General features: G+C 39.0%; 1 protein-coding gene across 1 annotated transcript; it reads left to right on the forward strand.

The window, feature by feature from the left end:
* The first annotated feature begins 6,490 nt into the window (after positions 1-6,490).
* PREX1 (phosphatidylinositol-3,4,5-trisphosphate dependent Rac exchange factor 1) lies at positions 6,491-153,008 on the forward strand. Its single transcript, XM_042883619.1, has 40 exons — positions 6,491-6,655; positions 71,606-71,677; positions 75,697-75,819; positions 80,672-80,776; positions 84,168-84,269; positions 93,443-93,604; positions 98,553-98,686; positions 102,175-102,290; positions 103,451-103,600; positions 106,627-106,774; positions 110,770-110,870; positions 113,139-113,242; positions 113,959-114,008; positions 115,835-115,910; positions 118,651-118,723; positions 120,020-120,162; positions 125,258-125,350; positions 129,545-129,693; positions 130,580-130,665; positions 130,988-131,124; positions 131,538-131,709; positions 133,717-133,904; positions 134,691-134,852; positions 135,416-135,626; positions 136,664-136,925; positions 137,914-138,120; positions 140,087-140,175; positions 140,537-140,619; positions 141,203-141,293; positions 143,088-143,216; positions 143,700-143,741; positions 145,548-145,765; positions 146,723-146,822; positions 147,347-147,490; positions 148,037-148,151; positions 148,585-148,651; positions 149,352-149,539; positions 150,047-150,149; positions 150,705-150,772; positions 151,540-153,008. Exons 1-40 carry the CDS (start codon positions 6,491-6,493, stop codon positions 151,580-151,582), a joined length of 4,971 nt encoding a protein of 1,656 aa, XP_042739553.1. The 3' UTR covers positions 151,583-153,008.
* The last annotated feature ends 135,350 nt before the right edge of the window (positions 153,009-288,358 follow it).

Genomic DNA, 288,358 nt, shown 5'->3' on the forward strand with positions numbered 1-288,358 from the left:
TATCACGTAACATTGCATAAGTCAGGAATCACAAAAATGCTTTTTGCATAGTACTTAAAAACTAAACTGCTTAAAAATATCCCAAGTTGCACAAGATCTTTTGATTAATTAAACCGAAAACCTCAGTTCAAGAGCCCAATAAGAACCCTCAATCAAATAATCAAAAATTTTGTCAGGAAAGAACATCATGAAAATCTAATTATGTACTTTTTAGTGATTAGTTTTAAGTAGGTAGGTATGACTGAGCAATAGAAAAAAGGAAAATATAGTAAAGGAGGTGAACGAGACAGTGAAATACTGACAAAACCAACCCCTTTGCAGAGTATCTTCAGAAATTTGATGTCCTGACTTGATTATAGAATGTTTGAAATAAAGTTTGCTTCTTCCTCAGCTAAGCATTTATTATGGTGTAAACAAGTCATTTTCATTGTGATGACTCTCTGTTAAATGTAACAGTAATGGCACATTTTACAAAATCTTCTGTTTAGCTTCTATGATATAGCTTAAATATCTCCTTCCTTCTGCTCAAATACTGAATCTTTCTCATCACGCAGTTCTGCTAACCTTTGTTTTTAGTTATGAAACAAGTAGGCACATGAGGACTCCAAGGAGCAAAGCAGGTTTTGGGTGCTGCTATCTCACTGCACACTAAGACAATCTGAACAACAGCATGGTTAAAATGTTAATAGCTGACTGGAAACTTGTGTGACATTGTGGGGCCCCTTTGAGTGTGTTCTGTAAGCCAAAGACAGGAACTGTGAACTCCTGAATTCTGTTTTTGCACATGTTGACACAGCGTTCTTGGGCAAGCCACTTCAGCTGTCTATATCTCAGATACCCCATTTTCAAATGGACATAATAATACTTATCTTCTTCTGCCACACACTATGCCTCTAATTAAGTGCTTTCAAAGTTTGAGTGAATGTGTGTACAATATTATCCTTTAATCAAAGAGAATTCCACCCAGCCCTACCTAGCAATTCGGTTCCTTTGTTCCCCATGCTCAACCTAAGCCCCTCTATATTTGTCTTATGGCTTTCTGCAGTTAAGTTACCTGAGCATTTTTCTTCTAACATTATTTTTATGCTGATGGTAAAAAAAAAAAAGGAAATGCAAATGTTCCACTAGCAGTATGGATTCCTGCAGAGTGGGAACCTGGGAAATTATTTCTTCAAAGCTCATCACAAACAACCTCTATATATTTTGTCATAAGATAAATCATTTGTAGAAATCTAAGGGATTAATTATCAGCTAGAATAAATCAGCAGTGGCTTTAGAGAAATCACTAAGCTACAATGAATTATATAGGAGTAGGTGAAAGGTGATTCATGTCCGCTATACACAGACCAGAATCTGATTTCAATTACTCTGGTGGAAATCTCCATTCACCACGTTATTTTGAGTGAAGTTTCCAGAATTACTCTGCATATCTACAGATACAGTGACAGGTTTTAAATTAGCTGCTGCCATTCAATAAACTGTGCCTGGAGTCAGAGCATATTCCCTGCTCAGCAGCAGCCGTAAAAGCAGCAACATTTTAGATCCTATATGGAAACAATAGACAGAACATCATGGTACCACTGAACAAATCCCTGTCACACATCCATCTCTAATGCATTGCAGAAATCCATCACTACCATTTCTAAGATGATATGGTTGAACTACTATAAGTACAGAGGAGAGCAGGAAGGGTGATCAGCCATAGGAATTGGCTTCAGTATGAGGACAGACTTGGATATTTTGGATATTTTAACTTGATGTAGAGAACACTGAAAGGTCTGTAAAATCTTAAATAGAGAGTAAAAGGAGCACGAATAGTGAATAAGCTCTACTTCTTACAGTCCTAAAGTTAAGATGCACCCAAGTAAACTGTCAGGTCTGAAATGAAAGAGATTTTATTAATTCATTCATTTATTTTCATCCAGCTCATTGTGAAATGATTGCAAAAAGAATCCAAGGCACTAGGTGTGTAAGAGAGGCTTTAGGGGAATTTGTTGGGTAGTGGGGGCCACTGGGACTATGAAAGCAATGGTCAAGATACAGCTTCTAGGCTCAAGAAATCCAGGTAGGTGATGTACAGGGAGATGAGCACCAAAATTATTTTGGAGAACCACATTTCCATGACTAATTTCCCATGTATACCAACACTTCCACACTGCTCAGAGAAACTGAGCTGGAGTTGATTCAGCACCACAAGCACACATGCAGAAAAATAAATAAACTACAATCTTCATATAAATAATATACACAATGCGTACACAGATGAAGGGTTCATACAGGACGTGTAATTCACTGAATATCTCTCCGAGACATCAGGCCGCTTTGAAACTAAGCATGAGCGGCCATTTTTTGATGAGCCAAAAACGGGGATTTGATTCAAAATATTCTAAAGTTAGCAGAAATAACTTGACTTGTTAACTTCAGCAAATTTCAGAACGTATGCTTTAGCAAACAGATTCTCCTTTCAGAATGGAAGAAGAAGAAAGGAGAAAAATACCCTCACAAAACCAGTGAGGAAGAGGTAGGTAGGTCCACTATGAGATCGTCCTTGCTATGGCTAAAAGGCGTAATCTCAGTTTAATTAATAAACCCTGCAATCACACTGAACTTAAGTCTTATGCTACAGTGGCCTTCCCAGGGCCTTCAGCAGGGCCTTCACAGTGCCAGTAATGCTTTCTCATCCAAGAAGGAAAACAGCCAGTATGGAGTCAAACACAGCTGATGATTGTGGTTTTTTGGTATTGTGATTACACAGAGACCTTAACACCTTGGTGATACTGTGCTAGACAGTGCATAAATATAACTGCTCCAAACAATTTACAAGCACATGTAAATTAATTACATCTTCATGAAAGATGGTGAGTTTCATGGTAATTGATATGTCACTCTCCTGATAATTGGCTCCCTGACTGTTTTACAAAGTAGCAGCATTTTTGTTTGGTTTTGAAGTGCTCACTGAAGAAAAACGTTGGCAGCAGACTTTCTCTTCAAGACTGAACAGCAGTCATAAACTATTTCCTTTTTAAATATACAAAAAAAAAAAAAAAAAAAAAAAAAAAAAAAAAAAAAAAAGGAAAAAAGAAAGTAAGCTGTAAGGAACAAATTCAGCTGAAGCCTTATGCAATACAATAATACAATATCTCTAAAAATAAACAGCTTTCTGTTTAATTGCAGATCTTTGTCTTAAAAATGAAAAGCTATGCCAGCAGCTAAGAAAACAGCCAGTGTGAAGTAGAGACTTGCTATACGTCTGAGATAATTTGGAAGGAAATAAATTCATCAGTAGGTAACAACAACAAAAAAAGGTTGAAACTAAAAAAAAAAAAAAACCTAACAAACAAAAATACACTTTACCGTATCAAAATGATTTTTCTGTAGCTAAAAAAAACTATTTCAAAAAAGAGTAAAAAACTCTAATTTTAGTGAAAACTTTTTTCTTAACATTTTATTCATTCCAGTCACAAGTGGTATCCCATTAAAAAAGCCTAACATAGTAATGCTTCAACACAGAAATGCTGACAGTAAAGCTATAAAATGTGGATGTAGATCACACACAATATAAACAAAAAGGCACATTACACAGTAGTGCAAGCATTGCTCAGATAGCATCCCACTGATTCCATGGTTGTGTTCTGCCTCAGAATTTGCTGAAGAAATGAAGTGATAATGAGACTTTTGAAGCAAGCAAAGGAGTCACAGTTCAATCATTAACTTTCAAGTTATCAGCTTTCTCCTTCAGCCACAGGGTGGGGGCGCAGCTTTGGTGATGCTGATTTTTCCCTAACAGAATATTGCTATTTAACCTGCTAGGATCTTTCAGCTGATAGTCTTGCCACTTGTCCTAGGCAGAAAAGTCATTGGTTTCAAAAAATACAGCAATGGGAGACACACTAAACTAAAAAAAAAATGACAAAGCTATAGAGAATAGAATAAAAGGTTAAATATAATAAACTTGAAGTAAAAATAGTGGGTTTAGTTTACTCTGACCTGTTCTGAAGTCTTTGCTTCACTGTCCTTGTCTCAGGCCTGTGCTGAGATGCTCTTCCACGTCCTATGGTGATCATACAGCTCGTATCTGTGCAAAACCCAGAATTATCTCCCACTGTTCTCCAGGTTTTTCCCTCCAACTTCCTACAGTTAAGTATACATGAGCTTTCCAATACTTTTTGTCCTGTTTTGAGCAATCGTGTTTCTGACTGACTTAGAGTGAAGGCAACATTTCTCACTGATAAGGTTGAAGAAATAAAGTGGTATTACAACATATCACGAGTCATGTTTATGGAAGTGCAAACTGCCCACCTTGACCTGAAACTACATCAAAAGGAGACCTGGGAAGCTGATAAATCATTATTACTTGATACAGACAGTGTCCACATCTAGGACTGAAAATATCTGATATTCCCTATGAAGCAGACATGAAGCCTGCTGCCACTATAACCTAAGCTGTAGAGCTGGGTTTTCATTTCATGCAATATGATACTCATGAAGATTAAATCAGTATTCAGGATGACAATTGTGTATGTTGAACTCCATCATTTTCTCTTAAATAGAAAACTTAATGCTTTGAAGACAGAGATTAGTCATGACAGAAAAACATCACTGTCAAGTTAAAATGTCCTTAAAATACCCAAAGAGGTATTTTGTTTTAGCCTGAGGAAAATTATGATTTATTACATTATTTATGTTCATGTTTAAGGTAATAGAAAATCGTCTCTGTCTTTACACCACTTAAAGGTTCACATCATTATCTTTCTAAAAATTTTCTGTTGAAACATTTTTTCTACTTAATTCAAAAGCCTGGCAGCTTTTCAGCGCATAGTGCAGTGAAGACATCTGAGAGAATCTCCATTGATTTGAACCAAGGTAGGTTTCTGAGAGTCAGCAGGAAGAACACTGTCTTAGAGGACTCTCTCTACCATGGTATGCAATTTATCCAGTCCACTTCTGCTTTTGCGCCTTTGTGCCTTGTGGTAACTTTGTATAAGCAGTTGCAACAAACTTAAACAAAATACTTACGATTTCCAGCAACACTTACATTTCCCATATGTATTCTGCATTGGCATGGAATTTCTTATTTCTGCATGTCTGTGTACATTTAGGTTTTCATATTCCTGTATGCATCTGTTCTGGAGTGGTGAGTTTGTGTATCAGCCCCTCAGTCCACCAGAGGGGAGGGAAATATATGGATTTGAGTGCATTTCTCTGTATGTGCAAGTGTTTGTGGCGTGAATTCTGTGATTTTACAGCTTCAGATGAATCTGCGTGTATGTCTCTGTGCATTTGTGAACATTTCTGTGTGCACCACCTGAGTTTGTGTGTGAGTGTACCTGTTCTGGTGTGCCTGCTCACATCAGGTCACGTCCCATGAGGAGTCTGCGTGTATTTGGCGTGGGAGTGCACTGTGTGTGTGGTGTGGGCAAGAGTGGTGTGTGCTCTGGGTGTGCTGTTACCGTGGTGTGGTATGCCTGTGCTCAGGGTCTGTGTGTGAATAGCGTGGGGGTTGACGTAAATGTGTGATGTAGCTGTTGTTTGAGATGAGAAGGGTCTGAAACACAAGTGATTATGAGGAGTGGCTGAGGGAGCCGGGATGGTTCAGTATGGAGAAGAGGAGGTTCAGGGGAGACCTCATCACTGTCTCAGTGTCTGGAAAGGAGATTGGAGTGGGGTGGGGGTCGATCTCTGCTCTCAGGTAAGTGATAGGAAGAGAGGTGGCAGCCTCAAGTTGCACCAGGGAAGGTTTAGGTTCAAATTAGGAAAAATTTCTTCACAGAAGGAGTAGTGATACAGTGGCACAGACTCTGCAGAAGTGATGGAGTCACTGTCCCTAGAGGTGTTCAAGGACCACAGAGATGTGGCACTGGGGAACGTTGTTAGTGAGCATGGTGGGGTGTGTTGGCTTGGACTCGGTGATGTTAGTGGTTAGTTGTTAGTAGATGTTAGTGGCCACCCTTCATGATTCTGTGATCCTAAGTGTAGAAGAATAGCGGTGTGTGGTGCGAGGGCTGTGTGTGAAAGGTTTGTGCGTGAGTGGGCTGTGTGCGAGCGGTGCGTGGGCTGAGGGGCGGTGCAGCGCAGGACGGCTGTGAGGTCGCGTTCCCGCCGCGCGGTGCCCGCGGATCCATCCCGCCCGCCGACCGACCCCCACTCGCGCTTTCCCCTCAGCCGCCCCCCGCCGCCGGCCCGGCCGGGCCTCCAGAGGGGAGGGCTCCGCTGCCTTCGCCCGCCCCGTCCCGCCCTCCTCGCCCGCCTCTCGCTCCCCCTCACTCCCCCCTCCGCCGGGACTTCCCTTCCTCTCCTCATTCAGCGCCGTGCCGCTACCTCGGCATGTCCCGCAGCCGGGCTCCCTTCGGCGAGTGGCCCCAGTAGCGCCTCCGGCCGCGGGCGGTGCAGGGCCGAGGGGCCGGCGGGGGGCGCCGTTACTCGGGCACGGAGCGGTCATGGGGGGCTCCTGAGGCGGCCGAGGAGAGCAGCGGGAAAACGGAACGCCAGCATGGAGGCTCCGCCGCCTCCACCGCCGCCGGGCGCCCCCAGCGCCTCGGAGCCCGCGGGCTGCCCCAAGGACGCGGACCGCCAGCTGCGCCTCCGCCTCTGCGTCCTCAACGAGATCCTCAGCACCGAGCGGGACTACGTGGGGACCCTCCACTTCCTGCAGTCGGTGAGCGGCGGTGCGGGCGGGGGGAGCCCCTCGGGGGGGGCGGCCTCTCCGCGGGCGGCTCCGGAGAGCAACTTGTGGAAGTGCCCGCGGCCGGGCCGATCCGCGCGGGGGGAATCTCTTGTGCTGAGAGGCGGAGGGCGGGGGATGCCCGCGCCGTGACGGGGAGCGATCCGGGGATGCGTCTTCTTCGCGGAGCGCCGCGTCCCTTTTGTTGTTGTTGCGAAGTTGTTCTACTCTTTGTTAAAAGCTCTGCCTTCGTAGCTTGTTATTTGTAAATAAATGTTAGATATGTGTCGCTTTAATGGTAAACGTAAACACGGGATCGGGCAGGGTGTGTCTGTGCATGTGGAGGCAATTACACCACCCTCCGAAAGGGCTGGTTCAGAAGTAAAGCTCCATCTGGATGTTTTCTTTTTCCTATAGAGATGTGAAATTCATCACCATCGCAGTCCTGCAGATAAACCCTGAGAGCCTGAAGTAAAAGTTGCCAGATAAGAGATATGCCTTAAAAAAGATTTGATTGCACAGAGATCGCTAATGAAAGCGAGGGAGGTCTGTGCAGAGATTTCCAAAAGATTGGTCAGGGCAGAAATTCATTGTGGTGTTTTGCTAGATAAGTGCTAAAACCTGATTCCATCTAACGGGCTTCAACCCCGGGCTCTTTCTGAGTCGTCTTTCTGGCCATGTTTGTGTTTGTTTGCTATTTAAACCCTATTTGTCTTCAATGTTCTTCAGAATCACCCAAGTGGCAAACTGTCTAGCATAAAAGACAAATGGAAAGGAAGTGGTTGCTTTAAGAACAGTCTCTACTTAAATCCTCCTTTTCTCTCAAGTAGTTGAACACAAAGTCTGTAATTTCAGAAAGCTTCCAATTAAAGTGTCAGTTGGCTTCATGTAAAATGAGGATTGTGTCTCGCTGTAAGGAGACTAAAAAAAGCTGTGAGTTGCAAAATGCCCCTTGCTATAGACAAAATAAAATAATAATAATAATAACAAAAACTCAGAAAACTCCTCTGTCCTAAGTACTGAATTTGAGATTTTGTCAACTACAGGCTGGAATGCAGACACGAGCCACATGTGTTTTTAGCTTCACTTCCAGCAGCTATAAGCAGTCACAGTATTCATAAATGGGATTTACATTGATTAGGGAAAAAAAAATTGAAAGGAAACAAATCCCTAAATAAAAAAGTATGTATTGGTATTTATCAATGTGGCAGTTTTCATGAGAGCAATAGTGGGTAATACACCTTAAGTGGTGGCAGGAGATCTGCATTCTCAGGATGGTGTGCATGCAGCAGAAGCCCTTCCCACCCCATGGGTTGGCTGCAGTATTATCACCAGGGGTTGATTCTGATAGCGTCGCTTTACTCCCCCATGGAGTTTCTGTTTCACTATTTATGTTTGAATAAAGCACTGAGGGATTGGTTCTTTCCTATCTCTAGGCCTTGGTTTAGAGGAGGATTCATAGACAGGGTTAACTTTAAGTGTGTGTTGAAAGTTCCTGTGCTCTCCTAAATAACAAGAAGTTTCTTAAATCATTGACCTAGTTCTTGTAGGCTGAAACTCTATACAGCTGCATTCAGACAACTGAAAGGTATCGACACCATGGAAAAGAGAATGAAAACCCGCTGCAATTTGTAGAGATAAAAGGAGCAGTAGTGGGAAGAAATTTTCAAAGATAAAATTTGGAGTGAGAAATAATTCATGCATAGATGTGGTGAAAGGCCTTAACTTAGCACTTTCTACAGGGTACCACCAAGTGCTTTGCCCTGCCTCCCACAGCAGACAGAGGACATGACATGTGATGCATGGTGTCATCTATATGGTCACCGAAGTTAGGGGCAGTTATAGGGCTAAAGTTTTGCCATATGACGCTAGCAAAAGAAATACTGTAGCTCTGGGATTCTGAATTCTCAAATCTACTTGTGCCTCACAAATTAAATTCACTTTACTCCCATTAGTTGTTTTGTTTCTTTTTGCCTGAGGAACTGCAGCTCCTGCCCCATGGATCCATTTCTTACCATTTCACATTCAGTGTGAGTAGCACTTATCCAGTGCAAAACAAATGTAAACTATTTCACTTTCTGGGCTATGATATCTAGTTAATGCTTCAATATGGTTATGTGACATTAGTCTTTTTTTTTTTTTTTTTCTTTTTTTTTTCTTTTTAATAGTATGAATTGAATTGAAATTGATTATTTTTCCAAATGTTGTGGGAGCAATTTTTTGGCAGCAGTGGAGAAAAGACTGCAGTTCCTCCGTGTGGACAGCTGCAGTTCCGAATCTTATGGAAAGCAGTTCCTGTTGAACACGAGATAAAACTTGAGGAGTACAGGTTCCTCTGCTTGAGAAGACTTGATCACTTTGATAAATAGCAGAAGGCTGAATCTCACATCTTTCAATCGCCAAGAATGTGTTTTCTTTAAGTAGGATGGGACAGTTGTGCTTTAGAAAATGGTTAGGTGAGGGAGTTTGTGCTCCTTGTTAAATATTTGCTATTGAAGCTTCAATTCTCATTAAGTATTCTCAATAAACAATGTTTTAAAAAGCAAACAACTACATTCTATGGGTTTATTCACAGTGCTGAGCTTGCTAGCTAACAGAAGCTTCCATGTGTTCCCTAGTAATGCAAAAGAATCTCCTAAGTATCTGATGCTATGCATTTGCAAATAAATCAAAACAACTAAGAGTATTTTTGTCCTTTTTACAAGACCATGTTAAAAGAAAGGTTTCCTTTTTCTTTCTGCATGCTTACAAGTCTTTCTTCCCTATGCTACAAAGGAGGGAGGTTCCCTGGGAACACAGGGACTTAGACTTTTATTTGCTTTTCATAAAAGATTGTGGTCTTTATTTTTGCTTCCATGGATTTATCATGTGGATATTGTGAAAGTTACAGAACATGAGGTGCCCTTTTCTCGCCATAAAAACAGTGTTAGACACCATGAAAAACATTTTGCTGTTGGTTTTTGTACTTAGAAGTAAAAAGATTAGTAAAATTAGGCCAGATGTTTACCTATTTAAATAAAAATAATAATTTCTAGAATCTACTACCCCATACTTCTGGTAATTATCACAAGAGGAATTGTATCTGGAACATTAGCTTACATGTCTCTCATAGCTACAGCTAAATGAGGTTATTCAATGCATTAGGTTTAATGTACCCCGCTCCTTTTCAATCTGCACATTGCTTGTGAAATTTTTTCACTGACTTGTGGACACAAGAAGGCAGTCCTGGTCGGTTTTGTTCCTGTTCAGTTTCTGTTACTCCTATGAGAAGTCATTTTACAATATCATGTTTCGGAACTGTGGAGAAAATGAAATGCAGTAGATCTTTGCTGTGTTTTGTTCCAGATGTTGCAAGTTGAGGTGATCAGTTCCAAGGGATATAGCTATTTTTAAACAGAATCTTGGCTTTGTATTAGAAGGTAGTATGGTACAGGTATGGTACCCATGTGCATCATGTGATCTTCATAGTTGCATTTTTTTGTAGTCTTAAGCCTCAAGGTGAAGCACTGTCATACTGAGAAAGGACAAACTGTTTTCTACCAGCCCACAGCTTGTGATCTGAAGTTGTTATAAATATGCACGTGCTTCATGTCCTGTCTTATCTGCCATTTTGTTAGGCAGGTATGCTGCAGAAGAAATGCTGTGCAAGTCATGGAATTAATAGATAATACTGTAGATATGCTGGTATGTTGCTAACTTAATTTAAAACATCCTTATAAAGGCCCATCACACAGAGAGGTTTTTTAAAGCAGCAAGAAGAACTACAGGGAATGGATGAAAACATCCTGCTGCCAACGTCATTAGAGGACTGCTGATCAAATGAGAAACAAAGTAGAAAATTGTCTGAAGCTAAAGGAACTTGACTAAAAGTTCCTGATGGAGTAAGATAAACTTCAAAGAGATAAAGGCAAATAGTTCTGTTGTAAGTCTCTGAGATCATAAACCATAAGGATTTCAGATCTCCAGACTTCAAGATTCAATTAATCCTTTGCCTCCTTGCAGCCTCTTTGAACTCACTGCAATTCATGCAGATATGTTTACATCCTGTATATCATCTTGTAAACATTTCTTTTTTTCTGTGGCAAAACTAAAACAGGTGATGATTTTGTTTGAGTGACCAGTCTGAGAGATGTTAAAGTGTTGGTTGGTGACATCATTTTGCTGGCATGCTGAGGTGTAATGTTGGCACACTGCGGACTTAAGCTTACCTGTTGTCTGGGAATCTGTTCTTCCCCTTGTTGTACAGAGAAAGGTGCTGCAAAATTCCTTGAGGAAAAAAAAAAAAAAAGGTTTTGGTTGGTTTGCAATGTTGTACAGCCATTCCACAGAACTGTGGTCAAATCTCTGATACTGACATTGCAATGATTAGAGACTGTTTTTCCAGTGGGGAGGTGCTTCACACGCTTGTTGTCCATTGTTTAAAGACAGATTGGCTAGTGGGTGCACAGCAGTTACATGTCAGTATTTAAAGGTTTGGCATAGCAGTTTGTTGGTGTCATCATATTAATTGCATGTGAAAGCATATTAACTGTAATGATCTAACACACTAGCTTGCAGTGTATTTTGTTGCATACACTTTGTCTTTTCTTTCTGCAGTCCTTTAATTTCATTGTATTCTTGGTTCTAACCTGCACATGCAGCTCCCACTGCTTCATCAGGTAACTGCAAGTATATGAAACCAAAATATGCTCTGCCTCGTATACAAATATGGCTCTTTCATCTCTGAAGACAAACCACCAACTCCTAAATTCTAATATCTGAACGACTGAGTGTACTTTGTGATTGAGCAATCGCTGTGTTTGATGGAGGCATGAAAACAGCCTGAAAGTTGAGCTGTCCTTATCGGAGATGAAGCTGGATAACTAATTGTACCAGGATTATTTTTAGTTTTGAATATTTCTGCCATTTATTTTTATATGAAGATTGGAAGTCTTCTTCCATCTTATCTATTGTGTAAATGTTTTGTTAGGACACGTGCCATCAGATAAATTAACCCACATCCTACAGACTCAAAATATTTGTTATGCTCCCTTTTTTTGCTTGCTCTGTAGTTGTAATTGATCTACTATCTCTGGATTTTGCACTCCACCCATCTTGAAATATGATAAGCATCACTTTTTTTTTTTCTCTTCATATTTCACAATCTTGTTTGCATCCGAGATTAGGCTGCTGATGCTCGGAGCAGCAAAGACCATTCGTCTCATCTGTGAGGTGTGGCTTCCTGTTCTGCCCCTGCTCTCTGCATGTTTTACCCTCAAGAGACACAGATATGCTCTTGTTCTAGGAGGTGAACGGTGTGATTGGGTGATGTTGTTCCTCTGCTATGAGACAGCGAAAAGAGCAGCTGGGGAGAAGGAGTTGTTTGAAAGAGATCTTAATGAACTTTGCTGTTTGGTTGTTTTAATTACTCAGATATGCTCACCTATGGCCAACTGTTATGGTTGCCTATGATCGAGATTTTCTGCTGTTAGGTCTTCACAACAGGAGATGTTTTTCTTTAAGGCCCAGTTCCTGACTCTTGCAAATTGAGGAAGATGACAGCTTTAATTTTAAAGTGCAAGTTTGTATCCCTTGTGGTTGTAGAGTGTGAAGAACAACAGCAAACCATAGATGTGCATTAGTTATTAGGTATTCACGTTATGACTCAAATTGGGCTGGTAACTTTTAGTAGAAGTTTTATTTTTCAGGTTGTGTTATGCAAAATCAGCTACTAAAGGCTGAAATGTGAGCAGATGAAAAAGTTCTTTTGCTCTGGGTACAAAGAGAACGTGAAGAAAACAGTCTATAGAAAGTGAAATAGAAGTGAAAAGCAGAAAAACGAAACAAAGCAAAGAAAGCTCTGAAAATATTTATTCATCTTAGGCTCAGAGAGAAGAAAGTCTCAGCTGGTGAAGCTTCAGAGATATGAGTGGTGGTATCAGGTTTTTTTTGTAGCAGAGGATGTTGCTCATAATATTCTGCTCTAAATTAAGAGTTTTATTGTGGAGGGAAGGAGTATATAACTGCATATAAGCACTGCACCTTTTCCTTTGCTCTAATGAAGAGATTTTTTTTTCCTGTGCATTTTGCAATTTTCCCTTACATCCTATGGCAGTCATCTTTCGTGCCATTAGTATTCCTATTTCTACATATATTGGAGATAGGGATCTTTATAGCTTTTACTTTTCTGAAATGCCAGCAAATGAGAAGCTCTTTCCCTTCCCCAGCCTTTTTCACTGAAGCTTTACAAACCAAAGGTGTTAGGTGTGCAGCAGATTTGTGTATATGAAAGATGTTATTTTCACACTTTCGTCGAATATCGACAATGAGAAAACACCTATAAATCCCCTGTGTAGTTCCACCACTTTGCTGGCACGCAGGTGAGAACTGAACCTTTCTCTTTGTTTCCTCACTGGGGCTTGGTGTTCATCTGACCCTTGTTATCCTTTATCTCTCTACTCTGGTCTTGTTACATCCTTCAGAATGCAGTGTTTGACCTGACTACGTCTTTCTTTCCTCTCAACTGCAGAGATGCCATCAATCAGCCTTTCTGCCATTTGTCCCTCCCTCTCACATTGGGGTGCCAGTTGTTGTCTGAACATGTGCCGTGATCTCTGGGGGAAGGGAGAGAGTGGCTGCCCTGTGCTTTCAGAACTCGCTTGTAAAAGCAGTCTGGGAGCTGAATAAGTGTATGGGAAGGACAGAGATGCTGGGCTTCAGTAGAAAAGAGCACATGGATCAAAAAGTAAATCAAGAATCACAGACAGCCAAAAGAATTTGAGTAAATTGGTCTACATGTAGCTGAACACATGGCCGACTTTCAGAGGTTTTGGCTGATTTTAGCAGGAGGCAGACAGATACCCATTAATGCCGCTCATTCATCCCTAAGCATGGGGGATGGTTTATCCCGATTCTTAGGTATCCTTACTGTTAGAAACATTTTCCTAATGCCTACTGTAATATCTCATCTTTGTGGGGGTTTTTTCAGTGAGCACAGAGGCAGTCTCTTTCTCTTTTTATTAATCTCTCAAGTATTTCATGGCTTTTATCACATTTGTTTCAGTCTAGATTTAACTGTCAGACTTTTAAATTCTTTTCCCACAAACTATTTAAATTTACCTCAGATACTTTCTATTCTGTTTGGATTCTTTGCTAATCTATCTATTTATTTCTCAAACTCTAGTTCTCAAAACACAGGCACAAGACACAAGTCTCTAGCTGTGCTGAGTTCCTGTATTTTCTACAGTAGTATTATTATAGCAAGAAGCATTAAGAAAGGTTTGCCTCAATTTGTACTTGTATCTGAGAACAACACCTTGATCATACCAGTGACAGCAGCCAGGTGTCTGCAGAGAGGGTATATGGGAACAGCTTGATATTTAGACTTCAGGGATGTGTTTTGGAAAGGCAACACTGAACCTTCCTTAGGGGGAAGAGTGATGTCCTGAAGCCAGCTTCCCTCTGCTCAGATCCTGGCCTTCCCAGAGGCTTCCTACTCTGGAAAAGCATCTGAGGCTTGAAAAAAGAGCAGCTCCTGAGTGCTCTGTCTGCCTGCAGGCATCCAGATGAGTCCATGAAAGATGAAGCTGTCAAAAAATTACTTGTTTCTGTTGCCTGCCTATTGTTTCTTTTAGGCATTTGCAAGAAAATATAAAGGAGTATATGAGCATTTCCTTGTTTCCAGATGCAAAATCACTTTTCTCCCTTCTCTGTTTTCTTTCTCTTTCTTTTTTTTTTTTTTCTTTCCACCTCAAATTGGATTCTCAACCTGAAATGAGAGTTTTGTTGGTAAAGGTCTTGCAGTGCTCTAGTGGATTTTGAGACTTAAATTGCTGTGTATGTTTTGATTTAGGTGATGCTTGAAATCCCTGTGCAGTGGCAGTCTACACTGGTGGCTGACAGAGAGAGTACTGCTGACCCACATCTGCAAAGCAGATCCATCATTACCTGCAAAGACTACCATTATTCTTATTATATTATTATTTGCATTAAGACAGGATTTAGTGACAAAGCCTTCTAGAAACGTAATTTGACCTCTTGGACCTTGTTGGATGAAGCCTCTCCAGTGGCAAAGGCTTTCAAATCTCTTACACTTAATCTTCTTGCTTGAAGCTCTTGAAATTAGGAAATGGAAAGAAATCTTGTGAACTTCTCTACTTTGTGAAGATTTTTCATATGCAAGTAGCAATTGTCATGCTTACAGAAATCTGTCCTGTGCATAGAATCTTTGAAACTGTTCTCATTGACTGTCCCTCCTTGTTTTGTGACACCACGGCAAGATCCCTTTGGAGGAGTCTTTCAGCCAGATCCTTTTGTTTTGTGCTTTAGATGACCTGGTGAAAGAACACATAGTTCATTCACAGTAAATGCTCTTGTTTATTCCTATCCCCTTGGTATTGGGATGGGATTCTTAATTCAAATTTACAGAGCAGTATTTCGTTAAATGCCCTGAATTGACAGATGATTTCTTGATTAATGCAATCAGTAAAGTGGTACTGTTTCAGAGTGCATGAAGGCTGTTTGAATTGAGGACATAAGCAGTGGGGGTTGTACTTGTGGCACAGGATGGCTGCTATTTCTTCCTCTGGGGTGACTTTGATTCATTCCCTCCTTCCCCGTCCTTCCCTTTTCATTTCTGTCTCAATACTTTAAATTGTGTTTTCAACTTGTGTTGAAGCAACTGGTCCTACTTTTTCAAAGGAATAGAAACACCATTATCTCATCTATTTGGAAGTTCCCATTTCACAGTGGGAACGACTGCAGCATTCTCAGCCTTTAACAGCTAAAGGCAGAACAAAACAAAAAACAAAACAAAACTTGAAATGTGCAACAATGTTACTTCTTAATCAGCTACAGTTTTCACTGTGGTATAATGCGATTCATGCAGAGCTATCTCATACAGAATCTGAATGCCACCTTTTACTTTCGTGCTAATCTGACTGAGGTTTGGAATGGGGATTGCACCCAGAGTCTGTGTAAGACCTGAGGAAGATCTTGGGCTTAAATGTTGCTGCAGATAAAGACTATTGCTTGATTGTTTAGCCAGCCAAGCCTGATTCTGCACAGACAGTTGAGTCAAGCCGCAGTGGACATTCAGATCTCTGGTAAACCTGTGCTGGCACAGACCCTCAGGGTGGATATCTGAACTAAAATGCCTGGCTCCCTTCTTTGCCATTCTATTGAAGCCATTCATCTGAAGAGGCCTCAGCTCCCTTTGAACTGTGTATCTCAAGGCTAGAGTAAGGGAAAAACGGTTCTGTGGGGAGAAAACAGTTCCTTCCCTCTTCCTAATGAGCCCTCCTCCTTAGAAGAATAACTGATTGCTTACACAGCTGATAGCCATATGTCAAGCCACAAGATAGTAATTGCCCAAAACTGAATGAGAGCTCTGATAGGACCCCACAAACCTAGTGGCAGAAAGGCAGATATTGGCCGTTCCTGGCAACCTGTGGCGATGTGCCACAAACTGGATAGCAGTGCCACTCCTGATGGTTCTGGCATCATAGGCACGTTAATGTCATATGTTGCTGCATTGCAGAGAGGGTGATAGATTTTTATGCCCTGATTATTTAAAGACCAGGGGGTTACTTGGATAATGGGACAGCAGATCTGAGTTCAAAGAAATTTTACGTTCATGTATTGTTATTGCCATTGCAATCACTATTTCATAAAAGAATATTGGCCATACAAACAACATCTGGCTGCAACCCAGCTGACATCTCGTGATTCATTTGAGTAAGTTTTGTGAATACTTCATTCCAACTTTCACTTTCTACTTCTGGTTTTGCTTGTGGTCAGTTCTTGTGTCAGCAGGTTAATTTGTAGATTTCCAAACAGTTCAGCTTCTGTAAAGCAAAGCTGCTTTTTTTTTTTTTTTAAATTAGCTCTGTCTTTTAGTCATTAAAAACATTCAGATATGCTAGCTATCATTCAGTTGGCTCACTAATACTTTCAGTTAAAAATAATAATTTTATAAAAAGAGCAAGCAATCTAATAGGCATGTTATTGATTATATGTTCCCAGTAGATTCATTAGTTATATAGTTGCCAGTGCTTAAGAGTTACAGCCAACCTTTTCAGGGCTCCCTTGAGTATACATTGGGATGTGCTTGTCTGTCTGTTTTGCGTGTGAAACTTGATGTGATTGGGCTGGGACTTGCCCAAATCAGGTTGCTGATTTAGTTGTGATGTTGCTGCCAGTGATACCAAGCATGTGTCCTTTCTGATGTGTGGGCAAACACCGATTGCTGGCAGGTCACACTGCTCACGCCTCCCCTGAGAGGGCCACTTGTGAAGAGAGAGGCCAGCGCAGCCCTTTACAGCTGCTGCCCTGGCTGCTGAGATTGCCACCAAGGAGTGGTGCGTGTCTTTGTGGTGCGAACAAGTTATTAAGAAGCAGCTTTGAACTTGTGAGACCCATTTTACACCGGAACTGCTGGATGGCTGTCAGATGTTAACCACTTCTGCAGTTGATAAAGTGGGCTTAGATTTAATTCAGAAGTAATTTTTTAAAAAATGTAATGACATCATCCTCATCTCCTTAAATGTTTGCTTATCTACAGAAGATCACTTAAGTGATAACACTTCTTCTGTCTTGGAAGTTTTCTCTGCTCCTGTGCCTGTCATCCTGGTGTGAGTAACTTGGAACAACCCATCATAGGATTCATGAGGGAAATATGTGTCAAGACAGAGAAATCATTAAAGGTTTCATTCAGGGATTATTTTGGAGGCTGAGGAAACCGACAGTGAGAAGAGTTCCCTGATATTCAAAGCGTGGTGTGTAACTGGCGAGGGCCTTGCTTTGGGGACAGATGCCTGATAAGAATTTGCATTTTAGTGAGTTCTTATCTCAGATAGGTGGGCGGACTTCAGCTACACAGCAAAGTCTCTGGTCTCAAGGGACTTTCTGTCTAATCTGACAACTGCTTTGAATTCATCACCTTGCAGGGAGCCATTTGCTGTTAACCTCATCTCTGGGTGGCTAAGGAAGCCCCTTTCATTTTGTTTGAAGGGGCAGTAACAGAAGGCTGTAAAACTTCTGACCTGGTGAAATCTTTTGGACCCTGAAACCTGATTCTTAGGCAGAATCCGGGTTGTTGTGGGAACAATGGAGAAGCCTGACATGGATGTATATCAGTGGGCTGTGGACTATTTCATATGTAGGTCACAGTGGGGAAAGATACCGAGGCATAACTTTATCTTGATCTCGTTAGAACTGATCGGTGGTTAATGCCTCACATTGTTAAGCAGGAGACTTTGGCTACAGATGTAGTAAGCAAAGCAGTGCCAGGCTTCATCCTGCAGCCCTGAGGCCAGCTGCGTGTGTCTGGAACGGTCCTGTCTGACTGAGCTCTGCTCTTTTCGAAGCAGGATGGCTGCATTCAGAGTGCCCACTGAGAGCGGTCCCTGCCCATCTCAGTGTTGGCGCTGAGCCTGGGAATTGTTTGGGAGAGCATGAGTGGCAGGCCCACAGGGTGCCAGGAGCGTTTCTAACATTCTTCTAACAGTATTCCGAGGCTCAGCCAGAATTCCAGCACTGTTAGCTTTAGGATAGATGTAGCCTGAGCTCCCACCCTAGTCTGTGGCACGGTACTGGGGTAGAACAGTGGTCCTGTGGCAAGTGCTCTGTTGTTACGTGGAAGTTCCAGTTGCCAGGCCAGAGGTGTTGGAAATCCCTTCTGCCAGCTTTCCTTAGCTAGTTTCTGTCACTACTGACTGTTGCTGTCATAGCCTGGTGTCTTTTGTTTTTTTGATCTGTGGAGGAGAGAAAAGAAGGAATGTGGCCTGAATGGGTGAGGGCTGCTTCAGGGCAGTGCAAAGGGGAACCAGACAACAATTACCTAATTCTGAGCGTCATTACTGACAGTTGTGAGTTGAGACTGAAAGCACATTGGTCCTTCACAGGAAGTGCTGCTTGCTCATTTCTGTTTTATTGTGGAAAATCAGAGGCTTCAAATGATAGTCACTGGACATTTACATATTAGTTTTATTGTCTCTTGTCCATCTGGATGCTGGTGGTTCTGTCTCTGTCCTGTCTCTGTCCTCTGGTGGCACTGTGCTCGGAAATCAGTGCAGATAGGAAGCAGTTGTTTGTGAGGAGAATGATGACAAGACACAGAAAAAAGGAAGAACAGCAGGGCAAGATTTCTGAAGAGAGCTGTAGAAGCGTGATAGCTACAAGCAGCCAGCTCGTAGAGGCACCACCCCTCAGTAGGAAAAGAAGTAATGAATATTGGGAAGAAACTTGCTCCCAGGATTTTGTTCCTTTGTCATCTCTTGAAGCATTGTGTGCACCAATATCCCTGCTGCAAATCGGTGTCTCCTTTGCATTGTCATAAATGTTCTGTTCACATGTGTGAGGAAATGTTCTGAAAACTTGCTGGTGAGCAAATAATGATTTGGGAGCTGTTTGAGCCAAAGGTGATTTCTTTGAGAGAAATAGTTGAAAGGTGAGATTTGCCAGTTATGTTACTCAGACAAGACAAAAGCACCATTAAATGGTGCAAGGTACACAAAATCCGGAGTATTTGGGGTTGCGGTACTTTTTTGTTTGCTGGACTTTTACTGAGCCAGACTTCCATCTTTGCTGTGTCTGAATTTCTAGTGTTTTGTATCCAGACTTCTGGCCTTCACACTGCACCCAGATTCTTGGTTTACTATTACCTTGTTTTGCAGTGGATTGCAAAGCCTTTGCCCAAGGACAGATAAACTTACTATATATTTTTTTCTCTTCTGTGCACTCCTCCTTCTCTGTTCAGCACTCAGAAGCAGTATTTGCCAGAGTAAGTACATTTCTGAATTAGGAAGCAGGAGGAAAAGCATTTAGAAACAAAACTGAACCAATACAACTAATATGTAGTGAATCCTTTTGAACAAAACTGAAACAAGTATTGGTTCTGAGTGAATGGAAGAAGTCAAAAAGGACAGCAGTACTTCTAGTATTCAAGCAGTTCAGTGCAGGCGTATTAGATGACTTCATAGTCCTTCAGTATTTGCCAACCATGAAGTTTCAATAAATAAATCTGCTTTGGGCAGTTTCCATTACTATAAATTAAAAATTGTGTACAGTTTTTCTTATTACTTTAGTTTCTGGTCTTGGTTGGGTTTGTGTGTTTTGTATGGTTGTCAAAAAAGGCAAGACTTTCTTATTTACTCATCAAAACATTCCCTGAACAAATGCATGTTTTTGTCTCTTATTTGACTATTAAGCCTCTCTCACCTTAAATATTTGATATACTCTTCTGTATCTCAATTGTAACCTGGTGAACAGGTCAAGCCAGTGAAATTTTGCCCAGCAGATGGATTTACTGAAGTGGGATGGGAATTTTCTCTAGTTACTGAGTAGCAGAGAAAAAGGAAAAAGAAAGAACAGTCTAGGACAATATTGTGTTATATTATGTCTAGTAGAGCATCTTTTGAGGATTCAGCTGTCTCTGCGTGCTTCATCCTGCAGGATATTGAAGCCAGGAGGAGCTGAGGAAGCCCAGCCTGTCCCAGCAGGTGCTTGCACCTTGCAGTATCAGCCTTTGGTGTACAGAATGTAAACATCACCAACAGCAAGGCACATCTGGGAACTTCAACCTGACCTATTTCCTTCTTTATTTAAAAACAGCTTAATATGCATCTTGACATAAAATAAAGCTAAAAAGAACAGCCAAGCCTTTGATTGGTTTTGTCCATTTTACTGTGTATGCAGCATATACGTATGCATACAACATAGGAGATCCTCCTGCACAGTAGAGGTAAATGTATCTTTCTTGAGCAGTTGCACAAGAAAAGCCACAATATTTGGAAAGTAAAGTATGAATCAAAATTTTGCAGCACAAAACCAGAGGAACTGAAATTTGCAATCAGCAAGCAAGAATTAAAAGTGCAGAGGCAGCAGTTGCTGTGTCCAGGTGGTGTGTGTTTGGAGGCAAGGCTGCGTGACATAAGTTCTCTTTTAATGTGGTTCTGGGTGAGCTGCTGGGGTAGCATGGTATCAAAAAACAGCTTAACCCAGTGGAAAGAAAAGTTTCAGGCTGTTTTTTTCTCCAGCATTAAAGAAGAAAATTTTGCTTTGAAGTGCATTAAGAATACAAATCCTAGTCTGTGTTTATGCAACTCTTTTTCAGCTGTATTCCCTCAAAATAGAAAATTTGGATATAGCAGATGGAGAAACTGAGGCACAGAAAGACAAAATGTATGGTCCAAAGGTTGTAGAGGAAGTAACTAAGAGCCAGCAGCTGAATGTCCTGTCTTCATTCATTACCTCCATTAGGAAGACACAGCAATAGATATCACGAAACCTATATGTGACCTTCGTGGAAAAAGTGCAGCAAGAGTTTTAATTCTTTAATTCTATTTTCTGGCAACCAGCTGACATGTCTCTGGCAGTTAATGCTCAATGAATTGGTGGTGTTAGCTTGGTTCCAGGGGGACCATTAGGTATAAACAGAAGCAGTACTGAAAGTCTCTGTTCAAAGACCAAAAATCAATGTGTATAGATGGGTGCATCAGTAATTTTCCAGTTCTGGGAATACTAGTGCTAAATGCAAGAGACTGTGCTAGGAGAGTTTTCCTGCTGCAGCCCTCTGGTGCAAACATAAAGTTGTTGAACATAAGCCTCAGCTCTTCAGGAATCGCCCGTCAGCAGCTTCCCATTGCTCTCACTGAGTAATAAGAATGTAAATAAAGAAGCTACTTTTATGTCTTAGAATTACTCAGTGCCAGTTGTCTGAACAGTTGTGCTTATTGTAGAATCTCAACAAGTGCAAGTGCAAACACTCAGACATCTGGTTGTTTCACGCTTGCCTGGTCTGCTTGTGTGTATGTTAGCTGCTCATCTCAATGCTATGCAAAACTACTTTATTAAGCAGTTGGTGCAAGACTGAGCTCTGTAATCAAGCCTATATTGAGCACAAAGGGTGTAAAAGACAGAAGTGAAGTGAAAATGTCAGTGGTTTGAATGTACTCCTCTTATTGTCCTTATGTTCACTGTGAAAGAGCAGCCTGTTCCGGGAAAGTACAACTGAGGCCAAGCTGAATCTGAGGGGAGATTTGGAAAAAGTTGAGTTATAACTGTTGCTATATAGAACACTTCACTCGTGTGGCCTCCTTGTTCTTCTTGATTTTGGTGGGAGGCTGGAACTTTGGAGATACCACAGAAAAGAAGCTTCTTCTCATGCAGTTTTTAGCTTCAGGGTTTAGGCTTTAAAATAAGAATTGAGTTATTTAGTTGTTGAATCCTGAAACTCACTGCACAAACCCAGATTTGGATGCAGGAGGCTGTACTTGGGTATATTTTGGGTCTCTGCACAGTTCTGATCTTGCAAGGCTTCAGCTGCCTCCCTTTAGTTGATTTTGAAAATTTATCTTCAGTCAATGCTCTTGTTGGGTGTTGTCCTAATTCTCCTCATTTTAACAAAGACTTCTGTTCACCTCTGTTCAGCTCTGACTCAGTCAGAGACCGCTGCTCCCTGCTTCAAACTAACGCAATGCCAAAGGGGAAACGCAATGCCAAAAATGTTATGCATCTCTGTGTATCAAGATGCTTTCAAGCCTTTTGAATAATATATCAGTGAGTTTTTGAGACTTTTGATTATGAGAAGGAATAGAGGTGCCTCTTTCCAAGGAGAGGTGAAAACATCATATTTTCAACCTCTTTATCACTATTGTTGGAGCACACAAATGATGGCCCTGAGGAGATGGATAAACAAAGGGCCTCTGGGGCACAGCAGAACACAAAATTAATGTGGATGCTTTAGGTTTATAACTTTGGAATTTCCTGGTCGTTGCAACCAATTGGAAATGCCAGGATAGCAATATACCATTATCCTAGAATCCCTATTTCACGTTATTTTACAGGACAGTACACTGGAGCAGAACAAACTGGTAGACCATCCATTCTCTTCCACTGCTTAGGGCTTTGACTTACATTTGTGGGCATGTTTATATGGGAGTCACTGTGACAGTTATCACCATGTCCTATTCCATGAATTCCAAAGGTATGAATGAATGTCTGAGATTTCCATCTCCAGTTTTTATAATCTACAGGTCAATGTGTAAATGCAGGCTTGAGTGCTGAGTTGTAGGAGACAGTGCTTTAGCAACAGATGCACGTTCTGTGCAACTTTGTCTGAGACAGGTGTAACCTTCAGGAGAGGAAGGAACAGAATAGAGGACAAAAATGATGTCAGCCATCTCATTTAAATTGGCTTGTAAATGTGAGTCATAGCCGTTATCATAAGAATGTATTATTTAGCATTTTATGGATATCACTAGAGTCATATTCCCAGTTGCTGAGAATTAAAAACTATTTTCCACATATACTCTAGATATAGTACACATTAGCAAAGTGGTGGAGAGGATACGTAGGGTCTTTGAAACAGTACTTTCCAGCTTTTCTGCTGGAGACCTGAGCTGGTGCTGTATACCCCTGGCTGGCTCAGTGCCATGTAGATATTGCTTTTGTTTGGACTCTGAGAGCAGTAGCTGTGAGGGCAGAAAAGCTCAGGCGTGGTGTTGCTTTATGGCTGCTTGTGTGTAGACCAAGCTTCTTCTTCCAGTGCCTCTTCCAGTATTGCACTGATGACCTGAGTCATCTACAATGAACCTCTGGCCATAAGAATAGAACTTGCTTTCTGGAAGAAGTATTAAATATGGATGATGTCTGAGTGACAGTTCCAAAGGAGGAAGAGAAACATGTGCTGTCTTAATCTGCTTCTGTTTTCTAGGCTTGTAGGTTTTTGTTTGCTGTGTAAGCAAGTTTCAGCTAAGCTGGTGTAATTGGTCTGAGACTGAGACTTTTGGGTGAAATAGGAAGACTTTTTCAGGCAGATTTCAGCTGTGGCACTAGGGAAAATCTCACAATCTTTTCCTTGCAAAGCTTCTTATTTAGATATTTCTTATATGTCCATTCTAATGTGCATAAGTGTAATTTGGCTAAAAGAATTAATTCTATCTTCATTTATTATTATATAAATATATTTTCTAAACTTTTAAGCCAGCTTAAAGTTTAAAAATAATAAAGGTTTTCCCAGTGGTGACCAAACCAGGTAGATATGTAATCTACAGGAAGATTTGGAAACATGGTGCTTAGATCTCAAACTTCCTTGTCTTTCTGAGGCAGTTCTGATGCTGCCTTTAGAAACTTCTGGGTAGAATGTGCAATGCCATTCACTGGGAATTTCCCTTAGTTTAGACAACCAGCATCTTTTCCATCATCGATTTTAGTATGAGTCTTTGTAGTGTCATGGTTCTGGACATGCCTCTCCAAAGGAATAATCTGCCTTGGAGTACCTCTAAGAAAAAGTTCGATGCTGCATGATTGCCTTAACAGCGTCCTTCTGAAAGCTGGGGAATTTTCTTTTTTCTTTGCCTGATGATGCAGTCCTTTTGTCACTTTATCCTTTGTACTTCTTGGTGGGGTTATTCTGTTTGTAGCAGCAAGGGAGAAGGAAGGGATGATATTTATCAATTCCAGATGAATTTCAAACATTTAGTTCTGACATGCAATGAAATCCTGTGGCATTTTCTCTCCCAAAATTTTTCTTCAGTCAGCGCTGAAGGATGACCTACATGAGATGCTCAGTGTTGGGCATACCAGTATTTCATGCCCAATGAAGAAGTTCTTACTGGTTTTAGGCAGAATGTAATTCAGGAGAGAGATGGAGAATAATCATGAAATGCCATTTCTCTGCATGCTCTGTCTCTGGTAGAGATATAGGGGATATTTTTTATGAGACAGAGCGATATAAAAGTTTTTCAGCTCAGAGACCATCAAGTAGTCCAGAACTTGAGCAAAGCAGTGATGTAAAGGTCTCCTGTTTGAGAAAACTCTGAAAAGTTTTTAATTTTTAGCAAATTTTTAGAGCTACAAGGCAGGAATTTCCTGCCTTAGTATTTTTTTGTTATTTTTAGTGTTACTTGCATAAACCCTGCTTATTCCTGTGTTCATTTGTCTTCACTATTCATTCACTAGTGTCTCTGATACTGATTTTAACCCTTAAGATGAGGAATAGAAGAGTGTAAACTGCTGAGAAGTATCTGGTTTCTTTCTTTTTCTGTAAAGCTCTCAGTATTTATGTTTAAAAGGCTATAAAGAAGATGGCAACGGAGCAGATTAGAAAAGAAAGATTTTCAAAATATATTTCAGATTCAGCTATAGTCTGTATATATGTGCAAACTGACTCTTGCAGGCAGTGTTACCAAAGCAAGAGTGGTGATATTTAAAAAACATTTCTGAAGTGCTTTCCTTTGCAGTGAGTGGTGAGAGCACAGAAGAAGGGGGATGGGGGTCAGGTAGGCTTGTACCAGCTCAATGAGGGGTGTCACATACAAATAGGGGCCCGCAAAGTGCAGCAGGAAGGTGCTTACCCATTAAACTGCCCCAAATGAGTAAAAGATGAGGCTTAGTAGGAGTACCTAAGTGTCTTTTTGCCAGTAAACTGTTGCTAGTTTGGAGCAGTTTCAATTTTAACACGACAAAATAAATGGTTTTTTTCTGTTTCTAGAGCTTATGGTAGAATAGTGCCTCCTACACCATATATATTCTTTCTCCAATTATTAATGTGATGTACCTTCTAGCTGTGATGACATTCTGGGATTCATGTTTTTTGGTAATGAATTCCTGGCTATTACTGATGCAAATGGAATCTTGATGAGTTTACATAGCAGTCATATCTCCAAGTGCATAATGCACTGATGTGTGGTACCAACTGTTAAAGCATGCATGAGCTGGAAATCTTTATGGACTCTGCATCGCATTATGGAGGACATTCATGCGTAAAGAGAGTGATGCTAAATATTAGATGATGCTGCTCATCTTCAGTAGCTCATTGCTCCCAACAGAGCCAAGAGTAGGCACAGAAAGGCACAGGCACACCAGAAAAGCAGGAATAAGAAGGAATTATTGAGGAGAGAAGAAAGGCTATGTAATCCAATCAGTAGACTCCAGGAATTGAGATTTGCTGGTTTTTATGCAAGCAAAAGAAGTGCTGTTTACATGTGGGGAAAAAAAACTGAAATGTCATTTATCTTACTTATTTCTTTATAACCTTTCCCGTATGCAAACTGAAGTTGTATACAATAACATGGCCCATATGAATTTCCCTGTTTGGATTTGCCACCTAGAATGTACTGCTTGGACACCGTGCTCTGGCAGATGCAGTCTTGGCTCTGCTGCTTAGAAAATGAGCACGATGATCACAGCATTTGCAGAATAAACAGCTGAATACCGTCATCTGTTTTTTGTTTATCTGCTTTTGTGGCAGTCATAATCATCATATACAAGGACAGGGAAGGCTGTGGGAGACAATGCAGACATGGGAAACAGAGTAGTCAGCTATAATAGCTGAATCCTGGAAAGTTCTTTCATTTAACTTAATGCTTAACTTTATCCTACTGTTAAACATCAGGCACAAGTACGGAATTCTCATACTTGTGCAGCTAAAACACAAAGAATTCCTAAATTCTTAATTCAATTATTGAAGTTCTGATTAAGGGAGTATAATCCTTTGTGCGTCTATTTGTTGATAGCAGTGGCTTAAATTGCAGTGGCTGAAAAAAAGATTAAAGAAATGAGGAGATAGTTTCTAAAAGTCAGGCGAGTGAAGCAGCAAAATAGATAGAAAAGGAATGTTGTGAAGTGTCCAAAACTAATTACTGAGAATAAACCAGGCAGACTGCTGATGGAAGTGTAATAGATTCTGTGCTCCTGCTTGGGGTAGGGTTAGGGTGGCATTTTGATCTTTTCTAGTCCTGTTTTTCTCCCTTCTTTAAGCAGTGGAGAGGAATAGGTCAAATGCATTCATTTATTACTTTTAGGCAGCTTCACTTTCTATTTTATCTTGCCTTACTCTGTGTATTCATAACCCTTACCGTTTATTTTCATGGGAAGTTGTGAAGGCTCTTCAATCCACCTGCAGGAACAATTAGGGGCTTTAGCCCCACGTGCCCCTTTGGTGCCTTGAGCTAAGCTGCCTGATGAGTATGGGAGTAGCTCTCACAAACTTGCTAAGCAGTGGTAACCAACTGGCAGGGGTTCTGTTCTCTCTTGCCTGTTTTAGTCTTGTTCCTCACTTGTTCCAAACCTACCATTTCAGGTTGTTACCAGAACAGTTCTTTGTAAGCAGACTATGCAAGCACTTTGCAAGTATTCTCATTTAAAACCTGGAAAGAGACCTGAAAAAATGTGGAAAGAGGTTTTGAGTCAGATGCTGACAGAAGAATCTCCATCTCTGGTTGCTTGACTCCTGATACACTCATGGAAATGGAACTTTGTATGTTTCTGTAAATAAGTAAAATCATTGGGTTCCATTAAGGAATTTTCTCTTTAAATTGGGACAGCGTGCAAATTTCTGGCCAGTCACTTAGATGAGAAGAGTAACAACGTGTTGTGTTTGTCTGGAATCTCAGAGTTATAAATAACTGGTCCATTTTCAATTGAACCTTCAAAACCTTGTTTTAAATCCATCTGGAGGATCTAGATGTTGTGGGGTCAGCTTTCCCTACGTACCTGGCTCTGCTCTCTGCTCAGAGGAGCAACATAACAGGATGGAGGTTTGCTGTGTGAACAAGAGAATTTTGCCCACTGTTCCTAAGTTACAATTTGGCTTCAGAACATGGCTGGCCTCACCTTCTTTCAGTGTTCTTGGCATCCATCTGCCTCATTTCCAGTCATCTTTGTCCCGGCTAGTTCCATTTTGCTGTGAAGTGGCTTCCTTGCACCACTTCCTTAGTGGTACAGCTGTGTTTTTTGTTCCTGTAGACAGCATTTTCCCCTTAGCACTCTTGCCTCTCAGCCTGATATTCCCACACTTTATAAATATGCTTGCAGTGGTGCCGTAAGTTGTCCTTCCTTATTTATGGATAGAGTAGCAAATTTGATCCAGATGGTACTGTTTTCTAAAGCCTGCTTCTGAAATCTGTTTGCAGGATAAGATCTGCTTGAGCATATGCCCAATCAGCTGTTTTTAGGAGATCTTTCAGGACTCCCAGTGATTTTTGCCTTATCCAAGTTGTGATTCCTTACATACCTTGAATCAGTGGGATTACATCCTTTTTTGTCTGCTGCAGCAGCCCAGGCAGACTCTAAAAGCTGCTTAGATTTAATTGTTATTTTGACATAATCATTTCCAAGAGACTTTGTGCTCTTTGAGCTTAATGAGAACAAAATATTATTTTATGATACGTAGTAAAATGACTATTAATTATGCCATTAGTAATAATTACTAGCTTTGTACCAAAAGATGTTTGACAGTAATTCTGACTAGAATAAGGAATATAATTTCTCAGAATACATAGCCAAGGATGCCAGCCACATTTAGTGGCAATGTGCTGACTGTGTGTTCGTGTTGCCCAAGACCACTTTTGCATGCTGTCCTTCTTGTGGACTTTATCTCCTATTATTCATGTTGCCTCTTCTCCCTCTTTCTCTCTTTATGTGATTACATTCCTTTGTTGTGAAAACTGAAAGAATATCACCTGTGGGGTGGCCAGAGCAAGTTTTCTCAGGCAAGCAATCCATCTCAGAAGGCCTTGAGGAATTTTGTTTTACAAGGTTGAATCTGTGGAGAGCAAAATAAGAAAGCACAGTTGTACAGCAGAGGTCTGTGATGAAGTCAGTTGAAGATTGTGCTTCAGTCAGATTCAGTTCAGCCTGTGGAGAGAATGTACAAGAACCTGTCAGAAGCAAGTTTGCTTCTTTGTGAGCATAACGCCATTGTCCAGAGATTTCAAATCACACTGAGTGTGTTGCAAAAAAGACTTGCAAAACTGAGATCTTTCGCTGCTGCCTTCCACAAATTGAGGGTCAGGGATCTCAGCAAAACCTGCTTTGGGGTGTCAGTGCCACCCTGCAAAAAGCATGTGGGACAGCCTCTTTTAGGTGGCCTCCAGCTGCTGTTGACAACTAGTGAGGTTACAGGCTTTCGTGTGTAGAACTGTTGAGGCAATTCAACTTCTCCGTTTCAGTGGGGATATAAAATCTCAGCAGTGAGTTAAGTGCTCTGGAAAAGCAAGATCAGAGCCTTCTCTTGCCATAGAAGAGCAGATCTACGCACTGGCATAACAACAGTTTGATAGTTGTTTCGATAGCCCTCCAAATCCTTGGAGGAGTTTCACTTTGCTTTTTGTCATGGCTCCTCCATGGAAGTATTGGTCCATCACTGCCGTGCTGGAACTAGCTACTCTGAGGTCACTCTAACTGGACAAACAGGCATAGGGTAAGCTGTGAAGAGTCATAAAAACATTGGGAACACTCTCAGGCACAAGATATGAACTTATAGCACAGAATGTACAGATTAAGCTGCCTTCCAGTGTTACTCTATTGTATTACAGCTCTGCAGAGATCAACTCTACCGCTCCAAGTCATTTTCGTGTTAGTGGAGTGCTGAGGTAGATGATTAAAAACATAGTTATGTCCTTTTCTTCTATCTTGTGCAGTGTACTGCTAAGCAAACTCTAGAAATGTTTGCTTTAAATCACCTAAGTACCCAAAATTGGGATGAGTTTTCTAATTCCATGTCAATATTGGCTCAAGCAACCACATGAAAAATATGGACAACTGTTTTCTCACAGCAGAACACTCAGTATTGTACTGACCCTTGCTGCGAAGGCCTCCTATCTTCTGCACTGCTTTACAACTAATCAAAATAAAGCATAAAAATAAAAGCTTTTTTGATTATGTTCTCAAATGAGATTATTAACCAGACTTAGTTATAGCTCTTATCATTTTTATTGCTGTTACCAGGGAAGTCATATGTAGTTTCTGCATGTGGTACCTTCCCCTTCTGAGCTGCTGGGAGAAGGACTGAACTGCTGGGGTCTGGGGGATGAGAAAGGGAGATAAAAGGGAATCAGTCAGAGTTTGCCAATGGCACAAATGGTGAATAAGTTGTCTTAATTCCATAGTTTTGCAGATGTTCCTTTCAGGACCTTCAGAAACCAAGAATGAATTCCTTCCTCACCCAAAGCCTTTTTTTATTTTTCAAATATTTTTTTCTGTGTTGAAAGAATATTGTGAGTAGTACCTTTTCTGATTACTGTTTGAGCTTCTCTAGATCCAGCATTATTGGTGGGAAAAATGTCTCATTCCAGATTTAACAGGGAGCTTATATTGGGTGACCATTCCAAACTCTGGCAGATGATGGTTGGGAATCCTTTCTAATCCTTGAGCCTACAGTGACGTATCCTCTGATGCTTAGCAGAAACAAGAGTCTAGAGTTTCAGATGCTGGAAGCTAGTCTGGGCATCCTGATCTTACAGAGGTCAAATAAGTTTTGTTACTTGTGGGTTCTAAGTTATGCAAGCAGGTTCTCTTCCTGCCCTTACAGTAGAGCAGTAGATGGATTAAACCAGGCAACTTGCAGCAGGTGTGAGTACTTGCTTCTGTCAAACAGGACATTAACTGTTATACAGAGTGGTTATGGAGAGTACTTAGTTATTAACTGTAATATACTTTCATATTGTTGGAAGTCCTGCAGGAGGATGAGTTGTAACATCAGTGTTATGATTTTTATGAGCCAGAGGTGCAGTGAACAGAGATCATCCTGTGCAGAACGACAGTGAGAAAGAGCGGTGCAATGGTAAAATCCATGTATACCATAAAGTTGCCTTTTTTGTGTGCTCCCAGGTGAATTCTTAGCTAAGGGCATCAATATTTGCATAAAATCATGTCCTTGTAGCTGGTGGGAGAGCTTGAAAATGGGACATGGAAGAAAGGTGAAATTATGGTGAACATATGGCATAATTAACTAATCAGATCTGTAGATTTGTGTCAGGTTTTGCTAGACATTAGTTGTTGTTTGACTGTGGCATTTGCTTTTGGCACCAGATTTTCTCTTTTTGATGCAGCAAGTAAAATGTGTTGAGTCCATCATGTGCTCGGGGTCCTGTCACACAGACACCTGTTGCAGTGTTTAGTTCCTCTTTTTTTTTTTTTTTAACAGCACAGACTGATGTTAAATCAGCCCAATGCCCTGAGTGTTGCATCACTGTATCCACAGTTCAGATCTCAATGAGGCAACAGGTGTGCATTGTTCATCTCTTTTTTTTTTTTTTACTCTCTTCAATGACTTGGCATATGTTAGACATATACGTGTAGGGAATGTGTTTGTCGCTCTTCTTTTTGCTTCTCCATAGATCTCTATTTAAAAGGTCGCAGCTTATATATTTTCCTGTGAAACTCACTGCACAAAACTTACTGCACTACACGTACAGCACAAAGGCTATCTCACCTTTGCAGAGGTTGTGATCACTGATGCACTGTTCGGGTGCACTAACGTGAAGCACTCTGCCCACGTGTTCAGCGTGAAGAGCAGCAGTGGGTTTGATGTGCTCTGCCTCAGCCTTTGCTGCAGACAGGGAATTCCTGGAGGAGCCTGGGAGCTCTTTTGGGAACAGGTGTGGGTGCTCAGGAGTTCTGCCTTCCCTTCTCTGCACATAATTTGAGTAGCATGAATTTGATTTATAGGGTAAGACAGAAAGAAATGTAGGTTGGGAAAGTGAATGGGGAAAAGCAAAACTGGAGAGGAGAGAGGGGGAGGGGAGAAGTGGCCAAGTGAAAGGGAAATGGGGAGAGACAGACAAGACAGAGAAAGAACTGTTTCCCCTTTTATGAGGAAAAGAAGCCTTCAAATCAAGATGACTTAGTTCAGCTGTGCAGGCCTCTTAATACCCATGAACTTGCAATTAAATGCGGAAGTGGCAAACAAGAGACCAGCTAAAAGAAGATATTGTTAAATACTCAGCATTGGATACAGGGGGAAACTCAGAGAAAGGACAGAGCCCAAGCCATGAATAAGCACTCAGTTTCCTGGTCTTTTGCTGCTGGTGGGAGGGGTGCTGGAGGTGCTGGAGGCCTCAGCCATTCAGAAACACTGCAGTGGCAGAGGGCTTTTGTCCTTCTCCCCTGGACACTGCCACAAAGAGAGGTTTTATTCAATTTCATCGTGCTGAGTCGACAGGCCCCTTTCTGCTGAACTGAGGGTGTCTTCCCCAGGCCAGACTCTCAGAGAGCTTCGCACTGAGGCTCTGTGAACCTCAGTTGATGTTTGGCTTGGAAGTGCATTGTTTGCTGCTTGAATTTTTGTTGATGTTTTGACTAGATAACCTCAATTGGTTCTTATTCTGCTCTGAAAAATAAAATGTGCTCAGTTTTTCCTGGGTTGTTTTAAAGTAATGAGACACCCAAAAGGAATTGGTCCTTCACTTTGTGGACTGAACAGGAAGTTCTCAAGTCTTTGTTTTCTTTGGAGTTACAGGGTAAAAGCTCACCTGCTCACCTGATGACGGCTTGCACATAACTGTGTGTTTTTCAAGTAGCATCTGCTAGGTTGGCGAGAGGTAATCTCTACTTATTCCTGCAAATCTATTTTACCCTTGCTTCTGTCCTGAAAATGAACTTTTGCAGCTAAAAAAATCAGTAAAACTTGTGAAGCTTTTGGATTCTTTACACTGGAAGATGCTGTGGTTGTTTTAAAAGGGCCTGGGAGCCAGCCTGAGAGGGGAACTTTGGGGATACCTCAGAATGCTCTGTGACTATGGAGCAGATAGGCCAAGTACAAGATTTAACACACTTTTAATGCAGATGTATGCTAAAGGATGTGGTCTGATCCATTAGTCTGAGTACAGACAACAGAGACCTATTTGTAGCTTTGCTGCTATATAGATGTGCAATTTCCATCATTTCATTTATCTGCAACTGTAGTTTGCAGAGCAACTGTAATTGCACCATCGGGAGCTTAATCTTGATGTGCTTTTATCCAGAACTTGTCCACACACACAAGTCAAAGTTAAGAAATGATACCAGTGGGGAGAATATGTGTTGCCTCACTGAGGAAGACAGGAATCTTCTGTTCCTCCTTACTGCCTGCAAGTCACTAGGAAATTGGATGTATGTTGTGTATAGTGCTAAGCTTTTTATGTCTCTAAGTTGAGCTCTCTGAGATGGACTGAAATCCACCACTCGTGTTTATAAGATTTTTGATTGCATTCAATAGTCATTAGTGAATGGGAGAACCTGTTTATTTATTCATTGTTATTATTACTGGAAAACTGATGTGGTGAATAGTGACCACCACCTTCAGGAGTAAGAGGCAATGGTCTAGGAAAATGATTCTGGGTTACCTGCTAAGCACCAGCACAAGGCTGGGATCTTGCAAGTAGAAGGAAGTGATTTGCGATTTCTAAGACTTCAGCCCCAACTTAGTGCTTGCCATGGAGGATTGTGTAAGAGCAGATGAGGTTCCATTGAAGAAGATTGTTACTGAGGCTTGAAAAAAAAAAAAAAATCCAGTGTGTTGTGCTGAAAAGGTCTGCTTCACATCTTTTGGGGAACTGTTGGATTCTCAGAGCTTGGATTTTCTGTCCTACAATAGAGAAACAGACAGGCTGCCACGTTTGCCCCACTGAAAGTGTACGTTCTGGGTTCATGAATCTGTGGTAAGCATCTGAGATGCTCATGTATTAAAGATGTTTCTGTAAACTAGGTTTTTGGGTTTTTTATTACTCTAAGGACTGAAGCTCTATTCAGATTATAGCACATGATTTAAACTGAAGCGTGTCTATTATTAATAGCTACTAAGATGTGCCCCACCTTGCAGAGAATGAAAGTAGGTCAATCAGACTCATTCAGAGCATTACAACTCCACACCAGTTTGCTTGAGCACATGAAGAGGTGCTGAGGGAAGCCCTTGAATGGGGTGATTATTTTGATAGCCTTTATGACTGGTACTCTGACAACATTCTGCCACTTTCTTTTTACTCAGTTCTTCTCCAGAGGCCATGTATGTTTTCTTTGTTTGCTTGAAATTATTTAGGAGGTTATTTTACATCTTTCACTCTTAGAGGGTTGGATTCAAGAGGCTGACCTACGTTGATGCTGCTATGGAAAGGACAACGAGCAATTTGTCCTGCTATCATTTTGCAGGGAAGAGATCCAGAAAGCTGCTGCAAAGCTAGTAGTTCTTTTTGTTATTGCAGTGCTGTGTGGATTAGGCATTGTTATAAAGGAGACATTTGGCTGCCTATACCCGCTTGACAAATACAAATTATACAAATTGTCTCTATGATGTAAATGTTAAATACCTCTGTTGTGTTTACAACTCCTCCATTTAGTATACTTGCTTTGGGTAACATACTGCACTGCCCGCAGTCAAGTATGGATTCCTATAGATTCCAGACATCTGGTAGAACCAGAACTGGATTTGATTCTGTGCCCAGCACACTTTGCCTCCCACGTAAGGCCTTCTCTTGATGCCAGAGGTTCACCCAGTGGTTTTAGAGAGCATGGCTAAGAAAATGTGTTGAATAAACCATGAAGTAATTGGAAGTCTGGGGATGGCATGCAGTCTTGAGCATAAGTACCCCAAACTGTTAAGTGTTACTAATGAGAGATCACTACTGTCTGCTGTCTCTCCCTAATTTTGTTGACTTGCCACCACCATCAGGATTTCTCATGTGTTTTGCAAGACCTGGTTGTACTCATAGCATTGGCAGCTGTTCTCAGTGAGCAGAAATGAATCCTAATTTATGTTTTTTAAATACTACTTCTTAAATAATCTTGGCCATAAGTGAAAGTCTGAATACTTAATTTCTAAAGTTTGTTTATTTTTAAAGCAGAAAGCAATCTGCACTAATGTTAGGGTATATCCCAGAATCATATTTTGTATAAGTAAGTAGAAGAGTGAACTTCTGCTACAGTCTTTGCAGAGCATTACTTTTTGCATCACCTCATTTTTTGGGCTTCTTAAATATGTACACTGAAGTTTTGTCAAAGGTGGAAATGATGTACAGATAAAAATGAATAGGCTAGGTTGAAACAGTTCTGCTGACCCAAGTCTGCTTGGAGGCTTTGAAATGCAAGACCTGGGGACTTTGGACCATCCCACCTCTCTAACATTTCCAATTGCGCTTTCACAATGAAGCTGCAGTGTCTGAGTATGTGAGAGGGAGTAATCTGAATACTCACAGCAGAAGGGCAAGTCTGGTTGGAACAGCAGCAGAGGGGAAGAGTGGAAGTGGGGGAGGAGCCAAGGAGGATGATCTGTGAGCCTGCTAGAATTCCCTTTCTTTAGGGACATATGGTCTGTTGGGTAAGGATGCAGTTTGTGCCAGTCGAGTGTGCAGTGCAGTAGTCAGGAATGCAAGCTGCTCTTTAAAACAGCTTTGTGCATCCTACCATGTATTCTCTCTCTTATCCTGAGGTGTTCAGCCCTGCACAAACAGATTAGCTCCAGTGCCATCCTAGGAGAGCTTCAGCAGTTGAGGGCAGGATTCAGCCACAGGTTCAGGTTTTGCACTGGGCAAGCAATGGAAGGCAGACTTTTTTTTTTCCTTTTATTTTCTTTCTTTTTTTGACTGGAGAAACCCAACAAATTGATAATATTTCAGGTCTGCAAAAGAACTGTGTTGGTCATCGGAGAACAGGATGTGTCTTAAGGACACACTATCAATATACACTTACTGCTTGTAATGAACGCTGTGAAACTTGGAGGGAATAAGATAAAGCAGCCCTGCAAACTGGGACTGTTTGTGTCTCCCAAACTTTTGTTTGTGGTTAGGGAAAGCATCGTTGGGAATTTGACTCAGAGTAGTTCATCTCTCCCATCTTTTAGCTCTCAGTACTCCTGGCTAATATGATGACTTGGCTCTTCTGCAAAGATTACTGTCTAAGGAAAGAAGTGTCTGTTTATAATTTTTCTTTCCTCTCTGTTTTCAAGCATATGGAAAAAATGTGGGATAAACTATGTTGAATAAATTTGCTTTCCATTGTCATCTCCATGATTTAATCACAGACTACGGGGGCTGCATTGTGCTTTGCAGGCATGAACATTTTGTCTCATGAGGCCTCTCAGGCTGCTGCATGAGTTGTCTTTGCTGCCTGAAACAAATCCCTGGAAAGGATTATCGCCCTGTGGCAGGCAGCCACTGGAGTGTTTCTTAAAATGCCCAATTCCAGTTGCTAGTTGTACTTCTGTTACTGTGACTTTGCTCTGTGCATGGGAAGGAATGGCTATTATTTGCTGAAGAGGAGCTTTCAAGCAGTTGCCATGATGAACAGCACAGCTCTTATTAAAGACAGACTGTAGCTGGCTCACATATGACAATCCTAGAGGCAGTGAGCAAGGGCACCAAGATCTTCCTAATCCTTGTGCAGGATGCAGGCACAGCCCATTCTCCTAAGCACTTGGGACTGACAGTACTAGCTCAAAGTACATGATGAAAATAGCATGAATGAAGCTGCGGGCTCACTGTGGAAAGGAGCTTTTCTTCCTGCAGGACTATGGCTAAAGACAAGTTCATTTTGTCTTACTTTTGTCCTACTCTCACATCTTTCAGTGCTGCTTCTGTGATGGCAGGGCTCATCTTCCTCACTCGTTGTGCAAGGTGTTATGTAGTGGGACATCTGACACCTTCAGCTCAGCAACAGTCACCTTTTAGTCAGGTCTCTGTTTAGCTCATTCTCTTTATTTTAATTTCTTACTGTGTGCAGTTTTTTGGTCCATTGACTTTTTATCTTCTCTGGCCGACTTGAATAGAAAACTCACTTTGGATTCAGGAACTGAATAAGTGTGAGAGCCATGGTTTGCTCCGCCATTGCCCAGCGGCCTCAGAAACAGACTGTTCACAAATTTTCTTAGCCTATGTGCCATGCTTTCAGCGTGCCAATTAAAACATGAGTTTAGAAGCAATTTCAGCCTTCTGGAGATTTACTCTTTGCCATACTGAAAAAACACAGTATCTCCAAATAACATGAGAGCATTCTCCTGCAGAGCATTAACTTTTCACCTTGGAAGAATGTTTTTGCATGCCAGGCTAAGTTCAGCTGTAGTACACCTCTTTTTGAAGACCTGAGTATCTATTTTTTCTTTTTTTCTATGTTTTTTTTTTTCTTTCTTACTTTCTGGCTTTCTGCCTAGTGCCTGTTAACTGAGTATCACATCATGCAAGTGCTCACTGAAATAGTGATTTGGATGCTTTGGGACAGGCTCCTATAAGTAATCAGCATTCTCACTGAAATGGAAAAACACTGATTGTAAGTTGTTCTTCATAGGCTGTTGTCACCAAGGGTACTGATGCTTCTCTTAGTTCCTCTGACAAGGGCAACTGAGCCAAAGAGGGAATTTTTCTGTAAAGCTTTTAGATACACTTCTTGTTTAGCAAGATGCTTTCTCTGCATCCCAATGCCTACAAGGTTCACATCTGTTGGAGCAAAAAATCTGTTTCCTTGACAAATCCTGAGATGACTTTTCTAGTTTTCTTTTTCTAGTGATTAAATATGGTGCTCACCATATAATCTTTGATTCTTCGCTAGGGTGGAAATGAACTGTAGAAATGGGCAGTGAAATCATGAGAGGGTAAGATGAGCAATTGGAAAAAGGACAAGGCTTGAGGTTTGGGTGGGAGGTAAAAGCAGGCAGAGGGAATGATCAGTCTTGCTCCTAACAAGACCAATTACATATTAGCAGCTGGAATTGACATGTGTCAAAGATCTCTCTTGTTGCAGTCCTGCACCAATAGCCATGGCCATATGGTAGCATCATGAAGGGGGTGCACATCAGGCAGATTTCAGCTGTCTCTACCTTCAGTGGAATTGTCATGCTCCTTTGCTTTGATACAAACAGATATCCTTCCCACAACTAACGAGATTTCAAAATAAGAACACAGAAATGAGTTTCTTGGTTTGGGTAGCATTTTTTACTTTTTTTCCCTCGGCCCCTTAAGCTGGTAAGACTCCAGAGTAAAGTGTATCATAGTAACAACTCTTATATATTAGCAGAACTCTTCTGAGTAGGGTAGTGCAGGATTCAAACGGGGCAGATAACAACATGCCTCTGTTAAAAGTAACAAAGCTTTCAAATAAATAGATATGTGCAACTCATAAGGCATGCAGAGAGAGAGAGAGAATGTTGCACGTTAGCATGACTGAGTGCCCTTTATGCAGGATGGGCAGTGATGGAGCAGTCTTTTGTGGAGTACTCAGTAAGGCACACATGTGCATGCTAGCAGAGTGTATCTGAGGTGGGATAAGGTATGTTATGTAAGCTATGTATCACTGAGCAACATCACACCATGCTGCACGTTGTCTTTTATGTCTGTGCTGTTTTGATGTTGGCTGCTGTGAATCCTTCATTTTCACTTAGAATTCTTGCATCAATTTCTGTATGTATAAAATACACAAAATGTTTTAAAATCTTCCAAATGAAGCACCTTAGTCCGGTTCTCCTTAGAAAGGTGTTCCTCTTCAGTGATTATCAGAATGATCCTCACTGGCAGTCCTGCTGGCAGCAGTGTGAGGCGTCCAGGCTGTCTGAAGAATTTCCTCTGTCTGAAGAATTCAGGTCTGCTGCATGTTGGCTGCTTAGTCCTGATATCTAAGCGCAAGTGGGATCTTGCATTTCCCAACATCAAGTGGGATGTTGCATTTCCCACTTCTTAATTTTTTACAGAGTGAATTCAGTTTATGCTTAAATCCTCTCAAAAAATAAATTTAAAAGCCTAAAAAAAATATTAGAGAAAACTGGCAACAGATATCATAAGTATGAAGGAACAGTGAGAAAGTATGGGGATATAAGGAATCGAGAAAACAATTGTTTCACTTTGTAATCTCTGATATGGGTTCTGGAGTGACTGGGATTTTAGCTGGGAAAACTGAGTTGACTGTGTTTCGGTGATCTTATTTCAGTCCTGAGTGAACTGCCTGGTGCTCTTTGTTTGTGTGGCACATGCATTTTTAAGCAATCTGGATCTTACTTCACTAAATCTGCGTCGTTCTGATACCCCCAGACTGCTTTTGAAAGCTGAAGCTCAGCAATAGGCTCACTTAGCTGCTGTCGGGTACAGCTCCCCTGGCACCCGCTGTCGCTCATCTGTTGTTGCATATTATTCAGAGGCAGCCGAGTGGAGACAGTTTTATACAAGTTCACAGGAAGAAAATGAGGGCAAATCTCCAGGAGATGGTTCTAGCGGATAGTAAGTTCTCCCAGATGAGACCACTGCAGAGAGGAGCTGCTCAAAATAATTGCATTTCCTTCACTTAAGTTACTTGTTACAGACACAGAATCAAAACGAGCTCAGGAATAAAACAGAGGAGTTTTTAAATCCTCATATATTCTGAGCATCTTAAAGACCTTTTGTAGTTGTTTAATGCAGCAGTTACAAGGTTTAAAGCTGTGTCTGCAGAGATAATGGTTTTTTTAAGAAAGCCAACAACAACAACTTAGCAAGACCCTGGAGTTTGGAACTGAATCTCTGCTGCTCACTGGATTTATCTCTGTGCTAGTTCTAGAAAGAGAAAACTAAAGAATTAACCCTTATTACAGCACGGGGAAAAAAAAAAAAAAGAAAAAAAAAAAAAAAAGCTTTTTAATGTATAGTCCTTGCTAATAGATATATTTTGGGGGTGAGGTGCCACAGCTTTGCCTTACATCTTTTTGGTGAAAAAGATGGTCATTTGGGCTTTGCAATCTTTCTGAAGAAACTTTTTCAACTATTGAACTAAATAACTAAATATAATTTCACTATTAGCATTTAGTATGAAAGGAAAATGGTGACTGAGTCCAGTCAGTCAACTACAGACCTCATCACTGAGAAGGATGTTAGCATGTTTTGAATGAAAACAGAGTGACTCTGACCTCTAGGTGACGTTTCACCTCCCAGGTGTGCTGTTTTTTCTTGCACAGTCACTTGAGAGACATAATGTTCTTATACCTGCAGCCTTGTTCTGCATCCAACACAGTGTAGGTGCTACATATTCACTGTAATGACTGACAACATTGACAGACACCAAGAGAGAGATTGTATCACTGTAAAACATAGGAGCTACGTAATAAAATGACAACTTCATTGCTTGTGATTGCATTGATTCCAATGGATCAAATGAAATCAAACAGATAAGATACCACCCACAGAAATTTTGGAGCCTTCTATATCTTCTTCCCTCATCCATTTTCCTGAGTACATGTATCTTGCTATAATCATCTGCACAAAAATCATGTGTTTCCAGGGCCAGGTTCAAAAAAAGGTGTTTTGAATTCTAAATCACATTGTGTCCTGCAAGCTACTCTTATAGATAGCTTTGATTTCATCTGTGTTGATATTCAGTACTTGGTTAGACTGCTGTCTGTTGCTGTCAGAATTGAATAAGACACATTCTTTGTAGCCCAGTAGCCAAGAGGAAGAGACAAAGACAGACCCTTCTCATCTTTGATCTTTAGCAGAGAGCTACTGAAAAGAGGAGGTTGTCTTGCAGTTACTGCAACAAAAGAAGAAACTGGACTTCATGGGCTCTTCTCCAGCCTTGCAAGAGAATCTCTCTGTAGCTTCGTTCATTGCACAGAAGGGATTATTTTACATCTCCTGGGATTTCATCATTTCTAGTTAAAATCTTATTTCCCCACCCTAGCCCCCTTTTTTCTTTTCTGTATTTCTATTTTACTGAACCAAACTGGGCTGTCAGGAACACTTCATAATTCCTTTAGAAGGATCTTCATATGGCAGTGTTGAAGAAAAATGCAGCATACCACCAAGCAGCCACACCTACTGAGTGACTCTCAGTACTCCCCCTCTGCAGGGCAGATGCATACTTAGAAGGATTGGAATGACAGAGAAACTACACAGAGGTTTTAGAAGGAGGGAGTAAGTCAGGATTGAAGCAATCAAGGAAGTGAACCAGTGGTGAAATGAACAAGGGATGCTCTGCCTCTTTCATATCTGCCATTAGGAGTAGTGCAAATGAGAGAAAGGAAACAGACCTGAAGGAAAAACGTGTTTGCTCCAATGGGTTTTGCTCATGGCCCACCTGTTTTTTGCTTTTTTTTTTTGCCTGAGCTAGCCTTCCTTAACGTGCAGTGGAGAAAGGTCGCCACCCAGGGCTGCCGTACAGCAGCAGCACAGCCAGTATTTCCCAGGTGAGTCCCTCAGCGTCCTCCAGTTCTGCCTACAAAAGGAAATCGTATGCTTCAAAATGAGAAAGAAAATAACCTTCCTGGTTATCAGTTTGGAAACCACTGGCTTAAAGCACCTAATGCTGCAAGGCTTTTCTGGGCAATCCTCTCAGGAGCTGCTTGGTCAGCTGTTGGACAGTTGGAAGTTTTTTTTTTTTAACCACAGAAATCTTGGAATTGGCTTCCCTGCATCTTTCCTTCATGTTTTCTGTGACTAATTACTGTGGCAGAACTAATTCCTCTTACCCTGAAGGGTTAAATATGATTTCTTAGGAACTGCTTTATAACACCTTGGCTTGGGAAAGTCTTTCTTTGTTAGTTCTTGCAGCTAGTAATTCAATTCAGATGAAAACAGGCCTGAAGTCCTGGGCCTTGTGCCTATCAGGTAAGTGCTAGGATCTCCCCTGTGGAGCTCTGTGTTTGACATCATTCACAGCTTGGCCAGACTGCATTCAGGGAGCAGTGCCATCTCTGCAGTGGTGTCAGAGCAGTGTCTGGCAGTCTCCTCTCCCGGTGTCACCTCTCATGATAAATCCCAGTGTCCTTGTAGATATGCATTGCTTCATTGGTGTTGCAGATTTGGTGCTGAGGGCTCTGCATCAGTTCAGCTGGGGGTGGAGAATGAGAGCTGGGGGTAGTGCATGGGAGCTGCTTGTCAGATAGCTCCGTAACTTCACTTCGTCTCCTTTCTGTTATCCTGTAACAGAGTTCTCAGTGCCTAACTGAAATAGAGGACTGGGTGGAACTGGCTTCAGAGTGCAAGCATTTCAGTCCTACATGCATACATTTGATGCCTCATCATAGGCTGAGGTATAAATAGAAGAGTTGTGATGCTGGAGTATCCTAGGGAGCTAACCCTAAATTAGAGGTGTGGTTCCAAAACCGTTCTCACGAGTGGAAAGAATAAGGAAAGAAGTGACCTCCAGAACATAAAACTTTACTGTTTAACCCCAACAGCACTGGAGAATGCATGACACTTGTGGAAATCAAATGCAGAGTGAATTAATGTGGCAATTTGAAGGAGAGAGGGGAAAAAGGAAGATTCAGGTGACACTGATCAGTGGGCTACAGGTTACAGGGATCAAAAGTCTGTTTTCAAGTGAGCAATAGTGAGAGCAAAAGGAGCAGCCCCATGTTACTTGCAGCAGACATCTGGCTGCACTGCTTGGGCATCTTCGAAAGTAATTTTATTTCTGCAGATAAAGCTGAACTGTAAGAGCTCAAATCAGTTCTTCGAGTGTGTTATGGAATAATCTGGAGTGGTTATACTGTCTAGGTAGAAATTATCCTCTGGGAGTGCAAGAGCTAGCTCAGAGTATTTTATGCAGAGGTTTGATCTGATCTGGGGCAGAAGAGAAGCTGCCATGGCTACTAGGTGTGCCTATGCTCACTGAGGTACATGTGGTGGGCAGAACAGACCTTGCTTTTATGCTTGCAACTCTGCTGGGATGCTTGAAGACCCCATGAGGAGACTGGAGTGATATAAAGAACCAGGCCTAATGATTTTCAAAATATAAGATGAAAGCTGAAATGCTCCCTGTCCTGTTTGGTTCAGAGAAATGTTTGTGGCTGCAGTGAGGAGAGCTGAGGCATGAGGCAGTGGGTGCCTGGGTGTTACTGGAAGAGCTTTGGGCTCGCTGTTCCCTGCTAACGCACTTAGGGCTGTGATGCATTAAAGGCTGAACATCTGCCTTGGGTTTAACAGGCATCACTAGAGTGTCATCTTCTCCTGAGGTGTTAAATTCCACAAAACACTGTAATTCTAGCCAAGCCTAAAAATTAACCTCTGCAGAATCGTGAAGCTTGAACTTGTGGTTGTTTGCATCACACTGGGAAGCAAACACATAGTGCTGCGATGCCACTAGGGATTTGTGCAGAACTTAGCAAGTCAGGTAGCTAATAATTCTCCTATACTTCCAATCAGTAATGTTCCAGGTGTGTCTGAAAATTATATCCCCAATCAGATGTTTTTGTTGGTATCTTGCTTGTTTCACGTCCTTGTGGTTCTGTTGAGGCTGATGGACACTTTCTGAGGCAGAGGCCTTCTGTTGCAGCAGTGCAAATGCAGGCAGTGGCAGCCCACTTGAACCATCACTGTCTACAGCAGTGCTGGTTTTGAAAGTATTTGTTTGTGATCCACCCTACTATTTTCACAAAGACTACTAAGCATTTGCCAAGTGAAGGAGAAAAAATACGTATTGCTAGAATGAGCAAAACTTAACTTAATGACCAATGTTCAAAATATTTGTTATATGTGATTATTTTTATGAATGTTAGTCTTTTCTTTACCACTCCTAAGACCCTGGTATATTTATTCATCTCTTCCCATTGTAATTATGATTAACAGCTCTACAGCAGCAGGATGTGTATTAGCTTGTGTCTTTTATTTCTGTACATGTGTACCTTGGCTCAGGTGAGAATTAAAACTACCTTGCATCTGAGACAGTAAATACCCAAATTACAGAAGAGTTTCTATTTCTAGAGGAATGGAGAGATCAAAGTAAAACGTTAGACAAATGATGCTATAAAACATCACAGAACATTTGTGGTTCTTTCTTAAGTGGTCAACTGAATGTTATGATACAAAACAAATTCTCTTGGCAACCGCAACAGTGCAGTGTCATCAAGAAAAGTGTGCACTTCTCAGGTGCAAGTGCCAGCAGTTTTGTAGGAAAATCATCAGTTTCAGATGGAAAATTGTCATTGTGGGACCCACCGAACTGTAATCCTTACTGAGGCAATGCAGTTAACTTAAGTTTCTTTAGGCAACCTTAATCATTTTTCACTCCTGTTGTTGTTTAATTTTTTTTCCCCCCTAATTAAACAGAAGAAAAAGTCTAATGTTTAATGGGTAGTTGGGTTGAACGGTTCTGTGTGTGCTGGTATGTAGTTATGTGTAAAATAGGATGAATTGATTCATTTTGTGGATCTTTGGGCTTCTCTGAATTTGTCTGGAAATGATTGCCCTTGAGCTGAGATGGGCTTTAGTGAATGCTAAAGAGAACATTAACAACGTGAGCTTTTGTAAGGCACAATGTGAACAGAGAAAATGATAAATTGACATGAGTATCTTGCCTTCATCAAAGGATGATTTGGTGTCATATTTATGAACGGATTATGAGGTCAATATAAAACAAAACATCTGCAAATGACAACAAAAAAATATTCAACATACGCTTATCTATATCAGTGACTTAAGGAACCTACCATAGCTCAACAAAAATACGTGGGTCCTTGTAAGCCAGAGAAGCCTTCTTGACAGAAAAGACCAGCAAAGTAAGAAACGAAGTGGTATTGGGTAAAGTAGTAAGATATCTGCCCTGGGCGGGGGGTCCTGCATCTCACCACAGCCCTCATCATTCTGTCCTGTCTGTACAACATTCCCTTCATTTTTGGATAAGCCACAACTTATCCTCTGCATGAGCAAGAAGGAAAACACACCAATGAAGAAAAGAGCCCCAAACCATGACAGCATGTAGTTTGGAGATATCTAGATGAGAGTCTGCCTACACTATGATCACCAAAGAAACAGAGCCTGCTGTTCATGAGGCAGAGTGGAGCGAGTGTGAACCCAGCTCGCTAGAAGCACAATCACATGAGGTATTCCTTATAGAAAGCGAAAAAGAAAAGGGCAAAAAAAACAGCCCCAAGATTAGGTAAGTAGCTGCATGATTTTCAGAGTAATTTGGTTTTCAGCAGGTAGCAGCAATGTCACTGAACAAGTGCATGCTCAGGATGTTAAAAATTAGATACATGAAAGTGGCTGGAGCAAATGAAAGTTAGTTTTGTTATAGAAACTGCTGTCATAAAGTCTTGTTTCTGTGTTGTTGTTTTTTTTCTGCTAGTACTACTCTAAAAGAATAAAGAATAAAATGTACAGGTTATTGTAAATACTGACTCTTGCTTTCAATATTTTCCTTACCATGGAAACAGATCTTGCATCTCGGAAAATAGTTCCGTCAGTTTTACTTTCAGCCAGTTGTACTGGCTTCATAATATATAAAAAAATATATTTTCTTGTGAAACGTTTGCCTTAATGCCTGACAGTGTTTGTTAATTATGAAAGCATTCTGTAGCATTTCCTGAGATGAGAAAGAGAGCAAATGTGCTTTCATGCAGATCCTCTACAAAGCATGTCCTGCACTGCTTGTTTTACAGAATTGAAGTTTCATTATACACTAACCTCATTAATTTCATTACGCAATCCTCATCTCTTCCCCAGAGACTTTTCCATTGTCAAGGACAGCTGCATTTGCTTATTACAAGGATCTCAGTCATTAGTAGCGCCAATACAAAGCAAAGCTCTTGATAGAGCCCTAGATTACAGTTATAAATCAATAGAAATTTCTTTTTAAGTGCACTAACAAGGTACAGCGTTGGATGCATTGCTCTTAGGGATGCTACTTCTGTATGTTTTTGTTTTTCTTAAAAGGTGGTAAAATGAGTAGGATTTCTTACCTGGGCAATATAGATTGTATCTCTTTTCAAGTTCGATGGATGAAATAGAGAATCCCTCATTTGGGGAAATTTGTGCACCTCAGCAGTTCTCATAAGTAATCTGGCACGCTGCTATGAAGCAGAGTAAGTCTCTGATGTACAGAGCTGGATGAAATTCATATTATGCAATTCAGACCCTGAAACTCAGATAGATCTTATAGGTGAAGGTATAATATTTCAGAAAGTTCCAGTAGGCTGACTCTGAAAGGAGTGGGGTTCTAACATGAAGATGAATCAATGTTTCTTCTGCTCACTGTGGAGATGAGTTGCAGTCAGGAGCCACAGCTCTTAAGGTCAGTTTGGCTTTGCAACATGCTTCTATATCTGCTTAGGCCACTGTTTAATTTTGAATCACAGTATTTGTTTTGCAGAATTGGAGTTCTTGCCACAGGTAGCTGATGCACAGTACTAACACGTGGTAATGCTCATGTGGTAACTAGGACAGCAGAATGTGAGAAGCAGGCAGTGCAATGCAAGCTCTTGGTCTCTGTCCAGGACAGTGAATTGTTGTGTTAAGGGGAAACGTAAAGTGTCTGGCTGTTACACCATCCTTCTGGGTCACAGGAACTTTGCTTCCTGCCTGCTGTGGAAGAGAGGTGATAAAATTTCTCTGATTCTCTCCCAGTACCGTACACTAACAGTGCAAGGGCAGTGCGTATGTACAAGCAAAGCTAAAATCTCTGAGGGAAGGGGACCCTGCACATCAGAACTGAATTCAACTTTCTAGGCATGTTTCCAAGATTCGAGTGTTACTGAATGCTTTGGGAAGAACTCGGAGCTGACATTTCTCTACGAGATGTTAATGAAAGGAAGGGGGTGAGAGGTGGCTGGTTTCCTTAGGAACACAAAGACCTTAATCATTCCCGTTCTGTATTCTTGTATTGGTTGCATGTAACATTTCATACTGTCTTCAGGGTTCCCTTTCACTCCCTGTACTGCAATAACTCAGATGCTTGGGAGCATTTGACTAACATTCTGTCATTGGTAGTATATTATGATTAAAAGCCCTGGATTATTTTGGATGTCCCAGTTTTATTATCAGAACAACTTATAACTACAATTCTTGAAAACAGAATTGATTTTTCTAGGGACATCTGTGCTGATCACATGCTTATTTATTTATAACAAAACTTAAATAGCATGTACACTACTTTTAGGTACTGAGCACTATTAATGCTGCTTGCATTTAGTAGTCAGAGGTACTGTGGCATTTTTTTGTGGGTACTGAAGATGTAAGTATGTTGATTGTAAGACTTTAGACATAAAGATGAACACAAGCCATCAGTGGCATACAGAAACACTGCAAGGAGTATCGCTTGCAGGGAGACTTAACTCCATCTCTTGGAGTCACGGCGATGTAAAATTGATGCTTCTGGGTCAGTGACAGCTTATGTTGCTATGTGACACTTTGGTAACAGAGCTGAGTTGTCTTTGTGAGAGTGCCTTGCAGCTCTGTGTTTCCTCTCAGCGGAGACAAACAGAAGGGAGCACTGGAGAAGGCAGCTCTCACTGCACTTTTGATGTGGCAACAACTGCGTGGGCTCTCAGGAATCCCGGTGTTGCAGTCAGATTGTGCCGTCCTTCCTCTGGGTCAGGGAAGGACACTGCTCAGTCACCAGGCATACTGACGAGATCTCCGGTTAGACATGCTCTCAGATAAATAGCCAAAGCCCAACTAGGCATTCTTGTTGCTTTATTCTATTAGTTAAACCCCTCAAATCCTGGGAATGCTAGAGATCAGGAGTGCAAGCTTTAAGAACTGCATGAGTCCTTGAGGTTAGAGAGGGCAATGTTCTTTTTCACCATCTGCATACATTGTCCTTAGTGAATAACAAAAGAGCTGTGGAACAATGAAGAGACAGCTGAGTTTGTTGTGAAAGGGTTTGCAGGTAGCTTCAATTGTAATGGTTGCTATGAGAGAGCAAGGGCTGGGATCCATCTCTGTGTTGCTATGTGACATTTGTGTCACGCTTGATACCTGAGCATTAGAATTGCATATCCTATTTTGAATGCCTTTCCAGGTTTTACCCCATAAATGGAACCTTTGAGAATCAGACCTCCTGAGGAGACAGCATCGTTGCAATCAGCACTTGGGAGCTGGTTAATTCCAGCTCTGAACCACGGCCTGAGCTGTATCATGAACTGAAGGAACTCATAGCAATGTCATAGAAACGTCAGCCTGACAAAGGCTCCTTCTCCTTGGTGTTCTCGTTGTAACTTAAAGCAGAAACTGAAAGGGTGGATAGAGCTGGACTGTGAGTCTCTTTAATTTCATACAGCCCTGTATAAAAAAGCATTCAGTTCTTCCCTGATGCGTTTCCTCTCAGCGTCCCAGACTGACTGCTGACTGCTGCTCTCTCTTTACGCACAGTCCTTGTTTACTCTAACAGATGTGCTCCTGTAACCTGAGAAGCGATTTTAACACAAATCACTTCTCTTCTGCAAACCCTTTTGTGGCAGTGGCTGTTTGCAGTTCAGCTTCGATCAGCTGGGAACAGTTTAAAACTGCCATGACACAAGAGGCTTCTATAAAAATCAAAGCATCTGCAAAGAGGCCTGCACCTGCTTAACTAAATGACTTTAAATCAACAAGGTCAAAATACTGTCCTTCTCTTCCACATCTAAAAAATCTAATACTTCTTCACTGTACCTTGCAATCTAGATATGAGTGATCACTTCCACTGGGTTATCGTAACCTCCCCGTTTATGGGCTCAGTGCAACTGTGTTCTTTCCTGCCAACTCTTCACCATTTGCCAGAGTCAGGTCAGTGCATCAGTAAAGTTAAACACTTGCAAATCATTACTCATAACTTCCTTAGCAACCCGAGCACTGAAAATGCAATTTTGGCTTGGTGAAAGACTTCTTAATTTAACTAAACCATTGTAAACCCCAAGTACCTTAAATTCACAGCACGAGTGGCTTCTAGAAAAAACCTCTGAATTTTTCTCAGTTGCAAAACATGTCTGGAAATGGCTTAAACTCTCATTTGGCTTCATTGTGATGTTGCTGCATTTCTGTAGTTACATTTACAACATGAAGCTTAGAGATGTGAACTTCAGGAGTAAAGAACATTACACAATCTGAACAGAACGTTATACAATCAGAACTAATGCTGACCACAGGCTCCATCTTGAGGGCCAAGTCTGGTGGCAGTTTTTGGTTATCAGGCCCTAATTGCAGTCTGGTACTGCTTTTCTTTCCTGTGGAAGTGCCCTGTACCTGCTTGTTGAAAGTGTGGCTGTTCAGCCTCCACTGGGGCCTGCTTTCCTTCTGGCATTACCAGGGTAGATCTGGGTAGGTTTGTATTGTTTAGAAATCCTATTGTAAAGTTGCTGCTGGTGGCAAACGTGCAGGTTATGCTGCAAAACTTTGTTTTCTCTTTGAGTCTTTTGTTTTTTAAAAAGGCACATCTATTCAGAAATTTTATTGAAAATTTTATATTTCCATCATTCATTTCCTTCTGAGCAGAACTTTCTTAGAATGACTGCAGTTACTTCCACTGCATTCTGGAAATGATATGAAGGAAAATGCTGAAGTGTCTGTTCATTGCCTTCCATTTCTGTTGGAAGGGAAATGTCTCTGTTGAATACTATCCTTCAGCTTTTCTGCTTTTGTTAAATAATAACATCTACTATGATTAGCTTCAAGGGAAATGTTAGCAACAGGAAGTTGTGAGGCCAGTGATGAGGCTTTTCTGTGATGAATTCATACAAACATTTGCAGCTGACTCCATAATAAATATTAAATCGAGTTTTGCCCAATTTATTAAGGACCAGAAGACCTTTGTTTTAGAATAATCGTTTTCTTGGATGGATGCACGATCCCACGTGTAGCAGAATACTTGGATTGCAGCATGTAGCTCTGCAGCTAGATTTCCCTGCTGGAAAGCAGGACCTTAGTTTTTCCCATCACTGACTTAGTGTGGATTTGCAACATATTGAAAACCACAACTGTAGTGAACAGCCATGAAAGAGCAATAGCAGAAGTTGCAGAGTAAATGAGCTGATGACTCTGTGCTGTGTCAATAAATAAAATGTTATGCAATTATTCAGAGTAGAGCTTCTGAGTTCTTAAAATAGAAAATATTTTCACGTGTTTTCTGCACAGGGACAAATATGGAAATAATATGCTAGAAAGATACTGCTTTTAGTCCTCTATCACGTTGTGGAATTGTCAGGCTAAAGGGATCTCTATGATAACTATTCATTTTAGCAAACTGGTTTAACTTTCTATGCCACAGAGCAATGTGTGTTTATTATTATTATCAATATTATTATTTCTGCCATAAAGCCCCTTTGTTGCAGAAGTCCAGGATCTGTAAGAGAATGATTGCTGTTTATATAAATTGCCTTGAGTATTGCTGGTGGAAGACTCAAAATATGTAACTATTTATTTTTCTTTCTTTTTTATTTTAATGGAACTGAAGTAATTCCCCAAGAGTCAATATAATGTGCAGAGTCATTCCAGTAGCTGATATTACCTCAGAGTAAAGATACCTGCTTTTATCTCTTGCGTTCTCTGCCAAGATCATAGATAAGGTATTTCTTTCTTCCTTACGGTGCAGCGATGCAAATGCAGTTCAGTGCTGTGACATCCTGCCACTGGTACGCCTCCTGGAGAAAAGAGTATTTGGTTTGTGCTTCTAGCAGCCAGAACATTGATGGTATCAATAATGATGGTATCAATAAGAGCACAGGGGTTGCGTGGAATCGGGGATTTTAAGAGCATCTGCTTTACACAGAGAAGCTGTAAATCTCAGAGAGGCTTGTTGTTCATGGTGTACGCTGTGGGTAGAGATTTAGGTTTCTTGCAGAAAATACTGCTGCTTTTCTATCTATGTAGCCAGTTCAGAAGCAATCTAAACGATGATTTACAAGAGCCAATTGTAAGTGCATGTCTTATGAAAACTGTCAAAAACATAACTTGGTGGGATACAGGAAGCAGGAAGAATAACTTGTCACAGAATTGTCTCTGGGACATATTTGAAATAGGGAAAGAGATTCTTCAGTAACTGAAGTTTGCCTGGTGACTCTGGGCATTTAATTGTATCCTCATGCATCTCTCTGGTGTTACCTGGCATAAACATGGCCATGGTAAAAGGTCACTGTAATGAGCCTCTTACAAAAGGTGTCATCTGCCCATTTATTCAGTGCCTCACACAGTGGGTGGCTGTATATTGTGCAATGGGAATCATTTTTTTTCTAATCTTTTAGCATGAAATTTCTTTATAGAAAAACGGTTAGAAAGTATTGTTCCTCTCTTATTCCTTTACTGCTGAAGGTGGAGAGTGTCAGTAAATGGTGTGTTCACTCAAAAGGAGGTGGTGTGGTGGAGAGGCACTTTTCTGGGAGCTGCACTCTTACTTGAATGCTGGGTGAGAGTCAGCAATGAAAGTTCCTCCTAAGGAAAGCAATATCTCCCTTTATGGCTTAAGTAGGTAGCTTCTACTGCCTGGCAGTTCAGCCATATCATTTTATATTATTTTCTCTCTAAAAGCTTTGCGTCGCATCCTGAGGCTATTAAAATAGAAAGGAAAAAAAAAAAAAAGAGAAGCAGCAAGTTTGGCTTCAAATGATTCTTGATGAGCTGGATATTAAGAAGGAAGAATTTGAGGATGACCCTTTTGCAGATTTAGTCTGTGATTGTATTTTTAGATGTTTCTGTGGTGTACTGTAAGATGTATGCTGATGAATTTAACCTTTTCCTGGTTATGGAATGGTTTAGAACAGCCTGACTTCCACATTGTGATCAAACAGCTTTCAGAAAGGCATTGGCTTTGATAAGCTATGCCATCAAAGATCCGTGGTGACTGTAACAAGTGGAAGATCCGTTATTAGGAGACGTATTTTGGTGTTCATCTTTGAGGCTATGTTAGCTCTGAGTTGTCTTTGATTTGGTTCTCCTGTTACCCGGGGAGCACGTTTACTGATTCCTGCCCAGCAGCTAAATGCTGATCTTTCATCCATTGCTAAGATGTTTTCTGTTCTTCTTGGGCCTTTGTTTTCATGTTCTCTTACTGGGTTTCTCCTGTGCCAGAAAAAATGAAAAGTAGAGGATCTTTTATTTATACCTTCTCCAAAATCTGTATCTTAAAACAGTTCTTTAAGAACATGAGTAATTGAAAACAAACTGCTACCTGGGGACTGTAAGAGCTCTGTGGTTAGAATGGCTGGAGACTAATTCTAGCTCTGCTGCTTGTCTGCAGTTTGATTTGTTAATTATCTGTGGCCTGCATTTCACAGCGAGTTTCCGTTTTCAGTTGTTGACCTCACACAGCCAGTACCCAATTTCACAGGTGGTCACTGTTATGCTTGTGTTCAAGTCAGTAAGAATCAGGATAAGGACTTGTTCTTGTGTTCTTTCCTGTACTTGTTCTTAGAGCAGCTGCTTGACTGCTTGACACTGCTTGACAAGGTAGGTGCAGTTTGTCTGAGTCCATATAGCATTTACGTTGTCACAGTGAGGATGCACAGGATAAATTATGATACTTCCATTTTACGAATGAGGAAACTCAAATGGAGAAGTGACTTAATGCAGGTTATGTCAGAGAATAGGTGGCAACAGTTACAGCTGGGATTTAAATTGAAGCACTGCTAGTTTGTAGTTCTGTGTTCAACAATACTATAAACAGACTGTGATGGGAGAACAACAAAAATTAACCCTTGATGCTGAAAGACAATGATGTTCTAATCGATGCCAGGATATTTTTCACTGAACAATCCTGTGTATTCTGGCAGGGAGTAATTCCCTTCTTTTGGGCCACTCATATTGATTTAGAAGCTCAAGTCTCTAGAAACAATACACAAGGAACACAAAGGGTAAGAATAAGCAGGACTCTCAGGAGAAGCAAATGAAGGAAAAAAATCTATTGGTGCTTCCTGTGCAATTCTTTACCCAAACAAAAGTCTTGGTTAACTGAAGAGATGTTAGAGGAAGTCACAATGTATACATGTCTACGTACTTGTTAAAACAGAAAACACAGGGCGTGATATAAACTGTGGATAACTTGGTTTCTACAAAATCTAAATACTTTTTAAGCAGTTGTAAGTTGTATTGGTGGTCTGACATTGAAGCCATGTTCCTGATGTCTTAGTGATGAGGAGCTCCCATTGCACGTGGCTTCCTGAGAAAGAAGCAAAAGGTGAGCCTTCACCATGAAATGGGATCCAAAAGCAAAGAACGCAGACACCAAAGGACGGAGAAGAGAGCATATGGATCCTGCCAGGCTTTAAAGCTAGGAGTGTACCTTGGAGTGATGTGAGTTAAAAGGGACAGGAAATGAAGTGTCCCTGCTGTCTCAGAACAGCCCTAGGACTGACCACATGGAGCCAGTGCTGCTCATCCCCATCCAGCCTGGGAAGAGGCTGGCACACCAGGAGAGCAACTTCCTTCTGATAGAGAAGGGATGCATGTGCTCCTCTTGTCACCAAACTGCAGTAACCATCCTATCACATACTGTAACCCAAAAGCTTCATAGCTGTGTTAATCAAAGAGCAAGAAAAAGAAACAATGGAGCATAGAAATCATGGCATAGGGTGTGCTAACATTCCTGAGCAATGCTCATATTGCCATCACAACTTATTTATCATGTCAAACAGCATTTAATTCTGGTTTAGGCTGGAATTAGTGATTTCTGGGGAAGTGTTTAGGCATGGACTACATTTTAATTGAGAGCGCTCTGAAATCATTCCATTGAGATGTTGTTGGGTTGTTGGCCAGTGCTGTTTTTTTTGCCAGGGCAGTATTGGAAACTTTGCAGGGAAAAGCTGCCCTTCGAGTCACCTCCCTCATTTCTTTACAGCTCTGCATTTCTCCTTCACCAGTATTCTCTATTGTTCTCTCAGCTGTGCCTGGAAAAGGCTGAAGGAAAAGAAGTTTGAATTCTGGGAAGGAAATTGTCACCCATGCTGTGCCTCCTTTTAACAAGACGTTTCTGATAATTGTGACTTCCAAGTGAAACACATATATCACAAAAACCCACTGTTCTCATCAGAATAGCTTAGTGTCTAAACCGTGTCTTTGTCTGTGCCTGGCTGTACTGTTATTTCTTACTTTGTTATCCAGTTTTCATCAAATTTCCTCCTAAAATTACCTGAAAATACTTAATTTCTGCTTATTTTAGTATAATCTATTTTCTATTAATTTTACAGAAGGGTATGAAATATTCTATTTTGTGTAGAGGTGGCTGGAACTACACCATTCCTTCTTTGCAAATTAAGGGTGATTTATGACGCTTTTGCAGGAAAGATAACAAAACCAAGATGCGCTGAAAATAGATTTCTCTGTAGTAACCCATAGGTATTTTGTAGCTTCGGAGTTCGGATCCCAAAAGCGAATTCTTTGAGTGAAATTGAAATGTTTATTGAATAAAATGCTTACAAAATAAAAAAATGTCAGCATCGCCCACGATGAAGAAACATATTTTGTAGAAATTGCTGTCCTTAATTTAGAGAGTGAAGCTTAATAGTATTGTTGAGTCATAAAATTTTCAGTGTTATTTAATTGAAAGCAATGGATTTTGAAGGGCATAATGAGAAGACTTAGTAAGTACGGGGCTGTAATTAAATGTCTAGCTTCTGAGCAGTCATTGCCATTATCTTCCTAGCTAATGCATAAAGTGCCAGGAGCACTACAGTATATAGGAGGACCTTGGACCTGGGATCGTGGGTTACATCTCAGAAGATTTCTGGCATCCCTGTGTGCATGGATCATACTTTTAAGAGTTCTGCCCTAAAAACAAAGTTTGCTTTGTGACAGTTCCTCTGTAATTAGAAGCATTGCTGGTAGCTCCAGGCAAGCGATAAGATAAAGCTGAGGTATCAGCCTGCTTCTGCATCCAGCAAATTGACAAGGCATCAGGAATGATGTGATGAAAGCTATGTAAATCAGCACTATGATAATGAGCCAGAAATCCCATCAGTAGGAAAGGAGCTGCCACCTTTAAGGCTGAGGTCAACACTTCGTAATCCTTTAGAATTATTCCAATTTAATCAACGGATGCATTTAAAACAGAGATTGATTCTTCATTACTGGAGCCAAGGAGAGAAGAGCTACAGATTAATTTAGAGTCAATGCAGACAGCAAGCACCGTGTAGTTCATGTTCGCTGAAGTGTCCAAGGTTGTGCAACTTAATTGACTCTAAGTATCTTTCCATCTGACAAGTGCTATGTATTTTGGTGATACCTCCACATGAACAAATGGCCTTTCAGACTTGTGTTTTTACGTTGCTGCCATTCAGACACACCACAGTTAGAAGGAAACATTCATCAGAACAAGGAGAGAAAGGAAACCACAGGGGAGAAGAGAGGAGGGAAGGGCAGGAAAACAATTCCTAAGAACATCTTGAGATCTCTCTAATCTGTACATTACAACTGAGCCTTGTTTTTCTGTTACTGGAGAGAAATTCCCATGTAGGAAGTTGTACACTGCTCTTGGTATTTGTAGTGCTGGAGGTCTGCAGCACAATGGCTGCGGTGCAGTGCTGGCATGCTGGCTTTCTTTGAAGAAGAGGGCCTGCTTTTGTTCAGCATGGTGGGTGATGTCTACTTGTCTTTCTTAGAGGAAGTTCTCTCATTTTGTTAGTGTTAAGCAGAAGTAATCTATGTTCTTGTCAACCAGTTTGCTTATTTGTAGCTCACATAGAGTTGAGGGATGGATACTTGCTGATGATTCCCCCAGTTCACCTGCACAACCCTCAGTGCCATTTGGCACTGAGTGGTCATGCATTGTTTTACAGCAGTCTCTTCTGAGTAAAGAGGCTCTGTTCAGTTTCTTTATTTAGCAAGCAGTTACAAAATGCTTTGCTTTTACTGTTTACTTCACCAGTTACTAGAATTCATAGAAGAAGAAGTATAGAGACTTTGTGGATAATTGCATCCTGCCGTACATTGCTTTTTCAGAGCAAGATGTCAAACTAGCAAGGCTTAAGATTCTTATCTATAGAGATTTAGGCATCCCTGTGTAAGTCTGAGTACAGGCAGCAGCCCTTTCCCACTGCGGTGTCCTGCATGGCTGTGAGGATTGCACTGCTGGTGAGGAAAAAAAGGTAAAGGGAATAACAGACACTTTGCAGGTATATAAAAGGGTTTGTAATGCTGACCTCTTACAGGTGCCACCCAAATCTAGAGGCATCTGTATCATGATCACATTCTCTCTCACAGCTGAGATCTTACATGGCCACCTACCTATGATGGGGTGCATTGCCAGCTGTGGGGCCTTTTCATAAGACACAAGGACCATATGTCCTCCTGAAGGAGGCTCTGGTTTCTTGGAACAATAACTAAAATCAATACAAAGATTTTCTGTGACATCACATGCTTGTTATTTCCTGCTGTTGATTCTCAGTGTTTTGCATGGGTGGCTGGCAGCAAGAGCAAACCTTTGCTCTTCAGCATGCCTGTTGTTGTGCTGTCAGGGCTGATCTGCATTTTGATCACCAGAGTTTAATTTTGTTTTTTCAAGGTTCAGTTAAGTGCCCTGAAGGTTTTCTGTTTTGTCATTTTGCTTTCAATTTTCCTGTCTTGGAGGCAAGCTGGGAATATTTTCTTTCTGGCTGAGCTCCCCTTCCCAAACATCCAGCAGAAGCTAAGCCTTAAGCCACACCGAAGCCACAGTTTTGTTCTGGTTCAAAACCATTGCTAAGCAAATCTGAAGGTACACCTGTGCAATCCTTTTGCAGAGGTTTGCAAAAGTTCTGGGTTCCCTAACAAAACCACGCTAAGGTGCCCTAGTGTGGCAACTGGGGCTTCCAACAGTTTGTCTTGTGTGCACTGGGTTAGAACAGGACGGATGTGTTGGGTCTGGCTGTGTGCCCTTCAGCTCCATGAAAGTCAGGCCCCACTTCTTGCTTACATGTACTTGCCACTCAATTAACACTTCTCATGCACATGCCAGCAGGGTGTTAGCCACAGGATGTCACAGTGAACCCCTGATCTCTGTTTTTCACTTCACAGTGGAAATGTGTGCACAACAGTACATCAGTGTGGCAGGCTCTGCAATCCCTTTGGGTTTGGTGTAGGCTGAATGGTCAGCTCTTCTCTGCTGGGCTATGCCAGGCTTCAAAGACAGGATGCAAATCTGAACTCCCATTTAGATGAAGCACAGCAACCCTGTCTGCATTGTTTCTCTTCCCAGCTGAATTTAACAAAGTTAGTATGTTCTGGTGCAAGACTGGTGCTATCCAAGAGTATGCTTAAGAATGAGCAAAGGAAACTATGGGTGCAGCAGCTTCAACTGCTTTAATTTTGTATAATGTGCCTACTCACATCAGCACGAGTGCTCAGGTGAGTGTGTGATGATGCATTTCAGGAAGCGGAGGTGACTGCAACAGCATTACTTAATTTTTGCATGGTTGTCATTTGGCTGTTTGAGCAACCTCAGCTGTCTGCAATCAGGCTGCAGATGCCCAGTTGCATGAGCAGCAATGCAGAGGAGTTGGGTGTAATTGGCTGTGGCATTGAGCCTTTATTTCCATCTTGTATTACTGCTTTAATAGCTGAGCTGGAGAAAACTACAGAGAGCTTTCACTGATGAAAATAGATGGAAGGAGGAAGATGGGCTCTTTCCAGGTCAGGGAAGAATGATTCCCTGAGTATGGAGAGCAGGCAAACCCACCTGGGCAGCAGCAGAGTGGAAGGGCTGCTTTAACTTCCCTCTTTGCTTTATTAGCCATCTGTAGTGCATTAAACACAGTTTCTTAACTCCAAGTTTTTAATAAAGGATGCTCTGTTGAGATTACAGTTGATGGACCATCCAGAATTCTATTCTTGGGATTTTCACTGCTCAAAGTGGATAAAAGAAAGTCTCTAGAAAAATGATTGCTTTTTGTTCAGCTCTGTAAGCTTTTGGGGTAATTTTTAGGAACGCTTATTCTAAAAAATCTGTTTTTTGTTTTATCTCTATTATATTTTCTATGGGGATGGCCAATACTTCAAAAACCAAGTGTGTAAATGCAATTTTGTAAGCACATTTTGCCTTGAAGCACTTTTTTATGCAGTTGTTGTGCACAGATATGTAAATTGGACGTGTTCCCCTCCCCCCCCCCCCCTTGTGAACAGTCAGCTATTTAGGGAAAGTAACTGTGTGAAAATATACCCACAAACGGAGCCTATTTGCAATCCAGGACCTCACATTCATTTTGTGTAAGTAAAATTGATCACTGTTTTAATACAAAATGGAGTTAAAACAGACATTTATTTAATTGGCAGAACTTGAAAGCCTAGCTTTATTTACACAGGGAATTCCGAGCATCTGAATAGATGCACCACAAGTCACTGGCAATCTGAGACTGTTTCTTTTATTAAATTCTGGGGTGTTTTTCCACTCTAAATATTTTATTACAAATAAAAGCCCTGCTATGTGTGAGCACACAGTAACTGGCAATCAGCTGGCTTCACAGATGCGGTTGGGCCTACTTGCAAAGGCTAAATTCAGTCCAGTGTGTAAACATGGTGGATGAAGTGTTAAGTAAGCTATTTGCTTTGGCCCAACGCATGATGCGGAGAGGAGCTGGGCTTTGGCAGACTGTTTAGAGGTTTGTTCTTTGGGCTGGTAGAGATGGGCCATTGGGGAAGCAGTGCCAGCAGTGTCTGAGGTGCCTGCCGATGGGCTTGGATGCAACACTCCTGCCCTGACAGACAGGCTAAGTGGCAGGGGAATGGCTCCAAAGGGAGCTCCTTGTGTGAGTTTCTTGGCTAGACAGTAGGTGCTACTATTCAGCCTTCAATGAAAAGGTATCTGAGGGGAAAATATTCGGGAGCAGAAAATGGCAGCTGTAATGAATGGGCTGCTAAATGCCCTGGCCATGCACTGGCATGCAGGTGGTATGTCAGTGTATTAGCAGGGACAGAGCTTCTGCCTGGAGGGGTCAGTGGGGCAAAGCCACGCACAATTCCAGCCCCTCTAACTCTGCAGGTACAAACTGTCTGCACTGAAAATAATTGCTCTAAAAACATTCCTGAGGCCTCTGCCTGTTGAAGCCCTAAGCTGTGACTAATTGTAGTGCATGGATAAAACCTGTGGCATTAGTGAGAGAAGTGGAGGTGGCAGAAACAAAGCTGGATTGGTCTTGGAAAGGTGTGCTGGGGAGATCTTCCATTTAATAAGCGTTGACTGCTCTACGAATCCAATCAACGTAACTTGGTTGATTTCATGTGAAGGGAGCTCAAATTTTAGCTGTTTTTCATTCAAAAACATCAGGGTACTTTGAGCAAACTGTTTTGATCACAAAAATTGGTAAAACTAAAACACTATCAACTCACTGTAAGTTTTCTTATCTATTTGCACCTCTGTGAAGAAAGAACAAATGCATACTACAGCTCTGCTTTTAGCTTTGCTCTTGATGCACATAAATTAGCAACACAACTGCCAGCCCTGCTCAGCACAGCACACAGCACTGATGTGTGAGATCTGACAGTGAAGTGCAGAGCTTTGTAAAGCAGCTATTCCCATGTGTCCAGGCAGTACCAGTACATCTCCATGGACATGCAGACCCTGGGCAGAGGCCACAGCAGCAAAGGGAGAGCAGTTTGCTGGCTGGAACCATTCAGCCCAGGGTGTGTGCTAGCAAACCTCTCTTTCTCTCAACTTCCCCTTTGTGTTTAAAATATAATGGTCTAATTCTTTGCTATGATTCAGAGGAAGCTGGGGTTTGAGTCTGTGTGATACAGTTGTGTTCTGCAAAAACGTGTGCAGAGAAGAAATGCTGCAATGAGAGGGAGCTTTCCTTTTGTCTGTCAAAACAAAATCAATGTTCATTAAGGGAACTCAGCTCTTTGGCTGGCACAGGGCAGTAGGACAGGAGATATTTTTAGACAGTGCTCTTGTCTGGCTCTTTGAGCTGGCAAGATGATGCAGTTTGCCTGAGAAGGAATGGGGCAGCTTACTGCTAAGTGCTGGATGTGATGCAGAGAGTGGGGCTGGCTATGCACCACTAGCTGCTGCTTTGTTTTTGTTGTTTTTTTTTTTTTGAACAACCCAAATATTTCCAGTTGGTAAAACTGGGCAGGAAACATACTATGAACTGGTTTCCTTTGGGGGCTTCTGAGGTGTTCTGTGGACAGAGGGCAGCTCCAGACCACTGTGTGGTGTTGTCAGGGTGAGCTTGAGCTTCTCTGTGGAGTTCAGGGATGCAGTTCTAATTGTGGAAGTGGGGGAAGGGGAGAGGAATAAACCAAACAACAACACCAGAAACCAAGCCCTGTAAATAACATTGTCTGTCTCCAGGGAGGTTTCTTGTTTGGTTAAAATTTTGGCATCAAGTTTCATGAGGATTTTGCTCTGAATACTCATCCGTTTCAGTCTTTGACTGCTTTATTCCAGTGTAGGAAAGATGGCTGGGAAATACCATGGCAGCTGTGCTCAGATGGTGCACACTTTAAAAACAGTGCAGACATCATTGGATTGGGCTCAGTTAGGAAAACTAGCTCAGATCAGCTACCGCACTTTAAGCAAGCAGCTCTTCATCAGCTAAACTGTTTGTTCCTGCTCAGTGCCAGCAATGAAAAATGTGCTTGTGAGGTTAATTTTTCTAATTCCTCTTTTAGCCAAACTATGAGAGGGGCTCTTTTCTTTTTTCTCTTTTTTTGGTGTGTAAATAATTGCAAATATGTCAAGGCACATTTTGCAAGGTGCAGCTGTGTGTGCAATCGGCTTTAACTGGAGGTGGTGTGTGAGCAGTGACCAAGGGCAAAGCATGTGCACAGTGGCAGCCCTGAAGCCATGTTCTTTTCTTTGCTATAGCTGGAAGTTCAGATGCACTGTGTTGCTTGATTAAATCAAGTATTTAAATATTTACTGTCATGTTGCCTTGATATGGAAATAGCCTCACCTGAGGTGAAGGTACGGTGCAGCTGCAGTGGTAAAACCCCCTTTTTGTTGGAAAGATGAGTGAAGAAGCCTGAGCTCTTGGAGAGAAAAGGTAGTTCTCCAAGTGCAAGGTAGATCTTGCAAGCTTATTTCCTATGCTTCCATGTAGAGGTGTGAGTGATCTGATCAGAGACCAGGGAACCAAAGCTTCCTTCCCACACGGCTTCTGGGGGCTGCCTTGAATAAGTTGCACTGTTCCCTGCTCCTTTTTGCTCCTCCACAAAGTGAGGATGAGAATTCTTTTCTTATGAAGTAGCTTACTGAAGTCAGTATTTGTGAAAGCTCCCACTGTGCATACTCATCCATGGACTTTACTGGCTTCGAGTATCTGTCAGTGGCTTGATTATCACATACACTGATTATCACATGTAGGCTCTTTACTGATAAAACACCTCTTACTGATCCTGTGTCAGAATGAGATCAACTATTAAAAGGTTATAAAGATAAAAACGTAACTGCAGCACGACAAGATGAACAGGGAAAAGTGGCAGGAGGCATAACATAATGATTTAGTGCAATTCGGCGCTGCAGTCATCAGTGAAACAAGACAGCACTCAAGCTGACCTTAAACAACATTGTTCGAATATCAGAAACAGTCTGCCTTCAGCATGGAGAGCTCAATTTGGGCTAACTTGTCCTACTGAGAAGCTTCACGGACTGCTTTCAGTACCAAAGCTATTATTAGGATCTATATTTCAGTGCAAATATATTCCAAAGCTAGTGACAGGCCTTGCTGTGCTAGTAAGAGCAACTCTGTGCTGGGATGGGGACCAAGGGAGCATGCTACAGGGACCAGCAGCTCACAAAATAAATACTAAAAAGCAAATAAACTAGAAATACTTCACTGAACATCAGAAATTTTCTGTCTGCTGTTTGACTTGGCCTGAGTTATTCCCTGAATGATATTGTTAACCCTTTCACTCTTGTTGACAGCATTAGTCTTCAGTGAATTATGGAATTGTAATACAGACAAAAATGTACTATGCAGTCAAAATGTAGAAGTGTACATCTCTGTAAATAGCTGCTCTTTTCCCAGAAGACATATAGCATGGCATAATCAGTAGTTTGTATAAAGACAAATTAGAGACTTCACTTTTGCTCATTTCAGAGGGGTGATGTGTGCCAATCTTGTGGCCTTTGCTTGGGAAAGTCAAAAATCAATATCAATGTTCTTCAGAACTGTTCTCCTTTCCATTTACCTGTAGGTTAATTATTTAAGCTTGCACTCCAACAGACAGCTTTATGAGGTGAGGAGTTCACAGCAAGGAAGACTTGTCATGCTGCTCACTTCTTGAGAGCTCCCCAAGCACGTGAAGCTTTATCTTACCTGTCCTGGTGAGAGGGGGAGTAAGCTGATGAAATATCAGCCAGCCTTGTCTTTAGCAGCAAAGGCTTGGGGCAGTAGGATTTCCCTCGGCTTACTGCCCCACGCAGTCACACACCCTTCCTCTGCTGGGGTTCTGCTCCTTTTCACCAAATCACGTGAAGTTCTTGGGAACCTTGAACCTTGAAAGGCTATGGAGAAACAGCCCCTCTTAGGCTCCAGGGGGGAGAATCTGTGAACGTCATGGTCTTTCTGGAGTCTGTTCTCTCTGCAGAAAGCTGCTTTCCTCATTGTCACACCACAGGCACTTATGCAAATTTCTCCCAGCAGGAAATCTCAGGCGCTGAAGGCCAGGAATGCTAATGTTGTGTGCTGCACCGGAGCCCCAATTGCTGGTCATGAAGGAGCAAAAGCTCCCAAAGTGTTTACAGCCCTGGCTCGGGAGCCAGCACAGACACTGCTTCACAGTCAGACACCCAGACAGGCTTCTAAATGAGAAATACAATCTTTGAAACCTTAACACCTGCATGGAGATTGTCACCTGCAGCCATTACTGCCAGTACACCTGATTCTAAGAAATGAAGATTCTTTCGCTAGGATTTCTGGCATTGTAATGTTTTCTAGAAAATGAGTATTGGAACTGACCAAAGCTGTTGTCAATTCCTAAACTGTTCTTCTGGAGAAGGCACCTTACAGGATTCAGTGCTTCCCATTTTACTTCAGTATAAGGTTTGGCTAATAGGAGACCTGTGAACACATAAACATTCCTGGCAAATATTCCTGAGCACCTCAGTAAAGTGAAACATGTGGTTTGGAGACTTCGATTCTTTAATAGCTCTGAAGATTATCAGTTAACAAGGTACAGCTCTGTTTGGTCACCTTGTACTCCTATTTGTTTTTGTTGGTTTTTTTTTGTTTGTTTTTAAATTAAGACTCAAGTTAGAGAAATGATGCTGTAATTCTTCAATGTACCACTGAGAACAGCGAAGTATTTGCATCTGGAGTTTGATTTGACACACGGCCCAGTAATAACCCAGCATTAAGTGTAAGTCACAGTGCACAAAGACTGTCATGTTGGTTCAGCTTGTGTACACATGAACTCAGATCAGAATGACATCTCCTTAAGAAGATACCCAGAGAAGAAATCTTAATACTTCCAAAGTTCCAAAGGCTGATGCTAAACTGACTTAGGAGAATGTAATAGTATCTATCAGCCAGATGTAGGCAACATGTTCCTAGTGAAGTAGCCTGTATTGCAACCAAAAAAATCCATGGATTTTAACAATACCAGATCTCATCTTAAAACTTCCAACTTTGTCTATTAAGTGCTTAATGTATTAAGACACCGTGACTGAAAAGAGAGAGAGCAGAAAAGGGACAGAATGATCTGACATTGAAGTCCTTTATCTTAGATCTGAAGCTTGAAATATTAACTGGAGAAGCTCCACTCTTTGCTATAATGTGCAGTGTTTGAACTTTGTTGGTGACATGGATGTTTGTGGTCACTCTGGTGATTTTATACACCTCTTGGAATTGGAGTGGCTGTGTAGAGGCTAAAACTTGATTAAATGTCCCCTGATACTGATCAGGCCTTTGTATTTGGAGACATCGGTAGTTGAGAACTGGCTACAGACTGCAGGCTTTTTTCAGTCCTGAACACAGTGAATCCCAGTTATTTGGGTCAACTTCTGAAGTTTGTATACAGTATTTATGTGGTCCCAAAGCAAACTTCCGTTAAGGTGAAGGCTAAGCAAATGCAGACTTGTCAGGATTTGTTCCTCAAAGTAGAAGAGAAATGAAATAAAACACACTATTCAAATATACTGAAAGCTTTTTGAAGGATTCCACAGTGCAGTCAGATGCTGAAAATCATTTCACAATTGTATAACAGTGAGAAAGATGTGAAGAGGCCAAGAAAAGGGTGAATATTTCAAAGGCTTAAGAGAGTTAGGCACATATCTTTCATAAGCTCTATTGAAAATCCAAACAAATAATTTCTGATGACATTAAAAATGGATTGCAGTCAGACAGGGATACCCACAGAAGCTCTTACTTAGGGGAGTGTGCAGTGAAGAACATTTGTTGTTGATTTTTTTCTACAATGAGTCTTTTAAAAGGTTTAGTAGTTGTGTTGGAGAGGAGGGAGAGCACGAAGATGTGTAGGAAGGAGACAGGGCATAAGCAATACAAAAAATGAGCAGAAATGTGTCCTGAAGGATTTCAGATGTGGGAAATGTGGGTTGTGCTGGACCCTGAACGTTCAGGCCTGCCTGAGGATGCAAATATTAGTGACCAGCGGGGAGGAGGGGTTGTGGAGGTCAGCGAGACGGTAGAGGAGAGACAATGGACTCCTTTGCAGCACCAGCCTGCCTTTCACTTCACAAAAAAGGTTTTTGTAATTCAAATGAAAGCAAGCCCTCCTTAAGAAAGGGATCTCTCTCTGGAGTGAGAAACACTGCAACATATTTCACTCTTACTTCCCTTTTGGTTTCACCTTCCTTCATCAGTTAATGCATGAATGAATTCAGGCTGACTTTTTTGTGTTGCTGCAGCATTCAGGTATAAACATCAGTACGCCAGCAATACAGATGCGGTTAAAGGGTTTTTTTGGAGCTAAGTTTTTTTTTTTTTTTTTTTTCTGGGAAGTGCTGCTAGTGCTCTCGTGATGAGTCCCAGAATACTACCGTGCTGAGAATGCCTGAGCACATTAATTTTGCATGTATTAACTCTCAGTGCAACCCCAGTGTTCTGATGTTCCATGCTGAGACACACTCACTGCCCTGGAACTTTGTATTTGCAGATACTGTGTGACTGTTATGGGCAAGGAGGGTGGTCTGATCTCAACTTGTCACCCAGGCCGTCTTGATGGGAAGAGAAGGCATTTCTGGAGGGTCATTCAGCCTTTCTTCTCAGACACCACTGCTGGAGTGCAGCAACTCATCCTCTGGAGCTGCCTGCCCCTTGTTTTCTGTTGCAGAGACAGAGCCTGAGGCACTAACTTAGGGTTGGCTACAGCTTCCAGGTGGATGCAGTTGGATGAGGTGAACTCTAGACACAGCAGTGTGATGACAGAAACTGTCTTGTAATGGCCTCTTGCGCAGAGGGTCACAGAATGTCTGACTCCATTGAGTGAAACTGAGTGCTATGCAATGCCAGTATTTTGCAGTGGTTGTTCCTTAACTTGGACATTATGGACAGTAAAACTCTCGATGGCAAGACAGATATAAGATAAATTAGCCAAGTTGTAACTGTATGGGCCTTAATGCAAGACTAGTTAAGGGCAAATCAGTTGGGAACTATCTCAGGCATAGTTTACATTAGCAGGGGCCCCTACTCTTACGTAGTATATAAAGAAATAATCTGGTTTGTTTATTCAAGTGTCTTAGTCATACATACACTTCCATGATTTTAAGCAGCTGAGTTTCTGAATGCTTCCCCATACTTCATTTGGTGTTTGTCAGGATTCACTATATGTCAGACCACGGAAGTGAGGAAGAAGAACTTTCAAATTGCCAGCGTCAGTACTTTATCCACAATTATTAAGTTGTGAGCATTGTCATGTGTATAGCTGTATTTACTGCTTACATGTCTGTACCATTTACAGATATCTGTTGCAAGCATGTTTTAGGTAAAAGCACCTCTCTCGATGTTACATCTCGGCTTTGCAGTGTAACCTGCAGTTGTTGTGATGGTTTTCACAGGCTCCTCTGAGAAGGGGAGCCTAATTTGCACGTGATCGTGCAGCCTTTCTCAGGAAGAGATGATTCATGCTGCAGCATCCATGGATTTGTGTGTGAAATTGTTGTTGTAAATGACAGCACGTGAATAAAAAGTCATAGAAGAACATGTGGGTGTGGGGCATGGAGTTGTGAAATATGAAGAAGGAAGACATTGCCCTCAGGAATATAGGAGTAAGAGTTACACATAGACCTTCATATTTGCTTTCCAGAGATAATTTAAGGAATATCCCAGGGTGTAGGTGATCAGTGTAAGTAGTTCATCTCATTTGACATCTAACGTAGCTTATGCAAGGGTGGCAACTTTTGGAAAGAAGTGTGAGTAGAGTAGAGTCCATTTGACCTTTTGTTTAGCAATAAGGAATGGTGCAACCTCACAGCAAACTGTTTGCAGAGAATGCATTTGATATTCTGTAATGTGCATGACTTCTTTTATTTCATTTTTTTTCTTGAAATCTTTTTGGTTAGTTAATAGTTTAGTTCCTCTTCAAGGGACAGATCAAAATATAAACATGTACCAATAAGCTTTGAGGCTTTAAAGCCAATTCGATACACAGGAAATCTGAAATTAGGGCAATAGAGGATATTTCTGATGCTATTTCGTCTTATTAAACACCTCTGCCTATGAGGCAAGTCCTTGTTCAGCTGTTTTCTGACTACTAAATTTGGCTGCAGATCTGAGCTCTTTGCAGGGCTGCTCTCTCACAGCTGTGGCTCTTTATTGTTTCATAAGGTTCTAAAGAAAAATGTCCTCCATAAGTGAAATACCCTTTACAAGAATTTCCTTACAATGCACTCATCTGGTGTTTAAGTTATTTATTCCTTAAGTTATTTATTCCAGAAACTAATAACCTAAATTGTATTTTTATAGAAGTCTTAATACAGCAGCCAGTAATTGAGCAATGAGTGAATCCCAGATTGCCAATTTACAGTGTAAGAAGTATAGCAATTTTCTCTTTAAAAGTAATGGATTCGTTTCAGTCTTGCTCCACTTTACTTGAATAATAGCAGTGATGCCAAAGAAGTTCCAGCTGACTTAAGCTGTTCTAACTGAAACTTTACTACAGAAAAACCTGAATCAGACCTAGCGTTCTACATAGGTGTGCAGGCTTTTGTCCAGGAAGGGAAGAGATTCAAAACCTGACTGAGTTTATACCAAAATGACCAGTCATTAAAACCCATCTGTCAGTAGATTTGGGTTAATAGCATGCACTGCTGCATGGTGCCCTGAGGAAAGCAGACTTGAAGTGGGTCTACCTGCAATTGGAACGACTCGATGATTTGATAACTCAAAGCTGTACATCTGCCTTCAGTAGTTACAACATTCCTACATTATTTTAGACTTAATTTGTTATGGAAATGCATGCTTACTTGCTCTGGGTTGTAAGAAAGATCTGATGGGATTTATGCTGTATAAATAGCCCTGCACTGTCATTGTTAGATTACTTTGGGGCTATTTACTGCATTGTCTTTCAGACTTCAGTGCAGGGGAGAGCTGCAGTTCACGTGTGGGATGCAGGATGTTTCCTGTCATTTGTGCTGCACTTTAGCTTATAAATTGCATATCTGGTGGAAAGCTAAAGAACATGATCAGGATGACAGGGTTCAAAGCTAACAATTGAGTAGCATGAGCAAGGATGCACCTGCTCTTAGAATACAAACTTCAGCAAATACTCACTTTGCATCGCTGGGCTATTTCAGTAGAGCTGTGTTCCTGCAAGACTGTCATGTGGCTTTGCTAACGACAAAAGAATTTTTTGGTATATAGGTGGTGCTGCAGTGGTGTCAAAAAACACTTATTTATTCAGGTAATTTTTTAAAAAAGAATTACACTTTCAAGTTCCTCTTTGAGTCTTTCTAGCAGATTTTACTTTGTATTTTCAGAGATGGATTAAGGTATATGTGCTACACTGTGGTTGCATGATGAAGATGCTAACAGTGATCAAATGGGGACATTCATTGCTTACCTCACCTCAGTTTTTCTACTGTGATCTTGTTTTCTTGGAATCAAAATATCAGCATTTGCAAGGAGTTTTAAGCAGCTGTGGCACAAATGCAAGGCAATTTGGTTGTTTTAACGCTGAATATACAAGGGACATATGGAGCCCTGTGTTATTCCCTTCTGACTGTTACAGAATTGTCCATCGCTTGTCTCCCAAGGGCAATGTGAAATTGCAGTCACCTGTTCAGCAAACAGATTTCACAGGACTGTGCTTTCAGCTCTTGCTCCTTATAGATACGGTATCCAGTTGCTTCAGCATTGCTTATTTCTGTTCTCCCTTTCATTTCCCTTTGGGCTATGCACAGTTTGCCTGCCTTGCTATTTAATGAGAAATCTCTTGGTATTTCTGAACATTTGAGGAAGTGTCTATTAAACACGAATCTTAGGAAGGGGTTGGGCAAACTCTCATTGCCTCATGCCCAGGATTAGCCATGTGTTATGTTAGTACTAGGAGTCCACCTTCAACAAAAGCTGTTTGAAAAGCATCTAAGAGAAATCCCAGCTGATTAAGTGTGCTTTGTGTGAGAGCAATTCACAATTAGCAGTCTCTTCCCTTAAATTGTGCTTCTTGTTTTCATGGTTCAGAGATGCAGCAAAGACATTCCAAGCAGTGAGATTTCACTACAACTATGGATTTTAAGAGTAATGAACTGCAGAACAACACATTTTGGGGACATTAAAGGTACTCGTTTGGTAAAATGAAATTTTGTACCTAAATTGCTTTTTGGATTTGTAGTGTGTTTGTCTTGGTCTTTGTTGGAAGGAGATGGCTGTTTCTCCAGCCATTATGAACTTACTCAACATGATACAGTGCAGAAAGGAAGTCTTTGTCTGTGCTCATTCCAATTTGTTATAGGTTTGCTTGAGTCCTGCAAGGCATTTGTATACTGTAAGACAAAACTGGAAGCTGTGTTTCTGCATGACATGAAGAGCCCTCAGCCATGGCCTGCTGGGTCTGGAAGCAGCAGATCTCTAGGGCAACAAGTCACAGCGCACAAATAAATGTTATGTTGATGCAGCAGCAGAATTTGAAACAAAAAGAAATCCCCTGTAGCCTGTTTTCCTGATGATTAGCATGCACACATAGAAGGTGAGACCTTCACAGGGTTTTGTCAGGATAACGAAAATCTAGCAGTCTGTTTTCCCATTTTTACCCTACATTATGCAGTGACCTGTTTTGCTTTGGACCCATTGGCTCTACCAGTCCTCCTCCCTTTACTGATGTGGAAGCAGCAGTTTGCCTTGCAGCTTGGGTTGCTCAGAGACCTGGGGCTGGCCCAGTGGGAGCACAGCAAAGCACTAAAAGTGGCAAGAGAGCAAAATCAGCAACTGTGACTATAAGAAAGATGTCAAATTTTTATCTGCCATCCTTTTATCAGTGAAACGCTCACCTTGTATCAATCATGACCAGCATACAAAGGGAGCAGTCTGCTTTTGTTACTTATTAATTTCTCTCCAGCTCCTCAGTAAGGTTGTAACCATCTGATATGTGAGTTTTGTTTTGGCATAGAGTGTATCATTAGTTGCTGTCCTTTGCAGGATCCATGCTACTTTGTACATGTAGGAAACTAACAGCATGACAGAGTTCTATGAATTGCACAGGAAAGATGCTTCTGGTCATCCTGCTCTATCCTAGGAACTATTGGAGGGCTGTGACAACCATTCTTAAGAAAGCTGGCCACTATGCTTCCACATATGCACTGAGGTTACCATGTCCACTTTTGCAGAGATCAAAGGTGTTACCAATTAGGGGAGAATTATACTGAAAGTTCCTTGTGGCAAAGGTCTAGGGCTGACTCTGTTGCATTCATGTATGAGTTGTCCAGAATGTGAAGAGGTTAGAGGAGATGGAACAAATGGCGTTTGCCTCTGTGACAATTCAGATGTCCAGAAAAGCTCTCACTCCTTCAGCTATTTACTCTTCAACGACACAGTACGTTCTGGAATATAAATAAGATACGTACATGGCATGTTTACAACATACTTCTCTCACTCTTTCTCTACTTTCCCCACCTTTGTTGTGCCTTGCCCCAAATATCAGTCTGATTTTTGCAGATGAATCAATTGGTTTGGTGGACGATCACTGCTCCCTGTAGCTGTGTTTCTTGAGGGGTTGCCTACTACTTGTGTGGTGGGGCTTAGAGCCTGTGTCACCAGGTGAACAAAGGGGTGGCACTGGTACAGATGAGCTTGGAGCATAGTAAAGCTGGTAGCACAAAAATAACCTGGTTTGGAAAACAGTGACCTAAATGTCTGAACAATGTCTCTGGGAAAAGGGCTGCTTTTTCTGAGCTAGAAGCAGTTTGGAAGAAAAGCAGTGTTGTCATGTGAACAGGGCATGCAACACTGGCTCTATGGGCTGCTGTTTGATGGGCTGTATTTATCATGCTTTTAATATGAAAGACTGTTTTGCAAAAGATTGTGTTTGCAGATGAAAAGGTATTGAACACTGGGGAAGAAACAGTTCTGCATCCACTAAGTTCAGAGCTTTAGGACCTGCGTTTTGGAAAGCATACTGCTAAGTTTCCAGGACCAACCTCACTTGGAGCTGTCCTTTATTAGTGGAGAGACTGCTGCTTGTGCACAAACCAGAGGCTGCAGGCGGTGTGACCAGCTATCTGTAGAGTTGCTGGTCCCTTTTCCTGTTATGTATTTCATCCTTACTATTCTCTCCCTGCTTCTGTGCCTTTTTCTCTTTTCTTCCCCCCTCTTGTTTTCTCCATTTCTCATGCTCCAGTAAATGATCTTTTCAGACAAGCATCACAGAAAGACTGGTTTTTAGATTAACACAAACTCAGCTTCTTATATTGACTGGCCTGAAACAGCTAATATGATTTGCACTTCTGTTTAGCAAATTTCTATTATTAGACTGAACACACCGAGACTAATATGCAGGTAAATATAAGTCACCAGTGGAGCTACTAATTTGGTAGATTAATTAGTCATTCCAATTGGATTTGTTGTCTCCAAACAGACAAGATTAAAGCAAGGAACGATCTCTGACTGGCTTATCTTTTGTGGATAAACGACTTCAATATGACACGCTACCTTGTATAAGTCAGATGTCTGGTTATTAGTGCCTGGATATTGCACCCAGCAGTGAAGTGGGAGGGCAGCTCCTCCTGCCATTAGTCATTATGCCGAATACTTCATCTCAGACAGGTCCCTGACTTCTGCCAAGATCCTGGGCAAGGCGGATGGGCTGCTTTTCATAAAATGGCTGTTCTGCCACTGAGACACATGTCCTGTGCCTTCAGTGCAGGAATCTGTTCTTCACTTGTCTCAATCCAAGCAGCCTCCTCCATACTCTCCATATCTAACTGCAGTCCAGCTGCAGATCCCCTTCCTGCTTAGTGATACAAGAGGAGGAATGTTCTTGTGGTCCTTGACATCTGTTCACAAGAAGCAGATTGAGAACCTAGGGTTCAAAACAAATGCAGAGTCTGTGTGCCTCTTATTTCAATTTCTTTCTTTTTTTTATTTTTATTGATGTCTGTCCCGTAAAGACTGAGCAGGTGGAATGAAAAAAAAGCTGCCTTTTTTTCTTTAAAGAGAAGTTACGTGCATCGGCTGAGGTGGGCACTGATCGGGAGTGGTTCAACTTTTTAAAAAGACTTCTATTATCAAACTGAAACAAAGTTACTTTGTACTATAGACACAGAGAATGGACCCATTTCCCCTGTGTCTCAGGTGGCTAAGAAAAGTTCCTTCCCTCTTTGTTATTGGTGCTCCCCAGGGCTCGCCTCTGTGTGGGAGGCGACATAAAAACCACTAAGAAGGACTGAGGAAAGCCGTCTCCCCTTCTGTGTAGGGTTGGTGTTGTTTATTGGAGCAGATTCTGTCTTCAGTGGTTTCCTTTCATTATCACCTGCAGGTATTTGCATCTCTCTTTGCTGACTTCTGTGGAAGGCAAAATTCCCTGCTTTCATGTCAGAAAAGCCTTTTAGCCCGTGGTTGCTGAGGAAAGGGGAAACCTGACCTAGATGAAGAGTTCCAGCATTGTTTCACCTGTTTTTAAGCAGATAAAGTACAGCAAACAGGACAACGTGTCCCATGCGTTGTCTGGAGAATTTCATTTCCCTTCCCTAAGTATTGAGTCTGTTGAAATTGTCCATAATTTTAATCTGTAGCTCTGACATGTATCAGCTTCAGCACCAGGAATGTCCTTTTGTTGCTTTTTTTGGTTGTTGTTCTTGTTTTTAAACTATTTGCAGTCTGTTTCACTGCCTTCTGTCTTGATGTGCATCAGGCACATCTCTGCCTCTCAAAGTCAAAACAGCTGCATCTCAGAAAGAGGGGAAGCTTCCAAAGAAAAAAAAACAACAATCAGAGCCTTGCTGTGGTCTACTGGTAGCAACAGATAATTAAGTCTAAAAATTTCAGCAGAAGGAAGACATTTATTGCCAGGCAAAACCCAACTGTGTTTTAGGAAATGTCGTTTCTGCCATCTTGAAGGCAGCTCTGAGTCTAAGAACTGTAGTGATTGGTATGTGGTTATATTCTTTCAGTCTTAAAGATAATCAGGCACACTGTGTTGTTGGAAAGCAAGGGGATATAAAGAAGTGAAATCAAACTTTATAAAGACATATGAACATTTTTTTTCTCTGCAGGCATTTCTTCATCGGATCCGCCAGAACGCTGTGGACAAAGCTGAGAAGTATATAACAGAGGAGAATGTTAAGGTATTTCTTCCATCTTCCTCATCCTTTAATCCATAATGAAAGGCTAGATTAAGGGATGTGGATATCAAATATTCTTTTACCTGTCTGATCATTGTTCTTAAACTGCTGCCCAGAGGAAAAGAAACTCACACTGACACTTTTTCAGTCTGTTTGCCCATTTGTTTAGCTTTCATCTTCCAACATTTGTTTTGTCCCACCAGCTGATTTCAGTAGAATTTGCTAACAGTGTAGTCAGGAGCTAAGTTTTGGCAAGATCTGTGAAATGGTAGAGGACACAGAGACCTCATTAATATCTTGAAGGGGAAAGTCAGAGAATGCATTGCCCTTGTGTGTTTTGCTTGACAGTAATCAGTGAGCCAATTTGCATCTGTTGTCATTACAAATCTAAAACTGACAGGAGTTTATGAAGAGGTGGCAGGAATATCTAGTTGGGTTGTTGTAGGAAGGAATTTGGACTCCTGTGGGAGAGCTGAGGAAAGGGAGACTCTTGCATGATGAGATTCCTGAATGAATTTTGCAATGGAAAGACACATGAGATACAGAAAGTGGGTATGAGGTGCTAGCTCTTATAATGCCTATGGCTGTAGGATGCCTTGTGGCTTATTTTCATAAAAATAAGCAACGCTTTCATGTAGCAATTTGACTTAGAACTCTCCTTGCTATTCACATACATGTGAAACCAAAATTCTCTTTGTACACATGTATAAGTGAAACCTCGTGATCAGTGGGAGAGGATGCAGTGTCTGCCATTAGGATTGCTTTTGGGGCTTACCTTTGATCCTACAGCTCCTAAATCAGCAGAGACTTTGCTCTTTTCATTAATGACAGCACAGTGCCTATCAATAATAGGTATGTTACACAGTCCAGCACTACTGCAGCTGGTGTGTATTTCCTCAAGTCTGGTTCATCAATTTTTACATAGTAATATTACCAGAAAGTCTAAAAATCCCAACAGGGGATTCAGCTCCCGTTATGGTATCCATTCACTATGTTAACAATAGTGTACTACTGAGTGGCATCAATAGGTGGTGGTAGCAAGAAGATCTGGAGGATTGCTGGAACTAAGGCTCCTTGCTGTGTTCAAATTTGAAAGTTCCTGGTCACTGGAAGCTCACTATTTACAATCCGGAGTATGTTTAAGCATAGCTGAGGGAAAAGTGGACAATGACTAGTGGCAGTAGGTGCTGTGTGCAGAGAAACAGAAAAAAATAAGCTCTGCTTGAGAAATAAGCCTACATAACCATTTGCTAATTTGACAGACTGCAGATGTTGATAACAGTTGTTAATTCTGCCATTATTCATGTATTGCTATGACTGCCATATACTCAGATGCAGTGCTCAGAAGACCCCTGCAGAAAGTCTTTATTTTCTCCAGTGATTAAATGTATTTGTATTCTGAAGTCCATCACAACCTCTGGGGAAGTACTACTTCATTTCTGTGTCATTCTTGAGCTGCCTGGAGGTGCCTTTGAGAGGCCACTGTGAGACCTCATTAATCCTTATTACAATATTCAGCTTATAATAACACAGCTTCTCTTTGAAGAAAAAGGTGTAAGCTTACCAATGGTGAAATAGAAACACAAAGGCGTGCTTTCTCTGATCAGTGTCATCCCTTTTCCTTCTCATCAAACAATTTAATGTCTTTCCTGCAGTGGAAAGATGAATGTTCTTCCCTTCTGCAAATCTTTGCTTGTAGAGGCAGGACAGACAAGGCTGTGTTGGGACTTCCAATAACTCTGCCTGCTATTATTATAAATCTTGAGTCATTAGGGAGCTGTGAGGTGGAGAGCAACAGAAAAGGTGGCAGCAGAGAGTATATAAATGGTTTGGCAGCTTATGTAAAGAAAAACCAGTATTTTCCTCCCTGTCTTCATGCAGCAGGAACGTCTAGAGGAAAATCAAGGATATTCTGACAGTCACTCTCCTCTAAGCAAAAGGAGAAAGTACTTTTTTAGAATAACATGGGATATTACTCCTGGTATTATGTTTGTAGGCTTCTTCTGCTGCTACTAAGCAGTGGTGCTTACAGTAGCCTCTGGCTATTGCATCCCCTTCCAGGCAGGCCACCTTGAATCCTATGCCAGGCATAGATTTATAATTCCTTCACTGACAGATGGCTGCAGCAGTATCAGCTAAAACATTTTCACAATTGGTTCCCTGCCCTATGTGAGGATAACTGCTGATACGTTAGTACTGCGCCGCATCCGCAGCAGGATGGTGACGTCATTTTACTGATGCAGAACAGCTTGATGGTGCACACAAGCTGCCACACATGGATCTTCCATGTGAGGTTTATAAATGGTGACTGCATCAGATATAAAAGCAAATGTAGCTAAGGTCTTTCTGCTGCCCTTGATTTTTCAGGTGATTTTTGTTACCTGCAAAACTGCTGCAAGCAGAGCTCTGCTGACCATCACATGATTTATTAGACTACACAGATATTCCTTGAATCACAAATTATACTCCTGAAGACTCTCCTGAAGGATAAAATCATCCCTGACAGATGTTTTCCTCTTCCTTGTTAATCCCCTTTTGGCACAGCTTCTGGCATGCAGGCTGAGGCTAATGTGTCATCACGTCACTTTCAGTCATGCTATAGAATGAACCATCATAGGCTCTTCAAATTTGCAGTGGAAGTTTTCTGAAAGTAATCAGTCCCAGCTTCCTGTCTTATTTTCTGATAGGTTCAGAACCCATTAGTGCAAGTAGAGTGTGTTGGAGTCTTCAGTTTATTCAGAGCCAGGAAAAGCAATGAGGCACAAGTATGCACATGGGTAGTGAGGATTGCCATATACTGGTGTGAGAGGTGAGCAAAGACAAGAAAGGTGCCATGTGCTGTGCTTTGCATATGCAGCCAGCTTGCAGGGGTTTGAAGAAAAATCTTCTTTCCATCTTTGAATAACACGAGGTAGAGAGTTGTATCTGGGTACATGCATAGAAGGGTCTTTAATTCCTTACTCAGTCTTCCACTCCTAGAAAATCAGAGATAAATTGTTCTTAAACTGAGTTTGGTTTCATTCCTCCTTTAAGGATTAGATTTAATCTACAGAATTTTGTAATTACTGCTGCATCACCATCCACCAGGCTGAATCAGTGTCTCATCTGGTGCATAAAGTCCACTGCATAAAGTTGAAAAAGTTTGGTTTTACTGTAAGGTGCTTTGGGAAGTGTCAGAAGATCGCCCACCAAATAGCAGGAAGCTGAAGGCTGCTCTGTCAGGCTGCATTCTTTGGGATTTGTAGCAGTGACACATATGCTCTATGCCAGCCCTGGGAGGCTGCTCCTAATATGAAAGCTGGTTTGAATACACTGCAAATCTCTTTGCAACTGGCACAGCTAAAGCAAAGAGATGGACAATGCTGTTCACAGTGTGTATGTCACTGCAGTCTCCAGGCTTTGGTCTGCTTGTTCAAGCATTCCTCCCGTGGCTGTCAATACTGATGGCTGCATCACATTGCATCAGGACCTGGAAGTTTATTTTCCTTAGCACATGTATGTTAAATTCCTAGGGATCATTTAGCTGTGAGATTGTGCAATTTCCTTTTAGTACACATTAAAATTGAGGGCCTGTATCATGTTACAAATGCCTTTTACAGTCACAGAGGTTGGTGGAAGGGAACGCTAAGATTATGCTCTTTCAGTTTGGAAATACTTTACACTGTAAACACCATGGCAGAGATGTGGTTTACAGGTACATCTTCTGAGTGATAATTTCATGTTCCTGCCAAATCAGTTTGGTCTTTGTGATTTCTTTCACGTGTTCAGTCTCATAGGAGACCTTCTCTAGACTTAAAGGAGGTTGTTTACATTCATCATGCTCAGGTGCTTGGAAAGATAACCTTCATTTAGAGTAGGTACTTCAGTAAGCAATAAAGATCTCTATAGGAAAGATAGCAGTTATCATCTGCGCTTTAGGTCCTTTCATGACTAAGTCTAGAACCATAGTATTTTGGTGCTAGTACTTCAGTGTGCCTAAGAGGGTTTTGTTAATCGTTGACACTGGACTTTATGTGTTTCAGATCCTATTTTCTAACATTGAAGACATTCTTGGTGTTCACAAGGAGTTCCTGGCTGCCCTGGAATTTTGTTTACAACCAGAACCTCAGTCTCAGCATGAACTGGGAAATGTTTTCTTAAAATTTGTAAGTACAATGACTTAACACTATCTGAAAATGCAGTTTCCTGTCTTAAGCTCCCATGCCCCTTAACTATCTCTAATCTCTAAGGTTTGTAGCAATACTGTGACAATGTGTGTCTTGAATAAAACTTGAAGGTAGGGTGGGAAAAAAACTTGTGAATGAGGTTAGAACAATGGAAACCACCTCAAATTCAGCTAAACAACAAGGTATTTTTAGAAACCCTTCCTTTTCCCATTGAATATTTTTTCCTTTTTTTCTTCATTCAACTGATCACACAATTGCTGAGAATTTGTCTGCTTTCGTTCCAAATATTTCTGAAAAGCAGCACAATTTCAAATAAGTGAATAATGTTATTTGTATTTTAAAATAAAGGAAACCCACAAAAGATATTACTGCATTTACAGTAGTGTCTGTGCATACATTTATCCTTCAGTAAATGAAATGTAACGTGAGATAGCTTAACTTGCACTTCATGTAATACAGTGCAAGTTACCAAATACAACCTTTTTACCATGGAGTAAATAAATACCTGAATTATGTAGCTCAGAACTACAAAAAATTGGGGTTTTAGACTCAATGCTAGATAAGCATGCCACAAGTACAGAAGAAAAAGTAGTTGTGGTTGTTGAAAACATTTTGATGGATTCTTTTTGTGTCATCTGACTCTGAAAGTTGTATTATTTGTTCTCCTATATATTCATAATATGATGAAGTGTGCCAACATGATTCAGTACCAGGTTGGTGCTGTAAGGTGACCCAGGAAGGCACAGACCTATAACAGGGAACAAGAAATGGTGGAATGGGAAATGAGAAAATCATGGAAATCAGAGAAGCACTGCTTCTCTCATTATAATTTGTTTCTTATATTGCAAACTAATATAAGCATAGAGCACACTGATTGTATATGCAAGATCAATTATTACATATACCTAGTCATGAGATGAACTCATCTAAATGCAAAGTTATCTGATTTACATGTATATAATTCAAAGCTGCAGATTTTTTTGTATGCAGCTGCCCTCTTGGGATGTCTGAAGAAATTAGAATGCATCTATATATAATAGATATTCCTTCAAATTTTTATTAACTGCATTAAGCCACAGGCCAACTTCCTATTAAAATATGTTCTATTATACTTTTCTAATCATAATTCGTGCTTCCACAGTTCATCAGGTTTGAGTGGTCAGCAATTATGCAGCCATTCTTTGCTCATAGATCTTTACCAACTATTGATTTTATTTATGCTGTGACACTTAAAATAGTAGCATATGTAGAGACAGTAAAATGTATTGAGACAGTGCTCATAAATTGTGTTCTCTATGAGGAGTGACTGTCAGATGCTGAAGGACATAGTGATGCACTCAATTAAAGACTTGGATACTCAGTAGAATCACTGCCTACCAAGATGTCCTATGCTAACACAGTACTTGTTAGCAATGGTATCAACATGGGATGTCTCCTGAGCAATGCTGTCTAAATGGCTACTGTGTTTCAGAGTGACACCAACTAACCGGAAGTATTAATGCCCTGTCATTTAGCTGAACTCAACCTGCTATATGTAGTCATTGACAATGTTTTCTTGTATGTGAGCACAGCATTTATAACTGACAAATTTAGTAATTAAGTGAATGAATGTTCTCTGCTTCTCAGACTTGCAACGAAGCAGAAATTATGAAACTATAATGCACAGAGATGACTGCTGGTGAGAACTGATCTTCTGATAGAGACTGTTTGACTGAGATCAGTTTACACTGCAGTCTGTGAAGTGCATTGCAAATATGATGTACATAATCCCATAAGGAAGAAAACCTACAGCTTATTCAGGAGGATGTCAGACAACTTTCATTTCGTAATACATGGAAGAAGCTGGTCTCATCCATAATGAGTGAAGTAACCATAAAGTATAAGGATAGCGTTGGAAGCACTGTGGCACTTCATGTCTTGAGCAGGGAAGAATCAGCAGTAGGTTATGAAGAGAGGAAGGAATGACATGTCCTGGTGTACAGATTATGCCTGCCTTTCAGAAGACTAGCCTCACTGTAGGTATTTGGGAGTGAGGGATGTGGGATTTGTCGTGTCACGGTACAGCCTTTCATAGTGAGATTCCAGCTGGAAATGCCAGCAGCAAATGTGGTTCAGAGCAAACTTCCAGATTCAGTTTTTGAATCCTGTCTGTGAGATCTATGCATCCTAAATTTCTTCTAACTTCTTCAACACTTTTAGTTGGAGTAGCCCTACAGGATCACAGTTGATCCATTTACATTTATGCTAGGACATCTTTTCCCCTGGGTGTTCAACGTGGCAGGATCCAGATCTTGGCTAACGCTTGAAATAAACAAGCCAACATTGCAAGGGCTCCAAAAGAGCAACACATCGACTTCTGGAACTCTTTTAGCGGATGATGAAATGTGCTTGCTCTGATATACAGCTGTGAAAGATTGTTTTGTTCTGGAAGACAGACATTGTTTGTCCTAGCATACTCCACTTGATCAGGTGATTGTAAGAAGTTAATTCTGATGTATTGGAATTTCTTAAGGAGTTGTAGTTCAATAACAGACAGTATGTGGACCATCACAGACAGGAAAGAACACACTTCAATTGAAAATAAAATCTGCTGCTTGAAAAATGGAATGTGTAGAACATATCTTCAATGTCAAAGACATACTAAACCTTGGATAATTACACCTCATCAACATAGGCTTTCTTGTGCAGGTCATGAAAACAAAAGACTGTCTGCAGAGCAGAAGGGCAGAGGGCTGACTGATACCTGATTTCTGTTGTTGCTGTATTGGTAGAGCATTGGCAACTTAGTAGCCATAAGCTTATTAGAGTGAAATGCGTTTTCATCTTATTTTTGGGAACAATGCTGCCTGAATGCTTTTACTATTTAAGTCATCAGGAATCTTGTTTCGTTCAGAATGAAATCTTATTTTTTATTTAGGTTTTTCATATTGACGAAATAGTTTTTAGCCTGCTTTCAAAGAAGAAAATGTCATGGCTCATTAAGAATACATCCAGATAGAACGTCTGCAGTTTACCCAGCGTGTCTTTCGTGAAACTTCTGTCCAAAAACTGTTTTCAAATTTACACTAATTTGTGGGTTGTACTACTAGATCCAAAATAACATATGGAGAATAAACTATTGGTTTAGACTTCTTAAATTAACTAAGAACAGTATGGACTTATTTTTGCCACCAATTCAGAAGGTCTATCTGTGTATCCAGCAGATTTGCTGAGTAAGAATGTGCCATATTTATGGGGTCATTTTTCTGACCATAATTACACTTTCATACAGTGTAACTGCAGGTTCCAAATTCCTGGGCTATCATCTGTAATTATGTAACTGATAATTTCCTCACCAGGAGATGGGGAGTCCAGGACTGATTGTCACCCAGAGAGGAAATTAAACACTTCAGACACTGAGTAATTTAAAACATAGTTGTCATATTTGTGGGTCTCATGCATGAGGGGCAGCTGGAAAAGACTTGATGAAAGCACTCTGGTGTGTGCATAATTATTGTACTGTCTTGAGTTTAGAAAGGAATTCTGTCATGATCTAAATATATCCTCCCCAAACTTCTGGCACTCAGAGCTGCAGTCAGAAACCTGAGCAATGACATTTTGTGTGCACTGATGCAGCGGATGCTCTTGTCTTAATGGTTACTATTTTTAGTCTCAAGCAGGCTGCTTGTGTGCATCTAGGAAGATGAGGGGAGGTGAGAGGAGGAAGTGTAGGAGAAACTTATAAATCTGTCTTGTCACTCTGCAGCTCTACAATTTAGGGATAAAAAAAAGTAATCCCATGTCTCTCAATTGTTTCTTTTCTATTGTGCTGTTGACTCAGCCATGCCGTTCCTGTATCTGGTGGTCAGGATCTTTTGTTTCTTTCCAGCTTCCAGTACTAAACTCCATTACTAATATGAGCAGCTGTAGATGAAGGATGTCTTGAACATCTGCATTCCAGCTCTTTGTGTCCGTTTGATGGTTGTTTTATTCACTTTGTACCATTGTTGCTGTGTTTGGCCATGCATCTTTTTATTCTTAATTCTTCTTTTGGATGTATAGGGAGAGAAAACTTTTTCAATAAATTACTAGTAAAAATAAATAAAAATTAATAAAATAAAATTTAAAAAAGAAGCAATTTTCAGTCTCTGAGCATGTACATCTAGCCCTGGAGCATCTAACGAAAGCATCAGATTCTTCTCATAAACTGGTGGTGGCTGTGACATGGCTCACTGTAAGTACCTCCATCTTGTTAGGAAGCTACCTTTCTCCTCCTTGCATTTCTTTATTATATTGGTCATTTTGTGTTTATTCATCAAAATGCTTCCATTCAGGAGACATGTTGTGGGCAGCCCTGTAAGACTGGGGATTTCCAGCTGGTTGCTTCTTCCAGTGCTTGTTTTTTTCCAGCCACCTTTGTTTGTTTCTTCTTCCTGTGGTAGTAATCAGCATAGTTCAGATATGTCAGTTCCATTTATGTTTCCCTTGCTTCTGGCTTTACTTTGCTTCTGTCTGCTTGTATGGAATATCCTGGCACATGAAAGTCCCTGAGATAGCAAAATCCATTCTTTCAGCAAAGGATGTATTATTTCAGTGATGCATTGAAAGGAAAAGTACAGAGGAGGTCTGTGGTCAGAAAACTGATGCTAATTCACAAAAATAACTTAGGAATTAGGGGAACACTTCTATAAATTATTTGCATGTGGAGATATTGTACATATCATGTGAAATGCAACTCTAGCACTCTAAAGCAGAGTGCACATTCCTCTGTGTAAAGAATTTAGGATCAGACTGTGGCAATACAGACAGTCTAGTTTTCTCCAAGTCAATAGGTTAATGCTTTTTCTTGCAGAAAGACAAGTTCTTTGTGTATGAGGAGTACTGTAGCAACCATGAGAAAGCGCTCAGACTGCTGATGGAATTGAACAAGATCCCAACAGTGAGAGCATTCCTCCTGGTAAGCACCTTCTCTAGCACTCTCCACTTAATGGTATGACTTTGTACTGTACTCATAATGCTTCTTTAGTATCTGAAGAATGCCAAACATTTTGCAGACATGATTCATTCCAGCTACGAAGCACTTGAGAAGGATGGATATTGAAATAATTGGTGAATTCAAGTACCAACTAAGCACAGCTATGGTATGAGTAATTTCAGTGGATACAGAGAAGTATTTTAAAAAACATTAAGAATGAAAAACAACATCAGCAAAAATAAAAGAAAAATTGAGCAAAGATTGTGAAAGGAGTAATGCAATAATTTATCAGCAGGGCTGAGACTGGTTCCCTGCTCAATTCTCTGATCAATTCACCATCTGCAGACCCACCAGAAACATGTGGCCTCCTTCTGACATCCTTTTCCCCATGAGGCCACTTGTGGGCAAGAAACATAGGCTGGATGAACTATTTTGGTGGCATAATTGTTTCTTGTATTAAAAACGGCCCAACTCCTCATCCAACCCATGAAATATTAGCATGTGCTGGGAGGAAGTGTGGCATACAGCCTTCTTAAGAGCTAGACTGCAAAGAGAAACAACCAGTAGGTAGCTTTTTTGTTTTTTTTTTTTAATCCAGGTTAGAGGGGTAGGTGTTTCTCCTTACAGCCTCCCCTCAATTCTCCTTGATTTTAGGTGTTATTTTCCTTGCTATGAATGGAAGGCATTTGGGCTGGGGATGGACAATAGGTGAGGGACCAGTCAGCACCCTAGTTCTGTGTCTTAGTAAATGCTGTGAAGTGAAAGAAAGGCTGTTGTTTTGCAATGGACTGATTCTGTTCTGTATTCTGCTCTGCTTTTTTCCATTCTGCCAAAGGCATGCTCTTTCCTAATACAGTACAGTAGAAGAAAACTTCTGCATAAATGCCTGTCACAAGCAGGGCCAGAGCATTCTTCTAGCCACAAAATATAGACCTTGGAGGGGGGAGCAGGAACACACACGCTGCTGGGTACTCAGAATTTCTTTATCACATCTGAGTTTCAATAAACCCTGTTAAAGCATTAGTTCAAGTCACCAAATGAGCAATTCCTGCTCATGATCTACTCTGGGTATTTCTGTTGAGAGAAACTTAAAGAGAAAGACAAGCAATGAAAGTGGATATAAATACCATCCTTCCCAACATCCAGAGTGTTCTCTGCATTTCAGCTGGATTGGCAACAAGCTCCTGTCTGTGTTGCCGGCAGCAGCTGGCAAACTAATTATGAGGCACATGAAAGATGTCGCACTGTCTGCTGTGGCTTTGCAGCAGCACCTGAATCCAAAGGATTTTTAAAATAACAGTAACTATGGAAGGAGAGGCTATGCTCAAATCTTTGCTTTGTTGTGGCTGTTGTAATTTCTTCCAGGCCTTCACTCTTCTCTCCACTGCCTCCTAAAGCCAACGCTATAATGCCACCATGCAGAGAGCTGCATTAAAATACAAAGCTTTGCTTGTGAGGATGGATTTGGCCCGATTGCCCCCTTGCAGCTGCTGAAATACAGAATGTGGGAATGTGTTTGAAAAATCAGTAAGTGTTAAAGGGCATTTTTGAGTCCAGAGCTAGAGGGAGGGCTGAAAGGAGAGACGGGAAGGACTGAATCACCCGAGACTTGGAAAATTGGACAGGGAGCATTGTGAGCTGGTAGCCAATGCCACAGATCTAGAATAGCCCTGGGGAAGAGTTATTTTACAGACAACTGTCTGTAAAAATACCACTTAGAAATAATGAGAGTTATGTCAGATGTCTATGAACAGTTCTTGAAGAAGAGAATTATTGAACTACAGCCACAAACCCACTGTATTTCAGAGTGTATCTGAGCCACTGCACACACTTCAAAGGGGAAAGTGTTATCAGTGATGCCCCCAACAAAAGCACATCTTGGCTGAAATGGATTTAAACTTCATCCTCTGCTAACACGGCAGATTTGCCCTGGGTGGTTATTGGAGTAAAGTTATCCAGATTAATGGCTGAACATAGGAAAGTAGCTTATCTCAAATAGATTTGAAGTTGATCTGAGTCCAGTGCCTACCTTTAGCAGTGGACAATGCCAGCATCTTTAGGGAAATATATAAAAACCTTAGAGTTCATCAGTGATTATTTATCACACATATTATGGATTACTGTGAAGAAATAAGGGGATGAGTAAAGGGCTGTTGTTTTTCTTCTATACCGTACTCAATTCTTACATTTTCCTTTCATATCAGTCCTGAGAGATGAATTTTCATTTGATTAAGAAAATAAGCATCTCTTGTTTTGAGGTGGTGTGCACAAACTTATCTGTGAAATGATTCTTACAGAATGCCCTTCCAAATCTTTCAGAATTCATTGTGTGAGTATTGCAAGAGTTCATCAGTTGCTTCACCTGTTTTTCAACCTAAAATCTGTTCGGACTTCTGTTTTGTTTGGTGTATTGGTCCAGTATTATCAAGGGTTTATACTGTTATCTTCCTTAATATGTTAAAGCAACGCTGGAAGAGCAGTCATTGTCCTGGGTGGAGAAATGCCCTTCAACTTCTTTGTGATGTCTTCTGATTTCCAGACAAAGAGCTAAGGTTGAAACATAGCAGATTTATTATTATTATTATTATTATTATTATTATTATTATTATTATTATTACTATGAGCACCAGAATTACAGAAATCTGTTTTCCATGTGTCATTGCTTCTTGCATCAGTGTTCTCCTTCCTACACAGCAGCCTTGCCTGCATAACCCCAAACTTCTTCTGCAGTATTATGTACTACAACTGCTTCAAGGCTACATTTGTGCTGTTTAGCCTGCCAGTGCACCCCTACTGTTTGCCCAGCTGGGTTTAGACATAATGTTTTGCCAGAGAATTGGTGGATGAGATGCTGATGACTCATTTGTTTCAGAGCTGCATTTGATTTCCTTCAGACATAGAGACTGTACTAGAGTTAATTATGTGATTCTTTATTTATATGCTTTATTTTATCCTTTGAGTGTTCTGGAAGATGTGTGCAAACTTTGCATAGTGAATGGAGACAAACAACTGTTTTGATTGTGGGGTAGGTTGGATTCTTTAAGGTAATGATGCATTCTAGATTTGCTGACTGTCATTGTATTGTTATATTTTTTTGAGCCATAAGCTGTATAACATCTCAGTGGGAAGAGACCTTTCTTTGCAGCCACTGGTATCCACAGCAGGTTTTTTGTTTTTTTCTGCTGACTCGTGGAGAATTTTGCAGCTTAGCTTGATGGCTGCATTTCAGTGGAGAGTGACGTCCCGTTTCTTTTATCTTAGGAATGGTGAAGTTCATCGTGACCATAATGTGTATTATAGAAACAGCAAATAATGTCAAAGAGCATGTGAAAGTGTTGCCTGAGTTAACATTAACTTCCTTTTTTGATTATAGAGTTGCATGCTTTTGGGAGGCAGAAAGACTACAGACATTCCACTGGAAGGTTATCTACTGACTCCAATTCAGAGAATTTGCAAATATCCACTTCTGCTTAAGGTAAACCAAGAAAGAATGTCTTTGGCTAGTTGTTTTTCTCTTGGAGTGATTTTTGCAACTTTTTAACCCTTGATTTCCTGTCACTGCTACCGTCCTGACTTGTGCTTTTAAAGGTTCAATCCTGTTTACAGAAAATGGCTTTTTCTTATGGATACAGTCAAAAACTGGCTGATGACACTGTTAAATCTTGTAATGGCGTGGGTAGACCAGATAGGTTAAGGTACTCATCAGCTGACTTCAGATTTCTTCTGATATTTATGAAGACCTGAGTGCTATTTTAGCCCCTTCCTGAAAAGCTGTGGTTAAATGGAATTTTATTAGTATTCTAAGGAACTCCATGGCTCTTAGGGATTGGAAACCGGACACATCTTTCATCACTAGGTCTCTAGTTTGAGTGTACTCAGGTCAGTAATTATCAAAATTCTTCATCATCTGACAGCTGTTTTGTGGCTTGTTTGAAAACCATTTGGTGTCTCAGATAAGCTTCTACTGGACAGGTGTTATTGCAGAAATGACTCCTGCAATTTGCACTAATTGGCCCCCTTGCTAGCTGGTGTACTGTAGGAGTTAAAGAACCAAAGACATAAAAAGAGCCAACTTACCTCATTCCTTCAGGTCAGGGCTGGATCATGCACCTAGTGGGGAGAAGTAAAAGGAGAAATCAGTTTCTAGGAAAGCCTGCATCACCAGTGATCTAGTAGCTACTTAATGGCTAAAAGCCAGAAATCTTCAGTGATGTTCAGTCTCATATTCTCAGAGTAATGTTATATTTAATAAAATACAAGTAATTCTTAATAAATATAAGAAGCAGCAATTTCTCATCTCAACAGAATGGTTCCTTCCTTAATCACAGAGGAAAATAATGATTCTGTAATGATCCGGTTCTCTTGGGCATAGGCTGGACCTATGAATCAAGTGTATGTCATGTAAAATTACTGCAGTACTGTGTCTGTAAGTTCAGACTGAATAAGGACTTTCAAAGGTCCAGGCTGGTTAGCTCAATACTGATGTTTTTCCTTTAATAGAAGTCCAAATTCATCTGAGGAATATTTAAATCATTTCTTTCCATCACCTTGGAGCTTTCACAGAAAAAAATTGGAGTCCTTCCTACAGGTGGAATCATTTTGTGTGTGCAGCAGACACTCATCTTAAAATCTTACAGTACACGTTCATGCGCCGTGTCTTGTGGATGTAACTACTGAGATATCCTACTGAGAGATGGATGTAAACTACATGCACACAGTTTAGCAGTTCAGTCCATCCAATGGAATGCAGACTCCTCTTATGATTTAAAAACACCAAGAAAAAACAAAGAACAGAAGAATGTGCTTTGTTTCACCATACATTCATGGTTAGCAAGTTGTGTCCTGTTGAAAGTTTGCCTGGTAGTTGCTAGTACAAAATCGCCAGAGCGGGCGCAAATGTTTCAGATGTGGAAGAAAAAAAAGGCTGAGTGAAGAGAAAACTGATTTCTGGTAGTGCTGGTGAGGAAAATGCAGCTCTCCAAGAAAAAAGTAAAATAGATTTAAAAAACAACACAACCTTCAAATTAAGTGTTTGCTCTCCCTTTGCTCCTGAACTGCAGTTATTGCTACAGAAATAGCTGTTCTGTATTCGTGGGAATTTTATCTTATTTTATCTAATTCCCAGAGCAAACACATGCACTGTATTCCACCTGATTAGAAAAATCATCAACACCCACTTTCCTATTTTACTTTCTTTTTAATAGGAGTTTGTGAACATCCAGATCTTCTGATGACTTTGATATGACCTTGTTATAGTTTAATTAGTATAGCTAAGCAGTTAGATTTGATAAAGATAATACGAGCGCTGTAGCTCAAACTCGCCAGTGTTTGAAAGCCAGCCTGAATAATAAAGCACATTTAAATAGGATAACTACTTTTCATTAATACTATATGTAAGCATTGTTCTTCCAGAATAATAGCTTCTCACACAGAGTCCATTTCAGTTAATTAGGAATAGCATACTGGAATATTTTCGTGTACAGGTACACTTTAAGCAAATATTATCAGTTATTTCCAGTGTAAAGTATGGCATCCTGTAACTGGGAAACTTACATATTATTATACTCTGATGAAGCTTTTGCAAGCCTTATGTGTGGTTTGAAACATGGGACTCAGACCTTGCCATGCTGTTTCACCATCTCTGTGCTAATAGAGCAGCAGTGATGTTAACATTTTTGTCCCCAGCACAGTTTTTATGTGCTTCACAAAGCACAGGAGAGAATTAGCACAAACTCATTGGTCAGTAAATTACTTTGATCCCCAGTCTAAACCCTCCCTAACAGTAACTAACCTTCCACCTCTTTTCTTTGCTGTCACAGTTCAGCAGGGGATTTAAAGTCCATTTGGGTACATAGGTATTCTGAATACTTGTCTGTTACTGAAGAGCTTTGCCAGAAATTTTCCTTAAAAGTGAGAAAGAGGCTTTGAGCAGGCTTAAACAAAGTAGAACTATGCTTGCTGTGATGGACATTATGGTTTGGTAAGAAGAAAAGAAGCAAAGGCAAACAGGTGTACAGAACTTGAGAGCATAGACTGAGTGACTTACAACCCCAGCATGGATGTGGACGCTGGAAAGTTTGCTGAATAAATATTTCTATCAGAATGTTTTGGATTAAGGCAACTCTGTCTCACTGATAATAATTGTGACTCTATATTAATTAGCATTAACTATGCTTCTTAGTTGTAGAAGCAGCTGTTGTGTAAACCAATCTCTGAACAAAAATAGCCTTTTTCCCCTTAATAAAGAGCATTTATGTCAGCAAGAGGAAAACCCTAAGGGAGCAGCGATCATGAGTTAATCACACCATTGGGGGTGGGGATTGGATGCAGTCATTTCTGTCTCCTTCTTCTTCCCAACACGCAAAAAATGCACAGCACATGATAACTGCCCCCCATGGGCTCTGATAGCCCAGTGCTGTCACAGGGGCTGTTTCTTATTTGATGTCTGTTCTCTTAAGGAGCTGCTAGATCTCCAGCCAGAAATGCACATTCTACCTCTGATCCTTTAAAAATATAACGACTCCTTGGAAGATTTAGGGCAGTAATTATGTATTGCTTCATGTGATGGAAGACTCACTAGCCCTAGGAGAGAAAGAAAATCTGGAGGCAGAAAGCTGAGCATCCAGCCCAGAGCCTTCTCAAAAGGGAGAGCCCAACAGTGAGGCATACACAGACTGCAACAAGTGTGGTGCCTGGGATGTGAAAGGGAAAAACAGGAAGCCGGTGGTGGATGAAGGACCTTGCTATCCCCCCTCTCCATCTTCTCCATTCCTCTCAGCAACATTTAAGGAAGAAAATCTAGTTAGCCATAATTTGAATATGTTTAAACTCTCAGGTTTTGCACCCCCTGTTCAGAAGAGTGATGTTCACTGAGATTCATTATACTGCTTGGTTGAAATCCAAGTCCATGTAGCATAACATTACAACATTAAAAGTTATATATACCCTACAGAGCTGTAAGGAACACTGCCAATTTATAAATCATATTTCTGTCTTCGACACTTCTTATATATCATCTCAAATAACTGCTAATATATATAAAACATGGTTTTGTTGTGCTTTAATTTGGCATATATTGCAGATTTGATGGTACATCTAATGTCATCAGTTTTACTGATTTACCATTGCCTGATTTTTTACCTTGCAGAAACAGCTACAGAAGTTATACATTTTAAATGTATGCAGGATAAAAAAAAAAATACTGTGATTGGCAGATGCAGAGCCTGGTGTAGCATCTATTTTCTGGTTAGTTTAAGTGGAAAATAGATTTTTAAATACATGCAAATGTTAAAAACTGAAAATACAAATACAAAAATCCTTGAAACACAAAGGAACGTGTCTTTTTCTGAGCATTTTTTCCTTTTTTTTTAAGCACAGTTTGGAATTGAACCATTTATTACCACGTCTCTTTGAATTGATAAAAAATATGGTGTCTTTTTTATCTCTGTAATCCTGAGATGTTCACTAAAATAACTAACGGATGCATCCCAGAAACCGTGTTTTATGCATGCGCTGCTTGTAGTGCAAAGCAACACAGCCTGGCAAGCAGTGATTTGCTCGACATTAACAGTCACTGCACAGAATTAGTGTTAAAGCCATGTGTGGGTGACAACAGTATGAATATAGGAAGAAGGAATTTTTAAAATGCAGGGACTTAGATATTTAAACTGCAAAACATGTTCAGTTGAGTTGTAAGCACATAATCACTTTCTGGGTAGCAACACAGGATATGGGAAAGGATGACAGACTCCTTTTCTTTAAAAAGATCAGTTAAGCAGAATGACATCCTTTCTGCTAGGAAATATTAAAATTGTGTTTACATTTGGAAAACCTCTAGTTTCCTCTGCCTGCATGCATTGTTTGCTCATCACCCCTCCTGCAACCTCTTTGCATCTTCCTCTGCAACGTTCTTGTTGCTGAGTTCTCTCCTCATAGTTTTGTTGTTGTTGTTGTTGTTCTGTTTGGTTTTCTGTGTGTGCCAAGCACAATTAGTAGGTAACAAATGCATGAACAGCTGATGTGTTGTCTTTTTGTGATTACTTCTTACATTTAAATTCTATTCTATTTGGAAGTATTTTAGCCATATGCTATTTAAAGCTGTGTCTGATACTGAAATACTTTAGTTGGAAATCCTTTTACTACATTGCATAATTGAAGATTGGCATTTCTATGAAGAGTTCTCTTTTTTGGGGGAGGGAGGATACAGTTAATAGGAAGTAAGATAGCATTCAAATCTCTAGCACTGCCTTTCCTGTATAGTTACTTCCCGATTGCTAGACAATTCAGATGGAATCAAGAAGCCAAATAATCTTTTAGAATCCAAATGCAAGAGCTTTGCCAGTGTTAATTCATACTTTCTATCAAGAATTAGTTGAAAATTGTAGCTTCCAAATAGACTTTTTTGATTCTGTTTCAAAGTCCAATTTGTTGCAAGTGCTTTAACCATACTGCCCTATCCACTGAAGGCAGAATGCCCACTGGGAAGAGCAGATTTGAGGCCATCTAAGGAACATGAAGGTGCATAAGTCAACGGGACCTGATGAGATGCATCCGAGGGTCCTGAGGGAACTGATAGGTGAAGTTGCTGAGCCAATATCTATTTATACTTGAGAATTTGTGGCAGTTTGGTGAAGTTCCTACTGAATGGAAAAGGGAAATGTAACCCCATTTTTTAAAAGGAAGAAAGGAAGACCAGAGGGAACTGCAGGCCGGTCATTCTCACGTCTGTGCCTGGTGAGATCCTGGACTAGAACCTCCCTGGGAGCTATGCTAAGGCACATAGAAAACAGCAAGGTGACTGAGGACAGCCAATATGGCTTCATTAAGGGCAAATCATGCCTTACAAATTTGGTGGCCTTTTACAATTACAGTGTTGGTTGAAAAAGTAAGAACAACTGACTTCATCTATCTGGACTTGTGCAAAGCATTTAATGCTGTCCCACATGGTTCCTTGTTATCACTCCCTCTGTAAAATCATTGGGGTTCTGCATGAAGGGGCTATGAGTGTCCTAACCTGAAACTTGGCAGCTATGAAGCAGTGAAAAAAAAGGGAAATGCTGTGTCAGGAGCAGGCAGTTTTTATTTCTATCTTAGTTCATTAAAGATTTTTTTTTTAATACAGAATATTTTTGCAACTTTTCTTTTTTTTCTCTTTCTCTGAGGGAAAGTGAGAAGTTGGAAGATAATGCCTAAGATGAGAGACTGAAAAATACCAGCTTTTCTGTTTTCAACTGCTGGTTAGTGTGAAGGATTAACAAGTCTGTAGCTGGAAAGTCGCTATTTTATGAATTAGTTAAAGACACTCTTTGCAAGGAATAGTTTTCTGTAAGTGCCAGCAACCTCATGTTCTAGGCCTTGTAGTGCATAAGTTGCAATATATGAGACAGTCGTTCCAGACAGCATTATATATGAGCTATCTGGAGGACAGGTCAGTCATACCCAAGGTTTGCCATCTGGTCTCTCTCTCAGCTGCCTTTCTAAGTGTTGGCAAATGCTCTTGTAGTTTACACATCATAAATCTGCCACTCTAATAAATAAATACCCAGAGCTCCCTGGCTGTATTTCAGAAGTGCTGGGCAGTGTTCTTATAGGGGATGCGAGTGTCAGAGCAGCAGGGCTCTTCCTCTGGTGCTTAATACTAAGCAGGGATGGGGGCAAGCAAGTCACTGCCCCAGTGACTCTCTGACTGTCAACTACTGCAGTTGTGAAAACTAAGTACCCTAGCTAGTGCCCTCCCTGCCTTATCCAGCCCCCTCTCCTACTCTTGTTCAGCACAGCAGGTAGCTAGCAGGAGTGGGGAATGTGTTGCTTTCTGTCCTCCCTTCTTCAAAATCTCCTTTGGATACATAAAGAATCTTCTGAAGTCAGAAGATGGAGGGTAGGGGGTGGATTGGGAATGGAAAAGAAAAGGATTGAATCTCAAAGAACTTCCTTCTCCTCACATTCGCAGCCACTGGAGGAAAAAAAAAAAAAAGCTTGGGGTTCAGAAAGTAGGCACTTGTTCCTTCCTGTGTCTTCCCTCCCTGCTTTTAGGCACCGGGTGGAACAGGAGTAGCTGAGAGATGTCCTGCAGATTTGGAAGATAATGTAGCTGCAGGTGTGTGGGGCATTAAAGTTGCAGACTCCTGTACTGTTCAAGACAGCAAAATAGTGTGCCACAGACTGCCTTCCTTTGCCTACAAGCAAACCTTAAGTTCATATTACACAGGTGTAGATGCAATTTTTGTTGTAGCAGAAGATGGTTTCTTGTCTCTTTATTGCAGCTGTGGTCTTCTGTGAATGAAGAACTCTTCCTCTGTGTCTTGGTGATACTTCAAAAAAGTATGTTTAGACAGTGCTAATATTTACATATGTTTCTAAAGGAGAGTGGTTAACACTTGTCATGTAGCAAAAATTCTGCACTTTGTTTTGGAAGCAGAAGCTACTGTCACCAAGTGGAACAACATCTCTCACCTACTTCTTTGCCATTGTTATTTTTTAAACATTTAATTTGCCTCAACTTACTCTGAACAAAAGTGGGATATGGGTAACTTCCACTTCCATGGGGAATTATGTTAGTGATAATGACTGGCAGTTGTAGCAGGCAGCTCTCTTGTGCATGTGTTACTCTGTAAATCATGCGAGAGCATTAATTCCTTTTCCTGATGGGATTCCCAGTTGTCAGCACATAGCCCATCTCCTCCATCATTTCTCTGACAACAGGCACTGTCAATCACCATTCATAATTATGAGGTAGGAGAAATTGCAGCTGTGAATATGTTATCAAATGCCTAATCAATGCAAAGAATTGAATAGCCCAATCTTATTGGACAAACATATATATATATACTCTCCAATTCATTTGGACCTTTCCATCTCCAGGATCTGACTGTGTGCTCATGAGAATACTTCCCATTGCTATATTTGCCTCTTCTGTTATCTAGAAGAGTCTCAGTAATCACATAAATTAGTCTCAAGATTCAGATGCTAGTTTAAAAGGTCCTGCAAAATTGAGAATAAAGATCATATTTTGCAGTCCTGTAACACTGGGTGTCAAGGTAATTCATGAGCACTAGCAAACCAAGTCTTGTTCCAGTCAGTCTGAGGAAGTACCGAGACTGTCTGTGAAAGAGGCTGGAACAACCTGTACTTTAGCACTAGCTTCCTCCTTTAAAATATGCCCTCCACTTTTGCTGTTGTTTGAGCACCTCACACTCTTACTACTTATTCTGTAGATATACCTGCTAGTTATCAGAGGTAGCACATGACAAACTAGTCACGCACCTAAAGTGACTTCTGTCTGAAGAACTTCATAGAGCTTATGTATGAACCAACCATAGAATAGAGAAAGCTTCTTGATTTATGGAGTGTTTGGGTTAGCAGGCTTCAGGAGAAGCTGAGTTTCAACCCCCATCCCTTCACTGGCAGGCCCTGGAACTAGACCCTAGAAGTACCAGTTAACTTGAGCTAGAGGTTGTGTGAACAGAAACCAGTTTATGAACAATGCTTGCATTTCATGCTGTGCTACCAACCCAAGGGAAGCAAGCCCCTGTAGTACTGAGGATCACCTGAAATCTGAGTATGTCAGTGTCGAGAAAGACAGAAGGCACAAAGATCTTTAATGTCAGCACGGCAGAAATTAGCCTGGAGAAGAGTCAGTGGCTTAGGTTAGCATGTTGATGTGGAGAAGCCAAAGACAAACAGGACTACAAAATAGACCTCATTGAAGGCTACGACAAGCACTTGGGGATTGTAATCTCTCATCCTGAATGATCACCAGCTGGAGCAATCCGGTTGTCTTTGCCCATACTGGTGAGAGCTATGGACTGCAGCAGTTTAGCTCTGTCCAGATCACACTGCTGTGCAGGATCTCTGGCTACATTTCAAACGTTCTCCTCTCTCATGCAAAATGATGCAGTTCAGCAGCAGTTTACCATTTACTCACACGACTTTAAAACAACCAAATACTATGTTGAAGCAAAACATTACGGGAGAAATATTTCAGGCAATCTGAAAATGTGGGTCTTAAGCACCATATTATGTATCAAGAGGAAATTACCAGGCTTAGCTAAGGTTTCTTTAATGTATTTCTATCCCTTTGTGGCTGACTATAAAATAGCATTGGTCTAAAAAAATGATTAATTATGTGTTGACATTGGTTGCCCCTTTGCCAATCTGGTAGATGTTGGTAGGTCTCAAGTTTTCCCATTGTTGTTCTTCAGTGGTCAGTGTTTATGGGATGTTGTGCATTGAAACAAGTGAAGCAGACTCTTAGGAAATGCTTTGCAGACAAGTTGTTTTCTACATTACTCACTCCAGTCAAGGCACATGTCACTGTGATATGTTTGCCTTTTGGGGAGCCCTCACCACTTGCCATGTGCCTGTCTTGATCATACCAGAAACGAATGTGACACAGCAAAACATATTTGGCTTGAGTTCTTTTAGTCTGATGTAATTTTAATTTAATGTAATTAACATGGTGATTCTTCATTTATTTAGCAGCATTCATATATAGTAGCAGCCTTGCAGGTGTGAGGAGCAGAGAACGCTGTCCACAAAACCCATTAAATCTGAAATTCTTCTGGCATTTTCCTACAGGATTGTACTTTAATGCTGTGTTTGGCCTTTCCACAAGCTACATCTAATCTTTTTGTTGTTGTTGTTTGCAAGGAATTGGCTAAGAGGACTCCCTCTAAGCATCCTGATCACCCAGCTGTCCAGAATGCACTGCAGGCTATGAAAACAGTCTGCACAAATATCAACGAGACCAAGAGACAGATGGAGAAACTGGAAGCTCTCGAACAGTTGCAGTCCCACATTGAAGGATGGGAGGTATGATGCAGGACTAGCAAGCTCCCTGGAGACAATTCATTGCACAATGCAGTGGGCTGAAGTTTGGTGACGCATACTGTGTACAGGGATTTCTGATGTGTAAATGTGCTTGAAGGTGTGGGTGGTATCACTCTGACAGGTTTAGAATTCAGTGTTTATTTTTGAGTGTGTGGGCTGCTGCTAAATTGTAGCAGAAGATGGGAATCTTAAAAGAGGTAAAGTTGTTAGAGTTGGGGAGGACTGAAATTTCAGATGGGCAGGTTTTGTTTGAAGGACAAATCCGGAAGTAAAATCAGGAGTGATCTAAATAGCACAAACTTCTCTCTCTATTCCTACAAGCCTTTAGTTTTTGAGTGAGCTTTGAAAGTTGGCATCATGCAGATTTCCTGTATAAAAAATAAAGTTAGATTAGAAAGTAACTATTATGTTTGTGATTTCTCCAGTTAAGTTTCTCATGGATGTGTTTCTACTGAAGTGTTTCTCAATGAGTGGATCTGTATGGGTAGAGGCACTTAAGTATGAAAGAGAGAAAAGTGAGAGGGAGAGAACTGAGATGTGAAGCCTGGGGAAAGAGGAAATATGGAAAAAGAGCCACCCAGGAGAAATACTGCTAAGTTGGGACGGTGCACAAAAGAATTGGCAGCTTGTCTTGTGATGATTTTAATTGAGGCCCTTGAAATGGTGGAGTTGGAAGCCTCTGGGGGATGCACCACAGGGAGTCAATGGTGTTAAATGGTCTCACAGGGAGACTGGCGTCAGCTTTTAGTAAGACTGACATTTAAAATGTCGAGACTGATCATTGCCAGCTGAGGACATCTTTTTAGAGGTCATGTAAACTTCCTCATGTTTGGACTCTTGGGTGCTCTCCACGACTCTTTTTTGGGTTGTTTTTTCTGTCTTTCGTGTATGTTTTAAACCTTGCTCATTTTCTCCCCAAAGGATGTTCTTGGCATCTAGCTAAAGACATGAGAGCAACCCAGATATCCAGCTGTGTATTTTTTGGATAGCAAGCTCAGCAAACAAAAAAGTCATACAATGTTCTATACAGGAGGACTTTTAGAAGCAGTCAGAACCATTTCAAATTCAATGCAACTCATGGGTCGTCTAGGCAAGAGGCATGTTTGAACTCCAGGGCTTGAAGCACGACTCCTAAATTGTGCATGATGTAATAAATGAAGTAGTATCAAAGTTAATGCAATTTGGGGACAGTGGATGAAGGGAGGCTTACAAATTCACAGCAACAGTCTGGGTCTGAAAACACTTTCTGATTTGTTTATATGTGCTGTTTTGAAAGATAGTCACCTATATTACTCAACCCAAAAGCTCAAAAAGGGACAAGTGTTTTTCATTCCCGGTAAACTGTGGAAATTTTCTGAGTTTCATAGTAGCTTGTTAAAAGGAGGAAAACCAGATTTACAAATGCAGACTAATGCTAAACGTATCATTTTTTTTTTCTATGTGCACATTAAACAAATTGAAATGGATTGACAGTTTTCTATTTTTGGGTTTCCACAGTACTATGTTCTTGTAAATTATGACTCTTGAGCAAAGAGTTGTTTCTAAATAGCTGGATGTAGTTCTTTCAGATGTGTTTCATAAAATATTCTGAATGAGAAGGGTTCCTAACTCCTATCCTGTGGAATTTTGCAAATGATGAATTAAAAGCACTTTAAACTTAGTAATGGAGGGATACAAGACACAGAACTGTCTGTAAGAGAAAGTGTATAAGGCAACTTTCATGTTCAGATTTTATCTGCTGGAAAACTCTACTAGGAAACAGTGAATCTCTTTTATCCATTATTATGGTTATAGATTCTGAAACATTCAAGCCCTGTTTGTGTGTTCATGCATCATATGTACTAATCTGATAAGGCCTGTGGTTTCCAACAGCTTTAATACAAGACATCTAAACTGTCAAAAAGTAGTGAGCATCAGCTTTCTTATAACCATGTCTTTTATGACTGTATGAGATATAGCCTGGCTCTGGGGTGTGTGCAAGCAGCCCAACTTAGAGTAACTTTTTTCTTTAATTTGGAACAGGCTTCACTTTCTCTAGTGTTTCTGTTTAACTGTATCAGCAAGGTTTCATTGGGTTCTGTAATGATTATTTCTTTAAATTGTTCCACTGGGATGGATCCTTGGTACGATCTTCATCCTTTTGCCCTCAGTGCTACCCTCAATATTTCTAATGTAAGGAATGATATAAAATGATTTTGCCTCTGCAATGTCTCATCTTCTTGCTCTTGAGGGTCATCTGGAGTTTCACTAAGAACAGTTGCTATTTTTTTTAGGTAATTTTTCTCAGTTCTACTCTTTTTCTTCACCAATCTCTTTCTCCTTCTAACACAACTCTGTCTCAATATCAAAACTGAGCATAAACTGGTATCATCCTATAAGACTTTTGGAGACATGATGGTAGGTCACACTAAAGTAGGCCAAATCTGGGAAGCATCTGAAAGCCTGCAGGTTGATCAGAGGTTTGTTCATCTCAATGAACTCTGCTCAGATTCGTTCTTCTAGAATGCACAGAATCCTCGTAGGTGTATATTATGGAATAGTTTCAGGCAGGTCAGTCTGATTTTGGATAATCCTTCTGTGAAAAGAAGTATTACTTTATAAACAGGGGAAAGAAAGTAGAGTACTCAAGAAGGCCAGCTTTTGTGTAGAACGTTTCTGATTGTTTAGCAAAGTTAATATACTGTTTTCATTAATTGAATATTGATTATTCTGTGGGGTGAGCTCTTCCTTGTGTTATTTTCACTGAATAATGAAGAATACACACATTCTCCGATCTGAAATGTTTAGGGAAACAAAACCCCCATCACAGAACAGAAAGAGCTGTAAGATGTGTTAACACTTAGGCAGATCAGTCACTTCATAATTGACTGCAATTTGCAATTCTAACCAGCGATGATGTTTTGTTTTCTTTTTGCCTGAAGCTTGGTCCCACTTAGAAGAGTGAGAAATCCTGTCTTGTCTCAGGAAACATCAAATAAATCTTCCTGCTCTGTTTATTACTATTGAAAAATCTCTCAAATGGGTGTAAATGAGAAGTAGGTAGGTTAACAGGAAATACATCAACAGGAAATACAGCACCATTATTCAGATACCATCATGAAGGGTCTGACAGAAAAATAAAGATTCTTAGATTTTGAAAAGTGACTGTTGCAGCCTTTGCTTTTATTTCCTGCACAAAATAGGCCAGATAATTGTTCCATGTGGGGAGCATGCTTTTATATTGTACATTTGGATGTTTTCTGCTTCTATTTGCATTCATGCCTTTGGGGTTATAATTCTGACATGCTGTTATTTATCTTGGAGGTAGTTATGGTCAGCAGGTCATTTTCAAAATAACAAGCACTTATTTCTGGACACATGTTAATTATTTCTACAGATGGATTAAGGAAATCAAAGCATATCAGAGCAACAGGTGGAAGCACTGCATCTAGCTAGTTCATATGCGATTGAATCTAAGGGAATACAGATACATCTGGACATTGGTGTCCATTCTTGGCAGCCTTTAAAGTATAGCTTCTTCCATGTTAGTGAAAAGCAAGTGACAGCACAGCTGCCATGGTTTAATTTAGAAAACAATGTAATTAAATCTTCATTCACACTTTTACAGCCACTGCATTGCATTTGGAAAAGCTGATTTAATTCAGCTTAATGGTAGCAGGCTTGACCTGAAAAAATTTCATTCATGCAGTGTCTAAGAACACTAACAAATCCTTCTGGGATGACTTTCTAGATGGAGGTAAATTTCATGCCTGCTCAAAGAGATGTTTTCAGTTAAGCGGGATGAACTGCGTTTTACAAATCTTTTTGGGTATTTGTGAATATAGACTTAATGGGCTTTTGCAAGTCGAGCAGTTTGTTGATAATGGATATCGTGCAATCTATAGTCAGTTCTGTTTTCCAGTAAGACTCAAGACAAAGATCATATTATCTAATTTACTTCATTACATGCAGACCGTGTACAGAACCCATGGTGTTACTCTAGGTCATTCTTCCTTCCAAATAAAAAATAAATGTAAATGTTCCAGAACAGGGTGTAAATGTTTCTTGTGTGTCTGTGTATTTTTTTGAAAATAGACCTTTTTCAGTAGGAACCTTTGAAGTAATATTAGGCCAAAGAACTTTGCACTAGTGACTGTGGTTTAGCCAAACAAACCAACCAACCAGGACAGTTTTTCAAATCCATTGGCCCTAACATATTTCAAAGACTTAGAGATAGCTTTCACTAGAAATAATCATAATAACCATTTGGGGAATTAATAGCTTAGTGATCAGCTTTGGTTGCTTTGAGCTTTTGGGGATCCTCATACACTTAAATGTCTTGAGCATTAAGCTCAGTTATCTCTATGTCTGTTGAACGCACATAATAATTTGCACATGGCAGCTAGCACAGTGTCTGGGACCCAATCTGTGATTTTCATGGCTATGTTTCTAACTTGCATCTACTCTTTAGAACTCCAGTAAGGAGAGCAGCTGCAAATACTTCTAACAAAAGAGTCAGAGAGAAATACCACTATGATTTTCCAGAGAGATGGTTACTAGTGACTTACATGACTATCAGAGCTAGGGAAGCACCACTGTTCTTCTATAACGCTTTTTTAAAGCCAACAGTTGTCATACTTTCAGTGATAGCTTGCGGTGAAAAGGGAAGATTAATGGTCTTGGGAGATTCACAATATGGCTGCTTTAAGGAAAAATCTCTTGGAGCTAGGGGAGATTTATCATGGTATATGAAGATTCCAAAACATTTATAACCCAGAAAGGCACGATGTGTTTAGCTGCAATAAGAAATCGAAGACTTCCTCTTCATGAATGCATCAATCATTTTGCAGTTTAATGACATGCAGATAAAATAACAGCATTTTAGTAAGAATGTTTCATTGTGTGCACACAAAAAAAGTGAAGAGTAAACAAGATCTCTTTTCTGTTTCAGGGGTCAAATCTGACAGATATCTGCACACAGCTCTTGCTCCAAGGAACTTTGTTAAAAATCTCAGCAGGAAATATCCAGGAGAGAATGTTCTTTCTATTCGATAATCTACTGGTCTATTGCAAGAGGAAATCCAGGTGAGTTCCTCTGCCTTCATGGTTTTATAATGGGACTATTCTGAGGTTTTGTACATAGGATGTATGAGAATTTACAGAGCACTCACTTTGTTCCCCGTTGCTATGTAAGGCTGAGTCATAGTTGTGACTTTCCTCTGTTTTTGACTATTGCTATTGCTTATACTATGTGAGGAGGAAATTACTATGTGATGGGATAAATATGCCAGAGATTAATGGGGTTCCCACCCTGAGAAGCACACAGTCCAAAGACAGAAGTTGATACAGTGCAGAAAAATCACTAAGTGAGTTCTTACAGCTGGAAGGCTTCCCAGAGCAGATGGATCTCCAGGAGTGATGTGAAGAAGGAGGCCTTGCCAACTTTCTTTGTGAGGTTATTCTAAGGAGAAGAGGGTGACATGAAAATTGATATAAAGCCAAGAAAGGAGAAAGAAGACTAAGGGAACATTTAGTAGATGCAGGACCAGGACACAGTGGATAGAGGATGAAGATCAGTAGCCCATGTGCTCTATGAATTGTCTTGCTTTCTTCTCTTAGTAGCAATTTTTGCATCACTTTACCTTATAAAAGTTGAGCATTATTGACAGCTGCCACTTATTTTTAAAATAGCACTGGCACCATGGATGGCAATTTTCTTCTGTTGCCATATACTGTATTTCAATTCTTAAGCTTTTCACCTCCACATTCCTAGTCTCATTCTTGGGTCCTGGTCTTTTCTGGATGATTTACCATGCATCTTCTACTGTTCAGAATCTCCTCCTGTAATATCCTTCCTCTTATTCAGTTTATACCTCTTTACTGGTGATGGCCAACCCAGTTAGAACTTCTCAAAAACCAGAGTGTTTGATCCAAGGAAAATATTTATATTTCAAATTTTGGTTTATTTTCTGTTTGTTTGTTCAGTAGAAATTTTGGAATCATTAAACTGGGAAAAAAAAATCATCAATCATGCTTATACGTTTTGTGTGAATAACAATGAAAGTATACAATATAAAAAGCAATTTGTTACACAAAATCTACTTTAGAAATTATTAGAATGTAATATAAATATTTAACTGAAGGGAAAAAGGACACATCTTAAATAGCTTCTAATCTTATCTAACTGAAGCATTCTGACAATGGAGTAGAATCATAGTTTGGGTTGGAAGGAACCTCTAAGATCATCTCATTCCAACCCCCGGCTGCAGGAAGGGACACCTCCCTCTACAGCAGGCTGCTCACAGCCCCATCCAGCCTGGCCCTGAAGGCCTCCAATGTGGGAACATTCACAGCTTCGCTGAGCAGCTTGTAAGAAAGTTGAAACATTTCCTTTTGACATTTCACCAGTTTGTCAAATCCGCGCTTGTGTATAAGACATTTCAGAAATTTGAATCTTCTAACTGAAATCTTTTATTTAAAAAAAAAAAATCAACTTGATACGTAATCTTTTCTTTCTTCAGAGCTCTTAAAAGCTGTCTTGCTATTTCTGTTGGTAGTTCAGGTTAGCGTAGCCCCTCCCGCTGTCCAGGAACATTTCCCGGAATGCTAAGATTCAGAAAACAAAATGTTCTACTGCCTTTTAAGCAACCCTCTGTTTTTTGTACAGGGATGTCACTGAACTACTCTGTAGTTTGGCTTAATTTTGGAGGAGGCTGCTGTAACACTTAGGTTTTCCCAAAGGATCAATATTGTTTATCTTTGTCTAATAATATAGCTTGAACTGATGAATGCCCAGAATCTGATTTCTATTAAAAAACTGAACATTTTATTAAGTCTACTGGGAATTTCCAAATGTGAAAGATAAATTTAGGAATTGCTACATGGCTTAGTTTTGGATATTTCCCCTGTCTAGCTGCTATTTATAATTAGCCCAGGATGGAAATGCATTTATTTCCAGTTGTGCTGTCATGATCATTTGAGCTGTTGCTTGATGAACAACCAAGGTGTTAGTGGAACACAGATTTGAAAGAAGAACAAAGCCCTGCCTGTGTCAGTTCTCAATTTGAAATTGAATTACACGATTCTTATCTCACTTACACTATGCTAATCTTGTAGAAGTCAGTGGATTTTTTTCCTGGATCAAAAAGTGCAATCAGAACTCAGCCCTAAATCTTCAGTAGATAATCATTCCTGCAGCCATTTTACTTTGGGCATCACCTTTCTAACAACAGCACAAATTAGAAGTAGCTTTGTTGTGACCATTTTAAGATGCGTTTAGAATCAGAATCAGATTTGTGATTTTAGATCTAAGACTACAATCTCAGCTTTTGCAGAAGCTTTGGGCAGCCTGCCAACCTGATGACATAGATGTTTGGTTTTTTTCAGAGCTGAGTATTGTTTTGTATTTTTGGTGGTATCACAGATTGCCGCTTAAATTGAATCCTGATGTTAGGAACAATATGTTTCATGTGGGCTGAGTATTTAAAGGGTTTTATTAAGGCTGCTAGGACAGCTTTTCTTTTGAGTACAACAGACATATTTAGGAAATGATCTAATAGCTCCTAGATCTCAGGCTCTGTCAGGCTGATTAGATGTTAATTTATGGTCATTACCAAAGGCATATTTGTTGCTTAAACTAGTTGTAAAAAGGAAAAATTGTTCAAAAACCCGTGGTGTTTCTCATCTCACCACAGTTATCACAGATATTTCACTCTGACAAAAATTTTCTCCCCAGCTGTTTTTTATTGCATTATTCTTTGAATTTTATGAACTCCTGGCAGGTTGCCAGCGCAATCCCTTCACTGCACAGAGTTTGGACACTTGCCATCTCAAGCAGTGATCATTTGACCAGTCATGTTTTGGTTCATATAGCAGGGTTGTTCTTAGATATTAAAGCTCAGCAGGTGTTGGTTGTGTAGTTTTAAACCTATTCTAGACATAAAAATCAGAACATAAATATTAATGAAAAGTGCTTTCCTGAAGTTTTTTATAGGATACTTCAACAGACACTGAAAAGCTTATGGATGAGGACATAAATTCTAGTGCAAAATTGCCACAGCAGCACTTTCATGAATGCCACATGCAGAGACACTTAAGACACACGTGAAGGCCATGTGATGCCTCACTGCACGTTTCATTGTACACTTGGAATTATACACCCACCACAATTTCTTCAAAGCTGTAGGCAAGTATAACATTTTTGTAGGTAGTATTAAGGGTTATATTCCAAACTCATATGCAATTCAGGTAAGTACTCAAGAATGCAAATCTTAAAGACATCCGATCTCCAAGTAATCATGCAAAATAAGCTCGCTCTTGCTGTTCTGATGCTGTTGCAAACTTATCATTGTAAACTCACTGAGCACTTAAATCTGAGAAGTGGCTGAATGCTACAACACACTAGACTTGATTCCTTTTTTAATAGTCACATCCCAGGTTGATTTTTGCTGTTGTTTTCTGTATCCATTGAATCCAAAAAAAGCTGTGTGTTGTAATATATGTGATGTACGTATGTAATAAACACCTTGCTTTGGTTGCTTATGCTTAGCTAACCATCTGAATCCTAATTGCAGAGTTGCTGGGAAAAAACCATCCAAACGGACAAAATCAATCAATGGATCCCTCTATATCTTCAGGGGTCGAATAAATACAGAAGTCATGGAGGTGGAGAATGTGGAAGATGGAACTGGTAAGAGAAAAACTTACCATTTGTTTTTTAAAACAGAGCAAATCCAAATCTTGTGTGGGAAGTTATTACAAAAGTATTCACCCTACTCCTTTAACGAAATCTTTGGTAAGCTGTAACATCTGATGTCTTCATTCTTAGGCCAACTTGTAAAGTTGAAAGACTGGTCATGCTTTCAAACATTCTTCATTCTGAAGTGACCTTTTGAAGAGCTTGTGTATCCTGAAGCTTGTCTATTTTTTCTCCTAATCCAAGTTAATTTAGTAAAAGATATTTTATCTTCTTTCCATCCTTTATTTTCTCAGATCTTAAGCCATTACAGCTATAATAACAGAACTTCTAGATCTTCTTCGCATTTAGAATACTACCAAATATTAGTCTTAGCATCAAATCAGTAGCATGGAATGTGGCCATGATGAAACATGGGAATGGCTGCTGCATTACTGTTCTTTTGTCCTGACACATGCTGAAAGAATGGATGGGTTCTGACTTCATCCACAAAGGCTGCACCAGCTCCTGCGACTGTTGTAATAAGTCAGGAATTAGCATTCTTTCCTTTCAACAGGTGACATTTAAATAGTTTCCATGTTCTGAACAGCCTGCTGTATTCCCAGAAAGTTCAGAACTAATAATCCAAACAAGTGTTGTAAACTTTTTCACCAGTGCCATTCCATTTAGGATATTTTACCTCTTCTGGGATGAAATTACAAACTATCACCTTAGGTGTGAAGCTGTAGAGAAAATGGCTTTGTGGGCAAAGTATCGTGGCAAGAAATATGAAAATGCTGGTCTACCTTGAATGGAACTTCAGTCATCAGTGTAATTGGTGTGGATTTTCTCTGCCCTGGCTCTAGACATAAAAAAAAAAACTTCCAGGGCACTTCCAAATGTGAAGTTCCACTCTCCTGAAGCCACAGCGATCCTTGATCACACCCTTTCTCACATAAAAGGTGTTTATAAAAGGGCAGGGTTTTCAAGTTGAACAGCCTGGCCATAGATACTTTTAAAATACTTATATGGACAGTTAGTAAGACTGATGCATGAGGAACACCTTCAAATATGAAGCTCTCCAAATAAGAATATTTTAATAAAGGTGTCACACACTGATCTGATTAAAGAAGGCCTTCTATTGACTGTGTGCATTGTGCTTTGGGTTTTTACAGCAGATTACCACAGCAACGGCTACACAGTGACAAATGGCTGGAAGATACACAACACAGCCAAAAACAAGTGGTTTGTCTGTATGGCCAAGACTGCGGAGGACAAACAGAAATGGCTGGATGCTATAATCAAGGAAAGAGAGCAGAGAGAGAGTAAGTGGAAAATGTATATATATATTTTTTTTAACAAACAGGATGAATTTGTGTAAAAAGGAGAAATTAATATGCATGCAGAAATCTTTCTGAGAGAAAGAGAAGACTGCAGCTTTTGCTCTGTGCTTAGAGACTTAAAATCTGTCCTTAAGGACAAAGAAGCTCAAGAGATTGAAAACATACATTTCTGAATATTGTGAGATGATTTGTTTCACGGGTGCATGTCATTAATATTTATCAATATTTTTCGTTTACAGGAGGGTCAGTTTCTGCCACAAGTTCAATGAAAGCAGAGAATCTAAATCCTTTAATGTTCTTTCCAATCCAAGCTTTTGTTTTTTTATGTTAGAATATTTTGCAGCAGGAAAACATCTAATCTGCTAACATTGCAGTATTTCTTTATCATAAACGTGAAACATTTCTGACATACCTTATCATGTATAAGTCCCAATGCAATTTTTTTCTGATAGTAGGTATACTAACTTCCAAATGTATGGTGTGAAGGCATACTGTGAATTCAGAAAAGCTCTCTGGGGTCAACAGAAATAATCAGTTTTATTTTCTATTAAAAGAAGAATTTTAACATTCCGAACTGATGATCTTTATTCATTGACTAGTTCTATATGTTTTAAATGAAATACATTTCTTGGCTCTTAGTTTTACCCTCAGAGTTCTAAATCATCTCTCTAAAAGATCCAGTGAGTCTTCATTTCAGAGTGAGTTTTTGCTTTATGAGGTCACTAGTGCTCTGCAGAATTTCCTGTGCATCGATTGAAATGTATGAGAGCACATGGTGAGAGAGATGGTTTGATAAGAAGTAAAAAGACTGAACTAGAAAAACCAATCACATACTAGCAGGGGCTTGAGAATAAGGAAGGAAACTGAAATATCAGGAAGGGAAAAAAGAATTACTCCTTAATAGAAAGTTTTCCAAATCTTTCCATGCAACGTTGGGTATTCTTGAGAATTTTTTCTGATGCTTTTTGTCATACAGTTTTATGACGTGGCAGCTGATGACAGGAGCTCAGGATAAGCGTGGATATTCTGGAAGACATTCCAGACCTATTGGAAAATCTCCTTTGGATTAGAGTAATTTTAAAATCACAGACTATCTGTGCTTAGATTAGAAAGATTGGTGAGGTTCCCGATTCTTTGTGATGAGTTGGATGGAATGTGCATTCCAGTTTGCCATTTACATCAGAGCCCGGGGAATTCAGTGATGTAAGACCAGCATGAAACATGTGCTGTTTTCTATCACAAGTTCATGTTGCAATTTAGCCTCAGCTACATGTGTCAGCATTTGCATTGAGTTGGATCACATTACTGGACAAAGAGAATGGAAGAATAATGACAATAAACCAGGGGATTTGAAGAGCCAAAACCCTTAGCCAAATATCAGACACATGAAAGAAACACTATATTTGAAAGACAAAACTTAGCACAAGACTAGTTTCTGGAACACGCACATCCAGTGCATGTTCAAACAAATGCACTAAACATTTTTTTAAAGTTAGGAAGCATCTCCAGTGTGACATAAGAGACTGTTCATTCATTAATTTGTCAAATTCATAAAGGAACAGCATTTACACGCAGCTAGGATGAATTATTCCTAAAGAATGTATAGTTTTCATTTTCTAGCCTTATGCTGAACACTTAAATTCTGCTCTATGTCAATCTCTGTAAAGGTTAGGCAAGTAAATCAAAAACTGATTCTGACTTCAGACTAATCCTAGAGATACCCAAGCCCAGGGCTCTAGTTTGGACTCCAGAATTCTCTAGATTTGTGAGTGGATTTTTGCTGCCCCTATTGAGAAGTATCATGCTTGTGATTCGGAAACATAATTAGCAGACATTAATTCTCCTGAGTCTTGCTTCCTGCTCTATCGATTACTATTCAGTAGCCATCTTAATACACTTAGAGTTTGGTGTTTTCAACAGTATGCACGTCATGAACTTGTCTGAAAAGCACAAGGCCCAGATGTACCCTTCCCACTGAAAGATTCAAACATACGGTTTCACATCCCCAGCTGAATCTGCTTCAGTTCTGGACCTACACAAAACAGTCTAAATCCAGTCCATAATTTAAATACATGCAGATGGATGCTTGGGAAAATTCTTGAAAAAATATACCCCGAAAGCAAAATGACTAATTCCAGCTAGGAGAGACAAAGCATCCGCAGCAGCAAAATAACTATTCTCATGTGCTGTCCTAAAGCAATTTGCCCTTTATTTCTAGGTGAAACACATTTTCCAAGCTTTTTTGACAAGTCTATAAAGATGAGTGTCAGAAAATGCCAGTCATGATGACAGTTGTTGCAACACAGAAATCCGTTCTTTTCAGAGATCTTCTCCATCACTGTGGCAATTTTCAAGTTAACATGTGCTATGAGGAAATTCGTACAAAGTGGAAATGAAAATTTCCTTATATTCAATATATGTCATGTCTTAAAACATTCAGCATTTCTTTCATTTACTGGATAATATGATTTTCAGGCTGTATTTTTAGCCTAGGGATATTAATAAATAGGCAAATTAAGAAAAGATGAGAAAATAATGTTCCCATCTACCTTTGACTTATTTAAGGATGTGAATTTGATATCAGTAGTTTTGTATTTTTGACTTCAAGTAATAGAACACTCAAAAAAATGATCTACTCTGCCAAGCATTTAGCTGCATTGAACAAGTCTTGTGACGGCAGTTATTCCAGGGTCAAAGATGAAGTTGCTGCAGTTTCTGGGGATATATGTTTTATCTCTCATTATTTGGAACTTTGCCACCTTCTGTAAGCTGTTCTACTTTCTGTGCTGTGATGAATCCATAAGTTTAAAGTTGTTTTTAAAAATGGAAAAAAAAAGGTCCCAGATGCTACTCTCATAAACGACAGCTTTTTGTTCAGGTCTGTAAGTGGTTCAGTTTCCCCTTAATCTGGAAAACAAGTATCTACCACTTTGGCCTCCGCTTTTATCATCGGGGAAACACTCTACCTGATGATTTGCATCTGAAGGAATTTCTGCTTTGTATTCCAGGTTTGAAACTGGGGATGGAGAGGGATGCATACGTCATGATTGCAGAAAAAGGAGAGAAGCTGTACCAAATGATGATGAGCAAGAAAGTGAACCTTATCAAAGACAGGAGGAGAAAATTAAGTACTGTTCCCAAGTGCTTTCTTGGCAAGTAAGTAGCATTCAAACAAAAAAGGCACTTTCATGCTAATTAAAAGAATTAGCTGTGGATTTTCTGTGGATGGCATTGTAAGGGTAGATCAGATGTGCTTTAATAGAGCTTGATTGAAAAGGCAGTAAAAGCCTTAATTTCTGTTTTATGCCATGAACAAGCTGTACAGTGACAGCTCATTCTATTGTATAGCAGTAACACATAACAGCTGTTTCAAATTGGCCAAAGGAGTAAGAAAAAACACCTGAACTCCCACAAGTACAGGGCTTTTAGTGGCCTAACCTGTATCCTCTTTTGTATACAAGCAGATGCAGACCAGGTCATATTTAAATTTAGCAGAATCAATCCCGTTTCAGAGCTGAATGTCCTGTTTGACAGTGTAAGAGACACAAATAAAATTCATCAAGAAACCTGATGTATTTGTTAAAAGATTTACTGTCTGGAAAATATTCCTCTTTCATTCAGGCTAAGTATTGCAAAATAATTCTCAAGTGTGTTGTGCATGAGGCATTGGAAGAGAGACCCATGAATGACTCAGATCAGTGATCAGAAATGGCAGCACTGGGGCTGTTGTAGGGAAGTGTCCTGTATGGCACAGAGAGATGCATCAGTTGACCTGAGAAGACTTTTCTGCCTCAGCTGTTTATGATTGAAATAATCAGCTGAGCGAGGAAAACAAATTCTGAATGGCTGATTATCCATGAATTTCCCTCCCTGTGGTCTCTGTAACGGCATTTTGTAGGCATTATTACTTGTGTACAGGATGTGGAAATCATGCACTGTCTTTCTGCCTAGAAGGCAGTTAGTAATATAAGCTGCTAATAATTTTGCTATCAAAACCTCCTTGCTTCTCAAGATTTTGTTCTTCTTTTCTACTCTTTATTCTTTTCTTCTCCTTCAGTTATCTTTCAAATTGAAACGTCTAAGCTGTGACTTGGAGGCATGATCCAGCATTTCCCAGTTTCCAAATAACAAGATGTCCCAGATCAGAAGTTGTTATATATATATATATACATATAGAATATATATATACAAATCTATTGTGGATTTCCTGACTTTTTTCATAGTCTCAGCTACTACATTTCTTTTAAAATGTCTTCTTACATGCCCCACTACCTTTCCTGCCCATCACCCTCAGTTTACTTGGTAGTCATCTGAGACTCTGCTAGTGAGGGCTTGACGCTGCTTTGCCAATATCTGAAGCCAAACTGAGATACCTACAGGTATTCTGGCCTCTGACCACAGCATTATTTCTGCAAATGTTCCATGCTACTCTATTAAAAAAAAATAATCTGCTGATGTTTTCTTAAGCTGCATGTTGATACTGTTCTGGACAACTTACTTAAGTGCGACTCAATCACTGCAATCCAGTCATGACTTGCAGACGTTTCATATCATTCCAGGGGCTTCCCCTGAGCAATTTGTTTTGGCTGGGACCTATTTATTTTTTTCAGCTATTCCTGCCTAAGGGAGAAACTAAGAACAGTGCTGAGATGTACTTAGTGGTTTTCTGGTAAATGCAGTTGAGAGTAACAGTAAGGCCACAGAAGCAGTTTTTCTCTTGGCCTTTGGATATTAGAGATAGCATCTAATAATTCAAGAAATAAAATGTGGTTGTACTGGAAAATAGAGTATGAACTATTATTAATAACTTTAGAAATACCACATGCATTTACTTATAAAGCTGTTTATTTTCTGGAGCATAAATCTATTTTCCTAACCACTCTTCAGGTGTGCTGGCATTCAGGCATGTAAATAGTGATACAATCCACTAGCTGAGTGTCGGTGCCAATACGTGTAAATCTTATGCTTGCTGTGCTTCATTTCAGCACTGCACTAAACTGATTGCAAACCCTTGACTGTGTTGTACTTGTAATAGAGAGGATCTGTTAACCTCAGGAGATTCCAGACATATCTGATAATATTGCACAAAACTGGATGGGCTGGATTTTCATATCTTTCTTGTATGTATTTCTTGAGTAGAAATCCAGCTATTTTCAGTCCCTTAGTTTCAGAGATATTAGCTGTGAGGTGGCATCCTAGCTAGTATGCCAAATGAGAACTCAGCATGGCAGTGCTGGGCAGTGGAGATGCTCTCAGTTATACTGAGAACTACTTAGAATGAGATGGGGAAACAAATCAAATTTTGCCACAAATTTTTTGAATGGATGCCTTTTAGCAAGTCTCATATCCCAGAGAAAAACAACAGCCCTCTTAGAATATTTCTGGGTCATGCACTTTGCAGTGTTTATAAAATTTTCAGGCAAATGATTATTGATTTTACTTATGAGTCAAATGCCATGGAAGTCTTAAAATGGCTTTTAAGAAAGCTATCCCATAGCAATGAAACTTCAGAGCATTGAGAATAGTATTCATTTATTTTGCTTTTTCAGCTCTCCGTTTCAAGCTTTAAGATGACTGCCTTACATTTAGAATCCCAATGAACTCTAGGGACACAGTTCCAAATGAAAGATGTAGGAAAGCTAAGAGGTCATCAATGTTCTGCTTCAGTTTTGGGCAGTGGTTTAAGTGTTACAAACTGTCACGGATCCATTGCATTTGATGGAAAATATATAGCAACCTGGGCATCTACCCTGGGTGCTTAATGTGATTACTGTCATTGGCCAGTACGTCTGGCTGCAGCACTCCAGAGAGTCTATGCTTTGTGTTCCCAGTAATTGATGCAGAGGATTCTTCTTTCTTCTCCATTTCCTTATGAGATACAGAGCCTGACTCAACTCTACAGTAGTCTGACTTTTAGGAGTTTTAGGAGTTTTACTAAAGTCTGCTGTTTTCCATGGGATTCCCCTGATGTAGTTGAACAGATTGTGCTGTTTTTTCTACGTTATGAAAGTTATAGAGTAGGACCTCAGCAAACTCAGATTTTTGTTACTGAAATTGTTGTTGTTATTGTAAAGACAAAATGTAAATGCTACCTACAGCTTATCTAAGCCAGAGTCAGCTCTGATAAACATGAAGAGACTAAAAATGCTTCATGTAGAGCCCACAGTTGGAGGCATGGATGCTGATTTTGATAAGCAGCAACCCTCTGCATATTGGCAAGCACCCAAGTGGTTTATTGAACGTAGATTTCCCATATGTTCTTCTACTTTTATATGTTCCTTTTGTTATTATATTTTTAATTTAATGCATTTCTTGCTTAATTACTAATTAACCTGGGAAACTCAGGTCCCCTAGGGCTTTGGCAGGACTTGCAATATCCGTTTTTCTGTACTTAACTGTTTCTAATTGAGTAATATCCTACCTATCCATTTCTGGCCCTTATTCTGCCCATATGGGCAGCTCTGCCCCTCAACAGAGAAAGGTTTTATTTCATGCTGTGTATGCAGACAGACTTAGCACTTCTTGTCTGTAAATTAGAAGCACCTTTTATGTATCTCCAAGGCACCAGCTTTAGTAAATGACCTTAAATTAAACTGTTAGGGGGGGTTGGTTGTTCTGTTCTGCGCTTGAATTCAGTGAGTTCGAATTTTCTGTCCTAAGTCCTACTGTGATTTCATTGAAAGCCTACACAATTACATGATTAAGGGAGAAAAAAAACAGAGCCAGTGAAGAAAGGTGAGCATATATAATTAAATCACACAGTGAACACAGCTTGGAGAGAGAGCTTGGACTGGAGTTGCTGCTTTCTGTGCAACTTTTTGTTTCTAAGGTCATCGTGGCTCAATAAAGTAAGGATCTGCAGCAGTTTTATAGACTCTGATAGGTCTTCTTCCCTTTTGTGTAGGTGTTAATTAGGATGACCTAAGGGGAGTGTTGGGAAAAGTCATGAATAGGAGATCTGGATCTTCTGCAGATATTTATTCCAGAAATGTATGAAATTAAGCCACAGAGAACTATCAGTCTTCACAACAATTTTCACATTTGCTTCAAAGACAGTGTTGCCTGTGGTTGACTGATGACTTGCAGAGGCTCATGTCTGCTTATATTCAGAGAGAAAAAGAAAATTGTTTCTGTTCTGTTTTCCTTTTCAGTGAGTTTGTATCATGGCTCACAGACATTGGAGAGATAAGCAAACCAGAGGAAGGGGTCAACCTGGGACAGGCGCTGTTGGAAAATGGAATTATTCATCATGGTAAGTGCTCTGTGCCATAAAGAGATGCCAGATTTCAGCAATGCCTTGGGAATGAGGGTGGACAGTTGACTGTGGCTGTTCACATGATGTTCAAATGCTCTTCTGTATCATACCTGGCAAATCCTCAGTGGTTAGTGACTTTTAGAATTAACGGCAGCAGGCAAATCTAAATCATGAAAACTGAATGTGTATAGTTGCACTGTCAGTGAGACTTGCTATTCATGACTGCTTACCCTGCTGTAATTTCATACTCTGACCCTTTCAGCACCATTCTTTTTGTCTGAACACAAATTTATAGCTCGGAGGAAACTGTGCAATTACATCCACTGCATCTCTTACTGAAATACACCAAACAAGATGCATCTGATTTGGTTTTAATGTTACCTCTGGTTAGAGTTACTAGCTGTTACTGTCTCCAATGACAGTTATTGCTAGACCTTAGAAGGTATTTGCTGTGCTTGATTTAGTTAAGAAAATATCCCTTGAAATTTTGATAAATAACTAGAGAAGAACGTTTCTCATTATGCACCCCTTAACATAGCAAGAACTTAAAACTTAAGCACCATAATTAAGCAGTTACCCCTACTGTACATCATACAATGTCTTTTATCTTTTGTTTTCACTTGGCGTAACGTTACTGTCAGATGAAAACTGCTGATCTTTCAGCCTGCCTGGAAAGCAGGGCCAGAGAAGATTGCTAAGTGGCAGTGTTGTTCTCCATTCCTTTCTGTTTCTGTTTATTCTGTTTTTTTTTCTTTCTCTGGGCCTGGTAATATGTAAGTATTGGTACCTACAACACACAGCAGAACTGACTGGAATCTCATCTTCTGGGCACAAGAGATACTTTCTACAGAGTTGAATGTCAACTGGCTTTAGAAATACAAAATCCAGAGTGAGATTCCACCACACACAAACATATATGCACTTGATTCTGTGTATTTTGGTTTATTCTGTGAAATTAAGGAAAAACATCACCACGAGCAGAAATCTTCATGACATATTCATGGGCCAAGTTGTCCTACATTATGAGGAAAAGTCTTTAGAATTTCTAGCTTCTGCCTTCTAAAAAACTGTCCTATGTGCTTTGCAAGGGGCAGACTAAATCTCAAACTGAATCCTGGTACTTCTGAGTTGGACTAACAGTGCAGTCAGTTGTTTCAGGTTAATCAAACTGCCTAAAGTGCACCTTAAATAGTATTTTTTCTCAGTTCATCAAGTGTTGTGCTTGTACTGTGAAATACTGCATCCAAAATGCTAAAGGACAGGCCAGCACAAAGATCTGGCCATGGCAAAGGCAGGAAAGATTGCAGTGACTGAGCAACACCAGCTCACCTGCTGTCTGCTTAGATTACTGTTCTCAAGATCACCCTCTTTGTACATAGTTGTTACTGGTCTCCATTATATTAAGTTGTGAACAATGGCACGTTTACACTGGGTATTGTACTGTCTAGAAGATACTTCATAGCTTACTTTGAATTTGAACACTCTTTGGCACTTCATAGTTCTCACTTATGAATCACGGTAACAGATAATTTCTACCAATTATTAAATTATAATCTTTATTGTGAGGGTTTCCCTCTTTTGTGTCCCGTATGGTTTGATATGACTTCAATCCTCTTCTGATTTAGCTTGTTGGATAAATGTGTTTGAAACTGTATATGTTTTTTGAGTCTTCTGACATTAGCCAATGCACCTTTTAAAAATGTTGTCACACAAAAATTTTGTGCTTGTCTTTAAAGCCTGTTAGCATAAAGTATGACCAAATAACTTTAACTGCCCATAGCATAGTTCTTCTGAGTGAAGAATTGCAATTCTGGGTCTCTCAGAAGTGCTATTCAAATTTTAGGAGAAACTCACAATTGAATTCAAGAATCCTGGTAGAAGAATACTTCTAACAGCTGTAGTTTGTCCCACCAGAATACTCTCTGTGTTTGGAACTGCAGAGCTTTAGGCAGCTGCAAAATGGCTTTAATGCTGTGATAACTGTTGCGGGAATTTGCAGGCACTTTGTTCAAAATTCATCAAAAAACATCAGACAACCCCGATTACCTTTACTGGGACCATTTCCAGTGCCTTACAGAAATTGAATCTTATGCAAAAGGAAGAAATGTTGATTTTATAAAGTTGCTTTTGTTGGTGGAGCTATTCAGAAGTGCACATAAGCATCTATATGTAAACAAGACATCTTAAATGTAGAAGGACCAGCTGGCCTATGAACAACATGATGGGGGAAAAATACTGATTTTAATTATCATACTGATGTTCTAGTTTCAGATAAGCACCAGTTTAAGAATGAGCAGGTGATGTACAGATTTCGCTATGATGATGGAACATATAAGCCAAGAAGTGAGTTGGAAGACATCATGTCCAAGGTTTGTGTTACAGTGCTTACTTGAAAACTAGCGATTTGCAAAAGAACCTTCAAAAGAGTTTCCTCTGCCTATGAATGTCAGTGTCACGTTGTGTTGGAGATCCCTAGTATTGTTTACCTTCATTCTGTTCAGTTAACTGTACTAATGTCAAAGGAGACATTCACTCCAGGGAGAGGAAGCAGAGGTTAGCCATAAATAACAATAAAGTTGTCACTGCAATCAAGACTGCTGATTAAAATTCTACTACATTGTAACAAAAGGTCTTAGGAGAAAATAGTGTGCTATAATGCAAAATGTCTGTTGAAAATCTGAGCAGTATGATTCAGGGAGTCAGAAGCCATCAGTATTTAACTGCATTTCCTGATAAATATATGTCAGATGAGTTCTGATGACCCATATCTGCCCATAAACCTTTTTAATGCATTTCATTTCTTCTTATGGAAACTAGATAACGGGTTAATTGGGAAGAAAGATTAATGGAGAAAACGTTGGAGTTGGTTGGAGATTGAAGGGCAGATTTTTGGGGTTCTGAATGCTGGGAAAGAAGAAAATAGTTTGTCAGAGTATAAGGGATTTGTTTCGTAGAACCGTTAATCAGTAGATAATTCTAGCTGAGCAGAGACATCAGTGTCCAGGTTTTTCTAGCTTTACTAGTCAGCATTTTATTTGTAAAAGAAAAAAATGGTAATAACATCTATCTACCTTTCCCTCTTCAGGGTGTTCGACTCTACTGCCGACTACACTGCCTGTACACTCCTGTGGTAAAGTAAGTTCACCCTCGTATTGTATTGAAATCCTTCTCGGGATAAACTGGAATAAGCATTTTTGTTGCTCTTTTATCAATGTGCTATTTATGTAATAGAATCTCAGCTGGAGAATCTTCTTGTGTCAGAATTAATTTGTGTTAGTAACAGCTCGTGTCTGTGCATGACTGGTACAAAATTGCAGAATCTCAGAAGTTTTAGAATCCATCTGGGTAGACTCAACGTTTTCAGCCTGTGTTCAGGCTTTCCTACTGATACTTCCTTTTACCTCAGTGTTACAAAACTGAGTTCCCCAGGCTCTTATCTTTCCATGTCTTATTCATGTCTTTTTGCTTGACAAGCCTAATGTTTCAGGAGCTAGCTTTTATCTAGCAGGTAGTTGTGCAAACCCCTTTTTACTTTTTGATCTATCGTTTGACCTCTGTTTTATTTGGCATTTTCAGAGTGCTGATCCCTGCAATCCTGTTAGCAGGACGGGAAAGATCTACTTTCTGTGTTGCAACATTCCTAAATCATAGGAAAATGACTTAGCATAGGTAGTGCATGAACCATGAGGATCTGGAGGAATCACAATTCACAATTCAATTATTTTGTGGAGAGCCTTGAAATATGATTTTGCTTAGCTCTTTCCCTGGCAACTTGGGAGTTTATATATAGCCTTTGTCTTTATAATTTTCTTTAAGTGAAGTCTAATGCTGGTGTATTTCAAGGAGAAGATGATGTACCTCACTTGCAGCAAAGCAAGCTTTGGGAGGATAACATATAAAAAGGAAAATGTTTCAGACAAGTGTTACGCATAAAAAGGGTTCTGACTATGTCTCTGATCTAATTCATGGGAATTTGTGAGAGCAAGAAAATGTGATCTCTGTTTACAGATTTGATGAACAATACTTCAGTTCATAGATAAGATACAGCTTGTGAGGAACGCTGTATTCCTCTGCTTTCTGTGAAGCAGCCAGGTTCTGCCAAAATTTTGATGGTTCCCACATCTGTTTGACCATTCACCTGCAGATGATGGTTCTGAACAGTGTTTTGTGGTACAAGCTCACTTGTTCAGGTTAGGTTGAAAAAGAGGAAATAATCAGTGAAATATGTATCATGATAAGCCTTTAAGTACTAGAACTGAAAGGCTGGGTGGGCCTGGAACCCTAATGCCAACTTATTCAAAGCTGTAGCCCAGGTCAGTATCTGTATGAAAATGCAGAGAGTTGCCACTCACAATCTGGAAACCTGTACTCATTTATACTGAGCATTTTAATGTTTTCCTTTATTGTTCTGACATTTCAAAAGCATATTTTCTCAAGATAAGATTGTATGAACAGAAAACTGCCTGGAAAACTCCTACAGTTTTGTGCTGGGTTTAGCACATTACTGGAAGACAACGTGAAAAATGTGTGTAAGCACTATGAGGAAAGTTTTTGTTCTGAGAGCACATTTCTGGAAATGCTGTCACGTTGTTTGTTTGTTTTTGCTTTTTTTTTCCCCCCCAAAGCTGTGAGAACCCCATTTCTGATTTCTCACACCCTGCATTCTATTTTTCTGTTGCATTTACTTATAAAAGGAAACTGAATGTATTTTTATCTGTAGGCGATTAGTAAAAGGAAAAGTTGAGTGGGATGAATTTCAGATGGTGGTTTGATATTATATTTTTAGAGAAAAAGGAAATATAAAATTATGTGGTACTAATGAAGAGGTTGATTTGACACAAAGACTTAAGACTTCCCTTGAGTTGCCATTACAGATATAAATAGACTGTGAAATGGTCCCAGTGGCCATGAAAGTTTTGTTCTTTAGTTATGCCTGATTTTCCCTGAATTCTCTTTTTTAGAGACCGTGATTATCACCTAAAGACCTACAAATCAGTAATACCTGCAAGTAAGCTGGTGGACTGGCTTATTGCACAGGTACGGATTTTTTAAGACATTGCTGTCTTTGAGAAGTAGCTTAATTTTTCAGTTCCATTTAAAAGTAAATATAACACATTTCTCTAGAGGGCATTTTAATATAATTGAATATATTCAATTTCTTTGAATTTACACTCATTTTATTGCTCATGTGGTCAAAGCTTGTTATTTGGCAGCATAAAGAAGAAGGAGGTCCTGTATTAGCCCTAGGAGTGGTGAACTGGTCGTTACTGCAGACCATTTCTGTTTCTTGTGATTTCTTTTTTGAAGACATGAAATGCAGTGTTCATTTCTTATAATCTAGGATTGATGTGGTACAAATGAAGAATGAATCTACAGCTTCATACCACAACCTGCACCATTATCTTTACAAATTGGAGTTGCCCAATACTTACCTTGTAATTACAGAGAAAAGCCTATAGATCAGGGTAGTTACAATTTAGCTTTCACAGTCTAAAGCAGTCTAAGGGGAGAGTATGTCCCCTTGCTCACTGCCGTAGGGTCTACTGCATGCTCTGGTTTTGTCTCAAATGATGGTCTGATTTACAATCACATCAAGTCCTATGCTGCCAAAGTGGCACAGAAGGTGACTAGTTTGAGTTAGACTCAGACCTCTGATTACCAGGGATGTTGTTTGTCAGATATGTTTCCTATAATTGCACATGACATCCTTCTATGTTAGTAAGATCGCTATAATTTAAGGTTGTTCTGTGCTAAATAACTAAATGAGAATGGAGTAGTAGATTGTTTTCCTATTAAAAGCATGGAGGAGAGCAAGCACATTAGTACTGAAATTGTTGTATCAGTTACATGTAATTTAACAGTCTTCATGGAAGGCTGAAGGAAAGAAATCTGCTTTGGCCAAAAAACAGAGCTGAAATCAGACTAATCTGGCCGTTACAATAACTAATCAATACCACAGACAGTAGAAAGACCCAAATGTCAGTGTAAAAGATCACCTCTCCCTCTGGGAAAAGGTTGCTCATTTCCTTCCCCATTTTTTTTCTTTCTGGTGTGTTAGTATGCTATTAGTTCTGTATTTACTGAACTTTTAGATTAAGATTGAAACAGTTTGTACTAAAACCTGAAATGGAGATATAGAATTCTGTGTAATTTGCATTATGCACATATGTCCATGCATACACATACACTGGTACAAGGATGAGGGGAAATTTTCTGTGTTATGTTAAAAGGGAACATTGATAAATATTTAAATCACTGTCTACAGCTTAGATGAGTTCCAGTCTTTGTAGCTAAATCAGTTTTTGCTGCTGAATTCTTACAAACAGTAGTTTGCTTGCAGCTTTTATACCTGACTGAATTATTTTCAATTGCTATGCTAGCTAACAATTGATTTTAGTGAGAGTTGTTGAATGCTCAGCTTTTTGCAAAGGTCTGTTTATTTAACTGCTCAAATATCAATGTGTCAGTTTAACATTAGGCATCTGTTCTTGAAAATATTGGTGATGGTGCCTGATTTGATAGCTGCCTGTTACTTTCTTTAATTAGAGAATGCTGTTTTGCTAGGGGAATGTTTTGAGATCAAGCATCAGGAATAAGCTGATCTAGTACGAATTGCATATGATTTATGGCCTTCCTACACACATATTGCTGTCTAAAACACAAACCGATATCTAAAGGTTAAAAAAATAACTGTAGGAGTCTCTTATCTTTCAGTTTATTTACAATCGAAAGAATAAATTAGATTTTTCAGTCCCAACCTCTGTAAAATACCCATTTATCTCATACATTATTGTAAAGTAAGCCATGAGAATTGTCACATGGCAGGCTGTTAAAAATGAGGAAAGACTGACAGGGATTGAAATTAATTCTTATAAGAATTAAACTTCAGGTGTACTGAAGCCCTTTGCTTGCCTCTCCTTGTGTGATTACATAATCCTGCAGTTCCTCCAAAGTTGCTCCAGTCTTTTTCTTGCCTATACAATAGTACTTAGTTCTTGATTTGCAAACGTCATGACTTTTTCTTGCTCCTTAGAATAAGAAGGTCCTTAAACAAGAGCCAGTAATGTAACTGACTGAAAGAACTGATTCTGCATTTAAGTACTACCTTTACACCATAGTATTTTTTTGCCAGTATTTGCCTGACAAACAGCTACTGCTCCACTTAACAAGGATGTGAAGCCCACAAAATTTAATGCAAAATGTAATGCTGTTTCTTTCAAAGTAAATTTGTAAGTCACCTTTGGTACCTGCTTTGAAATACTACACTCAAGGCTTCAGGTAGTGAGCAACTGAATCCTCTGTTTGTCAGACTGCTGTGTAAGGAAATAGAGTGCTGCTGCAGTTTTAACCAGCCCGACCTCTGGAGTTTGCATGCAATACACTTTTTTTTATTTTCTTCCCTTCAGTTTTGAGTAAAGATAAGATCTCTCAACCTCTCTGCCTGAGTTTTATTGTCTGTGCCTAATGGGTCCTGAAGTCTGACACTATAATTGAAATAAGAAGTCTTTACTTTGAGATAATGTTATATCCCTTTGTATGTTAAACAGCTGTATTCCAGAATCCTGGTCTTTGTCCTACTAATTCCTGTCAGAGGGAAAAGATGCATATATAGGAACTAATGCTATTTGGACAAGGGGGGTAGCTATATAAATTGCTTGCTTTTGTTCCCTACCAAGAGTATTTGCTAATTTCAGAGCCACAAGTCATGAGATGAGGAGGGGAAATAATTTAGTTTAGGAAGTTGTCTGAGGTATAACATTTATTCTCTTGTTTCTAGGGAGACTGTCAGACTCGTGAGGAAGCTGTTGCACTGGGTGTTGGACTCTGCAATAATGGTTTCATGCATCATGGTAATGCATTGATATCCCTCCCCACAGCCAATTAAAGGTGCTCTTTAGTCATACTAGCTGACAGTGTTTGCAAATCCCTTTTCTATATACTGTGCCATATATACTGACATGCAAACAACTCCTGACATCCCAGCAGGTCCATATAAAAACAACCTTTGAACTTAATGTAAAATGTCTAAGCTGAGTACTCTCCCAAGTAAATCCCCAGCTATGGTGAACACTGCAGTGATTAGATGAGCTAGAGGGGGATTATTTTTTTGCTGCATCCCATTGGCATCTGGCCAATGCATAAACTAAGTACTGAACTGAAATCTCACTCAAGAAATGTCCAGTACAAAGTAAAATTGCCTAATTCCTGCAGCTTGGACAAGTGTAATCCTTGAAGCTGAAGTTCTGAAGCTTCCAAATCTGAAGTAGCAAACTGCCAAGTTTAGGAATCAACCATCCTTAGTGCTGCTGCTGCTGAACTGAGAAAGAAAAGAAACCACAACTGTATTGGTATCAAATTGCAAAGTCCTCAGAGTATAACAGCATTTGTCCAATAAGTTATCAACATAAGTCATAAATAACACTTTCTGTCTGTTTGAGAGCAGAATATTTTAAGTAACTAATAAAGAATTGATGTAAGAATAATTGATTTTCATTGAAGAATTTGATCTCTTTTGAGTCCATGTTAACACTTGGCAGTCACAGCACAGTTTGGCAAGAAGTTCCTCAGCAAAGTATACATGAATGAAGAAGTAGTTCCTCGAGGTTCAAAGTTGTCACTTACACCTTTTATTTTGTGGCCTTCCAGGTCTCATACTTGAAAATACATTGAAGAACTCTATCATGCCTTCCAGAATTTTGTAGATCTCTTTTTCCTTTCAAACCATTTTTATTGAAAAGTCTTAAGCTGTTTAGCCGTCACTCTTTCCTTTAAAGAGATATTTTACTCCTCTTTCTTTCTTGTATGGTTTTACCATATTATTTTTTATATGGGACAGAAGCCCAAAATATTGAGTAGCATCTTTCTTCCAAAAGGATCATTTGCATTTTGTATGAAATATATTTGTCAGGGAAGTCAAACATGGTATCAGGAACTACTATGCACTGCAAAGAAAAGTATGCCCGTAAAATACAGTAGTAGCTTAAAAATATAGAGCTGAATAGTTTAGTGATGGGGATGCATCTGGTCTTTGGTCTATAAAGACAGGGGAAATACTTAGGATTTCCGTTAACTTTCTTTTTTTTGTTTCTGTTTTGTTTCTTGCTCTGTGTAAATGCTTGTATGTTTTTCATATATGTTGTTTCCAGTTCTGGAGAAAAGTGAATTTAAGGATGAATCCTTGTATTTCCGCTTTTATGCTGATGAAGAGATGGAAGGCACCAGTTCCAAGAGCAAACAATTACGTAATGACTTCAAGCTTGTGGAAAACATCCTGGGAAAGGGTCTTCTGGTAAGAAATATGTTAGTGTAAACTTTTATTTTTCTATGAAATTGGTATTATTTTGTGCTAGAGAATGAGAAGGAAAATAGTGAATAGAGTAGAATAAAAATTGGAACTACAGGTTAGCTAGACTTGTCTTTACTGCAAAAATACTAATTCTTCAACTATTTTGCTGCAGAACTCCAATTTCTGCAGTTAAACTCTTCTAGCTAGGCAGACTACACAACTTATTCAAGTAGCAAGACACATGAGTAAGTTGCAGGCTCCCTTCTGTAGCACATGACCAGACCTACTGCACTACCTGAAAGCTTACAGACACCCACGACAAATGCAAGTAAGTTCCTGCCTATTTCTGACAGGTCTCAAGAAAAGAGGAGTCTCACAAATATGACTGTTTCATCCATTTCACAGCCAGACCCATTTCTTCTCCTGTAAAGCCCTTGAGAGAGACATTCCGGAAGTGAGCTGGGACCAGGATGTTGTCTTAATAGCCCTGGAGTTTGCTGAGCATGTATCACAGTGTTAGTGTGGTGGAGGAGAAAGCAGTGAGCAGTACTATCTTGGGAGTGATCTGCCACAAAGTGTAAACACAGTTTAAGCACCATTATAGAGGCAGTAGATTCAGAGAGGAGTTAAACAACTGATCAAAACACAGATGTTTTGAGGCATCAAGTGATGTGAATATGCCCTGCATTGCTGGATCAAATATCCATCTTATTTTGTTTTACAGAAAACAGTTTCAAGAAAATATTGTTCTTTATGTTAATTCTTTTGCAACACTATTTTCTACCCATATCCCCTACCTCACTGAATGCCATTACAGTTCTTATGGTGCTTGGATTATTCTAATGCTGCTTTGCACTTGGTAGTATTTGGATTGTTCATGCTTTCTGTTTTGAGGCTTCAGGCCCATCTTTTTCTCCCTTTGAACAACAACAGAATGCAGGAGCAGGATAAAAGCTTGAGTCAGAAACTACAAAAACAGAATTGTTGGAAAAGATCCAGAGGTCCATTACATGGGAAAATTTTCCCTGTGGTTCACATGAACTTTACTGTCTCACTGTTGCCTTGGGAAACCAATCTGTGTTTGTCTCAATGGCAAGAAGTAATATTTAAATCACCACGACACCTCAGAATTGTTGCTCTATGCATCCTGTGCTGGAGACTGGAGTGTCAGACCAATAAGATTATTCTCCTGGAGAAGTGCTGGATAAAAGGCAGCAGTTGAAAGGTGTTACGCTTTGGGTGCTTTTTCCCCTGTGATTTGCAAAGCACTCAGCAATCAGTTGCACACTGAATGATGGGAACTGTCATTGTTCAGGTATTTTTAGTTCTCTTCCTTATCAAGACATGATTGAAGAAACAGATTGACTAGTATCTTCCATTTTTTTCTACCAGTTCGAGGTTATCTGTTAAACAGAAAATTCCAAAACCTAGCAACTGTATGTTAGTCTTGAAATGAGAGATTTAAAGCTGCTCGATTCTGTTTTCTGTTAGTGTAATGATAATTTATTAGGATTCACTAAAGGAACAGAGCAAACTGAAGCCTCTTAAGCTTCCCATTCTCCAAGTCCACCATAGGAAGTTTAATGGAGTTTCTTCAGTGCTGTTTTTTGAGAAATACTTCTTTTCCATGAAATCCTTGTTGGTTACTGCAACAAATCCTATCCATTCATCTAAGTTTGCTCTATCACAGGAGAGCTTGAAAACAGAAAACAACAGAAGCTTTGGAGAATATATCATTGGAAATATCAAGGGAAAACAGTGCTTTGTTTGAAATAATGCACTTCAAACAAAGTTTGATACACATTTATTTGTGCAATTGTTTCTTACTGAAGGACATAAATCTCGATGCACTGAAAAAATATACAACATTCTTTTATAGTTGAAAAAAATTTGGATTTTGGATTGATTCCAAGCATCGTGGCTTGGTTATTTCAGTACGCTGTGAACTTGTGATCAGCACATCTATTTGTCAGCCCAGGCCAACTGCAGTGCAAATTAAAGTTGGTATCAAACAAGGACAGATGCCCAAGGTAAATGGTACATAGACAGTGCTAGAGTCTGCAGAAGACTGATATACTGCAACATATCTTTATATGATATATTCATATATTTATCTGATCTCAAAAGAAAAGCATTTCAGTTGATTTCAAAGGTGATACCTGTGTACATTTTATGCAGCATTCCCAAAACCACCATGCTGAATTGGTGATCTGGACTCTAAGTCTAAATCTCAAGTTTCCAGACCTGGGCATTTTTCCAGGGCATCCAGTAGCTCCCAGTAGTGTGCTGCAGTAGTTACAGGAGAGTAGTTGCAGTGTAGTTGCAATTCACAGCCAGCGCTGTGTCATGTCCTGGAATTCAAGTCATTCAGGGGCCTGAGTACAGAAGTGTGACCAATGAAAGCCAGTAGTTTGAGCACAGAAGTCAGGGCTACCTGAGTTTTGGTTTAATTTCACGCTTGAACTCACTGTATGGTCTGGGCAGGACCTCAAGTTGTTCCATACCTCAGTCTACCATTCAAAAATTAGGATACAAAATCTCATCTATCTGCCTATCTGCAGGACTTCGCCACTGCTCATGTTCTCTTGATATTAGCATGACCACAAGCAAGATGTATGCAGTGCTAGAAGCTGCCCTGCAGCTGAGGATGAGCTGATAGCAAACTGCCTCACACCTGTGTCATCTTCATGCTCCTAGAAATCTTCCTTCATAAACAGTGAACATCTCCATGCCCCAAGCACTTTCTGACACCATAATTCTCCTCATACAGGAAAGGTACCACACTGCTAACTGCTGCTCTCATGACCCATGCGACAAAATGCTTTGTGAATGTAACAGACACAGGTGTGTCTTTGCATAGCTTTTCTTCTCCCCTCTTTTCCCTCCCATCTCTGCAGAAGTTCTCTCTGAATAGCTTCTGACTATGTTTGCCCTCTGTTTTTGATTAAAAAGGCTTATATCTCATATGGGTACCTTTTTTAATGTGGTTGTTTTTCAAGATTAAGCAGCTGCTTTCTTAATGTTCAAAAGAACCGATTGTATTTCAGGGGCATAGAAATAATTCTTGTAGTGGCAAGTTATTTAATTGGTTTAGACTCCTTAGGGATGAGTGGTAATCAGCTGGGGAATTGCAAGGTATTGCTATTTTTTAGCAGCGAATGAATCGTAGCCTTCTCCCAAGTATTGCATGTAGAATATTATCCATACTTTACATCTTCATAAGGATGCTCCTGGTACAGAAACATCAGTATACAGAATGTCAGATTTCTTTCTTTACAACATGGTGATAAAGCTCCAAATGTTGATGCATTTGGGGATTCTTAAATGTGTTTTGGTTCTTTGCTTTCAAACAATACATTTTGCAGTACTAAGAAACAGAGGAAGACAGGTTAGTAAAAATGCTAGCATACAGAAGGTATTCATGCATTTTAATGATAGCTGCATGCAAATGATCATGTAGACTTATGTAGCTGATGGATTCTTAAGTTTTGCAAATCAAAGCCTCTAAATTTTTAAATACATTTTTTGCTTACGCTTTCAAAGTCCAATCAAAGAAACTGAGCAGTTCTTTCAAATGCAAAATGAGAATTGGATGGTAAGGTATCCTAAAAAGTTTCTGTTCAATTCCAGACATGTAGTGCTGTAAGTACATGTTGGATTGGGTTGAAACTCATTACACCTGCAATACTAAAAATCTAACTGGTGGTGTACTCATCTTATTAACAGAGAGCTCTCCTTGTATTGAATGTACTTTAAAGAGCATTGTTTCTGAAAATATTTTCTTAGGAATATCAAAGAATGGCATTTATCTTTTTTACTTTTCTTTCTTTCCTTTTTGTCATTTAATCTAAATGTCCTCTAGAAGGATTTTTGCTTTGCAGGTCTTTTGTGTTAAGCACTATTTTAATGTGGCTGTAGGGCTCTTGCAAGAAAGGATGATTCTATTTCTTTAGGTTTTTTTCCTAAGGTTAAATCCTGAAAAAGGACAACATTTTAAGATGATTGACTTTAGTGGTTAATGGGCAGTATTCTGAGATAGCAGGAATCATCAGAATCAAGTAATTCTTCATAGTGCTTTTCCTAGTGGCATGCTAGATTATAGATAGCTTTATTTCTCCTCTCAACTCAATTCTGATTCATTGGATAGCTCTTAAATTTGTAGAATTAACTCACAGCAAGATGTTTATCCGCTAGAATTTCTATTTGTCCACTTACCAGAGGCCAGGCTTAGTTCATTTTTTAAAATGGTTAGTGGGTTATTAAGCTTTTTCCATTGTTAATAAACCACTAGAAAAGGATGGGTGAATGATATATTTGCCATAATTTGTATGATTTCAAAAAAATATCGATAAGGTTGGTCTGTGTGACCTCAGTGCAAATAAAAGGAAGCAGATTCCCAGAAGCAAGAACAGCAATCTTCTACCAACCATAAAGTGTACAGACTGAGCATGTTGCGTGAGTCTTGTATGTCTTCCTGCAGTGTTCTCTCTTACACATCACAACTGATGCGTAATGATTAAATCGAGCTGACCAACTCTTGTGATGTAGATTTATGTAGAATTATCTATAAGAAATAGGCATAAGATGCCCAATTTATGTAAAATGGATAGCAATGAGTAAGTCACTTCACTTCGGTCTGTAATTGTATTTACTAACAGAAAATACAGAATATTAATGAATTCTTGAAAGTTGAAATAGCTTACAAAAAATGAAGGGCTAGAATTTTAAACCAAAAGCAACTGAGTAATGAATCATGCATTTTTAGTGGGAGATTGATTAACTATTGGAACAAACCCTCACGGGGGTGGAATACATTCTTCACTTCTTAAAGACTGCAGATCATAGCTGGATAACTGCCAAGAAATTCTGCTTTAGTACACTAAGGGGATCAGTGCAGAAATAATAGATTAAATGTAATGGCTCGTGTTATGAAGGAGTTCAGACCAAATAACCCAATAGTCCCTTTTGACCTTAAGATCTGCAAGTTTATGTCAATCATGGCTTTAAATGAAAAGTCCAATTTCTGAACTTCATTCTTCAGCCTTTCAACTCACTCCATATTTATGAAGTGTTGCCTGGTGCTCTTTTTGTTTTTAAGATTTTACCTGAGGAGGATGACTATGGATTTGACATAGAAGAGAAAAACAAAGCAGTTGTGGTGAAGTCAGTTCGAAGAGGGTCTTCTGCAGAGGTAAGGCCTGATAATTGTAAATATTTTGGTTTTCCTAGCTAATAATGTTTCTGTGTTTTAAAAAGGTATAAAACTATCCTCTTAAAGTCTGTTTGTTTTAAAGGCAGCTAACAGAAAATTTGAAGTCTTCTACAATTCCTCTGGTAATAAACTGTTTGTGTAAATTACCAAGGGTTTTGGCATCTGTTAGTGACTTCCTTGCTGAATATTTCTCATAGATGACAGACAGCAACAGTATCTTTATGTGATGGTAGGATACCTCTGGTTCATAGAATCATAGAATGCCTGAAGTCAGAGGGGACCTTGAAGACCTTGGACTACCAACCAACCAAAGTTCCCAACTACCAGGTCAGGGTCCAGGGCCTCATCCAGCCTGGCCCATAATGCCTCCACGGTTGGGGCACCCATATCCTCTCTGGGCAACCTGTTCCAGCACCTCACCACCCTCTGAGTAAGAAATTTCTTCCTAACATCTAGCCTAAATCTCCCCTCTTAAAGCTATTGGCTTAAAGCCATTCCCTCTTGTACTGTCATTATCTGCTTGCACAAAAAGTTGATCTCCCTACTGCTTGTAAGCTCCCTTCTAGTACTGGAAGGCACAATTAGATCTCCCCAGAGCCTTCTATTTTCTAAGTTGAACAAGTCCAAATCATTCAACCTTTCGTCATAGAAGAGGTGCTCCAGCCCTTTGTGGCCCTATGAACCCTCTTCAACAGCTCCACATCCTTCCCATACTGGAGTCCCCAGGCACAGCACTCCAGATGGGCCTTACAAGTTAGTGGGGGACAATCACCTTCTTCTCTCACCACCCCTCTTTTGTTGCAGCCCAGGATGTGGAACCAGATAAATCTGATGAGAGAGGGCAAGTAATGTTGGCTGGGGTAGTGGAGATGTACAACAACAAACAGGTATATTTGAGTGGAAACTTTAGATTTGTGATTTTCTTTCCTTAAAACATATGCCCTAAATTCTCTCATGAGAATTACACCTGTAAAGACAAGACAGGAGACTAAATCACTTTGTGTGGCAGCACACAGAGGCAATATTTCCAAATAAAAGTCTGGAACAACCATTACAGGATTTGAATGTCTACAGTCATCTGTTGATCCCATCTTTAGGCTACAGGTAGGCCTGGATGACTGACCAAATGCAGACAGCTGACTGGAGCATGCTGATTTTAGCAAGTAGGGAATGTCAAACAGGAAGGGATTTTGAGCTGAAACTTAATGTGGACTTTTTTTTTTTTTTTTTTTTAATTTAATTATTAAATAACCTCAGTATTGCTAATTCTTATTTGTTTTGTGGTCACCACAGAAACTGATTCCACCCTTAAAATCAACATAGGTTGGCCAAAAATGTTATTAATTTAAACTTCCACTGTAAACCATTGCCTGATAGATAATCCTGCTGTCCTTGCTTTGGCAATCTGCCTGCGGAATATCCTTCAAATCTGCTTGTGTTTTAAAACAACAGAAGCACACAATTTTCTAAGGAATCTTTATCTTCCAAGACAAATTATTTGTGACCATAAGCCCATCTTTTCAACCTCAACATAAAATATTGCTCAATAAAAGAACTAAATCTGCATGTCTCTGAATTGGAGGCTCATTCTGGAAAGACCTGAAGTCTAATAGTAATGTATTTAATTATGATCTTGGGCTTTTTAATGGCTTTGTAATACCAGAAGGATATCCAGCATGTAATTCCGTGTGGTTCAGCAGCTGTAGGCCATTTACAGACCATATGCCTGCTGTCATACTTTTCAGGGACAAAAATTAAGACATACAGCTTTGCTTCACAGTGCCCACCACAGCGCATTATGTTCATTAGAACTGTCAGACTTTAGACCAGAGTACAATTCCAGATTCACCAACTGAACAAACCTATAGCTTGCACGGACTTATTAGAGATCAATGCATTGCTTTTCAGCTTGGCATTTTGATCTCCTAGTACACCAGGGTCAAAATTGTCATGCACAGGCTCTGGTGGCACACAGCACTGAACTTCATGCACATGCCACAGGTCCTTTTTGGTTTTAGATATGGCACATCTCATGCCAATCCCAAAATCATGTGCCTTCAGAAATACATTCCATAACCAGTCAGCATCTCCTCAGTTTGCAACTTACCTTCTTTCCTAACCTAGCTCACTTGTAGCTTAGTTACAGCTGGACTTCTTCCCTAGCTTTTAATCTTGGAGCTGGTTTATGAATTATATTCTATCAGAAGGAAACAACAGTAATAAAGATCATCCTTTTGGGAGGTGTAGTTGCTGTCTTACTGTGAACAGTCAAGTGAGGAGCAGATGTCTGCTGTTTGAACAGCATGTGTTCGAAGTGCAGCCACTTGGCCAGTGGCCATGCAGATGAATTGCAAAGAACAAGCTGGAAGCTAGGAATAATGCTGGTGTGTGGGAAAATACAGTGGCCTGGATCCAGGCAGCTGCATTGAGTTGTCATGAGGAGCATCCATTATCCATAAAGTGCAAGTGCTGTGACATCGCAGGTCTTTACTCTTAGACAGGTTGTCATTTTGTTATTAGCCTGCTTAGTTAAATCCTGATGGAGTAACAGATGTTTAGATTGAAGTTACTAGTTTGTAGGGATTCATATGGAGCTGTGTAAATTTACAGATCTACTATGATTATGTGTGCAGGTAGGTTTCCCATATGCACAAGCAGTAAGTTGGTAATATAAAGAGGTCATCCACTGCTAGAATGATTGCAGATATGCAAAGATTTTAGTTAGCTGCACGTACACTAAGTGTGTGAGCTACTCTGAGAAAATCAGACCTAAGCCATAATGACTTTAGAAATGTATAGTACAATTATTACTTTATAATAAACTCATCAGTGTAAGTAGTTGGATTTGATGATCGTAGGGTCTTTTCCAAGCTAAATGATTCTATGATTCTAAATGCAAATAGCATGAACATTTCCTCTGAATAATAAACTTTACAAAATTCTATTCTAAGCTAAAATGCCTATCTACTGCTATTTATACATGCTATCAGCTTTATAGAGCATTATGCACAAAAAGGAAAAAATGTTAAGTGTGGGTACACAAGAGGACGTTATGAACTGTAGGAAGCTTAGCAAGTAAACCAAGGAGAGCACTTTGTAGTTTTCCCCATTAATTTTGAGGGGAAGAAAAAAAAAAGTATAGGAAAGTGTAGATAAACTGATCTCTGATATATTTAGGAAAAGCCAAGCCATGTGTAGGCATTGTCAAAGTTTTTCCAGTCGTACACTTACAGATTTGGTTTTTTTCAGAGGTCAGAGTTACATATTTAAGAGATTTATGGAATACTGTTTAACTTCCTTTCTCCCAGTCAAGACATTTGCCAATGGCTTCCAGGCAGAACAGGGAAAGGGCTTGTCACATTTAGAAACAAGCCCAACTGCTGGACTCAGAAGTAAAGGGAAATAATACTAATCCACAAAGGGTTAATAGTTGAAGCCACAGAGTCATATTTATTTATATATTTTTACTTCACTAAAAGGAAGTTTGATATTTTCTTGATATCCTAACACCCAATGTAGGTGCTACTATTCACATCTTGCTGATATAGATCACAGAAAGGTTTATGTTTAGAGTATGTTTAGGGTTGTTGCCCAGCAGGCAGAACAGGGGATCTGGATTCTGTCATTGAATCTGTCTCTGACTAAAGTTAGATGAAAAAGTTAGGAATTAAAATGAAAACACTGTGTCCTTTTATTGTGATGAAGAGCAAGTACTTCACTTAAAGCATAGGCAGGATTATACTGCCACAGGTTGCATTTGCTTATGGTACTAGGTATAGATTGTTTTTGCATGGCTAGGGACCAAAAACAACTTGTTCTCCTGGGCTCAGCCTGTAGGCTGTAGGAAATCACACTTCTCTATCTCACTGGGTAACGCAGCTAGCCTCAAGTCTCCTATTAAGGAAACAAAAAAATGTGGCAGAAAAGTACAAAGCAAGATATATATATCTGCAATGGGTTTGTTGGCAAAATCTGTTTTTTTTTTTTGTAAATGCAGATGACTTTTAAGGATGAATGATGAAGGATTTGATGAACCAATACAATATATACAGTTTTTTGCAAGCCTTGGAACTGCCAATAGCAGTCAAACCTCTCTAAACACACCGTGGAGCCTGAAATTTCAGAGATACTATCAATGATCCAAAGTTTCTGTGGTGTTGGTTTCATTTGCAGATGGCTGGCCTGCAGGCAGGAAGGAAAATCTATTCCATCAATGAGGACTTAGTCTTCCTACGCCCGTTTACAGAAGTGGAAACCATTTTAAGCCAGTCCTTCTGCTCACGAAGGCCACTTAGGCTTCTGGTAGCCATCAAATCAAAAGAGTAAGTGCTAAGCAGGGGGGGTTATTTTTCAATTATTAAATATGTTTTCTACAGTCTGTAGTGAGAGCTGTGTAAACTCTTTCCAATAAGAGACTGTTCAACAGGAAAACAGGGAAATGACAGAAATGATTATAGTACAAAAGTCACAGATCGTTTTTGGTGATGAATCCCATGCATTTAGAAATGAGTTAGGATATATGTTCTGGACATAGCAGTTAACTTTTGGCCTATTTGTGCAAAAAAAACCCTGACCCATAAGGGCTGTCATCTGTCACAGATATAAAACATCTCAGACCCTAATACATGTTCAAGCAAAAGTAATTTCCACTCTGTTGAAGCTTGCCTTACTTTTGGATAACTAACTCTATCAGCCCATACCATTTTCAGTCCATTATGGTACTTTATTATGAGGCATGATTCTGTTAATATCTTTGACATTGCTAAATTTTGTAACCCCCTAATTTCCTATGACATTGAACCAGTTATCACTTGATGCTGGATTCTTGTCTGTTTATTTTTGTTGCAGAGATCCTCAGCTGCTCTAAGTCAGTACAGCTGTACTGATGTTTCCCTGGAAATGGAAATAAATACGGATATGAGTACTATAGAAAGTTTCTGTCCTGCATTACTTGCTTAAAAATTAATAAACTTGCAACTCTCAAATTTTAATTAAGAAAGAGAATCTCCCATCTGCCTTAGAGAATGTAGATGTAGTCAGTGATTTCTTCAAGTCCCTTTATTTTTTATTTATTTGTAAACTATTTGGGTGCTTTCCTCTATCCAAAGCTCAGTTGTGAATGCCAAAGAAAAATGCTTTTAAAATTGCCTAGAGCTCTAACAACTTAACTTAAAATGTTGTTTTCTCCTCCTCTTGATCTACCTGCAGGATCATTAAAATCCCAGATTGTCCTGAAGCACTTTGCTTTCAGATACGGGGAGCAGCACCACCATATGTTCATGCAGTAGGAAGAGGTAAGTAGGAAGATTGTGGTATAAAAATAATTAAGCTGGAGTACATATATGTTATATAAGAGTATGTACATATACACCAAGCATGGTGCAAGTTTCTTTTTCTCCCAGCACTACAGAAATTCTGAAGGATAGACACATTTGTCTCATACAACTAAATTCTCCTCAAATAAGGACTTAGCAAAAGCCTTGAAAAGACAGCATTCAGCTGTTTTTCCTTCTTGCTGTTCTTTACCAGAAACCCTTTCCAAGCTTTTCAGTTTTCTCTTCCATAGTCAGAGTCATAGGCTTTTCTGCCTAACTCCCCTGCTGTTGTTTTTATCAGGTTCTGAGGCTGCAGCTGTAGGCCTTCATCCAGGACAATGCATTTTGAAAGTGAATGGGAGTAATGCATCACATGGAAATTATATGGATGTTCTGGAGCACTTTACAGCATACAGGACCAAACAACAGGAAGTGCTGGTACGAATACAAAACCTCAAAGTACATTAATTCCTCCTTTTCTTCAGTGTTTTTATACTCTATAAACGTTCATAAGAGCAACTTACACAAGCCTCTTTCAACTTGCTCCCATGCCAAAGTCCTAGTGTAACCAAGGGAGCTGATTACAGTAAATCCCAGCTGTGTATAGTTGGAAAAGCATGTACCAATAGCATGTGTGTCAGTTCATGCACTACTAAACATTATTAGCTGCTTACTAAGACTAGAAGTGCACCCAGATACTGATTTTCTAGTCTCTGCAATTCAAGTACTGGGATAATGTTAATATTTCAGCCAGTGTAGAAGATAAAAATTAACTGGCAGCTAGATTAGTCTTTGTAGTCCAGCCCTATGGACACTGAACATTTTTTACTGGGGTCATAATTTCTTGCAAGGGATTGTACCAGTGGGTGTACAGAACACATGAAGATGCTGAGGAGGATAGAGTTCAGCAAGCAGCATCCAGTGCATATCTGAATGGCAGTCATCCAGGGTCCAACAAAGAAGACACTTCACTGACAGGAGATGAAGATTTGGATCCACTTCAAAATATCCACCAGGAATCAGGTAAAGATTTTAAATAGGAGAAGGAAACCTAGGGAAGATTTAGGGGCTTAGAAAAGGAAAACTGCAGTAGAAATATAAAGTGTTATGATCAGTCCTGAATATCTCTTGTGCTAGTAAAGCTTTGTAATAAAATGAGGTCTGTCAGAGGAAGTGCTCTTATCTTGCAGTTTATTTAGTAGAATGAAAAAAGAGATACACATAGAAATCATACCCCTGCAACTCTCTGGAGTTATGGGCTCTTTCCTGAACAGAAAATATGATTTTTAGGATCACTAAGTGAATTCTTAGATGTTTGTTTCCAGCAAGTGCCTTAGAGAATCTCTATAATACGTAGCAATGTCATTTGTTATGTAAGTAGAGAAAAAAATATGTTGTTTGTCTGCTTTTTATTAGCTGTTATAGCCCAAGTCCCACAGCAAATGACATAGGGTCTTGCATGCTCGGGTAGGTAATGATTTGAGTTATTTTGTTGACTGCGTTTGTATCAAGCCATATACCAGAATCACACAGTGATTCTGCTATGTCAGCATACTCCCCACCAGAAAACCATTCTCATGGCTGAAGGCCCTCTCTTGTGGCAAGATATTCAATAAAAGGCCTGAAGGAGACATCAACTGTCCTTTGAAAATCTAAGTAGGAGACAAAAAACAGTTTAAAATAATGATCAAGGAGGTTCCTCCTGTGAGATGTCTGGACTCTATTTTACGTGTTAGCTCTGTAGTTTCTACTATAGGCTATTAAAAAAAAAAGGTATATATTCTTATTAGAACCTGTAAAAAAAAATGCAAGCAAAGCTGTGTGCACAAGTCCAGGCACAATTTAGAAGCAGATATAGATAACCTATGTTATTTGGCTGAATAAGATGTGTTTACACACTGCTAGATGTAGGATGCTAACGATTCAGGCTTGAGGTACTGCCTTTGTTTTTGATATTTTGATACTTTTCAGTTTGCTGGATGCCATAAAAGTAATCACATCTCATCCCTTGTCTTCACAAAAGCCAGTTTTTGAAATGGAATAGTTCAGCATGTTTAGAACCATTTGGTAGCCCTTGCAAGCTAGAAATTTATGGGCAGTAGCAGCTTGAGGGGAAGGTCTGCAAGTAGCTCCATTTTAACTTCATTTACATAATTTTGATCTGGAGTGAGTTTTCAGAGCGTGTTACCACTGTGTCAGCAAGAGGTGGGGGGGAACATATTTCTTCCAGCTTGGAAAAGTAGATGGTAGGGGAGAATACTGAAGCCAGATCCGCTCCAAAGGTCTGAGCCTGGATTCTCTGAATGCCACTGGCAACTTTTCCAAGAACATCTCTGCGAATCCCAGGTAAGGACTGCTGAGGCTGGTAGTCTGAAGGCCAAACAGTGCAGTTTGGCATTGCAACAGCAGGAGGGGTGCTTCTAAAGGCAAGGGAGCAGTCCTCTGGCGGATCTCAATTTGATTAAAATTTAAATTTCTTCTGTGATGACAATGTTATTGCCCTTATTTGAAAATGTCATCTCCTCACCCTTTCTCTGCCCTACCATCTCAGTCTTACTGTTGTACAGAAAGTACATCTGGAACACTTAATAGAATCATAGAATGGCCTTGGTTGAAAAGGACCTCAAAGATCACCTAGTTTCCTAAAACTTCAACAGAAAAGTGGCATTCTTCCAGAGGGTTGTTAGAAACAACAAGGCTCTAAGATTAACATACTTCCCTTTGAAAGCTTCTGTGAAGGACTATGTATGTGAATGCAGAACAGAACTAAAATGGTGTTCTGTGCATGGATGTGCATGTGCGCACTTGGAAGAACAGCAGAATCTGAACTGGAGCATGTGGATTGTCAAAAACTCTCTTGTAGTGGCCAACAGCAAATGTTTTCTTCACAATACCCTCCCAGACTCCTCGAGCCAGAAGTTGTATCTTTGTGTCTTTGCATTTAATACCTCTCATCAGATTTTTCTTTCCTCTGCATGCCTGAATTCATGTGTGCTGCTGAACGCCTCTAATGGCTTATTTTGTTTCCAGCCCAGATACAACAGACTGTCAGCTCTCCACTGATAAGTGGTGAAGAAACACCTCTCATTAGCCTGACTGTGGATAACACTCACCTGGAGCATGGGGTGGTATATGAATATGTCAGCAGTGCAGGAATCAAATCCTTTGTCCTAGAGAAAATTGTGGAACCAAAAGGTTGCTTCTGTCTCACAGCAAAGGTACCTGACCAACATACATGGCCAGCTTCATTCCTGAACAGAACTGGGAAGAGAATAATATGGGCATTTCTCTATAATTGTCTTGTTACTTCAGATGAGGTAGCATGCAACTGTCTCAACTCTGCCTGGAGTTTTCCTCATTAAAATGGACTGACTCAAACTAGCTCTCATTTGTTGTGGGCAAGTGAGCAAAATCTTCCTAGGTTTCAGCTGTTGAGGGAGAGATAGGAGAGTCTCTCTGGAACTGAGAGGCGTTGGAATTCTTTCTATTTTCTGACAGGTGATGTACTTTTTGATGATACTGAAGATTAATTTCTTCAGGCAAGAATTTCCTTTACTCTTAAAAAAAAAATAAAAAATCAAGGTTTTTTTCTTTTCCCCATCTGATGGACTGGATGGATCACTGAAAGAATGAGATAGAAACATAGCTACTGGAAAACAACAGTGCCATGTATTTGGATCCATCTATGCACAATGATGAGATAATAGTAAATGTTTCTATCACATCCCAGTGACATTACTGTTAAGCTCAATGAAAGTCAAAGTGTGCCAGAGCTAAATTACCTTGGCAGTGAGCAGTGAATATCTTCAGCAATTTGTTGTTCTGAAAGTTTCTGAGAAATGTTTTTTTGTCTGAGGAGTAGACAGGCTAATGGCTCTCAGGTGGTTATAACAGCAACTTGTTCTGAAGACAACCTTTCTCAAGCGTGACATTATACAGGATTTACCAGTAATTTGGTGGAATTTTGTCAAGTCATTTGTCAATAATTCTGTCTTTTTGTTTAGATTTTAGAGGCCTTTGCTGCAGAAGACAACCACTTTGTAAGGAATTGCAAAAGGCTTATATCCCTAAGCAGTGCTGTGTCCACCATGCCCCAGTATGAGTTCCGGCAGATCTGTGACACTAAGCTGGAAAGCATTAGCAGGCGGCTTGCAAACTACCAAGAGGTACAGCCCTACTAGTTACTGAAGCCTCAAGACTGTTCCTCCTAGCGATAACTGGGTTTTGATTGTCTTTATTAATGGATTCAAACAGCTTTACAGTAGCATGATAACAGCAGTATGTGTTACTCGAATGCAAGTTCCGAGGAAAAAGAACTTAACCTTAAATTGCTCCTTTCAGCTTGTCAGAGCTGTGAGTTGGAAAATATTATTGCAGGCTCATCTCCACCACGTCACTGTATAAATGTGGCCACAACAGGACGATCAATGTTTGATTTGTAGAATTAAGATGAGCATATGTACAGTATATCAAAGTGTAAAGAAACTAAGTGTGGTCTTCTGTGCAGTTACCTGAGCTGGTTGAAAAGAGTGCCCTAGAAAGTACTGCTAATTGCTTTCATTTGCTGTTTATGAGCATTTTATGGGGAACGTGCTGTTCAGCTGCAGCAGAATCATATGATTCTGAATAAGAAGCAGGAAGAGAAGAGGATTATCTACATTGCCTCATATATATATATATTTTTTTTTTTTGCAAATGAAATAGCATATCCTTGCTTTATTTCTGCCAGTTTGCAGATGGATTAAAGACAAAGGTGAGCCCAGCCTTCAAACAAGCCATCATGGAACCACATTCCCTCAACAGCATGGATTTCTGCCCCACCAACTGCCATATTAACCTCATGGAGGTGTCATACCCCAAAAACACTACCTCAGCAGGGAGGTCGTTCAGCATTCGCATTGGACGAAAACCTTCTATTATTGGTCTTGATCCAGAACAAGGTATTCAACTTTCAAGTCATACTGATTTTTATTTGCATAGAAAGTTGCATCTTTACACTGCTCAGTGAAGTCAAAATTAGTTCCAAAGAAACAAAGTCTTGCCATTACCCTTGTTTTCTCTTCAAAATTTTATAGTAAAACGATTATTGCTTGTGCAATAGCAATAGCAGTGCTAGAAAAGGTTCTATGCTGTGAAGAGAGGCTACCTTCAGGCTGAAAACTTGTTCAATGAGATATTTTCTTTTCTGATTAGTAAATAAATTCCTTATCTTGGAGCTGGAAGTCTCTACTCTGTCCAAGGGGATGTACTTCTTGAAAAGTAGCTGCTTCACAGCGTTTATCCTGCAACTTGAATACCTGAGTTCCAACATTTCCTCATCATAGTACCTCATAATGTGCATCTGATTCACTGTCTAACAAAGTCAGAGTTCAGGAATGTTTGGAAAAGATACAGTGAATTGTAGTCTAACCAATCTACTGAAGAATATATTGCTTTTATTCAAAATGAATCAATAAAGAAGCCCACTTAGTTGAAGATATTAAAATTCCATGGTATTTCAAATATAGCACCAAAATTGTCAGCATTTTAAAAAGAAAACATATTTTATCTTCTGTAATTACATCATCCTATGTCTTGATGTATGTATGTCTTTATACATATGTGTGTGTGTTATGTGTTTTTAATTTAATAATAAATGTATTATTATATTTAATAATAACACAGACCAACTGCCAAGAGGTTGAATTCATTAACAACAAATGCATTTAGATACTCAAATGGGCAAAATGGATAGTTTATGAGTGCTGTCATTGCTCCCATAATTTAACCTGTCTCTGGACTGTACTAGATTCAAAACACCTAGTTGGTATGACAGGGACAATGAAAAATAATAACAAAAGATTTTCTAATGGAATATAATTATATAAAATAATCATGTGACATTTTTATTTTCGTTTTAAATTCTACCTATCCTAAACTAGCATTTGGATTGTGAAGATTCATGAGAGCCATACTAACTAGACTCTTTAACGTTTAGCAGGTACCGTAAATCCAGTCTCGTATACTCAACATTGCATCACCACTATGGCTGCACCATCCTGGAGATGTCTGACCCCAGAAGATGGAGATCTCGATGGTAGTTTTGGCCAGCAGAATGGAGGAATAAGTCAGGAAGAAAGAGGACTCAGTTTTCTGCTCAAACAGGAAGATCGAGAGATACAGGACTCATACTTGCATCTTTTTAACAAACTTGACATTGCAGTGAAGGAAATGAAGCAATACGTCGTTCAGATAAATAAGTAAGTAAAGAATCCAATATGCACTGTGAAGAGCAAATCTGATTAGAAGGGAGATGTTAACCCCAGAAACCTCATTATCAGCCCCTACTCTTTTATTACATTTGCATTACAGCTCATTGACTATTATGAAGTGTCAAACCTATCCCACGCAGATCTACCCCTATGTTCACTATCGCCCTTTGCACCTAAAAGTCTCCCTGAATTCAACAGCCACTATTTTGCTTAATGTATACTATATTAGCAGGTAAGAGTGTTTTGTGTGCCAGAGGTTTTGGACCTCTGTATAGACAGGGTGCCTCACCTTGAGGTTTTGTCTGACATAAGGCAGACCAAATAAACTTGTGATTTCCAGCAGCTTTCTCTTTTAAACTTGTTTTCCTTTTCCTTTTTTCTTTTCATCATCACAGGTCTCCTAGAAATGGTACTTAAGGATTTGAATAGTTGGTCTGTGTATTGGACATAACTGGAAGGGATTTGCTAGCAGGTGCTGCAGGAGTGATTGCTGTGACATGAGGCCACAGCTGCTTTCATTAACAAAAGAAAAGAGCCCATCATGCACCAAAAACTTAAACTGATCAGAAAGCATGTAGTGCCTTGGCTCAAACACATTTAAGAAAGAACAAGAGCTGCTGGGAGAGAACCTGTGAGCACAAGCACTTCCCCAGGAGAGAAATCCAGTGCCTGGGGTGGAGAAATTGCAGACTTTGTTGAATTAAAAACAGAGCCCTTTCAGGCTGCATTGTTACAACAATTAAATTGTCCCTTGTGGAGATAAGGTTCCTGCAGAAACAGGAGTTTTTGTGAATTGAGACAAACAGATTTCAGTGAACCGCTTTTAGAGTTCACGATTTTACATAGCTATAGTCCATGTACAAATACTGGCAAGGTTGTCTTTGATTTCACATAGCTGAATTCTGGTCATAGCCATTATATCTCATTTGTGAAACTGTCCACCAGTTCCTGACAGCCACATATTTTACCTCTGCAGACTTCTGTCCACCATAACAGAACCTACAGAAGGTGGTGCCTGTGAGCCACCATCCACTGAGGAGTCGTCTCCACCTTCTCTGGGAACAGAAGAGAGTGATCCTGACAAAGCTGAGCATGGTGGCATCAAGAAGGTCTGTTTCAAGGTTTCTGAGGAGGACCAGGAAGACTCTGGACATGACACAATGAGCTTCAGAGACTCCTACAGGTTAGTCTGAAAAAACGTTTTATGCCAAAATACCAACTAATGTTAAAATACCAGCACTTCTAGAATATTAACAAAAACATAACAAAATGAAGTAAATAAATCTAGCTTGACTTTCCCCTTTTATATCATATAGCTGTAAACTTCAGAAGCTTCAGAGTTTTCAGCCTGATAATAGCTGCTATTATTATTGTTTTTTCCATTCAATTCTGCAAACAATTTTCCCAGAAATCCAAGACACTGAGAAACAGAAATGGGCTTTTTTTTTATTTTTAATTCTTAATGGGCCTCTGAAACCACAAGTGCAAATGTTTATTCAGGTGTCTTGAAATCTTGTTTTGGGACACAAGTGACTACTGCTTCTCCTGGAATATTTGCTACTGAAGGAAATTTCACACACTCCAACTCTGTCTTTCTTGGAAGGTAACTTTTGAAAAGTTTAGTTCACAAAAAATGGAACAAGTTGCAATCGTGTCTGACCATTGCAATTTTACATCCTTAATAGGTCATTTCTACATTAATTGGAAGGCCATAGGACTTCTCCTATGCAAAGAAGTAAAAATACCTTATAGTGAGTTTGCAGGATTTAGAATAACCTGAATAAATGATACTTTTTAGCTAATTCCATGCTACTACAGGCATGACTCTTTACTACGTGCTGGTTTTCTGTAATACTGCAAGTGGTACCACGTGGTATTCTTACAGGTCTGCAAAAATGACAGAATCAGAATAGTTTACATTGCAGCGAACATCTGGAGTCCTCATGGTCCAATCTCTCCATCAGAAAAGGCCAAAGCAGGTAGTCTGCACAGGGTCTGGCCCAGCTGAATACAAGACAGCAAATATCCAGTCAGTAAAGGATCAGAACTGGCACTTAGAATATTGAGATCTGCAGTATCTACTTCTGGTGCTAGACTTAAGTCTGCACACGTGCTCAAGCGCTGCTTTATTGAAATGTGAAGTATTTCTCTCATTGTTGATAGGAATCCCATGAACAGCTTGGTTTAAATGATTTCTATAAATGCAGATAATCGATCCTGTGTAACAAAGTGACATTAAGAACAGTGCCTGTGGATCTGTCACTTGTTCCAAAGTTTTACACGTAAATGAAAATTGAGAAAGATTATTCTGTTCTGTCTTTATTAGCCCATTATGTGTATATTACAGGTAGCAGTTATCCAATAGAGAACAAAGTGTGTTTTTATCATTTCGATCTGAAAACTACTGAGGAACTACAAAAATAAACAAATTGCAAATAAGAAAATATTTTGTTTGCAATAGTAGTACCTTATGAGGATCACAAGTCACATTTCATAAGGGCTTATATTGTGATATAGATGCTATAAACTATTTTTTTCTTAGAAAAAAAAACGGTATCTTTGGCAATAGGTTTAAGAAAGGACAGGCAAGAATCCATATTAGGGTTCTTTCAATTGCTCTTACTCTTTTGTCTCACCTTAGTCTAAAATAAAGTAGAGGAAAAGACACTGTGGAGAATTTTGTGGATTTTATTTTTGGTTTGTGCCATTAAAAACACTGTGTCATTTAACTGGAGGGGGCAGACTGACATCCATTGATTTTCTGATCACCTTCAGTAAGTTATAGTTAGTATAAACTGAACTGAAATGATTCTTGCTGCAACTTTTCATGTATGCATCAGCCAGCAGTGGTGTGAAAGCAACTGGAGTGACTCTTCTGCTTCCTTAGGCATTTGCGGGTCTGCCATGCTTGGTATTCCAGTGGTACAGATGCCTTAAATTTCCTCTCCCATCTTGAGTAGCTTCCATTTATGCTGTTATTGTGATATCCTTAGAGCTGGCAACAAACGTTGCATGTAATTAGGTCTTCTTTTCCATATGCATACGAGAATTTGACTTGGGGATTAGTGTAAATGATAGTTTATCATAGGCCAGGAGCTCCTTTGCTTCAGGCTGGGAGCATCAGTCACCTACTTTGCTTTTCTTTCTAGTGAATGTAACAGCAACCGGGATTCAGTGTTGTCTTACACCAGTGTACGGAGTAATAGCTCTTACTTGGGCAGTGATGAGATGGGATCAGGTGAGTACATGCCTAGGTAACATGCATATTTTCTCATAGCAGACCTTTTAGTGGGGGTGATAACTCTTTGCTGATTATAAGCAAATGCATGTTTCAATTGCAAATGTGGTTCCTTCAAACTAATCAAAAGAATATGAAAAGATCAAGATTTGTTCTTTTTCTAACAAACCACAGGAAATTTGGAGTATGGAAGAACTATTAATTCTTTGTATTATGTGAAAGAAGTATGAGCATTTGAAATTTGAGATAAAGCAGTGATCAATTTTTACCCACTGCAGTGTGAGGATGTGCTAGTATCATTTCTGGCCTCATCACAGCTTACGCTGATGAGACAGTTAAAAACTTATCTTTGTTTTCTTAGGAGATGAGCTTCCCAGTGACATGAGGATTCCTTTAGATAAACAAGACAAACTTCATGGCTGTCTGGAGCATCTTTTTAACCAGGTACAAAAAGGGTTTCATTGTTACAAAGAATTGCTTTCTCTTTATCAGTGTCAACACAGGAATTTCTAAGTATCAGATTGTTTAATGAAATCATGTTCTGAGGGAAGGAAGCTGGAAGCATATTGTATGGCAGTTTTATCAAACAGTTTTGTCAACATTCAAGTTGCCTTGCGTGATATAAGCAATGTTGAGCTGGTTTGTATGAAGCATTAAAGAGAAAAAAGCTTTGATGAAAAGGAGAAAATAAGATGAACAAAATGCACAATCCTGATGAATCACACCTCTAAATCTGAGGAGAGCTCTCACAAGTTCAGTCTACAGATGTCTTTATAGATGGCCAGCACCAGAGAATTGTTTTGCAGTGGGTTTTATCACATCAGCATGCGGCTCGCTCTTTGTGTAGAACATCATTCAGTGCGAGGCTCTCAAGGGTAATTCATGGTTAGAAAGTCTTAATAATATTTATTAACAAAGAGAAACTCATTCAAAAATATTAATGCTGTAATGGCTTTTGCATTTTTCCAGAAGATTTCCATTCAGATTTTTTTCCACAAGTCTAACATGGAAACTATTTTGATTGTAGGTTGATGCAATTAATGCACTTCTAAAAGGACCAGCAATAACTAAAGCCTTTGAAGAAACCAAGCACTTTCCAATGGACCACAGTTTGCAAGGTAAGGAAGAAGGCTGACTGTATTTAAAAATGTGATTTTCTGGGACTTAAGAGATTACCATGAATGCACACACGCCATGTTGCCACACAGCGTTATGTAACTGTGCAGTCTGAACAGTTGTACATTAGAAGTTGTGTATTACTGATGATCCTTGTGGGTTCCTTCCAGCTCAGGGTACTCAGTGACTCTAAAGGCAGGTCCCATGTCTGATCACTGAAATTCTGCACAAGTTCTTTTTAAAACACACAGAACACTTTTCTCTTATATGCTACTGAATCCTTACAGCATTTTCACAGGTGTCCAGATCCATCCTTTGACGTGAGCACACAGATATGTACCTCAAAAGTACAAGGTACAGTTATGTCAGATTCAGGGTGAACACTGATTAGCTGGTGAGGGACTGACTGTAGATATGAGGCACCAAAAGGTTCTGCCTGAGTTTGCTTAATGACTTCTGCTTTTCTTCAGAGATGGGTAATTGCCAGAGTAAACTCCATCCTCACATGTCACTTATTTTGAAAACTGATTCCCATAGAGAGCAAACAAATGATACCATGTTTTCTTTTTCTTCAGGGAGCATGTTTAGGACCTTTGTCTTAACGGTTTAGGGGCCCAGGATGTGGTTTCTTCTCTCACTGAAATACCAAAGCTTTATTTTCTGAACATTTGCTGCATTTCCTTTCCCACTTGAAATCTGGACTGTTTCCTACTACTTCTAATATACTTCAGGTGCTGCAGTTCTGGGCCTCCCAACCTTGACAAGTTCTATTTTTAAGTCACAGTGGGAAAATCTAGAGGAGGTTTCTTTGTGTTTTTTTTTTTCTTTTTTTTCCTGATTCCAGAAATAGACCATGCAAAGTTCTGTTACATGAACTCATCTTCACAAACACATTCACATCTACGTTGATTATTTGTTAGTCTTTCAGTGCACTGTTGGAATAAAGTGAGGAAATCACAGACACCCTGTGTTCACTTCCTTTATTTTATTTCACTTAAATGGAGTCTAATTTATTACAGCTAGATTAATTAGACTGAGAGGGTCTTTTAGTTAACTGAAGTTAACTGATGATTGCACATTCATTACACTAATGAGCACAAAAGCACTGCTTACATTTGGAATCCCCAGACCAAATGTCTCTTCAATTGCTCCTGCAGACACCTTTCAGTGACAAATGTAAATTTGAATGCTTGTCCTGTTTCTGTTTGGTGCAGTTATTTGGCACCATTTTTCTGTTTGCTTACAGATTTTATCGCCAGCAGTGGGCTTTATAGCTTAGCTAAGTCATGAAGAATAGATTCTCCACTCTGTAATTAAACAATTAGCTGCCATCAGGTGAAAGAAAGCAGAATAGTTCCCAACTTCTCATCAGTGTTGTGGGATGCAACAGCTGCAGCCAAAAGGCTGATCTGATTCTGCACAGCCACAGAAACTTTAGATATATTTAGATATTTAGATACACAGCAGGCAGCTGTATCATATATGAACGTCAGAGAGAACAGAAGGTAATGATGTCAGATATGAGTCGCACAAGGCTCTTACCATGCACATCACCCACATATATGACTTCTAGCCTGTGATCCTGCAAACAATGCTAGGAGACTGCTGATTATAGGATTATAGGAATATTCTTTTTTTTCCTTCTCCTTCTGCATTGTCTATTTAAGACCCTCTTTCATTCACAACTGTTGCTATTGATAGTATGTATCTCTGCTTGCATCTGTATGCGCATTTTGAATCAAAAACCACTCTACATTGCACTTCCTTACTGCCTAACAAACTCATTTTCTTCCTAGAATTTAAACAGAAGGAAGAAACCACAGTGAGGTGCCGGAATAATATTCAAGCCAGCATTCAAGAAGATCCATGGAACCTTCCATTGCGCATCAAAAACCTCGTTGAAATCATACAAAAATACGTGGAAGGTCTGTAAATGGGGTAAAGATTGCTATCGGTTTCAGAGGGAAAGGATAGCTCTGATCTAATCGAGTCCAGCAGTTCAATTTCTCATTTTTATGTCTATTTGTGATAAGGCTGTGCTGCACTCTAGGGAAAACAGGTCAAATTGTCCTAACCCACTGTAGTCAGGTTGGGGTGGAATAGACTAGCTAAATCTGATATTTACACTCCAGTGCAGAGCACTGGGAAAAGTTTCTTCATTAAGTATTAATCTGCATGTACAATTTGTTTCCAATAATTCACAGTAGTTAGTAGAGCACTTAGCTTGTAAAATTCTTTCTGTATGATTAAAATGCCCGTGTGAGTAAGAACTATGATAGTACAGAGGAATAACCATGCAGGGGGTGAGGAGAGGCAAGAATTGTGGAGAATGAGGAGACTGTCAATCCAATAGAGTAAAATCTATATTGCCATCATGTTGACTTCTTTCCTTCTCTTCACTGTTTTAGATGGGAAGAATCAACTGCTTTTGGCCTTGTTAAAATGCACAGGTAAGGTGTTTCAATTTCTTGCAACAAAGACTGTACACACACGTCCCTAACAGAGATTTATGCGACTCCATGTGCATACCTCTGAGTGTTATTTCCTGAGCATTTAGCTTTAGCCTTGGCATTTTAAGCTCACATTTCTTGTGCTCTGCATCTGGGACAGCCTTTTCATGCATCTGACATCTATGCTTCAGTTTGTGTTGCTTCAATTCCATGTAGGCTGCTGTGTCTCCTGGCTAGTCATTGATGTTGCACAAGCGCTGTTTTTCTGTCTTTTTTTTCTTTTGTACAACTCTCACTCCCAGATGGCCTTTACTGTTTCCTTCTGTGGTGAAAACATGCAGCAAAAATGAGACGTTGCACAACTTTCTGTGAGAACACAGACACTGACATCTTTCCAAACGGAGCAGGCAAGTTAGGGATTTAAGAATGTGTATATTAAAATCATAGCTAGGAGCAGACTAAAAACCTAAGTGTGGAGACAGCACATAAATACACTGTGAATGGATATTGTTATCTGCTGCTGTGCACTAAACTTCGTACTTGTAGATCAAATGACAGGCCTTTCCTAGGAGTGAATGTATAGTCTCCTATTGTGATTGAAACTGTACTTGGTGTATTTTTGTTTGCAAATGAGGTAATACATGACTGAAATAGGATGTCATTAATTTGCTGTGCCAGCTAGATTCTCAAGTTCTCATAGAGTGAAAATGGTAAATGAGTATGGCTCTGTTGCCTCTGCTCCTGCCAGGGCTGGTCCATGAGTCTGTCAAAACCTGCCTGCAGTGTCAGCTTAGCATCCGTAAAGGCTGTTTTTTTAATGACAACAGATGTAATGACTTCATAAGTGTCTACCTCTGCCCTATCTCCTGCAGCATTTTCCCTAATATCTTCTGGAAAGAATGGGGCAGCAGATGGCACTGAAGAGGTTATGCCAGCTTTGTGGAAACTGGCTTTTCCCTAGCTCTGAGGACAGACGCTTCTGTGCTCTCTCTGCCTTACTTTGGCAGTACAGAGGAGTACTGCTGGAAGGACTGGTTGCCTTCAGATTGAAGATATGGCCCTGCGCCTGGAGTGTATCAGTGAGGATACCATGCTCAGTGCCTACAGAAACTTTAAAAACTCAAATCTTCTGAATGGTGTCTTCAGCTTCTTTCTCTGTGGAACACTGCCTTGGCAATGACAGACTGCTGTACTGTTGAAGGAGCCCAGGGTGCCTGGGAAGGAGCTCCTCTCTTATTCATGTTTGTCTTTGGCCTGCAATCCCCTTAACTGTGACGAGGTTGCTTGGACCAGAATGTGGCTGCCTGGCAGCCGGCCTGGAAGCAAAATCCTCCCAAGAAACAGAAACCAATTGGTACCCTATGGGCAGGCCCAGTTAAAGTATTAAGCATCTGGGGAGACCATGAAATACAGGTAGATGAGGGGAAGATGAATCTCTAACAGCCCAGAAGAGAAGCAGTGGCAGAGATCCTCTTTCATTAATTCTCTTGCTTCTTTAAACATAAAAAGAAGGGAATCAGTCCAGATATGGCACGAAGGAGTTAGAGCTCTTCCCAGAAGAAGGAGCATGCAGATGGCAAACGTAAAACAAAGAGTCAAGTGGCCTAGAAAATTTTGGCAAAATTTTCCCAGCAATGCTCTTTTTATTTCTACACCCAGGTCACACAGCAAGATGTTATCTGTTACAACTGTGTAAAGCTACAGCAGAAGCTAAATATCTCATACATACATAGAAACTGCCTCCTTGGCAGTGAGATAAAAGAAGTATTCTCATGCCTTGTTTGTGTGTCTCTCCTTCTCTTGCAGATACTGAACTACAGCTGAGGCGAGATTCCATCTTCTGCCAATCTCTTGTGGCTGCTATTTGCACCTTTTCAGAGCAGTTACTGGCTGCTCTCAACTATCGATACAACAACAATGGGGAATATGAAGAGAGCAGCAGAGACGCCAGTAGAAAATGGCTGGAACAGATAGCAGCCACTGGTGTTTTATTAAACTACCAGTCCCTGCTCTCCCCTACTGTGGTAAGATGAAGAGTTATGGCACCCTGGGGTCTGTTCACATTTGCATGTATGCTTCTCTGCCATTCACAGCACAGCCAGTGCTAGCAGCGTGTTGAGACTGATGACAGCGACCTCAGGAGACTCCCACTCTGACAACCGTGACCCAGTATTTTCCATATCCCATTATTTCCATCTCCTCACAAATACTGGACTCGTTACACCAGAGCCTTTTGGAATCAGGCTGTCCTTATGTTTGGAGTGACCTGGTAGCATTTAGGGAGAGTTTACTGCTCAGCTGTTAATGAGGCATGGGTGGCCTGCCCTCTTCTGGTGGAATGATGCATATCAACAGTTAGGCAGAAAAGTTGGGAATATTTCATCTGGAGTTCCAAACAGAAAACTGGAGTTATGTTCACACTGACCATTCTGCAGGCTAGATAGACTGAAATCTCTCTGATACACTTCCATTGTGCTGTGATATGAGCTTAAGCTACAGGCACCATGGCTAAGGAGGAGAAGGTACACAAATTATTGTTACTTTACAGAAAAGTTTTGAACATTGCAAACATAATATGTTGAGCATGCTTTTTAACAATAATCCAAACTATATGCAACTGTATTATTCTTTTACGTTGCATGGAATGGATGCACATTTATTTCACAGTAACCAAAAAGCTCTTCTTATATTTGTAGACACAAGATAAATTTTGGAGAAACAGACCCCTACAAAACTATTCTTTAAGCCTCTGCACTCCCTGTGAATCACGTCAAATGACATCTAAGCAAAGGGCAGCTGTGTTTGTATCACAAAGTTAAAAAGCCACCAGTAAATCATTACTTGGGGGGAGTTTGTGGAAATCTCTGTATTCTGCACTAGGTGCCCTGAACCGAAACACGCCAGCAGCAGCTATACTGTCCTGTTACTGATCTCTTCCTGGCAGACAGTCACCTATTTATATCTGGTTCTTTGCCCTACAGAAGGAGGAGCGCACCATGCTGGAAGACATCCAGGTCACTCTGACAGAACTGGACAAAGTTGCCTTCTATTTCAAGCAGCTGGATGAAAGTCTTGTAGCAAGTGAGTACACTCAGTTTCTTTTAAACTCTTTTTTTCTTGTTTGTTTTATGGATTACCATCCTCCATGATTATAAATCTAACAGACATCAGGTCTGGAGAGTATTGAGCAGCAAGCTCAGTGATTTGGAGCTATGGTCTGTGCCACAGCACCTTACCTGTGTGATTTTTATAGATGTTTATAATTCTCAGTACCTCACTACCAACAGTGTAAGGACTGTCCCTCACTAGCTCTCATCTTCTGTGTCACCCCACCAACTCTCTTTCTACATTTACTGACCACAGGATGCCAGAAAACAAGATGGGATTTTGATTGTTAGCCCTGTTTGTGGTATCACTATGCTTTAGAAGATGCAGCTAGAATGATATTTCAGAACTCATTTTCTCTCAACAAAGCCTCTCCCTTATTAAGTTGATGGTGGAGACGTGAAACATCAATAGGTGATCTAACAAACTCAGGCAGCAATGGTTACAAATTTCTCCCACTGTGGTAATGCAGCGTTTTATCTTTATGTTTATTTCTGCAGATACTCATGTCTTCTACCACATCGAAGGGAGCCGTCAGGCCTTGAAGGTTATCTTTTATCTTGACAGCTACTACTTCTCCAAACTGCCTTCTCGGTTTCAGAATGGAGGAAGCTTGAAACTACACACGGTGCTATTTACAAAAGGTGTTTATAAAAAGCTTTCTTAGAAAAATAAGCTAACTGATGATAGCAAAAGGTTCGAAATAAAGAGTGACCATCAAACTCTTAACATAACGGAGCTGAAAATTACAGATATAGTTAAGAAGCAGGTGGTTCTATTCTGGGACACTCCTAGAGCGTGTTAGAGGTTCGAATAAGACACAGTCATGACAACATGATATGCCTGCCTGGGACTTTTTTTATGCCTTCCTCTAAAGCTTCAGGCCATAAAGACACACTGGGCTGTACGTGGACAATCTGATCTAGTATGGTACCAGGAGCTGCTTCCAAGCTATAGGCAAGTCTTTTTAGAAGCATGTGCTATGACAGAATCATCCAGGCTGGAACTGAAGGAATACTGACTAGATAAGCAAACATTCACACCAAAATTATATTAACGGGCAGTATTAGCCTTGACATGAGCCAACAGTCATTTGCAAAGCAGTGAAATGATGCAGAGATAAATAAGTAAAAACTTACTAAAATGTTATTATCTAAATTTAAAATATAATAAAACATTTTCTCTTTTAGCTCTAGAGAGTATGGAGGGGCAATCACAACCAGCTGGCTTATCTCTAGAAGAACTTCCACAGCAAATTAATGGTCAATCTCTAGAAAAAGTGCAGCAATACTACCGTAAACTCAGGTATTTCATACTTCTCCTTTACTTAAAACATGTCGAAAAGAGTGCTCATTGCTAAAGACATTAAAACTAATGAAAAAAATCCCACTCCTGTTGATTTCCTGTACAAATATGATTCTTGGAGATCCCCATTGTGTAAGAAACCCATTAATTTTTTTTCCCACAGCTAAGCTTGTTCTGAAGCGCTGCACTGTACAGGATGAGATTCCTGTCTGATTTGACTTCAGAACTTTGAACAGAGCTAAAATTGATAAAGTGTTTCAGGAATATTTCAGTACAGACTATATGAGTTTTGGCAACAAAATGCTTCAGTAAGAAAACACCTCTTGAAGTACAGGACTTCTCTCACAGTCTTTTCAGAAGTTTCACATAAGTACACATACGTGCTTGAAATGAGACCTGCTGACTAATGTAGTTCTTGCTGGTCTTTTTGCAGGACATTTTATCTAGAGAGGTCAAACTTGCCCACTGATTCTAATACTACTGCAGTGAAGATTGACCAGGTATTGTTATTTTGTTACTGGTTTTATTTCTATATCAGTTGGTCTCTTAAACCTCAGTTATGTGATAGCTATAAAGCAGGCCTGTACAAACCCAAATATAATTTAAAAGAATTCCCTGCCCTGAAGAAGTGCTGTAAATTTCTCTGGGGCTTTTGTTTGAAGAAAAGCGTGGGTAACTGGAGTTAACACAAGCCCTCTAATTTAGGCACTAGTAAGACTTCATATTGCCCTGTTCATCTCCTTCTAAATGGGGTATCCGATGTTAGACAGAATTAATTTATTCTTCTCTCTCACAGATGTATAAAAAATGAACTTTAGAAATTAAACTTTATTCACAATTATAGAAGGAAACACCAGGACCATGAGTGCTTCCCAGCATCTCAGCCAGAGGCAGTCTAACTGGGGCAGGTAACATGGGAATATTTGCCCATAAGGCAGTAAGTACTACTGCAGTGAAAACAAATCATCTTTGCCATTGAAACGTACAGTGTAAACAATCTCAGTGATCTGTGATAACTGCAAAAAATTGCCCCACACCTAAGTCACAGCTTGTATTTTTTCACTTTCAAATATTCATTATTGTGCAGCAGTCACTTGTGTAGTGATAGTACGTCTGGAGACAGGATAAATCCCTGTAAATTTACAACTGAAAGAGTACACCTGCCACTGATGTTTTTGTTATTCTTGTTGCTTTGTTTAGCTTATTCGTCCCATCAATGCAATGGATGAGCTTTGCAGGCTGATGAAGTCCTTCATTAACACAAAACCCAACCAGTCAGGATACTCTAGCAGTAACACATCAGGAGCTGGCCTGCTACCTATATCTTCCGAGCTCTGTTACCGACTCGGAGCCTGCCAGATTACCATGTGTGGCACTGGGATGCAGAGGTGAGATTTTGGAAACAGAAGTGTTAGTGTTGCAATGCAAAGGTTGGTCTTTTCTGGAGACTTGGGCAATATATTTGATTCAGTTTAAATCAATAGCAAGGTAGATGTTAAGGGACTATATATAATAAGGATGTAAATATGTAGGCTGAGACATAAATAGTTCTGTTAATAATTAAATTGGGCACATGAACTTTGTTTCAGTGCGTCAACCAATGCCATTCACTAAATGAGTTCATTGCATATACAGAAATTAGTGCAGAAGAGCAGTGAAACATACCTCATAGTAACATTGCTGGAGACCTGAACCATTGCAGGAAGCAAGTATAAAGGACTGAAAATGCAGGACTGAAGCTCGTTTTATAGTTTTTTAAGTGGAAAAAGTGAACTAATAGATATAAAAAAGCTAGCTAACAGAATCCATACTTAATAAATAAGTGTCCTATACTTGCCTCTATATACATTTTAAAATATGATCAATGATTTAGTATCACTTGTTCCCATGTTCAGAAGTACATTAAGTGTGTCCCTGGAGCAAGCAGCCATACTGGCTCGAAGTCATGGACTTTTGCCCAAGTGTATCATGCAAGCTACAGACATCATGCGAAAGCAAGTAAGTATTAGGACCTGTGTGTCTACTGCAAGCCACTACCTTTATTCCAGTAACATTCCAGTAACAGTAGAAACTCCTGTTTATTTCAGCATGGCATGGTATTTTGTTCACCATGAACTCATACAGTCAATCTGTTACTAGTGTCTGAACAGCTACCCATCTCTGACACAACAAATTAAGGTTTGCAGGTACAGCCATTTACAGCAATTATATGCCTCAGTATGCATTATTCAAAGTATGTGCCTTGATGGTTAGAAAGTAGAGACTAGCTAAGATATTTAAGACAATTTCTGCATGTACAAAAATCAAGTCTCAATCAGTGTTAAATTGTAGAAACTCCCCAGTGATAGACAACAGTGCTTGTAAAGTGCTTTGGGATTAATTTCATCTTTTCAGTAAACACAGATGACTAATGTATCTACCAACAGATTCCAACTTTTCTCAAAGTAGTTAATGGATTCTCAGAAAGAAAGCACACTCCTATTACGTTATTATCCCCTAAGGATCAGATCCGTTATCAATATCATCAGTACCATAAATTCTTTGTTTCTTTAGGGACCAAGAGTTGAAATCTCTGCCAAGAATCTGAAAGTGATGGACCAAATGCCGCAGAGTGCACCTCGGTAGGTTGTTCTGGATTCTGCATGTTATCTGAAATGCTTGTTTTATGTCTCTGTAACAACTATGCAGATCCTGTTGGAACCACAGATCTCCTTAGTAGTAACAGCAAGAAAAAAGAAATCATGTTCTCCTTTCTCACGGTACTAAATTAAGTGCAGCGTGGCTTAATAAGCTCAGCCTGTTACAATTTGCATATCATTAACTTCAAATGTTTCTGCATTTTCTAAAAAAAAAAAATCACTGAAGAAAAAGAAGAGTCTTTTTCAGACCATTGCTATGGGCTGATATTGCTAGTGATTGACAGCCATCTGTGGAATGCTGAGAGAGAAGAACTCCTGAATGGCAAATCTGACAGCAGATATGCAAAGACAATTCATAAGCCAGTACTTTGGCTGCAGTCCCATTGTGTGCTAAGACCCAGTTACTACACTGTATTTAAATAGAACAGGAAAAAAAAGCCAAGAAAAGGGTTGCTGAAGACCCAAATTGGGCCAAAGGTAAAAAGGAGTGATACAGTGTTTCAATTAGTATTTAAACAATGATAATAAATATTTTAGCTAATAAATAGTAAATATTTTAGCTAATAAATAGAGTTAATTATACACTTATATTTGCAATTATGAGAAATAAAAATAGTGGTATTCTTGCTATTGGGTCGCATCTAGTGCTTGCAGAATGACAAAGGAGAAGCTAGCTTTTATATACTGTGCCAGTAACTTTGTTATCTTTCTTACCACGTTTAATACCATACTCTTAATCTGCCTTAAAGACTCTACAGGCTGTGCCAGCCACCTACAGATGGGGATTTATAAACGTGACAGAGGCACCCACATTGTGGCACAAGTAAAACACGCACCAACAAGCAGCCCTGTCTGAGGACCCATGCTAACCAACGCTGTGACACTGAAACAAGAGAGGAGGAGACTCTGCTTTTGCAGGAGATGAACCTGTTGGCCCCAGGCATCAGGAATCTGCCTCTGAAGCTCTGCAGCACATGCAGGGATTCTTGTATTTCTTTGACCTCTTGAAGAAATTCTTGAAACAAACCCCACAGAACTAAGATGGATGTTACTGCCATTGGTAGATGCCTGGAACAGTGACAGTTATGCAGCAAGAAAGTGCAGTTTTACTGATAACATTTGTGCTGCCACTTAAAAGCCGTGGACTTGAAGATTTGGGTTGGTTGAGAAAACCCAGGATGACACCTCTGTCTCTCCCTGCACTGTGTCTGGCATCCATTTAATTGCCAGCATAATTTTGGTCAGTGGCCTTGAACAGTAGCTTCATAAACACCACTTTGTAATGTACTGACCTGCACTTTGGATCAACAAATAGCACAATCAATGGCTAATTCAGATGCAAGCAAAAAGAATTTCTACTGGACTCATTTTCCACTTCAGCCCAATGAGAACCAATCTCTCTATGCTGCAGAGTATACATTCCATAATACTTCTTACCATTACTTCATTTACTTACTGTAGCCTTCAGTTTGGGATTAACTCTTTTTACTAATGCTCTGTTATGTACTCTGGAAATACAATAATAATTCAGGGGAGAGATTGGAGTGAAAGATTTTAAAACAAACTTTACAAAGGAAAAATACAGTCTTAGAATCTGATTATTTGAACAGATGTAGTTTTAAAAACCCGGTCAGAAGAACTATACTTATTTATGTGGAGTGGAATATGTGTTTTGGATCATGTTATTATATATACAAGATTTAAATAAAAACTATATTGTTTAAAATGGGACCAATATGCTGGCAATTACACAGCTACTCCCAGTTTACTGAAAAGAAATCTACATTATTTAAAATCGTTCAATATTTAAGTAGTCTTTAATACAGTTATTAAGATGTATTAGGGATGCTTTTAAGTTAAAAGAAAAAAAGGAATCGTGTATATAATGTACTTTATTTTTTCTTGTTTGAAAAATTGTTTCCCATCCTGTCAGTATTATCCTAAACACAGTGATTTTTTCCAAATTACTGGCTGAAACTCATGAAACACGGCAGCATTCTCAGGACAGAAACAGTGATATTTTAGAGTGAGTGCCTTAAAACGACCGCCCATCCGTAACAAATCTGTAGCAGGTGTCAGTAGGACAGCGTGCAGGACATTCACCATTCCTTTGTTTCTCCACAGCCTCATTTTAAAGAGTCAATTGTTACAAAATCCAGAAGCGCTTTGCAGTGATGTATATTCTAGAAAATAAAGGTTTGGGATTTTTTATTTGTGAGATCGTTTGTTTTTCAGCTGGCTTAATTTTATTAACAAAACCCAACCAATTGAAATCTTCACATTAGAGTCTTTCGAGGTGGATATTGAGTTCTTTCACATTTTCTAATCTACACATCAGCACAAAACAGCTGAGGCCGAGTTGGAGGACACAAATTCTCAGTCTTGTCTCTGAATTTTTAATTATTTCTTTCTTGCCTCTCAGACTACAATAATTTGGGATAAGGAACATCTTTGGTTAAATTTCTCACTTCTAATATTTCCTCTGACCTACAGTAATCTGTTGCAGGGAACCAGGGCAGCCCAGCATCAGCCAGCTGTCAGATAGAGGGGACTTTACTATAGTAGCCATTCTGTACTGCAGTAAGATGAACAAAGCATTATTTCAGTGCACTTTCTCTCTGTTTTCCTTTTTTTTTTTTTCCCTTCAATTTTGAGAGTGATTCACACCACTTGCTGTTTGAAGAAGAAATGGATGTTTCTTTACTGAATCATCAACTTAAAATATACTTAGTATTAATCTAAATAAGAACCGTAGGAACAACCAAATGTAAAAAGAACACTTACAAACTCAGATCCTTGATTTGCCTACATCAGTTCTGTGCAGCAGAACTGCAGCAGTTTTACATAGCCTGGTGAGGATCGCTGCCCTCATTTATGCAGTCATTGTAGACATTGGAGATGCACAGAAGAGCATCTAAGGGCATTTACACTGTGCGCTGTTTTACGTTGAAATGTACATGTTATTCTCATTGAAAAACTTGATTTATATTATAAATCATGAGGACACGATCTTATTTTTCAGTTATACCCCTTGTTTCTTTAGTGCTTTAAGTTCTGTTTAATGGTTTCAGTTCCATCTGATATTTGTATGGAGCTATGAGGGGTCAGAAGTTCAACCTATAAAGGAAAAGTTGCTTTCAACATCAGCTTGAGCAGGCAGTGCAATGCTCAACTCTTCCTGTTTGTGCAGTGTGGGCTACAGATGTGGTTCCACTGCAGACTTTATATGAAAGTAGAAAAGAAAACCTGTTTTGATGCTGTAAAATTGCAATGTGGGAATTTAGAGCTGGAAAAAAAAAAAAAAAAAGATTTAAGTGGGGAAAAAAGAAGGCAGTGCAAAAAAGGACCTGCAAGTTAGAGGAGTGAATTAGGTCTGCAGAATTTCTGTGGCCAAAAGCAAAGAATGAATCAGATTTGTCACAACCAAGTAAGTGGGGATTTCAGAGATCTGGAGCATCTGATCTGCTACCATGTGAAAAACTCGATTGAGATGGAGAAAATGGAAACTCAGAGTGTGATTATGAGGTGTGTAAGCAGCTGGCTAAAGGAAAGAAGGAAAGACCGAAAAGAAAGTGGGGGTTGGGGGCATTTGCAAGTGGAATTTCTTATGTATCAGTCTTGCAGCTGAATAGGGTTAACTTTTTCGTGAATCACTGAAACACAGCTACTACAAGCCTGGGATTGATGAGAAGTTGAGAAGCACTGATCTAGAGAAGGTTCAGGATACACACAAAAAAATTCCTACGAGACTTGGCAGAGAAGTTTGAATGGAATAAGATGTTACAGTACAAACAGTAGCTCATGCAGATGAAAATTAAAGTATTTTTCTATATTTCTTGTTAACTGACAACAAAACAAGCTTGGTTGCAGAGTTTGTCACAAGATGACTCAGACTCAATCTGATAGTCATAAAAGCTCAGCTGCACCCCAAGACAGATTTCCTATTGAGAACCACTCAAGCCACTGTGCAAAGGCCTGGTGGGCTCCTGCCAGACAGCTGTGTACAGTTACAGGCACCAAATGTTTAAGTGAAATTGCAGTAGCTAGATGAGAAAACACTGAAATGCCATCAGTAAAGTGGATAAAATTCTGCAAGATACAACCAGAGGAACTGGATGCTTTTTTAGCCTAAAACACATGTGTATCTGATGCCTTTAAGTAATCATAAGAAAAGACAATTTAATAAGTACAGCCACAAGGAGTACAAGCAATTAGAGATAGCTATTGGCTGAAAATTGTTCTGAACCTTAGAAAAACTTTTCTTACAATCAGGTGCTGACAAAAAAAAAACCCCCACAAACAAAACAAACAGTCAAACAACAAAACAAAACAACATAAAGCAAAAGAAAGCCCCACCACTTTTACAAAGCTGTTCATAAAGCTCATAAAGAGCTGTAAGCAGCAGTGCCTGCACTAACAGGAGTCTCTGCAGGAGTCAATGCAGCTGTGTTTGGCTGCACAAACTGTTTGTCTACGACAGAAGATAGGAATGGTTCCTGCTCTGCCCCGTTTTGTCCATGGCATTTGCAAAGCAGAAAGCTGTTTTCCAAAACCAGGCCTAGCTATCTTTTAGCATTACACGTTTTCATATTCCACTATTCATTTACAGACTGAATTACTAGGATTTATAGATATGAAGCCATAGGTGCAGACAAGTGTCTTGCATTTTCTTTCAGAATAAAGAAAGACTGAAAAACAAAAAACACCTCGACCTGGGCTTTGCCAAATCCTTTCATCTCTGTCACATTTTCTGATCAGTAAATAGTGCTGGAGAGCTCTGAACCCTAATTATTTTATGGTTCTTAAGTGATTTGAAGATACGAAACAATAGGTGACGATGACAAGAATTTCAATTCTATTTCAAACTAATTTGAAACGCTCCTACTTCCTTAGCAGCACGTAGAGCACAGTCCCAGTATGCAGCATTATAAATACCAGGTGCAGCTTCCAAGCATTTGGCCATTATTGAGTTATAGAAGAGCAAAAAACGAACAACGAACAGCTTATGACCTCAGCTTCTTCACAACAGCATAGCACATAGGCTAACTGATAAAGTATCAGAGATCAATGAAATTAATCCAGTATATTGTGTAGCACTGCAGTGATAAAATATAAGTTCAAATAAATGAGATAAATGCTCAGGAGTTATTAACCTTAATGGGGAAGAAAGGCTTTCCAACAGTGAATTTTTCCTTCTTTGTAGAATGAGAACCCTGGCTTTGATGAGCACCACTGCCCCACCACTGGGGTCCCATCCTTCTCTATGCATAAATCCATATTTTCCTGTTAAATAACATGGTGCAATAGCAGTTTTGATGGTGCTGTCACAGCATTGCTAGGCTAAGTTACTAGAAGAGGCTTCCTGTTTAATAGAAACAAAAGAAATCCTAGTCTCCTTAAGACAGGGGTTTGAGTGCCCTCTCACTGTGCCCAATTTCTTTTGCTCTACTGAGCAATTCACTTTTCTCCTTTGGGGAGGGAACTAAGTAACTAACTGTTGTCATTGGCATTGTGAAGAGTCAAAGAAGAACTGTAAACTGTTTTGAAAAGTGTCAGCGCTGTACGAATATCCTGTAGAAACAGAAAGCTAGATAGAAAAAAAAAGATAAAGACTGTAAGGATACAAATAGAAACCTCTTAGAACAGCAGGTTTGCTTTTCATTATTCGCCTTTCACAGATGTTTTTAGATGAGCTAAGTCTGTCTGGACAATGAAAATCACTGCACTAATCCAGTGCCGTAGAACACACAAGTCCTTGAAGATGACAAAGGGCTTTTGAAAGACCTTTAATTTTTACACTTTTCACAAAGCACAGGAATGGCTGCACTACTCTGCCCACAGATTAGACCAGATTTAAAAGGCTTTTGAAAGTAAACTGGTGAGCAACTATAGGAGCATGAATCAGATTGCTGTAGCATTCCCCCATTTACAGCTCATTTTGCACCTAAGATCAATTACCTCATCTAGGCAGGGAGGGCAATGCTGAAATGACACAAGTTGTACAGTACGCTTCTGCATAAAACACACCTTTACACGGTTTTAGGAAAGTGTTCCAGAGATGATATTTTTATACCAGTTTATAGGACTGGCATTTTCAAATGTTTTGTAAAGAGAAAAGAATGTACAGAATATTTTAGAGTTGTTTTCCAGTTATGTTTGAGGGATTTTAGTATACTAATAGCGTTATATTTTTCTTCATGTTCTGTATTTTTAACTAAACACATGTATCCTGCATTAAGATAAAAGTCTTAATATAATTTGTTCAACTTTTTGTGTTGTATTGTCAAATCCATGTTGTCATTTTAGTATTACTCTTGTGTGTGTTTGGTATATTTTATGCTCTGTGTCCATCAGAGTTGAAATATCTTCATGATGGACACAGATGGTCACAATGATGGATCTTCTATCAGGGAGGATTCCAAGCACTCCTTTTGGGTTCGAAAGGTTGAAAGACAGCTAAATGAGGGACATTTCTATTGGGTTTTTTAAATTTCTGGGGTTATTGCTATTTAAGCAGAACCTTTTGGACTTCACAGAGTGAGAAAGTAAATGGAAAACTGTATTCTAAGGTCAAGTCCATTTTGTTTTATGGGACACGGGACAATTAAAAAAGCTCTATCCTGCTGTGTGTGAACTGCATTGTGTCTCTGCAGGTCGTGGAGTAAAGAACTAAGTCTCTTTCCCTTCTTCTGCAAAAAGAGTGACAAAAACTGGAGCCAAGATGCATTGCTGCCATTAATCCCCCCCAGTTGAGAATGTAAAATTTCCTGTGAGTCTAAGAACAACCCTGAGTCTCCTCACAGAGTATTAAACTCAAATTTGCATTCAGAACATCAAAGTTGGTGACAAAATATATTATTCCCATGGTGTGTGCATGGCACTAAAAGCATAGTAAGAGGAAATTCTGGACAGCCAGCTAGACTTCACAGATCAACCTTTTACTCCTAAATGCCTTCTGCCTCTGATCTACTTAGATTGCTAATGCTCTCTGCTATCTCTAGCATGGGAACTCTTGTCATTTTCCAGTCTATCCAGGAGACATTCTATTTGCTGGAAGAGTTACTGAAGAAATTAAATATGCACGTCTGAAAGGATTCAATAGCTTTCCAATAAAAAAAGAGGACAACACGAGAGTTAAGTCACTCATGTTTCTGATCAACATACAACCGTTTGTGTTCCCTCTCTTCATAGCAATAAAGAGAAACACTGCCAAACAAGAAATTCAAAATCCGTTGTATCCTGCACATCCTTTGTGGAGTTTTGTTCTGTTATTTGCATTAGCAAATTTCTTACATTCTAAAAGTCTTGTAGCCTGAATGTTATGAGGCAAGGACAAGATTCTAGTATTTAACATTGGTTTGAAGATTGGTTTTATTTCCATTGCACTTGCGAGAAAATATATGACACTGGAACAGAAACCAAAGAGAAGCAAACTATGTCAACATGCCAAAGATAGAAGCAATAAATAATGAGCTACTGTCCAGGCAGTATTTTATGCTGGAGAAAAGTGACAGATATCAAAGAATGAGGAAGTTGATACAGACCTCCCCTATTCCCCTGACAAATTATGCAGAGATGTGTGGTCACTCCTCCAGTTTTTAGAGAAATATAATGTTTCATAGGTTGCTTTACAGAAAAAGCCTACATAGGAAGAAAAGGAAAATCAGAAAGATAAATAGGTGTTAGGAATTCAAGTTAAGGAACAGCTTAGCATGGATCACACACAGAATTAATCTTACCCTGAAGTAATCTTACAGATCTGCATTAAGACTCCTCCAATGTTCCTCAACATAAGAGCCCTCTCTGTTTTTTCATCTATACTTTACTGGCATCGGTTTTTATGAATTTCCTGTTCTTTTCCCTGGTGAATTTGACCAGCTTACTCTACAGCCTGCTTTCTCATTCAATCCTAGTCACCTGGGCAATTGGCTAGTCACCGGAGAAGGAATTAACTGCTTGCTTACTGGAAATCAATTAAGATGTCTGCATTTTTTTCACATTACTGTTCAGCAGGGACAGAGAGGCAGGGACTGTGACTCTGCCAGTTCTTTGCCTTACAAATCTTAGCAGCGTGTTCAGTAGCTTAGGTTCATAAGCTGTCTTGAACAAAGAACAAATACCAACAGAGAAGCTTCAGAATTAGAACTTCTAATAGTAGTGCCAGTTCTAACTGCACCTGTGGCTAGCACTGAAGTGATGTGAAGGAAAAGCTACCTGTAGCAGTGGTTCATCAGGAGGCACGTTGCTGCTGCTGAAAATGCCAAAGGCAATGCTAAAGGCCTGCCAACCAACTGTGCTGTGCTTGCTGTCTGCTCTCAGCTCACCAGCTGCTGTGATTACCAACAGGGAGACAGCTGCAGCCCAACCAGACCAGAACTAGGACACCCCAGAGGCCATTTGCTTCCAAATTTCCTCTACAAGGAGAACTAGATTTTAAATCTGCCAGGCTGGAGCTGCCCATCTGTTGTAAGCATACAACAAGAAGTTCTGGGAAGAAGACAATTATACTTCTCTTCTTCACCCTGTTTCTACCTGGACACTACATTAAGCTAGACAGACTTTTGCTACAGATGATATACAGCCTCAATCTTCAGTGTTTCTACGCTTTTATTGTTGCTCTGTGCTCATAAAAGGCTGGGAGTATTCTTCAGTGTTTTAATTGCTTTCATCTTACAAATAGCTTTCTATTAAAATAAAGGTCTATCTGTCTTGCATAGAATTGCTCTGTTTTACACTGACAATTCCACCAATGCATCATACTTTTGCTTCTTCAACAGAGGATAACAATCTAGCAACCCTGCTCATACACTGGTCTCTACACAGACTCAGTAAAATCATTCAGGCTGAGAAAGATGATGTTTGGACATCAGGTTTGCTGAACTGTGTGTTTAAGGTTGTATTTTTAGTTATACTGTCGTTATCCCAAGGTCTCATGAAGACTGACAGCATTCTAAGATCAATACAAAATAATACCTTCTGTATGGAGCAAAAAAGAGTAAAAATTACCTTTTTGTTGGTTCTTCCTCACAAAAGAAATGACTCCTTTTTAAAACTGTAGCTCTGTTGAGTTTTGATAGCAGAAGCTACGTCCTGTTCTTTGATTAAAATGAGTTTTCTGTGGAAGAGAAGAACAAGAAGGGTGAAACTGGGAAGAGTGAAAATGTAGATGGAACATGAAGAAACATTCCTAAGTGCAGAACTGATAGAATGCTGGTACAATCCCTTAGGAGCAGTTCTGACCATTTGAATCTTACAAAGCATACAGTTTGAGAGACCACAAATGAACTACAAAATTCCTACAGGAACACACAGTGAAATCTTAGGTTGTGCTGTACATTAGATAACGATCATAATAATCCCACTGGAGCTTAAATCTACTGTGAGAAAAATTACTGCCATATTCATGTGACTTCTTGTAATATATCACATAGGAGCACTCAACCGCTGGGTTTCGCAGTTACAACAAAAAGCAGCCCTTTCCCAAAGGGAGCCACAATCCAAAACTCAATTGTTTTTGAAGAGCTTTGTACTCAGTACCTCACAAAGGAGGACTGTTAGCCTGGACAAGCTAGTCAAACTACCGCACCACCCAGAAAAAATAAAGCTGCGCCTACCAAAACTCCATCCTGAGCAAATTGCTGAGACTGTAAGTCAATTTCTGATTTGACTGGAAAGAAAGCAACGTGAAACTCTCAAATCTAACACTTCTGAACTGATTTTAACTGTTTCCTATCCTGTAGCAGTTTGTCTCGGCAAAGCTGTTTACTTTAGGTCAGTTCAAGCGCAGCTCGCCCCTGCTGCTAGTAATTAAAGGTAGTTAGCAGCGCCCTGGGTGCTGCAGACAGCTGTGTTACAGCCACTCCTTCAGTCACAAGCAGAGGAACTGCTCTGATGCTGAGCAGGCTGCATTTTCTAAATGGAAGCTCCCTTGGAGCTCCTTCACAGTCCCTGGTAGCCACGATTCGCTGTCTGAAAAATGCTTCTGCATGCCAAAATTATGACTCATTTTGCAAGATGTCAATTAATGCCTTGCAGAGTCTGCAAAAAAAAGTCAATTTTTTATGAATTAGAATTAAAATTAGTAATTAATGCTTGAATCAAGTGATTATTTTCTTGATCCTGCTTAAAATTAAATTTGGTTATAAGCACTTCGAAGGCGATGAGCAAGGAATCATTATTATTTAATCAGGTTTAAATTACTTACATAATTACCTACATGAGTGACGTATTTTCATCTCAAGATAATTCAAAATAATTAGTATGGCTTTATCACAAATTTAATGTGCAAAAACCTAACTGAGATTAGCAGTGCTTGAATACTTGCTTTTTTGGGGGATGGAATTTATCTGCAAATTATTGCACCAAAGTTAATGAAGCTATCATATGAATACGTTGTGTGGAAAGTGATTTGGAAAGGATGCCTCATTTATCTCCGATTCCACATGAACTCAGCTCTGGTTTATTTTGCAGGGTTTTTTTTATTAAAGTTTTGTGAAATAATAAGCAATTTTTCAGCCAATACACCAACTATTGTGTCTTGCTGCAAGAAATAACAAACCTTGGGCCTTGTTTCTATTGTTGAATTGTTCTATTGGGCCTTGTTACCTATTTGGTGTAAATCAAGGGTAGTTTCCATATACGCAGTGGAATCACAATGCTACACAGCACATCTAACCCCACACAGATTTTCATATGCTAAAGTAAAAATTTTCAGTTTTTTAAACGCTGACCAAAGGATCGAATTCCTGTCTGTGTACACAGAACTTCACAGATCACAGCTGCCTAACAGACCTTGTTTACGTATGAGGAAGAAATGAGGAAAGGATCCCAAGTATTTTTACCTTTTCAAGCAAACAAACTTTTTAAAAGGCAATTTGGTTGCCTTTTAAAGGAATTTAACAGATGGTGATCAATCAGAGGAGCCAGTATAATATCATTAGCCAGAAGTGCTTTATAGACCACATTTATTCAAATTTCCCATTAGAGAATTCCACTAGGGTTCTGAGATGCAGCCTAGACCAGGGCTGTGGTTAGCTTATTTTTATAAAGAGGAGGTAATTACAAAGTTCAGAGCAGAAGTTTCCCAACTGTTCATTATCTGTGGGGTTTTCACACCTCTTTACAACAAACAATCCTTATGTGCCAACATATTCCTCCACACTTAGCAGCCAGTGATTGCCTCAGCTCAATCTCACAGTGGAATAAGCATCTGTCACTGGGGCTCTATCTGATTACTGGACCTGGAAGGGACTCCCAGAGCTTCGTGTGCATGGCTTCACCTCTGGGCTGCCTTCATGCCCTCCATGCATCTGGTTCCCTTCTGACTGTACTTTCAGACTAACTTGCAATAATCTTGAAATATCTTTATCTTCACAATGTCCCTATAAAGCAGGAAGCACTGTTTATCCACTGTACAGGGAAAATGAGAACAAGCTCTATGAGATATAATTCTAACTGAAATGACTGCATTAAAATCTACTAAAAGATGAGAAACAAGTGGTAGTTTTCACATAGGATAAGGGTTACCAGCAGTGCACTTCTTGGATCTACATTGGGTTCTGCCAGGCCTTGCTCATCAATGATTTGAAAAGAACAGGAGTAAGAGACTTGAAATTTCACAAGAATGAGCAGCAGATGTGATTAAATGGGAACTAAAATTCAACATCAGTAAATGTGTAGTACTGGTCACATGAAAAAAAATAAAATAGAAATGGGACGTGTGAGGTCAGGCTTCCAATTTGATACACAAGCTGTAGAAAATCTCCCAGTATTTCTGGTCCATTCTCTAGAAACATTAGCTGTGAGCTCAGAGGCAATCCTAATGAAACTAGAACAGACTTGTTGGGAAATAGTAGCAGAAATCCTTATTAATTCCATGGTACACTAGTCCTCATAAGTCTTAAATACTACAGGAATTATCCTTATGGTTAAGGCCTCCAAATGTTCCTGGAGAATCTAGAGAATCTGCAAACAAGCATTCTTACACTCCATAAAATAAATCCTTTTCATAGAAGCCTTGCCTTCCTCTGCCACTGAACCTCCCTTTAAAATTGCACTGCCTGATGCTCCTCCCTGCCTCTCCATACATCCCCCAAAAGCTTCCTGCTGGGTAGCTCCAGGCTTCTCCCTCTATCAAGTGACATATTGATATAATTGATATATATATATTTCCTTTAGTTCATTGTTTCGGTTTGGTCTGCTTTCCCATAAAAACAAATCAGAAATACTCTTTAGAATCTGCCACAACTATCAAGACCTGGTCTCAGAGTGATGAAAAAAAGCTACATATATTTATCTTCATTCCTCATTAGTAGATAGTTTTTACTTGTGGATACTTGTAGAATTGTAAAATATGTGAAATCTCATGGAAATATCAGTATTTAGCAGCAGCAAGACAAAATCCTGCTGTCTTCAAGTGAAATAACAGGCTTTTTTTTCAGACATGAAAGTATGCAGGCGTAAAGAGTTAACAAGTAGCCATGAATTGCAAAACCACAATACCAGTTAAATATGATTCTTCTTGATAAAGGTTCCAGGCAAATTCCCAAATTTCCAAGCAGCAGCAGAATTAAAGTTACAATTTCAGCCTAGCTCTGTTAGCAATCCATAGTAATAACAGGGGCTGAACACTTATGTGGGGAATTTAAATATAGAGAAATAAATGACATGACTGTGTTAAGGCAGCAAAGGAGGGAGCAAGATTCCTCTCTTCCCCAGACTGAGACTTTCCTTTCTGGGCCAAGCAACCTTGCTCATAGCACTGAGAGTTCTAGCCTATGTTTTCGGTGCTGCCCAGAGTAGCTGGAATCCCTAAAGAGAGAAAAGTAAATTCTGTTAGCTTCTCTGGGGTAAACTGCCTGCTCTTGTTGGTAAGACACTGAAGCTAATCCATTATATTCAAGAGAATAATCCATACAGCTATATATACACATACATAATAATGAGCTTTCCAAAACAAATGCACATATGAAACTCAGCTTTTCTTTGTAGCAAGGGCAGAAGAAGTTTCAGCAGGCACTGTATGGCAGAACAGGTGAGTTAGCTGTAACTGCCTTAAACTGCTGCTCCCAGCATCATTCTTACTGCAGCTGAGTGGCACTCAAACAGATGTGAAATTGTTTCTAACCTTTGAAAGCCAAAGGAAACAAAGTCTCCTCCTCCAAATGAATTTTCCCACTTACTAGTATGAGTAAGAAGCAAACATGCCAGCAATGACAGGAAATTGTTTTTAGAAAGCTATTTCTGATCGATACAACTGAATGATTGCTATTAAGAGTGATTATTAAATATAAGTTTCAAAGTTCGTATCTTTTTACACATTATGCCATTCATGTGATTTATTGCATAATATCCCCAGTAATATTATTTTTTTTCCCCCACTGCTCATCTGGAGAAACCACAGATGATGAACTGCTGGCGAGACTCCCCACAACTAGCTTCAAACATGCTCAGCCTCATTAGTTTTAGACACACTGGCTCATAAAAATCTTCAAACATACTGAGAGGTTCCATGTGTGTCCCAAAACTAATACACACAGCAAACTGCAATCTGTGTGAAATGGCAAAATCCCTCAAAAGAGATCTAAAAGACCTCTATTCCTACTCCTTTCACATTATTACAACAGGATGACTTGAATGCATTCAGAGTGGTATCACCAGAAAAAGAGGTTGATGCTAGTGGGTGCTGAAATGTAATGTCTTTTCCATACACTCCAATTACACAAAAGTGACAAAGGTTTGGGATCATCAAACTATTCGGTTATCGATTGGCCTTCAGACAGACAGCATTTGTTTCGAGGTTCTCCCTCTAACCTTGTGTTCCATTAAACTCACTGCAGTTATCAGTCAGAACAAATTGCTTTTTGGAAGATTAACTAAGTTAGATGGTAAGGCTAAGTGCACGATCTATTCTCTCTTCCCAATCACTTACAGTTCATCAGCTCCTGTAATAAAAAATGAGAACATTAAAAGTCTCAGAAGGAGCAGGGCTAGAAGGGCACATCATGTTTTAATCACTTGATTTTTTTCCCCCCTTTTCCACAAAATATTGAAGAACACGGGACTGTCGAAGGGAAGACTGAGACTTCCGTTGGTTTCCCAATTGAAAAAACCCATAAACATAAGAGGTAAGAACTTCACAGCACCCTCTGAGGATGCCTTTTTTCCTGTCAAATTCAGCTGAAGAATGATTATTTGGAATAAAAATTAAATTCATGCTGATGAATCAATCTTTAATCGACAATCCCATCAACAAATGAATCCACCAACAGAGGACTTACAAAGCCTCAGGGTAATTCTTTCTAAAATGTATTCCCACTGAAAACAGAGAAAGTATACTCAGTATGGGGAGAGGAGAATTTGGTTCCCTGCGTTCTGATCACCCTGTATACAGCTTTTTCAACTCTGCAGTGAATATTGCAGTATGATTTAATTTGAGCTGCCATAGACCAAAGATGAAAATATGCCAGACAGAAAAATAATTATTTTTTTTCTTATTTATATTGTCATGTGCAATCTTTTATATGGAAGACATTTTCAATAAAAACTTTTGCAGAACCATAAAACATCATCACTCTATACACACGAGAGGGAGAAGGGATAGCTTTCCTGCAACAGCCTGAACCACTGAAGTCCTTACCTCGGTTTAGTATTCCCCTAAACAAAGCTTATACAGAAACCAACAGATTTCTGCTCACTTAATTGGGATCCCTGAAAATCCCTTAATTTGATTCTAGATAGTGCTTGGCAAATTAGTTGATGTACGCTGAAACACAAGGTCAAATGTGTTGGCTTCCTAACAAAGGGCAAGGGTACATGGTGTACATGGAGAGACGATGCTGCAGCCAAAAGAAGAGGCTCTGCTGTATGGCTCCTGCCCTGTTCTGTGCCAGCTTTGGCACTCATTAGACTTTTCTGGGAGCTTATTCAACGTGCTAACTCAGCAGAAAGCCATTTATCCTTTCACTGGTGTGTTTCCTGCTCAGTTAGCAAGCTGAATCAGCTCTCAGCAAGGTTCAGTGCATCAGTACTGTGTGACAGAACAGCACTGAGCAGGGAGCAGGCTGTCCTCTGTCCTCCTTCCAGCAGCAACAAGCTATTGTATTAGCTCCCCTGTGCTGAGCAACCTCAACTCAGAGGTATTTCAGTAAGATCTGCTAGGGACCTTTCTGGAGTCTGGACACAGATGTTGTACCAAAGAGAAGAGTTTCCTGGGGCCAGCTGATGGATGCAGCCACAGACAATACCTTGTGATGAAGGCAGCTAAGGATATTTTCCTTGCCAGGGGCTCACCATTGCCTCTCTGCTGCGGCTCAGGGCTCCATGTCTGAACCAGCAGTTCATGAAAACATTTCTCATCTGCTCCAATGTAAAGCTGGAGGCCTCCCCACTTATCCCATCACTGAATGCTGTTCGGTGAACTTGGCTGAAGTTGTAACAATATGTACAGTGAGCACAACGCTAACCTATGCTATCAGCTCTGCTCGTGGACAGAGAAGCCTTCACTTAAGGCAGAGAAAAAACTGTCTGGTGATATTTGTCATCTGTACAGAGATCACAGCCTTCAGTTTTATACATGGATGAGGGGAATGCTGAAGGGAGAGAAAGGAGGAGTGGAGAGAAGAGGAGGGGAGATGAGGGAAAGGGATGTTCAGCTGAGTGAAGGACCCTGTGGAAAGATTGTAGCAACCATGACTTCTCTCTCCATAGAAAGGACATTGTGGAGCCCCATAACATTTAAAGATTTAGTAAAGTATAGCCTTGATAGTAAGCTTTAAGGATGAAAACCATCAGGATAAAAATCATTCCTGTCTTCACTGGTTTCAACCTTTGAACAAGAGAAAAGCAGGGTGCTATAGAACAGAACAGGAAAACAAGTATAATCTTCTTTCACTGACTTCCAGCTCAGCAAGATTGACAAGCGTTGTTTTGAAGTGAGTTTAAAGATCAATTACTAGGTTAGAAGTGAAATCTTTTGCAAACTCTGTAATTGATGAGCTCCAGAGAGTTCTTTTGTTAGTCGCACCACATCAGATCAGAACAAATCTTTAGATGCTGCCAGTGAACCAGAAAGCAGCAAGAGGATTTCACAGGGGGAAAAGAATAATCTTATGAGTCTCTGAAATGAGTGCCCTGCTGGTCTGCTGAATGTGGGTGAAAGCCACGATTAAGACTGCTCCCATTTCTGCTTTGCTGTTGTCAGGCTTTATATCAAAGACAGATCAAAACCTTAATCTGCATTCATCTTGCTCAGCTATTCAAGCTAGTAATACTAAAAAAAAATCTTAGTGGGGTCAGGTTTGATTTCTTCTAAATGAATTTCCTGGTGATAGGCTCTTTAAAATCATCTGTTCTGCTGCATTTGTTTTTTCCTGCATTATGGAACATTTGGCTAATACACATGATATAAACATGTTCATCTTCGGGGCATAACAAAATGCACCAAGATCATTTATTTACTAGAAATAGTTAATGGGATGAGCAGAGGCCTGCTGAGCATGTGAAAGAATGCCCATAAATTATTCTGTGCTTTTTAAGAAGCAAGAACATGAAAACCATTAAACACAAAGCCCTTTATCCTGAAATTCCCATCTTTTACATGAGGAGCATAAAAAGACTATGGTACTTCATTATAAATATAAATGGGGATAATGAATAAATATAAGTAAGATTAATATTGCTGTTGCTCTTGAGAAGAAGCATCAACTTTTGGGAAAAAAAATCTTGCACGTAGATGTGGAATTAGAGATTCTACATAAGGGGATGATACCAATTGCTGATCTGTAACAGCCTAATAAAAGAATGCTGAAACTGCCCTCCTCTTACAGAACGTACCATTGCGTAGCACCCACTCACGCGTGAAGCCAACAGAACCCTGTGTCGATCTCAGTCTGGATCCATCGGACCGGACTGCCAACCTATGAAGAGCTCAGCATCCCTCTGTTCCCCGAGCAGTCAGATGAATAACATGTATGATCGTACCCGGATGGCCTGCACCGAAGCCCTGCAGATCCCCCTGGGCAATGCCAGCTGCCAGGGCACGAGGCTGCGGATCACCGCGTTCCGTTACTCGGCCGCCCCTCGGCCAGGAGATGGCGGTAATTCACTGCGCAGAGGGAAGAAAGCCGGACCCAGTGCTCAGAAATGCACCCAAGGCGTGTAGGGGAAGGGGAAGAAAGTCAGAAAACAGACTGCGAGTCTAAGTAAATAATATTGTATTGCAGATAATGCAAGGAATATAGCTCTCTTTTCTTGTTTCGGTTGTTACGTGCACACTTTCGTTTCTAAAAGAAAGATAAATAATTGAAAAAACCACACAGCTCCTTGATCTTTCAGCTACGTATTATTTTTAGAGCTAATCGCATCTGCATATTGCAAACAGAACAACACACGCTTCTAGCTGCCATTCAGCAGCTGTATGCTAATGTTGTTTGTGGAAACGTGCTTGGATAGATGTGCCGAAGGAATCACCTTTCCCCCAGGCAGCTCCACCATAAAATGCACAGTGTGTGAGAGCACAGTGTTGTGCCTCAAACATGTAGTTTAGCAGCGCTCTGCTTTGCTACTGCCCCTTTGCATCCCTTTTCCCCCATTGCAATCTTTCAGATGGATCACATCAATGATTGTCATCTCCTTATATTTTTTACAGGATGTGTTCCCCGAGTTCTTTTCACACTGGTATCTGCCAACCTGTCACCCTGTTCACATCAATCCTGAACTTTGTTTGAAACAACACTGAAATTTCCATGCTGAGGTCTGAAGCTCTCATTCTTTCAAAATGCAAATACACACACACAAAATCTTTTTGAAAGTCTGGTTGTTTCCCTCATTTTGTTCAAGCTATAAACATTCTGCAGAGGGAATATCCAGGCAGGACAGTTGAAAGATGTAGTGAATTTCTCATGGCTATTAAAATGTATTAATGATAATCGCATCCTCAGATCGTATTTGTTCTGGAAACGTGTTATAAATTTATTAGATTACCTTGACAGATCCATGTGAGGTATAATTGATGCCCCAGTAATCCCAATCCAAGATATATGCTGATATATCCAATGGAGAGCCAGGCAGAATGAGCAGGGGATTTAACATTCCCCCTTTATCCAGTTGGAAGAGTTTGCATTTCAAAAGTGACATGGAACATTCCTGGCAAACAGATCACAGAAGCTCCATGAGAGATATTTTTTGCATCATATATTCATTACATCATTACAAATCATACATCACACCAGTGTGCCAACGAAAGAAAAGGCAGAGGTCATTCTCTAAATTATGTCTTGTAGATTTTCAAAGAGTTCTGCAGGACAGAGTGTGTAAGTCAGTCTGTTAGAATAGGACTTTGCATCTTTGCTTTTTTAATTTCTCCAAGTAAGTGCAAAGATTTCAATTCGATCCTGCTGCCATTTCATTCTCATAGAATGAGTATTTATCTCTGCCTTTTCAGTTTTAACTCCTACCAACACCACCCCAGACAGAACAACACCTCCTGGTGTCTTTTTTCAGACTGACGTTATCTAAGCTCTTTGTGACAGCCACAGCCTCCTGTTTGGGGCAGACTATTCAAAGACTTTGTGGTATCAGCATTTTCGAAAGCTGATATTCAGAATTTTGTAGCAGAAAACCACGAGCAAAATGTTTGGGAAAAAAATCATGTAAATGCATCACAGTCTAACGAGCAGAGCTGCAGTACATACTGAACTCTGGAGGTCACTGTGTTGTTCAGATTGGCAATCATCAATCTGGAGCTTGCAAGGTTGTCCTTTTTAAGTACCATGCAAATTAAGCACATGCTGGTTCTGCACATCCTTGTGTGGATGCTCACAGAGAACGTGAGGTCCTTGTACTGCAGCCTGATTTATTCTGAAAGCTGTCTTTGAGAAAAGCTAAGTTCAGAGTCATTCACTAAGATCTTGAGAAGCCTGCTTAATCCTGAACCTGTGCATACCTGGAATGAAGTTTAAGAAGATGGGTGCCACAGCACAACGTGAGCATGTCAGAAATAATAGGAATAGCAGGCAAAACAAGCAGCTCCAAAAAGCCATTGCCCACTGCGTTTTATTGCAAGCTAATCTGCATATTCATCAGTTATCTATGACACCACTGACAGTAACTTGGGAAGTGGTGTTTTTGTTGGATACAATTACTATAACTGCAGTAAGATGTGTCACAGCAACAGTAAATCCTGGTTATTTATCCTTAATGTTTGATAATTTGAAAGAATTTCTTCAAAACATCTTACCTAAACTACCTTCACTACATATTCACATTTTTCCTTTAAAAATACAATTTTCTTCTAATCACAACAAACTCTAATTTAATTTGTGCTCCAAACTTGTCATTTTTCAATATTTTGTTATCCCACAATTAGCAAAAATAATTCTCCTTTTTTACTTACAAAAGCTAAACCTTTGCATTTTTGGCCAGACACTTCCTGTCCACTTCCTTGACCTGAGTCAGAAGTTATATTTACAGCAATTCTGTATTCTTAAAAATTTAAACCCCATCAGGGTCCATGACTTGCAGCTACTGGATATGTCATCCAATGAAATGATATTTACTTCAATTTACCCCAGATTAATATCTCCTGTTGTACAGTAGAACACATAATTCCCCACATCTGGAAATCAGAATCATGCTCACACTCAACATCAATTTTCTTCTATCCTAACTTTCAGCTAATGTTATTTCAACCTGAGCAAGGGCATCAGCAAATGTGACCCCTCACTTAACTGCTGAGACTTTTCCAAATGGCCTCTAATCTTGTTGGTTGTCAAGGTGCAGGATAAAAAAATAGATCTGTCAATAAACATAGCTTCAGTCTCCCAAGTCCTTCCATAATTCTCATTCCAGCCAGTGTCAGAGTAATTGCAGTTTCATATGATCAATGTCCTAGCCCAAGTACATCCTCTCATCTGCATAAATATTTCTTGATCTGTTTTCTCACCTAGCCCTGGGGGATCAGTAATTGTTTTCTACAACAACCGTTTTACCATTTCAGTGTTAGCCTCAAGTTCAAGGTGTCTCTGAGTTGCCATCCATGTGAACATTAGTCTGTTTTCAGCATAATGTCCTTCCTCATTTATACTCTCATCTCTCCATCTCCTTTCTCATTTAGAAGCACCTATCCTTAAGCTCTGTATCTAGGTAATGTAATATTACAGCCTACTTCCTGAACTGGCCACATTTCGGTTACTCCAATTACACCTGATTTGTCTTTAAGCAGCAGATGTCCTTGCTCCTCCAATCTTGTTTGCTGTTTCCTTCCCTGTCTCTTTGTGCCCTGCAGCACACAAAGTATTCACTTGCTAAAAAGTAAACAGAAGCTGGCCTGCCTTATTCAAGCATTTTTCATACCTGTATAAATGGAAGAGGGAGTGGATGTGCAGTTAGTAGCTCTGAGGAGTAGAAATCTAAGATCTTCTAACAGCTAGGAGATTTGCCCCATTTTCCACCAACAGGAGTTGCTCAGTACAACCCTCCATACACAAAGCTAATGTACACTCTTAGAGAGTCACCTGTAATTTTTTCAGACTTCAGGGAGGCCAATACCACAGCTGTATAAGAGCACCTGTATAAGAGCACCTGTATTAGTTTCAGGTCATCGGTTGCTCAAAGCTGAACCAAGCCTCATCGTACCTGTGAAAAGACAGCTCCAAAAACCACACATATACTGAAGATTTTTGTTCCGTCTGCGCGGTTTCTGGATCTCACAGGCAGGCTCTTTGTCACACAGCTAACAAGGTATTTTTTGTCCTTTATTTCCTCCGACAGGTCTGCATTAGCAGGAAGACCATAGTGTGTCCTCCCTTTGTCCTTAGACTGGAGCAATTACAATCCATCTGTCACTCTGCTTTTTATTACCAGGGGCATAGAGATGCAGTTTTACTTTATCTGTTTTATGTCTCTGGTACCCTGGCTGTACTAGTGCTGCTTTAAACACCAGAGGCCTCTCTTCCTGCTCTAGGGAAATACAGCTTTACACCCAAGCTCATCAACTTTGATCATAAAAATGGCATAAGGTTTTCCAGCTCACACACTCACTGCACATTTTATTTCATTTTTATTTTACTTGAATACACGTAATGCATATGCATTACGCAGGCTATGCCAGAAGCATCATTCCAGAAACATATTTAACTCGACAGCCTGCTCAAGTGGAACAGCAGTGTTACTCATTACACATTGGACTAAAAGTCCTAGCACAGCAGACTTATAACAGCTTTCCATCCCCACTCTGAGCTACCAAGAACAGAGGAACTGCTATTCACTCTTCCAGTTCAGAGTAACACATCACGATGTCGGATTCAAAGGGGAAGTTGTTGCAATATGCCAATCCAGATAAAGGAAAATATTGTTGCTCAAAATATACAAAGATGAGTAAAATATAATCCTTTGCAGGCAGCTGCAATAAGAAAGGAAACTGCTCTCATTAATGTTACTTTCTGAGCACACTACGTACCAAGTTTAAATTTCTGATCTAATCACAGTCAAATTACAGAGCAATGGCATGTATTAATTTGTCCTTCTGTATTTTCTTTAATGTAGGAAATATGTTTTGTCTCCATTTTCCTGCCTTTATGAAGTATTAGAACAGTAGGCATTTTAAGTGCCTATACATGAGTTCAAAGGATGCTGAGAAGAACACATATCAAAAGCACGATTAGACACAGTATAGCTGAAACAGAGGTACTTCCAAACAAAGCATCAGAGGATTTTCACTGCGGTATCTTTGAGGGAATGATAAAATACCTCAGAACCCTGAGAAAGAATAGCTAGACCACTTAGCAATTTGAAGTAAAGAATATTACTTCAAGTAATATTCTTCAAGTAAAGAATATTACTAGAAATATTTTTTTCTCTTCTTTTCACAAGTCTAACAAATTTACACAGCTGAAGAGGATAAGTAAGTTCAGAGATACCATCAATATAAAACATCTAGCTCATATTAGCACTTTCATACAAATAATAGTTAAACTGATCCTTGCAGCTCTTAGGCTAAACCATTAGCTCTATTTTACAAGTCAAAGAGTGCCAGATCAGCTAGCCAACCTGACATGGACACACACGTTCTTTCTCACTCAGCCATCTAGATTGGGAAGCAGAAGATACTTTTCCTTGATGGATGTCAGATATAAAGGAGAGGGGGGTGGAAGGCATCTTTCTGCTGTTTCAATCAGAACAGAGAGACATAAGGAATTTTGTTTCAAGAAATATCTTACGGAATAGCAGGGTGTGCACCCATATTTGAGGCTGGTCTGCCCTCTAGCAGCTAACCCAGCTTTCTCTTTCTGTGCCTGGTTTGTCTGTCACTATGAGGTCAGGCTTACTGCAGTGACTGGGGTAATTGCAATCCCACTGCATTTATATCACTACAGCACTAAGAAAATTCTCTCAGAAGCAGCACTCTATGTAGAACAGTAAAAGACCCTTCTGAAACAAGTAATGATCACTGCCATTATTTTTACTAATTCCACAGGTTCTAAGAGCTAGATCAGAAAGACTGTTCCAACACTTTCCGATTCTGCATGCAACTTGCTGTGTCCTAGCTCACCAGCACAGGGCAGTGGAGGTCTCAGCAGTTTCCCTGAAGCTCATGTTTAACACAGTGTAATTTTGCTGTGTTAATTAATTTTGTAATCATACACGGTGCGCACTTCAGAATCAACAACAAAAATTCTTATAAAAAGAATAATTTAGCTTACATTTCTGGATTATGAGGGCCACTCTTAGTCCTAACTGACAAGAAAAGAGATGGCAAGCATCGTTTTTACCTCAAGATTACAAACACTTCCTGTTGCTAGAAAGATGTGATTTCCTCCCTAAGAAGAGGTTTCCTTGGTTTCCTGGCAAGAAGTGATTATATATTTATAATAGTAAGACTCTTCGTCAAGTATATGTTGCCAAACATTCATGCCCTAGAAATGCTGCTATTTCCGATTAGTTATTGCACCAACAATGTATAATGCCATATGGACTTAATAACATGCCTGTCACTTTCAGAAAGTAATTACTTCAATTTTGGCAGCATTGATCTGCAATATTTGCTGTCTCTTTTGATGACATTGTAATGGTGCAATGCAAACGTGATCAGCATCTCCCAAGCTGTGAAAAAGGCAGTATCTGAACAGATTATGACTTAAACAAGAAAGGATATTTTTTTAGAAATACAATAAGTTATGTTCATTATTGGTATGCTTTGGAACATCTGGGAGCAGAGAAAGGGACTACATTACCTGCAGAGAGTCTCTAAAATCTGTCAAGATTTAAAGAAAAAAAAAACAACAAACTAACAAAGAAAAACCTTCACAGGAAAAAAAAAACAACAAACTCTTCCCGTTTCCAGATCACTCAAAAATGTAAAAATTAGAACTGCTAAGTTAGAAAACATAATTCATGATTATATCCTGTTGACAGCAAGCCAGCTGAGAGCACTACTTTTAATTCTAGGTAGAGTGCAGATTTTAAAACAGTGTGCCATCTAATCCTGGAGGATTCTTATTTTAATTTCAGGATAGAAAAGATGCTGAGGCTTTGTAACTGATTAGAGACCTTCTACAAGAGTCAATGAATGGGATATGTCTGCCCTGTAGGTATTGCACAACTGCTTCATAAATTTGTGAAGCAGCAGTTTACATGTGACTAGTCATATCCATCAGTGTAGTCTCAAATGACTTACAACTGAATTTGATCTCATTACCTATGTAGTGAAGTGATGTCTGCCACTATTTTAATTGCTTGCAAGTCTCAGAAGTGGGAGCAGAAGCCAGTGTTTATTAACCTTCACAGACACAAAGTAGAATTAACATGTTTAAGGCCTGGACTTATGTTCGCTTCATCCTGCACATATGTGAATTAATATCCTGTCGAGACATACACATATATATGTTCATTATTGTGATTAGCAATCCTCCTTATTTTAATAGAAAGAAATTAGTATCCAAGTCTGTGAGCAGAATTGGGAACAGAATGAATTACTATAAAGAAAGACAAAAAGCTCAGAGATAGTACAGGGCTGCATCTTATCACATCTGCCACAGGAACTATTTGCAGAAAACAAATGTCATCAATCATAGGTTTGATGGATGATCATACTTAAAATGATCATCATATGATCATACGTAAAATGCCTGCGTGTGGATTTTTTTCTGGGCAAAAGAAAAGCCTACCTCCTGTAAAAGATCAATAAAGCCTTCATGTGTCAGTCTGTTGTCTTTAGATGCTCAATCTTGACCTTAAGCACAACACCACAATGCCTCTGAGCACATGAAACAAGATGTGCTGAATTGCCTGAATACTTACACACTCACCAAGTCAGTAGCCATGTGTTTACGCCATTTACCATATTCTATGTGTTTGTCAGAGTATGGACCTAATCCACATTTTGCAAATTTTTTTCACTTGAACAGTAACCTTTGCAGTTACTGTTCTGTGTTAAATTTGGGTTGATCCATGATGATGCAATCTAATCGTTAATGATCACATTTATGTGGAAAAAAAAACTATATACAAAGACTGCTTTGAAAGTACTGCCTCCTATTTTTTATTCTGGTCCATGACCCCGAAGGCAAATGTTGATCATTCAGCAATAGAAGTTGAACCTTCCCACCAATATTCCATCACATTTTGTTGCTGTGCAACAGGTGACAGCAGAGGGGCAGTCTGACATGGAATTGCACATGAAGCAAAGACGTGTGCCATGTAATTCCTCCCTGTGGAAGAAGTTGCACCCACTGACATTCATCAATTCTTACTGAACATTTATGGAGATCCATGACCAAACAGGCGCAGGTGGTGCAGGTGACAGTGGGTCATCTCTGCTGATGCAGATTTTTATGAGTATGGCATTCAGGCTCTTGTTCATTGCATAGCTAATGGTGGTGACTATGCTGAAAATGTGTTTTATAGTTGAGAATTTGCTTTATCAAATAGTGCTATTGTGCCCTTTGTACTTGTTGAATTTTTCCTGGGAATAGAAAGGAGGCACTACTTTTGGGGTGACCTACATACATAGCAACACAAGGGATGCATGTTCCATTGGAAAGGAGAATTAATCCTATTACATCCTGTGTTAATCTGTTAGCTACACATGAGTGGAGAGGAAATCTCAAACAGGGACACAATTATTGCATTTGCACAGAATACGAGTAATTACTTGTCTTTACCAGAATATCGGTCATTACTCATGGAGAACATTATTTCTGCTCAGAATGGCAGGGAATTCAGCTATTCAGCACAATTCTGCTGTTCCTAATGATACAAGTCACTTCTGATTTTCAAAGATTCTCTTGAAACTGAGTGGTCTCTGTCCCTACAGAAGGAGAAATAAACTCTCGGCAGCATATGAAAAGACTGCTATCACAGTCTTTGTCTGATTATGTAGAAGTCACAGGCTTATTTCCAGGCCTGGCAGTTCATCATTATATATGTCAATTATCATTTATTATGCACAAGGACATGATGATCCACTTCTATGTCCCACCACATATTTCACTGTAAACAATGAATAGAAAAATTCCTTCAGTGTGGCCTACTTTTCCTAGACTGCCACTCTGATTTCTGACACTATCATTACAGATTATGGTTTTTGTATAGGACAGAACAATTAATCATTTTTGTGAAATGGTACAAGTTGAAAAATGAAAGGCAGAAGGTACTTTGGCACAGAAATCTCAAGTCCAAGTGGAAGCAAACCTACAAAAAAGGACAGCACTGAAGACTCTGAAAGCAAGTAAGCTGTTATCATGTTCCAGTAACAAAAATAATGTTAATAGTTTATAACAAAACACATAGAGAAAGGGAGCCTTTGCTTGGTAGTGTTTGCTATCAAATTCAATGTCAACATTCGTATTTATTTCACTGGATGTGTTCCAAACAGCAGAATGCCTACACTGCATACAATTCTCTGCTGCTGTTTCATTGCCTTGCTTTGAGCTCTCCTAAGCTCTCAAGGACACTGACCTGCTTCTCATGTCCTTAGATACAGCCAAGCAATTCCTTAACAGTATTTCTATGCTGTTTGATTTAATCCTGTGTAAAGATTTTAGGTACCTTTGAGCTCTAAATCCTGCACAGCAGAAGTCACATAATCGTATTAGCGTAGCTCTCCAAGCAGGCTAAGCAGCCTTGTTTAGAAAGACTGCTGAGCAGGACTTCTCATAGCAAGTGTAGCAGCTCCCTGGTGGCAATTCGGGCGCCTGCACTTTTGTGCAGATGGCCCTTTGTTCTCCTTACCATAAGATCTGATCACCCTCAGCTTTCCCTGTGTGGTTCCTTTCCCCAGCCTGACTTGTTCCACACTCTTTTATTGCAGATTAAGAAATATACTCATGGTTTATGAACGTGGCTGCTGTCAAGAGCAGCAAATAATACTAAAAACTCCTTCATTTCACTATGAAAAGCAGCTGCATAGCTAATAAATGAACAGGTTGTATGCAGCACACTACACAAGACAGAATTGTGCCATTTTAGGATTAATTTTTCCATGATTTAAGTATTCATTATGCATCAAGTAATTCTACGCTGAGTTTTCAAATACACACTCTTAGCAAATTGCAATTGTGATGTAAATCAGAGTAAGGCTTGGTAAAAGATGCTTAATTCTTGAGTAGGCATTTGGAGCAGGCTAAAAGAACACACGCAATTTTACTATTATTCAATCGGTATGCGGTAACTCATTAAGCCACGGCAAGTCAAATACATGTAAGATCTTTAGTGGTTCATCTAATTGCATAAACATGGTTAAATGCTAATTATCATTTCTCACATACTGCAACTGCACAATTACCTTCTAAATTTACAGATCCCATATCCTTCTAAATGTCCGAATGATAGAACAGTTGTAGCGCATTTATGTGAAAGGCTACGTTATTGCAAGAAACTAAATTTCCTGTCTAAATAAAGTTACTTAAATGTGAATTTTATATCTAATTAAAAGTAAGAAGAAGGGAAAAAAAAAAAAAGAAAGAAAAAAAAAAAAAGGCAAGCCTGTCCCTCAATACCTCTCAATACCCTTTTATCCTTAAGGTACAGCTTGAGTACAAACTGTACCCAAATTACTTTTTCCACTGAGCAGTACTGAACACCTTTCCTGAAGATGGATGCAAGCACAGGGACTGTTGTTTCAAGGTTGCTTTTAAGAAGGAAGAAGATCAATGGTATAGGTCAACGCAGGAAAGAGAAGTGGAATGCAGCACCTGGGTGTAGGGTGCAGTTAGTAATGTTTACACTTAGCAAGCTATCCATTTTCTACAGCCTGCAGCGGATGTCTATAATTTCCCAGGACAGATCTGCCATTACACACATCACACAGTAAGTGCAAACAGGAAGATTTATCAGCATATTAACAAATGACTTTATGAAGAACAAACAAATATTTCCCCCAGTGAAATTAAAATTAATTGTCAGTGGCGTGACTGCCAAATGTTCATCTGCACTCAAATTAGTTTGTATTGAGAGATATTTGTTCAACAGTTCTCTGTCTCCTGAGGGTCAGACAATGGAAAAGAGACCCAAGGATGAATCAGAGGGTAAGAAGACAAGAGAATAATAAAGCACAAGAAGATGATAAATTAAAGATTATTAGCTTTAGCCAAAATCTATTTGTTCTGCAAAAGATTGTAAGATATCAATACTGTTTGTACAATCATAAATCCAAATAGGAGTCAGTAACATTGCACATTACCATTATTTTAAATACCAAAGAAATATGTTTCCTTACACATGATCTTCAAAAATTATTTCTGATATTAGAGACAACTCTGGCTACATTTAAACACTCACAGAATGACACAGTGGCACAGTTTGGTTGCCCCTCATGTAATCACTCTACGCACATGAACAACTTTTGTTTTTAACAGATCTTTCTTATCCTTATGAGCATGAAAAACAAGATAGAACGTTCATACTTCCCTTGCTTGTGCTATAACTAGAAAAGAAGTAGTAGGTGTTCTTATCAGCCGATATACAATACATTCATAATAAATAATCTTATAGGTCCAACGTAAAGGGACTGTGGTCCCTCCAGTTTCTCTGTGAGAGATCTAGTTAGCAGCTTCTCCTGCTAGAAAAAAAATCTTTCCAAAACAGCTGTAGAGTGAAACGGTTGTTCCAAATGTAGCAGTGCACCACAAATGCAATTAAACTTCTTAAAATCTCAGCTCTCTTCACGGGCATCTGTAAATCTTCGCCCTTTAGACCATAACTATCACACATCCCAGCTTGCTAAGCCCTTTTAATTTAATGCCACATATTTATTTGCAATACTGTGGCAGAAAATCTTCAGAAGCATTCCTTTAGCATTATTACACGGTGAGAAATGTTGGTGGTTTGGGGTCTTCTGGCTTAATTAGATTCCATTTTGTTCAGTCATCCTCAAATGCAACTTCTAATTTCAAAGGATTTTATGAACAGTTTTCTAATAAAAGAGATTTTATAGTATATATGGGGCAACAGTATAAATGGAATTTAATAGCCAAGTGCCAGTAGGGAACTGACTAATTTTTATCAAATGCTGATTAGCGACCATGGATTTCTGATGAGACAATGAGCCCTGGACTGGCTTCTGTCCAGTTTTTGACATTGGCACAACATACATCTGCTAATTGTTGAGGAATACATATAATAACTCTACTAATTAGTAGAGATTCAATCTAGTCATTGAAGTCTATCTTTGAAATTTACAAAAATGTCAAGTCTGATCATCACCACAGACACTTAACATACATTTAACGTACACCTAAGTTTATTTATACAAATAAATTAAGAGAGAAATTTCCAGAACTGACTGTCTCAAAAAATTTAGCACTGCAACTATAATGCATTACAATAACTTCCTCCAGTCCAGAAGAAGGAACAAAAACCCAGGTCGAAATGAATAAACCCTGCACATCTAGAGCAATTTCAGATCCTCACAGCTGGATCTGTCTGTGAACTTCATTATCATGTCCTGAAATTTGAAGTGACCAAAACAAAATAACCAAATTCTGATAACCTCAACATCTAAGATCCAGTTTTTCGATCTTCACTAAGAAGGCTACAACACCAAAAAAAAAGAGAGCTTTAGTTAGACATTCACTTGCACAGCCAAGCACAGCAATATACAGGCATTTCTAGAACCCCAAAGTTTGTAAGCTTTAGTATTTCAATTGAATTTTTGTCTCCATTTAGAAATCCCCAAAGCATTTGATTTCTTTAACTGCTAATACACATTAAAAATTCTTTACTCTGCATTCATAATTACAAACATTTTTGCTACAATTGTTAAGATCTATAAAAATGAAACTCTGACTGCTTTAACCTGATACATGATAATAAAAAAACTGAGCCAGTACAAAGTAGAGGTCCTAAGCAGGGAGGCAGAGAAGAGAGACAGGAGGTACAGCAGAGCAGTGACTTAATCACACTGCCACTTAATCACAAGGCCACATCCAACCTGGCCTTGAATGTCTCCAGGGATGGGGCATCCACAACCTCCTTGGGCAACCTGTTCCAGTGTCTCACCACCCTCTGCGTGAAAAACTTCCTCCTAAATGGCACTATCTACTTAAGTGATTAGTATCCACTTATTTTGGCTTTAGGGGACTGAGTCATTTCTGTCTGGTTTTGTGAGTTCTGGTGTTGCTTTTCTTTTGGCTATCAACACATCCAATGGATTTTTCTTTCGGTCTTTCAGCAAGCTCTAGTAACAGAAACAACATTAAAATCTCAGTTCTGACATCAACATTCTTTTAATGTATTTTCCCTATTTTTATGGAATCCTTTTCCGTGAAAACAGAGAGGCTGTCAGAAAAATGGATGTCAGCTGCACTTTCTGCTCCTGTTAGAGTTGGTTGTATAACAATATGCCAAGTCATGACTATATAATCACTGATATTTCCTTGCTCCTGTGGCATATTATTTTGACAAGTGCAGAAAAAATAGCATCAACAACATTCTACTTCCTTGGCACACTGAGAAACACAAGTCGAAATTGAGCAAAATGAACAGTGACTACTGAGACTTGACTCTCCTACCACTGGGTCCTCATCATTCTCTGGTGACTGCACACTTATCTCCTGCCATCTGTTCCACCTGCTAGGGCTGGCTGGGTAAACATTTTTTTCAAGAACAAAAATGTACTATGTGTTGCACAGCCTTTAGGCTACACTTATTAATTTTCAGGTCTTCCTATCATGTTACTTCACAGGAACCATATACATCAAGAAGGGCAATATAAGGTAAGAAATAATTACCTACCAAAATACTCCAAAAGAACAGTTCTGAACATCTCATACCTACTTTCTGAACATTCATTTTCACTAATTGGTCTCCTCCAATTTCACTGAAGAAGTAGCTTTTATAAAATCATACTGCTATGAAGTTTATTTATATTACGGTATGAGCACTGATGGAGTGGGGAGACCTGTCCTTTTTTTCTGCAGAAGGAACAAAAAAATGCCTGCTAGGCTGCTTCCTTTCTGGCTTCCTGCTTTTGCAACATTTCTCTGCCTTTAAAAACAATTTTGAAATTTTTGAAAACACAAAGCTACATTCATTTACCATAACAGAGCACAGAAATTGAATATTGATTTGCACAGAATAATTACACACTGCCCATCTATGGATGTGAATATATATTTAACAGGCACAGCAGCAATGCTCGAATATTGGGCACTCAGTTTCATTCAGTGAAGCTTCTAAAGTGATGGAAACCAAGGTATTGTATTTAAGATCTAAGTTTCTCTGAAATTGTTTTTCGCCTTGGTTTATTACCATTGACAAAGCAGCTTTGCTTTGTTTATGATGTATAATGAGTAACACAAAGGCCTGATACATATTATACATGAGGTAGTAAGCTACATGATAAATGGAGCTCACTTTTCTTATATTGTTAATTTAAAGACTAGAAATGTATTGCTATACCAAATAAGTTGCTGTGTTTTCTGAGTCTTTGACCATATATCCTACATACAGAGGTTATTTTTTATTTCTATTGCACCACTGGTGTACATAGCTTCTTACAATTACTGGTTATATGACAGGAGAAAGATTTCAGTCAGTCACAGCCAAGAAGAAAAATGTTGTTGTCCCACTTCTATTGATAGTTTTATTAGCATTGGGCTAAATTCATTCCTAGGTAACATCACTGATTCCAATGGCACTACAGCAGAATGAATTATGTGCTCACATCCCATTTATTTCTGTCCTTTCAGAGTAAGCCACAACAGCTTATCTCTCTTATGCCCTGAAGATGGACAGTCCAATTTTTAGGGTGCCCTACTCAAGAAATGGAAGACTTCAGTTCATTTCACTATGTACTAAATTAATAGCTAAGCTTCTTAACCATCGATCTCATTACCAATAAGCTAAAAAGCATCTCTTCAACTCTGCATTCACAGCATATAGTTCAGTTATTTCTATCAGACGGAAAAGCCTCAAAAAAATGCCCTCACTCCCAGTGCACCCAAAAGCCTGCTGGGCTGGGCACTGCCATGTAGAAGATAGGGATTCAAGACCTTACTATAAATCAGGACTGATCTCACATCACAGAAGACTGAATGGTCTACAGCAGCATCTCGGGTTTGATGAGGACAAACGTAAGTCAGTCAGCCTCACTAGCTATTATACTCAGCTGCTTTCCCTGCTCCACTCCAAGACGCAGCCCCAGAGAACAGCTATCAGATTGACCAACAAACAGAAAAAAAGACTGCTTTGGAAATCTCACAGGGACTTAGGTGTAAATTATTTCTAAGCATGTTTCCTTCTCAACAGGGTTTTGCTGCAGAGAAGCTTGTGTTTAGAAGTCCCAGCAGTGCTTCAGTGTTTTTTCCCAGACCTGGAAGTGATAGGTAGACGCTACCACAGAAATTGAGAGGCTTCACTGAAATATAATAGCTTTGGTGGAGTTATTAGTTTTCTGTCCCCAGATGACAAGCAAATCTCCCAAAATTATTCAATAATAAAGATATCTTGGATACAGCGTTGCTGCTGTTTTGATCTGGTCAAAAGAGTGAATTTTTTATTTACTTATTTTTAAGTCTTGTACCTGTTAATTTGTAGTTACTAAAGCTTACTGCATTTGGAATTCAACACCTTCTATATTTGACTTGTTGGTGAACTACTTATGGCAAGCTGAAAAATCTGGATATGGGTCAGTGAGAGCAAAAGCTGGTGCTCTTAATAGAAGCTCTCGAAATAGGGAGCATTCAGTTAAGCTCAGTCAGGGTTTTGTTTCTAAAGGTTTGTTGCCTATTTAGCTTTTCATCAAGAGACATTCAGCATCTTCTTTTGAACAGTGAAGTACATCACTATCTTTCTTACTTTATTTGATTAATGTAAATGATTTGCCTGCAGCAATCAGGCTGTGTTTGCCAAGATAGTCATTATACTGTGACAGAGATTAGTGAGGTACTTAATCAAAACCAGCAGTGATTGATACTCTGTCAGTTTTGGTCTTTAATCAGTGAAGCTTTCATCCAATCATCAGCCATTTAAGAGTCTCATTTGTCTGATTACTTTTGGAATATTGGACTTACTTAAAAAAGAAATACATAAAAGTAAGCTATAGCCTTCCTGTGACAATACTCAGATACATGACTGTGGTTACTTTTTCAACTTAGAGCAGGGAGGAAAAAGAATACACATCAACAATCATTCACACTGGATGGTTGGAAATGGGACAGGGGATTTTTCAGTTCTGCTACAGCACATGAATAGAACTTAGCCCCAGGTCAGCAATGACCAAAACTCATTTTCTTTTGATAGCTCTCTAGAGGTCTTCTGTAAATGAGCTGGTGGTCTCAGTCCAGTTTCTAGAAAGCAGTAAAGTTGCCAATAAATTTGTCACATTTCATTTCATCTCATAATGACCCACCTAGATTATAGGATGGACAAACCAAGTGAAATAACTTTTTTTTTTCTTTTTCCAGAAGGCTGTGTGATATAGTGTTGAGTGAGCCAGCTCCTGGACATAATTTATTCTCAGCTTTCCCTGCACATTAGCAAAAAGTCCAGTCTCTACAAAATGGAAGATGTGTCTCATGGTGTGTGCCATGAAACGACATAAACCCCAAGCAATTCTTCAAGAGCTTTAAGAATCTTCCAGCTTTGATAAATTATGGTATAAACAAAGCCTAAATTGGACTGTCAGGTAGTGAAGAGTTATTACAGAGAAATAACTTAATGCTCAGTTTTGATGCATAGAGAGCTGCAGAAACAGCTGGTGATAATTGTGTGGTGGATGTAGATCCAGTAAGAGGTAGAGATGTAAATAAAACTAGCAGAGATTTCACTTCCCATCAGTCACATTGGAACAGAATGGGAAGATAAAAAACATTAAGTAGCACTAAGTATAAAAGGTACCAGAAAGAGAGGATACAGACTGATTGAATGCAATATCAGGATTAGGAAAAATATTCTTGTTTCACTTTCCCAGAATTGTGTATTTTTTAAAATGAGTGTCAGTATGTGAAATTAGCCCAGTGGTACATATATCCATGGTATCTCCATGAAATATTGATATTCATTAGCATACATACTTTCCACAAGCAGAAATGCATGTATACAGTTCTGAAAATCAGAGCATTTAGCCAGAAAAATTCAGACCTAAAAATGTGTCTTCATGCACATGATCGGTGTAATTGCATAACAGTAGGTGAATTTACATAGGTGAAAAATGAGAGTATCCTGGAAATTGTGGACATTTATGTTAATTACCACTCAAATTTCACTAAACTGGGCAGATCAAAAGCAGACAGGGTTCTCAGAAATTGAGTCAGGGAATGGTGCCAGTTACAGCTGAACTGAAGAGAGCAGACCAGAATGACCCTTTGAGCTCTTACCAGTGTAGATGGGGGTAGAATTGCACTGCAAGATTGGAATAGGTGAGGATTGTAGTGACCTCTGGTGTACAAGCAACACCAGGGCATGCCAGGAGAAACTACTGAAGCTGTTTGCATGGTTATGCTATAAGAAAAGCAGAAATCAGACTACTTTAGAGCTAGATTATTGAGAGTAAAATGCTGAAATCAATCAAGCTAGACTGACTCATATGAACAATCTCAAAAATTACTCATTCTAATGAAGATAAACTTGCTACTTTTACTGGTAAGTGAAGGAAGACTATAAAACTTTTCTACCTTCCTTAGACATCCCTTGTCCACTTGAGACAGTTTTGGAGTCAGTGCATCAGAAATTTCCAGCTGCCAGCCTTCTCTCCTCAAGTAAGACTCCTGTTTCCTGTGTTGTCAGACCCAGCATTCTGTAAGGAACTACACCTCTTTCAGCAGTCTCATTTAGTAACTTGCTAATGGTCTGTGCTACTACTTATTGATGCTGCATTTTCTTGCCAAGGCTCAAATGAGACACACAAAGTGACAGAGACTCAAAATGAAACATGCAACATTTTGACACATACAGCAAAGTAAAAGCAGGGGCTTAAATCTTTCCTTCATGTAAAAAAAGTTCTTGTATAATCTGTCTTAGGGTTCTTTCTTTCTCAGACTTCTTAACAATACGAGAACTTTTCATCAGTAGATCTCAAATTTCTTTACAGCAGAGGTCAGCATCATTATGGCACTGGTCAAAGCTGAGTCTCAGGGGAACATATCAATTTCACCAAGCTTCTGGTTCAGAATCATCTGATGCTGGAACACTACAACTGATGCTTTCATCTCAAAGAAACTTTCTTGGCTGATCCCCTCCTGCCCACCCATTACAGACTTTCTGTATTTCCCCCTTCTCCCTCAGATAACAGTTAGTACACCTTCTTGTTCATTGCCCTGGGTAGGTGAACTCCACAAGGTAATTTACCTCAAATAGGCTGTCCATAAATTTTAATGGTCTATCATTCTCCCCAGTCTGTCTTCCTCAGGCTATTCTGAAGTGAAAAAACAATAATGCTTTTGAAACAACATTGAATTTTCAGATTTCTAGATTATAGAAATGCATCCTCTCCATTTCCTCATGTGTTATTTACAATGCAGGAGCATCCCAAACATCACAGAACAACAGCCCTTAACATCTGACCTTTTACTTCATTGCACAGATGATTTAGAATTTTTTACTGTGTTTAAACTACAGTATAGTTTAAGATCATTGTTTCTTATACTATTTCTTAAAGGTCTGTTTACCTACTGTTGCTATGTATGGATGTAAGAAACACAGAATGAGAAATATATTTCCCAGAATTCCAATATATGACCCTCAATACTTGAAGCAAATATTTGAACAAGCAGCGTGACCCAGTACAAGAACACTTAGTTGTCATCACTGTTGTAATGCATATGGTTAAATATAGGGTTGGCAAATTTTACTCTTCGTTGTCCAAATACATCGGCAACTTGATATTGGCACAGCAATATCTTCATGACTCATTTACACTTACATAATTTCTTCAGAATGATTCTGAAACAGTAAAATATTCCTAAAAATCAAACTACTGATCAGAAACATACAGACTGCATGGGTCATCTGCATCAGGGCCTCCTCTCAGCTGAGATCCTACAGCATTATAAATAGTGGCAATAATCATGACAAAATAAATCCATTTCAGCAATGCAACTGTATGCTCAAATTCCTTTTACTGAGAAACTGTACAAATAGGACTGACTCCTTAAAGTTTGCACTAAAATTGGTGATGCAACTCCCATAGGTTTCCAGAATTCGATTAGCCTTGGCTGTTTTTGAAAATCCCATTCTTACAAATATCCTTAAATACAGTTTGATTCAAGAGCCTTAAACTTAAGTGTGTGCTGAAGTCTCTTGCAAAATGAACAAGGTTTTATGACAGGATTGCATACAACAAGAGGACACTGAACTCAGTGGGTCCCTGACAGTCATGCGTTTGTATCAGCTGAGGACAATGTAGCACCACAACTCCCTAAACCCTATCAGCTTGCTTGTGAGATGTTATCCCCGGATTGTCTTGCTTTGAACAGAACATCCTGAATTTCGAGGAGGAACCAAAGCCAGTCAGAATTCTTGATGTCACAAAAAAGGAGATACGAGCATTGAACATTTCACATGAAATTCCACGTTTTCTTTCACCTGCTTTCTGTCAAATGCCATCACACGCCCATAGACAACACATCGAACATCTTTGCGAATGCTTGCAGCACATGATGTATGCTTAATATTATGCTTATAATCAAGATTGATATAACTAAGTACATTGAAAACCCTGAAGAAAGACCAGTGTACAACTTTCAGATAACAGAATTATTGGAAAGAGAACATCAGTGATTCCAGCACTTGATGTACAAATGAGATAGTATTGGAGCTCATTAACTTTCTCTGCTAAAACAGTGAGAGAAATTTAACCAGCTATGAAGAATATAATTTCACTGAGTTTTACAGAATGGGATGAATTGGATTTGAACTTACAGTGGAATTTTCAGGTACTTGCTCCAAAGTCAGAATAAGAAAGGTGGTTTTTTTTTTGTCCAAAAAGATTAAATTATGTAAATAACTTCCATGACTTACAATTCACAAAACATTTAAACAAAATAAGGGCATATTAATACATGCTCAGCTTTATTCTTTGTTATACTCTATTTAATTAGCTGTTGAATTGTTACCCACTAGCTAAACAGAACTCATAGATTTTATACAAAAAGTAATTATGCAAAAGAAACCAATTCAACCATGAACTGTTCCCTATCTTCTCCTGATTCAGAAGTTATCTTTCTGTCTTTATACCTTACTTAAAAAAGGATCAGTTCCAGCCTGTTTTACCAGATATTAAATACACATCCAAAGGCAAAGTAGATTTTTTTTTAATTTCTGAGATTTCTGAGGGAAGTCTAGATTCTAACCAAATGGCATATCCCTCAGAATAGGATTACAGGTGTTCTTTTAAGTGGAAGAGATAAAATATAACATTTGCTAGGCTTCTTTGGACTGAGTTTCTAACTTTCACGAGTCTGGTAGCAGTGATACGAAAAAATAAGAAATGAATGCACACAACACAGTCGTTCAAATGCCAGCAACTCACAAGCATTGTGGACAAGGCTGTATTTGATTCTGTTCTTCTAAGGAGGGTATTGTGATTAATACCCTTTCAATAACATCTAATAAAAAAAAGGGTGAAAGGGTGAAGGACTTTTTCATGGTTCTGTATCAATGTACAGCACGTTGCAGTAAATTAGTGTTTTGCCATTCCTGAATATATGACTTTTTTTTTTTATTTTGTGTTTCTGAATCCTGAAAAAAAATAGCAGGCATATGTGTAGCCTGAATCTGAGTTAAGATTTTTGATGTTAACAAAGGATTTTACCTGTCCTAAAAAAAAATAAAAAAATAAAAATAAAAAGCACGAACTGCAGTCCCTGGCCAACAAGAATAGAGTTCTATGTTAATGCCACTATAAAGTATTAGCTTCACTGGGAAAATTATGTCAGTTGCTGCACAGCTGGAATTTTACTTTTATTGATTGTTCTTCAAGATGCATTTTAAATGCAAATTAATTTTATTTCATTGTAAAACTTACTGTGGAAAACATTTTAAGAAAACATATTTGGAATTTCTAAAATATGTGCATAAAAGAATGATTCTTTATGGTTTCATAGTTATTGTCATACACATATTTTTTTCAATTTAGTCATTGTAAGTAAGTATCTACCAGAATACAAAATGTAGCCATTATACAGAGACCTTTCTGCTCAATTTTCATAGTAGTGAGCAAAAGTTAGGAGGAAACAATGTTAGGAGTTAGTTAGTTAGGTTAGTTAGAGGTTAGTTAGGAGTCTAGACTGAAAATAAGTAATATTGAGCTATAATCAGAGTACTAAAACATTACAGAAATCCAGAATACTGTTGATATTAAATTTCATAAATAATAACAGAACTGGTGTGAATAGTTTTACATTTCAGGATGCCAAGAGTCCAAATGGACCATAGGATTTATCTCGTACACACTACAGAAGAAGAATCTCCATGCTGAGATGATTAACTAAAAATCTCATGAAGCTGAACAGCAAACTGCTTCAAACGGGAAGATTTTGACTGTCATAATGCAAGCAAAGAATTCCAGGGACAAATGCTTATATTTATCAGCAGCTAATTACAACAACAGATTAAATGTTAACACAATCTCATTTATTGCCAATCCCTGTAAAAGTGGAGCTAGTGTAAATGAGAATCATTAAATCAAAGGAACAACTCACCAAGCAAAATTACTTGGTCACATCTCAGTGAAATGTATCTGAGGCCCGTAATTGGAGACGTCATTTTGCATGTTAATACTCAGAGAAAAGTCAGGGCTGTAGAAAAGTACTGCCAGAGTCATGAAGCCATTTTCCCCCAAAAAGTCAGTTTTACAATGATGTGGGAAATAATGAAATGAAGCAAAGCAGAAAAAGCAGAAAATGAAGGAAAGTTAATGAGTGCACTGGGCTTCTATTTCACAATCAACAACAAATACAGAAAGGGTCAACATTTATGAATTACAATTTGCAAAGATTACTTGAGGTAATCAAAGATCTGGGGAAGAATAAAATATCCAAGTGTTAGACAACAAAATGAAGATGAAGACACATCCATGATAGGAAAGGCTAGGGTAGAAAAAAGATAAATGCACACTGTTTAAAAATCAGTAAAATAATTTCCTGGCATATAAAGAATGAGATATCAGTAAAAGAGAAAACTGAGAAAACTCTTTAGAGACAGTTTGAGTAATTTATTGAGACTACATGATTGTGCTAAAATAATTGCTTAGTCTTTTTTATCTACATTTGTAAAAATGATTTGTTGAAAAATGCCAAATAGATATCTCTACCAGAGAAACAAAATTGAATTATAAAAGAGATTGTCAAGAAAGATAGATCCCTATACTTACATTTGGCTGTAATGCGCTGATTTAGAAACTGATGAGAGCTCCTTCAGTCTAAGATAGCATGGTGTCCAGGCAACAACATTTGCAATCCCCTACAGGAGAAGTCAAGAAGTCATTCTGACAATTGGTGTCAGAGTGCAGGATGTTCCATTTGTGTCTCTTCCTCTTTCTGCTTTGCTGACAGATAAAATTAGTGCAATTGACTCTTACCATTCCTCCGTCTCTCATTTGCTATTTCTTCAAGCTGGTGGAACTCCCACAGGCCAGGGCAAGAAACTTGAGGCAGCTTCATCAGATTTTAACTGCTGCCTGACTGTGAAATTATGAGAAATATGTGTCCAAGTCCAAATTTTAAAGGAAGTTACAAGGAGAGGGTGTACTAATTTTTATGTGTTTACATATTAAACTTCTTTTCTTGAAGAAGACAAAGCACCAGTGTGGAGAAAGAAAAAACATCTTTGCTGAAGGTGCAGCATCAGGGAGAAGTTCTCCACAGAGAGAGTGGTGAGGAGCTGGAACAGGCTGCCCAAAGAGGTTGTGGATGCCCTGTCCCTGGAGGCGTTCAGATTGGATGGGGCTCTGGGCAGCCTGGTCTAGTTTCAGACTGGTGGTTGGTGGCCCTGCCTGTGGCAGGGGAGTTGGAGCTTGATGATCCTTGAGGTCCCTTCCAACCCAAGCCATTCTATGACTCTACGATTTTGAGAGACAGTCAGCCAGGATAAGACTACTTTCCAGGGTAAATGGCATTCCAGCACCAATGAAATAACAGAATCATTATAGTTGGAAAAGACCTCTAAGATCACCTAGCTCAATACGTGCATCACAAAATATCTTCCAGTTTTGTTGCAAGTTGGTAGTATAGCTAAGTAAATTATTACAAGCAGATATTATGACACCATTTTCTACATTTTTCTGCTCAAAAAGTGTATTTGGTTATCCATTTTAATAACTTATTTAGTTAGAAGTCATCTCATGGATTTAACTGCTATTTTCCTATCTTCCTTCCCTAACCCTTTAACCTTGGGGTTTGCTTCTTTCTCTGTGTGAAAAAACATTAAGAATTAGCCTTTACTTGTTATTTTTCATTTGTACTACCTTTCTGGGTTTCACAATTGCAAGTGGACATCACTGATTCACAATTATACAAACGGAGAACATCATTTGTACTAAAATCCTGAAGTGCATTAATTTGGAGCAGAAAATGAAATGAAAATATGGTGCTTTTTGATTTCCAAGTTACAGTACCCAGCTACTAGACTGTATATTTTTAGTTTTAGTGACATTTTTATTTACTGTGGGCCAGGCTTTCTCCTAACTTAACTCATGGCAGCACTTGCATACTTAACAGGCATTAGGAAGATTAATTTGTCTACATTTGTAAGGCACTTTTTGAAAAAAGAACGCAATGGTCAGTATGAGTGCCAAATGCTGCTGTTATTACTGTATTTGAATCTTATGACATAAACAAGGAAATATCACAGGTTACCTTCTTTTGATTGCCTAAAAGATGCAAATTCAGGAAGGCATCAAGACTGTGCATCTGTTCTACTACAGTTCTAACACCTAACCTAGCATTTTATTTTTGCCTCTGGTATACATGAAATGCACCCTAAATATTTAATTAAAATAGTCATTCAATCATAACGATCTCCTTCATTCTAGTTAAAATGACTCCAGTCCTGGATAAGATATAACTCTGGAATAACACATGACCATAGCTTTAGATTGAGTGTTATGCAATTCTCGTGGTGTTTTTTAACGAGGAGCATATTAATGGCATTGACTTCAAAGGAATTACATTGCTGTTAATAAAATGTGCATCAGCTCAAACAGGTCAGACCACCAGGTGGCAGATCACTAATAGTTTTAAGCCCATTTTGGGTGTCTCATTATTTAACTTTACAACATCTTGTGAATGTTGAGAGCTAGGGTTTATTTGAAAAAACAACACTGGCTTTAAAAAAATAACAGTCTTGGAAAGAGAATGTTGAATTTCTGAAATAAATCTAAATGAAAAGGTGTCTCCTGACAGCAGTGTTTTCTATGCAATTCCTATGAGGTACATACAGTTTCACATCTGACTGTAACTGCTCCTCATTAGCTGATTCTAGGGCATGCTACAACTACGATAAATTTGAAATGAGAAACAGGACCTAATAAAAAACTCTTTTTAATACTTTAGAGTGAAGAATTAAGCTGAGAGATACACAGTGACGAAACACACATCCATTTGAATGAACTCTTTGGTACATGCAGGGTACATACAGCAGAGGGGCATTCTCCCTGCTGTTTGTCATTAACAGATGCACAACTAGTTACACTTAAGGTGTTGAGGTTCTTTCATTTCTGTACTACCTTGCTACTTTATTATTATTGGGCAAGATAGTTAACATATGTATACTGAAGTACCTTCATTCAACTTAACAGGGCTACACTAACAAATGCAAGCCATATTTCCAGCTATTATCTGTCAAACTGATTAGGTCATTGCTTTTCTATAGCATAGTGTGAAAAAAGCCTCGAGTAAAAAATTCTTCCACGTGGCAGCTAAAGTACCAGGCATAGTTGATCATGATCACACAGACCTTACAGCTTCTAATCAAACCTCATCTCCTAATAGCAACAGAGCTCCTAGGACTTTTGATGATCCTCAATTTTTAATTTAAGTAAGCAGAAAAATTTCCACAGTCCATAAATAAATGTTTTATTATTCCTGTTTCTCAAATTCCAATAATCATATCTCATTTTTGGATGTTTTTAACAGCTCAAAGAGAGCTTTAGCATGGCATTAAAAAAAAAGAAAACAACATGGTAGCACTCATATCTTACCTTTATTTCCATTCATAGAGAAAAGTTATGACAGACCTTGGTATCTACAACCTCCTTTTCAGCATTTTTTTCAAAAAAAAAAACAGAGCTTCTATTCCATAAACTCATAACTACAGCCACCAGTTTAAGTGAGCCACTGCTCTCCTTGATCTGAGGCAGCAGCAGCAAGACTTACACAGCATGCATACCCATAAGCAGCACACTCACAGGGACTCGTTCTCACAGCATCCTTTTCTGTGTTGTTAGGAGCCCAGGTAGAATCACTACAATCCTGTGAAGGCTCCCACCTGCAGCCTTCACCAATACACTCTTATTTTGAAATCATTAGATAGTGCTTCTGAGTTTTGCACTTACCTCTGTCAGTGGCATGCCATATAAACACAGTGTTTCTTCCCTCTGTGCTTCAGTTTCTCCACCTGTAACATGAGGATAATGCTTATCTACCTCACCCAGTACTACTGAAATGTCATCAGTCAGTATTTCACAGTATGCTAAAATTCCAAAGTGAAAGATATTAAAGCAATTGAAAGACTGCAATGCAGTATAATGGTATATTACTCTGAGTCACCCTGTAATGGCTGCAGACCTAAATTTCTCCAAAATCAAGAACTGGTGAGAAAACTGGTTATTTTATATCATTACTGTTTCTCTTTTCCTGGATTTCCCTTTCATCAGTTGTCCAAAGAAGGAATGGATCATCTGAATCTACTCTAATTGATTGGGCTTGTAGGCGAGCTGTGTTTGTAACCACAATAGATTGTGCTCACACAGACAAGTCCTCTGATCTTACTTATTAGAGATCAAAGTAAGTGAAATTTTAACAGCCTTCTCCAGAACTGATACTTCAAGCTTCACTTTCAGACTTCAAGCAAAATGCTTACAATGGTGCATCAGAAAAATAGTGAAGGTTTTGCTCAACAGCTCAAAATAAAAAGACCATTAGGCAACCTTTCACTAATGCAGAATTTATTTTTCGTCCGGAAAACTTTTAAAACTTCTCCTTTGTAACTGAATCATACCTAATATTAGTTTTGTTTTGTGAGCTGTTGGGTTCATGTAGGTATACATGAAATGGTATATGCAGCACGCATAAACTTGTCGTTGTAATGACATATTTCAAACCTAGAGATTAGAATGCAGGAAAAGCATGCATTCAATTAATGAGATATAATGAAAACTTTATTCCACTAGATTTTTCTTTACACTGAAAAAAAAAAAAAAAAAAAAATTACTAGGCCTGGCTGAATGTTAGAATGTGTTTTTTATGCATTGACATATACATGCCGTGCAGCTCTGCTGCACAGCTTTCAAGACTTGCTCTCCCACTCCATTTGAACACCAGAACAGAAATAGCAGCAGAAGTGGATTACAAAACCCTGGCATGCCAGGCAATGAAGTAATCCTTTTTCTTGCTCCTTGGGGAAATCCAGTGGGATTAAAAGAAAAATAATTGTCCATGTTCTTTATTAGGTTGGCAGGCATAAATCTCTGGAACAGGATCAGACATTGGCTGTCAAGGCTTTTGTGATATTGTATGATACTCCAAAACTATACAGCCGTCTCCAGGAAGGAGAATGCAACATGAAACTGTTTTTCAAAGAAAAAAAAGCCATAATTTAAAATTAGGATTTGACATAAATCCAACAGGCTGCTGTTGGATATTATGTGATGGATAAAGCTGGCCCTGTTGCATTAACAGTAAATGGATTGCTCATTTTTAAAGCAGCCATCAGAATTTGGAGTGAAGAACACATGGGCCATAATTTTTAAATTCCAAAATAGTTAATATTGTGCCATTTGTGATAAAATTAAAAGCTTGATTTGGCTAATGTTTTGAGCTATGTGATTGATTACCACCCACTTAAAAATGGAAAACTGCTTTCAAAAACTAGTCTAGCTTCATTCAAATCTAAGTGGAGCTAATTATCACACAGGTTTTCAGTCATATCCAGTTTTATACACATTCCTAGTTAAGAAATAAAGGAACAAGCAGCTTCCATGTCCTCAATAGCATTTTGCAAACCACAAAAACGCAGAGGAAGGTTGTTAGCATAGCGATATAACATATTCATTATATGCCAGCTGAAGTATTGCAAAGTTTGCATCTGTTGTCATGAAGATAGATTGATATTAGATAGATAGGATTCATTACAATCTAGCCTTCATTGTGCCTGCTTTCATGCTAAGTAAAGAGCTATTTCCACAACAACTACGGAACAATTCATTTGTATCCTTTCAGAATACACAAGATCGTTACCTCTGTGGCAAAACAGCCTTGTGATGGAAAGCCCTTCTAAATGATAAATTGCACATTTAAGAGATACAGTTTAGAAGGCTACAATTCCAAAATTATTCTCTCTTGTGTCCCTAGGTTGTATGTTTTGACAAACTGATGAGAGTTTTAGTTTTAGTAACTATGTTTTACTGTTGTATGTATATGTTTGTTATGTAAACAGTTTCAATAGTGCACAGACACCATGTACGTTTAACTACAATGCACTAACCAGACACATTTGAGTTCATATGCTTAGTTGTACCATAGTCAGGGACAATATGGATATAACTTAAAAACATGCTTTTACATTTTTTTTAAAATGCAGCCCAAATCTTGGCATATTCATGATTATTTGTAGGATATTTTAAAATACATTAATAAAAAAGAATAGCAAAGTTGTAGTCAATCTATGAGTGAAGCTCTACTAACATAGAAGTTAAGTCAGATGTAGTACAAGGTCTAGATAGGTAAGACTCTTGGTTTCCCCAGGCAGCCATGCCAACAGTACTTCAATAACAACCCCAAGCCATTATCCCCTTCATGGTTTTCTTTAAAGGTTTATAATACAAAAGGAGTTCTGCTCTAAATAGACAATTTCCTTAGCAAAAAGAAAAAAATACAGGCTTCAGAAGAATTCTGGATCAATGTTAGCACTATGAACATCCAGTCTTGGAGGATAAAATGTGTTCTCGAATTGCTATTGTAAATGAGCTGCACCCTCACTCATGCTTTGGCAAGAAGTCACGTAACACTGACAGAAACACACAGTAGGATTAATGCGCTGCCTGATAACATTGTACTAGCAGTTTTAATGCACTTCTAATTCTTGATGCTCATGGAGATAGTCGTCTGTATCATGGAACCTGAGCAGATTCTCCATTAAAGCTTATACATCATACTAATAATATCAGTATTATCCAACATACTGCATTCTTCTTCACAGGGACAGTAAATGACAAAAAGATTAGAAGAGCTTTTACGCAATGCAGTTTTCTTCTCTGTGCCAACGCAGGACAAAGTTGTACTACCTGGCACAAGTACCCTAAGAATTTAAAAACAAAGAGCTATACAACCTGATGTACAGATGTCTTCCTTCAGCTAAAATGTCACCTGGTTTTGATGTGACTGTAGCCACTAAATGTGTCTTCACCAATGAAATATTCTGGCCTTGACCTTAAAGGCAAATATAACCTCTGCAGATTGATTGCAACTTTAATCCCATTTCTTAGGATTTATGGTCAAATTCAGCCCTGACATCCGCTATCCAAACATATCAATAACAATCTTTAATATATAAGTACCTCAAACAGAAAATGAACTCTACAAGTGCCCTACACAAAATAATATTGTGTTAAAAACTGGTGTCTATAAGCCTTGGTATTGCTTGTGAACACATTTCTTCTGTGCTTACTTTTTCAGATTTTAATGTTGCAGTATTTATAGATCCTACACTAAAGTAAATACCCAGTGAAGCTTGACTTATTTGATTACCATTAGATCTTAAATTTCTAAACAGACATAAAAAATTACTATTAGTTCCATGGTAATCATGTCACAGGTTAAATATTTAATAATACATAATATGCTGTAATTGCTGTAGAGCTCAATGGCATCCAGTAAGGCTGTTTCTTTAACATTTTTTTTTACATTCAAATTCTTGCTAAATCATATGCAGATTACTGATGAATATCAGACAGAACTTTTTTTTTTTTTTTTTAAACAACGTCTGCACAGAGAAAACTACAAAGTTTCTTGCTTTCTGGTGAGAACCGAATCTCTGTTGTTGCATTCACTTACACTGTACTTGAACCATGTACTTGTACCATGAAAACTACATCTCAGTCCTGGGCTGTAGGCTGGGGATATCCTCTGGTGTACAAAGTGAGCCCTGGGCTCCAATGAGTGCTGGCAGCACTGCCCTACTCTAAAGTTTTCTTTGTTCTCCCTATATTTAGGAGCCAGACTCCAGTGCTTACTACAAAACGGCACAATTAGTTTATAAATAATTATAATATATTGTACTTTGATAGATAACAGTTCCTTTAGGCAACAGAAAAAAAGCAACAGAAGTTCCCAAGAGCAGCATCCTTCTGGTGATGCAGAAGCAGCCCTGCTAACAATACTATGTGGGAGGAAAGTGGCTCCAGCTGTAAATCAGCCCCTTGCTCCTCAGCAGTTCCTGCTGGAAATCTCTGAATATCTGCAGGGCAGAACTCCATAGCCTGCAGACTCCCAACTAACAGAAAGCTCTACAAGTAGCCAGTCTTCTCCTCTCCTTAATTCTCTTGGCAAGTTCATGATTTAAGCCACTCCAATTGAAATCATCCTCCAGGCAAGAAATTTCTAGGGAATTCCCATTTCCTAATGCAACTTGGACTAAGCTAAAGGCTGCCAGACACAGACAAAAAGGAAACCTGGTGCTGCACCCCTGTCCCACAGGTGGTAGGGCTCAGCTTAGTATGGTTCCAGTGCTTTCAGCTTAAAGCAGTTCTGCTTTTAAAATGCAGCACTACTTACACTTGTTTCAGTACCTCAAATCATCCAACACCGGATAACCTAAAAACTCAGGCAAGCAAACACAGCCATCAAGATAGTTAAAAACTGCACAATCAGTTTTGAATACTAATTACAGCAATTAGACATTTGTGGAACTGCACGTTGCACATGTAGCTGAAGCTAGAGCATCTGATTAGCCATGCCCTTTCAAGTTTCAGATTTCCTGAACAGATACGCATTCCAAGATGAATTATCTAAATCTAATTAAAAATTCAAAAACCATACCTCAATTATTTAAGCCTCTCTATAGAGTAACAAATGGAGCTAAAATAGAAGTTCATCAACATTTCCATCAGGAATTATGTTGTTCAAATGTGTAAAGGTAATTAAACCCATTGAAAGTGCTTTAGTTATTTATTTGCATTTTTACTAGTCTCTAATAGAAGATACACCATTCAACAGCCTAGGTGCCCTTGGCAGTCTTTTGAAGAAAGCAGTAAAAGATAATAATACCTAGCTCTTACACACTGTGCTTTCACCAGCAGACCTTGAAGTGCTTTGCAGAGGAACCAAGTCTCCTTATAGTCTTTAGCTGCAGCAAGTGAAAATCACATCTATATAAAGGTACATCCTTGTTTGGGCACAATAATGATGCAGTAATCACACGTTTTAAGATTATTTTAGAGACAGTTTAAAAACAGACCTTACACCTATCTAATTTATTACACTCCTGAGAGTTTGTTTTCCTGAAGGCTGCAAGAAACAGTGAGAACTGTCTGAATGTTTCAGGTCTGTTAAGAGCAACATGCAGTGCATTCACATTCCAGGGGGTGTATGAGAGTCAGGTAACGTTCCCATGTTCAATCCCAGATTGCCATTTCTCTGTGCAAGGAAGGAAAACAAAATGAGTTTCTTTTGCTTACAGTATAAAAATAATAAACCTCTCTAATGGATGTACTGTTGCAAAATTACAACACTTACATAGTTCATCATTCTAATTTGTCAACTTATAGACCCTGTGGGTGAGATTTATGCACTAAACAAGAACTGTGATTACAACATAGTAACATCTTTTGAAACCTGACTAAGCTAGCTTTGCAGAAGAGAAAAAAATTGCTTCAAACAGGACAAGATGTTCAGCAGTTGTCCAGTTGAATTTCAGTTTGAAAGAGAAAAAGCAAATACAATTTGGGTTCTAGCTTGCTTTTATTAATCTGTATTTTTGGCTCACCTCATTCAAATGTATACATAGTTTCACATAAATTTCCATCTGTTCAAAAGTGTGGAATATTGAAAACAGTTTTTATGATGACCGAATAATTTAACTCAGATCTCAGCTAAAGACCATCATAATTATTCAGGAAACTCCAAGTTTCTCCAGGCACCTGTTAGGCTTTGATTCACCACACCTCCTTTAGGAGAGAATAGTTAATCATGAAATTCCCCTAGTCTTAGATCAGCCTGAGGGTCACAGGTATCCAACATATCTGTTAATCTCATAACCATCTGGAATTTTCTTCACAACAGTTTCATAATTAAATATCTTTTCTTCCAAGAAACAAATTATTACTTAGAAGAAAGCAAACAAATCTTACAGATGGTGTAACACCGGGCAGATTTTGCTTTCCTCTTATTCTCACCAGTCCACACACGCTGGGATAACGAATTTCTTCGGGAGCTTCCACAGCCTGCCTTCCAGGAGGAGCACCCAGCAGGGCATTCCTGTGACACTTCCTTACATTTGACAGTTGTATCTCTTCTTAAGAAGAACTTAATTATTTAACATCCTTAGAACCTCTTGACTCCTGGAGAACCAGTTCTAAAAAGCACAGACACAGGTGACTGGCATATCTGGCAAGTCCTTTTTACCTCCCACGTGTTTTTCTTCATGAATCCAATGTAAGTTTTAAACAAGGAATATTCTATTCATGATTTTCTAGCACAGGCCCTGACTCCACAACCTTCCTGTGGCTAGTGTCAAGCATCTCACACACCCTGCTTCCCCCACGTTTGAGAAAACTCCCCACCTCTGCCATTTCTCAATTACCTGCCACGTTCCCTTCTCTCTAGAGACTTTTGAAATGTGCACAAATACTCCTCCTACCACTCTTCTAAAATAGCAAACTGAGCTTTTTTGTTTTCTCTCTCTGCTGCAGGACCCCCTTTACCACTCATTACCTCTTTTCAATTACCTTTGCTGTTCAGTGTCCCAGAATGCAGCAAAAGACCTAGCATGTGCGAGATGACTGATCATACACCGACAAGCACAGCAGAGTCCGTGCTGTTTGGCTCGTTCAGAGCCTGTCATTTACATGAGGCAGCTGTGCTAGTGCAGCAGATGTATGTCTGCCACCTGGTCATTCAGCAGGAATTTCCATCCTGCTTTGTCAGACACTTGGTTGTGGCACTGTGTGTCAGTCCTCTGGTGAGTGACAAACGCAGGCTGCCTCTTGACAGTTGATATGCCAAAGAAATCAACCTGCAAAGCACACACTGTGCAACTCTGTCAGAGTCTTTCTCAATAACTAGGTGACATACCAATATTGCTTGATTTCTATACAGCATCATCTGTGGTGTTCATAACATTCAGCTCCCCTTCTGTCATAATCATATAAGACATATTACATTCTACTGAAAAATACGTACATGTACTTTGCTGAAAATGACAAATAGCTATTTCCATAAAGTTATGGAGCATATGTTTGTTTTTACTAATTTGTATAAATTGTTTTCCATTTTAGAAAACTCTGCTCAAAATAATTCTGCATTAACTGGATTTAAACCAGAATATAAAGTGTTTCAAGGTGGGCTGCCTGGCAATGACATGCTGCCTGATCACAAATGAGGGATTCAGATAGACCTGTGTGTCATCAACGGAGTAACTGCTGCCTTCACGTGTGAATATAAAAGCATGATATTTAGTTTCCCTGCCTGCACAAATGATGTGTTCACCTGTATTCATGTCTCACATGTATTCTGAAGTGATGTCATCAGTTTCTAGCCCTTTTCTATAGGTGTTAAAAATTATAAACCCACATTCAGATGGTTAAAAAAAAATTGTTTGTACTGGAATATTATTGTGTTATGAAGAAATGTCACCACTTACAAAAATATGAGTGAAATGTGATTTCTACAAATAGATGTGCTAATATAAATAAAATATGCCTTACAGAAGGTTAAATAAAACTGCCTGGCATAATTAGCCACCAACACAGCAATAATGAAGGAGTAAATATCTAGAAGAACTGAAGAGAACATAGCTAAATTATTTGACAAATATATTAAAATACGCATTTGAAACTGACTACAAGTTCTTTCACATGATGAGTCCATGTAAATTTATGAGATAGATCCTCCATCCCTTTCGCTCCCATGTTCTAAGGTAAGAGCTGCACTGGGAGGCACAGCAGGACAGGACACAGAGGGAAGGACAACCACCTCTATCTTCAGGGCTGACTTGTTTTCTCCATATCCCCCCGATGTCTCTCTCCCTTATTACATAACAGGACTTCATGTGGATTTTTGCAACCAAAATATGCAACTCCAAAACCAAGGATTCCAGGCAGGTCTACAAAACTGCCTGTATAGAGTCCTTTGGTCTCACCCTCTATTCCCCTAAACAGGAAGGAAAACTAGACCAGAAGTCAATTATTTGCAAGTGCTCTATTTCCACTGTTTTCTTCCATAGCTGGTATTACGTAGATGTTTACTGAGATCAACATTACTTCTACAGGTAATGAGTGTTTAAATTAACAGCCATGATTCACTTTAGCAATGTAATGGAAATCAACTTTCTCATCTACAAATCCCATCTTACCAAAAGAGAAGGATTACTGACATAAGAATACTTGCCTACAAATGTAGTGGAAGAGAAATACTTGTGAAAGCAGTAAAGGGAACAGTCCAATCGAGAGATCTTAGAGCATGCGGAGCACTGGAGCTGAGATTCTCACATGTATGGAAATACAACAGAAAAAGACACTCCTGGGGATATCGCTTTCAATCAATACATGGAAATGAACACGTAAAACACACTTTCCTGTAAAGGAGTTTGCTTTGGAATATGAACATACGTGCATTTGACAGAACATAGAGTACACAACTTATTACAGGTAACAGAACAACATACAAATAGGAAACATGTCTTCCTTTATCAAATACCCACAGGCAAAAACAACAACACCACCACCAAAAAACTACAGAAGCGTATTTACAGTAGCTCAGAACTGTTAATTCAGACTGCAAAAATAAAAATGTGTTTTAACAGCAACAGTGGACCTCCATCAAAAGCCAAAAAAAAAAAGAGCAACAGATATTGATTTTCTCTTTGAAGTTCTTAGAAGCCAAATGTTTCCAGGATTAATTAGCAATCATGCTAAATAAGGAGTCAAGTCACAGTATCATCAAGCTTGTAATGGTGGAAGACTTTTCAACCCTTCAACCTGTTTTAAATTTATGAGCTTGCTGACTTTTGTCCATACTCCTTGAGGAGCTTTGATCTCAGTACTGACCTCGTGTTTAATTTGTTTTCCTTGCTCTGAAACAGTGAATTTGAACTTGCCATTCCATCTAAATGTTATGGCTGAGCAATCAATTAAAAATTCTTACACGTAAACATTTAACCCGCATTGAGACTCTCAGAAGAATGCATAAAAGGAAGCAAGATGAAAGTGAAACAGCATTTCAGTGAGTCAACTCTACTTTGAAAATAGCTTTAAATTCTTCCTGTTTACAACTCTGTGCTCCTTAAGACAAACTGAGGCACACAGAGTTCCACCCTAGGTCAGAGAAAACGGCAACTTTCTCTCTTCACCTATCAAAAACAGAAAAAATTATCCTCAGAATCTACTTTGACACCAGGTCAGAAGCAAAAGTTGAAATGTAGACAAAACTCATCTTCAACATGCTTTTAACTTACCAATGCAAATGCAGTTGGTGAAAAATTGTTTGAATCTACTATGAAATGGGGGTTTGGGGCATGAGATATGAGACCATGTTTTTTTTGTTGTTGTTGTTTTTTGTTTTTGTAAATGTAACAGATTTGCCATCACATGGGATTTTAGCCTGGTTCAATCCAGTTTTCACTAATCTGAGTCACTGACATTCAGACAGATGCCTCAAAACCAAGTATGTCCCTATAACCTTCATGAAACTGGAGAGCGTGGTTAGAAAACTCCTCTCTGCTCCCCTTGTTTTGGTTTGTAATTTCTCCAGCACCATGTGAGCACCGGCACACATCATTCAGTACCAGCACACGTTGCCTCCTGTGCAACAGAACCCTGACTGTGGGATGAGGGGCAGAGAAACAAGCGATGGACACGCAAGTGCTGTGGGGAAAAGTGCAATGCCACAGCAGAGAAAGCTGGAACACAGTGTCATTAGGAACCACGCTTTATTAACTCCAGAGCCAATGTAAAAATGTTTTGCTGTTGTTTTTTAAGCAACACAATACAGATGCTATTGCAGAACACATGAATATGGAAGAGTATATTAATAGAGCATTCAAAATGCACCACTAGCAATGCAAGAATCTCATGTTGTTAATCTTGCCCATAGCAACCAGCTATCCTGTCGGAAGAAAGCTTGGAGGAATTTTTTAAAGAGATAGGCTTTTGTCCTATAATCCTACCTCATAGCAGAAAAGATTGAAAGAACTTGGTTAATCTGAAAGAAGCAGCCTAATTGTAGTAAGCTCTACATTGAGAAACAATACAAACACACACACTCCATATGCCTATTCAAGTAGCAGTAACAACACAAGAGATTGAAATCACAATCAACATAACCCAGTTATGGGTTGTTTGATCTCAGTTACGTAGAGAGAAAAAATAAGGGAGAACAACTATGTGATGGACAACTTGTCATTTTCAGTATCCCAGATGTGTTGTTTTTCCAATACTGCTTTATTACAAGTTTATGTTGTGATGCCAATTTCTGATGTTCTGCTAGTCAATGCTCTTACAGAGAGGACGCACCCATTCTGAAGTCAAATCCAGAACAAAAACCTTCAGAGACTTCATTTCTCTACAGTTTAATTTCAGAGCTGAAATTCTATTTCTTCATAAGGTTCTTTGCAGGACATTTCTCAATATATGCATATCTTTGTCGGGACTTTGTTTCACCACAGTGAGACCATTTGTTCCAAGGAAAATACAATAAAACTTCCTACACATGAGATGAACATACTGAAATGCTCAAATTTTCCTTTATAAGGCTCAGTCTTACACAGAAAATCAAGGAGAATTCTCCAAAATCAACAGAAGCTGCACAATGAGAGTCAAGCACATTGCAGAAGGCTTCAGCTGAATCCCTGTTCATGTAAATGTCTGACATGACACATATGGATAGCACCTGTGCAACTTCACAAAGAATTTCAACGTGATAAAGTTTCTATGGCATTTTTATAAGGACTTATGATCTGTAGGTTATAAATGAGATACACAGAAGGAACACATATTGCCATAAAAACAACGTAAATACCGTCAACATACATGGAATATGTTGAATCTAGCTTGCCCCTTATCTTCTCCCTAATGAATACTTATTGAGATGAGAAAAGGAGGGACCTATAAGGCATAAACATCATACTACACTTCTTTAACCACTTCAAGGTAAAACAGAATGAGAAGAAATCAAGCAGGCGTGCTCAGGACAATGCTCAGTGAAATAGCTGCCATTGTGTAAAGAAAACTATACTGGGAAAATAAATCTGCTTTCTATTACATATAGAAAACTATAAAATCTCATCATTATCATGAAGTAAAGATAACATGAACATTTATGCTTTTTGAAAAGAAAGGTTTTCAGTGTTTTATTGCCAAAATCTTTGACCCAACCACCAAACCTTGCATTGCAAGTAACTCAGGGTTTGCACCCTCCAAGTCTGTACTATGCCTTGCTGGAATAATTACATGACAATCTTCCTGGAAAGTGAGCTCTGAAAGAACAACACGAGGCTGGCATGCTGCCATAAGACTTTCAATACGTAATTGAAAATATTACTCTATCCTGATGCTGCCACCAATATAATTTCTGCACAACATATTACTTTTGTATTCAATTGATAGTGAATGGAGAAGAATTATCATCTTATAAGGTTCTTACTTACCTGTTGTGATTTCATCACAGTTCCTGCAAATAGAAAGAGGAAGTCATGCTTTTTAAAAAACCTGACACATGATTGACAAGATTATAATTAAATGGCACTCTCCTGTAGACAGCAATCCTGACCAACAGCAGAAAAAAAAATCTCATTTCTTTTTGTTGAGAAAGATGTGAAAATCTATTCTACAAATGCTTTTACTTCTACAAATTATTTCCTGTAATATTTATTTATAGGATATAAGAAAAGATTCTAAACCCAAAGATAAATTAATCCTGTGTAACCTACGCATCTCCTTCTTCCATATAATTTTTAAGATTAATATTTTCATGACTTAAATTCTTTTTCTTTTTTTTTTTTAAACAACGTCAGAACAATTCTTCTTTACTTGAATTAAAATATTTAAAGTTCACATCCAGATTCACCGCTACAGTGATGAAGTGTCACTCTTCAAGGATGGAATGAAAGCATCCTAAGTACAGTGTGATTAGCAAATTCCTTGCTAAAGACTTAAATCTTGCAAAAGCACTCAAAAACACTGCTTTTATAGCATTTCCTTTATCATTTTTAAAATATTTATACTGATGTCACAGACACTGTCAACAGATTTTTATTAAAAAAATAACATCAGGAACCATATCAGAAATAATAAAAAATGATTAAAAACAACCCCAAGAACCAGATTTTCAAAAGCAGAAACACAAGATGGTTACGTAGTTCCACAGTTCATAGCATAAATCGAGGAAGTATCTTACATGATCTTTCTCCAGCTCAGCCTATGAAAATTCATGAGCTTGGCAAACCAACACTTTAAAACACAGTGCCCTATAGCTGTGCATATGAAAAAGTACAGGTTTTTTTACCCTGGTAAGCACAAAACAGTTGTTACACAGTCACAGAGACCTACTTGCAATGTTGTCCTTTAAGTTAAGGCCATGTTATTTACTTTATGCTGAAAATAGGCCTAAGTCACATTCCTAATTAGGAATTTGGAAGCTTTAATCTGATCAATCATCTTCCTCAGACCAAGTGGAGAAGACATATCATCGAAAAATAGGTAGAAAAGGTAAACATAACCTTAATCTCCTGTAGAGCTTGTACATAAAGAGAGCATGAGTTGACACACAATCTCTGCAAACAGTTGTTTTTCAAGACAGAACAGACTGACCTGGGTAAGTAGAATGGCTTCACTGGAGATGTAGAAATAGGGATTATTATCCTACTTTTCTAAGCATCTCAAGTGGGTGGAAAGGAACGAATTATCTTGTGGGCATAAAGTAGTAATTCAAAGTCCCAAGGACTGATGGTCAGATCAATAATCCTGTCTACAACTGAAGCATACTAAATATTTCCTAGAACATTTTATCAGAGAGACAGTGGAATAACTTTAATCTTCGTTTGTAGCTATTCTCTATTGATTGTATTTAAACATCTTAATTGAGAGTATAAAAGTAAATAAGCATCCAAAGGAACTGAAATTATTCAAAACATTCACTCCTAACTTGTAAAGCAAATTGCTTTATGAAGCTTTCTTAGACGGTCCTTTCAGTGTCATTCACTGACAAGCAAATAAATCTAAATGCAGACAACCAAGCAACATATTTCACATCTGGAGCCCCAAATAATTCATGATAGTTATGATTTGATGTCTTATTTTATAGCTGTGAGTGGATTACTATAAGTGAAAATTTAATTGTATCCCACTTTTCCAGAGATGTTTGATATCAGTACATGAAGATTAGGTTGGTTCCTCGGTTTCTGTTGGCTCTCTTTTTTGCTTTCTCTAGGTATGCTTTACTATATAACCACTTAAGTCTCCTCTTGAGTAATGTTCGAGAATTGTCACTGGGATAGACAAGGCGTCTAACATTTATGCTACTTGTACTGTTACCTGTGGCTCACACTACTCCCATCCCTGGTTGTTTACTGCCTTCCCCTTTCTCAGAATCTGTCTATGCTCCCAATCTGCTTAACATTCATCACTCCAGATCCTCTGCTGCTTTATATTTCCTATATTTTAACTCCCTGACATCCACATTAATTTCAATGTTACACATATCATACTTTTTTTGGTGTTTATAATTGAGATCCCTTAAAAGATACCTTTTTCTTGGCAAATTTTCCTCCGTCTTTGAGTCATCCAGATGGAATTTGCTGCGAGCTTCTCTCATTTTGAAGTATTTTTAATTAGTAGAAAAACAACTTATTTTTTCCTCATCTTCCTATTCTGAATTCTTTAATTAGCAGTTAATTCTTCAGAAGATGAAATTCATTACGCTAAAATTAAGACGTATTAACCAACAGCATTAATATTCTCATGGTCTGTGGAGAAGAAGGGTGGAAAGAACCTTCTGATATGGAAACTTTAAATCTGGCACCAGGGGACACATGCATGCTCATTAGCATTTAATTAAAAATGTCATTGGAAAGCTGCTGAATAACTTCCATCTGAAACAACTAAGTTAAACTCCTAGTGACTCAGTCCCATCCAGACCATTCATTAGAAGGAGCTCTCACTGTCTATTATAATACACTCCTAGCATTAATGTCAGCTGGAAAATAATGTTCCAGGCACTCAGAAATACACAAGTTAAGCTATGCATCAGAAGACTACTAAAAAGCTCATTTTGTGGAAAGCACTTTATCTAGAACTGAAATGTAGTTATGTGGCTGGGCTGCCAAGGGGAAAGTGTACCTAATGAAAAGGTATTGACAAAAAAAAATTGAGGAGAAGGGTATATTAATAAAATAGCAATACAGGTGCTTAAAAAGATACAGGCTTCACAGTGCCTACATTATAAATCTGATCTATTTTGAATTCAGTTTCAGTACTTAGTGCTTCTGACACACATAATTTTTGGAAGACACTAAGACCATTTAGAACAGGAATACATTTTGCATTTAATAAGGAAACTTGAATCATTCATTGGTAGAGATGGGTAGATTGGTAGAGATAGGGTATAAAAGGAACAGGATAGGCATAATGTGAGCTCTGCCACAGAAGTGTTGCCTGATGCAGTCACTGCTCATAAGCAGGGACAAGACGTGATATCAAGGATGGAACTGACTGACTGCCTTAAATGTGCAATGTGCAACTTGCTACAGTAATTAGAAATTGGGAATTAGCTTAGTCTTCTGTTTGAAACATTTTTATATTCATATTATCATATCATTACCATATATATCATTATCATATCTGCATTGACAAACATTTCTCTGAGATGAAATCTCATCCAGAGACTTGCAATTGTAACATGAATTACATGATTAACCCTCTTTTTCTCCATATTGTTCCTGAGATTGATATAATCACTACTAAAAACCTATTTTATGAAACATTTTAAGACAATTTTTTAGTACACTGCATATTGTTGGAAAGTGACCTTGTATTACAAGGTGAAGTTTATGGCAATTAATTATTTAAATTATTGAAACACATTTTTTGGGGTAGTTCATAGACTAAAGAGTTCAACAAACCTTTTCTTTCTGCAATCCAAACCAATTTCTTCTCAGAAAGCAATTACATTTGAAAGCAACTGATGCACATGAAGGAACAGTAAATTAATTTTTAACACTCAGGAGCAAAGCCCACATGTCACTGTGGACAGTTGAGTAAAAAACTTCTGTTTAACACAGATGATTCATCAGAAAGATCAGAAGCTTTTAGAAATGCGTTAGGAATGCATTGAACAATAATCCTGGACCTTATAACATCCCTGTATCAGTAAACAGTATATTCTCATCTGGAGGCTTGCACTTGGGTATGTTTTCGCAATCTTAGAACAGATACACTAAGAAAAAATGGTTCTGAGAATGTTGAAGTGCTGTATGGAGGCATAATGAGATTCACATGGGAGACCAGATGAGATTAGGATTGCTTTGCTTCAAGGATTTCACAAAAGAGGGGGACAGGAGGAATTGAAAGAGCAGTGTGAGAGCATAGAGCCAAGCACCTCTGGAAAAGTCAAGTGTCAGTGGCTTCGCATGGTGCCAGAGAGCTGAGAGCCCACAAACGCTCCCAGTCTCTGGTGTCACTTGTCCATTGTTTCTGGGCTCTTGAACTGAGCACAGGGATATTCTCCCCAGTGTTTACTTCAGATCTTGTTCTAGCTCACATTCCTCTTTCAGCTTGTTCATTACTGCTTTCATTTGATTGACTTAAGTGAGGCTTTTTTGTTCTTGACTTGGCTCCACAGGGCTATCCCATCTGCTAAGCTTTAACTTTAATGCCTACGCTAGGCCAAAAAAACCCAGCTCTAATAAAATACTTAGCCTTAGCGTATGTGAATACAATAAATACATAATATTCTTCAAATGCAGTACATTTGTGAAAGAAAAAGCCCTCAAGAAACAGATTCTTGAATGGAAAATCCCCTAAAGGTGGTTTTATTTTCAGTCTCTTCACTGGGCCACTTTGTCAGCTGGTCAAGTACGTCCAAATCCTTAAACTTAAATCTCTATTTATACCCAGCACCAAAACATATAATCTTGTTCACAGCAAAATCCCATCAAATGCAGCCAGACCTAGCTATGCATGTCTCACAACAGATGTACGTTCAACAAATGCAACGCCTTGCCTGGACGCACCAACTTCTGTTACGCTGAAAGCTAGCACATAATTTAGAAACCACAAGCTAGAAAGGAATTCCAAGGGACTTTCTTTGCTTTCACAGTACAGATGAAGAAACAGTTCTATGTGCATAATTTCCTATCTTGTAATAATTCCGTACACAGACATACTATCACACCTAATTCCAGGGATGCTTAGAGTGCATACTAATGGCATATTACTGTGAGAAAATACTGTTGTTTTCACAAAATGATTTCCTCCTGATACTGCCATGATGAAAACCTGACTTTCACAATTGCATCTACAACATTTCTGCAACTAACTACAACAGTTTCATTATTGTTTAGGAGATATTTTTTCCTATTTCTTTGCTTCTCAGATCATGAACATACACAATAATTCCTCTACTTCTTGGTCTGATGTTCAACCTTCCTCTCTACTCAGCCCTGGTGAGGCTGTATCTGGAGTGACAAGCCCAGTTCTGCCTCCCCCTGTAAAAGATCCACTGAATATAGTGGATCTGCTTGGAAATCTACAGAAGCCTTTGGTGCTGGTCCTTGGCACCATGCACTAAATGCCCCTGCTCAGACCTCCAGAGGTCTCTGCCAGCTCTCAACATTCTGTGGATCTGTAAAAATAGCAGACAATCAGACCACTCTATAGCGTAGAAAGAGCATGGCCAACAGGTTCATTTAAAGTGTACAGCGTACACAATGCTTCAAATATGGTACTGTCTGAAACAGATATTCCAAAATAAAATTCTGAAGATAATAAAATTCTGAAGATGAATAGATAGTAGACCACAGCTTTCATGTCAATTCCTGCTTTCTGACAAACCAATGAAGAATATGAAATCTGTTGCAAAAAGACTTAGATTTACACCTACTGCAACACTTATTTCAATAATAATTAAAAACATAACAAAAAATATAAAATTTCTGTGCCTATCTGTGTAAGAGCAAGACAGAAGATTCATGAAGTTCTGGAAACAATTTTTGGGATTTTGGTGCTTCATACTCTGCCATGCAATTGACACAACTTCATCTTCACACACCACAACTCATCTTCATTGCTGAAAAGCTATAAAGATTGAACATAAGAACTTTCTCCTACAGATGAAGACTGAGGATCCCTTGACCTAAGGATCCTAGGACTTAGATCTTATGACCTACCTTCACTTTCTGCATCTAATTAGCCCATCCTCAATGACACAAAACTTTAGGAATTAATTCTGCAGCACTTATCCTCCCAGAGTGCCTGTAAAAACTAGAATTTTGGATAGAAGAGTTCTTTACATTTTTTTTTTTTTTAAAAAAAAACAACACAATATAAACTTTACAAGAATAGAATAAAAAATTTAAAGTTTCATTGAAGGTGATTAGTGCTGGTTTTGTACAGTCCCTGTCACGCACTGGGAAGTTCTGGGTTGCCATGAGAATCAGTTAGTCCTGTCTTTAGCACTGGGAAAAGAATTGAGTGGAGGAAAGGTGCAGTGCAGAAGATGAGTGAGATGTAAATGAGTGAGCAGAGAAAATGTCAAAAGTGAGCTAAAATCCCAAAGCATTCCTGGCGTTTTTTCAAGCAAGTTTATGGATTGACAGCAAGGTTAAATTTTAGATTTGAAATCAATGTACAGATGGTTGAGTTCCACTTAACCAACACCTGGCATGCCTGAACTACACCACTAAATTATGCAACAGGTTATTGTACTAATGAAAGCTGCCTTCTGTTGACTTCCTGTTTTAATTTGACCCCTCAGAACCTGTCACTGTCAGAGTAAAACATAATTCTAAGCACAAAGCTTTGGGTATATGAGGTCACTTTATTCTGAATGTTAGTTCACCAGGTCATATGCAGCAGGCTTTTAAAAGATTTAATGGAGATGACCATAAAGATGTAGAACTAAGTGGTTTCAAACAGGCACAAAGCAAACAAGGAGCATGTCTTAATTGGGCAGGTTTGAAGAACTAAAAACAAAATTTTGATTTGTTCTTAACAGTCTGGTTCAGTTGTCATAACTAAGAAATTGCCTCTGGCAGTTCAATATATGTACCACTAGCAATATAACATTCTCAGCTTATAGAAATGTCAATTTATTCTTATTCACTCTGGCATTCTTCAGATGATGATACTACATTGTGTACTGATACACTCTGCAAATACCCAAGATAAAGACTCCTTCACTTTTCAGCTCTCTGATTTCAGCTTTGGACAAAACAAAACAAATTTAAAGAAAAATGGCTACCTGATCATAATGTTCACCAACTAAAGCAGACGGGAAGTCAGCTTAGTATCACATACTACCAGATCAGATCAGCCTAAGTGTTTTCATGCTATCGCAGAGTTCCTCAGCAAGTACAGTTCTGAAGTGGTGTAGAGCCACATAACATTGAGGCCACTCTCTATGAAATCTTTCAGGAGAGAAATCTGTCATATACCGCAGCACATACACACTCACGCAAGCACACATTTCCCTTATGAGTCCTAACAAAAGAGCATGTGGATAACGTCTACCTTCATGCAGATCACTAGACAGAACAAGGTCTGTATTTCAGATTGAACAGCACATGTTTAATCATTACAAAGTATCTCCCTCACAAGTATTGATCATAGGTAGCACAGACCAGAGAACAAAGTTATAGTTCAGATTAACCTTGGAAAATGGGAGAAATTAAGAAACAATGAAAACAGACCATAGTTGTACATGGTGTGCAGGACAAATCAGCTATACAAAGAAAAGGCAAAGATAGGTCTATTTATGAATGATATAGCAGTCAACACATGTGAATGATGTCACCCCAATGCAAAAAAGTATGATCACAGTATCATTAGGTTGCTTAAAGGCTAATACTAATTGCAAGACAAGAAAAATAATTATATAACATTTGATTTAAGGTGCTGCACTCTTTCTTTCTACTTTTTTAAGTAAAATGTGATACTTGTAGAATCCCTTTCACAGACACCAGTAAAAATACAGATACTTTATACCAGTATGAAAACCTCTCTATCCCATAGGAAAACAGCTATAGAAGTGCCAAGCAACATAATACCAATACTGTAGCAGCAGGATTCTGCTGTTTTAATCTACATTAAATGCATAATCTGTGTGTGTAAACAACTCGGAGTCTTTGGCAAGCTTGAAAGTTCCAACAAGATACATCTGATCATTGAATAGGAAGATGGTTTACAGTTCCAGTCCAGAACTACATGGCATTGTCCAGAATTTTCCAAACCATCATCTCATGACTCAACAAATCCATCAGCTGCCTCCACTTCACAGCTACCTCATTTACATATAACATACTTAGCATTTTGAGATAACACCTGCACAGAGTAATAAGGTACGTGGAAAAATGTGAGAATTACAGTGAGAAAAATAGTCAACAGCCACAGTCTCTAGACCTATAGATGTAAACTGTATGATTATTTGACCATGGAGGCTTACAGGTGCTGCCTCAGCTGAAAATATGATCTACAGCACTTTGAGTTAAAATGTAATGGAAGTTTTCATGAATCGGGGAGATTTCAAGATTGCCAGATTCTTTCAAGTCTTCTCAGGAAGACAGCTGAAGTTCTTCATAAGCATATAAATGAGGTTTATTTGTTACAACTGAAATAGGTCACTTACAGAAAATCAATACCCTTAGATTGGGAAAAATCTCTTGAGGCTGAAATTCTAAAATTAGATAGTTCTTTGAAATGCCCTTCTATTAACTGCTTTCCTCAGAGAAGTCTAAGAAGGCATATTCCTTAGCCTCAAATTGACCATGGTATGATTTCCATCATATAGCAGAATGTGGCAGTAGTGAAACTGCAATATGACAAAAAAAACATGCACAAAAAATTCAATTTTAAGAATTTTCAAGAAGGTAGCCTGCAAACCTGAAAACCTCATAAGCAAAGAGAAAAAGGATTACAGCTGCCAGTGCTTTCAATGACTTAATTTACATGTGAAAGAGTTCAACTTTTACTTAATTACACTGCAGACACAACCAAGACAATCCAGGGTATGGATATTCATTCCTCATTAGAAAAGTCTTGCTTTTGTGTCTGCATATTTTTTCTTCAAAAGTTCTTCACCTCTTTGTTGTGCATAGATCTGCAAAAAAATACTGTAATAAAATATACCAATAAAAGTATGACAAATACTGGTATCAAAACTGCTTTGTATGTGTTCTATTAATTCTAAGACTATGTAAATAAACATTCTCTTATCTCTTCTGCTAGATTCTCCCATGAATCCCCAAAGCATACTAGCTGCTAATGAAAAACCCTTTAAATTCATAATTTACATAGAAATACGTTTAAAGAAAGGAGTGCATGACTTCTTGAATTCATATTCATTTCTACCTATTTCTCCCGTATCTATAATCATTCAAGTTATGAACAAAGGAATTAAGTTCATATTCTCATACTCTACACCAGCAAGATGTCATGGCCTCCAAATGGCTGTGTTTTTCATTGATATTACCTTGGAACCATTCACTAAAGCAAGCAGTTTAAAATAATCTTCTTTCTGCTTGTCTTTCTCCTCCTCTCCATCATATCACACTAGATACGCATATGGTGGTTTTATAGGCTTTTAAAGAGCATATTGGGAAATCAAACTTTACAAATCCAGATTTGTGGGAGTGTGTGTATTGTGTATAGATCTGGAAAAAAGGAAAGATGTTGTTCCTCTTGACTGACTACTAACTCCCTCCACAGCAAAAGCCTCATAAACACATTTCAGTTCTACTGCTGTGCTGGGCTAGCTGCAATTCTTTAGCAGCACAACAGAAGTGTGAAGATGGTCACTCACTGCTCCTTCAGGCTTTTTATATGAGCTGCCTGACTGTAGTCAACAAAGTCTGCAAGAACCTGCAGAAATTTCTGTTCATTTTTCCTTCCCCTAACAACTCTGAAAAACATATCACCAGTCAAAAAATATATGCCATTGGAAAAATCCAGACAGACAGGGGAATTGGCAATCTATTAGATTGTTTATTTTTATAGTTTCTCCTCAGTATGACTGCATTTCAAGAAGTAATCACTAGTACAGAGCTACTAGAAGCCAACAGTGTGAAGCTTCAAAGTCCTTTTACCTTTCTGAAGCGCTGTGTAGATACCTACCACAAATAGGACAATTTGAGGAACCTACACTGCCAGTTGTGTCATGGGCTGCAGGATGAAAACCACAGCAAAAAACCTGCTTGTACATTCCTATGGGAGCCCAATCTATCTACATCATGCCTCTCTCTGAAGGCAGCACCATAACCACTGAATGCAGACTCCAAGAATACAAATTTCTTTCGGATCACAATATGCAACTTCTCTCCCTCTCTTTTTTTTTCCCCTTATACAATAGAGCCAGAAGATGGGCTTGGTATATTCTCGTACATCTCTACTGGCCAGTTTTCCCAGTGCTTAAAACTTCCTGGCTATTGCTCAAGAAGAGCTGTGCACATGTTGCTATTTCTTTTTTTCTTCCAGTTTCCTTCCATACTTTATTTCTTTCCTGGATTTTACTTTTATGGGATTCAATAGCAAAGCTATTAAACAGTCTATATTCAACTAGACGCATCAACTCGAGGCAAATCCATAACAAACCCCAGCTGAATTTAATAGCTCTGTAAAATAACAGAACTAAAATATTGTTCACTACTACACATCTCTGAAAATTACATATGCATTTTCTGTTTATTCTCCTGTGCATCCATATCTGCCTGTTCTCCATGCCAACTTAATAGTTTTTCCTACTACAAAATCAACTGAGCCACTGATTCAAGTTTATTGATACAAAGCATGGAGTCTAACACATTCTTTCTAGTTCTGTTCTATTCTTACCTGCTGCAGGAAGCTAGGACACGTAGATACATGTTTACCCTCAACCTTACATTTAAAGAGGAAGAACTTTGGCAGCTGCAAATTACTTAAAGTGCTATTTAACCTTTTCTGGTATTGACATCATTTCCTTTGGGAGTGAAACAGAGCTTGTCACAGGTTATAGCTTTTATTCAGCACAGCAGATCTCATCTAGTCTGGCAAAGGTTCTTCTTTGGCAATTAATTCCATGTTTTATTCATCCCAGAACTCTTCAAAGCTGCAAATCAAAATGCCACTCTGTGCATTGCTAACCACATTATGAAACATCAGTGTTGCTAATAAAGGTGCTTTCTGCATAGCAATCAGATTGCTTCTTTTCAGAGAAAATGAATTTAGCTCTGTATTTATCTCACTAATTGCATTCATAGCATTACAGACAAAATATCACCCACCTCAGCCTTGCATTATGCAAAAACCTGATTTCAGTGAGTTACTAAACCCAAGTAAGACATACGTTTCCTCCTGAGATGCTGAAAACACATTGTTTGAACTGTCAATCCATGTGAATTAGATTTATAAGGAAAAAAGCTTAGATACCACAAATGATAAGAGAATAATCACCTCAGAACATGTGTATGCTGTAAATTCGCTGCTTAGGAGAAAAGCGGAGCAGCTGAGCAAGCACATGTTGCTGAATTTATGTCCTCCAATAATTATAAAAGCAAAGGGGTAGCGTCGTACTGGAGCTCAGTTAAATTCAAGAAATAATGTAACATTCAAATGGAAAGCAGCAGAGCTCTTATAGCTAACCCTCCTAGATGCCCCCAGGGCTCCATTAAGTTTATGGGTAAAGTCAGTCAGCTTTCATTGTCCCAGTGCAAGCCTGAAAAATGAAAATCTTCCATAAAGAGGTATATAAATGTCTGTCCTAACTAGCAGGAAAACTATGATATACCAAGAGTTACAATCCAGGGGCCAGAAACTGTTGTTCTTATTTAGGCACAACACTCATTGACATCAATGTGTTCTGTGCCTGAAGCTGGTCTGGGTGAAGACTATGAGGCTGAAGCTCAGATATGAATGCTGAAGCTCAGAAATTTCTACAGAGTGCTTTATTTACAGAGGAGCTAAGGATTGCCAAGGGTATTTAAGCACTGTTTTGTACTGTAATTAGTGTTCCATCTAGCACTCTATTAGCTCTATCGTTGTGCAAAGCACTCTTCACAAATTTCTACAACAGAACAGATTTAGAGTGTACATTAGAGACAATGTTTTCATACACTGAATTCTCTTCCATTTTTAATTCTTCGTAAAGGTCCCTGCCCACTGGAACGACTCACAAAATTGGTGCATTATTATTCCATAGACTTCACCTCAAAGTGCCAGAGATTGAGACTTCTGAGGTGAGGTCTTGTCACACTAGAAGCATTGCACATCACTTTTAATGCCTAGTTAGATCTTCCGGGATTGACACACTGGAATTGACCTGCATCTTTCTCATCATATTATGATACAAACAAAGTGAGATTAGGATGAATAAGCAGATACCCACCTACACTTAAGACAAGGCAGCAAAACTGATCTGTGTTCACTCACAAAAAGAGCATTAAAGCTAAGATCGCAAAGCTAAAAAGAACATCAGAATGGCAACAGAGGTCAGACCGAAGGCTCAGCTTTCCCAGCTCCATGCCTCTTACTGTGGGCAGCAGTAAAGGTCAAGCAAATGTTCCTGGTACACCTTCTCAAAATATCACTTACCTTATTTGGACTTCCTGAGTGAGAACTGGTATCTTGATATTTAATGGCTTCCAGTAAATTATTCTCTCAGTAATTTCTCCACTTATTTTTAAATCTAGAATAACTTTGCCTCAAAGCATCTTCAGCCAAGGAAGAATGATTACTCTATGTAGCTTACACAAATCAGAATTTTTCTGTGTAAATGCATAAACTTCTTACACAAAGGTTTAAAAATTTAACAACATCCATTATTTATTGCCATTGCAACCTTGGTTATTTTCTGTGGCATCCACAAAATGGAGAGCATCACAAGAATTTACTTTGAAACATCTTGAGTAGGTAGAAAACACCTTGATTCTGTTTTTCAGAATAAGGAGATTATTTGCCTCAATATACCAAACGACCGTGTTCAGCAAATCCAGGAACAGAATTCTAGGTCATCACCTCCCCATTCTGTTCTCTAAAGTACAAGATAGGGAAGAACACACAAGAAACTACAGAATAAGAACAGATCAATACTGATGAGCTTTTAAAAGCTAAAGAATGAATTCAGGTCTGAACTGACCTAATGAAGCTGAAAGGAGCTCTGCCCACTCTCCTCACAGTTTCAGTATTTGTGCTCATTCTCACAGCTTTACAGGTGAAATATCTAAAAAGGGAGGCACTCAGTGCCCCGGATTTATCTTTATTGTCCTCTTCAATGCCTAACACTTCAGTGTTTAGCAAGTACTATATAATACTTAATAATAATTAAAAATGTATCTCTCCAACAGTGTCACAATGTATCTCTTATAATTGTTTCCCATGAGACAACCAATAATAATAATCTCTCCCATGAGAGAGATTAATACTGAATTCAAGATCAGACATGAAGACGAAGAGGTGAGTTTTAGTGGGGAAGTCTTAACCCAGAGAGGTACTCTTGATATAATAGAATACAGTTTTACTACAGAAAGTAGCATTTACATTATAGTGGATCCAGGAGAAGTAAACAATTGGTATTATGCCTCTATTAAAATAATAAAAAACTTTGAACATTTTTTCAGTACTCAGAAATTAATTTTAAATTAATTTTAAAATTAATTTCATTTTAAATATGAATCCTGCAGGGATAACTACAGTGATTAAAGAATCAATATAGCATAAGCTAGCCTGGGGGAACAAAGGCCTGCAAGGATACTCGAGGTTCAGAGCACACTCTGTAATGTGGCATGCAGCAGCGTAACAAATCTCAGGACAATGAGCAGAGGAAAACCAGATGTGGGAAGCAAAACAGGCTACAGCTATCCCAGAGACCACATTGCCACATAACATCAGCTACATGATATGCAACAGATATAAGAAAATCCTCAGTCAAAAATTGCAGTATGCACGTTTCTGTGCTAGAGCACCACAAACAATCACTGGGGAAAACCACTATTTCACTGCAAAATAATTCTGCCATCTCAATTGTGCTTTTGAGTCCTGAAAACAGACAAGGAAAAGAGGCTTTCTGCAGCACTTGAGGAGTGAGGCTGTGAGGCTTTAAAGCCCCACACTCATCAACAGCCACTTGGGGAAGCTGGATATCCTGGTTGTAAAGCAATATATCTTGCTGAGAAATTTATGGTGGGGGAGGCACAAAGAATCAGAATGGTCTCTCACAGTTCTCCCCTCTTCTACTTTACAGTTTGAAAAAAATATTATTTTATCTAGCAAAACAGTAAGAGTGATACTTGCATCACTTGGCAAAGGTGTATTTAGGATGTTTTGAGTCCCTCATTTGGAGATACATGGCTAGTGTCAAAGGAATCTCAGAATTTACCTGTGTGCCAATATGCCTCAACAAACACAAAGAATAATGAACTGAACAAATTCAGTCTCTTTTTTAAATCTCTTTTTTAAGCAAGATACACAATTGGAAGATTACTTACACTTCTATATCCTATCACATCGGAGAGAGGATTGACGTGCATCAGAAATGGCAGATCAACAAAGGATTTGTTTATCACTGATGAGGTAAAGCTTTTCTCTTCCTGACATCTAATGACAGAGGTAACTTTCTCATCAGATGAGCACTTTCCCTGTAACTATGTTTCACTAAAGACAATCATTTGGATGACATGCATAACAAATTAGTCATTTCTGTCATGCATTTCCAGAGTTAATGGAGTGGCTCTGAATCCAGTGAGTGCCTTACACAGATATCTATCCTGTTTCATGCAAGTTTTGCATTTTTGCAGTTAAAATGCAGACGCAGATGGTTTAATCAATAAGCACCTGCCAGGTGGATCCCACTCAGAAGACTAGGGAGGATGCCAGCATTCTTAACAGCATGAATTTTCTACCATTCCTATCTCTTGGCTTGAAATTCATCAGAGGAGAGTGTGATCAGAATTACACTTGAAGTCTGCATGCAATCAGTTTTGGCAATGCACAACAGCTACAGGAAAAAGAGCCAGGCTGAAAGCTTGAATCATGATCTTGCTCTTTCCCCTTCTGCCTCACACTGCCAGCTCTTTCTTCATATCCTTTCAAAAACCTGGCATAGTAACAGAATCTTAAAAAAAAAAGAGTGGAAAGAGTGATGTTCAGATTCCTTTGAATGTACTTCTCTGATTGACCCAGTCCATGGAGAACAAGAAGCTAGAAAACCTGCCTTTGGAGTTTGAAAGCAGGGAAACAGCCTCACATCACCTTATCTTTTATTTCTTTCTCTATTCTTATTGTTATTAATAACAAATAAAGGCGCAATTTTTCTTTAATTTAGGTACTTGAAGGGATTTGGATTATGAGAAATCAGAATCAGAGAAGTTTTATTTGCTGATTCAATTTAGCCCAATTTTCACAGCATCAGAGAGCATCATGAATTGAAAGTAGTCATTGGAAGTAACCCTAATGGAGAGAAGGAGGACCAGTGAGAGAACGACTTAGCTTGCTTCAGAACAGAAGAGAAACATCTCAGTTTCAAAGTCTCAGTTTTGGTGTAGTTTTGCCACTGCAATATATTCTTGCGCTGCTCCAGGAGTATAGATGGAGCTTGGAAACACAGGATAAAGCTGAAATCCATATTGTACAAATTGATTGTTCTCAGCAAAATTTTTATAAGACACTTGACATCTCCATGGTCATGTCTATGAACAGATGCTTTTTTTTTTTTTTTTGGTCACAGCACTACGGATAATATTAAAGCTAATTGTTAGCTTCTATTGAAAGCTCAGTAGAACCATCCAAACCCATACCTTGACAGATTAGGCAAAGTGCTTAGGACTCCCAAACAGATGAATAAAACTTAAAAGTGTTTGTATAGAAGCTGCACTGTAATGATTATTACCAGGGCATCATGACATATTTATCATTTTGCCAGAAATAATTTTTTTTTCTTTGTCTTCTTCCTTCAGCTTTCCTCATGTGTAGCTACAGAATCTAAATGCTGCTTCTATTAAAGCTTAAGTTAGATGTAATTCATTAACCATTCTAGTAGAGTAGGAACAACACAATTCATTGCAAGAACCTCAAATCCTCTAGAAGACAAAAGGCAAATAACAGATACTGCACTGATGATAAATTTGGTATTTTCAAATTGAGTCAGTAAAATAGACAAGACCAGGGGCCTGTATTTCTTCACTTTTTCCATTGTACAAAAGCATCCACAACTGGTAAAAATTACATACCCAGTTTAGATACTCAAGCCAAGAAGCTGGTCTCTCTGGAATTACAGAACACTCAGTGAAGAAATAAATGGCTTATTAGAATTCAGAGGACAGAATTCTGCGTCCTCTGGAGATCTTCTGAAATAAGCTGAGTACAATCCAAAATTTCAGTATCGTTTCTATCACTTACTTATTTCTTTAAAAAGAAGAAACTACTCCCTCAAAGAAGAGCTCCATGAAACAACTCCACAGAAACAGTTCTACAGTTAGGAAAGGCTTTCAAACAATTATCCCACTTTCCTTCAGAGGATTTCTCTCTTGCTGGCAAATGTGGTCCACTGTAATTAATCTCATCACTGTCAAGCACACAAGAGAACAACAAAGAACAAATCTTGCAATTAGATTATTTTCTTGATCTGTAATAAACTATGTATGGTATGACTAAAACATTTGTTCATAATTTGCTGCGAGCAGATTAGAAATGTATGAAGTTGTTTATAATACAGAACTTGATTCATACATATATTACAGTCTAGTAAAAAATTATTGCTTTTTAAATGATTTTTTCTATTTGGCACTTTGTGAAACTGCTATTGAGTTATGTGGCCAGTTATTTTTTTTCTTCATGCTGTAAATAATTCACTAACCTCTTTTTCTTAACTACTAATATACCTACATGCAGCCTCATCAAGAAATGGGGATAAAGAAATACATATACATGAAAGCACAATTAAAAATGAAAATTGAAATCTAACTGCAGTTGAATTGATCATGTTTGAATACAGTTTTACACGATTTACTTGGCTTCACCTCTTGGCATTTTTTCCAAGGACTAATGAGAAGTCTGTGTTCTGAGCAAGGGACACCAGTTGTGCACTCATTTAGAAACTGTATCTTCCTCCTCCCACTTAGACTTCACAATAATTGCAAAAACTATGACTCCAAATTTCTCACTATAGCTCTAAAAGCAAAATTAAAGTAAGAAACATTCACTCTTCTTTATGGAGTGAATCTGAGCAGAGCCTGTGCTTGAACGCTGCTTGTGCCAGACCTCCCAGAACAGACTCTCCAGCCAACACTGGCCATTTTGTTTCCACCAATAGGTACACATGCACTAGCACATCAGGATGTTCCATCCAGAAATTATGCTTTTGGCTTGAGTTGGCCCTTCATAAACATATTAGCTCCCTAATGTTTATGTATTTGCTTGACAACTCTCTAGGTATGAGGATGGCATTCTGCCAAACAAAATTTTATGTTTCACTCTTAATGTAAAGAGTTGCTCTGAAGTGCTCCAAGTTTATTAAATGAACAAATAACTTATTTATGTAAAATATTCAGGGAAAAATTCCACAACCCTTCACCATATAATTGCATCTTTCCTTCAGATTCATGCAGTACATCAACAGGTCTGTTTTTACAAAGGCTCTTCTGTGTAGTACAACCTCAGTACAATGTTTATTCTGAAAGATAAAACTGACTGAGTAGGAAAAACAGAGGAAAACAAAGCAAGCTGGCTTAAGCCAAAATGTTAATATCTAGATAGCTAAGTTTAAGCACCTAAAATCACACTGCACACCAGATGCATTATTTCTAGAAGTGACTTCTTATGGAGGCAGCAATCTCAGTTAACCCATCAGTGCGGTTTGGATGTGAAGAAAAAAAAGCTATTAAAAACTGAGAAGTTAACTTTCTAAATCTGAGGGTGTCAGTAGCATAAAAAAAGAGAACAAACTTCTCAGAACTTTGTGGGAAGTTAGTCTTTTGTTCAACTAAGATCCATCATCTTTCCAGGGCAGGTATTTTGCTGAAGCACTTAAATGTCCCCCTCCAACTTTCAATGAGAACATTAGCCAAATTCCTACTTAAGTGCAGTAAAGATGCTGGGTCCTCAGATGGAAAGTCAGTGAAACACAAGCTTTCAGTTTGTCTTGGTCTTGAAGTGGCTTTCCTTACAAAAATTGTACTGCTAAATCAGTTTATCTTGCAGAACATAATATTGATTCTTAGTAAGAAAGCAATAAAAACGGAGCAAATATCACAGTGGAATATCCATACATGTCTTTCAAGTTTTTAGTCACACACAGCCAACATACTCAGGATATCAGATAGATTCTATCAGCGGACTGTTTCTTCTCATAAATATGTACATCTTTCAAAAACATTTTAAAACTCAAATATCACTAGACTGAACAAAATACTTGGTAAGCTAAGTCAGCTGCCTTTGAAGTCTTAACTGCAGAGGGATTCCTGTACAATTCTCACCTCCTAAGAGGACCACAAGTTCACCAAGTTTGTTTGCACACACTGCACAAAGGGAGGACTGGAAAATACATTTCCCTTCTGTCTGGCAGGTCAGGTTCCTGCCAAAACTGGAGCCTCTCCAAAATCTGGGAAAGAAGCCAATTGAGAGTCCAAAAACAGGCTCCTCTCAAGCAAAAGAAAAAGACGTTGGCAAGTGCACATACCTGCCAAAAGATCAACATTTGTAAATTCTTCTACAGAAGAACATCCCACCAGCTCTCCCCTTCACCCTGCCTCGTGTTGGGAGTGGTGTCACTGAGGTGTACAAGTTTACGGAATTAGGGCTGTTCAGCCTGGTGAAGAGGAGGGGAGACCTTATAGCTCTCTACAGTCACCTGAAAGGAAGGTGTGGCAAGGTGGAGAGCTGGTCTTTGCTCCCATGTTACAGCAATGCGACAAGAGGGAATGGCCTCAAGTTGCAGCAGAGGAAGTTCAGGTTGAATTCCAGGAAAAATTTCTCAGAAGGAGCAATGATTCCATGGCACAAACTGCCCAGGGAGGTGGTGGGCTCACTGCCCCCAGAGGTGTTCAAGAACCATGAAGATGTGGCATTGAGGGATGTAGTTAGTGGGCATGGTGAGGATGGTTTAACAGCTGAACAAGGTCATCTTAAAAGTCTTTTCTAACCCCAATGATGTGAGATGATCATCAAGAATACAAGCATTCTGGTTCAAGGTGTGCTTACAAACTCCTTCAGCTCAAACTGAGGAGAGAACAGTAACTGCTGCTTTATTGTTTGTTATTTTTTTAAACTTACTCTTCTACCAAAATATCAGTAACTGAACAGAACTGGAGACAGAATGTTCTTTCAGATACTAAATTTAGCAATCTCAGAATCATGTTTGTTACAACATTACTAAATAATGATAAGTGGTTTGAATACATACATGTCAACAGCTAATTTTTTATTTCATCACTAATCTGGAAAACAATAAGTAAAGAAATTAGATGCACGCCAAGCCCTCAAAGCCTCTTTATTCTTTTCTTTGTGCAGTGAGTTAAATGTTTTTAGGTGACTTTAGAAATTACAATTTTTAATTCACTGAAATAAAACGTGGTTTAGGATTTTGTGTTTTTGTCATTAAAAAAAAAAAAGCTTTGTTTTTAGAAGAATCATAAACAATTTGGCAAGTATCCACAAAGTTATCTGGTCCATTTGAATCTATATTTTGACAATCTGACTCACACAGTTCCAGTTTGGATAGATTCTCCATCTTAGGAAGAGATCTTTCTCCTTTCCACTATCATTAAGGGAAACACCAACTCATGTTTTTCTGATGAGCAGTTGTGGGTTGTTTTTTTTTTTCCTCATGCGTTCTTAACTCCTTTTGGTCATCTTTGTTTTCTCTTCCTTTTCTTCTAGTGAACCTGTTGTTTATTTTTCAACTTTGATACAATCTTTAAAGCCTTAAGAAACAAGTTACTCGGTGGTCAGTTTAAAAGATGTGATAGCAGGTCAATGAAATTACGTGGGTCCCAGTCTGCTCATTTCTATAATCACTAGTAAGAGACAAAAGTCAGGAGATGCCCTCAGAACCACTACTCCCATTTACTGCTTCTTTCACTCCTTCAGTCACTGGCAACCTATCTTTCAGAGTTGGAAAAACTGAGTTTTCTTCACAGTGGAAACGCTTTCCAACCATGTACCCAGAGTCCCCCTAGCCATAGAACAAGAAGGACAACTCTGCAAACACGTTATTGTAACTTCCAGCTTAGTTCATTCCTCTTCTTGTTTCTCATAATTGAATCACAGCCTACCTGGAGCACTTTAAGCTCCCAAGGACCTTCCCTGCTTTTGAAAAATGTCCAGACAAAAATCTGAGTCTCTAGCATATATCAATGACAAAAAAACTGGGGAAAAGCTGGCACCTTTTAATAACTGAGGATGTGTCAAAGTGAAGATTAAATATGTACACAGTTCTGTAAGTGGCTGCCCAGCCAGTGTCAAAGCCAATGAGCTCCGCTTCGGCTTGCAAAGATGAAGTCCAGCCTACAAAGGTCTTTCAGCCTTTTGTTAAGCCTATAAAATAAAGCACTCCATAACATAAATCAGAAGTAATTCAGAACTTCTCTCTCTCTCAAGTTGGTAATAAAATCTCCATTTCAGTTTAGCATACTGTGCCAAAGCTAAACATGGCAAACCACCAAGAAAGGAGATGAAATCTTCTCTCCCTCTAAAGCTTTTATATTTTATATTATTAAAAATAATTCTTATTCCATATTCTCCTCACTCAGTTCGTCAACTGGCCATATTCTGCCTTCATATCTGAAAGTCAGGCAGTAAGTTCCCATTCCCTCCTCTAAAGATTTAACTTCACCTCTACTAAGGCTTACTTTAAGTTCATCTGCACCCTTCAAAGCTGCAGTGATGACTTCAGTTTATTCAGCTACTTATTTTTTTGATTCAAACTTCCCTCCCTCCACCACAGCACTTTTTCACTGACTTTAACTTTCTCTGGTTGGGCTATAAACAAATTATTTAAATAACATGAAAAGTCAGTAAAGTAAAATCTTTTGCATTCATTACTTGAAACTGATCTGTTTGTACACAACTGAACCATTCTGTTCTGAGGGAAACGTTGTTTGGCTTTTCCTATGTGCAATTTCTTCCTCAACATTTATCCTTAAATGGATTAACTGTTTTTTTGTGCCCACAGTGAGTCTGTAAGGAAGGTGAATGCACAGCTCACCTTAACACATTTTCCCAGAAAAGTGAGTAATTCATCATTGCAGAACTATAGCAGATCTAGGAGACGTTAATAGTTTGCCAGCCAAGTGACCTACATACGGCAGGGTAAAGCTACAGTCAGTACAAGAAATGCATACAGAAAAGAAGCATGACTCCATCTGGTTTGAGTTGCCATCTTGCTTTTATCTCCTCTCACAGAGAAATTTGACTGTTTCCTTGAGAATCTCTTTATGTTAGGTTATGTCCTAACAAGAGAGGAATTGTATACAGTACAACAGCAATCTCACACTGTTATGATTATATGCTGGGGGGAGAAGGTATAGAAAACCCCCAAGTGCATATAAACAGCAGTAAATTAGTTCCACCTACATTTCTTACATGGTAATTGTAAAAGGAATTGCACAAACGTACACCACTAAGCCAATCTACTCTTGAAAAAAACAGACTTCTGGATCTTTTAACATATCTATTACGACAGTAACCAATATCCTTGTCATGTATCAATCACGACACATAACTACATATCGCGCAAATGCATTGCAACACCTCCGTGCGTACCTTCAGCCTGCTGCTCCAGACCTCTCTTGCCTCCGAGGAGCTCTCCCCAAGGCTGCCATCACCAGGTGGCACCATCACACAGTCTTCCAAGCATTTTTCCCGGCGTGTGAGCAAGTGTGCATTCTTTGACAGACATATTGATTACACAGCTGCCGATTACACTTCTGCTTCGCGTTTAGTTGTGTCAACAGCAGAAGTAGTTTGTTCTCTGCTTTGTTCTCTGAAGGACACCAGTCCTTTCATCAGAAATTACACCCTGCCAGTGAGGTTCTATAGAAGAAGGGTTTACCAGTCAGTAATTTGAGCCTGCTTCTGTTCCAGGATTGATGCTCATTTTATTTAAAAATATTTTTTAAATATTTAGATATATATAATATATATAAATTTAAAATACATTCACATTGTGAGTCTGATTTCCCCTCCACAGGGAATTCAACCTATCAAATCCCATATATGCCTACTACATTCAATGAAGGAAAACCACTGTTCTAAGTCAGAATCTATTTTGTGATGCCTTGCTGTTTCTAAGAGAATATATGGGAAACCAGCCATAATGATATGATAATATTATGACTAACAAAACCTGCACATACTTTTGTATAGTAAGTCATCTTGTGCATTTTTTAGTGATTGTATCTGCATTACTGATGCATGCAGAAGAACTTGATTAACGGTCTGGAATGCTCAGAGGAAATCAGAAAACTCCCTTGTCTGCTAAGGGTTCAGCTCCAGCCTAGACTATTTCTACACCAAAATTGTTAACAGTGAATAGCTTTTGTCTGGCCTCTTGCCTTGGCAACTGGCAACACTGCTGACTGGCCTGTAGCCCATGTGTCTTCAAACAGTGACAGGCTCAGCAAAGCAAACGCAGATTGAGAGCTGCAGTCTTCCAGGGCAGTAATGAGGCTATTGGGTCTTAACTGAGTAAGGATTTGCTCTTTAGGTATGAGCAATAAGCACTTTTACAGAAAGTTTGGCCTAGCAATTGTTCAAAATATGAGATTCGTGACTAAAACGCACAGAAATTATTAATAGTATTACAGTACACTGCATACCTAACAGTTAAGATCAACTTTATACACAATGCTACGTTCTTGCATTTCAACAAATAACACTAGTATCTTGCAAGCTATCATCTACACAACTGTGACAGCTTGTCTACCAGTGTAACAGTTTAATAATGGCTATAATGGTATTGTGATAGTTTCCTTACATTATAATTTCAGGAATTGGATTTCCTTTCTGGCTAGAAAGTTATAACCTTTAAAAGAAAGTAAGTTTAGGGAACAGTTAGCTCTAGAGTGCTAAACTGATTGCAAAATTTTTCTTATGTCTACATTTCTAACCCCTTCAAAACATTGCCACAGCCACCTACTGATAGAAGGACTCCCTGGAGCAAACTGAAGCAACAATGGTTCTACACAAGGGTGCCAAGTGGGACAAGGATTCCTGTGAGTGCTTGTAGTCACAGTACACAAAAGTCTTGTAATGACTGGTGAGCTGCAAGTCTGCTTTTATCTGTAAAAGTCAAAGGAGTTCATTTGCCCTGCAAGGACAGTACTTTCCATACAAGATGCTGAATTGACAGCTAAAACTATTAAGTTCTTCACCAGGAGAACTATTTAATTAGGAAGAGGGCTTTTTATGATTCCAGGTGTTCTGACACTACAGAACTCTCTTGTATCCCTTAACTGTGTGCTTTCACCCACAAGAAAGGTTAGATTTAGAGTTCAGCACCCATACAGTCACCGGGAGGTTTTGCCTATACACATCTAACGTCCTTCCTCCTCCACTACTTGGTTTGGATTACTTATCTCCTACAGCTTAGAGAGAGAAGACCAGGTGAATGGGCTGCGTGACAGTGAGAAACGCCAGAGTGCTGCAGAAGGATCTAAAAAATAGCACGGATTTAATAAAGAACTGATATGTTCCTATGAGTTGTAAATCAGATTGTAGCTGTTACCCAGCTGTATAGCTAGTCACTGCTAGCACAAACTGCAGGTCATACTGAATGGCAGACAGTCTGAGTCTAAAGCCCTGGGCAACTGGAGCAAGAAACATTTTTATGCTAGTGAAAGTCAGAATGGGATAAACACCTGGGTTCAGTATTGCTGCACTAAGGCTCAGTACAATTTGATCAATGCTATCCTGTTGTATGTGACAACTGAAGAAAAACACCAACAGATTCATTTATTTGGTGACTTTCCCATTTCTGTCTGAAAACTTACTAGAGATAGAAATTTTGGAAGTGACATTGAAGGGCAATATACATGCTTTGTTTATTTCAAAAGGACTGATTTCTGTTACTGAATCCACAAGAATTTTCTTTTTCTGAATTATTAATGCTTTCTATGAAAAAAAAATCAACATTTCATGGTCAGACACCATTTCACAAATATTCAAAAGTACACAAAGAACCTACAAAGATTTTGCAGTATAGGAATAATTTGATTTAGAGTCAGAAAATCCTCCCAAATAATTCCCTGGAAGTAGAAAGGAAAAGAATTATTTCTATGAATGGTACTCAGACTAAAATGTCTTTCTCACTCTACGAACCTGCCACGTACAGATGAGTGCCAATGTGAGGCTCCATCATGCTAAATTCTGCCTTATGGACTGTGTCCAGGTTTGTGACATCCTGAATATGAGACTATCAGGCCAAGCTTTCCATTTCTTATAATGATGCCAAGTGGAAATTATCCCATCAGAACGAGCCCAAAGAATGCCGTATGCATCATTAAGCCCTGAAACAGGGATTTAAAGTAGATTTAGGCCCACGTGTGTGTTCTCTGCAGTACTGAATTACATTTCCATACATAGACTCTCTTCTGTTTGCTTCATTATCAGCAAATGTGTTAGCGAATGGAATAATGTGTAAAGTTGTAAAAAATAAATAAATAAAAACCACAACCTGATGTCTATTTTAATAATGAAATTTACTATAAATCTAAAGATTCCAGAATTGCCAGATTCAATTTTGAATTGGGGAAATGGAGATTTCTTAGAAGCATTTCGAAAAGCAATTTCAGATTGCCTTTGTGTATTGATTTGGCACTGGATTCCAAACTGCTCAGTGACTGTGCAGAGCAGACCCATATTTTATGAATATGTGTGTGCATGTGTATATATATTTGTGTGTGTGTGTGTGTACACATATGCACGCAATGTGTGTGCTGATCAGCAGTGCTCATACATCTCTGGCAAGTAACTGGTAAAAACATTCTGATATTCCGTTATAGCAACCTGCTGACAACACAATCCTTATGACAGGCTGTCTGTCCATGCTTACCATTAAACACTGGATTTCATTTCATTACATCTATGCTGGGAAAGCAAAAACAGCAGGGAAAAAAAAAAAACACCAAACTTATGTTACAGTCTAAGCTTGAATTACTTCATAAAAATAGAGCAGAGCTACTTGTTTGGTGTTTCAATTCTGTGCAGGAATCTTAACAACTGGAAAAACAAAAGCTTCCCCAAATGATAAGAATGAAGTATTAAGTATACTTAATTCTACAGATTGAATTCTTTGTACAGTGTTCGCCAAAATATCAACAAAATCTTCTCCTAATCAAAGGAAATCTCCAGCACATTTACTAAAAGACAGTGAATGAAAGAAAAATAATGAAGGTCGGGAGACAAAGGAAGCTAATGGCATCTGGGATCCTAAACTACCTAAACTATTTTTATTTTTATTTTCATTTTAATGTGATGAGAGCATTTCTTAACATACGTAAATATGAATCAGAATCACTTCTCCTCTAATCTTATTGATTACAACGAAAGTCTGTTTTCACACTTAACAGTATTATTTGCAGAGATAAAGACTCACACTGTGAACAAGTGAGAGTAGATTTGAGATCAATCTTCTCAGCATAGTTCTGGCTCTTCCTTATACCACAAGAAAAAAACCCTTGGACAACTATTACTAGAGAAAATGGAATAACTACTGCATAGAAGATACTCCCACTGAGGTATCCTTACACTGCTTGTCACTATGTTGAACATGCTGATATACAGTCAGAAATTTGGTTAACTAACTAAACATAAACAGAGAGGTTAAACATAGTTAAGATTGATGTGAAATTCTGGCCATCTTTTTCACAGAATCACAGAACTGTAGGGGTTGGAAGGGACCTCTAGAGATCATCGAGTCCAACCCCCCTGCCAAAGCAGGTTCCCTACAGCAGGTCACACAGGTAGGCATCCAGGCAGGTCTTGAACATCTCCAGAGAAGGAGACTCCACCAACTCCCTTTTTCAACTCAAGCAGGTTTTATCCAGCACATATCTGTGCTCTACAGACTCAAAAACAGCATGTCCACACCATAAAGATCTCACTGTGCATACTGTATGTAACATTAAGTATTGCAAGGAACTCATCTGCTACAAGTATTGCTGTGCAGTCAGCTAAAGTCAGCTGAGTTGCTGGGTAAATTCTAACAGTCATTGTGTATAAGCAATACTGCTACCTACCACTTTAGAACTGGACTGAGAGAGCCATTCAGAGCTGCAGACAAATTTTGGTTACTGCACAGGCATAGCTTTACTTATACCAACAGTATCTCACTCAGTAAGTAGTCTTCAGTAAAATAATGAAACCATTTGTGCAGTGAAACATGGCCTGGTGGCTCTTATTATAGGAGAGCAGTAAGAACTAAAGTAACAGTAGTAGAAAAAGTACACTTCAGAATTAAATTCTAGGTGACCTGGAGATTCAGTAAATAGTACTCAAAAGCCTACAAGTGTCACACAAAGGTCCTTGTGTAAAATGCATGAAAGGACAGAATGGAAAATACGGGTGATAGGAAATGGATAATAACTACAGACATTTCTACAAAATAATACGAAGCAAATATGTCGAGAACAAAAGATCAAAACAGCAATTTTTGAGTTAAGCAGACAAGCAGTTCTCCTCCTCCCCTTTCTTCCTTGAATATTAATTGTTAAATAGTAAATTTAAACTTCACGTGTTGAAAGGCAAACTTTAACAGGAGATTAAGCGATCCCTAGAATACAACAGAATACGGATAACTTCTTAGTTTTCAATCCTCCAGCTAGCTGTATCTGCTTATCTTCATACACAGAGTGCAAACTCACTGCCTGCACGAGGTCTGTTCCAAACACCACAGATAATAGCCTTGGTTAAAAGTTTCTTCACAGCTGTTGTTAGGTTACACTGAAAGTTTTTCATACTTCAATCTTTAGAAGTACATCTAATGTTTTTTCTGTGCAAACATCAGAAAAAAGATATTGACATAGCATATTTAATAAACTGTGTCTCTGAGAACATACTGTTAATTAGAGTACCAGCTGCATCCAGATCCATCCTTTGAGTGTAATGAGAAAATCAGTTAGGCATTTAAAAATCTATTTCAACTTGATTTAAATGTTTTGATGGAGACAAGTGAAGTGTGAATTACAAAATGTTAATTTCATTAAACAATTGGCTAAAACTGGAAAAGAATCACAGGCCATTATGTAACAACAAACAGATGCCATCACACTGTTGCGTTAGAGGGAGAAATAGCCAAGTTCAAGGAAACAGTAGATGGTAAGAGAAGTTAATAGCCTAGTTATGACAAGGCAAGTTTCACCATAAGTCAGTTTGGATTTTTGTGTTCATTTTTAAAAGAACTACTTTCCTGAAATCAGCAGAAATAAACATATATAGCTTCAATTTACTCTTGGTTAACCTTGAGACCTGCTCCCACGGTTGTCTTGGAACTGAGATGCCATAGATCGTTAGAGCCAATAAAGTGTAATCTGTTTTCTTTGGGTCTTTGTAGCCATGAGAATAAGACAAGCTGAAACTGTCTGTAGAAGTAATGGCCTCTCTGTAGGTCAGTTGTTTCAAAATATATGTGTATCATTTACTTCCTGGGAAGAGTGAAAGTAAACCCCAACAGTTGCTGGTGAATTTCAAAGGCCATTGTTTTGGTGACTAAACCAGATAGAAGAATTACTTTCTTTTTGTTGTCAAATTTAAACTGATTTCATCTTTTCTCCACTATTTCCTGATAATGCTTTCTGTGTTAAATAACAAAATCCTTAGTAACTTGCTAAGTACCATATCTCAGCAATGCCCTAGCCCCCACAAATATCATTAGCGAGCAGCCAGAAGGAAAACAAAAAGAAGCAGTTAGTGTACTGAGACTGTCACTAAGTGCAGTTATGTCCATTGCTGTTACTGCAGAAGCAATCAACCATAGCCCATGGAATCATGGTAATCTGCTAAACGGCTAATTGCTATAAGGTAGGTGGCACATGGAACTGTACAGTTTCATTTGATGTCATACAGGTAATGACCAATTTTCCTCTCTTAAGGTAAGACCTCTTCTTCCTAACTTTATTAGAATTAGAACACTGTGCTCTCACATGAACTATAGCTGAGATTCCCAATTTGACAAATAAAACTCATTAAAAAACCCAACAACCTCTTGTTTGAAAGTGAGGAGTATATAAACTGCAACAGTTGCAGTCAACCTGAAGTCTATTGTCAAAAATTCTTTCAGTTTGGCAGCACTAGCAGGGCTTACGCTTCTCCTTAATTTAAAAAAAGATTATTCCACAGAGTGCAGCCTTTTCCCCCTCCACCAATCTACCACCACCAGAACTGCATGCTTATACAGCTTCCTTGGTCGGTACGGATCACAGAACACTTAACTGATATGAGCTAGCTGAGGGGAGGTGCTCAATACTTTAATGAGATCCCTACAAGAACAAGGAAAAAGAAGCAGATTTTAGAAGCACTCCCAAATAAGTACACGACCACATGTCATTGGAATAGTAACCTGGTGTCCTACCACAACAGAAGTAAAACTCTTCTGGGGAGAGGAAGAATGCGTAAACCTCAGTATGTCATATTGCTAAAGTTTCACAAAAGCTTTACAGCATTTTAGTAGATACTTAAACCTAAAACCTTTGTTGGCAAGTTGCAAAACTTAAGTCTGTTAGAGAGATCTTATAAATTCCAAATACTGATTTGTTCTGGATGGAAATGAGAATGAAGTTAGATGCCTAGAATCACATTTGCAGTAATATATTAACAGTTAAAGAACAAATGGTTCCCACTTAAGTAAAAATATCACACAGGAAGAAATCCTCTTCTTAGGAGTTAGCATACAAAGAAAAGCAAGTAAATCCTCTCTGAAAAGTTTTCTACTTATCAGGCTTACTCTGTGAGCTATGTATTAACGTAAACCAGTATATTCTTACCTTCCAGTCTTACCAATTAAAAAAAAATATAACCATGAGCATCTTTTCTCGCTTCTATCAATTTAACACATTTTCATGCAAACAACAGTAGTAAACAGACCAGCCTAACTTAGCTATGAATATATAACAAAGTAAATCATCCACATCAATTTAAGCTAAATTACTATGTTTGGGGGAAAAAGATGACATCTATGAGGCAACTACTAGATTGGACTGGAGCAACTGATTTTTAATAGAAGAAAGAAACCTATGTCAGTCCCTGCAGTTCATGACCTATCAGTGTGACATCCTTCAAGGTCTTCTTGGGAACAGTAACAGATTGTACAGCGCTGCGTCCTCACCTCAGCTGTGCACTGGGTGCAGGCACTTTGAAGATAACTACTCTAGTAACATCCAGTTTTAGCTTTAAGTATTTCATCTAAAAATCAAAGCTAAGCTAGAAAGAACCAATTATAGCCTTTTTGTCTGAGCACAGGCCAAGTGTGGCATACAACAGAGTTCCCTAAGGCTTCTAGTATCTTACATTGTCTAGCACCCGAGTAATCACACTAGCTCACAGTTACTTGGTGAGAAGGTAGAACTCCCAGCCGCACCAACTCCTTTGGAAAGGCTTAGAAAAACTGAGCTATTCTCATTTTCAGATCACTCCCAACAGCTTTCAGAATTGAGGATCTCTTTCAAATGGAAGGCTTCCCTCACGTTCAGAAAGAACATACAAATCCTGATTCAGGAGCATCTAATAATAGAGGCCAGAAGGAAGGTTAACTGGAATTTTTTATTAAATAGGATGCTAGGCAGATGCTTAGGCAACCTAGCTAAACACGTCTGTAAAACCCTCTGCAGACACTGGAGTGTAAATCCTACTTGGCTAAGACACCAACTAAACATGAACAGACTCTGAAAAAGAAGCCACACAGGCATAACCAACAGAGGCCAAGCTTATTAATTAAAGCACTGTGTTCCAAGACAGCAAGTTCACGGTTAGAACTGATTTCCACCTGGATATCTTACATCACAGACTGAGCTAGGCAAATGGACATCCATGATCTTGCAGCTTCATTCATGAAGCTGCAGAGCTTGGAGTTTTAGCACTAACCATCCCTTTGTGATTTAACCTTGGTTTCCTCATCTGTCCAAATATGATGATAATATTTATCTCCTATAGATATGGCTTGTAGGCTCACTGTATTTAAATTTGCAATGCTTTGCAGAAGTTTCCATTGTATTTCTCTCAATTTCTCCTTCCTCTATTCAATTAACAGTGTGTGTTTTTTTGTCAGACTTCCCACTATGCGTGCTCCCCTTTTTTCTCTAACCAGTCTTTTCCAAAAGCACTGTAGGCAAGAGTAGAACTTTCCAATCCACAGTGCTTGGAACAGTTCATAATTAGGCAAAATGTGTTCACTAACGCCCCTAGCTATTGCTCATTATGAAGAAGCCAAGAAAATAAATGAAGGAAAAAGAATCAGGGAGGTCACTAACTACTTGGCCATTTGAGACTTATAGACATAATGAACAGCCTTCTGAAACAAGAGAACTCTGCCACACAGACTGCCTTCTTTGGTGAACTGTTTAGACAGTTTATTTCTGTCATTTCTCCTGACCAATGCCAGGTAAAGTAATGGCTTTCAAAAGCTGGAAATACGTCACATGTTTCACTTAAAATGATTACTTAAACATGAGATGGGTGGCCTGGGCACACTGTCAAGATGGGCACAGAAAGGATTTACCACTTGTAAACTTTCCTCCAACATGTTTCTACTTAAGCATGTATGCTTTCATGTGGGTTGTGTGGTTTGTTTTCTAAGGACAAAGCCAAAATTTGGAGTGCAGAAAAGTTTCATATTGTGAAGTTAGGGAACCTTTTTAAGTGACCAACACGTGACTTTCATTGCCTTCACTTTTTTCAGGAAGAAAGTGCAGGGAGTCTGAGTGAAGGGGAAAAGAATGGAAAAACCAAATGCAGCACCAGACTACAAACCTCACAGAAGTTTACATACTGGAAATAAAAATCTTGCATCAAAGCCAAGTTACTATAAAGCAATGCAAAATGAATTTATTTTAAGAAACATTTTGACATGCAGCTATTATTATCAGTATTTTACAGGGCGAGGGGGAAGGAAGGGTGGAACAAGGAGAGAAGATGCATCTTTGTATTGTATCTTCTCTTTTAAAATAAATAAATAAGTAAAAGCTTTGCATCTTGTATTCTGTCAGGGCTCAGCCCTCCAGAACACTGTGCAACCTCACCACTCAGAAGGGCCCTTCAGGGCTTTCAGCACGTTGAAGAACACAACACTATTGTATGGTATTTACCAACATAAACACTAGCTTTTTTAAATTGACGAATAACACGGTGGATGTGGGGGAGAGATGTAAAACATGCATGGAAGTGGAAACTGAACCTGATCTAAAAATAAACTGAATGATTCCTGTCTGTTTCCTGGGACTTAGATCAGACCTATGTGTGTTTTAAAAGATGCTGGACTAACAGCCCTGGAGCTCTTAAGAGCTGTTTATCCACATAACACAAGTTCCTGCCTGCGCTGCGCTTGTTATAACCCACGTGGAATCCCCTGCTAGAGGGCCTCAGTCGCTCCCCAAAAGTGCAGCTATTTCAGGTGAGAAGGGAACTCACCCTGGGTAGCCCATTTAGCCCACTGCCTTTCTGCTGAAGCTGCCAATTATAGTCAAATGCTGGTGGCTTTCTCTTCCCCAAGACTACTGACACCCCTGATGGTGCAGATTTAATTAAAACACTTCTGTGGCAGGTTGAAAAGAGGATTTATAATTTACTCAGACACAGTTGCAGCTAACTGATTGGCTTTGCAGAATTACTCAATGTTATTTTATGAAATCAAACAGAAGCATCAACAAAGTTAAGAAAGCCCTGACTTTGAAGAGCCCACCCCTTAAGTTCCACTCAGCTGTATGTACAGTATGACAGTGAGAACAGTCACCACTGACATCCAACAAGCGACTGACTCTCGTACACAAGCAGCCATAAATTCCTCAGGAAAGGAACAGCTTACATCTGTATCCTGGCTGCTGTTAATTTCACACATCAAATATATTTCTTAAAGGAAATGCACGAAATAGGGTATTTCAAACATCAACGTAAAGTTCTGCTAATTTGATGTATTTATCCATTTAGGAATAATTTCACTTTCTTTTGCATGTATATTTTCACCCTGTGAGTTTCAGGCAAGACTCCTGTCATGGAACAAGTCCAAACAAACTAAGATTTACTTAAAGGTTACAGTTACATAGATACAACTCTGAGAATTTGCAGGAATTTGATGTGAAATAGGAGCATATCGAATTATTTTATTAAAAAAAAAAAAAACACCAACTCCATTGTACAAAACACTCAAAAATAGGAGCATTGTTGAAAACAATTCTACAGCATTTCCCAAAAGGGCACAAAAAAACCATACAACTTTCTTCCAATTCTTTGCTTACCTGAACAAGCATTTGAAATAATAGCACTCCTGCTGAAGAACAAGTCTCTCCCACCTCCTCATTCATCCACCTCCAGGCAAGCTTCCACCTGCCCCATCCCTCAGGGCTGCAAAGTACCAGCTCAGAGGTGAGGAATGTGGCCTTGTCTGTGTGACCCACAAAAGAGCTGACAGAGCTCACATGAGCTGCAGGAGAGTCATGTTCACAAGCACTGCAAATGGCTTTTAGGTAACTAGCATGATTATCAGCCCTGCACAAGGGTGCAAGTGGTTTCAAGAGAGGGTCTCTGGTAATTTTCAGGATGTCAACTAGCTCTCCAAACACTTACCTCATGCTATCCAGCCTTTTACCACCTAGCCTTGACACAACACACACGCACAGAGCAAGCCTTGCAGCTCAAAAAATTCTTCAGCACATGCAGATGAAGTCAGTCTGAAGTTTCCCCCTTTCTCAACTCCATACAGGGCCAAGTTGTTCTCTCCTTAAAGAAAGTTACAGAAGAGAGAGAAATGCCCATTTGGAAAGCAAGGGAGGTGCAACAATGATTTAGTCCATTCACCCCTCATTTTATAGTCCTGTCAAGAATGAGAGCAAAGTCCAGAATTTCACAAGGTGCAAAGATCTGGTTCAGGCCAGGATTCCTCCTGAAGCTTTCCCTGATCTCACTGATCCATTGGTAGCAGCACTGCCACATTCTCTTCCTTCTTTCCACACTGGCTCAAGTAGTAGAGAAGAAGAAAACTTAACTATGGCTAAAGCAGACTTGACACTTGAGCACAATACTGTTGACAAAAGTATTCACAATGCTAAAAAGGTCATAGTCATCTCTTCAGGTTTACAACAGATGAACACATCCACTTTCATAGCACTGCGCAAAATATTAACAGCCTTCAATGTGTTTATCCCCAGTGCCTCCGCACAGCAGGGCTTTCACTCTCATTTTACAGAGAGGAGGAAGAATACAGAGATTTGTGCCCAGCCCAGACAAAACTGTTTATGTGTCTGACCCCAGCTGAAATCAGAGGCATGTAACGTCTACATCAAAAGTTATTCGTATGTATTCTCATGAGAGATCTGCTACAGACTCATAACTTTTGTTCTCTCCCATTCCTTGCCTCAGCCCCCACTTGCATGCCCCTTGATTTAAGAACTCTTTTATGCCCTGGGCCAGAATAATTTGTGTGGTTCTGAAAACAAATGGCATCATAATAGAAAAGATATTTCCTAAATCTTTCACATCTTTCTATTCCCCACATCTGATTTTATTGCCCTCCTCTGGGAGATAAAGATCTGTCGCAATCGTCTCCATGGAAAATTCATTATACAAATATAGGTTTTTTTTATTAATTTACTTTTAAAACATTGAATGAATTTCCAAACTAGCAAAAAAATAGGTCTGCAATGCTTGCTGAAATCCAAACTTAGTTTTCTTCGCTTGTGTGCGCCACTGTGAAATTGTAATTACCATGCTGCAGGAGCACCCAACTGAAATCCAAATAGATCCCCCACTCTCCTCTCAGGGTACTCAAATTTTCCAGTATCCCTGACTAATTTAAGGTTTACCAGATCTTTGGGATTGTGGCCCAGTAAATGGAGGGGACACAACATCTAAACCAGGTGCAGCAGGCAGCTGTGAGTCACAGCCTAGAGCAGGGGGAACTCTAGCTGGCATTCCTCAGAGCTGATAGCTACTGGCCTGATGTTGCAGAACTGTAATTAGGACTCAGGGGAGGAGACTTTTTAACCCCATCCTGGAGACTGCATTGCTTTGACCTGAGGGAAAGGCAGAGCTTGAAAATCATCCTACTTGAGGGAGGCTAGCTGGCTAGCTATACAGGAGAAAAGCCAAAGAATCTGAGCCAAAAGCAGCACCTTTGTGCTCCCAGTGCCAAGTCATATGCAGTTTGTAAACAGCTGAAAGCAATAAGCTGCGACATCTAGGTAAGTATCACACATCTGTCATCAGGCTGGGAACCTCGGCAATCTCATGTACAAGTGTGCTGATCAAGCATAACTTCATCAAAATTAACGACATTACATTCTCTTTAAAAAAAAAACGGATATTGGAATAAGGCTCAGCACTCCTCAGGAAGAATGGGTTCACTTTAAGATGACTGCCTTCAGCACAAGCACATTATTAGTACCAGGCAGTGCAGTAGGAATTATTTCTACTCATAGCTCACCCTTAGTTTGATAACTGCAGGTAGAGGAAACAAAGGTGTCCTTCTGATTTAGAATGAATATACTGATCAAGTCCGTCTTGATGTAGCAAATATACACTTCTCTGGGCAACATGATGCAGTACCTCACCACCTTGCTTCTCTATGAAGACTGAACATAACCACTGCAAACCCTCATGCAGATCTGCAGTCCCTGTAACTTTGATTTTCATTCTTCAACTGGATGTCATTCATTAACTTACTTTCCAGCAGGAAGCACTCTGCTACCACATAGACGCATGCAACATGGCTAGCAGTAAACTACAATGTAAGACAGCAAGTGTGATACAGAAGTGATCTTTTGGTTCAATGAAATCCCATTAAGCTCAGTCATTAGAAAGGATTTAAATGAACAAGTAGAAGCCCAATATCTTCCATCCAATACAGACCTTTAAATGCAAGGACAAGTCAGAACATAGCAATGACATGGCTGCCTTGGCACAAAACAGAATTCCAAGTGTTTCTGCATTGCCTCAGGATACAGCTCAATTAATACCCAGTCACTATCTTTGGCAACTGATCATCTCACTGCTTCATGTGATCCTTAAGCTACAGAAAGTCCCACTGCATGCACCTGGACATTCACTCAAAACAACAGACGAAATCACAAAAATTGAAAAGCATCTTTCATGTCAAAAAGAATATTTGGATTGCACTTCAGCCTCTGATTTCTGGACTAAACAACAAGTCTTTATGTATGTTAGTCATCATGAGCAAAAAATAATTTCTTTTTTAAAAAACTTTTTCAGAGAATAAACTATGCAAGGTTCTGGACTGTCTGACCCTTTGTCTTGAATCCTTGTTTTCATCTCTCTCCCCAGATTCCACCTCACGGGAATCATTGTCAAATACAGCAGAGCAGCTCTCCACATGCTAGTGCTATTTTAATTATCTGAGATCTCTATCATTTATTTAATGAAAGGACAGAATGTGCAAGCCTAGCACAGCAAAAAAAAAAAAAAGCAGTTAAGGATACCTGTTTTAAAGTGACCCATCAGCGTGGGCTGTATTGTTTCTCCTTCCTGGAACAGTTGTTGGCCTTCAGTTCAACATAGGGCAAGAAGTTCTAAGTGCTTAGTCTGCAGATGATTAAAACGGTGCTAGCATTCTCTCCTGTTGTCCTTTTATTCTTGCTACGTACAAGCCTGAAATACTTTTGTAATAGCAGTTTCCAAGTTGTAGTCTACAGACAACTGTATTGCTACCTTCCTCATTTCTTCAGAAGACATTGGAAGGAAACAAGACACCAGCTCATTTCTTGCAACATAACAAGATGAGGAGATGAACCAGCTAGAAGCTTCCCCTGGAGATTAAACAAGAAATGAAAGTAAATTCAGCAAGCACCAGCTTGAGGTCTGAAGCTGCCAAGCAGAAACATGAAGTAAGAATGAAGAAAGAAACAACAGCCAACTGGCCGCTCACCAGGGCAAAGATAAATAAACAGAGAACAAATCATCTCACAATTTGTTTCCTCACTTCAGAGATCTGACTGTACAGAAACAAGACTATGACTGTCCAAAATGGCTGGAGGCATGCTCACAATTAATTTTAACGCAGTGTCCACATGGCTTTTAAGAATGGCTCACCCAGGAATCTCTGGATTGAGCTATAGAACAGAGATTTCAGAAAGGAGATGAACAAAATTAGAACTACGACGAGAATGAGAAAATACAACGTGGATTTAGCACGACTAGATCACCCAGACTAAAGCACTTTCTTCCCACTAAGACAACAGATGTTCTAAGGAAAGGCAGCAGAAAATACAGGAGACTTAATTTAGCAAAACTTTGACAACATAATAAAAAGCCATTTCAGACACAACTATTACTGAATGCAGCTAAAATAGATTAATTAGCTTCCTAAAACGATTGATTTGTGTTCACAATAGCTCTGGTTTTGGACTGGCCATTTAATATTTTCATTAACATTCACATCACAAGAGTGAGGAGTGAAACAATGGAACCTGCTGATGGCACAAAGCTGAAGTGCCTCATTAATAAGATGACTGGGCTACTGCACAGGAAGAAGTGGGTGAGCTGTGACTGGAATGACAGAAACAGGATGCAAGGTATTGTGAATTCATTACTTATTAGATCTGCCAGGAGTTTTTAGATAAACAAGTTTCTAGTGGTGGATCTAAAAGAATGAATAATTACATAGGCAATTTTATTTATTTATTTATGCAGTTTCTCTGCCAGTTCAGTGCAGACCCAGTGAACAAAACATCTACAATTTTGCTTTATATTTTGTGATGCAGCACAAGATTTAATCTCACAGAGATACAACTTACATGATAATCGTATTTTCCTCTGCATGGCATAAACACAGCCATCCTGAAGCTTTACATTGATTCTAATTGGTATCAAATTCTAATAGGTATCTATTGCCCCTGTGCTTGTTAGATTCGCATTAGGGCTGAAGTACAGACTTGCCTTGAAAATGAAGCAAGCATGAGTAGAACCAGCTTGTGAGACATCTAAGTTTAGGCTACAGCTCTGCTCTGGCTTTCACCCTTCAGGCACAAGTGTAAGCTCTGAAATACAGCGAAGTAAGCATGCAGCTTACACCTGCTTCTGGATTCTTTCCCCACCATCTGCTCTGTTTTCTGCTGTTCACTTCCACTATGAGATTGCTCATCCAATTCAGTGTTTTTGCTGTTATGCTGAATGACTTATTTTAAAACAAGAAAGCTAGTTATTTCAAGGTGGCTGAGTAAGGCTTCTGAACCAAACACACTGACATGCATACTTGGAATATAAACCTAATCTAAAAACTTATTCCCACATTTTATTTAATGATTTTACCCCAGAAAGTCAACTTGCCATCACAGGATGGTTCCTCTATTTATGTTTTAATTTCATTTTAAAATACAATTCTGCTAAAATTAAAAAAAAAAAAAAAAAAAAAAATCAAAAAACATTTTGCCTACTAGGCAACAGTTTTTGGAACTATCATTAGTTTAGAGAATATATTCTTAAGTGATAGCTTGAAGGACACCCTATGAGTTGTAAAAATATATTTGGCAACTGAATAACATTAACCAGAGTATCTGTGCATGCTCAAACTTTGCTCTGTTACACATTATTTTAAGAACTGCATCCCTTTATAAGGATGTATATATTCAGTTCTGAGTCACTTGTAAACAAATCACAGCCTTCGAGAAAGAGCAGAAAAGGGAAGAGGCTTCTTCCTTTCCTAGTTGCTATCAGCCTCAGAACATTCACACAACACCCTGTCGTACACATGCTACAGCCAAACTGCAGTTGCTCTGAGAATCACTGTAGTGGATTGTAACGATTCATGGAAGCAGAGAAGCACAGGAGGACAAAATTTATGCTGGAGAAATATTTCCCAATTAATGCATAGGATAACCTAGTCAGTGAAACTCCAAAGAAGGAACTGAAGCAATGTCCTGTGGTTCTACTGCATCTCCTGAATGTTCCCAACTAATCACACATGCTCACTGAATAAACTGAAATGACAAGTGTTTATGAGACAAAGAACAAAGTATTTTAGTGACTTGCCTGTTTGTCATTGCTTAAAAAATTAATAAAAATAAGAACATTTTAATCTCACTGGATTTCTAGTAAAACTACAAACAGAGCATTCAGAAATCTTCGCTGATGGAGCGCAAAATTTTTCACTGAAAAGGCAATGGGGAAAAACAGCCTCTAGAGAATTCTGTCTCGTTTGCTTCAAATACTCTCCCTCTAATTTCCCATCTCTGGAAGACAAAGGAAGGGAAATCTCCCTGATGCCAGTGTGAATTTAGCCTGTGTCTTTGTGTCTCCATGGAGACAATGTAAACACATCTGTTTTCTTTTTGCACTCGGGATGGAAACATTCTACACAGAATTCATCACTGTAGGGAACAAAAAGGCCAGAGACAGGGAGAATTCTTTACCACAACGACCCAAGCAGAGCTGGTCTTCTTCATTTCCATCAATGACCACTGTCACCAGAAGAGACCAGCGAGTGTAAAGTCACAGCCAAAAGCTCAGAACTTGTGCCTCTTGATATTTAATATTCAACTAAAGAAAGAATAATAAACTCCTGCAAGGAGAGAAATTCAACACTACTGTGTGAAATGCATCTTCCTACAATTCTAAAATGTTAATACGACATTATAATATGCCTGTGGCTCTTTACTAAATTCTTCCCCTTTTGTGCAGCCACTGCAAATTAATACCTCACAAGACCTCACAACGAGGCTCTATGTATCTTATAAATACATTATTTGTAACTATCTCACATTCCCCACAATATCTATTCATTATCAGTTAATGAAAGAGGAAAATGCATTGCAATGCAACTGTGTCCAGAATTGGCAAAGAGAACCCAAAGTTTAAAATAGTGTTTCAATAGCTGCATATTCATTTAGTGCCTGAAGTGTATTAAGCTGGGTTTTACCAGTTGTAAGGACATCTCATGTAATATGAGATCTTTTGATCTAGTGAACTTACATTCATAAGAGAATCACTTTAGAGCTTTACTGAAAAAGGAAATACAAAAATCAATATACCCTACCAGAATTTGTGTGCTTTTAACAAAATTAAAACAATTTCTGAAAAATGCACCATATGTACTACAACTACACCATATTTAATAGGCATTCTTAGCATCCCAACATTTTTATTTAGAATTCTTACTTAGAAATCTTCAGCTTTCAATAGGAAGCAGTCCCACAGTACGCTAATGAAGTTTTGGCTGTGATTCCAAGCCTAGAAATAAGTGCCTTTTCTTAAGCAGAACTGATTACTCTGCCACACAAAGCTCTCACAATCATAAAGTAACAGAAATACTCTTTTAAAGATATATGGGAAACTGCAAATACCACACACGGACTAGCAAAGCACTGGGCATTTGCTTTAGAAAAGTACTCACTGCATATGCTTTGTGCTACTATCTTTTCCCAGAACTTTAGGGTTGAAAGAAATGTATTTATGCAGCCCCTTGGTATAACAGTATACTCACCCATTTATAGAAGTTTTATGCCCTTGCATTAAAAGCAGAAGTATATTTAAATAAATCATTCACTTGTCTATAACCAAATACTTGCTTCTCAAATAAACACAGCAGTATAAAAACAGAGCAGACATCTGCCTATTCTGTGTGAGCCTCTTTGTGAATGAAGAATTGTGTTTTACCACTTTTAACATTTGTTTCTAACAAACAGCACTTTCTATTTCAGCTTTATGCAAAATCTGTTGCAATTAGCAGCAAAAGATATTTGGCACCAGTGGACTCAGAATCAGTTTCCAAACTCTAAGCCAAGCATGGAAGTGATGTGGGAGCAGAATAAATACCTTAAAGCCAGGTGCAGGCAACCAGAATATCAAATGCATATAATTAGGCAGCACCAAGGCCAATGAGGATTACCCTTCTGTTCAAGTAAGAAAGAAGCATCAGACTCATTCTGATATTCTCACGTTTCTGAAATGAAACTTTTGCTTCAATTTGCTCTCAGTTTCCTTCTGAGAAGAACTTTAAAGCATTGTACAAAGTTTGGAAAAGAGCTTTTATGAGCAGAAGCCTGAACAGCATCTGACTTCTTTCTAATTAGTTCAGGGAAAAGTTAGGTGAGATTTTGCTTGTCCAACCTGAACAGACGCTGCCTTTCTTGGATGATAAAAGGCATGTGGTGAAGAGCTCCTGCTTCTATTTCTGTGTTGGGCTTATCCATTCAAATGTTTCACATTTAATAGCTTTGCTCCTGCCATTTATATTCTAGTTGAATATCTGAAGTCTCAATATTTATTTTAGAAAGGAGTAAGAACATCCAGGTTCCACAGTAAGAATCTCCAAGACAGGATGAGATATTAGTATTCAAATGTAATAAAATGTTTAACTGCTAACTGGATATGCATGATGTCCCATAAACTCCAGAGACATGTCACAGAAAAGACAGCGAGCCATGTTCTCCTAAAGGACAGGGCAGATGATGGAAGCTGAAGCCAGTAGTCGTTTCACAGCTTGTTTGGGTATACCTTGGTTTTTTATGCCTTTCAGGATACTTAGCTAAAGAATCTCATGACATGGCAATACTTAAGTGAAAAGAGCACAATAATTAGTTCAAGGCATGAAAGGAATCTGATTTTATAATATCAACTTTTTGAATGCATAGTGCATAATAAAAGGAGCTTGAAAATTTTTGTTTAATAAAACCAGAAAACTATGTTTGGAGATGGTATGAAAAATTTCCCCAAAGTTTTTGCTGAGTAAGATAAAAGTCAAAGTGCCTGAGTCACTTTCCATTAAAATAAGTGCTTTATGGTCTCAAATACAAAGGCCTTTGCTTCTCCTCCCGCAGTAGCAGTCATTAGTCAGTACATACTAATGATTTTTTATCTTCAGCCATGGCTGACCAGCCTGGGTGTGACAAAGCCCAGCTCTGGGCACACACCCAGCTGGCATTCTTGGATCACAGTAGCTCTTGTCCCTTTTTCAACTTAGCTGGCAAAGCATCAGCACAGATTCTAAGGATGAATTAATCTACTGTATAAATATATGCTGTGGAATCTTCCCTTGGGAACAGGATCTGTGTTCACAGAAGTGTCATTCCAATTTTAAGTTCCATTCACATGGGAAGCCATATTTAGTTACATTTTAAGACATTTATGTACTGTTACTCCATACATTTTTCAGAAGGCTGTGCACCAGGGTTGAATTCCAAATATCACCAGAAAAAGAATACAGCATGCACTTGCCTTCAAATACTTAAAACGTACTTGAAGATTCCAATGTTTTTGCATTACATTCTTTGAAAAGATCAAGATGACATTAAATCAGAGGAAATCTTGGAATTAAAAATAAACATAAAAGAATCAAGAAAACTTGTGGGCTGTTAAATTTCTCCACTCCCTAGTTTTCAAATGGAAGTGGAAGTAACAAGAAGTTCAATATTTAAAGACATTCAAAACACCAACAATCAAAGCAAACACAGAAAGACATTCCATTTCCCTACTCAGACAACTCTAACTTTTACAGTATCAGTACCTTTTTATATGTAAGTAGAAATAAAGAGAACTAGAGACAGAAAGTGAAAATACAGGAGGTTTATTTTCTAAACTCCTAGTTCTTAACCATTGTAGCTCAAAACTATTAGACTAAATGGCACTGCTGCTGCTTGTTTTCAGGAATAATGGAAAAAAAATCAGATTGGTCAAAGATATTTCGTTTTTGCTGTAGGATGAGTAGTTTTTTGGGCAGCACTGTGTATTCTATTGTGTCTAGAATGTTCTGTAATGCAGACAGTCAAGAGCTGCAAAAAAGACTGTTTCATACTATAAGTTAATCTTATTTAAGGACATATAGTGAGGAGATCTTTATCCAGACTGGGAGAGGAAAGGCTAAAAAGATTGGCAACTTCAACACAAAAATTGAACTTTATGTCAAGGCAGCCAATATTTTCCCTGGTAAAGAGTATGAAATTAAAATTGTCCTTCAAGATGGATCAGTCTCTACATTTTGTAAAGCCTTTGGTACCTATTGCAATATTTCCAGGGGACAGGTAACTTAATAGAAGACGATAAGGTAACCTCCAAGTGCCAGTGCTCAAAAAGAACAGGACTGGTTATATCTGTGGTGATTCTAAAGTTACCAATACCCAGCATTGTCAAACATACTCTTCTGTTTTTGAGATTTAGAGAAAGGCTTTGTCCTTGTTGCTGTGCTTAACTTTTCTTCAGTCTCAGTGAAATCAGCCACTTATTATGCTCACTTAGGCTTTCAAGAAGCAAATGAAGGCACTGTGGGTATTGGACAGAGTGCTGTAATTCACATTACACGGAGAGTGTGCCTGTTCCATTCGAGGATGCTGATCAAAGTGCTGTATAGTCCCTATAAGTCCTGGTTAAGTCTGTTCCTAATTATGAAGGAATTGCATAGACACTGTGGAATTCAACGAATCCCTTTTACTAAATGCAAAATGCCAGGCTTAGATTCATGTACTTACTATCATGGCAGCAGGCATTTCAAATGCAAAAACACAGAAAATGTTGCAAGCCATAATCAAGTATTCTGGTAAGTTTTGTTACCATCAATTGGTCAGCCTAACCACCTATTGAAATCCCAGATAACAGAGTGCCCACAAGAAAAACAGTTACATTAACCAGTATTAAGCATTAACATTTCTTTACGCTGCATTTCTGCTTTGACCATTTTAGGTGAAAAGCACCATTGAACTGCTCTAGAGAAATAGAGCACAGTATTTCACTAAAACCTTTCTTTAATTCATAATGGTGACCAGCACTGAAATCAAAGCTCTTTCTGGTTAGCCGGGGATCAGGAGAAAAAGGGAATTGTATATGCTGATAAGAGTTTTTGATCACAGAGAAAAAGATTGTTGTTCCACTGGAAGTGGATTACTAATCTGCCTGTGATTTTATGATACTCAGTGACAAAAGAAATACTAGAGATATTTATGAGAATATAACTCCAGGGGAAGATGTGCTTTATTTCACTGTTTCAATTCAGAATACACTCCTCTGCAGTGATTCAGTATTAGAAGTTCTTGTATCTTCCTTTTACTCTGTGAAACACACCCACTTACATTATGGATATTTTATCATTTGGGCTTTCATTTTCCAATATCTTCTAGTGCATTTCTGACACTGAACAATGGCGTAGCAGAAATATGATATTTACAGTATCATAAGAGGTAAACACATCTCACACCACCAATGATAGACTGCGCTGCTATTCTGTGTGACACAATGGGAAAACAAAAGAATCACAAAAGAATCAAGAATCAGTCAAAACCTCTTTGTAAGGATATTATGTTACCCAACCCTGCTCCCCTTCCAGCAACCCACGTCTCATTATATTCACTGGAAATAATAAAAGAAATACATCTATTGAAAGCTGAAGGGATCCTCTCTTTCTCTCCAACATAAGAAGATTAAAAATAACTTTGGTATATATAAATAATATTGCTGTGTCTCTCGTGGGAGGAGCGCACACAACAACTTTGAGAACTGCGCTGAAGAAATTGAGAATTTAATTCACAGCACAATGCCTACTTCAGGACAAGATGCCAGCCTCCTAAAAGCTTAAGCACTCTCTGCTCTGCTGCTGAAGGATTGCTACTCCTAGAAGAATTCAGCTCTGTAAGATAAAGTGTTAAGACATTATTTCTGTAGTCTCTAGGGCTTGAAGTTTGAATTTAATGTGAACTGAACAAAATCGCTTGCTTTTTATCAGTATGGTCCACGAACCATGGTTTGAGGCCAATATGTGACTCTAAGGAAAATGAGCTTAGCTGCCACTCTCTAATCCCTGGATAAGATCATAAAATTACTGCGTATCACTCAGTACTGCATAGCAGAAAAGGACTGCCTCCATAGCACTACTAATAAAAAACTGAATTACAGTCATTTGCTCCTCAAAGACAATGGATTGTGCAGGTTAAGGTACTTGATTGCATATAGAGAAGGACAGTGTAGTTAAAACTGAATAACATCAATTTCACATTAATGCTAGATTTCTGGAAAACCAGTTAGAAATCTGCTTTCAAAAAAAAAGAGGAAACATCCTTCTGCACATAGTTTGTCTTGTTTAAATATACGCACACAGATTTTGATGTCTAGCAATTTTATGTCAAACTCATGCTCTGCTGTAGCTGTAATTCCTGAAGAAACATGGATTAACTCCCAATTTAGATCGTTGTAATAACAAGTTTAATTACAATTTATTCATTTTATTCACATGAAAATACAAAAATTCAAACGTAGAAAGTCACTGAAAAAATTGGTGCTTTCCATAACATCTTTTTTTTTTTTTTACGCTGAAGAAAAAGATAGAAATACAACATCCAAAGTATTCTAGTTCATATAACTTGATTCTTATTTTGTGTTGGTCCAGTTATATTGATTAGATGAATTCTATTATAATAGAAAAGTATAAAAGTACACCTAAGTTTCAACTCTGTACCACTTACATGGTGGACATTCCATGGAAGAGCCATGGTGGTATTTGTCCTTGCAGGGAGCAGAAACAAACCAATACAACCAGTCACCACTAACTCTCCCACTGAATAGTAAAACCTAACCAAATGAAACACTTCTGACAATTTGACGGAATAACCCTGCATGATAGATACCCCTAAGTGAAAACACAGAGGAAAAGTAGTCCAGGCACATTATTTCTTAACATTTCTTCTCAGAAGCCTATGAGGTCCCATAAGATTCTCTCCACAGTAAGAATGAACTCAGTAAAACATTCTCAATCTTTCTTTGAAGCAATCAAATATTTCTCATTCCATCATGTAAGCTTTTAAAATGCTGCTTCTTGGCTGTCAATAGACTGTGCGCCAAACTGTTAGTTAATAGGGAGCTAAGACTTTAAAAAACTGTGCATAAATAGACATAAGCAAAAAAACTGATGGACCTCAGCATTGCTCAGATTTCTGGGGGGCATAGAATTCAAGCAGCAACAGCAAGAAAATTCTACTCTGTGCAGCTCTCCCATACAATACCCAAAACCAGCAGACACATGCCAGTACTTAGACACTAACAAAGTAAATTCTGCTTGTGCTAAAACAGTTATTTTGTTTATAGGAGAGTATAGGAGCCTAATTTAAAATTCACTGATGTTCAAACACAGGGACAGGACTCACTAGTTTGACCAGAGTCTAAGAACAATAATCCACACAATAGCAAACTAGGCTAGAGTGTGAACAGAGCTATTGCACAACTATCAACATTACTGTGCATAGTGAAGTTAATTTGAATCATTTATATTAAACATGTTAATCAATGAAACAAAATAAAAGACTGTTTAAGCTAATCTACAGGTATGTGTAGGTTACAGTTTCTCCAATTATCTGACTTCTCCTCATTAAAAATACATTCAGCACAGAAATTTCAGCTAGAAGTGCAAGATTCCGACAAGGACATATTTAGGTCACCTCTGTGTCCACATCTGTCCTACACAGAACTGAGATATCAATCCTTCTTAAAAAAAAAAATGTAAAAAAAAAACAAAACAAGTTAAATACAGTGAAAGCAAGAAATCTCAGTTATATAGTGACATTTTTCTTTCAGATGAGTATAATCCAGGGTGCAAAGTCTCATACTCAACATCTCATATAGAATCATAGAATAACACGGTTGGAAACAACCTACAAGATCATCTAGTCCAACCATCTCCTCATCACCATTGCCTCCACTAGCACTAAGCCATACCACACAGCACGTCATCCAGATGCCTCTTGAACACTGCCAGAGGCAGCGACTCCACCACCTCTCTGGGCAGCCATTGCAGTGCCTGACCACTCTGAGAGAAACAGTTCTTCTATGATATCACTGAATTAAGTTTTCTTTCTGAACTGTTTACATGGGGTCCAGCTCAGATATTTTCAATGTCCTTTTTTTGCCACTCCTTTCTGACAAACAGAACTTGATCATCATTGCAAGAAACAATGCTAAATAAAGTAAGCAGCCAGAGTCTGCAGAACACATAGATAACAGCATCAGAGATCTTTTAGATAATGGGAGAAAGATAGCTTTAAAAATCATTTTTTCTTAGATAGAGCAAAAATCCTTGTTTACACAAAACGTATTGACTGACTTCAGTGTATCCATCAGTAAACAAGTACAGATAAGAAACACTGATGCATATGATCCTACACCTGAGCAAAGCCTCAAAGATTTGTGAATACATTGAACATTCATTTGAAAACTGTAGGTAAGCCCTTAAAGGGGTATTCCAGGTCAGAAAAAAAACAAAACATTTGTTGTACCCAGCAACAGAAGTTAAGTTCACCTCCTAAAATAGTTTCTTCTACAACTGTTTTGGAATAAGGAAGAGCGAGTGGAATTCTTTATTTGCTTGAGTGTTTACATAGCAAGAACTAACTTGGTCCTAGCTAAAAATTCTGCACTATCGAAATTTGGTCAGGAATATGATGTCTTTGGGATCCAAATATATATCAAGCAACAAAAAACAACTCCAAAGCATTACCTTCAAGCATGGCAGCAGGACACAAACTCCAGGGATTAAGGACTATTTCCTTTCAAATGCAGATTTACTGGCAGCACCTAGTCATGTCATCTGGTGCGATATCTCTCCTTCTACTTCCAGTAGTAAACAGGTAATTATCCTGCATTGCTTTTTGAACATTTTGAGTTTATATTCATAAGGATAAGCAAAGAATGCATCTTTGCTGACAAATAAGATTGGAAATATCAGCAAAACTATCATTAATCCTAGTCATTTTAATCGAGACCCAAACAAAAAATGACGAAGTGTAACTTCAGTATTTTCCACAGACAAAAAGGTTGTGATCTGTGGAACACAGCCATTCTCCTGCCACAGTAAAACTGTACTGGTAGACAGGCAAAGTCTGGGAAAAGGACTCAAACCAACACAAATGAGAATTACTGACCAAAATCATCACATGGTAATATGGGACTGTTGTTATAATACCTCAAGAAGTCTTTATAGTGAAGTTAAAACAACAAAATATTTTGTTGCAGAAATGTTTCTCCGCTCTGAAATGATTCCTTATAGGTACATGGCCAAAGTGGATTTAAGCTACAATACAACAGAAATTCAAGGAGACAGTTATGTACTGAAGATATGTAGAATCCTATAGGCTTTTACTGTAAGTGATAACATGAGTTTCAAGACTAATAACTGGGTTTGATGTGCACAGAGGCAAATCCATTGAAAACTCAAACATAACACCCTTGACATGAAGAGATGTTTTGGTGACAGCCTAGGGCAAATATAAAGACAATCTTTTATCTTATTTTAATCCTATGGCAAAACAGAGGATACTGAGTAACTGTAAAACACTGCAGGAAAAGAATTTAACACATTATCACTGTAGATTTACAAGAAGAGTTTAATTTACTATTAGGAATGACAATGCAGAGAATTTATCAGAGTTTGAAAGGGAGCAAAATGATTCATCTGATATTTTCTCCTTCTATTGGTAACAATCTGAAGCAACAAGAAGAAACTGGAAGTTGTCTCTCTTGATTAGGGTTAGGAGCTTGCATAACTATGAATGATTGTGCAGACATCACAACCGTGATCAAAGCTATTTGATATAAATGGCCTCTGTGGATCCCTATTTGATATTTAAAAAATAAATATTCTCAACTCTGCTGGCATTTATTCATAAACCTCCAAGTTTAACAAGATTGCCCCCTAAAGCCACAGAAGTACTCCTGTCTACAAAAAAACAAACTTGACTGCATCATCATAGAAGCAAACAACAAATGTTTCTGAGCCTCTTCGGAATCAGGAACTGTAGAATGAATCCCATCAGTAAGAGGATACATATCAAACTCATCTTTAACCAAATTGAAATGGAATCCTTATGAACCTTGACAGCCTCTCTGTACATAGCTCTTACAAAATACACATCATGCTATGAACTTCAAGACATGACTGAATAGAATGTAATTTTTTTCAGTGCCCAGAGCCAGCTCTTACATTTTTGCCCTCTACATCACTGATCCTGTTGCTGACTGATAAGCAAATTAATTTTGTCACAACCGCAATGTAAAATGTGTAATTAGCTTTCCAGTACACCAAATCGCCTCCAGCCCACTGCACTGGTTTCAGAGCTGGGAACACTCAGCATATAAATTATGTTTTTTTATACTGACTACTAACCATCCCTATGGTGAAGTTGCTACTTTGCTATTTCCTAGTAATGGTATAAAAGCCAGGTTATAGTTTGGAAGAATCCTAGTAAGCCACAGCTATGATGGGAAAACAAGGGAAAGGTGACTTACCCTTAGCACAGCCAGCAGCTCTCCTGTAAATGAAGAGCAGTAAAAGAAATCCTGCTAAGTCAAAGATGTGAAATGACCTCGATTCTTTCCTCTCAATGATGGGTCATCCTGTTCAAACTGAACTATATTTTGCCTAGACAGAAGTTTCATTTTCATATAGAGAATATCAGCATGAGATTAAATAAATTACTAAGTTTGATATTATAGAGTGGTGCACGTTAATGAAGCTCTGGTAAGCAACAAAACCACCATGAGTTTATTCATTAATTCCACTGATACATATTTAATGAACAGGTGATCAAGAATGACTTTTCAGAGCTGTTTTTCAATATCACCTTGCAATGCCTGCTGCTTATCGTTTCAAAAAAGATGAGGTAAAAGCAGCACAACTGGAGTTCTGCTTTAACTGAATCATTCAATAAATATTTTGCAAACGTTCAGAGGGACCAGCTTGCATCAGAAAAGATTACAAAGAAATGTTAGACATTCACTAAAAAAAAAAAAAACCAAAAAAACAAACCCTGCAGGCCATCACCCTGTCTAAACTGCAGAAAAGAGATAGCCACAGGGGGAATGGAAGAAAAAAGGATGTACTAGCCAGAAAACTTTTTCTTTAAAGAAGAAAAACATAAATGCTTTCCCTCAGGGCCAAATAATAGTAGTAAGATCATATGCAGTAATAGTACACAGCTGTAGTTCATATGTAATATGTTAGCCACAACATTACTCACAGCCACAGGAAACTCAGAAGTCAGTTAAGCCCAGCTAGCATAGTGAACTATGGCAATGTTTGCTGATTACATTCGCAGTGCTGTTTGCTAGAAGGTAGTTAATGTCCCACATGAGAGTTCTGAAAGTTTATTAACTCAGCAACAGCATGCTGTGAACATACAAAAAAATTAGGCTTTATGTTGTGCCTCAGCTGGAATACCTTGGCAGGATCCAGAACCTGTGGAAGCATGATCCGAGATGCTCAATGACTCCACATGTCAGCACAGGCCTAAGAAGACTCAAAGTGGTTCCGTGCTATAAGGTATGTAGGTTACTACAAGAGTAAGCTTCCTATTTATTTGCACAGGAAATGGAACATGTGCAAAGAGCTCAACAACACTATTTGAAAGAGCAAATTTTCAGCTACAAAACTATTTTTTACTGTAGTCACCATCATTAGTCAATTTGCATGGATGAGCTGATCAAGACATTCTTCATTGTGGTGTGACAGCTGTGCAGGCTGTCTTGAACATGGCTTCTCTTTTACACTGCTGTCACACTGCTGGAACATCGCCCACTACCTCATTGTACTAAAAAGCATCAATGAGTATCAGTGGATGCAATTTTTTCCAGAAAGAGGAATTCAATTACACATTCCTCCCTCATACATACTTCTATGTCAGACTGCCATTTGTCACATGGCAACAACATGTAACAATACTGGTGAGAAGGTTCAACCTCTACTACCATAGCACCATCACCTCACCACATGCCTCTGATATCATGGGCCAATGTAAAAAAAAAAAAAAATAGGAGGCGTTACTTTCAGAGCAGCCCCATACATTTACATTGCATTCCACGTCCCACCCCAGAAAGAGGCAGTAGCATCTGCAGCATCTCAGCTTGTCCATAAGTAGGGAGGTACTGTCCTCTTGTTACTTTACAGGTAAGAAGTTGAGTGTTTGCAGAAAAGAACACTTAATTGCCAAATCCAAATGCATTCAGTTATAGACTGATCCAAAAGCTCCTGAGGCTGAGTGGATCTCTTCTGATTTCATTTCAGAAGCATCCAAGGTTCCTTCAACTCCCACTGAACGCATTTATGGATAAAAATCTAAGCGGCACTTTCAGAATGAACTCCAGCTTAGATGGGGCAAAAAAATCAACTTAGTAACTGCAGTATATTCTGCCCATGAGTTTGATGGCTTAGGCCCCTGCTGCTCCATAACAATATGTTAAAAGCAAATTACTAGACACACCACAGTGACAGTCGTCTGCTCATTAGCAAAGGTTGTGATTTTGCCAGGGAAGACAACCACTCACTTAAGCAGCATTCCTCATTCCGGATGACTGAGAACCACAGCAGCACGGTGCTTTCTTAGATCTTCAAATTAGTACAAATTTTTGTCATGCGAGGGTTCTACATCTGTTTAAATGTTGTAAACATTTATGAATATTAATTACCATTTGTTCCAGAAGAGCTGTAAATCGGTTAATTAGGAACCTGTCATCATATTTATATTGTTTAAAGGAAAGTCCAAACCAGAGAAGAATATGAAATTAAGCTGAGGTTTAGTCTTCAATTACCATTTTATAAATACATAGCTTGGTATACTTATACCAGAACCTTCATGCATGGTGATGATAATTTTTTGCTGATCACATTTTGGTCTAACAAATAAATCCAAGAATTGAAAAATATATGATTACATTCCATTAGCAAATTCCATTAGGTAAAGCACAGATCACATGGCCAGTGCCAGACTCTCAGCTCAATGGGTGTGCTAAATACAAAAGTTTGAGAATGAATGCTTGAAGTCAGCAATAAAGATAAATTACCCATAAATAAATGATATATTGACAAATAATAAAGGCTTAATTGGAAAATATTTAACATCAGAACTTCCCTATATTTCTTCTTTCAATATTTATTAAGCTAAATCATTTCAGTGTTTTATGAATACAAATTGCTTTTTCTCCATACTTGGTTAATTTTGTTTCTAAGCAATGAAGCCGCTTCACTGATTCGCATCATTTCTATACTCTAACCAACAATACTTATTTACATTCTTTCCTCTTAATTTTGGAGAGAGAAAAACCAACATCTACAAGTTGGTGGCATAACTGTAACAAGAATGTCTCTGAGCCTTCTGTATACATCTGTGTTATGAAGTCCTGCAGAAGAGTTCAGCTGTAGCCAAATGCTATTAATGTTAATGTTCTAAGATACAGAACTTTCAGGCATGTACCAGATTATTCCTACATTTTAACCTTTCTCACTGAGGAAAGTGCACATAATCAGTGTGTGCAAAGAAATTAACAGTGCCTTTCCTGAATAACAGAGGACTCAGTTATGTTATTTCAGTGTACAGAAGAAAACGACTTACATGATACATACTTGTAACTGCATAACATTCAAAGAAAAGCTAATATGCAGCGCCCTTAAGGAGACAAAGTAAACAACCAAGAAATACACTTCACCTTCACTGGGAAGATGAGGACTAACCTGATTGACTACCATTCAATCAATTTCTATTGATTTTCAGTTAAAACTTAAATGCTTTCTATTTCAACATTATCAGAAAAGCTTTCCAAAGCATTCACACAGCTGACAGCTGTCAACTGCCTAAAATCTTAGGCACTACTTGCTGAAAAGTAGCTGCTTGCAAATTTTACATCACTTTTTCACTTCCATGCACATGAAATAAAACAGGGCAAAAAGCTTTACTTATTCTCTAATATTAAACCATCTGCTATGACTATTATGACTTACATACAACAGCAAAAAAATTTTGGGGTGTTTCCTTGTGGGCTAAAGATCAGTTGAAGCTAATGACTGCTACGCCTTCTTTGGCCCTCAAGTCTGCTCACTGGCCATCAGTTCCCAGGAAATGCTTGGTTCTTGAAATCATTGCCCAAATGAAAGGATAGCAACTAACACAGTGGTAAACATACAGCTTTCTAGTGGGAATGTATGAAGTACAGGCTCACATTGAGGAACTCTTTTCTTCCATTCTCCCAGATGAAGGGCTGAGAATGACCTGGGAGGGGAAATAAATCTGACGATACAAAGAGCTTCAGCAACAAACGAGCAGTTTAAAAACGAAATCCCCCCACAAATACCAAAAGGTTTTGTTTTTCTTCCTTTTTCTCACTTTTTTTTTTTTAATCATTACTCACTCTGACAAGAATCCTAATTAAAATTTTACACAGTGTGTCTTTTAATTAGCCATGGCTGGAGTGGTGAAAGCTATCAATATTTAGCAGGATAATTGTATGAAATGACTTTTCAAAAATGAACAGCGGGCATGAATCCACTCAACAGCAGGGGGTTATTCAGACACACACTGTGCAAGATGGGGTGCTTCGGATAATGTGTGAGAGATAATAATGCACATAGGGAGTGACACATGCTGCCATATTTTGTGCTTCAGCGGTTTTCTGCAAGCAGCATTTGGCTCTTGTGGCTGGTATGAACCCTGATGTCCTGAGTGCAACAAGCTGGTGATTTTTATGTTTATGTTGATTTATTTTACCTTACAAGGGTGTGTGTTTAATAACAACTTACGCAAACAAAAGATAGAGACACATCTCCACAGATTACCTAGTTCGATTATATTTGCAGAGTCTAGTGGGGAAACAGATAAAGAACAGGATTTATCTTTGCTTCTTGATTAAAAAAAAGAATAAAGCTCTGCCCATCATGACAAAACCCAAAGCAGTAAGTTAATTTATTTACTGCATGCATGGAGTAAACATACTCACTTATATTTTTCAATAGCTTTCTAACAATTCACTTCTTATCCCCCCCCACAGAAGATAGGTCAGGCAAGTTACAGTTATAAGATTCTTGCCATGGCGCAGTAAAAAAAAAAAAAGTGAGAAAAATCTGCAAGTGTTTTGCACACACACCAAAGAAACGTTCAGCAAAACCGTGGCCCAAAAGCTTTTATTCACAGTGCAAGTAGCTGGTATGACAAAATCCTTGAGGAACAGTGTGTTCCAGAGTAAGAACACAAATCCCAATGCACAAATTCCTAACACAGAGCCAGATGAAAAACCCAAATGAAAATAGTCTGCACATTCAGGTTAAATGTAAGCAAGAACAACTAAGCTCGATGGGACTTGAATTTTGGGTAGCACTGTGTGGAGTCAGGAGTTGGACTGAATGATCCTTCTGAGGCCACTGCAACTCAAGATATTCTATGGTTCTATGTTTACTCTTGTTGTAAATGAGCATGTTTCTATCAGTAGTCTGCAGAAGAGCTCTTACTTTCCCATCATACGAAGAGGATTCCCTTCACCCCAGGAGATTCTGCACAACTAGGTAAGTAGAGAATATCAGTGCGCATCCAAAATTCTTAATGATACTAGAAATAAATGTGAAGGGATGAACTTGTACTGGAATACCTGCTCATCAGTAAGGTAGCAGATTGACCCCAAACTGCATTGATTCTAAGCAAAATGATAGTACCTGTATTATTGCAGCACAACAAAACAATTATACAGATCCTTAAAACACACAGAAGTGGAGCATACCTTTGGCTTTTTTCTTTCATAATACACGATGAGTAGAATCAGTCTGTGCTCAAAATGCACTATTTCAGCAGAAATGTTAAGTATGGCATATGCAGCATCAACTGCATCCTGATTTTTTCAGTAAATCTTTATAACCAAATCAGCTATAAAACCCAGAGACCAAGACATAGCTGCATTTTATACCATCTCAATGCACTGCATACCAGCAACATAACAACTATAAAGCTGCTAATTGAATCAGATTGTCATAAACATAAGAGGTTTACAAAGTGAGACCAATAGGAAAGACTTGCCTTCTTTTTTCCACTTAACACAGGTGCAAAGCACCAAAGTTAACAGCACAACGGCCATTTGCACTGCTATTCCAACGACACATCAGCCCTTCAGAAGCTCTGTTCTAAAACCCAGCAAAGCTACAGGAGTCCCTTTACTGAGCTCAATGACTACTAGAATAAGCTCCCAAATTAAGATTGTATGCAAGTCTGGGAATCCAATATCTTGTTCTTAATGCTTGAAGGAATTTGAGTGACTTTAGCCAGCTGATTTCACCATTCTGCGGCTCAGTTTCAATTTACACTTGAGAACCCCAGTAGTTTTTACAATCACAATTTACTTACAGCTATAAATCTCTCTCAGCATCCTAGGAAGTGGTATGCTGGCGTTAAGTATCTTGAACCTGAAACTTGTTGCCATGTACAAAATTGGCACTTAACAGTTAAACTGGAAAGAAGGAAGGCACAAAACACCCATGGAAGTACAGGCAACCCAAAGCACCCCAAAGTTAAAAAAAAAAAAAATCACCAAATAAAGCTAGAATCTAAGACAACTAATTTACTTTAAAACAGTTTTAGATAAATAACAGAATTTACCTTTACTGAAGAAAAGTTGAAATTTGTTTTTGTCAAAGACAGAAAGACTTAAGAACTTTGGTTATTTCAGTTAATTGTCCAAGTTATGTTATATAGCACAGTATTTCAATGAAAGCTGTTCCTGTTATCTTTATAAGAGATTGATCAGTACTTATTTTTAAACAAAGAGCAAAATTTGAGTGCTTATTTTATGTTGGTGATACCACTTGCATAAAAGCAGAGCCCCTCAAAGCAAGACTGAATTACTACATTCCAGTTTAAAGACCATCTAACTTAAGCTGACAAAATTTGAAAATACGAAGGAAAAAAATCCACCTAGAATCATAGAATGACTTGGGATGGAAGGGACCTTAAAGATTATCTCATTCCAATCCCCTGCAATGGGTCATCCAAAACTCCATCATCCCTAACTGTCCTTGAACACTGCCAGGGATGGGCTTTCCACAGTTCCCTGGGCAGCTGGTTCCAGTGCCTCACCACAAAAAAAAAAAAAAAAAAATTCTTTCTGACACCTAAATCTAAGTTCACAGTCTTTAGTTTAAATCCACTATCCCTTGTCATATCACTACACTCCCAGTAACAAGTTCCTCTCTAGCTTTCCTGCAGGCCCCCTTGAGGTACTGGAACGATGCTGTGAAGTCTCCCTGGAGCCTTCTTTTCACCAGATAAAAAACACTGTCTTCACAGGAGAGGTGCTCCAGGACTGAGAGTACAACAGCTATAAGAACTAGTTGAGTGGTTATGTACAGCAACAACACTGAGGAATGATCGAGTTTGTTATCATCAGTAGTCACATATTTTAAAGAGCTGAAGCGCCAGCTTAGCTACTGTGGTTGGAGCACTGGTGTCATAGACTTTCTCCTTCAGTTAACATAAGATAGCAAAAGAGCAAAGCTCTGTCAGTACGTTATATATATCTAGGGGCACAGCCTAAACTTTAGCAGTGAATGCAAACTTTAATCTCCCCAGATTTCATACAAGTCATCACCCTGACTCTTCCATCACCCACAAAAATAAATTAGAAAAATAATTACATGCAATAGTCTATCGAGAGCCAGCAGCTGGATTGGGTGAGTAACCCCAGAGATATTGTTACAGATTTGCATCATTCACAATACATTAATCTTGCTGCCAGTAAAAATGCTTAAGAACTAACTTAGGTATTTAAAAAGACACCTTAACCTTCATGTAAATAAAAGCTGCCAGTAGCTGCTCATGTAGCCAGTCTTACAAAAGATACAGTAACTGAAGGGACATCTGAATTAAAGATGGGAATAGTGTTGAACCCTAAGGGAATGACTGCTGTAAGTATAAAACACAAAGTATAACAGCAATTTCTAAACAGAGTATTTGTCTGCCTATGATGTTAAAAGGCAATGAACACCCAAATCTCTTAGATATTTTCCAAGTATTTTACTAAATAAGGCCTTCATTCCAGACATTAAATATGCATCTCTGGTAATCCATGTCTAGAACAGAGGGTTTATTAGAGATACCTCAATAGCAGAATTGCTAAGTCTATTTTTCTTCTAAAGAAATTACTGGGCTAGAATATGGCAATACACAAATCATTTAGGTGGGTATAGCAGCTGTTGAAACACTGGCAAGCTTTCTGCACCTTGCACAGTGCAGGACTTCCTATTCAGCTTCGCTTCCATCCAAAACTGGTTAATGGTATTGGTGTTATCAGTGAACTGTTTTCAGATTTATTTCTCCTTTACCCCTTCCATTAAATGCATATGCATAACCATCTCTGCCAGTCACCATCATTTTGTCATATATGTATCCTCTGTGTTTTAATAAGTAAATTTGTTACAAATATTCCAAGAATATACAAACAATTAGTCTACAAAGCAAACAAACAGATGTGTATGTCAGTTCTGCTGATGGAACCAGGCTTGTTCAGCTTGGAGAAGAGAAGGCTGCAGGGAGACCTCATTGCGGCCTTCCAATACATGAAGGGAGTGTATAAACAGGAGGGGGAACGGCTGTCTACAGAGGTGGATAGTGACAGGACAAGGGGGAATGATTTTAAACTGAGATAGGGGAGTTTAATTTGGATATTAGGAGGAAGTTTTTCACACAGAGGGTGGTGATGCACTGGAACAGGTTGCCTGAGGAGGTTGTGGATGCCCCATCCCTGCAGGCATTCAAGGCCAGGCTGGATGTGGCTCTGGGCAGCCTGGGCTGCTGGTTGGTGACCTGCACACAGCAGGGGGTTGGAACAGGATGAGCATTGTGCTCCTTTTCAACCCAAGCCATTCGGTGATTCTGCAATTCCCACTTGTTTGCTTAAGTGCTCAAAATGGCACTGCAGACCTGCTTCCAAGGGGAAAGGTGGTTGGACAGGCAGGCAGTAGTCTGTAAAGATAAACAAGAGTGGGATGGGAAAACCATCTGCAGGGTATTGCAAGGAGACGGAATCGGTGGTGTGTAAATAACTCTGAGAATGGGGAACCAGGACCCACTGTAGAAAAGCTGAGAACAAGAAAGCACTGAAGAAAACAGGATAATCTGAACAGGGCAAAAAAAAAAATTAATATTTTGGAAATATTGAAAAAGAAAGCCTGCCTGCCATGAAGCTTTTGTTCTTTCTAGAAGTGCATAAGCCTCTTCTCTTGCCTTGATGCAGCCAATTCAGATCCTTCAGAGGTAAAGGCAAGGTAAATATGATAGCAACTGGCCCTCCCCAGTCTAGTGAACAAAAGGATCTGCAGTTCATTACATACAGTGCAGCTACCATTTAGGGAGAACATGTGGGACTTGCATACTTGAAGGACACACCATTGGAGGAAAATATCTGGATATACAGATACAGAAAACCTCTTTACCACTAGTAGGAGAGTACATCCATAACCAATGCATTAGATCTCTTGCATCTTTGAAATCTAGCACCAGATTTTACTGCATGCCCTGTGACTCAACCCCATTTTATTACAGACTGCACCGCTGCTAGGAAAGAACTAAATCACAGTGTTATTACCAGTTGGATATGTCAAACTTGGTTTTGATAACATGAATTTCTCAGTTTGACTAACATTCTGACAGATGTGCTCTGCATATCTGATGCAGATGTCTTGAATTGATGGTTTGTTGTAAAACTGAAAGTCAAATTTATCAGAAGTCTGTTTCTAGCTTGTAAGCCTGACTAATAAGCCTGGTCCTAGACTAAATAAATCCAGTCTGATTTACATCTTTATGTCAAAAAGAACTCAATTCCAAGTTTCATTTCACCGAAGACTTAGTTAAAGCCTGGTGGCTTTCCTAGAATTTTAACCTTCCAAATGGATATTCAAAGCAGAAAGAAAAATTAAATTGTAGAACTAAAAAAAGTGGAAATGTTCCCAATTTCAGAGTTCTAACAACTAATCAAGGAGATGAAATTTACTGTGGCAATACTCCACCCAGAAACAAATCCACCCTCTCTTATGATTAAGAAAAATGATAAGAAAAACATGGGAAGAAGAGATGAAATTCTTTTAGTTCATTTTATCTTGTGTTTTTTTTATGAATATACATTCAACACTGTCACCTCAGAAAAGATTCAGATCCACCATAAATCAGACAAAGAAATGTCAAGCTCTATTTTAAAAAGCAGACAAAGAAAACTGGTTAGCTAACATAAGACAGAAAACAATACAGTGCTTTGACAGAAGTTTAACTAAAAAACAAAGAAACAGATACAAAGCAATCAGGAAATAAATGTGAAATGAGGTGAGGCATTTGGTCTAAACATGTAATATACAGCAAAGGAAAATTAGGAGTTAAGAAAACATTAACAGGTACACTGCATAGGAAGTTAGAAGTATTGATAGCAAATGAACAGAATTAGAAGTATTTGGTGTTTCTATCAATAGGAATAAGCAATGCTATCACTAAAACTGTACAGACTCAAATTCAGTGGAAAAAGAACACCATCCATTGCCTCCAGCATATTTATCTGGAGAACAAATATAACCTCTGCTAGCTGGGCATGCAGATGCTTCAGTAACATTTGATGCTATTTCTTTAGGGTTTACCTACAGAAATCCAAAATGACAGTCAAGGTCACAATGCAGTGAATCATCTTTTGGTTACTTCTGCCAGTTAATACTCTATATTCTTTATCAGGCATGCTTTATTCACTTCCCAAATGATGCTATCTGTTCTGGCTCTATAGCTCATTTTTGTAGGGGTACATCCATCGAAACACTTGCAGTGATGTGGTCAGAGCCATTACCACATTTCACACACATTCCACTTCCATCAATTGCACTACGCCAAGCTTTTTGTGTTTGTAATTTCAACACTACAGAGCAATCGTCTAAGTCAATAGCCTCCTCCTGTACAGCAACTCAGACATGAAATAATATTATGGGTTGTCATGCATTTGCAGAGCTGTAGTACTGACCCTGTACGTATTTTTAACCCAGAACAAACATGGGGCAATTTAGACTTGGTTTAGCATGAAATGAAAGAATTAAGGTAACCTGTGTGACTTTGAGATTGCTGTAGGCTAAGAGAATGCAAATGGACAGTAACAGCTACTCAGCTGATGGTAGATAGCTCTTGTGTTTTAGATCTCAGCCAAACCACTTCCATTGTCTACAGTCATAGCACTGTATGATATTTTTAGCCCAGCTAAATCATATTTGCTATTATCTCAAATTGCTGCCAAATAATCTTCCATGGGCCCAGGAAAGCCTGCACAATAAACAGTGCCTAGGGAGACAATAAGAATGAAAACCTGAAGAAGGTCATTGCACTTTCACAGATAAATATCTTTCAAACTCATCTCCATCAGTTCCTGCATTGATTGCAGACAAAAAGAGCACGTATATATTCATTAAAGCAGAAGAGCACACAAGGTGCTTCCTGCACCAAGCTTGGCAAAACCAAGACAATCTAAGGCCAGGCCTCCTGATAGGTGTGAAAAGTCCATCCTACAGACAGCAGGCATGACCACCTCCCTGCCACAGCCATGTAGCAGGCATGCTGCCAGCTCTGCTTAGGTGCAAGAGGACAGAGACTCTTTGACCTTCCGCCAGATGAGGCAGGGGTCATTTCCATTCTACCAGCCATACAGTGACTGGTCTGCACAGCCCACTCACTGCCAGATGCTGTTCAAACTGCATATTGTCAAGGGCTGTCCAAATTATTATTATTATTTTTTTTTTTTTAAGTCAAAGAAGCTTGTGATAACTTTTCCAGAAGATTCTTAAACATAGAAAGTGGGTTTGGTATGCTTATGATTTGTTGTTCTGAAAATATTAAGAGCATAAAACAAAAACCTGGAAACAAAACTCTTGGATCTCTTCAATTAACCTGAAATATTACACATGTAGGTCATTCAGTTTGCATTATAGCAATCAATAGCTACACTCCTTTTTTCTTAAAGCATGCTCAAACCACATGCGCTTTCACATTCTCTGCTCATTCTTTGCCTTCAATTGTGTTTTATTTATTTGAATAGAAACTGGGTGATCCCAGCTCTCACTGTGCTCAGGGGAGAGTTTAGAACGTTGACCAAGAGCCAATGAACTTCAGTGAGATTAAATAATGCAGTTCAGTTACTCCTCTTTTTCTTTCCCTTACACTGTCAGGTCATCAAAACTTGAGTGAACATCTCTAGAACTTCTTTCCTGAATCCCTATTCATCAGGCCCTGCCTTCTAGATCAGGTCAATTAAGCTCAGATACCACACAGGGCAATAAAGGACATTTCAGTCAGACATTAAAAATTCACAGTGAACACTGGAAAGAGAAACCCAAAATTTCTACTCCTAGAGTTGCATGGAGCCAGATAATAATCTGTATCTGAACATCACAACAGTGACTGGACTTTATAATAGAAGCAAGCATAGATAAGGACAAGTAGTATCACGCCAAGCCATGGCACATGGACACCACATACTACAAGCACACTTGCAGATGCTCATATCTGGCTACTCCCAGCACAATCACTTCAGGAGCCTGGCATACAAATTGCTAAAAATGCCACTTGCAAACTATAATCAAATCTGTATTCTAAATATATAGACTCTAAATATGATTTCTTTAATTTAAACTTCATGGAAAAATGTTTCATAACAAAAGCATCCCTCTCAAAATCCTCAAAGGATTCATTATTACAGTCCTTATTTATAGCTTGACATATGAAAAATTTTAAGAACATCTATTTTACTCTTGGATTAACTAAGGCACAGAGAACCAGTTAATATTAAATCAAAGTAAGTTAATGGAAGTCTCCTAAGTGACTTCTTGATGACCTAAGGGCTGTAACAAGCCATTAGTCCTCATTCCCCTCCCAGCAATAAATGATTCCTGAAAGGGTAAAAAGTTAACTTTAGGCTGCCACATCCCTGAGAAGGATAAAATCCTTTATGTAACCTCTTCAATTTGCCTCACGGTAACAAAAGTGCAATGTGCATCACTGAAGCCTTTAGAGAGCAGGAATTCACAGAAGGTCAAGACCTAAATGGCATATTTCTCTTCAGCCTGCAGATAAGTGAGAGCAAGTTTTCTCCATGTAAGCTTAGCAGTGAGCCCTTTAACATTTATCCTTCATGTCAAAGTCAATAACAATTTATAGATGGGACACAAAGATGAAAGCAAATTAAAAAATCTCTTGCATCTCCAGAAAAAAATATTCATCTTCAAAAGGGTTTTCTTTTTTCAGACAATTGCCATGAAAATTTAAGGCCATGGAGGAAAAAACATGAAATTATAAGAAATTAGATAAAACAAGATAATGAAAATGCAATATTTGACCAGGCACTTAATGCCAAGGCTTCAAAGACTTCCTAAAGATCAAATAGAATAAACTTTATGGAAAATGCTGCAAGAACTGAGCAAGTAGGTGACAACTGAAGTTCATAAAATAATTTTAATGCCTCCAGAGTTCATTTATAAATTGGTCCAGAATTTCCATCCTAAGAGTCCTGAGCAAACAAATTCAGTTTCTTCACTTACACATTTTCACTTAAAAAGAAAAAATCCTCTGGAGTGATAAGAACATGCAGAATGTTTCTCTTAGTTTTCACCATAACATTCATTATTTTGTTGGAGAGAAGCCCCAAGCCTTAATAATAAGCATTTTGTTTCTTAAAGTTGATAGCTTCTCAGCTTCCAAATTAACGTTAGAGCTTTAGAAACATGCTGCATTTTTAATTTGAAAGCTATGCCATGATTTAACCAAAAGCAGGATTAAAATTCCAGACTCCACTTAAGTGGTTTTACACAGATTAACACTAGGCTGCCTGCATAGCTCAGTTAGTAACCAGAACTACATAAAAATTATATTTCAGCCATATCAGCTGAAGCTCACTCAAGCACACTTGAGTGACATCAGCCCTCTAGGCAGAGGCATCTTTAACCCGCTTACAAAGTCCCAGATAATTTGAAGCATGGTAGGTTTCATTTTTTCACTTCACAGCAATTGTAGCATTCAGAGAGCTTCTGGGCATTTGCTTAAAGCCACCTGCATCATGGAGCAGAAGCACTGTGGAGAAACAACTAAGGATCTTCTGGAGATTCAACCCCAAAATTATAAAAGGCATAGATTTGAACAGCTCCCCTAGAGTTAAGCATGTGTTTGTGCTTATCTGAAACAGGTATGAAAAGAGGGCAAAAGATGTATTCTTCATAAGCAGCCTAAAACTTGTCCTTACGTAATAATTAAGCTTAACTATTTTTAACTGGATAGAAATAAAAAATGAACAAGCAGCATAGAATTTGTTGTTCTTCTTGTACCCTCCAGTGACACTTGTTTGCCCACTTTTTCCCTGAAAGTTCTTCTACTAGTTTATCAGCACTGTTTTTCTTCCTAAATGAAACCTGCTGCTCATCTTCCTGGGAGCAATTAGGGTTTTTTTTTTGCTTTCTTTGTTCTTAAGCAATCAATTTTATTTTTAAGGTAATTTAAGGTGGGAATATCGTCCTTATTTGATAACTACCAGCCTCACATGCTTTGAGTAAAAAAATTTTATAGTTTCAATTTGTTGTTTTTGTCACCAAAATAACCAAGCAGCAAATACAACTCATGTAGTTGGATTTGGGGACCAAAAGTCATGTAAAGAGAGAAGTAACATTAATAATTCAGTAAAGCGTTACCCACGACACTACACTAGTAGAAGCTCGTCATTAAAATACACCCTGAAGGAGTGACAGTGGGGTAGCTGCATAAACTAAAGTACCTTAAATTTTCACAGGCCATATTTTCATTATGCAACACTGAGTTGTGCTACAGGTGCTGTCTCAAGGAGTCCACCTGAAAGACATGGTAACATTGCCATCAGCTGCTAAATTGCTCAGAAATAAAAATAGCTTGTCTAGGCTGACCTTTTCAGCTCCTGAAGTCATACCCAAAAACCGGACTGATACAGATTAACTATCACTATGCAACTTTTAAATTCCATCTTTTCTACCAATTTACAAGTTTAAATGATCATATTTTCCCACAGCAAGTGCTTCTACTGTCTGTGCCTGTCGATAAAGCACATTAAAATTACATTACCAATTCTGGGATATGTGTCTCAAACTGCCTGAAGCTTTCATATGTTGTGTAATGAAAATTAACCACTACCCTTTTTCCAGATTTTCTTTTTTAAGAGAAAAGTACTAAGCTCTTTAGTCTATCTTAACACGTGACTCAAAGTGAAGGTTTCAAAGGGAGAAAAGTATAATCGCGTTGTTCTTGACACCGTAGCCTTGACTGAAACATTCCACTAGCATTTTTAAATGCCATACTCCTATTTTAAATATGAGCTACTGCTCTCATTTCAAGTCAGTCCTCAAACCATACAACTGACTCAGAGACTGAATGATGTTGCTTAGCTAAAAGTTATTGCATTGAAAGCCCCAAAGGAGAAGTATGAATGGCTCCCTTTTCCTTGTCCTCATGCCTTTAAACATCACCAACACAAGCTAGATTCCCCTGTCAATTGCTGTTTTCCATGTTGCCTGCATGTTACACCTCAGCAGGTTAACATCATACTTGATATTCTCAGTTCTTAGAATCATGCAATTACCAAAAGTCTCAGGCTTTTAACTACTGCGCTTATTATAGCATTGAAGCTAAAAGCATAATGAAGGAGATGCAAACAATTTCTAAAGAAATTAAAAATTCTATCCTTGTTTGCTTTTGAACTATCTTTCACAGAAAATACCCAAACTTCTGAAATTAAAGAGCATTATTTTGTAAACTACTGGCATCTGACATTGCAATCTAACCAGTTAGCAGCCTAAGAAAATGACAGCAATTAAATGCCTAAAGATGTTAGCTGAGAAACACAGCTGGCTACAAATAAAAATGAAATGAAAGATGATCCAACTTAATACAGAGGTATTTTGAGATTAGGGCAAAAAGCTAAAGCTGCATTAAAATTCACTCCACCAACAAGCTCAGAAGGAAGTGACCTCCAAGGATTATGACATTTCTCCTGGTATTCATCAGGAGGTGAGCAAGTTACAAAACAGAAAATGAAGCAGACTTTATGGCATCTTCCTAAAAAGAAAAAAAAGGAAGAACTTGGTCTTTTCACAAAGAAGGGAAAATGAAAGTAAGATTCAAAGCATATGAACAGCATAAATTCTAGGTGAGGGACAGAGTTTCAACAAAAGGAAATGCTCATAAATGCTGTTATTTATCATGTCATTGGATCTCTAAATTGAGAAACATAAGCTAGCTCTGCTGAATGTATTTGAATTGGAAGCAACAGATTCCACAGGGCAGTTTGTACAACCCTGGGCTTTGTAAAACACCATTCTTTGTCCAGATAGAAGCCTGCCTTTTTGTTCAAATGTTACCTCTAAGTACAGGTCCAGATAAGTCAAAGTGGGCATCAGGGACAGACTGAGACACCAACCACGGCATTTAGGGAGATGCAATGTTTCAATCTACTAAAAACAAGTTGCATCTCAGGCATTATGAAGTAGTTGCTCATTGTATTGTCCTCTGATAAAAAACAACTGAGATAAAGTCTTGGCTATCACAAAGACTGATCTTCTCAACTTCACATCATTATTCAACACCTTTCAGAAGAGTAAAATACTTGAAATGTTAGTAGATCTGTCCAAGCATGCCTTCTTTCAGTAGGAAATTCTCCCTCTTATCTTTTCTTCCTTGTATTTGATAACAGAAAAGCAGTAGGAATTCATAATCTTACATTAAAATTTTAAAACCATTTCAGTAGCCAGCTTTGCATTAAAAAAAATAATAAAAGGAACCTTCAGTAGGGTCACTGACATTTAATGAATTATGAAGTGGTTCTTTCAGAGCATCCCAATCTGGTTATCTAGCCTCATTAAGATTTTCCTATCTGGAATATAAACCCTTTGATAATATCTACTTTGTCTTGTTTTCCATCTGACAGCTGCCACAGAGGAATGAGAGGAATATTTAAAATTTTGACTGCAGAGGATTTTCTTCACATCACTTTGTTAACATTACAAGATAAGTTGGATAAATCCTCTGTTCACTAGATTCTTTAAGAGATACCCTCACAAACATAGTCACAGTGAGCATGCCATGAGTCAGTGTAATTACTCCAGAAGAGCCTAACATCATAGGCTGTATACTGTCCATCATAAGCAGAAAACCAGATTAGCTCTGTCTACTAAGGTGCCAGAAAACAGTAGGGAACCACTCAGAGCATCTTATTGATGGAGTTTGACTTTGTCATTATCCTTATATGTAAATAAAACAAACTTCAGAATATAAATAGTAGCTGAGTTCACACTGCACAGGAAGGATATAAAAACATCCTCCCTACAGAGACACCTACAGCAAATCAGACTGCTGTAAAGTACTGTTCAATCACCATCAAGAAGACCTAGAGATCTATATAACAATTTCAAGAAAATTACTGCAGTATTAATTTTCTAGAGGCAAGGCCATTAAGAATCAGTTACATCTTCGCAAGTCTTGACACCAGATGTATTTCATAAATTCAATCAATATCAAAGGATCTGTCTTCGTACGCGTACATACATAAAGGCACTGCATATTTTCACAAATCCCAGACTCTCACTTTCTTGATAAAGTGCAACTGTCCTACCTGAAAACTCGAAGTCCAAATTAGATCAAAGGAGAACTGCAAGAATACACATCTACACAGTTATTGTGGAGCTGGCGTGATAAATAGTTGAATGATATTGTTATTTCTTGGAAAAATGGGGAGAAACACTGTGTCAACCCGGAAAGCAGTGGAGAAGAATATAAAGACAACTGTGGATGGTGTCTTGCTTCCAGCACACAAGTTTCAACAGCAGAAAGAGTTTGGCTTTAGAATGCATTTTCCTGTGAATTCTCCATAAATAAGAAATAATGACACAATATAATGCTGATCTATCATGGAAATGGTACACAATGCTGGAATGAGAAACTGAGTTCCTTCAAATAATTTCAAGAAAGAATTATTAATGAGCAGAATGTCAGAAGAGCAATTCTTTTGAAAAGCTATACTTTGACAGCAAGACCTACAAAGTTGTTCAGCGCTGGCCTATCTTTGATTTTTACAGTTACAGCTCAGATGAAATAAATTTAACAGGCCACTTCTTAACTTTTCAGAGTGTTGCTTACAATAGAGACAAATAGAAATTTGAAGAAAAATGAAAACATCAGTTCTGCCTTTCTCTGTTTTATTCACCTAACTTCCTTCAGCAGAGAGGAGAGAAGCAACATTACAGAAGAAAACTTACCCCATAAAGTCTAGCTAGGCATATTTCTTCATTTATACAAAACTATAAGCTCCCTCTACTGGTACAGTGGAATTACTAGACAGTGATGATGGTCCTAGATCATTCTGCTTTAGCCCTAGCATATGCAACTATTCCTTCTGCATTGTCACAGACACCATTGACTTTCCTCTTGCATAGTATTCTTTTAATCCTAGAAATAAAAAAAAGCAGGAGGTTCAAGGTCTTACATGTTAACTCTACTTTCTAAAAAGATCCATCCACCTTCAACATTTGCACAAACTACCAGTATTTGTTTTGTTGGTGATGGTGGCAGTGGGTTCCTTCAGTTGTTCTGTTGCTGTTGTTTGCTGGTAGTGGTTTCAGTTTTTTTGCGAAATATTTATTCGTGATTCTCCACAATGGTTTCTCAAATGCTAGTTCCAGATTTTATAAATAAAAACACTTGCCAAAGTAAGACAGGTATTGATTATTAACAGTACTATTGAAAAAACAGAATCTCTGTACAATGTCTTTACAAGCCAGTGCTGGGTGAATTCTGAGTAGATTTCATTTCTATAAACCTTCAGGCAATGTCATTTTGACTTCACTGCAATCTCTGCACAGCTCCTGTCTGAGAGCCAATTAAATGGAGAGAAGTTCAAAACTCCATTCTCAAACTAGCAAAAGCACAATTAAATGTTTAACCTCAGGATGTGAAAGGCAAGGCTCCTACTTAGTAGCATGTGCTCTGTGATGAAATGCAAGTCTGGAAACACCACCAGAGGATATTTGAGATCTAAACAGGATCATTCTAACAGGTTTCATTCAAGCAAAATCTGTCAGTGAGAACTTTCCAAAGCAATGCAATTTTATCTGTGCAAAATGCCCTTAAGGTATCCCCTGTAGAGCACCAACCTAAGACATTTATCAGGAGCACTGCAGCACAGGAAGCAGTAAGAACATTGACACGTTACATATCAATGAAAACAAATTGCACAAGATCTGAACATGATACCTGAAAAGCACTATTCATAGATGAAGCAAGAAGAAAGGAACTACACTGCTTGCACAAACAGTGACAAGTGAAAACTCATAAGCAATTAAGCAGAGTTGTTGGCACCAAATGAAGTGTCAGAGCTCTCCTCTGTAAACCTCTCCTAAGCAGCACGCCTGGCATCTGAAGGCCCTACTTAGTACCTCAATAGAAAAAAAAATGTAAAAAAAAAAAATCAGGAGACAGCAACAGATTTGGGTGGAAGACCTAATAATCACTTCAGATGCAGAAGGACAGAACTCACTGTCAGTGCTCAAAACATTCAGCAGACCAGAAGCAAGGAGGAAATAAAGCAAAGCATTCTCGAGGAAAGCACAAAGGAAGCATCCAGACCCTTCAACGTGAGCACATACGTATTTTGCTTCCTGTGGCTTTATCACCCAGCCTGATTTTAGCAATGTTCCTTGCAACAGTGATCTCTACAGAGGCAGCAGAGAGAATAGTGTGATTGCCTGAAGGAAAAGATCAAATGAAAGTACACAAGCCAAGAAAGAAAAGGAGAAATAAATCAAAATCTCAAAGTCTGCACGTGAAAGTTTTCCTGAGTCAGCTGTACGTCCTGCTCTTCTTATTGATAATGACAGACAACACAAAATCTTATTTCAAATTATCAACCTGAGTCTGTCACACTTGCACATTCTATCTTTGGGACATTTTTGCTTCATCTAGGGCCTGCATGCTTCAAAGCAACTTCACATCAACTTCCAGTAAGAAACAGTTGCTGGTATTCATCAGTATCTCTACTCCTGTAACTTTCAGTCCCTTTGACACAACAGAATAAAGCTGCAGTATGAAGTATGGTTTTCTAGTATTACCCCCTGTTGTTTGACTTACCTATTGATTTAGAGATTGATCTTGCCCAACATTCTATACAAAGAACTGTCAATAAGCTTTACAATAAATGCAAATGTTAAAGACATTAAACTCAGCTGCAGATGGAAGAGATGTACATACATTTTCATGATTTTTTTTTGGTACAAGTTGCAATGCTATTCAACAGTATAACAGTAAAAAAAAAAATTATCATGGATAGCACTCTACTTTGCCATAGCCAACAGGGAAACTCTGAAATAAGCAGCAAGGTGAAAGTTTGACTTCTTTTGCATAACAATCTGAAAGGTCAACACAGCAGAAAGGCAAAGAGGAGTGTAGTAGCAAGGGGACAACCACAAACAGGATGGTATTACAAAGGAAAAGTGCTCACCTATCTTCAAAGATCTAGGCTCACAAGGAAAACTCCAGAAGGAAGGGATCTCCAACTAGAGAATCTTCCCCACTGGCAGTCAGCCCTTAAATGAGGTCTAAGAGGCACAGCCAGGCTCCTCCCCTTCTGGCCACACAGCTAATTGCCTTCACCTGTGCTCCCAGGGCTGACCCAGTCCTTTCCCCAGGTGCTCAATCAATGGTTCAGGCCGTGACTCAACAGTTCCCATACACTTTGAAATTAAAAATTGAAGTATTAAGTGGGGAGCTGAACTGGAAGAGCCCTTGGATCCTGCTGGCAAAGTATCCTACAAACAGAACGCAGAAGCATTCATGTGATATTGCTGGTGGGAGGATGTGGTGGAGAGAGGTTGCCCAGTGATTCAAGTTCAAAAAACAATATTTCTTCCATTTTAAGCAAAGCTACATCTTGCCACATCAGGTCTTTTGTTTTACAGTCTTCAGCCAAGATCCTGTAATTTTCTTGCCTTAAACTAGACTATCAATCTTGACTTCTATGCTTTGGATCAGTTACTGCTTCAAACAATACACCTCTGTTGAGGGTTTTGGATTTCGTTGCTGGAAGGTTACAATCCATGTTTTCTCTTATCACAGAGAAAGAGATGTACAGATAAAACAAAATTCATTATATTATTAAAACATTATCTAAGCCGAATGGTATGTAGTTGGTATTATGGTGGTTATTATACACAGCATATAGCAAGACCATTATTCACCCAAGAAGATAATTAAGTAGAAAAATTAACAGGATGGTTTGAGTATGTAACATACTCAGGCATAGGGGCCAAAGTGGAAGATCCAATCATGCATTTCTTAAGTTTTTTGTTTTCAAAAATACAAAGAATTGCCCTCCTGAGGTCTGACAGTTTATGTTACAACTTAGATTCCGAATAATGCCTACATTTGGGATAACTGTTGGAACATATCGTCATAATTCTGGGGTGGATAGAAAATAAAGGTGTTAGTTCAGAGGGATTTGGTTTTAAGCTAACTGAAAGGAATAAGGAGTGAACAGCAGAAGTTTTTGTTCTTAAAAAAAATGACCTCAGAATAGTAACATTTCTCAGCAACATTGCTAAAGCTTTTTATTTTACTGTAGTCATAGTAATTTGTTCATGCTAGTAAAGTGTTAAATTTTAATTTAATGATATAAACTTAATTAGATCAGCCAGCACCAAAAACCCTCCTAAAGTATTCTTACAGAAAATTGATCCTTTGAAATAAATTCCAGAAGGTTTTCAAGCAGCATGACATCCTATCTGGCAATTTCTTTCCGGACATTTAACAATCTAGCCAATATGATTCAGATATAACACTCCTTTTATGTTCAGAAACATGCTTACAGGCTCATCTTCCCTCAGTTAAACTGTCTTTTTTTAGATTTTGAAGTTAATTTCCAATCATAGCTTAATAAATGCTTTTACACTAACTCAGTAGAACAGCAACAACAAAGCCTACAATTACACCTGTTCTTTATTCTGGAACTGCTAGCAAAACTCAGCACATTTTTAAGGGAACATGAAAAATCACAAATATAATTAAATAAACCTGAAATCTGTTCAACCTTTGTCATCTTCTCTATCCTTTGATGTTTCAAATAAAGGTATGGAAGACTCATTTCTGATCTTTCCTAGCACAATATGTTGCCTATTCCTCTTGTAGCTCTTACTTTCACTTCATTAGCTGTGCAATATGTTACTACGTTATGCAAAGTTTGGGACAGAATGTACACACACAAGACATAAGATCCAACGTTTTCTGTCATTATTATGAAGTTGGTGGATGATTTACATCAGATGGAGAAGCTGTGTATCTACCTTGGACCTGTCAGATAAACACTTATATCAAAGGAATTACAAATGCATATAGATTTTTTCCTCAATCACAATTGACATTTTATCTGGAAATAAATATTCTTTGGTAGCCTTCCTTACCAATCATACCAAATATGGTTTAATTGTGCATTTTAAAAATAAGTATTCATGTGCAGGAGCATTCCCTTCCCCTGCTTTATGGTTCTGCTACAAAATTATTCAAAATTATTCTAGACTGATATCTCTAAATGACTTTTATCCACTGCAGCTTCACAATCTGTTCCTTGGCTGTTTGAGTTTCGCTTAACGTGTAATTTAGTGTAAGATGCCTCAGGTATTGGTAAGAGGTAAGGCAATTTTCCACCTCTGTTACCAGAATATATCGAAGCCCAAAACATAAGGAATAACATTACCAGCATCTGAAGTCTGGAGAGCTTACTGAGTCATAGCAGAGATGGAGCAACATCAACAAAAACAGCCAGTTAGAGGCAATCAAAAATTCTCAAAGGATTTCTTCAAGACGATGAGAAGGATCCAGAAGACTGCAAGACTGAAGTTCAGGAGCACATATCTTTATGCATTACAATGTAACTGTTTCATACTTGGACAAAAAACCTCTAAGCTTCAAACTGCTGCACTGCAGTGAATCAGAATTTTAATAATGTTGAAAACTCTCACAAAGTGATGGTGTGGGCAAATTGTGATTATTTAACTTTTTATCTTTTGCTGGAAAACTCAATTAAAAAAAAAAGTTGAGCCAAAACCTCTTACACAAAAATGCTTACAGATTTTTAAACTTCAAAAAATAATCCAACGTATTTATTGACAACAACAAAACTTTATTCAATGATCTACGCTTACTCTACTTAATCAACAACCTTGCTGAGACTGCTTCTTTCAAAGAGAATTTTAAAAGCTCTGTAGTAGAACCACCTGTCAAAGCATTTGTGCAGCAGGACTCCTGAGAAAATTATTAATCCCTCAAAGGTTGAGATGGAATAGAAAAAAATAAAACGGATCTGGAAGTTATGTTGTGTAAGTGAAATTACGTCATCATTCAGGAGCCAAGGATCAGTCTCAAACTTCTCATGATGTAATATGCAACAGCCTTTTTCCCCTTCACAGTAAACACAAAACAGCAAGCTTATCCATGTTATAATGCAGCAACATCATAAGATATTTATAGAACGTAACACACTAATATGTGAGTCCATTCTCAAGCAGTCTGGCCAGACTGGCCTTCAGGGAGCATGAAGAAGTGTAATCAAACAGCTCAGCTGGGGATACTGAAAGATTAGTGGTAAACCTCTAACCTACAAACTAGGATGGAGTATAGCAGTGCCACAGGCTCAACTCCAAAGGAAAAAGCTGATTATCTCCAGTTAAATTATTTGAACTGATTTTTAATTCCAACATTACTACAGCAATCAAATTCAGTTTTTGTGCCACCACCAACACTGCACCGTTAGGAAAAGTCTCAGTACGGTACTCACACACTGTAGAGTCACTGCTGAACAGGCCCAAGGGGCAAAGCAACTACTGATATGGCACCAGGATGGTGAGAAAAACCAGGAGGTAATAAAAAAACGTTCATCTGTTTTGAGGAGTGTATTGGTCCAGTAGTTCATTGGGGTTTAGAAAACTCTCTTAATGAGCTTCTTTTAGTCACCACTTAAAACTGTTGAATTATCTTTCCTGCCTGCATTGTAGGGACACAGGATAACACTGATGAAGGTGACATCTTTCCCAAGATCTACTGTTTGAAAACATCACCTTCTTGATGCCCTCAGAATCACAAGAACAAATACACACAAACATTTGAATTTCTCTCACTTGTTACTAGCACTCTCAGAACAGTTTTCCTGCACATTCAGAACTCAGAAGAGTCCTTTCCTACACATAGCGCATCAACACATGCTTGCAACACACACAGGAAGAGGATGAGCCATAGAAATTCAGCTCTAGTTTTTAAAACAAAAGCAGTCAAAATCTTCACACTCAACTTTAAAAGCCAATACGTTAGGCCTTCTATTCCTTTATACCAACTGGCACAAATAGAAACCAAGGTAACCATAAGCTAGCTCTACCTCAGCCCCTTGCAGGAGGAATCTCCACTACCAACTCAGGAAAGCTTTATAGATCTTTCCAGCACGAAGAAGGCACACACACAACCCAGAATTTAGCTTAATGTTTCTTTCCATACTAAAAAAAAAAATTATGGTATTTATGCATCCATAAGATTGCTGATCCTTAGTAGCAATGAAACTGTTTCGGATAAGTTCTTTCTAACAATGAGCAAACATCATCAGGAATAGCAATAAAACAATAGCAATAAAGATATGTAGGAAAAAGTTACCTTACCCTACTGGTGACAGAGTTTGTAACTATGTTCCCAGGAGTCTTCAACAAGGGAAGGCTCCTCCTAGAGAAGTGAGCCCTTAAATGATCCCAGGGAAGTCCAGTCTCATGGGAAGCATAGGTGGATTGCTTACACCTGTGCTTCCTGGGCCAGCCACATCCTTCACAATGTGCTCAGTCACCAGTTCATACTGTGATGTAACAGTCCCCTTACAAAGACCCCCTCTATTAAAAAACAAAAAACAAAAAAAAAAAAAAACAACAAAAAAAAAACCTAGAAAAAGATGGATGGCTATATTCAACAATATATCTGGAGTTAAATATTCCACCACCAAGTCAAAGTAAGTAAAAGTACTATCATTTTAATTAGTTCTTTGTTCTCAGTTTGCAGTGATTTTGCATAAAAGCAGAGAAAAACGTTACACAGTGGGTGTAGCAGAAATGCTCAGTCAGCTTGAAACAGTGATTGAGCACCTGGTAGGTGACATAATGCACCTGAGTGACCAGAAGGGGTGGAGCCAGGTTCCACCCCTTCCCAGACCTCATTTAAGGGTGGTAGGGGGAGGTAAGGGGGGTTTGCTGGAGCTCTGTATGTATGGCTTTCTAGTGGTAAGTGGTTTTGTTTTTTTTTTTCCCCCATCTCTTTTGTTTTTTCATCTATGGCTGTTGCATTTGGGCTTATCATCACTCGTGTAGCTTAGGACTTTGCTGCCCTGTTATTATTGCTGTGCTTTTTATCACATTGTAGTGTTAGAGAGTGAAGAATAGTGATTTGGTTTAAAGGCTTTATTTCTTTTTGTTATTATTTTTTTTTTTTTATTTTGGATTTGTTGGCTTTTTTTTTAGTTTAGCTATTTTTTCTTTCTATGTTTTTTTCCTAGCAGGCTTTCTATTGTATGCTTCTTTCTCCCTGTCTCAGCAATCAACAGCTACCTGTGAAGATTAGAATGAATGAATGAAATAGATTATACAGCATCCAAATAAGGCCTCTGTGAAACAAATTATGCCTACTCCAGGAAAAAAGTGCCTAAGCTGTTTTAAAGGTATCAGAAATCAATAAGTTCAGGGAAGTCCTAAAGCAGACTGACGGCGGCCTTTAGCGATAAAAAAGAGAAAATTAGCGTATATTAATGTTTCTGATTATAATCTTAGCCTACGTGTTTGCTGCTTATAGAGTTGCTTATACTGAGACTTCTACTGCTGTCAAAAGACTATATTCAGGAAAATATGTAAATCATAAAGCAGCATATAACAGTAAGTGGGAGATGAGACATGAACTTTAGAATGCAGCGAGCTTAAAGCCAGCGAACAGTCAGCATATCTATCTCTGCTGCTCTTTTCTGAAATCTGAAATGTCATCTATCAAAACTTTAAGGTGATACTTCAAATGTGTTACTTTATATAAACCAACATTAAAAGGGCATGCTATGTGTTGCACAGAAAGCAGGACTGACTTTTGTGTTGTATCAAACACAACCAGATGTAATCTGTGTTTTCAGACGATAGCTCTTAGGGACTGCCTACAGTAACCTCACTTAATAAAGTGAGTAGTTGTTAAAAGTGGGAGTTGATTTCTGAGTTTTATGATCATAAGGAAATACTGATGATTTATTTATATGTAACTATTCTTTGTTGTCCACAGTAATTTTTGTAGGTTGCAAAAGCAGAGTGAGAAACACAACAAAGGATGTAATACGCTTTATAAACAATTCTCCTTCATATTCAGCTCTCTGATGCCCTGTGCTAAGATGTAGGTTAAGTAAACATACAACCACTTTGCTCAGGCAGTGGGGATGAAAGTTCAAATGATAACTACTTCTCAGCAGGAACAAAATACAAAATGGGTAAGAAATTTCATTTTAATAATGTTTTCCTATGTGCAATTTTCCCACAAAATTATCTGTCAAAAATGAAAATGTTTCATTTAGGGAGTATTTATTTATTTATGAAAAAAAAATTCAAGAAAGCATCACAACTGCATCACAACTCAGAAAACTCAAAACCAGAAATAAATCCACCTGATCAATGGCAGAATACATCTGAATTTCTTTTCTAAATCCTTAGTGCATTAGATAGTGTTACTGTGCCTTTGCACACCATATCCTTACTGTTTTCTATGTTTCAGAATACTGTGATTTATCTATTTTACGGATGAACTTGAATCTGTGGACTCCTTGATGCATTTAGCTTACGAGAGTTCAGTTCCCATGCACATTTTACTCAGTTGCAAGCACCATGTGACAGTTGTCCTTCTTTCAGTTCGGTTTGTTCTTAGCTGCACTATCACAGAACATCAATAAATATTAGGAATAATTGTAACTATTTAAGCATACATTTCTCCTGAGAATGGAAGAAGACAAATTTTAGACAAACTGTGATCCTTGCAGCTGCTGTGCTAGGCATATCAAAGCAACTTCTGTAATGTAACTTCTGGGGACATAAGAACAGCATTTGGTATATTATATGATGTCATATACTGGAAAAGAACCCTATTTGGTAAAAGCTGATTAATATGAATGCCTCCAGCACCAGTGAATTTTCCATATGAAACTTTGATACTTAGCAAAAACCAAAGAAAATGCAAACCATGTTTTTCACTCTGGGAAACTTCAACTTTGGTAGGATTTCATTTCAGTGAGGAATGTGTTAAAAGCTAAACAATGGCCTGGGCATTTATCCCACAGTGTAGTTTCTTTCATAACAACCATATAATAGAAGCTTCTGGATGGTTTCTCATTTGCTGTTCCTGTTTCATAGAAGCTGCATAGCTCAGTTCCTTCCCCCTCTGTATGCTAATTTGGATTTCTCTACTCAGACAATACAAAATTAAAAGGCAAAACCTTAAGAGTCACGCAAGTAAGGGCTGTAGCATGTGATGGCTCAGTAGAGGGAGCAGAAATGTCTGTCACTGTGATTTCTTTACATAAGAAAACTAATAGTTTTTAAATTATTTCTATGTGCTTCATAGTAATTTGGCAAGTAGCATGAAGCACAGTGCTGGACTGTGTTTTTTTTCTACCTAAAGGAAGGGTATGTGCAAAAAGGATGTGTTATTATAATGTCTTACACTTATTATAATGTTTTATACCTAGAAATCCAGCTTACAGCTAAAGGTGTTTGACTTCAGCCCAACACTTGATCATCCTTTTAAAAAGGCATAATTTATACAGACAGTCTCAGGAAAATTGTTACCTATATACAAATTTACATATATGCATACATAGACACATCAGTGTATATATCTGAGAATATTCAAATGCAAAAGAAGTTCTGCTTTTGCACATAATCTCTGGTCTCTAGCACGAGCCTCTTCCAGTCAAAACGCCCTTGTGACTCTAAAGATTCAAATTTGTCTTCATACATATTGAAATGTATCTCACCCTTGCAGGTCCAGTTTGAGTCCAGATACAAAGTTGAGAAACAAAAACAACAGTTCTGCTAGAGTTGTACGTGGTAAAAGACCAGTAGCTAAATTCAGATCTGACTGTGGTTCAAATAGTGTGCTCCAAAGGTCAGGGAGTGTTGTAAGGCTCAGTATATAAAAATTGCATAGCATGAGAGTCTGCAAAATAATACGTGAGCTATTAGAACAGTTCCTTCTTTGCTTAATGTCTACAAACTTATGCTTGTGTGGCCTGGCCTGTAACTGCACTGTTTACTTCTTTGTGCCTGAGATATCTAATAAGAATCATTAGGAAAGTATTTAAATCCAACCTGTGAGTCAACCTGTGTGACTGAAGACAGCAGCAGATCAATGCTTGCTTCAGGTGGGGACTTAAACTCAGAGCTGAGTGTTCTATTCTCCATTTACAAACTATGGATCCAATGATTAACAGAAGTATGGACCTGCAGTAGCACTGCACATAAGAAATGCAACTTCCAGGTTCTGCAAGAAAAAGTTCCCAGTGGTAACTGTTCAATTTTTAATTTTTTTCTAAGTAGAAAATTCCCATGAAGCTCTGCAGAAATCACACTTCATGTTACTTCAGAAACATTAAAGTACTGGGAAAGGTCTATGCACTTGTAACCAGAAAGGATACCATGTGCACATGCAACCCACAAAACAAAATATTAGATCAATGCATAAATGTGTATATGCAACACTGAGTAATTTCACAGTTAATGCAGCAGACTGTGCTCTTAGACTCCTTTTAAATTTGCCTTGTTCAAAATGAAATCATCAATCACAAGACCAGTAGCATATCTCATGGAATTACTAGATTTTTCCCATTAAAAATACAATTAAAACATGTCACTTCTCTGCACACATTGCATATGTATGCACAGACGTGATCTATTGATACAAACACCACATTCTGACTTTGGTGAAATTGCAAAGGTTCATTAGAAAGGACTAGAGAGAGAGCCCTGGAAGATTTTAGATCTTAGAGGGTCATTTATTGTTGCAATAAATTTCATTTTTCCATCTGAAGTGTAGAGTCTAAGCACTGCAACAGAGCAATATTGAGGTATTTATTTTTTCTTCAGCTGAAATGCTAGCAAGGGAATGTTTTTCAGCTTGGCAGGCAGCCAGTCATCTCTCAGTAAATAATGTGAGCCCTGTCCTGCACTGTATAGCTGTACATCTCTTCACAAAATGTTCAGTCCCCTGCTAGAGTCCAAGTGATCTTTGCTTACAAAGTGTGTCTACAGAAACTTCTATAGCAAGCAACTTGGCAGAAACCTCTGAGCTACATGAAGTTCTTTCTTTCTGTGTCTCTTTTTCCCCACTGAAATGACTTCTTTTACTGTGTCTCCATAAGATGCTTTCCCTCAGCATAATGGAGATAGAGGGGAAAAAAAAAAAACAACCCCAAACTTCTGAAGCTTAGCTAAGGTGCCCTAGACAGTCTTTCACTCAAATCCTGAAAAGTTCTGCTCTGTTAGCAGTGCTAGATGTACTACTGTATCAAAACAGATACACAATATTTGTAGTTGCTCAGATAGCATCACTGGCAGGTCTCCACTGTAACTTACAAATGCTTGTAGAACGTGACTATTCTACGCATTTCAAATGAAGAAATTTGGTTTAGTTACCATTTGTAACTAATGTTGTAATAAGGCTTTAAAAGAGTAACTTTTGGATAAGTATAATCCAGATCAAGCTATTTGCTAACAAAGGAAGGATCAGTGTCTTTAGGCAGAAGCTGCAGGAAGTAACAAAGCCAAAGAGTAAGGGTGGTCATTTTTAACTGAGATGAAGAATGGATCCAGACAGGTGTATTTTGATACACTGGACTGAAAATCAATCCACTTTATAAAGGGAGTGTGAATAAAATTCAATTCGTATTATGAAATGCAGAAACCAATACCATAAGTATCAGTTTTGCCCACTGTCTGAGCATGTATGGGGAGCAGAAGCAATTTGAGGATGTGATTCTGGTGTCAGCTCAGTAACCTGCCTTTGTATGTAATACGCCAAAGAAAAAGCCTGACTTATGGAAAGAGTAATGAAGTTTTAAACATAAAACATACACCAAACACCTGTGTATTATTGGGCACACTGAGAAAGGAAAAGATTTACAGCCAATGTTAAACATGTTCCTTGTAGCTACCTAAACTGTGTACCTTGAAAAGATATCACTACAGTACTTTCCTCCGCACGTGCTCACTCATCCAACCCCCAAAGCACAGTTCAGGCTTTAAAAGTCACAATAAAGCTCAACTGTCTAGTAGGATTGCATGTTTTCCCAGAACTGAACACTGAACAGCATAATTAATGTTTGCAGAGCCTTTAGAGATGGAAAAGCACTCTAGAAGCTACAGATTATTATTACTGAGCATTTCCCTATTAATACTGGAGTTATAATCCATTTCTCTTAATGTTTTACAAGTAAGAGAATAGAAAACATGAGATTGCAGATACCAGTTGCTGCAATTAACAAGGGATATGTGAAAAATCAAAATTTTGATAGCTGTCTTTACACAGAAAGACTCATCTTGAAGTTAAATGGACAACTGTCTCATGTTCTGAAATCTAGACAGCTACATATTTCTAGTACCTTTTGTTGCTATTGTTTTCTTTTTTTCCTTTCTTATAACAGATGGTGTTGTTGATTGCTAGCAGAAGATATGGTCCTGTAGGGTGGGAACGTCACATTTCACTTACTATCCACTGGCATTTGCAGTAGTTAGCCATGTCCACCAATGTTTTTGTTTTCTCAGTAGTGTCAGTGCCTAAAGGACACTCTGATTTCAATTTTTGAGATGAATTTGTTTCATAAATTTGCAATAGTATCTAAATCCAGGCTAAGTCTTGCAACATTTACAACAGCACGTTCCCTCTCCTACCAGTTCCTGAGTCATTACTAAGATATAACAGAAGCAATGAATAAAACCTAGCTTTCAACAGTTTACAAAAAGTGGCAACATTGCCACAAATCTGTTTCGTCTTTATAACAAAGCAGCTTTTTCCTGACTATGGCTGCATGGTATATTTCTAGTTTACTCAGTCTTGAGGGTTTTTTTTTCAACTGTTAACATACATCACGTGGAAAAAATTGAAACTTCAGCTTTGCAGTCACATGCTGAGCATCACTCTTGTATTTTTGACTGTGTCACTTCAGAGAATGGCCTGCTGCAAGATCCTGAACTCCACCAGTGGCCCAAGTTTACGTTATTTGGGTCTTAGGGTTTGTTTTTGAGTTCCCGCAAATATTTAATTACTGATGCTATTAACGTAACTTGATATATCTTTATTTGGAAAAAGGCAGATGGCAAGACCATTCAAAAGTGTTGGAATGATTAAGGCTAATGGATCTTCTAAGACATTAGGGATTTTAAAAATGTGATTATTGTACCTAATGGATATCAATATTTTTAACTCTACAGAAGCATCCTAATAGGTCATAGTTCTCACCCCTCTGCATAAACAATGTGGGGAGAAAGCTGAAGAGTAATTATATGTAAGCACACACAGCCTCTTGTTGGAAGAGTCCTGAAAGCACTCTCTAAAGTCAGAATTTTTAGTAAAAGCGTGTAGTGTGTGGATGGTGAGATGTTTTCTGAGCTTAATGTACTGATGAACATGAAAACCACGCCCAACAGTTTTCTGAAAAGGTTTTTTGTGGATATCAGACCTTAGTTTCTTTGAACTCCCATAATTGGGTACTGAGATCTTTTTTTCCATGAAGAATACACAGAACTCAAAGATACACAGTTCCTTACCGTGAAATCCTTTTAGTGTATAGAAGAGAAGGCTCAGGGGAAACCTGATAGTGGCCTTCCAATACCTAAAGGGAGTTTATGAACGGTAGATGGTGATAGGACAAGAGGAGAATGGCTTTAAATTGAAAGAGAGGAGATGTAGGTTGGATGTCGAGGGGCATTTTTACTGAGAGGATGGCGAGGTGCCGTAACAGGATGCCCACAGAAGTTGTAGATGCCACATGCTTGGAGGTGTTCAAGGCCTGATTGGATGGGACTCTTTGCAACACAGTCTTTGTACCTGATTTAGTGATTGCCAACCCTGTCTATGGCAGGGAGTGTGGAAGCAGACAGTCTTTGAGGTTCCTTCTAACCCAAGCTCTTCTGTGAAAACTGTCCATTCTTTTTGCATGGTCCTTGATCTCCTGAACTGTATTTCCAGCCTTACCTCTCCACATATTGTTAATATAACACAGACCAATTAGCAAAATCGGTGTGTTGTTTCCCTTAAACTTTCACACAGGATCTTTAGTGATTCTAAGATGTATATTATGATATTTGACAAACATACTGCCAAGTTTTTAAGCTCCGTGTTAAGCAATATAGACTGCTATATTTATACTGCTTAGAATGAAGCAGGAAAAAATATGATGAGTGGTTTGGATTCCTATATTTAAATATCTTATTTACTTACAGCAAATTAGCTAACAAATGCATTCACGAATTCTTACTACTATGAAAGTGTACTTCAAGTATCCCAGATTTCGCAGATGAGTGAATGATGCACAGGCAAATTCAACAAATTGCTTAAGGTTATACCAACGTAGCAGCAAGGGAAAATCAGAAGAAAATGCCTGAGTTGATGGCATGTTGCTGGTCTATTTGAATCTTGTCTTAATCACATCCATGATATACATGATACTGTATGCACACAGGAATTTTTCATGTTTATAATTGATCAAAATATGTAATAAAAACTGTGATGAACTGGGAGAAATAAATTTTTGTTTGCATAAAAAATAAAAAAAATTGAGCAACTGCCTTTGCAACTGGCCACTAACATGACATTTTTCCTGTAAGATAAAAGAAGCATTATTTGGAGACATAAGGTGTAATTTCTATACATACAGTGTTTTGTTTATTATATCAGTGGACTGCACTTACCTCTACATGCTTTTGGGTTCTGTCAAGACTTGTACAACTGAACAAATGATTTGTATTTTCACTGTTTCAGGGGGCAGTTGCTTGTCTCCAGATCATTCCAGTCCTAGCCATTCTTTCTCTGATGTCTATGTATGACAGCATGCAAAGTACTTGTGTGAAGAGCATCTCTTTTTACGTGCCTTTGGTACCTAGAACAATTGGTTTAAGATGTTAAATTGTTATGCAGTAATTAAATAACAGAAAAATTCTTAGAATAGTAGGACAAAATCTCATAGTAATGCTAAAAAACAGTATCTTAATGATGATGAGGCTTAGTAATAATACATATGGGGATAACTTAGCATTGAGAATAGTCTTAAGATTAATGGAAGATTCACCAGCTAATTCATCACCCTGATAATTCTAACTATATATAAACTGTTCTTTAAAAATATCTTGTAATGACGAATTCTCCCTTCAGACTTGCAGGCATCCCACATGCACACAAGGGTAAAATTTCATCCATCTGGAGGTTGATGAGAAAAAATTCAAAACATTTAAAGTAATTTTCAGAATTTCAAGTAATTTCTGACATTTTTGAGACTTCTTTTTGTCATAAGAAATCTCAACTGTATTGAGATAATCTAATGCAAAAAATAAAGCCTTCTGTGTGGGTAAGAAACATCCTATTTTTGAAAACTGTCTATATGTAATAATGTGCCACTTACTGTGAGCCATTTTATAACAGCATGGAGTAGAATAAGAAATCATGTATCTTTTATAATAAAAGGAAAGGATTTATGATTAAGGCTATCCAGATCTGGATAACACACACATTAATGAGAATTGATTACCTTAAGATTTGCATAATAGTGTCTCAAAATAGCAAAGAAAATGCAAGAAAGTAACATAAGAATACACAGAGCTACAGAACACATTTCATCCATGCTCTGGTTTCAAACTCCTAACTCTGCTTGGAAACTGCTCTAGTGGGAAACAGCAATGAGACAGGTTAAAAAAAAGTCTAAATTTCATTTAGAACTTGATTTAACACATGCATTACATATATTTTTTTCATCCCACAGCAGGCGTCTTAAGACTGTTTTCTTAGCTTTAAGTTGGTGAAAGTTGAAAAAAATTTGCATTATTTTCTTGACACATCGTCATAAAAATATTAGCCTGGGATCTGTATGGAATAAAATTAGCTTCTCACTCCTGAATTTTCAGTGGGAAATCTGCTGCAAATGTACAGAATGTGTTAGAAAGCACGATCAGAGAGCTCTCTAGCAAGGAAATGATTAAATCTCTTCCTGCGCATTTGTTTTCCTCCAAACTGTCAGTGTGTATCAAATCCATAAGGAGGTATGCAAAAGTGAGAAGTGAAACAGGAACTATGGGTCTGCTTTGGGTGTCTTTACGTGTCTGCTGCAAACATCCGAGCTACCATCGTGCGGAGAGAAGATCTGCGTGTGCATAGATTGTCCACGTTTATGGAAAAACCTTCAAATTAGGGGCGTGAAAGGCTAAAACTCAAAACTATTTTAACAGCGAATGCGACTCTTGACCCTCCTGGCGCAACTTCACCACAGGAGACGCCTAAGAAGTCTCGTCACGCACGGCTAAAGCGGAGCTTGCGCCGCGCCCTTCCAGCAGGACGGGACGCGCAGCTCCTGCCACCCCTGCGGAGAGCCGCGGTTTTCGTGAAGCGGGGCGTAAAGAAGTTGTGTAGGCTCCGGGTTTTATTCCCCAGGAGCGCGGAACGCCACACAAAACTCCTTTTGGCCTTCAGCCCGCTCCCCCTGAAACCTCCCCATCGCACCTCGCACCCGTTAAGCGGTGCCCCCGTGGAGATCTTCCCTCACCTCACAGCGAAAGCACGCAGGAGGGACCGCCCTGAAGCGAGCGGACGGCGGGAAGGGCGCCGAGGGGACGGGGGGATGGGAGCGCCGGGCGCGAGAAGCGCGGGGGAAGGGAGACGTGCAACAGCCGCGGCCCTCGAAGGCTCCGGGGCGGCAGAGAGCACCTTAGCGCGGCGTAAATCTCTCCCACGCTCCTCGCCTCCTCGGAGGGGTGCCTGGGCGGGAGCCCCCCGCAAGGGAGGCGGCAGCGCTAGGAGGAGGCGCTTCGCAACAGATGGTTAAAGCCGGCTCCTCGCTGCGGCCCGCATTGGCCGGCGGCGGCTCGAGCCGGGCGGGAGGAAGGGCGGGCGGGAGCCGGGCTCGCGCGAGGCGAGGCGAGGCGAAGCGAAGCGAACCGAGCAGCGGCGGGGAGCGGCGTGCAGCGCCCCCAGCTCGCTACGCCGGCTCCTTGCGCGGCCGCTGACCGGAGTGACTTCCCGCGGCCCGGGGCGGAGCGCGCGCCTCGCTCCTCGGCGGCTCCGGGCCACCTGTGAGTTTTCCGCCTGGCGGGTGCTGTAAGTAACGCCGCGTCCGTGCGCGGCCGGGCCGGGGCCGCCGGGAGGGCTGTGCTTGCGGGGCGCGGGGGCGGAGAGGCCCTGAGGGTTCGGCTCCGCGGGCTGCCGTGCGCGCTCGGGGCGGGAGATCCGGAGGTGCCGGCTCCTCTGGCTCACCCTCCGGTTTAACCGGAACGGTATGGAAAAGGAAAGGGTGCGGGAATCGATCCTCTCCCAGACTCTAGCTACGTCGGGGAGATTTTTATCACCTGCGAGGAGAACAGAGAACACACGCCCGCTCCCCCCCTCCCCCCTCTCGTTCTGTCTCCCCTCCCTTTCCGTTCGGTTCCGGCGGTGCGGAGGCTCCCGTGGCGAATAATTGCGGCTGTCAGGTGGCAGCGGAGCTGTGGGGGAGCGGCCCAAGGTCACGCCGTGAAGCGGCGGCTGAGCGGGAGCAGAACGCGCTGCGCCTCAACTTCTGCCTCCCGGCCCCACGTTGCGGGAGGTTGTGGTGCTGCAGGTGGGGATCTCGGATCTCATCGCTCCTCTGTGTGTTCTCCTTTAGAGCATCGCGTCCGGATGTGAAGCCGCTCAGAGGTGCGGTGCTTGTGCCATCTCCCTCGCCTTCTCCACCGTGTAAGTGTGTAAATGAGTACATGCGTGCTCTTGCTTTTCTGTTTCTTGTGTTAAGTTTGATAGATGAAAGCAGAACTTTTTGGTGGAAGCATGATTGATTTCTTTTTTTCCGAGTTTATGGTGACAGCAAGTAGTGACTTTGCTATCAGTAGCCAGCTGTCTGTTTATGCCATCAGACAGGAGTTGCCAAAGCCCTTTGAGTGGTTCGGTCACCTGCATCCCAAAAGCAATCTGCAGCGCACGGGCATTTGTACTCAGTGAGCGTTGGGTGTCTTGTGGCCTGCTTTAAGAATTAGAGTGGATCTGAGGGTTCTCCAACGGATGCAGCTGAAGTAATTGTTCTGGTGTTTGCTATAAGCAAAACGCTTCTTTCTTTCTTTCTTTCTTTCTCCTTATCTCCAAATATAGTTTTAATGAGTTTAGATAAGATACTGTGTTTTGCCCCTACTCATGTTTGGTGTTTCTCTAGGGTTTCTCATTATATAGAAATAAAACTGATGCTTGAAGAATGATTCTCTGATAAAATGTAGTAGTGCCTTCCTTGTGTAATTTGTCTCTGTGTTTCACACCAGGTGC

Source organism: Lagopus leucura, unplaced genomic scaffold (assembly GCF_019238085.1).
Source record: "Lagopus leucura isolate 7727_CA_CO unplaced genomic scaffold, USGS_WTPT01 Super-Scaffold_100039, whole genome shotgun sequence".
Lineage (NCBI taxonomy): Eukaryota > Metazoa > Chordata > Aves > Galliformes > Phasianidae > Lagopus > Lagopus leucura.

Excerpts from the sequence above, each read along its gene's own strand:
- PREX1 (XM_042883619.1), top strand. The coding sequence starts at position 6,491 with ATGGAGGCTCCGCCGCCTCCACCGCCGCCGGGCGCCCCCAGCGCCTCG. Across the intron at positions 75,820-80,671 it reads GAAATGTTTTCTTAAAATTT|AAAGACAAGTTCTTTGTGTA; the intron begins GTAAGTACAATG and ends TTTTTCTTGCAG. Across the intron at positions 98,687-102,174 it reads TATTGCAAGAGGAAATCCAG|AGTTGCTGGGAAAAAACCAT; the intron begins GTGAGTTCCTCT and ends TCCTAATTGCAG.